Genomic DNA, 288,358 nt, shown 5'->3' with positions numbered 1-288,358 from the left:
AAAACAAGATACAACCACCTGCTGCCTACAAGAGACCCATCAAATAACTAGACACCTACAGACTCAAAGTAAAGGGGTAGAAAAAGATGTATCACACAAATAGAAAACAAAAGTTAGCAGAAGTAGCCATTCTTACATCCAATAAAACAGACTTTAAACCAACAACAGTTAAAAAAAAGACAAAGAAGGGCATTATATAATGATGATGAGGTCAATACTACAAGAAGTTTTAACTATTCTAAATAAAATAAATATGCACCCAACACAGGAGCACCCAGATTGATAAAACAAATACCACTACACCTAAGAAAAGAGATTGACAGCAATTCCGCACTAATGGGGGTCTTCAAAATCCCACTGTCGACACTAGATAGATCACTGAAGCAGAGTCAATGAAGAAGCTCTAGACTTAAACTGGACTCCAGACCAAATGAAACATAGATATTTAACAAACATTTTACCCCCAAAACCACAGAATATATATTTTTCTCATCTGCGCATAGAACACTCTCCAAGATTCACCATATGCCTTGCCACAAAGCAAGTCTCAATCAATTGTTAAAAATCAAAATTATATTGAATATATTCTTGGACCACAGTGGAATAAAATTATTAATCAATACCAAGAGAAACTCTCAAAACTACACAAGTACATGAAACTAAACAACTTGCTTCTAAAAGACTTTTTAGTAAACAATGAAAGTAACATAGAAACCAAACAACTTTTAATGAAAATAGACACAACATATCCAAACTTCTAGGATACAGCAAAGGTAGTGCCAAGAGGAAAGTTTATACTATTAAATGTCTACATCAAAAAGATATAAATATCTCAAATTAGCAGTCTAGTGTCACATTTCAAGGAACTAGAAAAGCAAGAACAAATCAAACCCAAAAGCCAGCAGAAGAAAAGAAATAATAAAAATCAGAGCAGAACTAAATGAGATTGAGACCAAAAGAACAATATCAAGGATCAATGAAATGAAAAGTTGGTTCTTTGAAAGGATAAACAAAATGAATAGACCACTAGCAAGTTTAAACGAGAAAAAAAGATTCAAATAAGGACAATCAGAAATAAGTGTTATTATAACCAATACCACAGAAAAACAAAATATTATCAGAGATTACTATAAACATGTCTATACACACAAACTAGAAAACTAGAGGAAATGGATAAATTCCTGAAAACATGCAACCTCCCAAAATTGAACCAGGAAAAAATAGAAATGCTGAACAGATGAGTAACAAGTAATGAGATTTAATCAGTAATAAAAAATTTTCCAACAAATAAAAGCCCAGTATCAGATGGATTCACAGCCAAATTTTATGAGATGTGCAAAGAAAAGCTGGTACCAATTTTACTGAAACTACTCCAAAGAATAGTTAGTTAGTATCACAGAATACTCAATTCATGGAATTCCTCCTCAATTCTATGAAATGAGTATCACCCTGATCCAAAATCAAGAAAGGACACAGCAAAAAAGAAAACTGTGGGCCAATATTTCTGATGAATATAGAAACAAAAGTCCTCAAAAAAAATGAAAATTAGCAAACTGAATGTAACAGCATATTAAAAAGATAATTCATCACTATCAAGTGGGTTTTATTCTTGGGATGCAAGGATGGGTCAACATTTGCAAATCAATAAATGTGATTCACCACATAAACAAGATCAAAAACAAACGTCATATGATCATCTCAATAGCTGCAGAAAAACATTGGGTAAAATCCCATATCCCTTAAAGATAAAAACCCTCAACAAACTATGCATCAAAGGAATGTACTTCAGAATAATAAGAGCCATATGTGACAAACCCACAGCCAACACCATACCAAATGAGGAAAAGTTGAAAGCATTCTCCTTAAGCACTGGAGCAAGACAAGGATGTCCACTCTCAACACTCATACTCCACATAGTACTGGAAGTCCTAGCCAGAGCAATCAGGCAAGAGAAAGAAATGATAGGCATTCAAACTGGAAAATAGGAAGTCAGATTATCTCTGTTCACTGATGAAATGATCATATGTCTAGAAAATCCTAAAGATTCCTCTAAAGACTCTTAGACTTAACGAACATCTTCAGTAAACTTTCAGGATACAAAATAAATGTACAAAAATCAGTAGCATTTCTACACACCAATGATGTTCAAGCTGAAAACCAAATCAATAACTCAATCTCATTTACAATAGCCATGCTGAAAAAAAAAATCATAGGAATACATTTAACTAACAAGGTGAAAGATCTCTGCAAAAAGAACTATAAAGCACTGATGAAAGATATCATAGATGACACAAACAAATGAAAAACATACCATGCGCATGGGTTGGAATAATCAATATAGTTAAAATGACTATACTGTCTAAAGAAATCTACAGATTTGATGCAATTCTTATCAAAGTACAAATGCCATTCTTCACAGAACTAGAAAAAACAATCTTAAAGTTCACATGAAATGAAAAACAGCCCAAATAGCCCAAGCAATAATAAAAAAAAAAAAACAGCAATAGGCATCACATGACCTGACTTCAAATTATGCTACAAGGCTATAGTAACTAAAAGAGCACACTACTGGTACAAAAATAGACATATAGATTAACAGAACAGAGTAGAGGACCCATAAATAAACCCACATACCTACAGTCAACTGGTCTTTGACAAAGTGAATACAAATAAACAATGGGGAAAGGATACCCTATTCAATAAATGCTGTTGGAATAGCTGGCTAGCCTTATGCAGCAGAATGAGACTGGACTCCTACCATTTCCCATATATAAAAATCAACTCAAAATGGATTAAAGATTTAAATGTAAGACCTCAAACTATAAGAATTCTAGAAGAAAACCTAGGAAATGCCACTGTGGACATCAGTTTTGGGGGAAAAAACTATAACTAAGTCCTCAAGAGCATTGCAATAAAAACAAGATTGACAAGTGAGACCTAACTAAAGAGACTTTTCACAGCAAAAGAAACTATTAACGGAGTAAACAGACAACCTATAGGGTTGGGAGAAAACATTCAAAACCTATGCATCCAACAAAGTCCTAATATCTAAGATCTATAAAGAACTTAAACAATTCTACAAGCAAAAAAAAGACAAATAACCCCATTAAAAAGTGGGCAGAAGACATGCACCAGCACTTCTCAAAAGAAGACATACCAGCGGCCAAAAAAGATGTACCCAACATCACTAATAATCAGAGAAATCCAAATCAAAACCACATTGAAATATCATCTCATGCCAGCCAGAATGGCTATCATTAAACAGTCAAAAAATAACAGATGCTGGTGAGGAAATGTCAACTAGTTCAGCCACTTTAGAAAACACTTTGGAGATTTCTCGAAGAACTTACAGAACTACTATTTGACCCAGCAGTCCCATTACTGGACATATATCCAAACGAAAATAAATCATTCTACCAAAAATACATATGCACTTGTATATTCATTGTAGCACTATTCACAATAACAAAGACATGGAATCAACCTAGGTGCCCATCAACGGTGGATACCATTTAAAAAATGTGGTACATACACACCACAAAATACTACACCACCATAAAAAAGAATGAAAGAACATCCTTTGCAGCAACATGGTTGCAGCTAGATACCATTATCCTAAGTGAATTAATGCAGGAACAGAAAACCAAATACCACTTATAAGTGGGAGCTAATCATTGGGTACACATGCACATAAAGATGGAAACAATAGACACCAGGAATTTCTTGTGGTGTGGGAAGGGCAAAGGTTAGAAAACTACCTATTGTGTACCGTGTGCACTATCTGGCTGACAGGATCAACTGTACTCCAAACCCCAAGATCACACAATATACCCATGTAACAAAACCTGCACATGTACCCCTGATCTAAAATAAAAGAGTTGAAATTGATAAAAAATAGTAAGAATAATATAAAATACATTTATTAAGAATCTACAAAAAAGAATGACAAGAGTATTTACACCAAGGAAATTGGCAAACACTACAAATCAGGACTTTTAATTTTCTAAATGTGAGTTTATCAGCACACCACCGGCTATTACTTTAATGGTGCTGAGATGCCAAGCATTGTTTGGATCATTTTACATACACTCACTCATTCAATCCTCACCCCTACTTTGTAAAATAGGTACTATTTTTATCCCCATTTCAACTATAAGAAAACTGGATCTCAAAGATGTTAAGCTACTTACACAAAGTCATGCAGCTAATAGCGACAGAGACAACAGTACAGCCCAGACAATCTGGCTCCAGAGACCTGAGAAACAATGAAAGTACAGTTTCTTGGATGCCAAGGAATGACAGTGCTTTCGGAACAGGGTAATGGTTAGTGCCAAATACTGCTGAAAGGTCAAGTAATTAAATCAAAACTCACAAGTGCCATAGCAAAAAATGAGTCATGGTGACTTTGGCAAGGCATTTCAGTGGAATTAAAAAAAATGAAAGAGAATGAAAAATTTTTAAATTGTGTTGCCTCCTCAACCACTTCCTTCAGCAACCCTGGGAATTGTCAGAGTTTCCTGATTGGAGCACATGTGTAGTCAAGAAAGGTTAAAGGAAATAGAAGCCCACAGTAACACTAGGGAAGTCACTATCGGGAAAAAAACTGAAGTGAATAGAGACAAAAACAGTCTACAAACTCTTAGTTTTCATAAACAAGGTACTTCTAATAAGGAACCAGCAAGTGTTAAAGACACAGCTAAACAATTTAAACACATGTTTGAAATGGTAATTAGCATGTATTTAGACTGGGACTATTTACTATGTTTCTGAAAACAGATTTTATCTATTATCTTTAGAAAAAATCTGCATGAATAGATAGGTAGAGATGTGTAGTTTACACATTTTTGAAAGAAAAAATATATGAATCTTTGTTTCTAATATGTGCCTGACCCCTTGCAACATGTCTTATTCCCTAATTCAATTAAAATTTCTATGTGACAATAATAGCAACCACCAATGAAAGAAGAACTTAATACCCATGTAAATGTATAAAATTAATTATGTCTTATATATATCAACAATAATAATGAAACAGACAAATAATAAGATTTTAGTCCATGATAGGAAACTTTAGATACTAATTATGTGGCATGTAGAAGTGAGTAGCTTTCAAATTTTTCATTTTCTTTGGTCTAATAATCCCACTATTGGAAGTATATCCAAGGAGGACATAATCTAAAATGTTCAAAATAAAATTTTTTCAAAAACTTTGCACAAACCCAAATATGCTTTTGGTGAAATTTCATTTGACCCACAAGATAGTGCTCATCTTTTCCCACTCTGCTCAGTGCAGCAGGAGGCTGACCTGCTTAGATTATGGCCGTGAATCCCTTCTGCTCTGGCTTCTAGTTGTGTCAAGTCAATGGGAGGCATGGGAAGATGAACAATCAATACATGGGAGACAAATAAGGTTGAGGTGTTTCTTGCTCTGAATCTCTCCCCTTTGGATCTACAAGAGTTGGCTGGTTTTCTGTGTCCCTTTACCCAAGACCTTCACTCCAGATAGGTAGCTCACTCTATACAGCTACTCACTCCAGTATTATTTCCCTTCACATGTACTATTGCTAAGTCCAGGATATTATACTGCTTCTTGCTTGTTTCCTTAAACCCTGCTCATATCATTATAAATAATGCCTCTATAAAAATCTGTATGGTGAGCGTATGAAGGAAGAGAACTTTTATCATTGCTGGTGGGATGCAAAACAGTATAGCCATTTTGGAAGACAGGTTGGCAGTTTTGCACAAAACTAAGAATACTCATACAATATGATACAGCAATAATGTTCCCGGGATTTACTCAACTAATCTAAAAGCTTATGTCTACAGAAAAACCTGCCCATTAATGTTTACAGCAGCCTTATTTATATTTACCAAAAACTGGAAGCAATCAAGATGTCCTTCAACAGATGAATGGATAAACACAGTATGTTACATTCATGCAATGGAATATTATTCAGCAAAAAAGGGAAGCGAAGAGAAGGGAAGGGAAGGGGAAAGGGAAGGGGAAGGGGAAGGGGAAGGGGAAAGGGAAGGGGAGGGGAGGGGAAGGGAAGCGAAGGGATGGGAGGGGAGGGGAGGGGAAAGGGAAAGAAAGGGAAGAAAGCAAGCTTTCAAACCACAAAAAGGAAGAATTTTAATACATATTGCTAAGTACAGAAGACATTCTGAAAAGGCTACAAACTGTATGATTCCAATTATATGATTATATAACATTCTAGAATAACACAGCTATAGAGAGAGTAAAAATATAAATGGTTGCCAGGGTTTGGTGTGGAGGAGGGTTGCACTGGTGAAACACATTTTATCTAATCCACTGTTTATGGGCACCTAGGTTGATTCCATGTCTTTGCTATTGTAAATAGTGCTGTAATAAACATATGAGCACATGTGTCTTTTTGGTAGAAAAGTTTATTTTCTTTTGTATATATACCCAGTAATGGGATTGCTGGGTTGAACGGTAGTTCTGTTTTAAGTTCTTTTAGAAATCTCCTAAGTGTTTTCCAGATAGGTAGCTCCCTCCATACAGCTGAACTAGTTTACATTCCCATCAATAGTGTATAAGTATTTCCTTTTCTCCATGGGAGACTATGCAGCCATAAAAAAAAAAAAGAATAAAATCAGGTTCTTTGCAGCAACTAAATGGAGCTGGAGTCCATTATCCTCAGAGAATTAACACAGGAACAAAAAACCAAACATCACGTGCTCTCCCTTAATAAATGAAAGCTAAACATTGGACACTCATGGACGTAATGACTGGAACAATAGACACTGGGGACTACTAGAGGAAGGGAAGGAGGTTATCAGGGGTTGAAAAACTACCTATTGCATACTATGCTCACTAGGTGAGTGACAGGATCAATTGTGCCCCCAAAACCAGAGCATCACGCAATATACCCACGTAACAAACCTGCACATGAACATTCTGAAACTAAAATAAAAGTTGAAATTATTTTTAAAAAGAAAATTTAAAAGTGAAAAATAATTTATAGATCTATGTGTATATATACATATAAAAGTTAGTAGACACACATATTTTCTTGCTCTCTCAGGTAAGTCATGAAACAACAACCTCCCAGTAACAAAGAGTACCCAGATCTTCGTTTCCAATACTATTCTCCACTAAAAGGAACCAGAGCTTCTTGGAGAAATGACCGATTCTAGAACTGGGGCAGAAAATATACAAGATGAGCTAGGGTGTCCTGTAGTGCCAGAAATAAGAGTTTCTTTAAAAAATAAAACAAAAACCTACTTTGATGGGAATGTGCCACATAGCAGCCAACTGAAAGAGCTTCCAGTGACAGAAATTGGAATAATTTGAGCAACAAAATAAAGTGGTATTGGTGATATAGTTTGGATATTTGTCCTCCCCAAATCTCATGTTGAAACTCGATCCCCAGTGGTTGAGGTGGGGATGGAAAGATGTTTGGGTCATGGCCCCAGATTCCCTCATGAATGATTTGGTGCTGTCATGGTAATTAAGTGAGTTCTCACTCTATTAGTTAATATAGGAGCTGATTGTTTAAGAGAGCTTAGGACCTCCCCCCACCCACCTCCATCCTTCCTTCCTCTCCTGCCATGTAATGACTATTCCCTTTCCTCTTCTGCCACCATTGGAAGCATTCTGAGGCCCTTATCAGAAGCTGATGCTGGTGCCATGTTTCTCGTACAGCCTGTAGAACAGTGAGGCAAGTAATCCTCCTTTCTTTATAAATTACCCAGCCTTAGATATTCCTTTATAGCAAGTTAAATGAACTAAGACAATCAGATTATGTCTTAGTCCATTTTTGCTGCTATAACAAAATACCACACACTAGGTCATTGACAAACAGTAGAAATTTGTTTCCCCGGAGGTAGGGAAGTTCAAGATCAAGGTGCTGCCAGGTTCAGTGTCTGGTAACGGCATTTGACTTCTTGCTACATCTTCTAGAGGGGATGAACACTGTGTCCTCACACTGTGAAATGTGGAAGGACAAAAAAGCCTAAACTAGTTTCCTCTAGCACTTACATAAGGAACTAATCCATTTATAAAGGAGTAGTTCTCATAAGCTAATCACTTCCCAAAATGCCCTGCCTCTTAATACCATCACGTAAATGGGTATTATGTTTCAACATGTTATTTGGGTTGGAAACCTTCAAATTGTAGCAGGTTATAACCCAAATTATAATATATATATTTATGATTCATATTTATATAAAAAGTGATTAAATGAATAAATAAGGAATAAGATACAAATATCTCCTGCAGAAGAATTAGAGACAATTTATATAGATACTCATCACTCAAGGAGGAGGAGCATGAATCCCCACTCTTTAACTGTCAACCATATATGATGGCTCTTTTCCCAATGGGTACAGTATGGAAAAGAGTGAAAATAGAGTAACTTTGCAGTGAGAAACCTGACAAACACTACCTTAGCCAGGTGATCAAGGTCAATATTAACAAAGATAAATCATGCTGATATATGTACCCTGGATAGAATGTAATGAAAATGAAACTTTACCTGTGGTCTTCCTCCCAAAAACCCATAACTTCAGTCAAATCATGAAAACAAAAGTCTGAAAAATTTCATTAGGGTAGCATTCTACAAAATACTTGACCAGTGCACTTCAAAACTGTCAAGGTCATAAAAAATAAAGAACATCTGTGAAAGTATCACAGCTAAGAGGAGCCTAAGGAGATATGACTACTCAATGTAATATGGTATCCCGGCTGGGATCCTGGAATAGAAAAGGATATAAGTAAAGAGCTAAGGAAATCTGAATAAATGATGGGCTTTAGTTGATAGCAATGTATCATTTGGTGCGTTAATTGTAACAAATGTACCATATGAATAACATATACCATGTTAACCAAAAGGGAAACTGGGTGATAAGGTATATGGAAACTGTACTATCTTCTCAATGTTTCTGTAAATCTAAAACTGTTCTAAAAAATAAAGCTTATTTTTCAAAAATCTCCTAAATTACCCACTTTGATTGTGCAATCTATTTCCTGGGGAACACTGTTAATCCAGATGTCCAACAGTGAGCAGAATAATCCAGTAAACGCTGTTTCTGTTCATTAGATATAGTGTTTTTAACCTGTTAAAAATATTTTTATAAAATGTGTAAATGATAAAATGTTTAAGTTATATTGCTGAGTAAAGAATTTAAAAAGCATAATGCATAATTACATATATGTTTGTCAAATATCTTTTTTAACTTAAGGAAAAGACTGGAAGGACAAGCATCAGCATGTAAAAAATATTTAAAGTGAGTGATGGAAAACAATATTTTTCCACTCTCTTTTCCACTTCTTTGTATTTTCCAGAATTTCTGAGTATTTAACTACCTTTGCTACGGAAAATAATAGTGAAATACATTACACATGGAAGTTTTTTGTTTTTTTTTTTTTTTTTTTTTTTGAGACGGAGTCTCGCTCTGTCGCCCAGGCTGGAGTGCAGTGGCGCAATCTCGGCTCACTGCAAGCTCCACCTCCCGGGTTCACGCCATTCTCCTGCCTCAGCCTCTCCGAGTAGCTGGGACTACAGGCACCCGCCACCACGCCCGGCTAATTTTTTTTTTTGTATTTTTAGTAGAGACGGGGTTTCACCGTGGTCTCGATCTCCTGACCTCGTGATCCGCCCGCCTCGGCCTCCCAAAGTGCTGGGATTACAAGCGTGAGCCACCGTGCCCGGCCCACATGGAAGTTTTTGGTAAGGTTTCAGACTTAATTTTATTTTATATATTTTAATTTTGCAATTCTAACATTCTGACATAGCCATAAAATTCTCAAATTTTGCTATCTAATGTATGTTATAGACTGAGTTGTGTTCCTCCAAAATTCATATACTGAAGTCCTAACCATTAGTATCTTAGAAGGTGATTATATTTGGATACAGATATTTAAATAGGTAATTACTTTTAAATGAGGTCATTAGGATGGACTAGAAATCCAATATGGCTTGTATCCTGGTAAGAAGAGAAGTTTAGGTGGGTACAGAAGGAAAATCTTATGAAGACACAGTGAGAAGAAGCCATCTATAAACTAATGAGAGGGGCATTGGAGGAAGCCAAGTCAGCTGACACTTTGATCTTCAACTTCTACCCTCCAGAAATGTAAGAAAATTAATTTCTGTTCTTTAGGCCACCAATTCGGCGGTACTTTGTTATGGTAGCCTTAAACTCAATGGATTAAGTTTGAGGTCTTATTTTTCTCTGCACCTTTTACAGTCTTATTCTCTATATTATATGATTTTATAATTAGTTTCTAGCAATAATTATTAGTTCCTAAAAAAAATCACTGTGAAAATAATTGTATATATCTTAATCTGATATTAGCTCAGTTGAAAACATTCTTACAATCGTAAGTTTAATTAAAATTTGCTGACACCAAAAATAATTTAATTTGCTCTTCAAAGGTAAATTTATATGGATATCTGTGTAAATTTGTACATATTTGTAAAACACACACACAAAAAAATAAATAAATAAATAAAACACCTGGGAAGGAATTAGTGTGTTTTAGAACCACCTGGGAAGTTTTCAAAATGACTATTGCCTGGAGGCAGCCCCAGAGATTGTGGGTTAAAGGTCTGACATGTCATCTCATCCCTGGAGTTGTTAAAGTTCCCTAAAGTAATTCTAACGTGCAGCCACAATATAAGAGCCATTGCTTTTTATTAAGAAAACATTACCCGAGTTTTCCTCTGAGTGAAGACATAATAGTTTTTAAAAATTCCTCTCTTATCCATAGAATTAATAAGCAACCTAAATGATGAAAAACAAAGAATATTTTATCATCAGTGAAACAAGAAAAGAGACATAACCCCAAAGCCCAGAATTTGAGGACAAAAAAAAAAAAATCTACTGATCTTGTACAGAAGGAAGAAACTGATCAGTAATCCGCTTTGTAGCAGTAGTTCAGAGTCCACTAAAGTGAGGTAATAAACTGTAAATAACTGAATAGAAGGCATCTATTATATACAGCTTGTCAAGAAGTCACAGGAAGGATGGCTCCACCAGACTGCCAGTGCCATTGTTCTTGTGGTTTGCCATCTCATCATTGTTATGGCAGTCTCTACTGTTGCCTTGGCCACGGCCAGTTACATCAAATGGACCTCAATGAAGTGTCCAAGTTGAACGCTATGGTTTAGGATCAAGAGGAGCAGCACTGCCAGGAGGGGTCCCTGAGCCTTCTGCAACACCTGTGGTGACATTGGGACCTTCCAGGAAGTAACTCTGAAGCTCTTGATAGAAGAAATCACAAATAAACTTATTGGCCATTGTATGCGTGATATAAAGGAGGATGTAGACCTTGAGAATTTATAGCAGTAAGACTGAGTTGCTAATTGAAGAGATACGGAAGTAAAGGGTTTTAGAGTGCTGTAGACTCTACTGTACCTTCTTTCACAGTTCTACTGGACCTTTATTTATGGACTATGCAGTAAGTGTATACAGGGAGAAGCACTGGATGCAAAGCATGCTGGCAACTCAGCCATTTTCAAGCTGAGAGCTGTTCAGCTTGTTAACATTTTGGCTATTTATGCACACAATGACTGGATTCCTTTATTAGTCAGAGTTCTCCAGAGAAACAGAACAAATAGGAACATATAGAAGTTTAGAAAGAGCTTTGTTTTGAGGATTTTTTCATGCAATTATGCAGGCTGAAAAGTTCCACAATCTGCTGTCTGCAAGCTACAGTCCCAGGAAAGCCAGCAGTGTAGTTCCAGCACAACCCAGAGGCTTGAGAACCAAGGGAGCCAATGGTCTAAGTAAGTCCTGGCCCAAGTTCAAAGGCCCAAGAACCAGGAGCACTGATGTCCAAGCATGGTAAAAGATGAATCTGTCAACTCAAACAGAGAAAATTCATCCACCCTCCACCATTCTGTTCTATGTAGGCCCTCAGTGAAATGGATGATGCCCACCTGCATGGGTGAGGGCAATCTTCTTTACTCAGTCTACTGATTTAAATGCTAATCTTTTATGGAAACACCCTCACAGACACACCCAGAAATAATATTGTATCAGCTATGTGGGCATTCCTTAGCCCAGTCAAGTTAATGCATAAAATTAATCCTCATGATTCCTAAGTCTAATCTATGACTATGTATGGGAAAATATTTCTCTCTCATTCCCATAGAATTTGCATACAAAGACATTAATAAAGTGTTCCTAAGAGATATTCCAAGCTCTCAGATTCACCAGTAGGTGATGACTTATTTGAAGGAGATTCTCTCCAACATGGGCTCATCAGTCGTGCTTTGCCATAATGACCTATTTTGCACAAATGCAATCAGCAATGAGAAATAAAGTGACATACAGTTAGATGATTGTGAACATTCTAGATACAACTACCTAGCGCATGATTTTAGAAGTCATTTTAATAAATTTGTAGATGTGCTTTATGTATAGTACCTATCCAGGCAAAGAACTACAGCGCCCATGGCTGCATTCTTATCTTGAAGTCTACAAAAAGTATAAGGACTTTGGAATTAAATTTACTGAAAAGAAGGTAGCCATATTCTTTATTCAAACCAATCAGTTTGCGTTGGCCTCTAGTTTCTTTCGGAATTGTGAGCCTTCATTCAAGCCAAATACTCCACTAAGTTTTATTTCCTTGGGTGTGCAATAGTTCATTTTAACCAATACTTCAAAATAAAGCCTGAGATTGCTGCATTAAGATGCTTATTTAATTATTGTTAAATAGCTGAGCAATCCTTGCATATCATAAGAATTCTAGAAAAAAATACTGAAAAGCCAATATTTGTTATAATTCTGTTATTTAACTGGTTATCTTGCTTTAAAAATTATGTCACTATTTTTAAAACAGATTTAATGATGTCAAGAAATATGCCTACTTCTATCAGTATGTGGCAAAACAGAAATTTGTTAAATCTGCCAAGAGCTATAAAAACGTCAGTTTAGTCTTTCCTTTGATAATTTAATCTATGCTATGTGTGAGTGTTTTAAATTTAACATGATTCCATAGCTAAATTCATCTCTTTCATCTGTGTTCTACTTTAATAAGATTAATTTTCCTAAACATTCTAGGTGTTCAGTGTGAGCATTTTAATCTTGAGGCACTGTACATAAAATGAATCATTTACTCTTGAAATGCCAGTCACTGCTATAAATAACTTAGAATGTTCATATAAAAATATGTGTTCAGGAGGGTGAAAAACATTTACCTTCTCTGTTGATTGCACAGTTTTTTGAATTAAATATTGAAAAGAATTTCTTTGGGGAGAATATATCTTAAAATTAAATTCTCCCTGCATAATTTGGAAGTTAAATATTATGTATCCTGGAATGTATATGATATTAAATATTACCAAAATCTGTATTGAACAATGTTTTCGTATAGCAAAAATAATGATTTACATGAATAGTTTCAGTTTTTACAATTTTACTGGGTCAAATTTTTCCATTTTTTATTGAAGTGTTCTTTTTTTGCTTGCTATAACCTAGTAGCTAGTAGGACTATTGCTAATTTTTTAAACAAATGTACCAAGTTTATCACACTTGGGGACATTTACTGCCATTTAGATATATTATTCTTAACCTCTCCAATTGTATTTCTTGCATTTTTGGTTTCATGGGTTTTGTTGCTGTTGTTGTTCCATGTATTTAAAGTAACAATGATTACTTGATACATGTAAGTTCTGAGTAATATGTTGAGTCTGTGAAAAAGATTAATAAGGAACTTTTAGGGCATTGATCTTGTACCCTGAGAGTCTGCTATAACAAAGTACGGATTAAACAGAAATGCTTACGGTAGGGGGCTTCTGTTGTTTTGTTTTTATTCAAGTGTATTTTTATATTATGTTTTAGGATGAAAAGGAGGCAATCTTGTGGAAGGAAGCTAGCCCTTTGGGTAGATAAGTAGGCATCAAGTTTCAAAAATTGCTGTTTGGAGTTTAGCAGTTATAATTAGCTTTAGTTTGAAAATTAGTGTGACAAGCTTTACACTTTGGTCATGTAAGTGCCTAGATACAAAGTTGGCTTAATGGATCTGCACAGTTGTAACCACAAATTTTTTCTCTGAAAAAATCTTCTGGAGAGCTTGATGTACTATTCTAAATAACTTATACTCTCAATCAACTGCTTTAAAATACTTAACTTATTTTAAGATGTTTAAAACTAATAATAGAAGTAGAAACAACTAAAGGCCATTTTAAATGGTAAATTCTAGTTACATAATTAGAATCTTATGAGGGATTTTTTGTATTTATATTGGTGTTAAACCAAGATTTGTTTTCTACCCCTCAATGTTATAAATGTTTGCTTTTGTTTTTATAAGCCATATTACAATAGGATCAATAGAATTTTGCCTAGTTAATTAAGTGAATGGAACCAATTAAACAATTAATAGCTCTTTACAACGTTAGAGTGAACGTGAAAATATGTTTTTGGTGGAGTTTTCATCTATGGTTGAAACACTTTCATAGAACCATGAAGAATTTGTAATACTCTTAATTTTTTGTTTACCAGCCTCTTAAAATACCACAATATATATCTTAAAGAACTATGGAGGAGCAAACTTCATTTTTCTACCTCACTTCACATTGCATCAAACTTATTTTGTATAGAGATATGCTGAACCATTGCTGGTACACTGTGCATAGCTGCTAGCTGTGACACTATTAAATACAAGTATTTCCAAATTCACTTCCATTAAAGTGAACGCAGCGGGGAATAAGGGTACCCACTCTAGCCCTATGACTATGCAATGGGTGTCAGGAACAAAGTCAGATGTCTAACACATTGCCCCCACACACATTGCCTCCACTCTCTGGTGAGATTTTGGATAAGCTGTTACTTCCTATAAGGGTTTAGAGATTATGGCACAGGTTAATAACAGGGTTCAAAATTGCTTCTCTTTATATTGACCATTTAAGGAATTCTAAAGGAAGATAAATCTCAACTGTATTTTTTTTTTTTTTTTACTTTAAGTTCCAGGATACAAATGTAGAACGTGTAGGTTTGTTACATAGGTATAGGTGTTCCATGGTGGTTTGCCGCACCCATCAACCTGTCATCTACATTAGGTATTTCTCCTAATCCTATCCCTCTCCTAGCCCCCCACCCCCTGACAGGCCCCAGTGTATGATATTCCCCTCCCTATATCCATGCATTCTCATTGTTCAACTCCCACTTACAAGTGAGAACATGTGGTATTTGGTTTCCTGTTCCTGTGTTAGTTTGCTGAGGATGATGGCTTCTGACTTCATCCATGTCTTTGCAAAGGACATGATCTCATTCCTTTTTATGGCTGCATAGTGTTCTATAGTGTATATGTACCACATTTTCCTTATCCAGTCTATCATTGATGGATATTTGGGCTGGTTCCATGTCTTTGCTATTGTAAATAGTGCTGCAATAAACATATGTGTGCATGTGTCTTTATAGTAGAATGATTTATATTCCTTTGATTATATACTCAATAATGGAATTGCTGGGTCAAATGGTATTTCTGGTTCTAGATCCTTGAGTAATCACCATACTGTCTTCCACAATGGTTGAACTAATTTACGTTCCCACCAACAGTGTAAAAGCATTCCTATTTCTCCACAGCCTCACCAGCATCTATCGCTTCTTGACTTTTTAGTAATCACCATTCTGACTGGCGAGACGTGGTACCTCATTGCGGTTTTGATTTGCATTTCTCTAGTGATCAGTGATGTTGAGCTTGTTTTCATGTTTGTTGGCCACATAAATGTCTTCTTTTGAGAAGAAGTGTGTGGTCATATACTTTGCCCACTTTTTGATGGGGTTGTTTGGTTTTTCCCATAAATTTGTTTAATTTCCTTGTAGATTCTGTATATTAGACCTTTATCAGATGGGTAGATTGCAAAAATTTTCTGCCATTCTGTAGGTTGCCTGCTCACTCTGAATTTCTTTTACTGTGCAGAAGCTCTTTAGTTTAGTTAGATTCCATTTGTCAATTTTGGCCTTTGTTGCAATTGCTTTTGCCATTTTCATCATGAAGTCTTTGACCATGTCTATTTCCTGAATGGTATTGCCTAGGTTTTCTTCTAGGGTTTTATGGTTTTAGGTTTTACATTTAAGTCTTTAACCCATCTTGAGGTAATTTTTGTATAAGGTGTAAGGAAGGGGTCCAGTTTCAGTTTTCTGCACATGGCTAGCCAGTTTTCCCAGCACCATTTATTAAATAGGGAATCCTTTTCTCATTGCTTGTTTTTGTCTGGTTTGTCGAAGATCGGATAGTTGTAGATGTGTGGTGTTATTTCTGAGGTCTCTGTTCTATTCCATTGGTCTATATGTCTGTTTTGGTACCAGTATCATGCTGTTTGGTTACTGTAGCCTTGTAGCATAATTTGAAGTCAGGGAGCATAATGCCTCGAGCTTTGCTCTTTTTGCTTAGGACTGTCTTGGCTATACAGACTCTTTTTTGGTTCCACGTGAAATTTAAAGTAGTTTTTTCTAATGTCAAAGTTAGTGAGACGGGAATAGCATTGAATCTATAAGTTACTTTGGGCAGTATGGCCATTTTCATGATATTGATTCTTCCTATCCATGAGGAAAGAATGTTTTTCCATTTGTTTGTGTTCTCTTTTATTTCCTTGAGCAGTGGTTTGTAGTTCTTGAAGAGGCCCTTCACATCTCCTGTTAGCCATACTCCTAGGTATTTTATTCAATTGAAGCAATTGTGAATGGGAGTTCATTCATGATTTGGCTCTCTGCTTGTCTATTGTTGGTGTATAGGAATGCTTGTGATTTTTGCACATTGATTTTGTAACCTGAGACTGCTGAAGTTGCTTATCAGCTTAAGGAGATTTGGGCTGAGACACTGGGGTTTTCTAAATACACAATTATGTCATCTGCAAACAGAGACAATTGACTTCCTCTCTTCCTATTTGAATATCCTTTATTTCTTTCTCTTGCCTGACTGTCCTGGCTAGAACTTCCAATACTACGTTGAATAGGAGTGGTGAGAGAGAGGATCTTTATCTTGTGCTGGTTTTCAAAGGGAATACTTCTGACTTTTGCCCCTGCAGTATGATGTTGGCTGTGGTTTTGTCATAAATAGCTCTTATTATTTTGAGATATGTTCCATCAATACCTAGTTTATTGAGAGTTTTTAACATGAAGGGGTGTTGAATTTTGTCAAAGGCCTTTTCTGCATCTATTGAGATGATCATGTGGTTTTTGCCGTTGGTTCTGTTTATATGATGGATTACATTTGTTGATTTGCATATGTTGAACCAGCCTTGCATCCCAGGGATGAAGCTGACTTGATTTTGGTGGATAAACTTTTTGATGTGCTGCTGGATTCGATTTGCCAGTATATTATTGAGGATTTTCACATCGATGTTCATCAAGGATATTGGCCTGAAATTTTTTGTTGTTGTTGTGTCTCTGCCAGGTTTTGGTATCAGAATGATCCTGACCTCATAAAATGAATTAGAAAGCAGTCCCTCCTTTTCAGTTGCTTGGCATAGTTTCAGAAGGAATGGAACCAACTCCTCTCTGTACCTCTGGTAGAATTCGGCTGTGAATCCATCTGGTCCTGGACTTTTTTTGGTTGGTAGGCTATTAATTACTGCCTCAATTTCAGAACTTGTTATTGGTCTATTCAGGGATTCAGCTTCTTCCTGGTTTAGTCTTGGGAGGGTGTATGTGTCCATGAATTTCTCCATTTCTTCTAGGTTTTCTAGTTTATTTGTGTAGAGGTGTTTGTAGTATTCTCCGAGTTTGTATTTCTGTGGGGACAGTGGTGATATGCCCTTTATCATTTTTTATTGTATCTATTTGATTCTTCTCTCTTTTCTTCTTTATCAGTCTAGCTAGCAGGCCATCTATTTTGTTAGTTTTTTCAAAAAACCAGTTCCTGGATTTATTGATTTTTTGAAGGGATTTTCATGTCTCTGTCTCCTTCAGTTCTGTTCTGATCTTAGTTATTTCTTGTCTTCTGCTAGCTTTTGGATTTGTTTGCTCTGGCTTCTCTAGCTCTTTTAATTGTCATGTTAGGCTATGGGTGTGAGGTCTTTCTAGCTTTCTGATGTGGGCATTTAGTGCTATACATTTCCCTTTTAACATTGCTTTAGCTGCATTCCAGAGATTCTGGTACATTGTCTCTTTGTTCTTATTGGTTTCAGAGAACTTCTTGATTTCTGCCTTAATTTCATTATTTACCCAGGAGTCATTCAGGGGCAGGTTGTTCATTTTCCATGTAATTGTGTGGTTTTGAGTGAGTTTTTAATCCTGAGTTTTAATTGCTTTCCACTGTGGTCTGAGAGACTGTTTGTTATTACTTCAGTTCATTTGCATTTGCTGAGGAGTGTTTTAGTTCCAATTATGCGGTCAATTTTAGAATAAATACCATGTGGCACTGAGAAGAATGTATATTCTGTTGATTTGGGATGCACAGTTCTGTAGATGTCTATTAGATCCACCTGATTCAGAGCTGAATTCAAGTCCTGAATATCCTTGTTAATTTTCTGTCTTGATCTGTCTAATATTGACAGTGGGGTGTTAAAGTCTCCCGCTATTATTGTGTGGGAGTCTAAATCTCTTCGTAGGTCTCTAAGAGCTTGTTTTAGGAATCCAGGTGCTCCTGTTTTTGGGTGCATATATATTTAGGATAGTTAAGTCTTCTTGTAGCATTGATCCCTTTACCATTATGTTATGCCCTTCTTTGTTTGTCTGTTTTTATCTTTGTTGAAGTCCGTTTTATCAGAGAATAGGATTGCAACCCCTGCTTTTCTTTTTTCTTTCCATTTACTTGGTAAATTTTTCTCCATCCCTTTGTTTTGAGCCTATGTGTGTCTTCATACGTGAGATGGGTCTCCATAATACAGCACACTGATGTGTCTTGACTTTTTATCCCATTTGCCAGTCTGTGTCTTTCAATTGGAGCATTTAGTCCATTTACGTTTACAGTTAATATTGTCACATGTAAATTTGATCCTGTCATCATGATACTAGCTGGTTATTTTGCACACCAGTTGGTGCAGTTTCTTTGTAGTCTCATTGGTCTTTATATTTTGGTTTGTTTTTGCAGTGGCTGGTACTGGTTTTTCCTTTCCATTCTTAGTGCTTCCTTCAGGAACTCTCACAAGACATGCCTGGTGGTGACACAATCCCTCAGCATTTTTTTGTCTGTAAAGGACAGCATTTCCTTTACATTTCAGCATTTTGGGGTGCCTTCTCCTTCCTCTGGGATCTCTGACCTCGAGGGGCACCAGCATGATGCCAGTAGAAATGCTCCTATACAGGGTGTCTGTCCTTCCCTTATGAAGCTTAGTTTGGCTGGTTATGAAATTCTGGGTTGAAAATTCTTTTCTTTAAGAATGTTGAATATTGGCCCTCACTCTCTTCTGGCTTGTAGGGTTTCTGCTGAGAGGTCCGCTGTTAGTCTGATGGGCTTCCCTTTGTAGGTAACCTGGCCTTTCTCTCTGGCTGCCCTTAATATTTTTTCTGTCATTTTGACCTTGAAGAATCTGATGATTATGTGTCTTAGGGTTGATCTTCTCATGGAGTATCTCAGTGGTGTTCTCTGTATTTCCTGAATTTTAATGTTGTCCTGTCTTGCTAGGTTGGGGAAGTTCTCCTGGATAATATCCTGAAGTGTGTTTCCAACTTGGTTCCATTCTCCCTGTCTCTTTCAGGTACTCCAATCAATCGTAGGTTGTCTCTTTACATAGTTCCATATTTTTTGGCAGTTTTGTTAATTCCTTTTTATTCCTTTTTCTCTAATCTTGTCTGCATGCCTCATTTCAGCAAGATGGCCTTCAAACTCTGATATCCTTTCTTCCACTTGACTGATTCCCAGCTATTGATACTTGTGCATGCTTCACAAAGTTCTCATGCTGTGTTTTTCAGCTCTATCAGGTAATTTATGTTCCTTTCTAAACTGGTTATTCTAGTTAGCAGCTCCTGTAACCTTTTATCAAGGTTTGCATTGGGTTAGAACATGCTCCTTTAGCTCAGCGGAGTTTGTTATTACCCACCTTCTGAAGCCTACTTCTGTTAATTCATCTATCTCATCCTCTGTCCAGCTCTGTTCCCTTGCTGAAGAGGCATTGTGATCATTTGGAGGAGAAGAAGCACTCTGGCTTTTTGGGTTTTCAGCATTTTTTCATTGATTCTTTCCATCTTCATGAGATTGCCTAGTATCAATCTTTGAGGCTGCTCACCCATGGATGAGGTTTTTCTGGGAATTTTGTTGTTGTTGTTGATGCTACTGTTTCTTTCTGTTTGTTTTTCTTGCAATGGTCAGGTCCCTCTTCTAGAAGTAGGGCTGCCGCTGTTTGCTGGGGGTTCTCTTCAGGCCTTATTCATCTGGTTCACTCCTGTGCCTGGAGATGTCACTTGAGGAAGCTGGAGAACAGCAAAGATGGGTGCCTTCTCCTTCCTCTGGTATCTCTGACCTCGGGGGGCACCAGCATGATGCCAGTAGAAATGCTCCTATACAGGGTGTCTGACAACCCCTGTTGGAGGGTCTCACCTAGTTGGGGGGCAGGAGAAGCAGGACCCATTTAATGAAGCACTTTGACTGTCCCTTGGTGGAGGGGGTGTGCTTCACTGTGGGGAAACTTACTCGTCTGGGTTGTCTGGATTCCTCAGAACTAGCAGGAGGAAAGAATAAGTTTGCTGGTCTGCAGAGACTGTGGCCGTGCTTTCCCCTAGGGGCTTAGGCCCAGGGAGATCAGAGTTCTGTCCCTGAGCCCCTGGATGGGGTTGGAGTTCCTGCAGGGAGGCCCAGCCCAGAGAGGAGGGTAAGTCAAGGTCAGGCCTGAAGAGACACTCTGGCTGCAGTGTGCCACAGCAGTGTGTTGGGCTGTGGGGGATACCTATTGGGTCCAAGCCATCCAGCCTCCTTGGCTTCAGCAGGTGAAAAGCAAGCATGGTCTGGAGCTATAGAGAGGGCTGCTGCCCTTCCCCTACCCTGGGAGCTTAGTGTGTTAGGTAGCTATCAGTCACAGTGTTGGCTGTCGCCCCTCCCCCAAGGACCTCAAATGGCTTAGACAGTAGGTAGCCACAGCTGGGATGCTGGTCACCCCTCCCCACCAGGAGCTTGGCAGGCTTAAGCAGATTCTAGCTTAGTGGTTGTTGAGAATCTGTGTGGCTCCATGGTTGGAACCCTAGGCCCTGGTGGCATGGGTACATGAGTGGGATCTTTTGATCCGTGGGTTGACAGTTCCATGGAAAAAGCACAGTTTTCCCGGCTGGGTAGCATGCTCACTCACTGCTTCCCTTGGCTAGGGGGTGGGGGCTCCCCTGCTCTGTGTGGCTCCCAGGTGGGCCACCACACCACACTGCTCTTCCTTCCTCTCCATGTGTCACACCAGCCACCTAGTCAGTTCTGATGACAGAACCTGGATACCTCCATTGCTGGTGCAGGATTCATATGCTGTTATGGTTCTTTTCAGTGGGAGCCTCCAATCACTGCTGCTTCTAGTTGGCCATCTTGGCCCCACCCTCCAAACAGTATTTTTAAACCATCCCTGTAACATTTGTCTTGTGACTTGTTGAGATGCCTGTTGTCTTTTTATGTTAAGCTAAGAAACATGAGTGCCTTACCTGGTAACTCAACTTGTAGTAAGACCAATCTATAAATATAAAATGCTTATTAGAAGTGGTATTTGGCCAGGCACAGTGGCTCACAATTGTAATCTCAACACTTTGGGAGGCTAAGGCAGGAGGATCACTTGAGGCCAGGAGTTGCCAGCCTAGGCAACAGAGTGAGATTTCGTCTCTACAAAAAATAAAAAATAGCCACAAATGGTAGCATATATCAGTAATCCCAGCTACTCAGGAGGCTGAGGTAGGAGGATTGCTTGCGCCTGGGAAGTCTAGGCTGCAGTGAGCTATGATCACACCATTGTACTCAAGCCTGGGCAACAGAGTAAGACCCTGCCTCAAAAAAATTAAAAATGGTATTCGTGTATATTCAATGTCAATCAATATGTTAGTCAATAGATCATAGTGGCCTGGAAGTATCAACAAGCAAAATTTAACATTTTTTTCTTTTTTTCTTACTTATTTGTACAGTCTTTCCTGGCCAGTGATATTTGATTAATTTTTCCCTCCTAATACCATGCTACTACCATTTTCTAGAAGTCAAAGAGATGTTACAGTGAATCAAACTGTTCATATGATCATCTGAGATCGATATGAGCACAAAACTCATCAACTAGATCTTTCTGGAATGTATATAAAACTGTGTAAGTAAAATTTTGTAAATTAGTGCAAATTGTATCTTGCATACAATCTTGTGTATTGTTTTGAATTCTCTCCTCTTGTAGAAATTTGTCTGTTAGGAAATAATCTACCTCTTTGGATTTGAACTGGAGCTAGCAAACAGTTCTGGCTGCACAGTGGAATGACAGAGGAACTGGAAATAACGTTTTTCAGTTTTCATGTTAATATCAGCACTTATTTAATATTTAACCTCCCATTTTCTAATACAATTTTTCTTTACTAATTTAATTGGCCATAAGTTTTTATGAGGCTAAATATTTGCAAGTAAGTACACTGTTGTACTAATAGAACTCCATTGTTTGAGTAATAATCCTTAGCTAAAGCAAAGTAAGAAATATAATTTAATGATTGCAAGTTGAAGCATGACCCTTTCCTATTTTCAGAGCTAGAAGCCTTTTTCTACAAAAATAACTTAGAAATTTATACATCTCAATGTGACTCTAAACCCCATGTATACAAGAGATATTGTATTAGTCCATCACATTGCTGTAAAGAAATAGAAACTGGGGAGATATACCTAATGTAAATGACAAGTTAATGGGTGCAGCACACGAACATGGCACATGTATACATATGTAACACACCTGCACGTTGTGCACATGTACCCTAGAACTTAAAGTATAATAAAAAAAAAATATATATATATATATAAAATAGACACTGGGTAATTTATTAAAAAAAAAAGAGGTTTAATTGGCTCACAGTTCTACAGGCTATACAGGAGGCATGGCAGCTTCTGTTCCTGGGGAGACCTCAGGAAATTTACGATCATGGCGGAAGGCAAAGGGGAAGCAGGCCTCAGCAGGAACTAGGGAGAGAGGGAAGGTGCTACTTACTTTTAAACAACCAGATCTCATGAGAACTCACTAACCAGCACAAGAACAGCCCCAAGGGGATGGTGCTAAACCATACATGAGAAACCGCCCTCAATTATTCAATCACCTTCAACCAGGCCCCACCTCCAACATTGTGGATTACAATTCAACATAAGATTTGGATGAGGACACAGATCTAAACCATATCAGATATGATAAATAATACCTTTTAGTTCAACTAAAGCATATTTCAGTTGGATTCTCTAAATAAAGTTGTTAATTATGGGATTGTAAAGGGTAGAAAAGATGTAAGTAATCATTTAATTACAGCTATTTCCATTTTTACTGAACTAAAATATTTATGTTAACTCCATTTTAACTTCATAAAAATATGTAAATAAATCTTCCAGGGTTAAAGGAAAATTTCCTTAAACATGCTCAATTAAAAGTTTAAAACATCCACCTTTAAAATTATAAAAAATTTCTTTTTTAGACTACATACAAGCCTTCTGTACCATTTCATGAATTCCTTACTTTGTAATATAAATAAGAATGCATGTGGTAACTTGATTTTTGGCCATAAATTGCTATTACATACTGCATTTTATACTGCATTTCAAACTGATTTAGGCTTAAGCTTTTAATATTAATCAGTCATTAAATTGATAGAGAAAGTTACCAATGTTTTATGCTGAGAGGAAAGTTTTGTTATTGGTATCCACTTGCGTTACTTTATAGAAAAGAAGGCAAGCACTAGTAATTATTATGCACAGAGCAAAAAGAATGATAAGTATGTGGTTAAGCAGCTCTACCTTTACTTCAAAATGGAGTTTCTCTGGTTTTTTCATTCGTTAGATCTCAGCATATCTTTTGACTGGACATATGTTAAGGCAATCTGTCTTGTTTTCGTTTCTTTTTTAGAAAGAAGACATTACTTATATCGAACCACCTTTTTCTTTTCTTTTTTTCTGTTACATACCACTTCTGTGATTACAGTGTTATGTCTTGGGTTTGATGTCTTTGGACAGAAAAGTATATCCATTATTTTAACATTATTTTAAATAAATTTTTCCCTGTCTTTGAAGCTCAGTCTGTAAATGTGTTGTTATGAAAGAAATTACTTGGGTTTAAATTGCTTGAAGTTTTACACACATATATGACAGAATGAATTAGATTTTTCTGAGCAGATTTTTTTACACTGGAAACTTTTCTTTCTGGATAACACTTTGAAAGACGTTAGAGATTTGAGCTATTTGGATGGAAAAAAAATAATGATATTGCTTGTAGAAAATATCCTTTTGTGTTTGAGACATCCAAAATTCAAGTCAATGATAGGCTTCTGTCCTGAAATCTTCTTTCTCTTCATTCCTATACTCAATGCACTTACTATATTACTGATGTTATAAAATATTATTTTATTTCTTTATTTCTTTATTCAGCTTCAGAAGAAAAAAATGACATGAGAAAATGTTATTGCCTTAGCTGTACCTTGAATTGGAAACTTGTGGCATGAAGTTTAAACTCAGGTTTATCAGATGTGAACCCTAGTAGTACAATGCTGTTTTGAGTATATCGTAAGTACTGTAAATACTCTCAGCACTGAAAATGTATTAATACCTCCTGAATGAATGCAACTTTTGATGCAGGAGTTCTGATACACCTCAGAAACTCTGAGAATTTACTAATAACCTGCTTTATAATGAAAATGCTTCCTGTTTTTGTTGCATATTTTCATGTCTAAAATTTAATTTTTAAATGTTTTAATATTAACTTAAGTAAAATGTGTCCTGTGGATAAAGTAAAGTTGCCAGTAAAAAAAATTAAAAACAGCCTCATTCCTGTAACTGCTTAATTAAATGTACATTTTTGCTATATGCTCCTAAATTTCTAATAAAGCTATTTATATTAAATATAAATGATGAAGCTTGGCATGGTGGCTTATGCCTGTAATCCCAATACTTTGGGAGGCTGAGGTAGGAGAATTGCTTGAAGTCCAGCCTGGGCAACATAGAGAGGCCCCATCTGTACAAAAAATGAAAAAAAAAATCAGCTAGGTACAGTGGCTTGTGAGTATATTCCCAGCTACTCCGGAGGCTGAGGCAGGAGGATTGCTCAAGCAGTCTGAGGATGCAGTGAGCTAGTATCATGCCATTGCACTCCAGCCTGGGTGACAGAGTGAGACTCTGTCTCAAATAATAATAATAATAATAATTAATCAATTAAAAATATATATATACACATACACACACATATATGAAAGATATACTTTATTTTTGTTAAGTAGGCCTTTTAGCATTAATTAAATGAAAGAATATATCTTTCATGAGATTTATATTAAATAAATAAAAACTGATTTTAACAATAAGTTTGTATCTTAACTGGGAAAAAAAATCAAGATAATTTACCATTAACAGACGAAAAATGAATGATCATTTCAATAGTTAAAAAAATATGAATTTCACAAAATTCAAAATTCAATATCCATTCATGCTTTTTTTTAATTTCAGAAGATTAGGAATGGAAAGTCTTCCTTAATCTGAAAAAGATCATCTACAGAAAACTCACAGCTAACATCAAATCATACTTAATGATTAATTATTGAATAATTTTTCTATAAGATAGAAACAAGGCAAGAATGTTCACTCTTTTGCCATTTATCATTGTATTATTTGTCCTAATCTTTTCAAGAAGGCAAGAAAAATATGTAAGTTCATAAAAATAAGAAAGGAAGAAGTAAAACTGTCTCTATTTTCAGATTATATGATTGCTTACATAATAATTATAGAAACTATAAAAAACAACTACTAGAAGTAATACATGAAGTTAGCAGGGCAAAAGAAAAAAAGCTAATTTGCAAAAGTCAGCAAAAATATACAGTATCTGCATAGAAATATCAATTTTATCTTATTATTAGATTGACTAGTCTGTGCCTGAATGGCAAAGCTGGGCTATCAGAGTGGGTACATTTAAAGATACAGTTTTAAGAAGGAAAATGAGAAAAGATAAATTACACATCTTTTTCAGTTCTATTCTAGGTGAAAGGTATACACGAATATGCTTCCTAATTATGTTCTCTTACCACTCAGTGTTGGAAGAATATTGAAGATTACCTAGTTCAGTACATACATCTCAAACTACCTGTAGTGAAGAACCAGTTTTCTTCCCCAATATGTTTGGAAGAGATGCTCTTAATAAATACAATAAAAGTACCAAGATAATGTGAAATTGTTTTAAACATTTCTAACTGCATAACCTCAATTTCTGTACTTATTCTATTACAGACTGGTAACAAGAGTTAATGAATCAGAACCAGTTATAAATAAAAGTACTGCCACTGTCAACACTCAATTTTCTTTAATTTAATTTTCCCAACTATCCTTTTAAGATATTGTTTAAAAAACTTTCTCTTTTTTGTTACCAACTTGCCTCTGCTCTTTCCACCATTTTGACTTTATGTTAAATCTACCCATCTTCATCGAATGTAATCTGAACAATGAAGAGTATTTAATTTCATTTATCCCTGTTATTCTATAAAATATATCATTGTTTTTAAAAGTCTAAAGCTGAATAAACAGAAATTATTATTAGACCACTGAAGGTGACCAAGATCCACTGTATGAGCTGGTTAATTTTTCTCTGTTCCAGTACATCGAGCCATATTATTAGGTGGCTATTATATTCAAATTCACATCATATTCACATATGATCAATTATTCACATATGAATAGTCACACATTGTTAATTAGCATTGAATTTTAAAATAAAATGAGCAAGTAAGGAAAATTAATTGATATGAAATAGATGGATCTAGACTATACTTGCTTATGCAGAAACTGAATCAGATGCTAACTCTCAAGAATATTTATGATCTTGAACAATATTTATGATAAAGTATTTTCCTCTGGAGTTTTGAAAGTACAAAACAAGAAGTGGCCTTCTCATAAGAATGATATGATGGGCCGGGCTCGGTGGCTGATGCCTGTAATCCCAGCACTTTGGGAGGCCAAGGCGGGCGGATCACGAGGTCAAGACATCGAAACCATTCTGACCAACACGGTCTACTAAACATACAAAAATTACCTGGGCGTGGTGGCACACGCCTGTAGTCCCAGCTACTCAGGAGGCTGAGACAGGAGAATCGCTTGAACATGGGAGAAGGAGGTCGCAGTCAGCTGAGATCATGCTGTTGCACTCCAGCCTGGCAACAGAGCGAGACTCCTTCTCAAAAAAAGAAAAAAAAAATGATACAATGGACTTTGGGGACTCAGGGGAAAGGGTGGGAGTGGAGCAAGGGATAAAAAAGTAGGTATTGAGTACAGTGTACACTACTCTGGTGATGAATGCACCAAAATCTCAGAAATTACCTCTAAAGAATTTATTCAGGTAACCAAACAAACACCACCTGTTCCCCAAAAACTTATTGAAATTTAATAGAAGTAGAAGAAGGAGAAGGAGAAGAAGAAGAAGAAAGAAGAAAGAAGGAAGAAGGAAGAAGAAGAAGAAGAAGGAGAAGGAGAAGAAGAAGAACTGGCCACTTTAGCTGGGCATGGTGGCACACACCTGCAATCCCAGCTACTCAGGAGGCTGAGGCAGGAGAATCGCTTGAACCCTGGAGGCAGAGGTTGCAGTGAGCCGAAATCTTGCCACTGCTCTCCAGTCTGGGTGACAGAGCAAGACTCTGTCTAAAAAAAAAGAGAAGAAAACAAAGTGGCCTTCTGATACCTATTCCCAATTCTCACTCACATGATTACAACCAAAACAGAGCAAGAATTATATCCTATAGGAGATAAGATACCCTGCATTAAAGACCTCAATAAATTGCACTCCGCAATTTTTTGGGGACTTTAAATAGCACATTTACATATATCTTAACCATACCTGAATCCCATGGTTCTTCTATTTTACTGGTCATGATGCTATATTTTGTAATCTGCATTTTGGCTCTATTTAAGCGAGGCACATTTCTAGCTGACTTCTCAATAAGAGAAGCTATAGTTGGCTTTTGGGTTTTTCTGAACCAATGTTTCCATTTCCTCTTCCTGCAAATTGCAGTTCATCTCCAGGGCTCATGAAAGTCTTAGTTTTCCTGGGTCCCATGGAGTTCAAAGTCAGAGATTTACCTCGCTAGCTGAACAAGACGTGAGAAGATTGTCTCAACCCAGATAGCGTCTGACCTGAATTTGCTCCTAATAGATGAGCAATTCATGCTTGTTTTCCCAGGCTTTGCTTCCTCCTGAGCTTTCCATTCACCTAGAAACAACTTCCTGTGCCCTAACCTATTAAACACCAGACCGGTTTGGGACTATGTGCTTAGCTAAAAATAGACATTCAATAAATATTTGTTGAATGCAGCCTATTCACAAAATTATCTTAAAAGTTTCAACTTCTCATCTACGTGGAGATTCTAACACTTGAGAAATAACTGCTGCTAGAAAATCTTAAAAATAAAATAAAATAAAATACCAAATCTATATTACATTTAAAATTTTTTATCTCTAATAATAAGTGTTATGGCATATAATAGTGGCATAGCCCTACAAGGAATAGGTAGGGAAATTAAAATAAACTAATAATCATCTGCTCTCCTTTTAAGCACTATAGTTTTATGATTATATAAAATTCACCATGTAAATTAGCATACATTATCATCTTTTTCCATTCTGGTCATGAATAAACATATTTCAGGGAATACCATGGAATGTAGGAAAGATTTTCATTTGTTGTTTTGGTCCTTCCATATATATATGTTTGTATATAACCTCGGCATTACAGTGTATTTCTCTACTTTCAAATTGTTTGATGTTAACATTATTTTCTTAGTCAGGGATTGTTTGGTTGCCAGAAACAGAATTCCCTGGACTGAGTTTAAGCAAAAGATAGAATACGAGAATGTCTCCTGGAACTCAGTGGTAGGAGATACAATTAGGTCTCACAAAGAAGTGGGATCAGTCAATAAATGACATAATTCACTTTATCTCTTTTGGAGTCACAGAACTTTCCATTTCTACTGATCCTGCATATATGCTAAATTTCTCTCCCTCTCCTTGTCTGTCTCTCTGTATTTCCCCAACCTAATTTTCTCTATTTTAGTATGCACCTGATTGCCCCCAGGCCACTTTAAATAACCTCTCTAGTTGCAAATCCAACAAAAATTCACTGAAGTCCCTGTGCTGCAATTTCTAGAAAAGAAAAATTTATTGTCCTACTTTGAGTTAGATGTCCATACCTGTTCCAGTCAGCTGTGGCCAGTGTGGTCAACTCAGATGTCCTACAAAGAAGATGTGTGTAGATCATCTACAAAGGTGTTATTATGTGGATTTAAAAAGAGGATATACTAGTAATACAGATATAAATCTACAGAAATATGTGTTCTTTCTATGATTAGTGTTACTGAAACCAGCATATTGGTCCTTCTTGACTACTTGTCCAAGTACTGATTCTTGACATTTTAGAGGCTATTGAAGAATCCTCAGAGGAAATCCCAATGGTGTACGATAGATATAAGATGATACAGGAAAGTACAGTTGTGCAGAATGCAATAAGGAACATCAGTGTGATGTTCATCTTGGTTGTCCTGACTTTCCTCTCTACACTAGTGACACAGCTATCAATGGTGAGGCACACACAGAACTTATAAACAACCCCTCCTTCTATTTGCCATCTTACTGTCTCCAAACTTTTCTTGCGTACTTATCCTTGCCTATTAAACAACTCCTGGTATTAAACAAAGGCAAATTCTGCTCTTCACAAGCCAGCAGAGAGAGATACTATTGGTTTTTTGCTTGGTATATAAAAACTAAGCTTGGCCACTGCCAAATCAGAGTCAGAGATCAGAAAATCTAACAAAATCCTGGTACACTTTCTGCTTTCTCTCTTCCTAGAGACCTTTATTGACTGCCTGGCCTTAGGAAAGAAATTTCTTTGTTTTGTTGTTCTTGTTGTCATTGTCGTTATTGTTTGCAACCTCAAGGCTTAAGTTTTTTCACAGATTATTATTGTTACCACAGTAATAATAATCACAGCCACCTCGTAGTGCTGTTGAAAACTTTTAGAGCATTCCCTAAGACATGATGAGCACCTAATAAATGTTAGTTATTATTATCCCTGCCACAGAGGAAGCTATACCAAAAAGAAAAATTCGTAAACTTAAATACATATATTAATAAAGAATAAAAATAAATGGATTAAATATTAAACTCAAAACATTAGAAAAAGAATAAAATGAACATAAGACAAAACAAATTTAAAAAATCAAAGGAAAATTAGTGAATGAGAAAACAGAGATGAAGATAGAGCTAATGAATATATGCAAGAACTGAGTTCTGGGGAAGGAGGGAGTTAATAAAATATAGAAACTCTTAGATAATCTAAGCAAGAAAAGGGAGCACATAAAGACACAAAGTTAAAATGACAAAGACATCAAAAACCACAGATATAAAGAAAATTGCAAAACCAATGGAGGATAATTTTCTAAATTTAAAAAAAATAAATCTGAAAACCTGCATGCATGACTCATTTGCTGGGAAAATATAAATTGCCAAGACTAAATCCAGAAAGATAAAAACTTAAACAGATGAATTACCATTAAAAATAGAGAAAATTGTCAAATAACAACCACTCTCCCAAATAAAGCAACATAATTAGATAATTCTACTGTGGAGTTTTACCAAATGTTTAAAAAATAAAAATCCCAATGTTCTTTAACTATTTCAGAGCATAGAAAAAGATACCTCTTATTCTTATAAAACTAGAATAATATTGATACTAAAAACCAACATAACCATATAATAAAATTATAAACTACATTCACATGACTACTGAAACAAGATTATGAATAAAATACTAGCAAGTATAGTTCAGCGGGAATTCAAGAATGATTCACTTATAAGAAAATCTTATAATTCATCATAGTATCATTTAAAAACATATTATTAATCTCAACAGATGCTGAAAAGGGACTTCTTAAATTCAACATTCATTCATTCATGTTTAAAAACAAAAATACAGATTTTTAAATAAGAACAAATACTTCCTAAACATAATTATATTGGCCAGCATCTTGCTCAATGAAAAAACATTTTAAAATATACAATTAAAATTAAGAGTAAGAAAAAAATACCACTATCACAAACAGTAAAAAAAAAATACAATAAACTAGGGAAATATATAATCAGCATAAAAACTGGGGAAAAATAGATAAAATGATTATTTTTATAGATAATATGATTGGGCACCTAGAAAATCCAAGAGATTCACCTAAGGAAACTATTCTAAATATTAAGACAATGTGACAGAGCAGTGGAGGAGAAATTAACGTACAGAAATCAGTTGCCTATGTGTACATAAGCAATCACCAGTTAAAAACAGAATAGATTAAAATACCCTGTATTCAGTAACAACAGCACAACAACAACAACAAAAGGTAAAAACACTGATCATAAAAAATACAAAATATACATGAAGGAAACTTTATAATGTGACAAAAAAGAAGAAAAGGGAACAAACAGAAATAAGAGCTAGTGTACAGCCAAATGAAGTTCTTCTATATGAAGGCCTAACATCATATAATGATATCAAGACTCCCTAAATTTACCTATAAATTTAGCAAGATCTTGTTCTCACTTATAATTGGGAACTAAACATTGGGTATTCATGGACATAAAGACGGGAACAATAGACACTGGGGATGACTAGAGCGGGCAGGGAGAGAGCTGGGCAAGGGTTGAGACACTAACTGTTGGGTACTATGCCCACTATCTGGGTGACGGGCTCATTCATATTCCAAATCTCAGCATCATGAAATATACCCATGTAACAAACTGGCATGTGTACACCTTGAATCTAAAATAAATGTTGAAATTATTTTAATAATTAATTAATTTAATTACTTAAAATATTTAACATGATCTCAATAAGAAATACCAACATGATTCTTTCAGAAAGTGGACAAGGTGATTACAATGCTCATCTAAAAAATAAACAAGTAAGAAAAACCAAATACTGAAATGTATTATAACACTTCCAAATATTAAAATAGGTTATTAAGGTGCTATAATTAAAGCAATACAGTGAAATAAGACGGAATCCAGGCATAGACAGAACAATGAAATAAAATGAATGGTCTAGAATAGATCCATCAGTATAGGGAAGTGCCTCCAAAATCAGTGCCTCTTAAAACATTCAACAGATGTTCAGACAACTGAGTGATAATCTAAAAAAAAAAATATATATATATATATAAACTTAGATTTCTAGTTCATCACCAACATAAATGCCAGACTGCTGAAAGATTTACATGAATGAAATACAGAACTGTAAAAACATGAGAAACAATGAAAAAAAATTTTTAACCTCAGCACAGGGAAGGCCTTTCCAAGTATGCCACTAAAAAGCCATAAGCTATAAAAGAAAAGGATCCCTCATTCCTGTGGGATAAAAATTAATAATTTCTACATAGGAAAAAAAGACAAACAGAAATAACAAACTACGAAAATAAGCTTAGAAAACAAATTTTTATATAGGCCTTCTAAGAGCTCTTAAAAACCAAAGGGGAAAATCCATCAGATAAGTGCTCAAAATATATTAAAAACACAGTTCATAGAAAGAGAATTACAAATGACTATGAAACATATAAAAAGATGTTTAATTTCACTCATAATAAGAAAAATTAGAGCCAGGTGCAGTGGCTCACACCTATAATCCTAGCAACTGAGGAAAATGACGCAGGAGAATGGCTTGAGGCCAGGAATTGGGGACCAGCTTCAGCCACATAGAGAGACCCTGTCTCTAAAAAAAAATTTGTTTAACTTACCAGGCATGATGGCCTGAGCCTGTAGTCCCAGCTATTTAGGAGACTGAGATGAGAAGATCCCTTAAGCCCAGGAGTTCAAGGCTGCAGTGACCCATGATCATGCCACTGCATTCCAGCCTGAGTGACAGAGGAAGATCCCAACTCTGAAAAGACAAGAAAGAAAACTTGAAATTTAAACTACATCAAAGTACATATATAGTATATATCTGGAGAGTTCACAAGAAATAATGGTTTTTGCCTCTGGGAAAGTGGAATATGTAGCTTGAGAATCGATATTCTTAAAAGACATATATTTCATGAAATATCCTTTTGTATTCTTGGTATCATATGCACATAGCACCTACTTAAAATAATATATAAAATTAATTTTTAAAGGATAAGAAAAAATGCTTAGTGGAAATAAACCAAATTTTGAAATTATATATACAGAGTTCTGCCATTTACATGATTGCTGAGAAAACAAAATGATACCATTGTTCATGAATACATACAGATATGTTAAATGTTTCAAAAATGTGTACATAAGGGATACAAACCAACTTCATGAAAAGAGGAAGCAGAAAAAGGGCTGAGCACCAAACCAAAATGGCCTTCTAATTTATCTATAATTTTTTTCCTCTAAAGCAAATGTTATCATTGTTAATTCTATGTGGTAGGTACATAGGTGCATGCTAGTCTTTACATATATATTTTTATACTTGAGATAGTTTATAATTTTTTAAAGCTACAGAGCCTGATCAGAAAATACGACCTCACTGCTATGGAAAGCGTATCAAATCACTGGCCAAGAGAAAATGACATTATTGAAGATCATTTAAAGACAACATAATCTAGTCACTCCTACCCATACTCTGAATTCTACCTGGGATCAAACTGAATCAGCAAATGTCATATTACATACTTGGAGCAGTAGCTTAGCCCTAACAGAGTCCATATTAATGTTGATATCATTATCAAAAATAATCATTGAGGAGATCGTTCACTACATCTATCACTGTATCCCCAAAATTTCAAAAGAAGGACATGTCCTTTGATTTTTTTCCTTTTAGGAAAAGCCCCGGCTTTCCCTGAGGAACTGTGGTGCATGATTCTTTTAATGTAAGAATCATCAATTATGTGTCACTCTTTCTTTTGTCTGCCTTAATATGTCTCATCAAATTTCAGGTCTGACTCAACAACAATATTGTCTTTCACGATTCAAATTCTTATTTTCTTTTAATTTGCCCCAATTTTGTATTTATAGTTTATTATTATATTTCCTTGAGTTATTACTATAAACCAACTTTATATCTACTATAAATATCTCAAAAGGTACCATATTAACAAATACAGATATACATCAAATTGTCTTAATGGATCTTCAGAAATGCCTTGTGGGGTAGACAAGATTGTTACTAACTGGCCCATTTTGTGGAGAAAATTTTCCTAGAGAAGCTCAGAGAAAATGCATGCTCTCCAGGGATTGCAGCCACAGGCACCCTAAGCAGCCAGCAGCTCTCAGTTTTTATTGATTGAGCCCTTGGTGTGTATGCAGAGTCTTCAACTTGATACAATGGGGAAAAAAATCAAAACACACTCACAAAAATCTGTTATACATTTATAAGCACAGCAAGCATTTGGTCACTTATTGATGGTAGAAAAAATATTATTTTATATCATCATTAAATGTTTGCATTGAATTGACTAATTTTTGAAATTTGTGTGTGCCTTTGAAAAAGCTGTTCTTTCTTCTTGGAATGAGCTTCTTCTCTTCCATGGGCAAATGTTTTACAGCCTTTTCTCATGCCCCTAGGCAGAACTTGCAGCTCTCTTGTGGGTCTCTGCAATACAGTGATCATCCCTCAGTCACAGCACTCATCTTTCTTGATTATATCTCTCCTGCATTAGTCCATTTCCACACTGCTATAAAGATACTACTCTAGACTGGGTAATTTATAGACAAAGGAGGTTTAATTGACTCACAGTTCTGCATGGCTGGGGAGGCCTCAGGAAACTCACAATCATGACAGAAGGGGAAGGAAAGGCAAGTACTTTCTTCACAAGGTGACAAGAAAGAGCAAGAGAGTGCACAAAAGGGGAAGAGCCCCACACTTCTCAAACAACCAGATCTCAGGAGAATTCACTCACTATCACCAAAACAGCAACAGGGAAACTGCCCCAAAATCCAATCAGCTCTCCCGAGGTCCCTCCCTTGGCATGTAGGGATTATGGAGATTACAATTCCAGATAAGATTTGGGTGGGGACAGAGCCAAACCATGTCATATCCCTTATATGGGGATGCAATAAACATAGATTAATAAGGCTAGTTCCCACTTATAATTTTTTCATGTATTATATTTATTCTTTAAAAACTTATTCTCCATGATATTTTTCCTTCCACCAGGGAGCCAGACTCAATTATTATGTTATTCTCAAAGTTACTGCTGAACTCTGCAGTCTATAATGTTCAGAGATTATGACTACTTACCAGTATTCAAAAACAAACTACCCTAGCTTTACCATTGAAGAATGAATGATAAAACATTTACTGCTAAAATTGAACTATTGTGCAAACAGGGATCTTCATTTTAGTTGGTGTTTAGATTTTATCTTTTCTCATGGATGTATTTCAGACACACAGCACTCAATAAATATTTGTTAAATTAACAAATGTTGATGTGGAAGTGGGTTAACATTTTACTATTATTATTATTATACTTTAAGTTCTGGGATACATATGCAGAACGTGCAGGTTTGTTACCTAGGTACACACGGGCCATGGTGGTTTGCCGCACCATCAACCCGTCATCTACATTAGGTATTTCTCCTAATGCTATCCCTCCCCTTGCTCCTCACAGTGTTGTATACAAAACTGTCGCTGTTCACTGGTGATATGATTGTATACCTAGAAAACCCTAAAGACTCATCCAAAAAGCTCCTAGATCTGATGATAAATGAAACTGAAACTTGAGTAAAGTTTCAGGATACAAAATCAATGTACACAAATCAGTAGCGCTGCTATACACCAACAGCGACCAAGCTGAAAATCAAATTAAGAACTCAACTCCTTCCACAGTAGCTGCAATACTTAGGAATGTATCTAACCAAGGAGGTGAAAGAGCTCTACAAGGAAAACTACAAAACACAGCTGAAAGAAATCATGGATGACACAAACAAATAGAAACACATCCCTTGCTCCTGGATTGGTAGGGTCAATGTCACGAAAATGACTATACTGCTAAAAGCAATCTACAAATTCAATACAATTCCCATCAAAATGCCACCATCATTCTTCACAGAACTAGAAAAAAAAATCCTAATTTTATATGAAACCAAAAAAGAGCCTGCATAGCCAAAGCAAGACTAAGCAAAAAACGAATCTGGAGACATGACATGACATTACCCGACTTCACACTATACTATAAGGCTATCGTTACCAAAACTGCATGGTACTGGTATAAAAATAGGCACATAGATCAATGGAACAGAATAGAGAACCCAGAAATAAACCTAAATACTTATAGGCAATTGGTCTTTAACAAAGCAAACAAAAACATAAAGTGGGGAAATGACACCCTATTCAACAAATGGTGCTGGGATAATTGGCAAGCCACGTGTAAAAGAATGAAACTGGATCCTCATCTTGTACCTTGTACAAATATCATCTCAAGGTGTATCAAAGACTTAAATCTAAGACTTGAAACCATAAAAATTTGAGAAGATAGCATCAAAAAAAAAAAAAACCCCTTCTAGGCATTGTCTTAGGCAAGGACTTCACGACCAAGAATCCAAAAGGAAATGCAACAAAAACAAAGATAAATAGATGAGACTTACTTAAACCAAACAGCTTTTGCACAGCAAAAGGAACTGTCAGCAGAATACACAGACAACCCACAGAATGGGAGAAAAATTTTGCAACCTATGACTCCAACAAAGGACTAATATCCAGAATGTACAAGGAACCCAAAAAAATTAGCAAGAAAAAAACAAATAGTCGCATCAAAAAGTGAGCTAAGGATATGAATAGACAATTCTTAAAAGAATATACACAAATGGGCAACAAACATATGAAAAAATGCTCAACCAATAATTATCAGGGAAATGTAAATCAAAACCACAATGTGATACCACCTTACTCCTGTAAGAATGGCCACAATCAAAAAATCAAAATATAATAGATGTTGGCATGGATGTGGTGAAAAAGGAACACTTTTACACTGATGGTGGGAATGTAAACTAGTACAACCATGGTGGAAAACAGTTTGAAGATTCCTTAAAGAACTAAAGTAGAACTACCATTTGATCCAGCAATCTCACTACTGGGTATCTATCCAAAGGAAAAGAAGTCATTATATGAAAAATATACTTGCACATGCATGTTTACAGCAGCACAATTCGCAATTGCAAAAATATGGAACCAACTCAAATGCCCATCAACCAATGAGTGAATAAAGAAAATGTTATATATATAAAATACCATGGAATACTACTCAGCCATAGAAAGGAACAAAATGATGACATTCACAGCAATCTGGATGGAGTTGGAGACCATTATTCTAAAGGAAGAAACTGAGGAATGGAAAACCTAACATAGCATGTTCTCACTTGCAAGTGAGAGCTAAACTATGAGGATGCAGAGGCACAAGAATGACACAGTGGGCTTTGGGGACTCTGGGGGAAGGGTGGGAGAGGGGAGAGGGATAAAGGACTACACATTGGGTGCAGTGTACACTGTTTGGGTGATGGGTGCATCAAAATCTCAGAAATCACCACAGAAGAACTTATCCATGTAGCAACACACCATCTGTTCCACAAAACCCTACTGAAATTTTTTTAAAAAATTTAATGACTGCCCCACTGGGTTTTGGACTTGCACGGGGTCTATAGGCTTGTCTTTTGGCCAATTTCTTCCTTTTGGAAAGGGAGTGTTTACCCGATGCCTATACTTTTACTTTATACTAACCACTTTTTTATTTTACAGGCTCAGAAGTGGAAGGGTCTACCCTTGTCTCAGATGAAACTTTGGAATTTGGACTATGGACTTCTGAGTTAATGCTGGAATGAGTTAAGACTTTGGGGGACTGTTGGGAAGGCATGACTGTAATTTGAAATATGAGAAGGACGGGAGATTTAGGAGGGGCCAGGGGCAGAATGATATGGTTTGGGTCTGTGTCCCCATCCAACTCTTAGGTCAAATTGTAGTCCCCAGTCTTGGAGGTGGGGCCTGGTGGAAGGTGATTGGATCATGGGGGCAGATTTCTTCTTTCTTCGTAGTCCCTTTCACCTTCTGCCATGATTTTAAGTTTCCTGAGACCTCCTTACCCATGCTTCCTGTACAGCCTGCAGAACCATGAGCTAATTAAATCTCTTTTCTTTATGAATTACCCTGTCTCAGGTATTTCTTTATAGTAGTGCAAAAACAGACTAATGCAACAACAGATACTGGTAAGATTGCAGAGAAAAAAAGAACACTTATACACTACTAGTGAGAATGTGAATTAGTTCAGCCATTGTGGAAAGCAGTTTGGCAATGTCTCCAATAATTTAGAAAAGAACTACCATTTGACCCAGCAATCCCATTATTGGCTATATACCCAAAGAAATATAAATCATTCTACCATAATGATAGGTGCACACATATGTTCACCACAGCACTATTTGCAATAGCAAAGACAAGAAATGAATCTAAATGCTCATTAACAGTATACTGGATAAAGAAAATGTGGTACATATACTACATGGAATACTACACAGCCATAAAAAAACAAGACCATGTCCTTTGCACCAACATGGATGGGGCTGGAAGCCATTATCCTAAACAACCCAACACAGGAACAGAAAATCAAATACCACATGTTCTCGTTGATAAATGGGAGCTAAACATTGAGTACACATGAACACAGAAGAAAACAGAAACCAGGGCCCACTTGAGGGTGGAGAATGGGAGGAGGGTGAAGATTGAAACACTACTTATGGTACTATGTTTGTTACCCAGGTGATGAAATAATCTGAACACCAAACCCCCATGACTCACAATTTACCTATATAACGAACCTACACTTCTACCCATACTTGTATTTTTTAAAAATACTTACGAAGCCTGGTCTGAAACAGACACTGTTTTAGGAGCTGCAGACGCAAGAGTAATATAATGATTAAGAGCAAAGACACTGAAATGAGAAGGTCTGATTCTAATCCTGACTCTGCCACTATCTAGCTGGGTAACTTGGGGCAAATTACTTAAGTTTTCTGTTCCTTGGTTTCCTCGTCTGAAAAATGAGAATATTAGCATAACCTACTTCTTAGAGTTGTATGAAGCTTAAATAAGTTAATCTGTTCAGAGTCCTACAATTCCTTAGAATTGTACCTGGCAAATAGTAGGTACTATACAGGTGCTTGCTGAATTCAGCTTTAAAAATAAAAAATTTCTGTTATCATGTAGTTTACATCATAGAGAGGATGAAATGGCAAAGAAAGACAACAGATAAACTAAGTGAATAAATACATACTTTTTCAGGTGATTATAAGTGTTCTGTAATAAAATAAAGTGAGGAAAGGAGAAAGTGACGCAGTAGGACCAAGAATTGCTATTTTAGAGCAAGTGGACCTGAAAGGCCTTTCTGATAAGATGAGGAGTGAATAAAGTGAGAGAGTAAACCATGCGGAAGTTAAGAACAATCATCCTTAAACATTTATAATAATGTATTCTTTAAATATCACTATTAGTCTTATTCTCAGATTTATTTTTTGCATAACAGAACTTGTCATTATGACAGAGGTATTAATTATAATTCCTTTATTCAAAATCTAAATATAGATAATAATTTGAAAACTCTAAAACAATCGCCCTAATATCTATTCTCAGATTTGTATAGTTTAAAATGTCAGGTGTAAATGCTGCCATATACTTCTGTTCTATAAATGCCAGAAGCATCACATTACCATAATTATACCCTGGCTGTTAGGAATCCAAACCCATGACTTTATCTCAGAAGATCCTTTACTTCTGGATTGTTGGTGGAGGTGGAGGAGAGCAGGGAATGGGACTTCTCTCCATAGGTAGATTCTTTCTGTTTCTGGATAAATATTAGAAATAGACTTGTTTTGTTATCAAACTGAACTTGAGTCCACCTATCCAGCACAGCAAAGGCAAACACTGACATCAGAATTTGCAGCAAGAGCAAAGCGAGGTGTTTATTGTAGGGTGCCAAACAAGGAGAATTGGGAAGCTAATGCTTAACACCCAAACTCCTGAGAGCTTACATCAAAGGGTTTTTAAAGGCAGGGAGGCAGAGGTTACGGGCAAAGTTATAAATCAGTATATAGAGGCTATACGTTGGCTTGGCCCCAAAAGGTGAGATATCTTAAAGCAGGGGCTTACAGATCATAGGTAGATTCAGAGATTTTTTGATTTGCAATTGGTAAAGCAAGAAAGACTTTGTCTGACATCTTGGAGTCAGCAGAAATGAATGTTAAAGTTTGACCTGTGAGCATGACTCTTTCCAGGATCCTCCAGAAGAGATTTAGGACACAGAACGCTAATTAGAGTTTAGTCCTCAGCTTTCCTTATCAAAGGTTTATGTGATAGCAGTCAGCATTTTTCATCTGGTAGGGGTCCAGGCTTCTTAAAAACAACTCAGGGACATAGGTCAATATGTTATCTTTAGTTTTTATGGGGAAATAAACATCTTGTGGCTCTAACTGATTTGGGTGGCCATTGCTTTAAATTATTATTACCTTCTTGCTTATTAAGTTGTTTATTTTTTAAGGCTAGTTAGGTACCTGAAACTTTTCTTGAAAAGACTCAAGATTTTTCTTCATTTTATGTTTAGGGGAGGCTCCTCGGACCCCTAAGAAGGGTCCTTACTCCTTCTCTCTTTTTTAAATGATAGCAGCTGGTGAACAGCCTCATCTTCAACAAAAGCTTACAGATAGAATATTTCTCATTCCCATCACATTGATTCAATTAGGATACCAGGGCTCTCTAATAGTTGGCTTAGCTACTTTGAGAAGGGTGTATTATTGCCTAATTTCCTACTAGAAAATTATTTAGCATTAAGAAGAGAACTCATCTTCTCTTTCTTTTTACTTTTCCATGACATGAATTAGTACTTAAGACTTTTGGTAGTGAGATTATGGAATAGGACAGAATTAAAAGGAAAAAAAGGAGAAATTGAGAAAAATGAATCAAATTTTTTTTCCATCAGCTAAATGTTTCTTCTCTAAACCAGAGTTTCCCAACTTCAGCACTACTGACATTTTGAACTGGGTAATTATTTGTCACAGGAACTGTACTGTGCATTGCAGGATATTTAACGACATCCTTGGCCCTTACCCACTAGGTGTCTGTAGCACTATCCCCCACCTCCCATATGACAACCAAAAATGTCTCTGAACACTGTAAAATGTCTCCCTAGAGCAAACATTACCCCTGCTTGAGAACCACACTCTAAAATCGTTTTTATTGAACTTTAAAATAAATGACAAATAATTTAAATATAAATGTATGTATGTAAGCATGTATTAGAATTATCTCACAGAATGTTAGACCAGTAGATCTTAATTAAGCAAACCAGTAGATCTCGAAGTTTTTCTTCAAATCACATCTTCCATCTCCCATGTATTCCACAACTAGACTTAAAAATATCCTTATTGAAAATAAGTAATCAAAAAGAATCTGTTACAACTAATAAAAAGCTGGACTTTCACCAAGACTCTTGTTACCCCTTGATATGGTTTGGCTGTGTTCCCATCCAAATCTCATCTTGAAGCGTAGCGCCCATAACTCCCACATGTTGTGGGAGGGACCTGGTGGGAAATAATTGCATCATGGGGGCAGTTTCCCCCATACTGTTCTTGTGGTAGTGAATAAGTCTCACTAGATCTGACGGTTTTATAAGGGTTTCCCTTTTCGCTTGGCTCTCATTTTCTCTCGTTTGCCGCCAAGCAAGATATGCTTTTCACCTTCTGTTATGATTGTCAGGTTTCCCTACCCATGTGGAACCATGAGTCCATTAAACCTCTTTTTCTTTATAAATTACCCAGTCTTGGAAATGTCTTTTTCAGTAGCATGAGGAGGAACTAATACACCCCTAATATGAAAGTAAAAGGAAATACGCATAAACTAAGCATGTAGAATATTTTCACTGATTTTAGTCACTAACATCAACTTTTTTTTTTTTTTTTTTTTTTTTTTGAGACGGAGTCTCGCTCTGTCGCCCAGGCTGGAGTGCAGTGGCGCAATCTCGGCTCACTGCAAGCTCCGCCTCCCGGGTTCACGCCATTCTCCTGCCTCAGCCTCTCCGAGTAGCTGGGACTACAGGCGCCCGCCACCACGCCCGGCTAATTTTTTTGTATTTTTAGTAGAGACGGGGTTTCACCGTGGTCTCGATCTCCTGACCTCGTGATCCGCCCACCTCGGCCTCCCAAAGTGCTGGGATTACAAGCGTGAGCCACCGCGCCCGGCCCAACTTTTATCAATACCTTAATAAGGGTTTTTAAAATTACTAAGTTGAAAGGTTTTCATATCATATACTGTGAAACCTTGATTGTGATTTGCATGAAGTGGTAGTTAATTGAGGGCTACACTGTATGTGGGCTGGGAAGAAGAGAGCCAAGGGAATGGGTAGTCAGCCATTGAATCATATATACAAAATTCTCTATCCAGGAAGAGGGGATAAAGAAAAGTTTGAAAAATATAACAATATGTCCATAAATATTTTGTATGCTCTCTGTGTCCTGTTTTCTTTCCTGTGGATCATAAAATTTCTTTTGAGGAACCCACATTGTGGGAACATAATCACATCCCTTAGACTAAGAGAAGAGTGAGGATGTGAAAAAGCATTTCAGCAACTCTGGAGAAAAGTTCAAAACTTTGTAGCTCTGTCTCCTTCCCAGAAGACTGGAAAACTTCATGCAGAAGTTTTGGAATTGGAATTGGAATTCTTTTCTTATAAAATGTGTTCTTGAGTTGACCCTACTTCACCTCCCCCACTTCTCTACCCACTCCGTGCCTAACCCTAGCTGTAATTCTGTGATTCTAGCCTGCTGTTTATTTAGGCTTAGATCTTTACAGCATTGATTTCTTGGTTGGCCTGCTTCTCCAGTCTTTAGCCCACTACTTTTTCTCCCAGCTCATAGCTTGTCTTTCAACAAGTGCTCCATTCACGCAAACAATGGGGATCCAGTGAAAAAAGAAAGCATGCTCTATCAGGGAAGGTGAACATTGAATAATTACAATACAGGGAATGAGTATTGTGAAAAGGAAATTAGGGGAGAAGATTCTGGATTAATTGTATCCCTCAGAAAGATATATTGAAGTCCTAACCCTAGGTAACTGTGAATGTAAACTTATTTGAAAATAGTGTGCTTGCAGATATAATAAAATTTAGATAAGGTCATTAGCATAGGCCCTAATCTAATAAGACTGATGATCTTGTAAGAGGAAAATGCCACATGAAGACAGAGACACACAGAGAATGCCATGTGCTGACAGATGCAGAGACTGGAGTGATGGCAGCTGCAAGTCAAGGAACATCAAGAGTTGGCAGGCACCACCAGAAACTACGAAGGAAGGATTCTACCCAAGTCTCAGGGAGCATGGTCATGCTGACACCTTGATTTTTCACTTCTAGCCTTAAGAACTGTGAGACAATAAAAAGTTTGGTTGTTTTAAGCCACCCAGTTTGTCGTACTTTCCTGTAACATCTCTAAGAAATTAATATAGGGCATTGTGGGAGCATAGAGCGGTGGAGACCACACCTAATCCAAGATTCAGGCAAAATTCCCAGAGAATTTATATTTAAGCTGAAAAGTAAAGCATGGGTAAGAGTTTTCTAGGAAAGGAGACAAAGGAGAAATACTTCAGATGGAGGACACAGGGTGTGGAAAGGCCTAAAGGCAAGAAAAGCAAGGCCTCCTTAAGTAAGTGACTAAGTTCAAGATGGCTAATGGCCCAGTATCCCTGAGAGTGGACAGAGATGAGTCTGCAGATCTGCACTGGATCCAGGTCCCAGAGAGCTCTGAATTATGTGGTAAGGAATGAAGACAAAAAGAAGGCCAAAATAGCCACTGGAAATATTTAAGCAGAGCACTATCATCAGGAAGCATGCTTGATGTAATAAAACTATGACAGCCATAGTGTGGAGAACAGACCAGACGAGGGCAAGCTTGAAGGAGAGGAGAACAGTCAGGGTGATGCAAAGGTTACTTCAGACGTGATGGTGGCCAGAGCCAAGGCGGTAGCCACAGGAATGGAAATATCAGGTTGCTGCAAAAACAATTGCAGTTTACTTTTTATAAAAAGAAAAAAAAAAGAAAGTTTCCTTTTTACATTAAAGCAATGATAAAAACTGTGATTGCTTTTGCACCAATCTAATTAATAAGTGGATAAATTTAAAGAATGAAGAGAGATTTAGAGGATTGAGTCAAATAGGAGTTGATGACACTAAATGTGGAGATGAAGACAAGGGAGGAGGGCTCACTTCCCAATGAGTCTCAAGTCTCAGCTCTCTGCTTACTAATTTGTTACACAGTAATAGATGATTATATGGGAATTTGGTTATAAATGACTTATGTATTACCTTTTAGATCACTAGAGTACAAAGAAGCACATTGGAAGCTGATACAAAGGATGGCTCATCACTTATAATTCCTGGACTCTAAACTGGATGCAGAAACTTAATGAAACTCTGGATTGTCTCCTGGGAGAGAGGATGAAGGTATCCTATGAGTGAGAATAAGTGTGCATATAGTTACTTATGTAGTCCTAAGAGTTACCCCTTATCCTCCAGTATCCATTTTCTCTTTCTTCCTCTTAGTAATTGGAGACAGTCACAGGTCTACCATTTAGCAACCTTTCCTGCTTCTCTTTCCATGTAACCAGGTTCAAGTCAATAAAATATGAGAGGCAGTGCTGTGTGCAACTTCTGCATTATCTCTTTCACTAAAAAGTGGATTTCCCCGGACTCTGTTCTTCCCTTTCCCAAGGTCAGGAGAGTGGACAAGTAGGTGCATCTGCCCAAACCATTCAAACAAGGACAAACTGTATTGGATGGCAAAGCAAAAAAGTGAAATATTGTGTCCACAGAAGAGCTTGACTGTAGATGAAACTCTTCGTTTTTCCTGTGAAGACAGTAGAGCTGGAAGATGTGGTCCAATTCTACCTGACATACAAAATAATTCAAAGGAAAGAAATTGGCCAACAAATATTTGAGAAAAGAAATATTTTTCTGTATACATTAGAGTGACACTTAATTGATTTAACAATCTAACCCCGTCATTCAGTGCTTAACACAATAAAAGTTTATTTATTGTTCACAAAAGAGTCCAATCTGTGTATTTCTGGTCAGGTAGCTTTTCTCCATGCAGTGTCAGGGACATAGATTTCTTTCCATTTTGTGGTCTTTTCTTTTGAGAAAAGAAATATTTTTCTGTATACATTAGAGTGACATTTAATTGATTTAACAATCTAACCCCATCACAATAAAAGTTTATTTATTGCTCACAAAAGAGTCCAATCTGTGTATTTCTGGCCAGGTAGCTTTTCATGCAGTCAAGGACAGATTTCTTTCCATTTTGTGGTCTGAAAATGGAAACTCAAAACTCAAAATTTAAAAGTAAAGCACTGTTCATGAAACCACTGTTAAAGTGATCAGGTTTTATGGTAATTCCAAATATATAAAGCTTTAAAACCCACGCCTGTGCCTGATGTGAGATAGGCATATATACATACTGCATGATGTGATAAATGCTTCAGTAGATTAATGTGCAAGCCACAACAGTAGGGTAGAAAACAGAACTGTTAAATAGGACAAGGTGAGATCAGGAGAATTCATAGATGAGAAAAGGGCTTCAGCTAAGGTTTGAAGGATGAACATACACTTATGAAACAGAGAAAGAATGTGTGAAGGCATGTAGGCACAATGTAATAATAGCAAGAATGTCAGTTGGCTAAACCAATCAGTAAATGGGAGACAGTACTGCAGAAGAGATAGTCAGGATGCCGTGTTCTGATCCTGGAAACATATACTGAGTCTACCAAGGTGGGTTTTCTTTATAAGTTTGGGGGCCTCCTAAAGGATATTAAGCCACATAATTGCATGAGTAATTTGCATGCAGTGGCTGGGCTGGACAGTCTGAGACTGGAGAGAGAAAGGTTGTATAGACTGTTCTTCAATTATCTAATTGAGACATCATGATGGATTGGATTAAGGCAGTGCCAGAGAAGCAAGAGAAGAAGAAGAAACATGAGATATAGTCTGCTGAATATGTAGACTATGAGATGTGATAAAGAATTGGTGGTATTAAGGAAGAGGGACTCCTAGAGAGTCCTGGGCATCTAGCCGAGATTCCTAGGGAGTGTGTACGCCAAGGAACATAATGGAGGGAGCAGATTCTCCAAGGCAGAGAGAGGTGATGACTTCAGCATGGATATGTTGAATTTGAGGTTTTCATGGGATTTTCAGTCAAAGATGTCCAGCGGGACATTTATAAAAAGAATACGGAACTCAGCAAAAGCCTGACAAGGAACTTAAGGTAAGTGACGAAGTCATGGTCACTTGATAGATTGGAAGAGAAAGCAAGCTGGCCCATGAAATTGATTCCAAAGAGATTGACAGCTTAATTTAGACTACATAACATGAATAATTTCATTTATGAATCTGTTTCAATGGGTACTCACCCCCATATCACTTAGAGTCCAGTGCCTGTGGGAAGGTACATGACCGAGCAATCCCTGCCTGGCAGCTTGCTGAGCAAATGCAGAAGAAGGCAAAGGACCAAAGGAGCTCAAAGTGCTAACACAAATGACAAATGTGATGTATCAGGGGGTCTCTATGGGGAAGGAAGTAGTCAGGACAAGGTTGGTGGCTTTGAAAAAAAAGCTAAAGGAATCAAAGGACTGAGGTGAAGTTGAAATCAGACACAGGGGAAAGGAGATAAGAAAGTCGGTCATGTAAAAAACTGTGGACAAAGAGTAAAATATTAGATATCTTTTAAAACCTTTTATTGTGAGAAAAATGCACATGAAAGTTAAGATTTTTAAAATTATAAAATGAACCACTATGTCAAAAAATAGAAAGTGTCCAGCCCCAGAAGCCCCATGTGCCCACCCTTGATCAAATCCCCTTCCCTTCTTCTTTTCTTCCTTTCTTCTTTTGATATTTCTTCTTTCACTCTGCTTTTATGAAATTATTTTTTTATTTTTCTTTAGTATTTTACCACCAATATACTTTTCATAAACAATATAATTTGGTTTTGTCTATTTTAAAACTATAGTATGTATATAAATAAAATTATTTTATATGTATTCTTTTATAACTGATATTGTTTTTTCCTTATGTTTGTAATATATAGGCACATTTTTGTAATTAACTTATTCATTTGTACTGTTGAGGACATTGGGTCATTTCCAGCTTGAGTTGTTAATAGAATACTACAACGAACATATTCATTTAAGTATTCTGGTGCATTTGTGTATGGATTTCTCGAGTACACATAACTAGTAAAGAAATTGGAAGATGGCAGAATATGTGTGTTTTAGCAGATTATGCCAAGTGATTTTACCAATTTATACTCCCACTTGCAGTGTCTAAGAATTTGTATTGCTTCACACCCTCACCAACACTTATTTTTTTTAAAGTTGTCAAACACTTTAAATTGTTAATCTGGTTGGTGCTTAATGTATCAAAATACATGCGAGTTTTCCATTTTCTTATGATTAGTGATACTGAACATTTTTTTGTATGACCATTGCCTATTTGAAGTTAGATTCTCATAAAGTGCTTACTTGAGTCCTTTGCCCATTTTTCTATTGGAGTATCTGTCTTGTCCTTGTCAATTTATAAACATTCCTTATATACTCTATGTACAATATATATTTATGAACATACAACATAGGTTGGCTATATATGTTTTATATGTATATATATATATCTTCATACATTCTGTGGCTTTTCTTTTCTCCCTCTCTTGATAGTGGTTTATTTTCTTTCTTTCTTTTTTCTTTTGTGTGTGTGTGTGTGTGACAGTCTCACTCAGTTTCCCAGACTGGAGTGCAGTGGCACGCTCATAGCTCACTGCAGCCTGGAACTCCTGGGTTCAAGCAATCTTCCCACCTCAGCTTACCGAGTAGCTGGGACTACAGGAGCACACCACCATGCCTGGCTAATTTTTTAAATTTTTTGTAGAAACGGGGTCTCACTATGTTGACCAGACTGGTCTTCAATTCGTGGCCTCAAGCAATTCTCCTACCTCAGCTTTCCAAAGTGCTGGGACTACAGGCAGGAGCCACTGTGCCCTGCCCTATAATGGCTTCTTATACTCTCAGAGGTTCTTAATATCACTTTGCTAAAATTTATCAGTCACTTCTTTTGCAGATAATTATTTTTGCATCTTGTCTAAGAAAACCTTGCCTACAACAGGGTCACAATTATACATTTTTATAATTTTTTACAAAAACAGTTTATGGTTTTGTCATTTCATTTATATAGTTAAATCTGGACCATTTAAGTATAAATGCTGTTTTGGGTTGAGTGCTTTGGAAGTAGTCCCTAAAATGAGGATTCTTATGCAGGTGATTCATTAAGGACATGTTTTCAGAGAAAGCCAGTAGAGAGTTGGAACAAAGAAAAGTGAAAAAGCCAACCAAATGTGTAAACTCAGGCAAAGTACTACAGAAAGTAGCTTCAGCCTGATCTGTCAGAAAACTTTAGACAAGTGTTTCTCAACAGGGGTGATCTTGACCCCCAGGGAACATTGGGCAATGTCTGGAGATATTGTTTGATTGTCACAATTGTGAGGGTGCTATCAGCATCTAGGGGGTAGAGGTTAGAAATGCTACTAACGATGCTACAATGTATAGCCCCTCACAAGAGGAAACTATCAAGTCCAAAATGTCAATAGTGCCAAGGTCAAGGAACCTTTCTCTAGAATCTGACTTGTGTCTCAGAGCTCTCAGGTAAGAGAGCTGAGACTTCATACTCCTATACCCATCAGTCATTCACTACTGACTGCCAGTGAAGGGTTGGTGAGTGACACATTTCGAGGCATTTCTGGCTGTCTGAAGGATATGAAATAAAGTGGACTACGTAGCTCAAGTCAGTCTTCTGGGGAGCAAGAGAGGAGTATGCTAAACCTGAAATATGCACAGAAATGGTAAAACAGCTATCAAAAGCATCTGAACAGAGAATGGACTTTATTTGCTATGGTCCACTCCATGAACTTCTCAAATGCACTCTATTTCAGTTTACCCAATTGCATTGTTCACAAAAAGACATAATTTCTAGAGAGAAAAATTAGAAGAGAAAGATTACTAGAACAAACTACAGTCCACACTGCTATGATTGGCTTTGAGGCAAAAATTAATTATACTACCTGTTTGAATGGGCCCCTCAAAGTTCATGTGTTGGAAACATAATTCCCAACAGTGTGGAGATGTGTAACTTTTAAAATATGATGAGGTCATGAGGGCTCTGCCCTCATCTCGGGAGTGGGTTAGTTATCATGGGGGTAGGTTTCTGGTAAAAGAATGAGTTCATCTCCCTTCCATTCTTTGTCTCTCTCTCTCTCTCTCTCTCCCCCTGGCACTCTGACTCACTTGTTTGCCCTTGCACTTTCCGCCATGGGATGATGCAGCATGAAGTCCCTCACCAGATATGGACTCTTCGACCTTGAACTTCTCAGCCTCCAGAACTGTAAGAAATAAATCTCTGTTCTTTATAAATTACTCAGTCTCAGGTATTTTGTTATGGCAGCACAAAATGGACTAAGACACCACCAACTCTACATTTCCTCATCATTGAGTAGACTTCTGCTGTCATCAGTTGTTCATCTGATGGGGTGACTTTGGTCTTCATCTTTGTGGGATTGATGGTTCTCATAGTCTTATCAGGTAGTGGTTGCCTAATTGCCCATTTACAATTAAATTTAAGTATAAGAGTACCAAAAGATGTCCCTGTGGATCCCACAAATTTCAAAATGCCAAGCAATTATTGTAACAGCAGTTATACCTCTCATGATGAGTGAAATAAATTGCGAGCATGAAGTGACCAAAATGACTAAATAATAACTGGATCTTTAGGCTTGGTAGGATTCTTATTGACTCTCCTTTCTGGGAACCAAATCTCTCCATCCATACAACCTAAAGCTATTGAAACAGAAAGCAAAAATTCCTCCAAAGGGGACACTGTGAATGATGGTGAGGTGATTCACACTTCCACAATTTGGTGGACTGTTTTCCTGTCTTGGCAGTTTCAAGGCTGTGGGGTGAAGGGAAGTCAGTTTTAGCAGCTTTCACTCAGTCTTTTACTATAATGACAACTTTTATTTTATGAGTCAATGAATCAAAATTAGAGTTCTTCCAGCTGCCAAACATGTCCATTCCATGTCCAATTGATCAGCTGAACTCTACATTCCTCTACTCAAAAAGGGAGTCATATTAGTGTCTTGGGTCCCTTGGTAGCAGTGTGAGCTCAGACCCTGATCTGACCCTAATCCAGCAACCCTCAGAACATCTAGTGCCCAGTTGGTGCACAGTTGCTGGAAAAGAGACCATAGATCCCTTTGGGGAAATACTAGGGGAATTGCTCTTCTACATATTTGCTGTGATATTGTAGCATCCTTCTTTCAGGGGATGCAGCCACTCATTCAATGAACTTCGTGTCTGATAACTGGATCATTTATTAAAACTCACTAGGGTGGCTGACATTTTGCTTACATTCATCCATTCTGTTATCTTTGATTATATATAGTAAATAATACCTTTTTCAAATGCCCCTAGGATGTCATGCTCTATTAGCCATTAACATGTATTTCTACAGGTTAGAGCTCCCAGGCTGCCATTCTGACTCAAGCTGTCCAACACTTAGTTCCATTTTGCCTCTGATGATTCAGTGTTATCATTTGGCCTCTTCTTCTCTGAAATCCTATCATTTTTGATACACTAAAAAACAATTCAAATTCCATAACAGAAAATCCTACTAACAGCCCTAGCCTACAAAGGGCAACTGTTTCTGAATTTCTAAATGATGCCAGGGATCTAAACGTTACCAGAAAATTTCTTAACATCTTAGTGAAGAGCGTGCCTTCTGGACCACTCTGAAGAATGTAGGCATCTGATAGATTCTCAGGTCTTATAGAAAAGATTCAGTCAAACATTTCTATTTCTATAAGCCTTTTTTTGCCCTCTCTCAATTCTTAGCCAAGGGAATTATGGCAGCTCCACTTCATCTAACGTGGGGTGTCGTTTCTTCCAAGTTTAGGAACCATCCTAGCAGTATATGAATGTCTCTAGATGCCCTTGCCAGAGCATTCCATCCTAAATTATTGGACAGTGGCCTGCATTAATAAATTGATCCCTGTTCAGCCTTACATTATGTCTCCATGCCCCAGTCCAGCACCCTCAAGATCTATTTTCAGGCATGTTCTTCAGTGTTTTCCAGTATATGTCAGTCAGGTCACAGTTCTTCTGTGGGTCATTCCTTTCTCCCTTGGCATGGCAGGCACTTTCCTAGGAGAGCCATGCTGATACTTGACTCTAGTTTACTGGTCTGGAAGTCAGGAGGATAGGTGGGAAGACAAATCTTGTGAAGAACAAATATTATCTTATGAGACAGCTACCTCAGTTGAGACTTGGTTGCTATCTAGCAAAAGATGCAGGTGGCTTCTATAGGCCCAGAGGATCTGGGGGAATCTGTTCTCCCCAACGTCTACCCTGATGCTCCTATCCCAGGTCTCAGAGTCCCATCACTTCCTTATCGGGATCCTACTTGGGTTTAGGAGACTTGGGCTTAGCAGACTTACCAAAGGTCCCAGTTCAACCTCCTGAATTCCCCTTTTCTAAAATTCAGATCCTAGACCAGAGTTTATAAGAGACTTAAAAGGCATAACACAATGAGTTTCTTGACTGGATTCCGAACAAAACAGTTACAAAAGACATTTTGAAAAAATTGGAAAAAATATAAATAAAGACTGCATTCAATGGCATTATAGGGTTTTCGGTTTTGTTTACTGTCTTTTTGTTTGTTAGGGGGTTTTGGTGCAGTGGTGGTGGTGGTGTAATTGTGAAAGAAGGAGTCTTTATTTCGGGAAATGCAGGCTGGGATAGTTGAACATAGAATCAGGTGATATTATATGGTTTCCTCGGAATACTTCAGCAAATATGGCAAAACATTAATAATTGTGATATCCAAGTGTTGCAGACATCAGTGTTCGTCATACTGTTCTCTCTACATTTCTGCATGCTTGAAAGTTTTCATGATAAAAAGTAAGTGAGAGATATTTTTAAAAGAAAGAAAGTTTAGATTTAGGTGTGATTGTTCAATATACAGGAACAATGGAAAATCTCAAAGCAAGAACCTCCAGGAGGGAATGGTCCCAGAGTGTCATAGGGAGACTAAGTGACTATTTCACAGTCTGTCTACAGGTCGTGTGGTCCTTGGAGAGTGAACCACCTGCAAAGGAATCACTCCACTAATATTCAGAGGAAATAAAGACTTTCCATACCTTATGAGGTGTAACTTTTAAAATATGATGAGTCATATTCAGAGAGTCAATTCTCTGAAATCTCGCTTCAAACGGAAATGAAGCATAATAAATATATCTGCTCCAAAATTTAGTACTTTCTCTCCCCTCCCCACAAAATTTTAATTAAAAAATGAGCCATTAACTCTACAAATTACCAAGGTGCCACACCAAGTCTTTCTGTAGTCATTTCTCATAATCAGAATACCTTAAACTCTGGGGAGAAGGCCAAAACAAAATTGCCTTATACTAAACTCAATTTTAATATTAAGATTTTGCTGTATAGAGAGAAGACAATGGCTTACATAGCTATTAATAAACAGTTTTTTGGTCAGATTAAATCAATTTGATAAATTATCTTTATTTCCACAAATTACCTTTTTCTATGACTTTGAGACTTTGGAGATTCAAATTCTACTTATGACTGCATTTTGATTACCTTATGTGGATTTCCAAAAGCTTAGGCCATGAAGTAACAGGATTCCTAAAATATTGACTACTGTTCTGTCTGATTTGCTGTGTGCTTAATAGCTTTATCTTGTAACAATATACACATCAATATGAATATTCTATTACCTCAATCACTTTTTTTTTTTTTTTTGAGACGGAGTCTTGCTCTGTCCCCCAGGCTGGAGTGCAGTGGCACGATCTCTGCTCACTGCAAGCTCTGCCTCCTGGGTTCACACCATTCTCCTGCCTCAGCCTCCCGAGCAGCTGGGACTACAGGCGCCCGCCACCACGCCCGGCTAATTTTTTGTATTTTTAGTAGAGACGGGGTTTCACCGTGTTAGCCAGGATGGTCTCGATCTCCTGACCTCGTGATCCGCCTGCCTCGGCCTCCCAAAGTGCTGGGATTACAGGCTTGAGCCACCGCGCATGGCCACCTCAATCATTTTTATCTCACGACGAATAAACTTATTTAAGCATACTTGCCAGCTCTTCACACAACGTGAGATTTATGTATTAGTTATCTCAGTGAAGTGTTGAAGCCAGTTTTATCCCCTATTTCAGTCAATGAATAAAATTCTCTTGCCCACTCTACATGTGCCAGACACTGTACAATCCACCAGCAGCCCTGTGTACACAATGCACACCAGCTTCCTGCTGTCATAAAGCTTACACTTCTGCAGAAAATAGATCATGAAAATCTCCAAATAATTAATTAAATCATTATTAGTGTTGCAAAGTGTTTTAGAAGAGAAAAAGAAACTCAGTCTCCTGAAATTGTAAACGACAGAACTGATAGTATCTTTGTGGCATTTCCAAAGTGAATAATGCTAGGAAGTCAAACATGGTTGAGCAGAAAAATAAAATTGCATGTTTTTGGTAAAGTAAAGAGGATTAAAAACAAGGAAAAAATGCTTTAAAAAATAGAGACCATAAACTCCCTTTCCTTCAGTAACCAAATTGAACTAATACACAAACAAAAGTGCACACAATATTGAAAGGCAGATATTTTCTCCAGCACATTTGGCTTGTGACATTTTGCCAAATTAACTAGTATAACTGTAGTGAAACTGTTCTACTCTTATTATAAATCGACATCAGTGTTTCACAGATCCATCAGAGATCATATTACAAATGTAACACAAATGATCAAATACCATACAAAGGGTCTACTCCCAACTACAGATATCTTAATTTTATTCCATAGTTCCATGTTCTGTGGCAGAAAGATCAAACATGGTCTTTCCATCCATTCCCAAAGATTTAGATTTTTTTTTTTGCAATAGCACACTGAGGAGATAATTATGATAAAATTTCTTCTCCAGCAAACACTCAAAATATAATTTCTCCTACTTGCTTCAGGTTCTAGAAAACTTAATTTTTATTGCTTTTAAACAGTAAATAGAAGTCTCTCAACATACAGTGAAAATTTTAACTCGTTTTTATTTTTTAAAACATAGAAACTGAGGCAAAGACAGCATTATCTTCTCCATTGTTATCAGTGACATTACACTTGGATGAACTAAAATCCTTTAGCTCCAATGAAAACAGAAATGTTTGAAGTGCCTAAAAAAGAAGTGTTTCTGCATTTAAAAATTAGAAAGAATGGGCTATTGCCAGCAGACTTTCTGGAGCTGGGTAAAATTTCAGTCTCAGACATCGGTGACCCTGAGACCAATTCTCCTTGCATTTAACATTGAAACGCTAATATAGAAACTGGATCTTTTGTTTTCTATGACAGGGCAAATAAGGCACATAGCAAGGGCAACATCTAATTCACAGCCCTTTACCAGACCCCTCATTTCAGGAAAATAACACATCTCATGCCAAAAATCCACAGCTCAACATTAAAAACCCACCACAGATGATACCTGCAGGTGAAGCAGGTAGGGGTTGGGGGAAGAGCACTAAAAGTAACAAAGAAATTCCCAGTAGCCAGGTCAAGCCAGGGAACAGAGGACAGTCCCAGAGGACAAAAGTGAGTTTGCTATAGGGAACATGGGAAGGATGTAGAACAACAATTCTGGGAAGGAATGCAGAAAATAGGGCACCAGATCTGCAGCCAAGAATCTGTTCTGTTTGTGGTTGTTATTTACATTATAGAGGATTTCACATATTGCAACGGGCTTTCACACCCATTGCTTTATTCACACCTCATGATGGAGAGACAGGTATTATTAAGTACATATTGCAGGCAGGAGAGCAGAGATTCAGAATGGTCATGTACACGAGTTGTGGCTCTTGCCTAAGAAAACATAACTAATAAGCAGAGTCCAGGTCTTCGAGACACCACAAGTCCAGGATTCCTCCCAGTACCTCCTATTTGGACTCCAAAATCATAACCAGAGGCACCAGGCCTTACTTACTGCAGGCAACTGAAACAACTTCGCTTACTTAGCATACACACTTCACCATATTTCATCAGCTTAGGATCCAGATTCTTTCTTTATTCTCCTTTGATTGCACAGTATATAGAAAGTCTGATTCAAACAGACACACATTATAAATAACTGGTTTTTATAAGCTTGCCTTGTAATTTCAGGAAAATTCCAACTAAACAAAGATGGCAGGATTTTCCAATAGCTGTGCAAAAATGAATTAAGCTGGCAGCACAAATTATAGCATTGATCATCTCCAACGTGTTAAGGTACAGAATTCAACTCAATACGTCTGTTGTTTTTATGTCACAGTTTAAATAGTATCTATGTGTGTACACACACATATGTGCATATATATGTATTATATATAGTGTGTGTGTATTCATATATATATATTGCCCACACCTATTAAAATTGTGCTTTGCCTGAAACTGTAGCACCAAAAGGATTCAATAGGTAAGACTGCTGTCTGGCCATGCTAAACAACCAGGCGGATAAGACGTTACCCTGGCAACAATACTACAAATCTCAGAATTCAAGGACCTGTAATTATGCCAAACATGAGATACACCCGACATGCCGTAGATTGTATCACAAGTACAAAGAAGTAGTGGTTAAACTGTTACCCAATGAGCACTACTCATGGATTTAGCTATTTTAAGACCAGAAAAAAAATTTGTATTCCAAAAACAAATTATTTAGTTAGAATTATTCTTTCAGTTGTTCATCATTTGTATTAATGCTCCCATGGGTCTTTGTATTGAAAAGGACATTCTCTAGTTCTTCCAAGTGTGAAAATATTGAATTCTTTCTCATAAAGACCACAGTTTGCAAACTTAGTTCACAAATTCAAAGAACTATGGAATTACCAACTGCATCTTAATTTAGAGTGTCTGATGTTATAAGGCATACAAGTTAAAGTAATAGTATTGAACACCATAAATGTCTGGATAACAAATAAGCCAATAAAAATAGTTCTCATGATAATGTGTGCAATAACAAAACTCACAGAATTTACACATATGCTTAAAACATCTATTCAAAACTTGTTTTTACAATCACTGTAAATGAATAGTAAACACATTACATTACTAAATACAAACCCACTCAATGACAATAACCAGAAAGGAAAGCAACTGGGGTGATCACTCCACTCACACTGCAGCTGTTTTGTTATTAACATTTCCCATTTTGCAACCAACACAAAAGCAATCTAGACTTCTTAAAATGCAGTATGGGTTTGGATTACTTTAAATTTATTTCTTATAACTCAAAGATACAAGTTTTTTAACTTAAAAACGTGAATTTTAATCTCCAGATTATGAAGGGTGTACATGTTCAAATATAGGAAACAGATGAGGCCAAAAGCTTCATAAATTTCATATCCTGCCTATTTACATCCGGCTACAAGACATGTGTTTCAAGCAGTCCTGAAGTGAAAGATAGACACAGTCTTCAAAGCACAACTGTATTACATAGAAACTAAAGCCAAGCCTAGAAAGATCTTTATTTAAAATATCAAATTATTATGTGAGATATGACAGCTAAACATAAACTTTGGAATGGTTCACTTAAAAGAAAACCACTTATGGGACATCTACTATGTGTTGGGTCCTGGGAAGACACAGAAATGTAAAGACAGTTCTTAACCCCAAATGAGAGCAATGAGCAGGGAAACAGCAGATGCTGAGAGGCCAGGATGCCAGGCACTCCCATATGTCATTTCACTCAACTCTGACCCCAGGTGGTTGGTCCCAGTGCCTTCAGCATTTCTCTCCCTATGAGCCTTCACTTCCGTTTTGTTGTCTTCTCCATCTGTTTCCCTTTCCCTTCTCTTTTCATTCCCCTAAAACATCCTAATTTTCCCCACACATCCTCTGAAATAGAAAAATAAGGCACTAAGTGGATGTTGATCCAAACAGATGGCCTGCATACAAAATCTAACTAAGATCAATCCACACTGAACCCCCTATGGAGCCCCCTCATGGCTTCAATATCCCTGCTGCATCACAGTCCACCAGGGGCAATAACTGAGTGCCTGCGTGGCTTCTTTATCATCCCTACTATGGAGTCACTTCTTATGATCTATATTTAAAATGAAATTGAACATGTGCAAAGATCCTTTCTTCCTAGCCCATGCCATGCTATTATACCCCAGTGGTCTAAATGTTCCTTTAGTGCCAAAATATGAACTATCTTCCCCCAAAATCTTGTATCTTAGCAGGCAAAAGATACTTTGTGAAACAATATCATGTCCTTCATATATGAAAACCATGCTTGACTGTAAAGTATGTACTTCTTGATTACTAGTAGAGACAGAGATGTAGTCCCTTCCTTTTTTTTTCTTACACCCTGTGGTTTAATTAATATATGTTACTTGTCTAACCCTGTAAGTAATTGAATTTAAAGCCCCTTCAAATTCTCCATACAGAGTCTTATTACAACCATTAATCTTGCCAACCCTCCAAATTCTTAATGCAACTTGGCTTTAATGACTCAAAAATGTATTTCTTTTCTAAGCCAATTTTTGGAAGTGACTCCAAAGTGCTCACACCTATCTTTTAGGGGAGGGGGAAAAGAATGAAAGGTTGTACTACCTGCTGTGACTCCAAGAAACCCTGACTACTGTTCTAAGTTAGTCTGCCTTTACCAAGTAGAAGCCTCTCCATTGCTAAGAAGAGAGAATGCACACACATATGCAGATGCAAATTTAATCTCATGTGACCATCCTGCTACTATTAGAATTTTCTTTCAAAAATGTCTTTAATATGCCATTTATAAATTAGTTTTTAACAAATGATTAAGTCACTTTCCTTTGGAACTTTTCTTTTTTGTTGAGACAAGGTCTCACTCTGTTGTCCAGGCTGGAGTGCAGTGGCACAGCCATGGCTCACTGCAGCCTTGACCTCATGGGTTAAGCGATCCTCCCACTTCAGCCTCCCAAGTAGCTGGGACTATGGCATGCACCACCATGCCTGGCTAGTTTTTTTTTATTTTTTAAGAAGGGGTCTTGCTATGTTGCCCAGGCTGGTCTCAAAGTCCTAGGCTCAAGAATCACTTGACCACTGGGATTACAGATGTGCTGGTAAAGTGCTGGGATTACAGATGTGAGCCACCACTTCCAGCCCTTTGAAACTGTTAATAGAAAATATTTAATAAACTTTGTGCAAGTTTATTGAATGTATTTAAAATGACCTTGAAAGCCAAAAATAAATAGATTCTCTAGTTGTATTAATCAGTCCTCTGAAGAAACAGAGCCAATAAGATACATATATATATATATATATATATATGAAGATTTATTATAAGGAATTGGCTCATGCAATTATGGAACTGAAAAGTCCAACGATCTGCTGTATGCAAGTTGGAGACCCAGGGAAACTAATGCTGAAATTCAGTCCAAGCCTGAAGGCCTGAAAACCAAGAGCCCCAAGGGTGGGAAAAGACTGATGTCCCAGCTCAAGCAATCAGGCAGAAAGGGAAAGGGGTTAATTCCTTCTTCCTCTGTCTTTTTGTTCTATTCAGGCCTTTAACAAATTAGATGATTAAGCACCCAGTGCATTGGGTAGGGCAATCTACTTTACTGAGTCCACTGATTCAAATGCCAACCTGATACCATCCAGAAACACCCTCAGAGACACACCCAGCAATAATGTTTAAACTGGGCACCCCATGGTGCAGACAACTTGACACTTAAAATTGACTGTCGCACTGTTTTTAAAACATTCTAAACATAATAATTAAAATCTCCTTGCAGTTACCCTGGATGGCATTTCAAAAATAATAGGTCAATTACTGAAGTGACATTTATATGACACCCTTTCCACCACATCCCTGGATTAATTTAAATCAGAAAACTATAGTTTTTAATCCTATCTGAGGAAAATACATATAGCTATAACCTCAGTATTTTCCATAGGTCAGTTTGGTATTGCTTAATAATTTGGGTCTATATAAATAAATTATTATGAAAATAGATGTGACTATATGGCATATCATTGATAGTTTTTATTATCATTATTTCTGGAAAGAATCTAATAATAAAGTGACAATTTGCTCTCACATATGAAAGTTTCCAAAGTTCATTTCCTACCTAACCACCTATTGCATTAAGCACTGCCTTGACTCTAAAGTTGAACAAATCAGCCCCTATTAATCAGGTAGAATTCAGGTAGATGTGTTTTTCTCTCCCTAAAACTTGCCTGGCAAAAATTTTCCTATCAATGTAACATTCTTTATAGCTATAACTAGTTAAGAATATTACCACATATCCAAGCAGGGCTGAGGGGCAGAGCTGCCATTCAGGTGGGCCTGGAGAGTGGAGTAGACAGAGCATCCAGCGAAAGAGGATTCTCAAACCTCCAAATCTAATGGAATTTGCTCTGCCAGGTTTCAGACTTGCCTAGGACCCACAACCTCATTTTTCCATCTCATTTCACCCTTTCGGAATGGAAATGTCTATCCTATGCCTGTCCCACTGTTGGATTTTGGAAGCAGATAACTTGTCTAGTTTCACAGGTTCACAGCTGCAGAGGATTTTTTTCCTGGGTGAGTCATTCTCCATATCTCATCCATAATTGATTAAGATGATATTTGGATGATATTTGGGACTTAGAGTTGATGCCAGAATGGTTTAAAACTTTGGGAGATGTTGGGATAAGGTGAATCTATTTTTCATGTGAAGAGGGCACGACTTTTAGACGGCCAGTGTGAGAGCTCTGTGAGTTAAATTACATCTCCTAAAATTCGTACGTTGAAGTCCTAACCCCAAGTACTTGAGAATGAGACCTTATTTAGAGATAGGATCTTTACAGAGATAATCAAGTTCAAATGAGGTCAGTAAAGTGGGCCCTAATCCAGTATTACTGGGGTCCTTAGGAAAAGGTGAAATTTAGACACAGAGACACAGATAGAGGAAAGACAATGTGAAGAGACATAGAAAGAGGCCACTATCTAAAAGTCAAAAAGAAAGACCTGGAAGAGATTCTTTCCCCAACAGTCCTCAGGAGGAGCCACCTCTCAATATCTTCATTCTGGACTTCCAGCCTCCAGAACTGTGAGACAATAGACTTTTGTGGTTTAAGCCACCCCTAAACCTGTAGTGCCTTGTTACAGCAGTCCTAGAAAACTAATACCATGCCATTTAATATGAACACAGAGTATTTTACAGAATTAGAAAAATATATTCTAAAACTCATTTGGAACCAAAAAAGAGTCCAAATAACCAAAGCATCCTAACAAAAATAACAAAACTGGAGCTATCATATTGCCTGACTTCAAACTACACTACAAGGCTACAGTAGCCAAAACAGCATGGCACTGGTTTAAAAAAACAAACAAACAAACAACAACAACAAAAAAACATAGACAAGTTGAACGGAATAGAAAACCTAGAATTAAACCTGCACACCTACAAATATCTGATCTTTGACAAAATCAACAAAAATAAGCAATGAGGAAATGACTCCCTATTCAATAAATGGTCCTGGGATAGTTGGCTAGCCATATGCAGAAGAAACTGGACCCTACTTCTCACCACATATAATAATTAACTCAAGATGGGATTTAAATGTAACACTTTCAACTACAAAAATCCTAGAAGAAAACCTAGGAAATACCTTCTCAATATAGGCTTTGGCAAAGAATTTATGACTAAGTTCCCAAAAACAATTGCAAAAAAAAAAAAAAATTGACAAGTAGAACCTAATTAAAGAGCTTCTGCACAGCAAAAGAACTTACCAATAAACAGAAAGCCTAAAGAATGGGAGAAAATATCTGCAAACTATGCATCGCATCTGACACAGCTTTATTTGTTTTTTTTTGTTGTTTTTTTTTTTTAACAGAGTCTCGCTCTATCAGCCAGGCTGGAGTGCAGTGACACAATCTCAGCTCACTGCAACCTCTGTCTCCTGGGCTCAAGCAATTCTCCTGCCTCAGCCTACCAAGTAGCTGGGGTTACAGGAATGTTCCACCACACCCAGCTAATTTTTGTATTTTTAGTAGGACGGGGTTTCACCATGTTGGCCAGGATGGTCTTGAACTCCTGACCTCAGGTAATCCACTCACCTTGTCCTCCCAAAGTGCTTGGATTACAGGCGTGAGCCACTGTGCCTGGCCAACACGGTTCTAATATATAGAATCTACAAGGAACTTAAATCAACAAGCAAAAAAAAAATCAAAGTTCAATGAAAAAATGGGCAAAGGATATGAACAGACACTTCTCAAAAGAAGACGTGCATGCAGCCAATAAACATATGAAAAATGCTCCACATAACTAATCATCAGAGATATCAAAGAAATGCAGATCAAAACCACAATGAGATACCATCTCACACCAGTCCAAATGGCAATTATTAAAAAGTCGAAAAATAACAGATGCTGGCAAAACTGCAGAGGAAAGAGAGCACTTATACACTGTCAGTGGGAATGCAAACTCATTCAGCTACTACGGAAAGCAGTTTGGAGATTTCTCAAAGTACTTAAAACAGAACTACCATTCAACCCAGCAATACCACTACTGGGTATATACCCCAAGGAAAATAGTTTATCCTATCAGAAAGACACCTGCACTCATGTGTTCATTGCAGTGCTATTCACAATAGCAAAGACTTGGAATCAACCTAGGTGTCCATCAATGTGGTACATATACACCATGGAATACTATACAGCCATAAAAAAGAATGAAATTGTGTCCTTTGCAGCAACATGTATGCAGCTGGAGGCCATTATCCTAAGCAAACTGACACAGTAACACAAAATCAAATATCACATGGTCTCACAAGTGGAAGCTAAACACTGAATACACATGAGTGTAAAGATGGGAACAATAGACACTGGGGACTATTAGATGGGGAGAGAGGGAGAAGGATGTAGGCTGAAGACCACCTGTTGGTTCTTCAAAGTGGTTGTTTTACTTTGTTTTACTATGCTCAATGCCTGAGTGACAGGATCATTGGGATCCCAAGCCTCAGCATCACAATATACTCACGTAACAAACCTGCTCATGAACCCTTTAATCTATAATAAAAGTTGAAATTATTTTTTAAAAAATTAACACAAAAACATATTAATGTTTTTTCCAGCTTTATTGATATATAATTGACAAATAAACATTTTTTACATTTAAAGTGCATAACATGATGTTTTGGTATACAAAGTCATTGTGAAATAATTGCCACAATTAAACTAATTAACTTATTTATCACCTCACATAGTTTGTGTGTGTATGTGTGGTGAGAATATTTAAGATCTTAGCAAATTTCAAGTGTACAGTACAGTATTGTTAACTATAGGCACCGTGTTATACATTAGATCTCTAGAACTTATTAATCTGCATAACTGAAACTTTGTATCCTTCGACCAACATCTTCCAAAAACATATTAATGTTTAAATGATAATATTTGTATGAGATTTGAACATCTATTCAATAGCTACTGGTCATATTTTGTAGGTATGATAATAACATACTGTATGATGTAAAATCATATAGTAAGATATTGCTGAAGACATTAATCCTCTTAGAAAACATATTTAATGAAGGTAGAATCATATTTCAATAGTCATGTATTTCCTACCCATATTCTGCACTTTTACTATTGATCAAAGGGGGAAATATCACAATGGAATGCTCTGAGAAGATATGCAAAATAAAAAAAATAACTCAGAAGTAATTGTAATTTTATCTAACTGACAAATATACTAACAAGTCATTTTCAGAATTTATCTGAGCTTTCAACTTCAGTGCTAAAGTCATGATTATAATGTGGAATGGATCATATTTTAAGAAAGACAAAAGCTGATCTAGTAAAATTACATAATTCTTCATCAGACAAAACCTGTAGACAAACAAATAGGACTATGCCTAAAAGCCAGACTTTTATTAACTCATTCAAATTGAATTAATGGAGACCCCAAATAATGTGCAAAGTAATAGTATCTTTAAGTCATTTTGAGATTAGATTCAACTAAAAGTTCTCAAAAAAATCAGTGCCAATTAAGTACTATCACTCTTCTTCATCATCATTTTTCTTCTAAAATTTGAAACTATTTATAAGGAAATCTCTATTTAAATAGGCATTGTACTTGTATATACTATAAATAGAACAAAGAATATCTAGTACATTAGAAAAATACCCAATCTTTTAGCTTTGATTCTTGTTTTACATCTGTTCCTAGTGCTTTTCTTTGAAATAAAAGTTACTTCTTTTATATGTTGTATGATTTAAAGGAAGATGATTAATTATCATGTTTTAATTTAGTGCTGAATAACCCCTTTTGTTCTTCCAAGGTCTTATTTTCAGCCAATATTGAGAGTTTGAATCAGCTGTTTGTGATGGACCAGAGCAAGACAGAGCCTTCTTCACCTACCTCGCACATGCTGTCCTCTTCTGAATGCCTTGCTGTCCATCTTTTTCTCTGAATAGTGACAGCCTGAACAGGAACTTTGAGAGTCAGGGATCATGTAGCCAACCGCCTAAAGGATGGCTCTTTCCAGCATGAGAGAGCTCCAGACACCTGCTCTATTCTAGATGCTAGTTGATGTCTTAGAACAGGCAAAACATTTATCTCCCTCTTCCCTCTTTTTTCACACCACTCAGTTCTCAAATGGCTCTGATATTACCAATGCACTTGACTTTCTTATTTATTTATTTATTTATTTATTTATTTATTTATTTATTTATTTTTTGAGACGGAGTCTCGCTCTGTCGCCCAGGCTGGAGTGCAGTGGTGCAATCTCGACTCACTGCAAGCTCCGCCTCCTGGGTTCACGCCATTCTCCTGCCTCAACCTCCCAAGTAGCTAGGACTACAGGCACTCGCCACCACACCCGGCTAATTTTTGTATTTTTAGTAGAGACGGGGTTTCACCATGTTAACCAGGATGGTCTCAAATCTCCTGATCTCATGATCGGCCTGCCTCGGCCTCTCAAAGTGCTGGGATTACAGGCATGAGCCACCGTGCCCAGCCTATACCTTGACTTTCAACCATCTTTTTGAAGGCAGGCAAAATCGGATGACTAGTAGTTTGTTGGGAATGTTTTAAAAGTTAATGAATGCAGCATCACTTGTTTGATATATGCTGAGTGATTATTCCCATTGGGTATGATGATCTTCTCCTTGCTCCTCTGTATGGAGCCTGCCTTTACCAACATTCCATCATGTGTAGAGGCACAGAGAATAATGGTGCCCATCCTGGAGGGCATGGAGAACCTACCCCAGATTTATGCAAAGAAAGACATGGCCCTGAGATGTAGTTATTGAGGTGAGCTTCAGCTACTGCATTCTTCAGGTTGGGAGAGACTCACAGAAAATGCAGGTGCCCCACTGAGTCCCTATGTAATGGAAGCAAAGGTCACTTCGCCACTGACAGGCTGTGTGACTTAGTTTAGTTAACTTCTCTTGAAGCTGCAGTCCCCACAGATTACAAATGGTTTTGATGCCATTTTAATGTTTTGTTTTCCATATTCTGTTTTGTTTTGTTTTACTTGTAGTCTCCCTGGAGCATGTTCTTCCAAGAGCCCACTGGTGACCCAATTAGAGCAAAGCCTCTAGATAGGCTTTACTGAAGTACATCAATGCTAAACATTTGCAAGCAACCTGATTCAAGGCATTCATGGTGTGACACATGGGGTTTAAGATCTTTTGTTTCTCCACCTGGTAGAGAAAAAATAACTCCCACAAAGATCAGGTTAGATAGCTGGTCTTGGCTCCATTAGTTTGGGGGAATGGGGACTGCTGTTCTAGCGCTTCCTGGTTCATGAGGTGAGAACTTTTCCTATCTGTTCCCAGTAACTTCTGAAAGCTGGATGTGTCTTTTCTAAAAATGGACTCTCTCTCTGCCAAAGCACACTCACGATATTTGGACATACAGTCTCCCTTCTATGACCTATTTAATGCCATTTATTCTATGTACCTCAGGGCAGAGCCAGTTATTTATGAAGTGCAGCATGATGGAAAGTTGCCCTGAAGTGACAGGGGTATTTAAGAAGTCCTTCCCTATAGGACATACTTTTAGTTACAGTGGAATTAATTCGCAAGGTAAAATTTTTCTACTTAACTCCTGTAAGTCTCAATTTCTTATCTATAATTATAATAATTACTTACATTTATTGAGTGCTTACTGTGTACCAGGCACTATTCAAAGCCTTTTATGTGTAGCAATCTGTTTAATTTTTAGATAGCTGTATGAAGTGGGATCTATTACTATATAAAAATTAGAAATATGGCACATAACCAGCTTGCAGGGGTTTTTGATCACATATTTATGATCACATATTTGATCACATATTTATGATCACATAATGTAGGGCTTATGAAATAAGTGATCACATAATGTAGGGCTTATGAAAACCGTGGGCATAGCATACAGTTCATAGTTCCCACTTTCCTTCCCACTTAATGACAGGCTTGATGCAGCTCAGGTTTGAAGAATAAATTTGGATTAATGAGAGACTGAAGTAAAATATGGATAGTGAAATTGCCCTGTGAAAAGAAAATTTTGGTAATATAAATATTTGGCTAGAAATCAAATTTGAATTTTCTAAACAGAGCTTCCACTGACCTCTAATGAACTGGCATATTCTGAGGAAAGACGAAAGAAGTCATCCTACACTTGCACTGGTTTCTCCTGCCTGACACCTAGACTGCATAGTATGTCGATCACTACTTCTGATTCTCTTTCATTTTTCTATTCATTCATTCATTCAATCAATCAATCAACAAATACTTATTACATAGCTTCTATGTGCCAGTCCTTGGCATAAGCACTAAGTATTGATGGTGAACATTACATACTCCCTGCTCTCCTGTAGCTTAAAGCCAAACAGGGAAGACAGACACTAATCGACCTGTACATGAATAAATAATTACAGAGATTTTGCAACATGGTTTGAAGAGCATTTGAAAAATGCTTCCTGAAGAAATGAGACTTAAACTGGGAGGTAGAAGAGAACCAGAAAGGTGTGGCAACATTAACAATATGAGAGATGGTTATAGGAGTTTGCCAGATGAAGTTACTAATGACCTTAGTGCAAGTTTTTTTGGTGTGTCTAAGGTGGAAACCAGACTGGGAGTGTCCTAAAGAGACAATGAGTGAGAGGTGAAGAAATGGAGACAGTAATGAAATAAAAAAACCTTTTTAAGACATTTAATGGTGAAAAAGAGGTGAACGGAATATATGCTGAAGAGGGAGGGTCAGAGGACAAAAATATAAATATAGTAGTTTAGCTTTCTGTTATCTCAGCTGCCCACATCCATCTCTACTTCCAGTGAAAATAGCATAGAAAAAAAGGTACTTGTCCCAAAGTGAGTGAGTGTGCTTGAAAAAGAACCAATATATATAAAATATAATATAACGACTCACAATGAAACTTTACCTGTGTTTCAATTAAAAATGTATTTTAAATAATATTTTTCCAGATACACTGAACTAATACTGTATAATTAGACTAAACATATATTGATTCAAACTTATTATCTCAAAATTCTGTTATATGAACAAATCTGTGTGCTAATGGGGCACACTAACATTCAACTAAAGTGAATTGTATAGACCCATAGCATTTCACTGGATGATTAAATTAAATGTTTAGAGAGAAAATTAAATCTTTCAAGTTACTAGCAGATTATTCTTGCCCTGGAAATCAGCTGATGCCGTTGCTGCTGTGAATAAAACAGTCATTTGTAACACTGTAAAAAACTAAAAGAATAACTTGGGGATGACATTTAAAGATTTCTATTCCCCCTTGAAGCCATTTCTATCAATATAGTTTGTAGACATCTATTTTTACTGTCATCAAAAAGTCTCCCACATTCACATTTATTCTATAAGGAAGCACGTTACTATTACTACTACTTTGTTTATAGAAAAAGATTACTCTGCACTGTAACTAAATTGACTATTTTAAAACTTAAAAAATTAATAGGATTCTGTTAAGTACCTAACACTACATCCATAGTCATCTTCATCTGAAAGCCATGAAGAGCCTGATTCCAGGTGTTAAATGATTGAGCCACAGAAATTGATCCAAGTATTCTGCTACTGTTTCCTTTGACATCCTCCCCTCTGGCTATTGTCTACGAAGAAAGTAATTAGAAAACAGCATGTCTAATAAACTAACAGGCAAGTCACTGTTGATCAGATATGGAAACCACATTCTAAGAAAACGGAAGGAAGCCGAGCCACACACCTGATTGTGTTATGTGAGACCCAATGACAAAAAAAAAAAAAAAAACAGATTACAAGCTATTCAAGTTTGGGTGCTGATTTTCTTTTTCAAAACCTGAGCAGACGAAAAATGTCAGGGTTGTTTGGAAGCACTGAATTTCAAGATCCTGAATAAGCTTCTTCATCAGACAGACAGCTAGAAAATCCTATGTGCAAAATAGCTCCCACCAGCTTCTTTTATGTCCGAAGTGAGACTCAGTTTTTGGCTAGAAAATACACTCCTGTCAGCGGTAAGGAAGAGGAATGGTGTCTCTCCCCCTTTTCAGAAACACCATTCCCTGGATGAATGGACAACAGGAGCGCAATCTCACAGACGCAGGACTGACCCGAGTACAGTCACCGTCTCTCTCCCAACCCTGAGGGACAATCCCTTTGTGGCACCCGGGGAAGAGAGTATCCAGACAGCTGGTCGGAGTCTGGCAGCGCGGGCAGCAGTGCGGCGGCCAAGGCTCCGGGCGCGAAGGTGTGTAAGGTAGGCTGGGTGAAGTGCCCAGGAGCGGAGGGGAGAGCGCTGCACCCTCGCTAAGTCTCGCCGCGCTGGGCGCGTATCTGGGGTCCCCAGAAGCCAGCAGAGAGAGACTTGGGGCCGGGGCTGAGCAGGAAGTGGGCAGAACCCCTTCTCCCGCTGCCGTTAACCTGCAGCTGCCGTTACCTGCAGCAGCCGAAGCGCAGCCGCTGGCTCTTGCTGGATCCGCGCGTCGGCTACCGACTGGACAGCAGCTACTGCCTCCATTGCCTGCACCTGCGGCTCAGCGGATCCCTCTTTGCACAGGGCACCCCACCCCGGGAATCCCAAGGCCAGGAGCCATCCGTGGCCATGGCAGGGGCTTCTCGGCACCCGACTGGGACGCCCCGGCAGCTCCTTGTGGCGCTTGCCTGCCTGCTCTTGAGTCGCCCCGCGCTGCAGGGACGGGCATCCTCGCTTGGGACCGAGGCCGACCCGGAGCTTTACCTGCCCGGCAGGGGTGCGCTTGACGGCACTCGCCCCCACGGCCCCAGCGTGCTGATTGCCAACCCTGGACTCCGGGTGCCCCTGGGTCGTTCCCTTTGGCTCGACCCGCTCCGGGATCTGGTGATTGGAGTGCAGCCGGGGGACCGGTGCGAAGTCACGGTACTGGACGCCCTGCCGCGGCTCAAGGGCGCGCTCTCCCCGCGCCGCTTCCCCTGCACCTTCGGGCCCCGCCAAGTCCAGTACACTCACTTCGGCTCCCACAGCCCCGGACGCGCCCGGGTGCTGCTGCAGCTGCGCTACGACGCCCCGACTCACACGCTGGTGCTGCCCTTCACGCTGGCGGTGGACTTGGTCTTCTCCCAGCTGGAGCTGGTGACGCGCAACAGGCCTTTGGTAGTGGAGAAGCTGCGGGGCTGGAGCCGCGCCATCGACAGGAGAGTGCTGGACTTCGCCTCCTTGAAGTCTGGAGCTACGGCCACCCGCAGGTGCCGGCTCACCCCACTTCCTCACGAGGACGGCCCCCTGCCCAAGTACGGGCGCTTGGAGGACGCAGTGGGGGCCCCTTTCCCCAGGGGCAAGGGCGTAGACTGTGAGGCTTTCCTCCGGGCTGGGGTGCGCTATCAGCACACCGCCACATCCTCGCCCAACCGGGACTACGTGCCCATGATGGTGGAGCTGCTGGGGCCTGAGGGCCAAGACGCTGGGTCCGCGGGTGTGCTGGTCCGCGAGCACTTCCAGCTGCTGGTGAGGATCCGCGAGGGAGCCGAGAACACACCGCCCAGGCCCAGCTTCATGGCCACGATGATAATGGAGGTGGATCCATTGGTGCTGACAGCCCTGACGCCTGACGCACTGGCCGCGGAGGACGTCGAGTCAGACCCTGGTGACCTGGTGTTCAACATTCTCAACGCCCCCACTCCACCACCAGGGCACCAGGGGCAACAGGGCTACGTGGTCAGCACCGACGACCCTCTAGGGCTTCCAGTCTCCTTCTTTACCCAGCAGGAGCTGCGGGAGCTGAAGATTGCCTATCAGCCCCCTACAGAGAATTCCCACGGGGAGCGCCTCTTTCAGCTGGAGCTGGAGGTGGTGGACGGAGACGGAGCCGCCTCAGACCCCTTTGCCTTCACGGTGACAGTGAAATCCATGAATACTCTGGTCCCAGTGGCTAGCCATAACAGGGGACTTGTGCTTTTTGAAGGTCAGTCAAGGCCCTTGTCCAGCACCCACAGCGTTCCTATCAGTGATAAAGATAACCTGGAAGAGGTGAAAATGGCTGCAGTCCGGGGCTTGAGACATGGGCAGCTGGTGGTGTTTGGGGCACCTGCTGGGTGCAAGTATTTCACACCAGCGGACCTGGCAGCAGGGCGAGTGGTGTATCAGCATGATGGCAGCAACACCTACAGTGACAACATCATCTTCCGGATGGAGGACAGGCACCACCAAGTGGAATTCCTCTTTCCCCTCACCATCCTACCTGTGGATGATGAACCACCAATGGTCAATACTAACACAGGACTCTCACTGACTGAAGGGCAGGTGGTCCAGATCTCTCCCTTTGTACTGAGTGCTACTGATATTGACTCTGAGGACTCAACCATCCACTTTGTGCTGGAGAACCAGCCCCTAAAAGGAAATGAGGAAGAGCCTCAGTGGGAGTTGGCCCCTGGTTCCTCCCACCCAGGCCACTACCTGGGGGACCTGTTGCTGCGGCAGGCTGAACTATCTCTCTCCACTGAAGATGAAGACTGGCACTACATGGAAAAGGAAGGGCTTTATGAGAAAGTGGTGACTGAGTGGCTACAGAGAGACATAATGGAAGGGAGACTCTTCTACCGCCATCTTGGACCACACTGCCCTCAATCTGTAATGGTCCAGCTGGCTTTCCATGTGCAGGATGACCATGACCCACCCAATCTCTCCAAGCAGCACATTTTCACCATCAAGGTCCAACCAGTGGATATACTGAGTCCACAGCTGTATCCAGGAACTGCACTAGAAATGACTGTACAAGAATACCAACTCACTCACTTCCAGAAGAATTTCCTCCGATACATTGATCAGGACTCTGATGACCAGAACCTATGGTACACCCTACTGACACTCCCGACTGACACAGATGGCAACCACCAAGTCCGGGCTGGAGAAATTGTGCTCACTGATTCACCAGACACACTCATCATGCACTTCACCCAAGCCCAGGTAAATCAGCATAAAGTTGCCTACCAGCCTCCACAGAAGTTGGGTATCGCACCACGGGTTGTGCAGTTTACTTACCAGGTGGAAGATGCTGCAGGCAATAGTGTGCCAGGCACATTCACATTATTCCTGCAACCTGTGGACAACCAGCCCCCAGAAGTCACCAACAGAAGCTTTACTGTCTTAGAGGGAGGCAGCTTTAACCTCAGCAGTAATGAGCTGCATGTTACAGACCCAGACACAGACACTGACCAAATTGTCTTCATATTAGTCCGGGGTCCCCAACATGGACACTTGCAGTACTTTAAAAAATGTATGGTCCCAGGGGAATCTTTCATGCAAGCTGATATTATTAATGGGAGTGTCTCTTACCAGCATGGCAGAGACCAGACTGCCAGTGACACTTTCCATTTGGAAGTAAGTGATGGGGTGCACCATATACCCATCACTGTCCCAATTTCTGTGCATCCCAATGTGGCTAACAGAAGTCCTAGGATCTCTCTCAGAAGCAGTTCATTATTGGATGTTTCTATAGATGTACTAGAGAATAAAGCCACTGAAATTACCATGGGTGTCATCCATGGCAAAAGGAAGGATGTAGGTGACTTGATGCTGTCTTTCATTGTAAAAGACAGCCCCAAACTGGGCACTATTCTGGTAAATGGTTTGCCCACAGAACGATTCACCCAAGAGGATCTCATCAATGGGAGAGTAGCCTATGTCCACACTGGAGGTGAAGTTGGTTTTCAAAAGCAGCATGATGCCTTCAGCCTCATCCTCTCCAACGATTCTTACCAATGGGTAGTGGGGAATAGCATAATAGAGAGAGTACATGTACAAGTAACTGTGCTGCCTGTGGACAATGTGGGACCCAAGGTCTTGGTGGGGGAGTGCTTCATTGTCTATGAAGGTGAGAAGAACTCCTTGACCTTACAACATCTCCATGTTGAAGATGTGGACACACCTCAAGATGAACTCCTCTGCACAGTGACTAGTCAGCCAGCCTCTGGCTACCTGGAAAAGATTGCACCAGCTCCTGGTTCAAAAATGTCCCAGTCTGGTAGCCCCATCAGTGCTTTCTCCCTCAGAGATGTCAAAGTGAGGCATATCAATTATGTACAGAGTATTCACAAGGGAGTGGAGCCACAAGAGGATCAATTCACCTTTTATTGCTCTGATGGCATCAACTTCTCCCCAAATGTCTTCTTCCCCATAATCATCCTGCCCACCAATGATGAGCAGCCTAAACTTTTTGCCAATGAGTTTGAGGTACTAGAGGGGATGAGCCTGGTCATAGACACTCAGCTGCTTAACGGAGCAGATGCTGACCTGCCACCGAATGAGCTCCACTTTCAACTCACAGCCCTCCCTCGGCATGGACGAATCATGCAACAGCTGGCTACAGGCAGCCAGCCCACCCACAGCTTCACCCTCAAGGAGATCCAGGAGGCCTCCACCATTGTGTATCAGCATGATGACTCAGAGACCAAAGAGGACAGTTTTGAGGTCTGGCTGAGTGACGGCAAGCACACAACCCACAAGAAGGTAACCATTGTAGTGACCCTAGTGGATGATGAAACTCCTCAGCTGACTGTCAACAATGGGCTGAAGGTAGAGAAAGGACACTCTGAGATCATCACAAATAGGATCCTCAAGGCCACAGATCTTGACTCAGATGATAAGAGCCTCAGTTTTGTCCTCCATTCTGGGCCTCAACAAGGGCTTCTACAGAGGCTGAGAAAACCCAGAGGAGAAGTGAAGAACAATCTTACTCTGGGAATGAACTTTACCCAGGATGAGATTAACAGAGGCCTCATCTGCTATATCCACACAGGCCAAGAAGGGATTGTTGACATTATCAAGTTTGATGTTACTGATGGAGTTAACACTTTGACAGACCACTACTTCAATGTCACCATTGGCTACTTAGACAGGGTCTTCCCTGAGGTAATCAGCAAAAGGATCACCTTGACAGAAGGTGCCAGAGTGACCCTTACCAACAATCTGCTTAGCAACAGTGACATCAACAGCTCTCATGAACATCACTTTAGCATTACACGGGCTCCAAGCCTGGGTCACTTAGAAAGTTCTGACCATGCTGGGGAACCCATTGCCTCTTTCACTCAGCTTCAATTGGCTAGCAACAAAATATCCTATGTCCATACTTCAAATGATGAGAAAAAGATGGACAGCTTTGAGTTTCAAGTGATCAACGAACTCTACCCTGTGTTCAGAACCTTCAGGATCTTCATCACTGATGTGGATAATAAGAAACCTATCTTGACCATCCATAGACTAACACTACAGAAAGAGGATAGCCAACTGATCACTCTCCTTGAGTTGACAGTGGAAGACAAGGATACCCCAGATGATCTTATTCTCTTTACCATCACCCAGGTCCCCATGCATGGCAAGATTTTGTACAATGGTAGCCGTCCTGTGACCACTTTCACCAAGCAAGACCTGAACAAGAACCTGATTAGCTACAAGCATGACGGCAGTGAGACCAGTGAAGATAGTTTCTCCTTGACTGTGACAGATGGCACTCACACTGATTTCTATGTCCTACCAGACACTGCCCTGGCGACACACAAACCTCAAGTAATGAGGGTCCAGATAAGATCATTAGACAATAGGCTTCCCCAGATTACTATCAACAGGGGTGCCCCAGCCTTGAAGCGCCTTCACACTGGACATATGGGCTTCCTGATTACCAGCAAGTCTCTGAAGGCAGAAGATCAGGACAGTCCCCACAGGCTTCTGAAGTATAAAGTGACCAGAGGACCAGAGCATGGCTTCATTATCAAAACTGGCCTTGGAAACCAGAGCACTCGAGTGTTTACCCAAGGTTAGTATGCATTCTTCCCTGACTATTCTGTCCCTCTCCTTCATTGGATCAGATCTCTCAGCTTTGTGTAAAATTGTCCTGATCTCAACCATTTGCAGTAAGATTCTTGTTCTAATAAAATACAGTGAAGCGTGAAACTATTCTAAAAATAAAAAAGGCAACAAGTCCTTTTTCATCAATTTCATCAGAATGCCCATTTAACAGAAACTCACAGATATTTCATAAAGTTGTAGTTATACCTTAAAACTACTAAACGCAGGAGGACAGCTTCTGCTTCTGAAATATTATAAGATAACACTATATTAATTCTGATAATATCAGATTGATTTTGAATTTTAAGAATGACATATAGAAATCATTTGCATAGTTATTAGTAAGTCCAGATTTCTGAAGATGTTTGGTATCTAGATTTTGGATATAAATTCCTACACTGTTCATTTTTATTATACTATTCAAATGTAATTTCTACGTCTAATAAAAGCACAGAACTATGTTTGCCTGAGATTATTTTTTCTTTTATATTTGGTGTCACTACTAATAATGAGCTAGAGGCAGGTCCCTCTACTTTCCCAGGTGATGTGATACCCGCTGGCTTTTAAATGCTCTTTATGTAGTCATAACTTATTTAGATAGCTCTGTGCATGAAATTTCCCACACATGATACATGTAAACCTAGATGCAAACTCAGAGGAAAACTTACAGATGTTTAAAAAATAGTTTGGTTACATTTTCAGAATTGCTTCTAAAGCAAATGAAATCATGTGTGGTTCTCCATGGTATGTGTATACCTATGTAACAAACCTGCACGTTATGCACACATATCCCAGAACTTAAAGTATAACAACAACAACAAAAAAGAAATAATGCAATCACAACAGTGATAACATTTTCAAATATTAAACTTATATAAACTTTAATAAAATCATATGTGGTTCTATAAGAATTATTCTATAAACAAACACCCCTGAAAGCAAACTGTTTTTAAAATACTAATAATTACCAATATAAAAACATAATTATAGACCTTCATAACAAATTATTACCCAAGAGAATAGCCAATAGAAAAAAAAATCATGATTTTATTCTCATTTTCTTTTTTCTTAGGGTGCAGTAATTATTCTTGTTTAAATTCATTTTAACAAGTAGTTCATGAGTATCCACAGTTATGTCAAGCTCTATACTTGTGCAAAAGATTCAAAACCAGATAGACCTGGCTCTCCATAGAGGGCCAGGATGTTGTAAAGCAGACGTAACTAGAATGCCCTCCTTGCTGGGCTTCAGCACCCAGAGAACATGCACGTAGTAGCACTGTGACAAAGTCAGGGTTTCTTAACTTTTATTTCAGGTTTGGAGGTACATGTGAAGGTTTGTTACATACTTAAACTCATGTCATGCTGGTCTGTTGTACAGATTATTTCATCACCTCAGTATTTAAGCCCGGTACCCAGTAGTTATCTTTTCTGCTCTGCTCCTTCCTCCTACCCTCCACCCTCAAGAAAACACCACTGTTCCTTTCATTGTATTTGTGAATTCTTATCACTTAGCTCCCATTTATAAGTGAGAATATGCAGTATTTGGTTTCCTGTTCCTGAATTAGTTTGTGAAGGATAATAGCCTCCAGCTCTATCCATGTTCCTGAAAAAACAACAACAACAACAAGAACAACAAAAGACATGATCTAGTCTTTAATGGCTGCATAGTATTCCATAGCGTATATGTAATATATTTTCTTTATTCAAGATGTCATTGATGGACATTTAGGTTGATTCAATGTCTTTGCTATCATGAGTAGTGCTGCAATGAACATTTGCATGCATGTGTCTTTATGATAGAATGATTTATATTTTGGGGGTGTATACCCAGTAATGGGACTGCTGGGTTGAATGACAGTTCTGTTTTTAGCTCTCTGAGGAATCATCACACTGCTTTCCACAATGGCTGAACTAATTTACACTCCTACCAACAATGTATAGTGTTCCTTTTTCTCTACAATCTCACCCAGCATCTGTTATTTTTTGGCTTTTTAATAATCACCAGTCTGACTGGGGTGAGATGGTACCTCATTGTGACAAAATTTCAAACTAAAGTTTTATTTTTGACATTGTAGCTTTAAGAAGAAGGTTCATGTTCACTCAATCATTATTTTCAAATCTATTAATTGGAGTACTTCTATGCCTAATTAAAACTTTGAAGTTGTTAACATACTCATTTTCATTTGTGACTTTGTGTGATGGTTGCTTTTTTTTTTTTAGCTGACATTGATGAGATGAAGATATCCTATGTCTTGAATGAGGGCAGCAACGCATCAAAGGACATCTTCTATTTCTCTGTTGAAGACAATGGTAAGTCATAATAAACCCTTCAAAAGGATTCATGGTTAACTAAAATCAACGTAAAATTGGAAAAAAATTAAATAATTTCTGGGCAAGTATAGGCATCATGTAAGCAAGTAATCACAATCAACAATGTCATAATACAAACAAATTAATTCTTTTTGTTTCACTAATGGTCCTGTGCCAAACAATTCTTGATAAATAACTTTTTAGGAAGAAAAAGCAATGAGGAGTTTGTGAAATGTGAAGTATTTTATCTGATCTGGATCATGTGTGACATCATATAGGCAAGTGAATCTTACCTTGAAGAGATTCTGTGAATCTAGCTAGTGGTTTCTATCATTCTGAAACAGATTAGAAAATACATCTTCAGGTTTTGTTGGGATTTTTATTTGCAGAACTGAATCTTATGGCTCCCTGACCTTAGACTTGAAATCTTTCTGGATGGGGTAAATATATATATATATATACTTCTCCCAGCATAGAGGAAAGCTTACTTAAAAACTGCGTTTATGCTGCAGCTTGGTCTGTCTACTATTAACTTCAAAGTAGAATAATGGGCAGCATCTCGTTAACAGAAGCCACTTTCTTTACACACCTAGGGAGTCAATGATTATGTGGTCAGAAGAAAAATCATTTTGCAGTATGACAGGATAATAGCAGAAATTATCTCTGTGTGCTGCTTGCCACTCAGTAACCTCTTTCAGTACAAATCATTACTCATTCCCAGTAAGTAACCTGCATTTTCTGCCTAAATCATGTGTAATCAGTCAGGAACTGAATTTATTGTAAAGTAGTCCTATATGAGAGGCCATATGGTATACTGACTGGGTTTGAATCCCAATTTGTCCCGTGTGACCTTGAGTAAGTGACCTTGTCCTCTTCATTCATTCCCCCATGTATAAAGTGGTGGTCTTCATACCTATGTCAAAGAGTTGCTAAGAGGATTCACTAAGATCATGAATGTAAAGCACTTCATAAAAAGTAGGTGCTTTCACCTGATTCTTGTTCTTTTTAAAAAAATTAATTTAAAGATAGGTGCCCATTAACTAGGTACTTTCTCCCCTTCTGATGAGACTAACTACAGTTGAAACTACTGATCCCTCCTATCCATTTTCTCCCTTAAAGTTTAAAATCAAATCTTCCTTCCCTTTCCCAAGTTCTCAAGAACCACAAGTTACTAAAAAAGATGAATTTATGCCTTTAGGCAGGTTCATAAATAAATGTAAGACAAATATTTTATATTGAATATTTTCCTTTCTGTTTTTGAAAAGAATGTCACTCTAAAAAGATGTACCTCTGACTCTGACACTATGTTTTGTGGACAACGTTACAAACAAATGACACTGTAAGGTGAATTTTATGTAGCTATCATGTTTTAACTTTTTTCTGTGAGCTAGCCAGTCCCTAAAGACATTATGACTTTTGATCCTCACTACAAAATAAAAAGTAAATGTTATGATGCCCATTTTAAAATGAAGACACCATGGTTGAATAACTTGCCTGAAGTTATACAAGTAATAGGCAAGTAAACTGGAATCAAATCCAGGTCTTGCCAGTTCCAAAGCTAGGGCTCTTAACTGGTAATGCTACATTCACCCTGCTTTGGGAAGCTGAAGCCATGGACAAAAGTCAGAGAACAGGGCCAAGACTACACTTCTTAACCTGACAAAGAAGCACCTTGAGAATTAAAATGATAAGAATGATCAAACAGAGTCCAAAATATTTGAGGATACATTTGTTCATAGCTGTATCTTAAAGTACATATACATAAACTAATTAAATATTTGCACATTCATTTATCCAGTGGATTTTTTACCCTTAGATCCAGGGACAAACTGGAATTTTTAAAAATTATTTCTTTAAAGATTTTTTATAGAAACAGGGTCCCTCTATGTTGCCCAGGCTGGAATACAGTGGCTATTCACAGGTGCAATCATAGTGCACTGCAGCCTCGAACTCTAGGCCTCAAGTTAGTCCTCCCACATCCACCTCTGGTACTACAGGCATGTGCTGCCATGCCCAATGAGTGAATTTTTCAGCTGCCTTCTATGTACCATGCATGGAGCTAAGATCCATGTCTGCTGATGATGGGCATTCCTGGAACAGCTGATAAAGGACTCACTTTAAACATTCTTTTATCTGTTATTTTGAAATATTATGAATCCATTGCTTTACAGTAGCTGACTTAATCTTTTTTCTTTCAAAATGCCCTCACTTTAAAAAGATTTCCTAAATGGAATGTTGAAAATTTCCATTTGATCTACTAATAATTTTTTTTCCTAATAGCACATAGCACTAAAAGAAGGTATTATACCCTTCTAGAAAAAGATCTTTCACCATCGGGCTGAAGTAGATATTGTTGTTGTTGTTTCCCATACCAATATTCAAACTGTTAAAAGAAGACCCTGTCCTGCCTCCAGAACTGGACATTAGGTGTATGCTGCAGCTTAGTTCAGGGGCCTTAAGAATGGAAATACTGGCAAAAATAACTCTAGTGCTCCAACTTTACTAAAGTCTCAAGAGTGATACCATGAAGGCTTCTAATTAATAGGCTCTGGACCCAGGCTGTCTGTGTCCAAATCCCACCTCAACTCTTGTAGTCTTGCATCTTTGAGAAACTGCCTGTGCTTTAGTTTGCTCATCTATGAGCTGGAGATAATGATGGCATGTGCCCCTTAGATTTATTATGAGGATTTTATTAGTTTCCTATTGCTGCTGTAACAAATTACCACGAACTTAGTGGCTTGAACCAACGCAAATCTGTCATCTTACAGTTCTGGAGTTCAGAAATCCAAAATGGTCCTTACTGGAATAAAATCACGGTTTTGACAAGGCTGCATTTTCTTTTCTTTTTTAAAAAATTTTTCCTAAGTTTTTAGGGGTACAGGTGGTGTTTGGTTACATGAGTAAGTTCTTTGGTGGTGATTTGTGAGATTTTCATGTATCCATCAACCAAGCAGTATACACTATTTTTTGCCTCCCTCCTACTCTTCCCCCCAAGTCCCCAAAGTCCATTGCGTCATTCTTATGCCTTTGCGTCCTCCTATCTTAGCTCTCACATATCAGTGAGAACATACGATGTCTGGTTTTCCATTCCTGAGTTAATTCATTTAGAATAATAGTCTCCAATCCCATCCAGGTCACTGCAAATGCTGTTAATTCATTGTTTTTATGGCTGCACAGTATTCCATCGTATATATATACCACAGTTTCTTTATCCACTCGTTTATTGATGGGCATTTGGGTTGGTTCCACGATTTTGAAATTGTGAATTGTGCTGCTATAAACATGCGTGTGCAAGTATCTTTTTCAAATAATGACTTCTTTTCCTCTGGGTAGATACCTAGTAGTAGGATTGCTGGATCAAATGGTAGTTCTCCTTCTAGCTCTTTAAGGAGTCTCCACACTGTTTTCTGTAGTGGCTGTACTAGTTTACATTCCCACCGGCAGTGTAGAAGTGTTCCCTGATTAACAAACACATCCACGCCAAAATCTACTGTTTTTTTATTTTTTATTTTTTTTTTTTTGATTATTGCCATTCTTGCAGGAGTGAGGTGGTATTTCATTGTGGTCTTGATTTACATTTCCCTGATTATTAGTGATGTTGGGCATTTTTTCATGTTTGTTGGTCATTTGTATATCTTCTTTTGAGAATTGTCTATTCATGTCCTTAGCACACTTTTTGATGGGATTGTTTGTTTTTTTCTTACTGATTTGTTTGAGTTCATTGTAAATTCTGGATATTAGTCCTTTGTCAGATATATACATTGTGAAGATTTTCTCCCACTCTGTGGGTTGTCTGTTTTCTCTGCTGACCGTTCCTTTTGCCATGCAAAAGCTCTTTCTTTTATTTAGGTCCTGGCTATTTATCTTTACTTTTATTGCATTTCCTTTTGGGATCTTGGTCATGAAATCCTAGGCTAAGCCAATGTCTAGAAGGGTTTTTCCAATGTTATAGAATTTTTATAGTTTCAGGTCTTAGGATTAAGTCCTTAATCCATCTTGAGTTGGTTTTTGTATAAGGTGAGAGATGAGGAGCCAGTTTCACTTGCCTATATGTGGCTAGCGAATTACCCCAGCACCATTTGTTGAAAAGGGTGTCCTTTCCCCACTGTATGTTTTTTGTTTGCTTTGTCGAAGATCAGTTGACTGGAAGTAGTTGGCTTTATTTATGGGTTTTCTGTTCTGTTCCATTGGTCTATGTGCTTATTTTTGTACCAGTATCATGCTGTATTAGTGACTATGGCCTTATAGTACAGTTTGAAATCAGATAGTGTGATGCCTCCAGGTTTGTTCTTTTTGCTTAGTCTTGCTTTGGCTATATGGGCTCCTTTTTGGTTCTATATGAGTTTTAGAATTGTTTTTCCTAATTCTGTGAATAATTATGGTGGTATTTTGATGGGAATTGCATTGAATTTGTAGATTGCTTTTGGCAATATGGTCATGTTCACAATATTGATTCTACCCATCCATGAGCATGGGATGTGTTTCCATTTGTTTGTATTGTCTATGATTTCTTTCAGTAGTGTTTTGTACTTTTCCTTGTAGAGGTCTTTTGACCCCTTGGTTAGGTATATTCCTAAGTATTTTATTTAATTAATTTATTTTTTGCAGCTATTTTAAAAGGGGTTGAGTTCTTGATTTGATTCTCCACTTGGTAGCTGCTGGTGTATAGAAGAGCTACTGATTTGTGTACTTTAATCTTGTATCCATAAACTCTATTGAATTCTTTTATCAGTTCTAGGAGCTTTCTGGAGGAGTCCTTAGGGTTTTCAAGGTAAATGATCATATCGTCAGCAAACAGTGACAGTTTGACTTCATCTTTACCGATTTGGATGCCCTTTATTTCTTTCTCTTGTCTGAGTTGCTCTGGCTAGGACTTCCAGTACTGTGTTGAAGAGGAGTGGTGAGAGTGGGCATCCTTGTCTTGTTCCAGTTCTCGAAGGGAATGATTTAAACTTTTGCCCATTCAGTATTACATTGGCTGTGGGTTTGTCATAGACGGCTTTTATTACATTAAGTTATGTCCCTTGAGTGCCAATTTTGCTGAGAGTTTTAATAATAAAGCGATGCTGGACTTTGTCAAATGCTCTTTCTGCATCTATTGAAATGATCATGTGATTTTTGGCTTTAATTCTGTTTATGTGGTGTATCACATTTATTGACTTGTGGATGTTAAACCATCCCTGCATCCCTGATATGAAACCCACTTGATCATGGTAGATTATCTTTTGATATATTGTTGGATTCAGTTAGCTAGTATTTGATTAAGGATTTTAGCATCTATGTCCATCAAGGACATTGGTCTGTAGTTTTCATTTTTGGTTATATCCTTTCCTGGTTTTGGTATTAGGGTGATGCTGGCTTCATAGAATGAATTAGGGAGGGTTCCGTTTTTCTCTATCTTGTGGAAGAGTGTCAAAATAATTGGTACCAATTCTTCTTTGAATGTCTGGTAGAATTCTGTTGTGAATCCATCTGGTCCTGGATTTTTTGTTGTTGGTGGTGGTGGTGGTGGTAATTTTTTAATTACCATTTCGATCTCACTGCTTGTTATTGGTCTGTTCGGGGCATCTAATTCTTCCTGATTTAAGCTAGGAGGGTTGTATTTTTCCAGGAATTTATCCATCTTTTCTAGGTTTTCTAGTTATGTGAGTAAAGGTGTTCGTAGCAGCCTTGAATGCTCTTTTGTATTTCAGTAGTGTCAGTTGTAATATCTCCTGTTTTGTTTCTTAGTGAGGTTATTTGGATTTTTTCTCTACTTTTCTTGGTTAGTCTTGCCAGTGGTCTATCAATTTTATTTATCTTTTCAAAGAACCAGCTTTTTTGTTTTATTTAACTTTTGTATTTTTTATTTGTTTGTTTCAATTTCATTTAGTTCTGCTCTGATCTTGGTTATTTCCTTTCTTTTGCCGGGTTTGGTTTTGGTTTGTTCTTGTTTCTCTAGTTCCATAAGGTGTGACCTTAGATTGTCTGTTTGTGCTTTCAGTCTTTTTGATGTAGGTGTTTAGGGCTATGAACTTTTCTCTTAGCACCGCCTTTGCTGTATCCCAGAGGTTTTGATAGGTTGTGTCATTATTGTCATTCGGTTCGAAGAATTTTTTAATTTCCATCTTGATTTTGTTTTTGACCCAATGCTCATTCACGAGCAGGTTATTTAATTTCCATGTATTTGCATGGTTTTGAAGGTTCCTTTGGGAGTTGATTTCCAGTTTTATTCCACTATGGTCTGAAAGAGTGCTTGATATAATTTTAATTTCCTTAAATTTATTCAGGCTCATTTTATGGCCTATCATATGATCTATCTTAAAGAAAGTTTCATGTGCTGTTGAATAGAATGTGTATTCTGTTATTGTTGGATAAAATGTTCTGTGTATATCTGTTAAGTCCATTTGTTCCGAGGTATAGTTTAAATCCACTGTTTCTTTGTTGACTTTCTGTCTTCGTGACCTGTCTATTGCCGTCAGTGGAGTATTGAAGTCCTTCACTATTATTGTGTTTCTGTCTACCACATTCCTTAGGTCTATTAGTAATTGCTTTATAAATTTGGGAGCTCCAGTGTTAGGTGCATATATGTTTAAGATTGTGATATTTTCCTGTTGGATAAGGCCTTTTACCATTATATAATATCTTTCTTTGTCTCTTCTAATGGCTGTTGCTTTAAAATTTGTTCTGTCTGATGTAAGAATTAGCTACCCCTGCTCGCTTTTGGTGTCCATTTGCATAAAATGTCTTTTTCCACCCCTTTACTCTAAGTTATGTGAGTCCTTATGTGCTAGCTGAGTCTCCTGAATGCAGCAGATAGTTGGTCTGTGAGTTCTTATCCATTCTGTGGCTCTGTATCATATATATAATTTAAGTTCTGGGGTACATGTGCAGAACATGCAGATTTGTTACATAGGTATACACATGCCATGGTTTGGTGCACCCATCAACCCATCATCTACATTAGGTATTTCTCCTAATGCCATCCCTCCCCCAGGCCCCCACCCCCCAACAGGCCCTGGTGTGTGATGTGTCCCCCACAGCTGTGTCCATGTGTTCTCATTGTTCAACTCCCACTTATTAATGAGAACATGCTGTGTTTGGTTTTCTGTTCTTGTGTTAGTTTGGACATGGATGAAGCTGGTTCTGTATCTTTTAAGTGGAGCATTTAGATCATTGACATTCAATGTAATTATTGAAATGTGAGGTACTATTGCAGTCATAGTGCACTTTGTTGCCTATGTACTTTGATTTTTTTGTTTTTTGCTTTTTAACCTGTATTTTTGTTTTATAGGTCCTGTGTGATTTATGCTTTAAAGAGGTTCTGTTTTGATGTGTTTCCAGGATTTGTTTAAGATTTAGAGGTCCTTTTAGCAGTTCCTATAGTGGTGGCTTGGTAATGATGAATTCCCACAGCACTTGTTCATCTGGAAAAGACTGTATCTTTCCTTCATATATGATGCTTACTTTTGCTGGATACAAAATCCTTGGTTGATAATTATTTTGTTTGAGGAGGCTGAAGATAGGCCCCCAATCCCTTCTAGCTTGTAGGATTTCTGCTGAGAAATCTGCTGTTAATCTGATAGGTTTTTCTTTATAGGTTACCTGGTGCTTCTGTCTCACAGCACTTAAGATTCTTTCCTTCATCTTTGGATAACCTGATGACAATGTGCCTAGGTGAAGATCTTTTTGCAGTGATTTTCCCAGGTGTTCTTTGTGCTTCTGGTATTTGGATGTCTAGGTCTCTAGCGAGGCTGGGGAAGTTTTTCTTGATTATTCCCCCAAAAATGTTTTTTAAATTTTTAGATTTCTCTTCTTCCTAGGGAACACCGATTATTCTTCGGTTTGTTCATTTAACGTAATCCCAGACTTCTTGGAGGCTTCGTTCATATTTTCTTATTCTTTTTTCTTTGTCTTTGTTAGCTTGGGTTAAAATTTGAAGATATTGTCTTTGAGCTCTGAGTTTCTTTCTTCTACTTGTTCAATACTGTTGCTGAGACTTCCCAGAGCATTTTGCATTTCTAAAAGTGTATACAAAGATTCATGAATTTTTGATGGTTTTTTCTTTAAGCTATCTATTTCCCTGAATATTTCTCCCTTCACTTCTTGTATCATTTTTTGGATTTCCTTGCATTGGGCTTTGCCTTCCTCTGGTCCCTCCCTGATTAGTTTAATAACTAACCTCCTGAATTCGTTTTCAGGTAAATCAGGGATTTCTTCTTGGTTTGGACCCATTGCTGATGAACTAGTGTGATTTTTGGGGGATGTTGAAGAGCTTTGTTTTGTCATATTACCAGGGTTGGTTTTCTGGTTCCTTCTCATTTGGGTAGCCTCTGTCAAAGGCAAGGTCTAAGGATGAAGGCTGCTGTTCAGATTCTTTTGTCCCACAGGGTGTTCCCTTGATGTAGTACTCTCTGCCTTTTACTATGGATGTGGCTTCTGTGAGCCAAACTGCAGTGATTATGTTCTCTCTTCTGGGCCTAGCCACCCAGCAAGTCTACCAGGCTCTGGGCTGGTACTGGGGGTTTTCTGCACAGAGTCCTGTGATGTGAACCATCTATGGGTCCCTCAGCCATGGATAGCAGTTCCTGTTGCAGTGGAAGTGGTTGGGGGTGCAATGGACTCCATGAGGGTCCTTAGCTTTGATGGTTTAATGCTCTGTTTTTGTGCAGTTGACCTCCTGCTAGGAGGTCACACTTTCCAGACAGCATCAGGTGTGGTAGTATGGGGAGGAACTGGCAGTGGGCAGGGTCCTAGAACTCCCAAGATGATATGCCCTTTGTCTTCCACTACCAGGGTAGGTAGGGAAGGACCATCATGTGAGGGAGGGGCTAAGTGTGTCAAAGCTCAGACTTTCCTTGGGTGAGTCTTGCCGCAGTTGCTGTGAGGGATGGGAGTGAGGTTCCCAGGTCACTGGAGTTGTGTACCTAGGAAGATTATGGCTGCCTCTGCTGAGTCACACAGGTTGTCAGGGAAGTGGGGGAAAGCCGGCAGTCACAGGCCTCAGCCAGCTCCCACGCAAACTGAAGGGCAGTTCTCACTTTCACCGTGCCTCCCACAACAGCCCCCAGACCATTTCCAGGCAGAGAACCACACAGGCTTGAAAACCTGCCCCAGGCTATCCGCCTCCCAGCTGGGAAAGAAAGGGGCTTGGTTCCTTCCCTGCCTGTGGAGTTCTGCAGACTGGATTTGCTCCCTCTCTGAGTTCTGGCCAGGAGGCTTCCCACCCTGTTCAAACTGTTACAAAGTTCAGCTAGAGATTTCCTTGTCCCTAAGTAGTTTTCCCCCTGCTCCTCTCCCATCGGATCCCTGTGATGCCAGGCAGGAATGGCCTGCTGGGGGAACCAGCGAGCTCCTAGGGCCTTTCTGCTGCTTCCTCTACCCCTGAATTTTGCTCAGCTCTCCAAATTGACTCAGCTGCAGGTAAAGTTGGAAACTTCTGCAAGCAGATCTTCAGCTTCTCCAATGGGGGTGTTTGTTTAGGAGAGGAGGGTCTCCCTTTACCACTTCCATAGTTGGGGCACTCACAGTTTGGGGGGGACTCTCCCAGGTCCTGCAGGAACAGTCTGCTTCCTTCAGAAGGTCTGTGAGTCCTCTGGGGATTGCTGGTTTGTTCTTGCAGTCGATCTGGAGCTAAACTTCACAATGCGAGCCCCTGCTTGCTCTGTCCAGAGCTGCAATCTAATCCTGCATCCCATCTGCCATGATCTCCCGCCTCTCTCCAGCCCAGTTTTTAAAACCTCAAGACTGCATGTTCTTGTGCGACTTTAGGGTAGAATCCATTTCCTGGCCTTTTCCAGCTTCTAGAGACTGCCCATTCCTCCATCTTCAAAGCCAGAAGTGGGTGAATCTTTCTCCTGCTGCATCACTCTGACACTCCCCTGCCTCCCTCTTTCACTTGTAAGGACCCTTGTGATACATTGGGCCTAGCCAGATAATCCAGCATAATCTCCCGGTCTCAAAAGCCTTCATTTAACCACATCTGAAAAGTCCCTTTTGCCATGCAATATATTCATAGATTCCAGGAATGAAGATGTGGATGTCTTTTGGGAAACGCTGAACCATTGTTCTCTACCACAAGTATTAAAGGAATCAACACACATAAGGCACTTAGAAGAGTGCCTGACACATAGTAAACACTCAATAAACACTATCTTTACAATTATCAGCTAATGTTAATGGTAAAGGGTAGTGACTACAAGTCCAGGTTCTTTGCATTTTGAACTAAAAATTGGACAAAACCCCCAGCAAAGCAAAGAAGGAATGAAGCAACAAAAGAACAAAAGCAGGGATTTATTAAAAATAAAAGTACACTCCACAGTGTGGGAGCAGACCCAAGCAGTGGCTCAAGGGCCCGGATACAGAATCTTCTTGGGTCCCAATACCCGCTGGAAGTTTCTCATTGGCCACTTCATGCTCACCTCATGTAACGGAAGTGGTAGCCTGCAATCAGTCTGATCGGTTGCAGACAGCAGCCATTCAGTGGGGGGAGTGAAGTTACAAAGTTACAAACCAGGACTCAACCGCACTCATTATGATTTGTTGCAGACAGCCAATCTCCCGTCTGCTGGGCAGAAAAGGTCAAAGGGAGTAGCCTCTGGTCCTTTTGTTACTTAGGCCTGGAAAATTAGGATTTTCCTTTCAATTTAGTTCTAGGAAGTTGGCGTGAAACAGCCTCAGGTCCCCTGCCTCCAGACCCTATTCTCTTGCCTCACTAGGATACCAAATTTTGTATTTTTCTTCTTCTAGCTGAAAAGAAGTTTATTAACGTATTCCTCTTTATATGAGGTCAACTTTTAGACTATTTTGGTGAATTAGTTAATTGGGATACTGCCTTAAACCCTTGGTTTCTCACCTCTTTTTCTCTGCCAACTTATAAACTGATTTTATATTTATTAGACGTCCAACAAGTAGACAAAAGAAGGAGAGGAAGTAAGTCAATCCACTGTTTTAGTCTTTGATGCTACTTACTGAGCTGATGCACAGTGAATATTTTACCTATCCACATCTTGTTGTCTCTATCAATTTTGCCTTTTTCTTTTTGTTCTGCTATAGTTAAATGAACTAACATATACCAAAAATGTACTATGATGCCTAGCATATATCAATTTCCCAATAAATACGAGTTTTCTTCTCTTCTCTTCTTTGCTCTCACATAGTTATGGACATAACCATACTGGTGTATAGAGTTTAACTGGCAATTTAAATGGAAATTTTTAACAATGTGGTGGATTTATGTATTTCATCAATTTCTGCAGTTTTTGAGTAATCCAGACTAAGGCTATTTCACCATAAGAGATCAGTCTACTTTTTAACATTAATGATAAATTTCATTATATTCAAGGTTACTATGAAAGCCACTGGCAGAATAGGGGATACAGTTCAGATTTCTAAAGCTCTGAACTGTGCCAATTAAGCATACTGTCAAGTTTATTAATCTTCCTTCCCTAGGTCATTATACTCATAGAATCATAGATTTGTATTGAAATTTTTCACATCTCTACTATATCTAACACTAAATGGGTCTCTTCCACTTACCATATAATAATATTACTCTAAACTTGTATAGCACTTAATATATCAATAAAGTGTTTTATAGGAGTTATTTCATTTGCTCCTTACCACAAATTTTAAGATGACAAAATGGCCTTAAGGAATAAAAATCATCTATACAAAGAACAATTTAGAGGAACCAAGTCAATTCCTTCTAATAAGCCATACTGAATAGCTAGCTATATGCAAGAAAGACTATTTTCATTTTGTGATGTAGTATAGATATTTAACTATCCTATTAAGACTAGAAACAGATTGTTCAATTTTCTCTCAAATGATTTGGTGTTTAAAGCTCATGTGATTAATATTATGCATTTTGATATTTAAATTTGACCTGATGGAATTTGACTTGCCTCATGGTCCATATGAATTCCAATTTTCTGTTTAGGTGGCTGTCCTTTTCAAGCAAATTATGAAAATAAATTAATAAGAGATTTAAAAATATTTATCAGGACAGTGACAGTGATAGAACCAACCAAGAGTTCAATTAATCTCTCCATGCAGTTAAAGTAATATCACACTTACTTAGAACATTAAACTCTTTAGAATACATATGATAATTCAAAAGCAAGTTAGAAATGTCTCTGGGTAGTCAAATTATGAGATCCATGGCCCAAAATTTTCACACCTGATTCAAAAATGCTTGAAGTCTGTTTGCTCTTATTTTTCAAACAACTCTAATTATATTTTAAATAAAAACAGTGGTAAGAAAAGTATAAGTGTGAAAGGCAAAGACAGTTACAAAATACAGACGAGGTAAAAATTAGCAGAGAAAGAATTCAAGAAGCAATGTAAATGTAGTGATGAGACAAAATGCCCAACATATTTCTATAGCTCCTTATAATAAAGAGGAATGCATAAGTGTGGTAAGTCTATAAAACAAGTCTATGGGCCTTAGAAGATGATAATAATAAACCCATATTTGTTTATATTGGAAAAGGTTCAGAATGTACTGTTAAATGAAGAAAAACAAGTGGAAAACAGTGTGTAAAGATGTAAAGGAGATTACATTGTGATATATATAGATAGATATGCATATATATTCCATATATATATATATGCATTATTCCCTATTCCATATATATATATATATATATATATATAGGGGAAGGTCTAAAATATATACAGCAAGATGTTAAGATTGGTTTATAATGGCAATGATGGATTATAAATTGTTTTTATTAATATTTCCCTTTTCTTTACATTTTCTTGTGTAAATGCTTTACAATGACCATTTTATTATTTTTAGAAGAAGGCAATTTCCATTTAAGAAAAAAAGAATGCTTGAATACATCACAACCAACTTGGTTCAATAATATTGATTAATATGACTAACCACATTATTCTGGCTTATACATACATCAAAAATGTCCCCATTATAATAATGTAATGGGTTCAAAAATCCAAACAAAAGAGAATCAGGGTGATTTTTCTCAGGCAGGAAGGAAACAGCAATTGGATTTGTTGCTAACTTGTTTCCTCATGAGTCCTTCTTGTTTGGTTCTTTTATTCCTGTATACATGGTGAACAAAAATGAATTGTTTGCCCTGGACAAGCTATAAGCAAGATAGTTCCAGAGGCAATGAGAGGCAATGGAGGAGACAAGGCTCACCAACAGCATTCCCAGGTTCTGTAAAGCCAATCTGTGGAAGAATTAGCTCAGAGCTGTGAAATATAGGAAATTGCTGCAGAGGGCTGGATGTGCAGATCCTGTGCTGAGTAAAGTGACATCATCCACTCTCCCATATGAGATATGCCAGATAATCTTCCCTTTGTGTGATTTAATTTTATTCTGTTTTCTTTTATGCTGAAACCACTGATTATATAAAGATGAAAAAAATATTTTCTATTTACTTTTGATCATCTTATAAGTTATCCAGCAGTCCAGCCAGGCCTGGAGTTCAACTGTTGCTGTAGGCGATTTTTTACTACAAATTGCTCTTTTCTAAAAGGCAACACTTTTTCACACCATCCAAGATTGAGTCAGTCTTAGAAGAGAATTCAATGAATGAGAGAATGGTAAGGAACAGTATTTTGAAAATTAATGGGCACACTCACAAGCTTGTTTTTAGCATTGTTAATTGTACCTCCAAGTGAAAGTGTGAAGTCTAAAATCCTGCACATAAATACCTGAATTTAGTGGTATTTTTTAAATAGTCCAAGAAATTTTAAATGACCTATAATTTCTGGTGGAGACCAGAAGACTGCTATCAACATATTTAGAAAGTAAAATAAATGCATATACATGGTTAAAGAATAACAACAATTAAACTGTGCATTGACATCTAATTCCTTTTCCAAAAGAGAAATTATTGCTTATGTTTCCTTACAAAAAGAAAATTATTCACAGAGCAGAATATGTATATGTGCATCCTTTTTATACACGTAAGAGATTTTTTTATGCTTGCATCTAAACCTTACTTGCATCTACTTAAAATATGTTCTTAATATATTCCTTGAAATATAGTTCATCATATATATAATAAACTAGCACAAATGGATTTACCTAAGCTGCCTTATTCTTTTTAAACAGTATATATTTCATTTTATGACTATATTGAAGTTTAATTAAGTGGTTATCTAATAGAAGGCATTTTCCTCTTTCATTTTCAATGTTGTTTTGAACTTTTAATCTTGGCTGACTGTGGTACATACTTGCATACTTTTTCTTAGTACCAGAAATATTGATTTAACCTGGATATTTGAATTTCTAAAACATTCTAGCATTTTCCTAAATTCCATAGTTGCTTCAAACATAGGCTTTTTCTTCTTTTTTATACATATATATATTTTTTTTATTATACTTTAAGTTCTAGGGTACATGTGCACAACGTGCAGGTTTGTTACATATGTATACATGTGCCATGTTGATGTGCTGCACCCATTAACTCATCATTTACATTAGGTATATCTCCTAATGCTGTCCCTCCCCCATACCCCCACCCCACAACAGGCCCCGGTGTGTGATGTTCCCCTTCCTGTGTCCAAGAGTTCTCATTGTTCAATTCCCACCTATGAGTGAGAACATGCGGTGTTTGGTTTTTTGTCCTTGCGATAGTTTGCTGAGAATGATGGTTTCCAGTTTTATCCATGTCTCTACAAAGGACATGAACTCATCATTTTTTATGGCTGCATAGTATTCCATGGTGTATATGTGCCACATTTTCTTAATCCAGTCTATTATTGTTGGACATTTGTGTTGGTTCCAAGTCTTTGCTATTGTGAATAGTGCCGCAATAAACATATGTGTGCATGTGTCTTTATAGTAGCATGATTTATATTCCTTTGGGTATATACCCAGTAATGGGATGGCTGGGTCAAATGGTATTTCTAGTTCTAGATCCCTGAGGAATTGCCACACTGACTTCCACAATGGTTGAACTAGTTTACAGTCCCACCAACAGTGTAAAAGTGTTCCTATTTCTCCACATCCTGTCCAGCACCTGTTGTTTCCTGACTTTTTAATGATCGCCATTCTAACTGGCATGAGATCATATCTCATTGTGGTTTTGATCTGCATTTCTCTGATGGCCAGTGATGATGAGCATTTTTTTCATGTGTCTGTTGGCTGCATAAATATCTTCTTTTGAGAAGTGTCTGTTCATGTCCTTTGCCCACTTTTTGATGGGGTTGTTTGTTTTTTTCTTGTAAATTTGTTTGAGTTCTTTCTAGATTCTGGATATTAGCCGTTTGTCAGATGAGTAGATTGCAAAAATTTTTTCTCCCATTCTGTAGGTTGCCTGTTCACTCTGATGGTAGTTTCTTTTGCTGTGCAGAAGCTCTTTAGTTTAGTTAGATCCCATTTGTCAATTTTGGCTTTTGTTGCCATTGCTTTTGGTGTTTTAGGCATGAAGTCCCTGCCCATGCCTATGCCCTGAATGGTATTGCCTAGGTTTTCTTCTAGGGTTTTTATGGCTTTAGGTCCAACATTTAAGTCTTTAATCCATCTTGAATTAATTTTTGTATAAGGTGTAAGGAAGGGATCCAGTTTCAGCTTTCTACATAATGGCTAGCCAGTTTTCCCGGCACCACTTGTTAAATAGGGTATCCTTTCGCCATTTCTTGTTTTTGTCAGGTTTGTCAAAGATCAGATAGTTGTAGATGTGTGGTATTATTTCTGAGGGCTCTGTTCTGTTCCATTGGTCTATATCTCTGTTTTGGTACCAGTAGCATGCTATTTTGGTTACTGTAGCCTTGTAGTATAGTTTGAAGTCAGGTAGTGTGATGCCTGTAGCTTTGTTCTTTTGGCTTAGGATTGAATAGGCAATGGGGGCTCTTTTTTGGTTCCATATGAACTTTAGTTTTTTCCAATTATCTGAAGAAAGTCATTGGTAGCTTGATGGGGATGGCATTGAATCTATAAATTATCTTGGGCAGTATGGCCATTTTCACGATATTGATTCTTCCTATCCATGAGCATGGAATGTTCTTCCATTTGTTTGTATCCTCTTTTATTTCATTGAGCAGTGGTTTGTAGTTCTCCTTGAAGAGGTCCTTCACGTCCCTTGTAAGTTGGATTTCTAGGTATTTTATTCTCTTTGAAGCAATTGTGAATGGGAGTTCACTCATGATTTGGCTCTCTGTTTGTTTGTTATTGGTGTATAAGAATGCTTGTGATTTTTACACATTGATTTTGTATCCTGAGACTTTGCTGAAGTTGCTTATCAGCTTAAGGAGATTTTGGGCTGAGACGATGGGGTTTTCTAGATATACAATCATGTCATCTGCAAACAGGGACAATTTGACTTCCTCTTTTCCTAATTGAATACCCTTTATTTGCTTCTCCTGCCTGATTGCCCTGGCCAGAACTTCCAGCACTATGTTGAATAGGAGTGGTGAGAGAGGGCATCCCTGTCTTGTGCCAGTTTTCAAAGGGAATGCTTCCAGTTTTTGTCCATTCAGTATGATATTGGCTGTGGGTTTGTCATAGATAGCTCTTATTATTTTGAGATATGTCCCATCAATACCTAATTTATTGAGAGTTTTTAGCATGAAGCGTTGTTGAATTTTATCAAAGGCCTTTTCTGCATCTATTGAGATAATCATGTGGTTTTTGTCTTTGATTCTGTTTATATGCTGGATTACGTTTATTGATTTGCATATGTCAAACCTGCCTTGCATCCCAGGGATGAAGCCCACTTGATCATGGTGGATAAGCTTTTTGATGTGCTGCTGGATTCAGTTTGCCAGTATTTTATTGAGGATTTTTGCATCAATGTTCATCAGGGATATTGGCCTAAAATTCTCTTTTTTCATTGTGTCTCTGCCAGGCTTTGGTATCAGGATGATGCTGGCCTCATAAAATGAGTTAGGGAGGATTCCCTCTTTTTCTATTGATTTCAGTAGTTTCAGAAGGAATGGTATCAGCTCCTCCTTGTACCTCTGGTAGAATTCGGCTGTGAATCCATCTGGTCCTGGACTTTTTTTGGTTGGTAAGCTATTAATTATTGCCTCAATTTCAGAGCCTGTTATTGGTCTATTCAGAGATTCAACTTCTTCCTGGTTTAGTCTTGGGAGGGTGTATGTGTTGAGGAATTTATCCATTTCTTCTAGATTTTCTAGTTTATTTGTGTAGAGGTGTTTATAGTATTCTCTGATGGTAGTTTGTATTTCTGTGGGTCAGTGGTGATATCCTCTTTATCATTTTTGATTGTGTCTGTTTGATTCTTCTTTCTTTTCTTCTTTATTAGTCTTGCTAGTGGTCTATCAATTTTGTTGGTCTTTTCGAAAAACCAGCTCCTGGATTCATTGATTTTTTGAAGGGTTTTTTATGTTTCTGTCTCCTTCAATTCTGCTCTGATCTTAGTTATTTCTTACCTTCGGCTAGCTTTTGAATGTGTTTGCTCTTGCTTCTCTAGTTCTCTTAATCGTGATGTTAGGGTGTCAATTTTAGATCTTTCCTGCTTTCTCTTGTGGGCATTTAGTGCTATAAATTTCCCTCTACACACGCTTTAAATGTGTCCCAGAGATTCTGGTATATTGTGTCTTTGTTCTCGTTGGTTTCAAAGAACATCTTTATTTCTGCCTTCATTTCGTTATGTACCCAGTAGTCATTCAGGAGCAGGTTGTTCAGTTTCCACGTAGTTGAGTGGTTTTGAGTGAGTTTCTTAATCCTGAGTCCTAGTTTGATTGCACTGTGGTCTGAGAGACAGTTTGTTATAATTTCTGTTCTTTTACATTTGCTGAGGAGAGCTTTACTTCCAACTATGTGGTCAATTTTGGAATAGGTGCAGTGTGGTGCTGAGAAGAATGTATATTCTGTTGATTTGGGGTGGAGAATTCTGTAGATGTCTATTAGGTCCACTTGGTGCAGAGCTGAATTCAATTCCTGGATATCCTTGTTAACTTTCTGTCTCATTAATCTGTCTAATGTTGACAGTAGGGTGTTAAAGTCTCCCATTATTATTGTGTGGGAGTCTAAGTCTCTTTGTAGGTCTCTAAGGACTTGCTTTATGAATCTGGGTGCTCCTGTATTGGGTGCATATATATTTAGGATAGTTAGCTCTTCTTGTTGAATTGATCCCTTGACCATTATGTAATGGCCTTCTTTGTCTCTTTTGATCTTTGTTGGTTTAAAGTCTGTTTTATCAGAGACTAGGATTGCAACCCCTGCTGTTTTTTGTTTTCCATTTGCTTGGTAGATCTTCCTCCATCCCTTTATTTTGAGCCTATGTGTGTCTCTGCATGTGAGGTGGGTTTCCTGAAAACAGCACACTGATGGGTCTTGACTATTTATCCAATTTGCCAGTCTGTGTCTTTTAATTGTAGCATTTAGCCCATTGACATTTAAATTTAATGTTGTTTTGTGTGAATTTGATCCTATCATTATGATGTCAGCTGGTTATTTTGCTCGTTAGTTGATGCAGTTGCTTTCTAGCATCGATGGTCTTTACAATTTGGCATGCTTTTGCAGTGGCTGGTACCAGTTTTTCCTCTTCATGTTTAGTGCTTCCTTCAGGAGCTCTTGTAGGGCAGGCCTGGTGGTGACAAAATCTCTCAGCATTTGCTTGTCTGTAAATATTTTATTTCTCCTTCACTTATGAAGCTTAGTTTGGCTGGATATGAAATTCTGGGTTGAAAATTCTTTTCTTGTCCTTGCGATAGTTTACTGAGAATGATGCTTTCCAATTTCATCCATGTCCCTACAAAGGACACGAACTCATCATTTTTTATGGCTGCATAGTATTCCATGGTGTATATGTGCCAAACACCGCATGTTCTCACTCACAGGTGGGAATTGAACAATGAGAACTCATGGACACAGGAAGGGGAACATCACACTCCGAGGACTGTTGTGGGGTTGGGGGAGGGGGGAGGGACAGCATTAGGAGATATACCTAATGCTAAATGACGAGTTAATGGGTGCAGGAAATCAACATGGCACATGGATACATATGTAACAAACCTGCACATTGTGCACAGGTACCCTAAAACCTAAAGTATAATAAAAAAAAAAAACCTAAAAAAAAAAAAAAAAAAATTCTTTTCTTTAAGAATGTTGAATATTGACCCCCACTCTCTTCTGGCTTGTACAGTTTCTGCAGAAGACAGGCGATTTCTGCATTTCCAACTGAGGTACTGGGTTCATCTCACTGGGGCTTGTTGGACAGTGGGTGCAGCGCACCGAGCATAAGCCGAAGCAGGGCGAGGCATCGCCTCACCCAGGAAGTGCAAGGGGTCAGGGAATTCCTTTTCCTAGCAAAGCTGTGACAGAGGCCACCTGGAAAATTGGGTCACTCCCACCCTAATACTGCACTTTTCCAATGGTCTTAGCAAATGGCGCACCAGGAGATTATATCCCGCGCCTGGCTCGGAGGGTCCCACGCCTATGGAGCCTCGCTCATTGCTAGCACAGCAGTCTGAGATAGAACTGCAAGACGGCAGCAAGGCTGCGGGAGGGGCACCTGCCATTGCTGAGGCTTGAGTAGGTAAACAAGCGGCCAGGAAGCTCAAACTGGGTGGAGCCCACCGCAGCTCAAGGAAGCCTACCTGCCTCTGTAGACTCTACCTCTGGGGGCAGGGCATAGCTGAACAAAAGGCAGCAAAAACCTCTGCAGACTTAAATGTCCCTGTCTGACAGCTTTGAAAAGAGTAGTGGTTCTCCTAGCATGGAGTTTGAGATCTGAGAACGGACAGACTGCCTCCTCAAGTGGGTCCCTGACCCGCGAATAGCCTATCTGGGAGGCACCCCCAAGTAGGGGCAGACTAACACCTCACACGGCCGGGTACCCCACTGAGACAAAACCTCCAGAGGAACAATCAGACAGCAACATTTGCTGTTCACCAATATTTGCTGCTCTGCAGCCTCTGCTGGTGATACCCAGGCAAACAGGGTCCGGAGTGGACCTCCAGCAAACTCCAGCAGACCTGCAGCTGACGGTCCTGACTGTTAGAAGGAAAACTAACAAACAGGAAGTACATCCACACCAAAACCCCATCTGTACATTACCATCATCAAAGACCAAAGGTAGATAAAACCACAAAGATGGGGAAAAAACAGAACAGAAAAACTGAAAATTCTAAACATCAGAGAGCCTCTCCTCCTCCAAAGGAATGCAGCTCCTCACCAGCAACGGAACAAAGCTGGACGGAGAATGACTTTGACGAGTTGAGAGAAGAAGGCTTCAGACGATCGAACTTCTCTGAGCTAAAGGAGGAAGTTCGAACCCATCACAAAGAAGTTAAAAACCTTGAAAAAAGATTAGACGAATGGCTAACTAGAATAACCAATGCAGAGAAGTCCTTAAAGGACCTGATGGAGCTGAAAACCATGGCACAAGAACTACGTGACAAATGCACAAGCTTCATTAGCCGATTTGATTAACTGGAAGAAAGGGTATCAGTGATTAAAGATCAAATGAATGAAATGAAGCAAGAAGAGAAGTTTAGAGAAAAAATAATAAAAAGAAATGAATAAAGCCTCCAAGAAATATGGGACTATGTGAAAAGACCAAATCTATGTCTGATTGGTGTACCTGAAAGTGACGGGGAGAATGGAACCAAGTTGGAAAACACTCTGCAGGATATTATCCAGGAGAACTTCCTCAACCTAGCCAGGCAGGCCAACATTCAAATTCAGGAGATACAGAGAACACCACAAAGATACTCCTCGAGAAGAGCAACTCCAAGACGCATAATTGTCAGATTCACCAAAGTTGAAATGAAGGAAAAAATGTTAAGGGCAGCCAGAGAGAAAGGTCGGGTTACCCACAAATGGAAGCCCATCAGACTAACAGCTGAAACATAGGCTTTTTCATACAAAGATGCCAAGACAGACATGTGGTTGAGGTCCAAAGTATGACAGCAGTTTATTCCAAGATTAGCTTTTAATCCTTAGAAGTAAAAAAGTATGAGCAAAGATACAACCAAACAAAGTCTCTTGCTGGTAGATGTTCCAAGAAACTCCTTGAATAGTAAACTGAGTTGTTGGCATTCTTGCTTCTGTGGCTTTAGAGGGGTTGAACTATGGCGGACTGTCTACCTTTGGGGTTTCGAGGTCGTTTATGCTGAACTTGTAAGGATTAAGTCTGCAATTTAGAATCAAGTTGGAATCAAGTCTATAGTTACAGTGAACTGCCTGAAGATATACTGCTGCCCTGAGTACACATTTCTAGCTTGCTAGCCAGTGGAATGCCAAACATCACTCTGCAGTGACAATGGGAGAGAGAGGGGAACCTTGCCAACTCTATGTCACATGACAGAGCTGGGTGTGGTCTCAGCATTTTATAAGATATTGTACATCCATCCCCAGTGCTTGACTATAAAATCTCATTCAGAATGTAGGAATAAATGGCTTTAAATCTTACTAATGTTAGATCCTGCTCACGCGTCTGTTTCGTGTGATGTAGACTTGCCCATACTTTTACAAAGTAGCTGCATTTCTCATGTATCAATTTTAATTTTTAACAATTAGAACTCTTCACACCTAGTTTCCACATAGTAAACTAAATGGGGTTTTGAGGTGAAAGTTTTTTAGATATTGAGTCAAAAGTGGGATGATTTCCAGATGATTATCTCAGTTCTCTATTTTATTCTGAAACATCCCTGTGGTTTTCACCATACTCTTAAAAAATAAAAATAATATATGCATAAATGAGAATTTTAGTACAGAAGAGTCTAAAAAACAAAAGTTTTCTTTCCTGCCTCCATCTGTAGTCCTATTACAGAGAGAAAAAAATTGCTTTTATATAAGCAAATACGTATATGTGTGTGTAACTAGTACACATAGCTGTAGCTGTAATTACATCTCCCATAAATTTTTAAAGAGCTGGAAGTATGAGAGATGGATAAATTTATATTTTATTTATCTATGGCCTAAATATTCATCCTTTTGTAAGAGGATGCTGTTTAGAAATATATCTTAGGCTGTGTATATGAGTTAAAGAGGAGAGGGAGATAATCTGGTTAATTCAATTGATATAGTCAATCAAATCATATACTCCTAATCATAATCTATGTTGGAATTGAAATGCCTGCCTGACATATAATAGGTGATCAAATCATATTGGTTGAATAAAAGAAGAAACAATCAAAATAATGGAAAAATTATTAAATTTCAAGTTCATTTTGTGATTTGTAGAGGCTGAATATTTAATTGTGATTTTTGAAGTGATATTGATTACCATTGTGGATGATTTGGAGGTAGACTTTTTGAAAATAAAAAATGAATACATTGTGGAGTTTATGAACCAGAACAAATAGCTTTAAAGAAAAATAGCTTTGGTCTCTTTATCTTTTAGTATTTGCATGAAAACATTTGCGTTCATGTTTCCATAAAAATGAAACACAGGCTTATTTTTTTATTATAATTTATTTTTTTAATCATGCGATTCCATGTATAAAAATAGAAAGTTGGTGTGATCATGCAAAAACCTAAGAAAGCTCTGATATAAGAAAATAATCACACTTCAGAAAACCTGGCTAATAAAAAACTATTTTGGAAAGAAAAAGAAATATTACGAATGATTTTTTGAAACATTCTCAACTAGTAAATCAATACCTACTATACTCAGGGATTGTGTCTTTTAGATTACATTATTGTGTATTTCTTGCCTTTCATTTTCCAGTTGCTAAATATCCTGATTACCACATATATCAATTTTAAAAACATCGTTTTGCTTGAAAAGAGAGTTTATTGCTTGAAAAGTCAAAGCTGTTTTTGTCTTGCTTTATGTAAACAGGTTATTAAATAATCAATTCACAGATAAATTTAAAATATAACTTCAAACTTGGGATGAAGTCTTAAATTCCATGTACACACACATGTGCCTAATAAGTAGATAATTATAAATAAATACATATGTGTATATTAATATATGAGGCATGTATATACAACAACTCTTCAAAAGTTAGAATGGCTAGTTAGCATGTATCTTTCCTATTGGTAGTACAGTAAAATACTTCATTTTTCAGGATATTTTTAATTCTTCATTCTCAAATTCAAGTTCAGCATTTACTGAACACATATGTTGTCCCAGGTATTGTGCTAGACATACCTAATTTCTCAGTGAATCTCCTCAGGAGATAGATATTATCCTCTATTTCTTAGATGAAGAAACTAAATTTTGATGAGATTGAGTGAATGGTTACATTCTAGGCAGTCACAGGGAAGGACAGGAAAATCACAAAATTCTAATCCCTTTGAAATTAGGTCAATATCAAAATTATCTTTAAATGTGTTGATCTACTGTTAGTTTAAAAATTACATAGTTCTTGTAACAATAAACAGAGTGGACTACTTGAGAGGGGAGGAAGGGAGCAGGGCGTGGGCTGAAAAACTTCCTATAGGGTACTATGCTCACTGTCTGGCTGCAATATACCCATGTAACAAACCTGCACATGTACCCCCTATGTCTAAAATAAAAGTTGAAATTAAAATATATATATATTACATGTTTCTGTAGAATGCAAAAGATATTTAATTTAAAGCAAAAACTATAGGCAAACATCTGGAAGCTGATGTTTCTATACAATACATGCATAAAAGACAAGTCCTTAGGTGACTTGTGGTTTTTTTTTTCTGAACTAAAAAAGCAGTTGAATACATGTATTAGTGTTACATAAAACTTCATATAAAATTGAATGAAGAGTTAGGGACCGGGCATAGTGGCTCAGGCCTATAATCCCAAAGTAGGCTGAAGCGGGAGCATCACTTGAGGCCAAGAGTTTGAGACCAGCCTGGGCAACATAGGATGACCCTGTCTCTACCAAAAAAAAAACCAATTGTTTTAAAAAATAGCCAGGCGTGGCGGTTCACGCCTGTAGGCCAAGCTACTACTCAGGGGCCTAAGGCTGCAGTCAGCCATGACAAGCCACTGCACTCCAGCCTGAGTGACAGAGCTAGACCCTCTCTCTAAAGAAATTAATTATGAATTCATTAATTATGAATTAAAAGCACAGCTAAGAATAGAGTTATGATCTGTGTGAGAGAATTCATAATGCACCCTAGTTCCTAATGCGGTTATTTTTTCTGGTTCATGGGCCTCTCAGTCTTAGACTCATTTTTATTTTAGAGAAAATAAAGCCACTCCTCTGAGTTTTTGCCTCTCACTAAGCAAGTAACACAAACAACTGAATGAAACCACTGCCACTTTTAGAAACCAAAAATCACTGTTTCAATACGTAAATGACTTAACTATACACTTTTCATTGTCTGGAGTCACAGAAGACAGACATTCTTCAGTGTCTGCTGAACTGAAGACAGTATTTTTAATAGAAAAACTACCTACAGATTGCATTCTAATTGAGCTTCAACTAAGCTGAGCTTCTGAGCAATTTGCTTGCAATTCCCTATCAAGGCACAGATATACTGGGTTGTCTCCATGTATGAGAATGATTCAAGATTTTCTAATGTAATTTACAAAAACATAGGAGTGACTATGCTTATGTCCACTTGCACACTTTTCTTTAGCCTGTGTTTATGAGAAATTGGCAGAAAAACAAAATATATGTATGAAGCATGGAATGGATATCAAACCCTGGCCTCATTAGAAGAGCATATAGTAAAACATGAAAGGCACACCTGGTATCTAACCTTGTCAGATTTTCAGAGGCCCATGCCCCCGCAATAGCACCAAACTGGAAAGTCAGTGGCAATATAATTTCAGCCCTTTCATGAATTGAAGCCAAACAAGCCAACATTAAGGGTGAGGGATGCGCCAATCAAGTGATCAAGGATCACAGAGTTTTATTCGTTAGGTGTGTTATTAGATATAGACATGCAATCAGAAGTTTCTGCTTTTGCTTTTATTTTTTGGCAGTTGTTTGAGAAAGTGAATACCAGAATGCATTGTTATGCAGTGTTGCAAAAGCAGACGAAGGTTTAGGGCCTCCAGATCTTTGTTAGTGATGCCATTGAGGTTCCAGTTCTTTGCTTTTACTTTTTTCTTCTTTCTACCTCTGCTTCCACCTTCTCTTCGTTTGCTTTTTATTTCTCTGGCCCAGCTTGTAGAATGAGCTCTGGATACTCATCATGTTCATCGGTTCTTGAGTCACTTTCCAGCTCTGTAGTAATACTCCACTTGTGACTTTATTTACGTGACTTACTGCCTTATCTTTCATTCTGCTAAATAGTGTTTAAAAAATATAAAACGCTTTCATCTATTTACTAAAAAGTGTTTGCATAACAATTTTATTTTTAAAGTAATTTCTGTAAGTTATAATAAGCAACTTTTATTATATCTGACTATAGTCATATCCCATAAATGCACTGAAGAAGGTGTGGAATTTGTTATTTTTATAAGTACAAATTCTCTGAAACAGAATGACTTGTTATGATGTTTACTCAAAAAAAGCTAAGAACATCAGAAAACTCTGCTAAGAAAATCCTACTAAAGAGAGGAAAATTGAATTCCCTTTGAGACTAGCTAGGTAAAATGTTTCATTCACACAATGAGTTTCAAGGAGCTAGACATCCTCTTTAATTATCGGGGAAGGCACTAAGCCCTACTCGGGGCAGACATTTTGTAGTGCTGGCAGGATTATAGCTGGAAGCATTCTTGCTTAGGAGAGCCAGTTGAGTTACTCAACTGAAAAAGTTATGATGGATTGAAAATGGCATGTGGTCTCTACTTCCTCTGATTAAAACAAAGCGGAATGTGTGCCAGTTGGCAAGGAACTGGGAGAAAAAAAATGAGTTTCCTGAGACAATGACTTTCTAGTCTTGTTAAATGACTGATATAATGTTGGAGTTAAATGGTTATTTGAGGCAAGACTTGTAATAGATTTCCCAGTTCCTTTTTTTTTAAAGTAGTTTGATTTAATATGCAATGTTAATTTAATAAACACTGCCCAGCATTAGATTCTCAGTTGGCAAAATTATTTATGCAGATAAAGAGAGAAAAGACAAATCAATTTTTTCCTTAAGTAGTTTATTGTCAGTAGAATAAATCTATAGATCTTAATCTAAGAGATCTGTATATAGAATATAGTGGTGAAATTGAATTTAAATTTTCTGTTAATTTTTAGTAACTTCCACATAAAATACAGTATTCCTCCAATAAAATATATGTTGGTAAAAAAAATACTACTAGCATTACTTGTGACTTTGCAACTATTAGAAATATCAAAGTACAGATACTTTAATATCAAATTACGGGTATTGCAGAGATGTCAAAATATTCTTCACAGCCATTATTACTTTAAATTTTGGTAATAATTTTATTAGAAATTTTTTAACAGTTTTCTTGAGATATAATTCATATACCATACAATTTGCCCATTTAAAGTCTATAATTCAATGGTTTTTAGTATATTATACATTTTTTTACATTGTGGTAAAATATATATAACATAAATTTTGTAATTTTAACCATTCTTAGGTATACAATTCAGTGGCATCGATTATATTTACAGTGTTGTGCAACTATCATTACTGTTTTCAAAACCTTCCATCACTCCAAACAGAAACCCTTTATCTGTTAAACAGTAATACTCCCCCTTTCTCCAGCCTCTGGTAACCTCTAATCCACTTTATGTCTCTATGAATTTACCTTTCTAGATATTTCATATAAGTGGAATCATACAATATTTTTCCATTGGTGTCTCGCTTATTTCACTTAGCATATTGTCTTAAAGGTTTATCCATGTTTTAACATGTATCATCACTTCATTTTATGCTGAATAATATTCTGTTGTATGTACACACCATATTTTGTCTATCCACTCATCTACTGATGGACATTTGGGTTGTTTCCACCTGTTGGCTATTGTGAAAAATGCTGCAGTGAACACTGGCATACAAGTATCTTTGAGTCCCTGATTTCAGTTCCCTTGGATATATACCTAAGTGTAGAATTTCTGTATCTCATTCAGTAATTGTATGTTTAGCTTTTTAAGAAACTGCCAAACTGTTTTCCATAGCAGTTGCAGAATTTTTTTAATATTCTAATAATTGTGTTGTAATGTAATTGGTTTTTGCATATCCTATGCATTTTCTTTTATGCGTGTAGAAACACTGTTCTGTGAAGGGGATCATAGGCTTTCCCAGACTGCCAGCACGCTCCATGGCACAAAAATGTTCAAGAACCTCTGCACCTATCTTCTGTTTTATCTAAGACAAAATAATTTAAGTTTGTAAAACCCTGGCATGTATTTAAAGCCTGAAACTAAGAAGAGCAATCATTATAAAAATACTGATTTTGCATAATCTTAGAAGGTTAGTACAGATAAGCTAGACTGATTACTAAAATGAAAAATGTTTTCAGAACAAAATGTGCTGGATTGATAATGTAAGAAATATCTTTAACAATAAACATGTTGAGAAAACATAATGTGCATTTCAGTGGGTAATTATGATAAATCAGGCCTTTGATATCCTAGAACACAAGGGCTAGTTAGATGAGTACACTTTGAAATCCAGATAGTTCTTGAAACATGGTTGATTTAATCAATCAACTTCTATTGGAGTTCTGAAAAGGGAGAGGGGAAAAAATTTGCATCTCTTGCATAGAACTGTATTCAATTTAAACATCTCAAAATTCATTATGGTTAGCATTACTGTGTCTTTTACATAGAATTTCACTTAAATCTTGTGTTTTATAATGAGAAAATACTTTAACCACTTGCCCAACTTAAGTGTTTAGGATTCAGAATAGGATTTTCCTCAATATGTAAAGAAACACCTAGCTAGAACTTGGGCTGAATTTCAGAAATGGCCTAATAGTATTCTGACTTTACTGTAGCATTATTTTATAATTAACAAATACTTATTAAGTACCTCCTATATGCTAGGCAACTGGGATATGACACAGAAAAAGACATAATCCTTGCTCTCAAGAACTTACAGTCTAATGGGGGATAAGTTCACAATGCAGGGTAAATGCTATGGTAAGAGTAAGCTTCAGTTACTATGAGAATAAGTGGGTAAGGCACCTTATTCGTCTTTGATGACTCAAGGAAAGCGTCCCAAAAAAATGACCTATAATCTGAGACCTGAATGAGTAGGCGTTAGCCAAGTGAAGGAGAAAGAAAAGATCAATGGAGATGTATAAAGGGAGAAACAGTAAGAGCAAAGGAGATTTGGGGCACTGCTTGAATTCACTGTGACTTTGTAAACCTGAATGCAGAGGCTGCAGCCAGAGTTGAAGTAGTGAGCATGCTCCAGACCATGAAGGATATTCTAAATCAAGGGTGACAATCTTTTGGCTTTTCTGGGCTACTTCACAAGAAGAAGAATTGTCTTGGGCCACACATAAAATACACTAATGATAATGATAGCTTATGAGCTTAAAAGAAATTCTCATAATGTTTTAAGAAAGTTTACAAATTTGTGTTGGGCCACATTCAAAGCCATCCCGGGCCGCATGCAGCCCAGGGGCCACAGGTTGGACGAGCTTGTTCTAACTGATGTCGACAGACTTCATCCTGAGGACACTGAGGAAACAGGAAAGGTTTAGACAAGGTGGTAGGTGACATGCTCACTCTCTCAGTCCATTCAGGCTGCTGTAACAAAACACCATAAATTAGATGGCTTTTAAACAGCAGGAATGTATTTCTCACTATTCTGGAGATTGGGAAGTCCAAGATCATGGTGCCAACAGATTGGGTTATCTGGTGAGGGCCTGTTTCATGGTTCACACATTCCAAATTCTTACTGTGTCCTCATGCTGTGGAAGGGGTGAAGAGTCTCCTTCTGGCCTCTTTTATAAGGGGACGAATCCCATTTGTGAGGGCAGAGCCTTCATGACCAAGTCACCTCCCAAAGGCCATGTCTCCTAATACCATCACGTTTGGGGTTAGAATATTAACATCTGAATTTGAGGGGCACACAAATGTTCAGACCACAGTACTCACAATGTGCTTTGCACACATAACTTTGTTTGCACTATGAAGACTAGATTGTGTAGGTAGAGACAAAACTAGAAAAGAGGAGATGGCAGTAAAATAAGGTGAGACTGATGTTAGTAGAAACTTAGGTCATGGCAGTAAGGGTGGAGAGAAGTGGATTGATTTTTTTATTAAATAAATGTGGTGTAGGAGTTGGAAGTGACAGTTACTGAACTCGAGGAGGTAAAGAGAGGAAGTCAGGAGGGGCACCCAGATTTCTGGCAAGGGCACTGGGTGACATGGTGGCACAGAATAATGAGTTTAGCTTGGGAAGTGTTGGGTATGAAGTTCTCATTCCATATCTAGTGCTTACTATGCCTATGGCTTTGGACAAATCCTATAACCTTTTTTAACCTAAAATTAGCATCTCTAAAAACTAGCTAATCTAAAATAGAGATGCTAATTCCTGCCTGGCTCATATGGTGTGATGAAGCACTAATAAAATTATGTAAGTAGAAGTCTTTTATAAACTGTTAACCACTGTACAACTGAAAAGTGCTATAATTCAGATCACTGTTCCAGTAACTGATTAAAACCTTCTGCAATATCATCATTACTATCATGAATTATCATTTGGGTAAGTAAGTAAGTACAGGCCTAGGAATCAGGAAACTCAAGGGTCAGTCCCAGCTCTGCTGCTTGCTGGCTCTGGGATCTAAGGTCCTGACTTGCAAAATGAAGAGGTTGAACAGCTCATCTCCAAAGACCCTTCCAGTCCTAAAATTCTAAGAATGCTATCGACTGTTCTATTGAATATTCAGCATGATCCCAGTAGGTCTAGGTGGATTATTCTTATGGAAGGCATTTTAAGAAAACTTTTCAGTCACCATTAACCTACTTTATGGAGAAAAGAAAGCTTAGGCTTTCTGAGAAACTATTATACAGACAAGTACATATGTGATTAATAGGTTACTTGATAAATACGAGTGTGTTATAGAAACAGTTTAATTGAGTATGACTAGGAAATGGTAAAATGTTATTTATTTGCTGCAATGAACAGTCAGGAATGATATGAAATAATTCTGGCATTTCTTATTGAATTTTATTTTGTGAATGTGAATGCATAAACAATGCTTGGGATTTTTTTCTCATGCCATTGATGCAAAGAGCATAAAGTATATAAAACCCTAAACAATTTCCTTCACTATTTTATGTTCTATGTTGTTGAATATAAACAGTCAGACACTCCTGGGGCTTTGCCTTCCCCTTAGTTTTTACTTTTTTGTGTTTTTTTTAAAATAAAATCAATTTATGTACATGAAAACACATACTATATCATATTTTAACAGTTTTATTGAGGAAAACTCAACTTATACAATTTACCCATTTAAAGTATGCAATTGAATGGTTTTTAGTATATTCACAGGCTTATGCAACCATCACCACAATCTAATTGTAGAACAGTTTATTCCCTCCAAAAATAAAGTTCATACAGTCACTTCCATTTCCCCCACCCCTCTCCCTACTCTAGGCCTTAGCAACCACTAATCTACTTTCTCTCTGTATAGATTTGTCTATTTTGTCCTTTCACATAAATAGAATCTTGCCATAAGTAGTCTTTTGTCTGGTTTCTGTCACTTAGCCTAATGTTTTCAAGGTTTATGTTATAGCATATATCAGTACTTCATGCCTTTTTATGGCTAAATAATATTCTATTGTATGTATATATAGTACTGCTTTTTATTTACCCATTTATCAATTGATAGACATTTGGATGTTTCCATTTTGGGGCTATTGTGAATAGTGCTATTTGAACATTCATATAAACAAGTTTCTGTGTGCATATAAATTTTGCATGGAGGAATTTCTCTTGAGTATGCACCTAGGAATGAAAGATAGTTTTTAGAACTCAGGACTTCATATCTGCTGTCATCACTGCTTGAGGAACTCTTTATTTCAGTAGAAAGAGGAGTAATGAGTGGCAACTGATAGAAAAGCAATTGGATTTCTTTTGAAAACATGTTTAGGCTTGGGTGTTTATCTAATTGTGCATGAATTACTTGTATTCAAATTTATAATTACTGTGGGGTAAGAAATTTTTACTGCAATACATTAGACAGATCCAATAACCTATGCCTGAGATCTGTTTTCTTAAGAGACTTCACAACTTCAATAACACTTGTTGTAGGTAATATTGGTCATTTAATACAGAGGTTATGCCTATGAGCTAGGGAGTGTGGGAAAACTTGATAAATTTATTACACATCCTCTGAGGAGTTTTACTTTTATATTAATACAAGCACTGATAAAACTGAATACAAAATTCACAGTGAATTTTTAAGCTATTGCTGTGACTTCAAAGCTCATAGCCTCTAGCTATGCCCTGGGCCCCTGGTCCTTGTCCCTTGTAGGGACAGGTTCACTCCAATTTGCCCTTAGGGCATTGACTGTAAGGTTTGAGAAGCACTGATGAAATGAATTTCTTTTTTTCACATGGTTTTTGATACGAATTCAAAATAATTTAAATGGTATTTCCTCAATGGAGCCATATGGACCTAGAAGTTAAGAGATGCTGCATTAAAAGATGCTGCCTTTTGTTTCACAAGTTTAATTGTAAATTGACCAAAACCATCAATTAGAAATCATCTCCAATGTTAACTTTATTTTTTTTTATTATTATTATACTTTAGGTTTTAGGGTACATGTGCACAATGTGCAGGTTTGTTACATATGTATCCATGTGCCATGTTGATTTCCTGCACCCATTAGCTCGTCATTTAGCATTAGGTATATCTCCTAATGCTGTCCCCGCCCCCCCCACCCCCCACCCCACAACAGTACCCGGAATGTGATGTTCCCCTTCCTGTGTCCATGAGTTCCCATTGTTCAATTCCCACCTATGAGTGAGAACATGCGGTGTTTGGTTTTTTGTCCTTGCGGTAGTTTACTGAGAATGATGTTTTCCAGTTTCATCCATGTCCCTACAAAGGACACGAACCAAACAACTCCATCAAAAAGTGGGCAAAGGACATGAACAGACGCTTCTCAAAAGAAGACATTTATGCAGCCAGAAAACACATGAAGAAATGCTCATCATCACTGGCCATCAGAGAAATGCAAATCAAAACCACAGTGAGATACCATCTCACACCAGTTAGAATGGCCATCATTAAAAAATCAGGAAACAACAGGTGCTGGAGAGGATGTGGAGGAATAGGAACACTTTTACACTGTTGGTGGGACTGTAAACTAGTTCAACCATTGTGGAAGTCAGTGTGGCGATTCCTCAGGGATCTAGAACTAGAAATACCATTTGACCCAGCCATCCCATTACTGGGTATATACCCAAAGGAGTATAAATCATGCTGCTGTAAAGACACATGCACACGTATGTTTATTGCGGCACTATTCACAATAGCAAAGACTTGGAACCAACCCAAATGTCCAACAACAATAGACTGGATTAAGAAAATGTGGCACATATACTCCAATGTTAACTTTAGAGTACTGAGAAGAGATTCATGAGAGGGTACTCTCTAGGTGTAAAACATTCTAATTTTATTAACCACTAAATACAGTTTTGTTCACCTGCAATGTTTTTCTTCTCTCATTTTGTCTTGTGTAGCCAAGTTGAGCTTGGTAATGCTATTTCCCTGTTTCACCTGGGCTACTTTCTGATAAAATGGCTTCAGGCTGGCAGACACATTTTCTGTGATTAATTAGGCATAAAAGGGTGATATTTTCCTACATAATTTCACCTTTCATGCTTTAAATTGATTTTCACCTTTACAGCTTCAATTTTTCTCTCCGCTGAATTTACTTGTTGGGGAAAAAAGTCCTAAGGAGGAGTACACTGGTGCACAGTATAATGAAGGTATCTGGAAGGGATTTCTGACAGATTTCTACACAATCACAGATCCTTTCTGCTGCCTTGCACCCTTCCCTGAGCCCCACGCCTCTGTCCTCACTTACCTGCCTGGGCCTCCTGGTGTGGAAATGGAGGATGGAGGGAACAGCTGCACTTCAACTGTTCCTGCCAGCCATGTGCTCCTCCATGCTTACTCTGATTCCTTCATTTGCTCACTGTCTTCAACTCTAACTTGTTTCCTTACTAGGCCCAACATGCTCTTACTTTACAGTTCACCACAAAGTAGTATGACATAATAGAATGAACACAAGTTTGCAAATACGGTTTTAGAGTCATTGCATGACAAGTTCAGGAAAGATGAGTCTTCCCTTTCCTTGGGCAAGAATTCCAAATGTCAAAAAAAATGGGGCCCCTCCAGATAAGTAGATGTCATTGCCTTATTCAGAGTTGCTTAGGAAGAACTTGCACAATACAGCAAAATATATAAAACACATTTAGTGGAAAACAAGTGCAGCTAGAAGATGGGAAGGAATTGGATTCATCCTAGTTTAATGCTTCTTTTTATTCTTACCAACAATCATTTTCCCCAGAGAATTTGGTGAATCTTTTTTACTGAGTCTTGTTTCCTAAGTGCACTTTACATGAAAATTCTTTCCTAGCAGATACACCTCACTCATTTCAATAACTTCTTTTATTACACTCCAAGTTATTAATGTTAATTTTTAGACAGAAAGATTCCTTAGTTTGGGCCTAGCATGCTGGTTCACGCCTATAATTCCAGCACATTGGGAGGCCAAGGCGGGCAGATCACTTGAGGCCAGGAGTTCCAAGACCAGCCTGGCCAACATGGTGAAACCCTGTCCCTACTAAAAATACAAAAATTAGCAGGCCATGGTGGCACAAACCTGTAATCCCAGCCACTCGGTAGGCTGAGACAGGAGAATCACTTGAACCCAGCAGGCTCAGGTTGCAGTGGGCCCAAGTTGCACCACTGCATTCCAGCCTAGGTGACAGAGCGAGACTCCGTCTCAAAAAAAAAAAAAAAAAATTTAAATTAAAAAAATAGAAAGATCCTTTGGTTTGTTGTACTGGATTTAGACCAGTAGTCCTCCTAAAGGTATTAGTTCAACTACCTAATATTGTTTTGCTTGTTCAAGAATTCTCACTTTATGAACCTCCTACTGAAAAGAGCTTAATTTCAAATTTTTTTTCTCATGTTTTAGTCTGGTAATCAAAAGAAGAGTCCCCTAATTCCAGAATTACTGAATAGGCACACATGGTCCTTGTGGAAATATTTGTTGTATAATTACATTACCTGGGAAGTTTTTTGAAAATACAAATCTGGGCCCAGCCATCTAAACACTCTGATTTAATTTGTCTGGAGTAAATACTGGGCATCAGTATGAGTAACTTCCCCAGCAATTCTAATGTGCAGCCAAGTTGGAAACAATGGTTGGCAAAATGTTAAGCTAAGCCCCATGTACACTTCCTGTATAACCTCTTGTCCTTGAGTGTATGTGGGACCTGTGACTTGCTTCTAATTAATAGAATATGTCAAAGGTGATGGATGCCACTTCTATGTTTAGGTTTACACATGTGCATACCTGTGTGTATGTGTGTGTGTGCATCTCTGTCTTGCTGGCACACACTAGAAGAGAGTCTACATTGACCTTAAAGAAGGAAACAGCCATGATGTGAACTACCTATTAAAAGATCCACATGACACAGAACTGCAGGAAGCCTCTAAAAGCTAAGGGCAGCCTCCAGTCAAAACCAGTAAGAAGCTGTTGAATGACCACAAGTAAATGAATTCTGCCAAAAATTCTTCCCTATTTGAGGCTCCAGATGAGAATGCAGTCCAGCTAATACCTTGACTTCAGTCTTTTGAGACCCCCAGCAGGGGCTCTAGCTAAGCTGGGCTTGGACTTGTAACTCATTGAAGCTGTGAGATAATGTGTTTTTTCAGCTGCTGAAGTCATGGCAATTTTTACATGGCAATACAAAATAGGAAACACTGTATAATAATTATATCAGAGCCATTTGTATTTGTGTTGCTCCTTTATGCCTTTTAAAGTTTGCCCAAAACATAAAAAAAAAGAGTCAAGCCCTATTATTTGCTGCATTCTAGTATCAAAAACTTGTACAGCTTTTTTCTCCAAGTTCTGCATGTCGCCATTAAGAGAAGGCAGAAAAGGCCCAGGTGTGGTGGCTCATGCCCATAATCCTAGCACTTAGGGAGGCCGAGGCAGGTGGATCACTTGACCTCAGGAGTTCAAGACTAGCCTGGCCAACATGGCAAAACCCCATCTCTATAAAAAATACAAAAATTAGCTGGGCATGGAGGCATGCAACTGTAATCCCAGCTACTCAGAGGCTGAGGCAGGAGAATGGTTTAAGCCCAGGAGATGGAGGTGGCAGTGAGCTGAGATCGCACTGCACTCCAGCCTGGGCAACAGAGCCAGACTCTGTCTGAAGAAAACAGAAAGAGGAAAGGCAGGAAAGCATGCAGTCTTCACCTCAATTTACCCGACTCACAAGACCCAAAGGGACTGAATGGGATTTTTTTTCTATATTCCATTTCATTTGCCACTTTCATTTCTATTGCTCATTAAAGTTTTTAAAACTCTTTATGTATTATTCTTTTTTTAAGAAAGGAAAAAGACCATTTGAATGAATAGTTGAGTTATTTTTAAATTTATATCTTTATGGCACACCAGGAAAACCAAATGAACAGGGAGGAAACTGGCAGCATGTAACATTAAGCGCAAAATGGTAAGATGTTATACACAGCTAGGGACTTGGCAGAAATACAACATACAGAAAAATCTTTTGAGCTATTAGTTCTTCAGATATTACAAAAAATGCACCTCCAAGAATGAGTCCATTGAAAAGAAAATAATAGTAATGCTGAATTAAAGTACACTATTCCATTCAGCACATAACTGATTATTTTATATGAAAGTGACCTATGTCATCTTTACTTCCTTCTCTCCTTTCATCTGTTAAGAAGTATAAATGACTTAAGGGTGGGCTTTATTATTTTCTCACAGGTTAAAGCATTTCCCGATGTCCACATTGGATTTGCACAATTTCAACTAATATGGGAGTGTGTTGGCCAAGTCTTTTTGAGGGTCACATTAACTCATTAATAAAAGAAACCAACTTATAGCATTTCAGTTGACCAGTTTACTAATCAGCACCCACTGAAATTAGAGCACAGTTACCATCTGTTGAGGAAGGAGCAGATAGTGCAAATGAATTCTAAGGCCCTCCAGACTCCAGCATTTTGTTCTGTGTGTGCATTTCCATGTCCCCATCAAGGGCACTGGAGTGCTCGCCAGTGAAACTCTGAACCATCTTATCCGAAACCTTTGAATATTTAAGAATTGGGATTTCGGTCTTTTGTAATGTCTTTCCACCCATCCTCTGAGTTCCTATTGAATTCATAGGAAATCAAAAGTCTCTATCTTGCTTGATTCTTGTACAGCAAGCCAAACACTGAAAAGATTTAGCAAATGGTAATTAGAGAAATCATCTAATAGACCAACATTAACTATTTGTTTATAGATTCTGTGAAAATTATGGTGAAATGAGCAACCATTTAAAAAAGAAGGGAGATATGTGTTTTTAAAACCACTCAGGAATCCCATTGTTTCTTAAGTCCTGGTTAACACTCTGGAAACATATTACTTGTCTGACTAAAACCAAATCAAATTACTATCCCCTATTTAAATAGTAAGTAAAAGAGAAACATTGAATATTATTAAAAGGAATACCTAGACCACTACAGTGATCAAATAAATGAGCACTGAGTTTGTTCACTTGCCAGGAAGATAATCCCATCATTGAAAAAATTCAGAGTAGTTCACTGAAGATGAGAAGTCAGGGACTGATATATCCCGAAGAAAGAAAAGTCCACTGTGATTATGCTAATTAAGGACTGAAGCCTGTACACAGGAGAGGGTGGGATGAATCCACGGTACTGATATAAATGATTAAAACAAATCCCATGCTGGCTGTGGTGGCTCATACCTGTAATCCTAGCACTTTGAGAGGCCAAGTGAGGAGGATGGCTTAAGGCCAGCAGTTCAAGATCAGCCTGGGCAATATGGAAAGAAGTCGTTTCTACAGAAACTTTTTAAAATTGGCTGGGCATGTTGGCATGTGTCTACAGTCCCAGTTACTTAGGAAGCTGAGGTGGGAGGACAGCTTGGACCCAGGAGTTCAAGGCTGCAGTGAGCTATGTGTGTGCCACTGCACTCCAGCCTGAGTGACAGAGCAAGGTCTCTATAATAAATAAGTAAATAAGTACCAGTTCCATGTTCACCATTCACAGAAGACTCGTCAACTGGGCCTGGTAAGGGTTTAGACACCACAGTCATTGATCATCTTTGGCTGATAGTTCATTGTCATTTATAAGATATGGCTGGTTAGAACCAACTGTGGGGAAGGTCAAGTATAGCATCCGGCTTTTAATGTCTCCTGAACAAGAGCTTTGTGAGTGAAAACTGCTTTTACAGTGCCTTCTATTGGTTTTCATCTATTCAGGCAAAACAACATGCCTACAATAAGATAGGCAAATTATCAGACTTTTAGGTCTACACTACTACCTTGGTTTGGAGAGAGAATTTCACACACCATTAGTGTCCTTTCAGTATTGTTTCAGACTTCTTTTGTTATCGAATCATCAGATGTATGAACTGGTGGAATGCTGACTGTGCGATAGCATTTATGATTTTGTTAACGATTGACATGACAAAAGCAATGAATGGGAACAAAGATAGAAACAGCATAACTAATATTTATAGAATGCTCCCCAGCTAAATTCCTGTTTTGCCAAACCCAAACTGTGAGAGTAGATGTCATGGACTGGTTTGTTCAATTTGAACAACCAATTGATTTGTTCTTAAATTTTATGCAAAGGTTCCTCAACTGGTCCTGAAACATTCATTCAGCGGAAACAGAAGGTGTTAACTAGTGTGTAAACAGACCTTAATTTTTCATAAATAATCTGCAATTCTGTTATCTAGTACCATTGTAGCAAGTACATGGAGCCTCATTTGCCAAGCCTGTAAGGCAAATATAGTTTCATTTGCAATGACAGACAAGGTGAGAAAAAATTTATATACAGCTTTCTAAGGTAAGTAGTCCAAGCCAAGGAAGAAAGTCCCATTGAAAGACATGAATATCTTCAACTCTTCCAGGAAGGTCTACCTATCATCAAAGTACAGTCAACAGGTATTACTAATGCCTGAAGAAGAATGGGAAATTTAAACCTTGTGAAGGATCTTATTATTAACACTCCCAGGTTAACATTTTTCTTTCCCTGGTTTGTTATGAGTATATTTAATTTTCACAAAGGAAAAACAAACAAGAGTCTGTGCAGTCTGTAATGGGATCAGGAGGAATGCAGAGGTTTCCAGAAAGCTGAAGCACTGATCCAAATATTGTCTGATGCACAAGGTGAGAAGAACATAAGGTGTGCAGCATGTATGACAAACGAGAATTTAGTGATGATGAAGAGTTGATGGTGTTTTCAGGATTTCCATACTGGTAAGGCAGAATCTATGACTGCAATAGAATCCATTTAAAACTTTACAATGAAATTTAACAGATATAGAATCTTATTCATATAAACATTTTTGGTAAATGATATTCTCTGTTCTACTATCCTTATTAAAATTAAATTGGCTGTATTTTATACAACTAAGATTTTTAAGCCATGGAATTTCAGTTAAAGAAAAAAAGCTGGCCAGGTTTGGTAGTTTATACCTGTGATCCCAATGCTTTTGGAAGCCAAGACAGGAGGATCACATGAGGCCAGGAGCTTGAGACCAGCCCAGGCAACATAGCAAGGCCCTATCTCTATTTTTTTTTAATGCTTTAATTAGCTGGGTGTGGTGGTGCACACATGTAGTCTCAGATCCTTAGGAGGTTGAGGTGGGAGACAGCTTGAGCCCAGGAGTTTGAGGCTGCATTGAGCTATGATCACACCATTGCACTCCAGCCTGCGCAAGAGAACAGGACTCTGTATTAGTCCACTCTCACACTGCTATGAAGAACTGCCCAAGACTGGGTAATTTATAAAAGATAGAGGTTTAATTGACTCACAGTTCCACAGGGCTGGGGAGGCCTCAGAAAACAAATCACTGCAGAAAGGGAAGCAAACACGTCCTTCTTCACTTAGTGGCAGGAAGGAGAAGTGAGTGTCAAGCAAAGGGGAAAGTCCCTTATAAAGCCATCAGATCTCATGAGAACTCACTCACTATCATGAGAACAGCATGGCAGGAACTGCCCCCATGATTCAATTTTCTCTACCTGGTCCTGCCCTTGACACGTGGGGATTATTACAATTCAAGGTGTAGGTACACAGGGCCAAACCATTTCACTCCATCCCTGGCCCCTCCCAAATCTCGTGTCCTCACATTTCAAAACAAAATCATGCCTTTCCAACAGTTCCCTAAAGTTTTAACTCATTCCAGAATTAACCCAAAAGTCCAAGTCCAAAGTCTCATCTGAGACAAGGCAAATCCCTTCTGCCTAAGAGCCTGTAAAATCAAAAGCAAGTTAGCTACTTCCTAGATACAATAGGAGTACAAGCATTAGGTAAATATACCTGTTCCAAATGAGAGAAACTGGTCAAAACAAAGGGGCTACAGGCCCCATGCAATTCCAAAATCCAGTAGACCAGTCAAATCTTAAAGCTCCGAAATGATCTCCTTTGACTCTATGTCTCACATCCAGGTCATGCTGATGCAAGAGGTGGGCTCCCATGGCCTTGGACAGCTCTACCCTGTGGCTTTGCAGGATACAGCCCCCTTTCCAGCTGCTTTCATGGGTTGGCATTGAGTGTCTACAGCTTTTCCAGGCACACGGTGTAAGCTGTTGGTGGATCTACCATTCTGGGGACTGGAGGATGGTGGCCTTCTTCTCACCGCTTCACCAGGCAGTGCCCCAGTGGGGACTCTGTGTGGGGGCTCCAACCCCACATTTCCCTTCTGCACTGCCCTAAAAGGGGTTCTCCATAGGGCTCCACATCTGCAGCAAACTTCTGCCTGGACATCCAAGCACTTCCATACATCCTCTGAAATCTAGGCAGAGGTTCACAAACATCAATTCTTGACTTCAGTGCACCCACAAGCCCAACACTATATGTAAGCCACCAAGGCTTACGGCTTGCACCCTCTGAAGCAATGGCCTGAGCTGTACGTTGGCCCCTTTTAGCCATGGCTGGAGCTGAAGCAGCTGGGACACAGGGCACCAAGTCCCAAGACCCCACAAAGCAGCAAGGCCCTGGGCCCATCCCACAAAACAATTTTTGCCCCCTAGGCCTCTGGACCTGTGATGGGAGGGGCTGCCACAAAGTTCTCTGATATGACCTGGAGACATTTTTCCTAATTGTCTTGGTGATTAACATTTGGCTCCTCATTACTTACGCAAATTTATGCAGCAGGCTTGAATTTCTCCCCAGAAAGTAGATTTTTCTTTTCTATCACATTGTGAGACTGCAAATTTTCCAAACTTTTCTGGTCTGCTTCCTCTTGAATGTTTTGTCGCATAGAAATTTCTTCTGCCAGACATCTTAAATCATATCTCTGAAGTTCAAAGTTCCACAGATCTCTAGGGCAGAGGCAAAGTGCCACCAGTCTCTTTGCTAAAGCATAGCAAGAATCACCTTTATTTCAATTCCCAACAAGTTCCTCATCTCCATCTGAGACCACCTCAACCTGGACTTAATTGTCCATATCACTATCAACATTTTAGTCAAAGCCATTCAACAAGTCTCTAGGAAGTTCCAAACTTTCCCACACCTTCCTGTCTTCTTCTGAGCCCTCCAAGTCTCCAGGAAGTTCTAAACTTTTCCACATTTTCCTATCTTCTTCTGAGCCCTACAAACTTCCAATCTCTGCCAGTTGTCCAGTTCCAAAGTCGCTTCCACATATTTGGGTATCTTTATAGAAACACCCCACTCTCTGCAGTATCAAATTTACCGTATTAGTCTGTTCTCATGCTTCTATGAAGAACTGCCTGAGACTGGGTAATTTATAAAGGATAGAGGTTTAATTGATTCACAGCTCTGCAGGGCTGGGGAGGCCTCAAGAAATTCACAATTATGGTGGAAGAGGAAGCAAACATGTCCTTCTTCACTTGGTGGCAGGAAGGAGAAGTGAGTGCTGAGAGAAGGAGGAAGCCCCTTGTAAAACCATCAGATCTTGTGAGAACTCATTCATTATCACAAGACCAGCACAGCTGAAACTGCCCCCATGATTCAATTATCTCCCCCTTGTCCTGCCCTTGACATGTGGGGATTATTACATTTCAAGATGAGATTGGGTGGGGACACAGAACCAAATCATATCAGACTCTGTCTCTAAAAAAAAGAAAACCAACTAATCCTTAGTATATGAAAATACAGCATGTCCTAATACCTTAAGTAATGTTTGCTAATGCATCAATTTTGCAACTCAAGTTCTCCTCTGAAGGATCTTTGAATGAATATTCAGTGTATTTTATGTAAAACATTCTTAAGCTTTCATGTTGTATGTCTTATTATTTCTCATATTTTCCAACAATTTTAAATGCTGGGCAACTTTTATAAACAGAGGATTTCTTTTTTTGTTGTTATTATTATGTATTCTCCAGTGAAAGATCTGAGTTTAAATCTTCATAAAAGCGCTTTAGGCAAATTAGGTAACATTAAAATACTTCATCTCTCTCACTGGGGAAGCAGCAAATCTCCCCCTACAAAGGGTTCTTGTTGCAAAGGCTACATACAAAATGCACCTTACTAAATTAAAACAAGCAAACAAAACATGAAGACAGAGTCCAAACATATAAATAATAATTAAAAGTAATTAAGATATGAGATTTTGTAAGATGCCTGTATCCAGCCAAGTTTCACAGATGAAGAAAAAAAAGGCAAGGGGTGAATATCATAGTAGCTATACTAGTTGGAATTCTCCAGAGAATCAGAAAAAGAACCAATATATTGATAGATAAGTAGATAGATTGATAGATAGACAGATAAAACATAGATATTTACTGGCTGACACAGTTGTGGGGGCTAGCAGATACAAAATCTGTAGGAAAGGCTGGAAATTCAGTTAAGAGTTGATGTTACAGTCTTGAGTCTGAAATCTGCAGGACAAGCCAGCAGGCAGGAAAGTAAGGCAGGTTTTCTATGTTTCAGTCATGAGGTAGGATTGCTTACTGGGGAAACCTTAGTCTTTGCTCGTAAGGCTCTTAACTGATTGAATGAGGCCCACCAACATTATGGAGGGTAATCTGCTTTACTTAAAGCCAACTAATTATAAATTTTAATCGCATACACAAATACTGTCACAGCAACATCTAGACTGAGCACCATAGCCTAGTTGCATTGACACATGAAATTAACTATCCAAGTGACTATCCATCACAAAGTTGTCATCATTCTTAAAGCAAGTAGAGGTACCCTGAATGAAAATTCAGAGTAAATCAGTGCCTCTTTTTCTCAGGTTTAAGTAGAGTTTGCAAGAGCTACGAAACAGTTCCACAGACCATGAATGTCTTCGCCCCGCACTAGCAAAACCCCTAGGTTTTCAATGATTATCTTACCGTCCTCACGGAGCACACAGTTGCTCTTCTGTTGAGGTGGGCCACAGACCTGCTGGACTCATGTACAAGCTGCAAGAGAAAAGCAGATTCATGTGTCTTCACTTAAGAAATAGTTATCTTTTCACTAGTGATGCTTATCCCCAGTTTGCTTTATCACCCATTATTAATACATAGAAAGAAGGCCAGAATCAGAAATTATGATAATAATAATTTTGGAAAGGTTAGATTTGAGGGGAAATGGTGCATTTTAATTCTCAATCTATAACTTCTGCCTGGGCTTCCCTTGGGAAACCAAAAGGCCACCTACCTTAATATAACTATGGAACCTCTATGGCTGGGCAGAGGACCTTGGCTTGCCGGGGCAGTCATATTTTTGTTGTATAGCTTGTACTATAAAGTTTATACGTTCTTTGTGAGAAAATGTTTATTTTCCTTATAAACTCCAAGAAATGCTTTTTTAAAAATTGTATGCTTTGTAGATTGAACTTGCCTTTTGTTATTTTTCAAGAAGGTAAAATTATAGAAGCTATTATTGTAATTATTACTACACTCAAAGTTATAGATCTAAAGACTGGAAACAACCTCAGAGATCATGCCCATTTTTGTGTCTGTGTTCAATTAAAGATGTGGAAGTGAAGCATTACCTTGAGATTTTATCACAAATTTCCAGGGATCTACAAGGTTTGACTCCAGAGACATGGCAAAGGAAACAAATACATTGAGAAATCTCTTTGTGGATGCTGATTATTAGATATTCTTTCTTTATATTTTAGATTTTTTAAAGACAGTGTATACAAAATTAAATGACCTTATGGAAAATGGAAAGAGCTCACGTATGCATAAAGACAAAGAAGTAGAAATAGGAAGATGATGCAGATACACGGAGAAGGGCAAGATAAAAGAAACAGAAAGAGGCCCTGGGAAAAGAAACACGTGTGCAAATGCACACACACACACACACACACATGCAGAGCAGGAGGGAAATAAGATTAACAGAAAGTTACAGAGACCAAGAGCCTGGATTTTTCTCTTGTCAATTTCTGTCTGTGTTTGGATGCTCCTGATCATCATATAACAGTATCCTATGTTAAATTATGCAGCAGCATAATTCATAAAACAGTATACACAATCCAAAGTCCCTAAAACTATTTTCACTTTAATAAAATATATTTTAAATAATTTATAATTGATATGCTGTACTTGTACATATTTATAGGGTACAATTTGATAAGTCCATAATGTATGTGTTAAATACTGATCGAATCAAGGTAATTACCATATCCATCACCTCATGCATTTCTCATTTCTTCGTGGTGAGAACATTCAAAAGCCTCTCTTCTAGTTATTTTGTAGTATGCAATACCTTACCATTTACCATAGTCACCCTACTGTGCAACAGAACACCAGAACTTATTTCTCCTACCTTATTGTAACTTTCTGCCTGTTGACCAGCCTCTCCTCATCCTCCCCTCCCAACTGCCCTCCCCAGTCTCTGATAACCACTGTTCTGCTCTCTGTTTCTATGACGCCAACTTTAAAAAAAAAAATCCCACAAGTGAGACTGTGCAGTATTTGCATTTCTCTGTCTGGCTTATTTCACTTAACATGATGTCTCCCAGGTTCATTCATGTTGTTGTAAATGACAAGATTTTTCCTCTTTTCTATGGTTGTGTTTATATTTATATACTTTATATATTATATAATATAAACATTGTGTTTCTATACCACATTTTCTTTATCCATTCACCTGTTGTTGGACACTTACACTGATCCAATACCTTGACTATTGTAAATAGTTTTGCAATAAACACTGGAGTGCAGATACCTCTTCAGCATATTGATTTTATTTCCTTTGGATATATACCCAGCAGTGGGATTACTGGATCCTTTGGTAGTTCTATTTTTAATTTTCTGAGGAACTTCCAAAATACTGTTTCCCATCATTGCTGTACTACTTTATATTCCTCCCAGGAGTAAGTGTTCCCTTTTCTCTGTATCCTCACCAACACTTGTTGACTTTTGTCTTTTTGATAATAGCCATCCTAACTGGAGTGAGGTGGTATCCCATTGTGATTTTGATTTGCATTTCCCTGATAATTAGTGATATTAAATACTTTTTCATATACCTGTTGGCCATTTGTATATCTTCTTTTGAGAAATGTTTATTAAGGTCTTTTGCCCATTGTTTTCTGGATTATTTTGTTTGTGTTTTTTTGCTGTTAGGTTCCTTATATATTCTATATATTAACTCCTTGTCAGGTGTGTACTTGCAAACACTTCCTATCATTGTGTAGATTGTTTCCTTTGCTGTGCAAAAAGCATGTGAGTTTGATGTCATTCCATTTGTCTATTTTTGCTTTCATTGCCTGTGCTTTTAAGGTCTTACTTAAAAAATCCTTTCCCAGCCCAATGTTATGAAGTGTATCCTCTATGTTTTCTCCCAGTAGTTGCATAGTTTTGAGTTTTACACTTAATTCTTTAATCCATTCTGAGTTGATTTTTGTACATGATGAGAAATAGAGGTCTAGCCTCATTCTTCTGCATTTGGCTATCCAATTTTCCCAGCACCATTTATGGAAGAGACTCTTTCCCTCGATGTGTGTTCTTGTTACCTTTGCTAAAAATAAGTTGGCTGCAGGTGCACGAATTTATTTCTTGGATCTCTATTCTGTTTAATTGGTCTGTGTGTCTGTTTTTATGCCAGTACTATGCTGTTTTTGTTACTATAGCTTTGTAGTGTATTTTGAGGTCAGGTAGTGCGGTGCCTCCAAATTTGTTATTTAAGCTCAGGATTATTTGGCTACTCACTACATAAATTCTGTTATTGTTATCTCTTCTGTGAAGAATGTCATTGGTATTTTGACAGGGATTGTATTAAATCTGTAGATTGCTTTGGGTAGTATGGCCATTTTAACAATACTAATACTTAGAATCCAGAAACACAGGATATCTTTCCATTTATTTGTGTCTTCTTCAATTTCTTCAACAATGTTTTATAGTTTTCAGTGTAGAGGTCTTTCACCTTTTGGGGTAAGCATCTTTCTAGGTATTATGAATGGTTTTTGAACTGAATTTCTGTTTGACATGACAGCAGGCAGTATCCAAGTTTAGTCTGCCACTGAACATGATTCATCTATGATTATTCTGCCATCTTTAAAATTTTTCCTCTCTATACAGCATCATTCAAAATGATGCCTAACAGACCCAGTTCTATTTTCCTTAAGAGTATATAAGATTTATGAATTTGACACTTTATTGCTTTAGTGGAACCCTTTGGGATCATTTATAGCTTATGCTATATAAAGGGCATTTTTATTTCTAGAAAAAGGAATATTTTACCCAAGAATGTGTAAGTTAAGTGGAAGTTTTTATTTATCTAACAATTATTGATTTGTGGTCTGGCAGGAAGGAATTTCTGGCAAATGGAATGCTTGCCCTGAAAAGAAAAGCTCAGCTTATATTCTTAGCCCGATAAGTGTTGGCCAAAAACTTGGCTAATGACATCTGTTACATCTCTGGTTTGGCTATTTTTGCAATGTGTGGACTAACAATGGATATTATGATTACAGAGCTGTGCTGTGGTTTACTTAACTTCTAACCTTTCCTCCCTAATTATTGTTTTATTAAACCTCAAAAAGAAGTCTCAACCAGAGGTCATCTATCCCCCATTCACTTAAGGATTTGTTAGATAGATCCAAGGTTCAGCCAAACTCACAATTGTTAGTGAATACACTTGGTTCTAAAACCTGGGCTGTGGTCAGTAGAACTTTATTTTTATGCCTCTACAAGGCTTCTTTTTTATCTCCTTTTTTTCATGTAGACCTTCAGGTGGCTTCCCTTTTCCTCACATCTATGAATCAAATTGCTGTTGGAGTCATCTTATTTCTCCTTTGAGTACACTGTGTACATAAGCTGTGTAGGGATATGACATTTATCTTTGTATTCGTAGAAAAATAAGTGTTTCTGGCTTTTACACCTCCTATTTCACTGACATTAGCACAGGCAGAGTTGGGCTGTCTCCTATGTGTATAAGGAAGAAAAGGGGCTTGCTTTGATTGGGACCAGGTGTTTCTAAGATGTACAGTGCATTATGGCTTTCAGGAAATATTTGTTTTTATTTATTACACTATCTAATTTTAATGCCAATCAAGTACAACTCTATATGACCAATGTAACATGATTAATTTATAGAACATGAGAATGCTAGATTTTGAATAAAAAGTTAAATAATATATACTATGGACATGTAAGTCATTTTTATCATTTTTTTAAAGATTGCTCTAGAATAAGACCCTCATACTTAAAGATTGGTTCACAGCCTGGCTGTACATACAGTATTTTGTAGAAGCTCTAAGCTAAGAATCTAAAAGCCTGACTATAGGTACTGGCTCTGTTGCTAACTAGAAAAAAAAATGGCTTTATACTATATTACCAGAATTTTTTTTTTTTGAGATGAAGTTTTACTCTTGTTGCCCAGGCTGGAGTGCAATGGCACGATCTCAGCTCACCACAACCTCCACCTCCTGGGTTCAAGTGATTCTCCTGCCTCAGCCTCCCGAGTAGCTGGGATTACAGGCATGTGCCAGCATGCCCAGCTAATTTTGTATTTTTAGTAGAGATGGGGTTTCTCCATGTTGGTCAGGCTAGTTACCAGAAATTTTTAACCCATTATCTACATAGTTACGTAACAAGATAATAAAAGTAATACATTTACAAACTATACATGGGTTGAATTATTAGCAGTGCTCATTCCATTCTTCTTTGAGTCTACATTTAGGTCATTTTTTCTCCAGAAAGCATGGTCATTCAACAGGTATTGATTAAGCCCCTGTTAATTGCCAGGAACTGTGCTTGTGTGCTAGGGACTCCAAAGTGAAAAGATACTTGGAGTAATTTGGATCAATCAGCTCCAAATCTGGAAAGAGACTGACATGTAGACAATTAACTGCAGTACCCTGAGAGGTGCAAAAAGGAAGTATGTGCAAGGGTAGCAGAGATAAACCATTACCCACGGAAGCTTCATTGAGAAGCAACATTCAAACAGGGCCTTCGAGGGTGAATAAGAGTTTTCAGAGCTGTGAAACAGCATAAGAACTTGGTATCGCTGGCCTGTGTGCTCCAAAGTCAGTAAGAGAGGTAGGAGATGATGGAGAGGCAGAAAGGATCCAGACTGTAGAGAGCTTTGCCTATTTTTACATTTTTTTTTTACTAGCACTGTGACCTCAAGAAAGGCACAGTTACTAAACTGCAGGTACTCCATTTGTCAAATGTCAAGTATGACTATTCCCACTCTTGAAAGTTGTTATAAGGATTGGATTTGCACATGAGATAATGGATATGAAAAGACTTGGTGATAATATGCAGTCAATGTTAAGATTACACCTCTAGATTTGTCAGTGCACTTCTGTTCCCAGACAGTTTGTATGCCTTCTGGGGAATTCACCCTCCCCACACAGCTTAGACCTCCAGGGAGCTTAAAGCTCACTTAATATATCAAGTGACAACAACTTTTCTGAGTGATATTATTGTTTGTCCAAAATGGGACATAATAAGTTAATCTGTTTTCTGGATTGCTGTAATGGTGCCACATGCTAAGGGTGGCAGAAAGAATCACAGAATGTTAAACCTGAAAACGAACTCAGAAAGGTTCTAATTTCAATCCCTCATCTGAGAGATGGGGAAACGATGCCCTGCGAAGTAAGCGATTCACCCAGGACCACACCTTAGTTAGTGGTATTGCCAAGACTCCAGCCCAGATCTCCTCACTCAGTCCAGTTCTGTTTCCACAACATGCTGACACCGTTCGTATGTCAAGTTGAACTATTTGAAATTGCTGACCATTCACCCATTTTTGACCTGAAGAAAATAACAATCTCCTCTGGATCAATCTAATAGAAGGACTCACCCTGCTGATTCCCTCCCAAATACTATCTCCTTCTATGATTTCTGCTGGTGAAGAACTGTTCTCTTCTTACTGAAAACTCTGCAAACTTAGGTTTAGGAAAATTCTGTTTTCTAAAACTTCCACATCTATCTTCATATTTGATCCCTATAACAACACAGAAGGATCCTTATATAGCACAAAAAGGAAAAATCACCAGAAGAAAAAATTTAAGATACCACCAAATTAATATTTTGGAAGCAAATGTAAATTATTTCACACAGCAATCATAAGATCGACTATGAAATAAATGATACTAAGGGCAGATGATGCACTTGGGTGTGGCACTCACCTGGGCAGTCATGAGCTCTCTGTGATGCTGATGGCCACATTTCCTTTTGCTGCCTCAGAGCCCTATTTAGTCTACTAGGCAGAGTCGCAATACTCTGTATCTGTGTCTTCTCAATAATGATAGATCAAGACTATGTTCTGGACAGTATGTTTAATTGCTAGATTGGTAAGGACACAGCAAACTCTGGTGTCCCTGGCCCTAGAGAATAGGGATCAAACATAGTCTTTACCGCCAATGGGGAAGGACAAGAAAATAGAGTGAGATTCAAAAGAAGAAGAGGACCCTCTAGTTCAGTACATGAAAGTTCACAGTCACTTGCTCTGGACTCAAGATTGTATCGGAAAATGAGCATGATTCTTTTTATCTCTAAATAAGTTGCTATATTAACTATATCATATTACATTATATTATATTATATTATATTATATTATATTATATTATATTGTTTTCTCTGGAATAAAGAGTTTGGTTCAACCTCCTCCTTAAATCTTGTATGCTCCTGAGAAGGTACAATGTTTTCTGCCTTCCAGTTAAGCCATGTGGAGCCTCAACTCCCAAAAAGAGATGGCCCATGTGGGCATGGAGTGTATTTCCACTTTGCTACTAATTGAAAGCTTCTGCTAATACAACCGTTTTTAAAAACTCTCTAATGTCTTGCTTTGAGATTTCTTTGGGTAATTTTATTTTGTGTCAAAAGCAGAATGTGGTGTCCCTATTGAGGCATGCAAAAGAATCTAAGAAAAGCGTGTGGTCGTTATTATTTCACACTGTTTCCACTGTTCTTATATTGAAGAACACTATTTTAAGAAGGAGAAAAAGGGCACAAAAATTTGTATTGTTATACATGACATGACATGTTGGGTTTTCATTCTCCAAAATGGAGAGCCAAATATATCATCAAGACAGTTTGGGGACATCTCCAAAAAGAATATACCAAACACCTCTCAGTGAACAGAATTAGAGCTAGCAGCCTTGACACCTGCCACCTTCTGCTCTCCCCACCCACCAACCACGTGAGCACAAACACCTCTCCCTCCACCACCTGCCCCACATGTCCAAAGATTGCAGAGGTGGATTTAAGAGCACTGTCTGTGAGTGGCATCTCTGCAGCTTAGGAGAATACAACTAGGAAAAGGACCACATAAATCTCATCTCTTTGCTGTTCTTTTGGTTTTTACCCTCTTTTCTGAAAAACCTATGGGTTATTTTGTATGGTTGCACAAAATAGCCTATTGTTCCTCAAGAAGAGAATGGATATGAGCTTGCAATGTTGGAGTCTCCAAAAAGAGGGCCACCTGTCCCTCCAAGCTCCAAGATGTGGGTGGTGGCACCCTGAAGCAGTAAGAGGGCACAATCAGGGAGACCCGGGGAACAGTTGAATAAATAGAAGTAAATTAAGCAAAAGCCTGAGAAATGGAACTGGACAATCAAGTGGAATAATACCCTTATTCGGGAAGGGAATATGGCAAATTTCAACCAACAAGACACATTTTTGAAATTGCTACCAACAGCTCCAGGAACATGGGAGATAGCCAGAGGAAGAAAATGGAGACCTAGCTGACAAGCAGTTTGGCTTTTTCTGTTACCTAATCTGCCAATTCTTCTATTCCAAGTTACTTTCTTTTCCTTAAATTTATAGCTCTATTGGAAAAAAAGACCATTATATTTATCATCTGTAGACATGTAACTGGAGCTGTGCATGTGAAGTCACAAGTCAGAGTAACACATTTCTCACTGTGAAGCATTTTCCAAATGACAATGATACTGACACTATGTGACAATTGCTAAGTAAAGGTATTGTTTCCAAATGCATGATGAATGGGTGCTTATGGAATTCAAATACACTTTAAAACTATATTACGGTGTGAGCTGTAGAAGCTAAATGCTTATGACAATGAAGCTATTTGAAAATGTTATGAAGTATTAGAAAACATAAGTATACATAATATTAATTTTTCTTTAAATTATTAAGCACTTAAGATAGAAATATCCTAGTCAACTAAAATTTTTTCCAAGTTCAAGTCATAAACATTTAACACATTTGACAATGGCTGCCACTTTATCATTTGGTAAATGACTTTATCTATTTGAGAGTCAGCATTTATTAAATGCATCTTCAAAATTTCTTTAGTGGTATATAATCTTTTTTATTTTGTTTTTATTTTTGTGGGTTTTTTTAATTATTGCATTTTTAAAAGAGGAGATTATATTAGAAATTAGAATTAGTAATTAAGTTATATCAAAATTAAATCTTCCTAAATATAGTATTTAGGTAAAATACTTGATGTGTTTTTCTCATATTTTTTAACCTAATGGGAAATAATTGTGAAAACATAAATGCCATTATGCTCTTCACATTTTGATAAGTTAAAAATTCTGCAGTTGGATGTTTTTCTCTATTATTACTTTAATAGTCACCTTCTAAGCCATTCCTATTCCTCAAATTTCTATTTTTCTTCACTTTACTGTGCACTCAAATCATTTTCTTGTCCTGGCTGGTCCTATCAGAGCCTTTCTACTGACTTCTATCTCCTTCAGCTTGACCATCTCTCCATGTCTTTTTTTTTTTTTTCGGACAGGCTGCACAGTGCCCAGCCCAATATTTGCCTCATAATGGGCATTTGGTGCATGTTGGTCCCTCTTTACTCTCATTTCCCAGTATCAGGTTATATGTTTTCCTTTCCTTTTTTTTTTCTTTAGAACATTAGGACATCAATTTTATTCAATGTAGTTTAAAAAAAAAATGTTTCTACTGTTTTATGATGTGAAGAAAGGAATTTAATAATAAAAGCTTAAGTTATAAAGATGATATTTGTCCTGCACTCCCCTACCTCTGAGATCTCTCACACACAATGCTTCTTTGCACCTCTTTACTCCCACTTTATAGATGAGGGAGCAGATGAGAAGTTGCCTAAGGCCAGAGAGATACTGTGTGAGTGAACAGTGTCAGGTCTTGCCAACTGAACCTGACAACCTGATGCTTCCACTTCAAAATACTGTCTGAAAAAAGTGTGATGGTAAATCAAACCCCACTAAATAGCTCTTCTTCATGACTTGTAAACTCTAATTTTCTCATATGGAAAATAGTTTTATATTATGATTTTCCTTGGATTAATTTAGGCAATGCTAAGACTACCTTCGGAATTCAATAGAGAATGTTTGATTATCTATGCCAAATTCAAATCTAAAATGTTTTATCATTCTTCTAAAACACAGTCATGTGAGATATATGAAGATTTGTATCAGATTCAGTAAAATTATTTCATTTCACCTACACCAGTAGTTCTCAATCAGTGGTGATTTTCCCCCCAGGGGACATTTGACAATGTCTGAAGATAGTTTTGATTGTCACAATTGAGGATGAGGAGGAGCAGGGAGGGAATGCTGTTGGTATCTAGAAGGTAAAGGCCAGAGAGGTTGCTGAGCATTCTGCAATGCACAAGGCTACCGTCACAAAGGAATTATCCAGCCCATAATGTCAGTAGTACTGAGATGGAAAAGCATGCACTAGAGTATAACTAGATACGTAGCTACAACAGCTTAATATAACAAATAACAAAGTGTCATGCTTTGATGTGAAAATTATACTTATGCTTCAAGCTATTCTTTTTTAATTCTAGGTGATCATTTTATACCAGACCTCCACATTGTGATAAAACTAATTGAAGTATTTCTTATTCTCTATTCTGTAACTGACTTCTTTTTCTTCACTGGTTTCCAAATGCAACTGTCCCCAAAGTTTAGTTTTTGGTTCTCTTTTTCTACAGTGTCTCCCTCATTGAAGTACATAGTGTCAGCTACACAAAGTCCCTGACTTACATAAATTGGATTTTCATACACTCCAGAATCTGCACTCTTATTTATTACACATTAAACCACCTCTCATACACAGAATACAATTGTTAATGCATCATCTGGCTGACTGCCTGCTGCTAGGTCTGAGGGAGGAAGTTGAGTTCTCCAAACTGAAGCCTGTGGGGCCATAGCTAAGGTCTAGGCAATGATCTCTCTGGCCTCCATTTGGAAGGACCACAGTGACATCCCCCCATCCCACACTCCCTCACAATTCCCTGACTTCAGAATCCCACACCCCCTCACAATTCCCTGACTTCAGAAGTCAGGGAGCCTGTAACTGACCCTCACACAAGGAGCCTCCAAGGAGCCTCCATCTTAGCAGGGTTTCCCTGGCCTGGCCCAGCTTCTCCCTTTCTAATATTTCATTTCCTTCCCCTCACACTCTTTTTCCAGCAAGTGATTATGCACAGCCAGAAGGAGACTCAGTCAGAGCCACACATGAGGAGGCAGGATGTGTCATGAAGACGAAGCCCTTTCCTCCACCTTGCTTCTGGCTTGGAGCTTCAAAGTCCAGGGGTGGCCAGCTGTCCATCAAGACCCCAGTAGCAGGTCTGAGGGAGGGTGGAAAAGGGTGATGGCTGAATCAGCTAACTCAGAGCCCCCGGGGTATCTTATGTCAGATACGCTGCTGGGATCCCACTAGCTATAAATCTTCTTATCCAACTCCACAATTGCCTAGATCCTTTGAGAGTAATGCCTAACAAAATACAAAGATTGTACAATATATATTTAGCTCTCTATTGTTAAACTTTCAGAAACCCGACTTTAAACCTCTCTCTCAGAAACTTCCTGCATAATAATTACTCCTGAATTTACATGTCTTGCCTTTGGCTGTCCCCAAACCTTTGTCCCATATATCCAAATATCTGATGAGCTTTTTGAACTTGGCCTTCTTATCATCACATCAAAGCCAAATTAAAACCAAACTCACAAGCTTATCTTCCTTCCTGGCTTCTCTAAATCGGCTATTGCTATATCTATACTGCTATACTACTATACCTACACAACTCCTCCAGCTGCCCTGTTTGGGCTCTGTGAGTCATTTTTTACAGTCCTCATAACTCTCAGAGCTAGTCATCTCCTACAGCCTGATGGTTCTTCCTTCATTTTTCTTTAACCCATCTTTTCCCTTTCCACTGTAACTCTTTAATGCTTAAGCTCTTATTATTTCATGAAGCCTGTCAACATCCTCTCTGAAGAGCCCATACCTGATATGTCTTTTTATCTACAACTCTTAGGACTGTGCCTGATGTATGGTTTGACTTCAAAGTAATTATATATTGTGTAAATGAGCAAATAATCAGTTCTCTGCATGTAATTGATTTATGCATTCCAAAACACCAATTTGTACTTATTTTCTCCTACATGTCCATTAAAATGTGTGCATTGCATTGATATTAATATAGCCTTAATGTATCCAGTGTCTTGAGTGCCTACTGCATGCCAGGCATTATGCTAATCATTTTCACCTTCACTATTCAATGTCTTATTCCTTTACAAACCCAATAAGACAAAAACAAGTTCATTGTTGTGGGATTTTGTTGTTTTCATTGTTCTATCCTCAACACTTAGAAGAGGGAACAGCATATACCAGGTGATCAATAAATATTTACGCAATAATTGAATGGATGGCTTAGTTAATTGTAATATTTCATAAATCATCCTTCAGAAACCTAGAATATAACTTAGATCTACAAGAGAATTTTCCTAGTTGCAAACCTACCGTTGCTATTTAAGTCCTATTAAATATCAATGCTACTTAAATAAAGAAATTTATTATGGCATAGTAATAAGCTTTAGTAGTATCTCTAGGAGGCCAGAGAGATAGAATGACAGGACATGCAGCTAGAAAGAATGCCAACAGCACTCTGTGGATGACCATTGCCACTAGGTACAGTTGTCCCTGGACACTAGCTCTCTGCTACCAATGCCCATGAAAACCAAGTGCCTCCACTGCAACCCTCACCAAAATATGGACTCTATGCAGTTGACCTGCATTCTCCTCACATTGTACACTTTTAAATCAAAGTCTCAAGCTACATTGTCAAAGCCTAAGTGACAAGCTTATGCCCTAGCTGTAAGAAAGGCTGCAAAATGATATTTCCTAATTCCTTCCTGTGGGTCAAGCTTGTCCAACCCCTGGCCTGTGGGCTACATGCAGCCCAGGATGGCTTTGAATGTGGTTCAACACAAATTCGTAAACTTTCTTAAAACATTACGAGTTTTTTGTGATTTTTTTTTTTTTAGCTCATCAACTATCGTTAGTGTAGTGTATTTTATGTGTGACCTAAGATAATTCTTCTTCTTCCAATGTGGCCCAGGGAAGCCAAAAGATTGGACATTCCTGCTGTAGGTGACGGGACTCATCAAATCCCAAATCCTACAAATATGGACAGGGAGTTCAAAAGCTGCAGAATAGTTACAAAACAAAATCATGTTAACTAAATGGCCCTAATGAATATTACTTGCCTGAAAAAGCCAGTCCACCTTCTTAAGTACTGATTGATAGGTACTGATTGCTAGGAATAAAAAGGGCACCAGAAGGGAATGGAGACCAAGTAGCCTTTGGTCATGACAGAATATTGATTAGTTTTAAAATATGGACATATTTATTTTTGTGTTTATTTTCCCTCTGCCTGAAATATTCTTTCCCCCAATCTCTAATCAAATATCACCCCTTTAGAAAAGCCTTTTCTAACCACTCTATATAAAATATTACCTTCTGATTCTCCCAGTTATGCTTTATCCAACTATCCTGATTTTTGCATAGCACTTTCACCATCAACTATATTATATATTATTTGCTTATTGGCCCACTGGAAAGTAAGCTACACAGGAACAAGGATTTTTTTGATTTCACTGTTCTATCCTCAACACTTAGAAGAGTCAATAGCATGTAACAGGTATTCAATAAATATTGGTGGAATAACTGAATGGATGGCTTAATTAATTAATTGTAACTTTTCATCAATCATCCTTCAGAAACCTAGACTATAACTTAGATCTACAAGAGAATTCTGGAGTGCATTAACACATTTTTTATTATAATTATCAAGCCAAAGAAACTGAAAGGGTGCCTGAAATGTCTTTAGGTTATCAGAATTACTCTTTTTGTGGTAAATGCATGTAAGTATTTTGACAATCAGAAATCTTCCTGAATCCATTCTGAAGTGGTCTTGTCATGCCTTAGAAACAGTACATTTTACTAAAGAATACCATTACAAATTTTTAAGAATGTACCATGCCCTTGTAAGTTTCCTTCACTTTGCTTCCCCTAAGTCTACCTTCTTCTCCCTCCATATTAAAATGGCCCCTCCTTCTCTGCAAAGAGAATTCTACCCATCTCTCCTAGCCCAGTCATCCCAGGAAGTCTTCCTTTCTACTGATTTTGCTCCATTCATTTCTATCCACAGTCATATTGCCCTTGTGTTGTAATTTAACAGTTTCATATACACATCTTATTTTCTAGTTGGATTAGAGAATCCTGAAGGTCAATGCCCACACTAGGGAAATAAAAATGTATAGATATTATCTCTGCTATTTAGAATTAGCTGGGCGTGGTAATGTTTGCCTGTAATCTCAGTTACTCAGGAGGCTGAGGCAGGAGACTCACTTGAACCTGGGAGGTGGAGGTTGCAGTGAGCTGAGACGGCGCTACTGCACTCTAGCCTGGGTGACAGAGCAAGACTCTGTCTAAATAAATAAATAAATAAATACAGTATTATAATAACACAACTTTTCTGGATGTTTATTTCTGTAGTAAATTGGCAATTGCAATGGTAGCTCCTTCAAAATTTAAGCATGAGGAACTAAGCCAGCCCCGGAATCAAATAATATTGTCTTTGGCACAAATTCGCATTTAATTGGAATAAAATAACATTTTTAGCAGGTAACAAGAAGTTGGTATTTGGGATCAATTGGTAGGATATGACCAATACACCAGGGAGCCATTTATCTCTGACTTGTGTTGCTTTATAGAGAAGGAGAAAGAGAAAATACTTTAATGAAAACTCTCTTCTGCTCTATCATTACCATTAATTATTTTGACTTCTGATAGACAGTCTTTTTGCTGTCCAATACATGTACTTACTGCATTTTAGCCACTGGTATCTTTAGGCCAAAACCCCATTGAGTTGTTCCTTAGCTATTTACTGCTCTATTTCTAAGGTTAATTTTATTAAGGAATATTAATAAATAGAGCTTTAAAACATCTGTAGATGGACTTCACCTTCTTGAATTCATCTAGAACTAGAAACAATTCCTATCAGCCTCTTTCTCCTAACATACTTGGTTTAAAGTAGGTTCCCTTTAAATGTTTTGAAACACAGAATACTTCTTATTTATCCCAGACCATGTTTATTTTTCTCATTTCTCTAGAAAGTGAATTGATATGGTGACTAACGGCAAGCATGTGGTCACAGAAAGCATTGATTAGCCGGTGATGTCAGGTTACAGTGACTAAGGAGCTCATGCTTGAAGAGGATGATGCTTTCATATTTTCTTATCTTGCTCAAGGCATACTAAAATTTCAACAAAATAGTAACAATAGTGTTGTTTGGTATGGGGACAGGCAAAACATAGGCAGATTGCAAAGGAATATGAAATGTGACAGGAAAGTGCTTTAAAAAGAAATGTTCTTCACATCCCTTGTAAGTTGGATTCCTAGGTATTTTATTCTCTTTGAAGCAATTGTGAATGGGAGTTCACTCATGATTTGGCTCTCTGTTTGTCTGTTATTGGTGTACAAGAATGCTTGTGATTTTTGTACATTGATTTTGTATCCTGAGACTTTGCTGAAGTTGCTTATCAGCTTAAGGAGATTTTGGGCTGAGACAATGGGGTTTTCTAGATATACAATCATGTCATCTGCAAACAGGGACAATTTGACTTCCTCTTTTCCTAATTGAATACCCTTTCTTTCCTTCTCCTGCCTGATTGCCCTGGCCAGAACTTCTAGCACTATGTTGAATAGGAGTGGTGAGAGAAGGCATTCCTGTCTTGTGCCAGTTTTCAAAGGGAATGCTTCCAGTTTTTGCCCATTCAGTATGATATTGGCTGTGGGTTTGTCATAGATAGCTCTTATTACTTTGAGACTACAAACCACTGCTCAATGAAATAAAAGAGGATACAAACAAATGGAAGAACATTCCACACTCATGGGTTGGAAGAATCAATATCGTGAAAATGGCCATACTGCCCAAGGTAATTTATAGATTCAATGCCATCCCCATCAAGCTACCAATGACTTTCTTCACAGAATTGGAAAAAACTACTTTAAAGTTCATATGGAACCAAAAAAGAGCTCGCATCGCCAAGTCAGTCCTAAGCCAAAAGAAGAAAGCTGGAGGCATCATGCTACCTGACTTCAAACTATACTACAAGGCTACAGTAACCAAAACAGCATGGTACTGGTACCACAACAGAGACATAGATCAATGGAACAGAACAGAGCCCTCAGAAATAATGCCACATATCTACAACTATCTGATCTTTGACAAATCTGACAAAAACAAGCAATGGGGAAAGGATTCCCTATTTAATAAATGGTGCTGGGAAAACTGGCTAGCCATATGTAGAAAGCTGAAACTGGATCCCTTCCTTACACCTTATACAAAAATTAATTCAAGATGGATTAAAGACTTACATGTTAGACTTAAAACCATAAAAACCCTAGAAGAAAACCTAGGCAATACCATTCAGGACATAGGCGTGGGCAAGGACTTCATGTCTAAAACACCAAAAGCAATGGCAAAAGCCAAAATTGACAAATGGGATCTAATTAAACTAAACAGCTTCTGCATAGCAAAAGAAACTACCATCAGAGTGAACAGGCAACCTATAGAATGGGAGAAAATTTTTGCAACCTACTCATCTGACAAAGGGCTAATATCCAGAATCTACAATGAACTCAAACAAATTTACAAGAAAAAAACAAACAACCCCATCAAAAAGTGGGCAAAGGACATGAACAGACACTTCTCAAAAGAAGACATTTATGCAGCCAAAAGGCACATGCAAAAATGCTCATCATCACTGGCCATCAGAGAAATGCAAATCAAAACCACAATGAGATACCATCTCACACCAGTTAGAATGGCCATCATTAAAAAGTCAGGAAACAACAGGTGCTGGAGAGGATGTGGAGAAACAGGAACACTTTTACACTGTTGGTGGGACTGTAAACTAGTTCAACCACTGTCAAAATCAGTGTGGCGATTCCTCAGGGGTCTAGAACTAGAAATACCATTTGACCCAGCCATCCCATTACTGGGTATATACCCAAAGGACTACAAATCATGCTGCTATAAAGACACATGCACACGAATGTTTATTGCGGCACTATTCACAATAGCAAAGACTTGGAACCAACCCAAATGTCCAACAACGATAGACTGGATTAAGAAAATGTGGCACATATACACCATGGAATACTATGCAGCCATAAAAAATGATGAGTTCATATCCTTTGTAGGGACATGGATGAAACTGGAAAACATCATTCTCAGTAAACCATCACAAGGACAAAAAACCAAACACCGCATGTTCTCACTCATAGGTGGGAATTGAACAATGAGAACTCATGGACACAGGAAGGGGAATATCACACTCCAGGGACTGTTGTGGGGTGGGGGGAGGGGGGAGGGACAGCGTTAGGAGATATATCTAATGCTAAATGACGAGTTAATGGGTGCAGCAAACCAACATGGCACATGGATACATATGTAACAAACCTGCACATTGTGCACATGTACTCTAAAACCTAAAGTATAATAATAAAATAAAATTTAAAAAAAAGAAAAGTGTTATAATAAAAGGAGTTCAAAGTTCTAACACAGGCTGTTCCTATGAAAGTAGCCACTTTTTAAAAGATGTATTAACCAGTCAGTAGTGAAAGCAAAGTCAAAAGCAGCAATATAGCCTAGCGTAAATTAATCCTATGCTGTTTTAAAACCATGATGATAAGAACCCACATTTATTGAGCACCTAATTTGTGCTGGTCATTTGGTAGCATTGTTTTCTTTGATTCTCACAACAATCCTATTGAGTACATAATGCTATTATCACATTTACAGATGAAGAAACTGAAGATCCGTAATTCGCTCATGATCAAATGGCTCATAAGTGGCAGGCCCAGAACCTGGGTCCATGTGACTCAGGAGTCTATGCTCTTCATCACAAGACTACAAATTAGCTGTTTGGAATCTGGAAATGTATCTGTCTCTAATTGTTAAACCCTTCTCACTGTGCATGCTTTTATTCAGAGGGTCTGATCTGCAATAGATTTTTCCTACTTTGCTCTTGAAGTGTTTGTGCTGCATTGATCCCTAACCCACAGGAATGGCAGCTCAGAGTGAAAGACAGAGCACTGGACTAGCAGACTGCAAAACTGGCCTCACCACTCACCTGTGGGGATCTGGTCAAATTGCCTCATCCTCCTGAAACTGTCCAGTTATAAATTGAGATTAATATTTGCCATACTCTGTAATGGGTTTGTAGAATAAAACATGTGACGGTATATAAAAGAACCTTGAAAAAGACACAAAAAAAGTAAATATAAACTATTGTCATGATATGGGATTTCAAAATCTAAAGGACTACACACATGAATAATTAAAGTGTTTTCAAACTGTAAACAATATGGTTTTTAAAAAATAGCAGTAGGATTTTGGGCACTTTTGTCTTGTATTTTTCTGTATTTATCAGAATAACCACAATAGTATCAGTAATGTTATTTTTTAAAGAGAGAGAAAACTATGGAGAGTAAACATGAAAATCAACATATGCATTTATCTTGCAGTTACACATCAGTGAGTTCCTTTAAGCCCAAGTAGGATTAAATCTCAGTGCTTGTTTTCTACTGATTCTTCTTTGCAACTATAGATCAGAACCTGCAGTGCGAAGGAGGGCTAAGGCCAGCTTCCCTCTTTCCATGCTCATGGTTCCCTTCACTTACTACCAAGGCATTGCTCTTCCAAGGTTGCTCTAGAAAGAGAGGAAATAAGGTAGGCAGAGCACAGTCTGGTATAGAAAGTATCATTGCCATCTGCTGTTGGAGGTCCCTGGGTGGCAGCTCTTTAAAGGGGACCCCTTCTTTACTTGGTGTTTTCATGGGTTCCTTGAAGATTCCTATCTTTGGAGCCTCCTTGTCTCTTACTGCCTGTGCAACTCATGGGAATCTGGTGGTCGGCTCCCAGCTTCCTTTCTGTGGAAATCCTGTTGCCTCCTTAACTGGCCCTACTGGACAGATGACCCACCTCTAGTCCATATACCTGCTTTCTTTGTCCTGCTCTTCACAGCTACTCGATTGCTTCCCAATGCAGCACTCTCCACTCACTCCTTTACCCTGCCAATCTTTTTTGGAAATGAGTAAGTCACATGGACTCCAACTATAGAAGGAGATGTCAAGCTCTCCAGGAGGTTCACTGAAGCCCTGTAGGCTGGAGGTCAAGGCTGTAGCCCCATCTCATACCCATACTCTTTTTGGTGATAATAGGGATTTCCACCTCAGCATTAGCTTTTTCTAAAGTACTCTCTTCACAAATTCTTCTTTCTTGTCCACACACTGCCCCATTTTGATATGCTTGATCTCATTAAGGGGTCCAGTAACTGTGGAACTGGTTAGTAAAGCTGTATTTGGTAAAGTTCATACACAGTCACTTTGGTATCTGATACCTATCATATTGGCCCATCAGTTGAAACTCAGTCATAGAAATTTCTACTTCAACATCTTTTCACAGGTGATTATTTGCAGCAACCACTCCCCAGATGAGAGAGACCTTCTCTTGCTACCAATACACAAATCTTACACAGCCACAGTAAGGGGCTGGGTTGATCTTTCAGAAAGAGGCCAGTGACTTGGTGTGGACAAGAGGAAATAAGATAGAGCCCTTATATGCCTTGTCTATTGTCCTTTTCATGGGTAGTTTTTAAACATTAGAGTGTATAAGTTCAATACATCATACTATGTCCTGAAAGTGATAAAATAAGTAAATATGATGTTGGTATTGCCTTCAAGGAACTTCCAGACTAATATGAGATCAAATCGATGCTCAAATAATACAAAGGAGTAAGTTAAGGGCAAAGAAAAAATGGAGGAGGCAGAGAGAGTGGAAGTGAACAAGACGGGCAGGGAGGAAAGGACAGAGGTGTTGAGTATGACCTGAATTTAAAACTACCAAGCTCTGGTTCTTTGGAACCCTGATGCACAAGACCCTTTGGGAATAGGAGGCACCTGGCTCCCTCCATATTAAGCAGGAGGAATAGGGCTTAAGATGACACTCATGACATCCTCTAGAAAAGCAAAGAACATTTCCTCTCTCTACCAAAAAAATAAAATAAAATAAAACAAGAGTATGTTTTGAAACCCCTGGTTTCAGAAGTAAAATGCATACCTTGATCATTGACTTTTGCCGTCAAATACTCCAGCTGACTTTTCCTTTGCCCCTATCAATTGCAGGAGGAAATAAACTAACAAATCAGCCTTTCCATCTAAACTGGGCTTGGATTTGTTTGGAGAAAGAGTACTACATTGTGGATGAAGATTCCACATTCTTAGACGTGACCCTTACACGCAGAGGATACCTTGGAGAAACATCATTTATCAGTAAGTAACTTTGGATTGGTTGTTGGTAAAAGGTCATGGAAACATGAAATCTAGGACTAAAAATAATTATAAGAAAGTATACTGAAAGAGAATAAACAACTGGTTTGGAGAAATCTCTAAAAGTGTCTGTGAAAATGTGCCGTGGTTTTTGCTCCATGTGAGTTATGGGGCTTAGATACGTATCAGTTTTTATCATCCTTCCCCTGTTTTCCTCTTCATAGCAAGTTACATCTTTCTCTCTTTTATAACTCACCAGTCTCCAGGAAAATTAAGACACTTCATAGCCATCCCACAATCTTCAAGTCACTCAATTTCCTTCAAAGTTGTTTTAAGCATATATTTTTAGCCTTAGTTCTAGCTATTTCTTTTGAAAAATTATTTATCAGTACATGATCCATTACTGTGTTTAGTTCTATATATTTCTTTTGATTATGTATAATTGTTTTAATCTTGCTAGTAGGTTATAAATTCCTTGAGGACATGTATAGTGTCGAATTTCTTTATGTTCTACAAGGACCTAGTACAGAAATATGTTTTCTTGGAGTAAACACATACATAATGCCTGCATAATATATCTGATTATCATAATTAACAATTAACAATAGTTGTTCTAATAAGGCATTGCATTTTCATAACATCTTTAGCTGCCAGAACTTTCAGAAATCATTTTGTCTTTATTTATATAATCTATTAAGAAGATAGATAGTTATATTGTCTTCATTTTACAAATAAGCATTGAGTTTCCTTGACATGCAGGACCCCACTCAGAGCCGAGGCAGTATATCAAAACTGTTGGAGAGAAGCCAGGGAAGAAATGAGCTGGAGAGAAAACAAGCAATCAAGAAAAGGCAAGCTTTCCCTAGTCTCCGCTCCAGGCCCAGAGCTCCTAAAATAGGACTGTTCTCCTAGAAGAAGGGGTCAGCCAAAGAGCACCCTGATTTCTGGGTGGCCCTCAGCCTCGGCCTACATTCCAGGTTACTACATCAACACATGGTGGAACTCGCTGCCAGGAATGTCAGCTGAAATATGCCTCCCTCCTCTCATCAGGCCCTACTTCCACGATTCTTTATCTCAAGGCTTTCTTGTGAGTTTGGGTTAAAATGTCAAGAAGCATTTTTGTATCCTGACCCAAGAAAAAAAAGTTCATCTGCTTAGAACCATTTGAATGTTTGCCCTAACTGAACCCTTTGGAAATCCTTCTGGCCACCCTGTCCAAACCAGCACCCCTGCCATACTCTATCTCCATGCAGTTCTGAATGGTTCCTCATAGCACTTACCATAATTGGCATGGATCATATGTCTATTTGTCTTCCCAAGTAGATTTCAGCTTTACAAGGTCAGGAACTACATCCTGGGTTATGTCCAACCTCAAGAACAGCATGGGGTATATGGTAGTCACCAATATTTGTTGTTAAGTAAACTACAGCCAGCCCTTCTGTTCCATAAATACTCTTTAAAATCACAATACTACTCAACATCACAGACAGGAACCTCTAAAGCATCTCACTCAGACACTCCAGAAAGTCCTCCTGATGCCCCAACTCCACCCCAGGCTAATAGTCGAACCACAGGATCCAGAAGAAAAAAGAAACAAAATGGTGGAGTTCGACTTCCTGCTCTGTCACTTACTCTTTTTTGTTACTTTCAAAAGAGTTCAGTTTCCTTATGTGTAAGTAAATTATCCATCTCATGATGTGTTTGAGGGGAATTCATAATAATGATTATAAATCAATCTAGCACAGTTCTTGGCATACCGCCGATGCTGAATAAGTGATAAATACCATTCTGCGGCACTCATCAAACACAATTAAAATCACCTGTTTATCTGTTTGCCTCTCCCAAAATTGAAAACCTCTTGAGGGTAGTGGTGGCTGTGCCTAATTCTGTGTGACATCCTCAGCACCTCACGCAGAGACAATGTTCATCAAACATTAAGTAAATCACCATGTACCTGCTTCATTCCTATAGCAGCGCCACTTAGCTCTACCTAAGCTTTGGCTGAGGACACGATTCACTCTTCTTTATGTTCTCCACTTCCAACATGTGGCCAAAGGAGGCTCTTCCTAAATACTGGACATTCACTCTCAGTCACCAAACTGATATTAATGCAGCCTTTCTTCAGCAGATTTGCAAGGGCAACACTAGCTATCCTACCTTTGAAATTATTTTCAGGCTCTATAGCTTTGGGTATCTTTTACAAGTTTCAGATTATTTGAGAATGAGGCCAAGGAATCACATGGGGGGGGGCTATTAATCCTATTTTATATCAAGTTTTCACCATAGCTGGTGTCAGGTTACCATATTTGATTTCATACATCCACACAACTGCAGAATGTAACTAACCCTTATAATGGGACCTAAAGTGGTGAGGCATGGGTATTGTTTTCTTGGTATGTTAAAAATCAAGACCAAACAATATTAGAATGCTGCTTGAACATTTTGGGTTGAGAGGAAGGTCTATTTAGTCTTGATGGGGTAGCACCTTTCACCAGTGTATCTCACATTGGGTATTTTAACACTATTTTGTTGTTGTTGTTGTTGTTGTTTAGTATCTTCAGTAAGTTACTAATTACTATTTCCTAACAGTGCTCAAATCTCTTGCCTCTCTCCATTTTCACCAACATTGCACTAATTGCCTGAAAAATTACTAAGAGTTCTCTTACAATCAAAAAATCACTAAACATATGAGGAAACAAGCCACAGTGAGTAAGAATCGGGAAGAGAAAACAACCTTCAGGGTCATTCTTCCAAAGGCTGCAGAAATTGAAATTATCAGATACAAAATGTTCACTCAATAATTTGTATTGAATACCTACTACATGCCATGCACTGTCCTAATTCCCAGGAATTCATCAGTGAACACAATGGTCAAAGATCTCTACCTCCACAGAGCTCATATTCTAGTATCTTTCTCTTGAGACTATGAACTTTCCGGGGGCTGGGACAATTTCTTATTCATCTCTGAATCCCCAGCATCTGGCAGAGTTTGGCACATCGAGGATCTCAATAAACATGTGCTAGAATAAATAAGTTAAATAAGACTGTTCTCTGTTCTGTTCTTTCTGTCAATCCCCCTTCCATGTTTTCTTCTCAATTCTATTCAATTCTGCTTACTTACACTCTCTTAGCCAAGAAAGATCATTTACAAGTGTCTTTTGGGAGCATTAAAAGAAACAATTTCTATGTTATCCACTTTTATTAACAATAGAAACCACTTTGAAAGGAGACTATGCCTTCAGTCCCTTGGCTTTATATTTATAGTTTTCTGATTTTTATTCAGGCATTGGTACCAAAGATGAAACTGCAAAAAAAGACAAAGATTTCGAATGGAAGACCAATAAACAGATCCAATTCAATCCTGGACAGACTACAGCCACATGGAGGGTGAGAATTATACCTGACAATGAATATGAGACTTCAGAGACTTTCCAGATCATTCTGTTGGAACCTCTCATGGCTGTACTGGAGTTTCCAGAAATGGCAACGGTTGAAATTGTAGACCCTGGAGATGGTATGTGACACTGACTGATTTTCTTTATTAACCAGTACAGGTTCTTGGCTCTCCGTTTCCAACATTCATACTTCCCTCAGGCTCTGTGAGCCACTAGATGCGTTCATATCCATTTAGGATTTAAAGTGAAGTAAATTACTTTATAGACAATAATTTTTCATTTGCTCTCAGGATTTTTGAAAGAGAATACAGGAGGATTAAAATAGAGAGGATCTGGATCAGCATTTCTGTAATATATATACAAGTCCTTACTGCAGGCTTCTGCACGCCATAGGTACGAAGCAGCTCTGCTCCCAGATGGCTAATCCTCAGGGCTCATTTCAGAGCCACCATCTTTTCACAGCCAGATCAAATGGGGACTTAGATATCCATTGTCCTAGATGTGGCTCCTGGATACCAGCCAACTCATTTGTTTTAACATGTGTTCCCTGAAGTTCTGTTATCATTGTACATAATATCCTTGAATTCACTGGTTCGTTTTATGCATTCATTCTTTCAGCAAATATCTCCCCAGATAAATTAAAAGGAAAAAAATCTAAGCAGTAATCATGCTGCTTGCTGCCCCTTTTTTGGAAGTAGAAGAATATTCTCTAAATGGTGGTGGGGGGGAATAATATTCATCTTTGAATTTTAATTAAGCACATCGATTACACACAGTAGTTAAAAGAGGTCATGTAGCACCTGGAAGTGCATAGCTTACAACCAGGGAGCAGGCCTTAAGTTCCACAAGACTCGATGAAGAATCCCCTGCATTAACATGCTCTGAACTACATAAGAGAACATTAGTGTAATAGACATCTACAGGGGATGGAAAGGTTTCCATGGTCAAACAAGTCTAGGAACTATTTCAAACTTCATCCCTCTTTTGAGGCATCATAATTCATGTTAGCATATTAAAGATTCTGAGAAACTCTCCTATAAAGAAACTCATTTAATTTTGTTTAATTTTTCCAAACTAGACTGTGGATTTTCTTTTCATCATCTCCAAGGAATATCTTTTAAAATCTCTAAGTTTCAGTTTTCTTAAAACATAATTTGAGAAGTAGTGTTCATATGCTCTGCACTTTGGCAGATACAAAAGAAGTAGAAAACACTGCCCCCACCACCTAATGAACAAAGTATCAGACCAGATTTGTTGAGAACAACACTTTGATACATGAATCAGTTATGAAGTAAATGTAAGACACGTGGGAGAAACACTAAGAGTTCAAGGAGAAGAACATAGATCATCATGGTCCCAAGTAATTAAGGCTCATGGAAGAGGCAGGGTTTGAGCTGAATCTTGAAAAATAAATGGGATTTTGATTAGAAGAGCAGATAGAAACAGGCTTTCCAGATTGGAAAAAATAGAGGGCATGACTGAATAACTTAGTTCTATGGTATCAATTTTTTCACATGACATCGATAACTTTAATTTACTTTTAGCTTCCTCCATAATGCCAACATTTTGAATTGAAAGATGTCAAGATAGTAGACTACCATACAGGTAAAATGGAGGAAAGAAAATTATCACTGGTCTTTTCTCCCTATGACTCAGGGTCAGTGTCTTCCTGGAGGTTGATGCTTGTATCTGTTGAAGCTAATGTAGGCAGGAAAGTAAAGAAGAAAAAAATTAATATATAATAGCTAGATAATTTAACATTGAATTCTGAATTATCATTTAGTAATAGTTCCAAAATGAAAAAAAAAAAAAAAAGATGATTGCCAGCCGAGTGCAGCGGCTCATTCCTGTAATCCCAGCACTTTGGGAGGCCGAGGCAGGCAGATCACTTGAGTCGAGGAGTTCGTGACCAGCCTGGCCAACGTGGCGAAACCCTGTCTCAACTAAAAACACAAAATTTAGCCAGGCCTGGTAGCACATGCCTGTAATCCCAGCTACTCAGGAGGCTGAGGCACGAGAATTGCTTGAACCTGGGAGACAAAGTTTTCAGTGAGCTGAGATCACGAAATTGCACTCCTCCAGCCTGGGTGACAGAGCAAGACCCTGTCTCAAAAAAAAAAAAAAAAAAAAAAAAAGATGATTGCCTACAATCTTTTCCATTTTTGCTTGCATCACTAAGAGGAAGAATCTAGGTATATATATAACATAAAGAAAAGAACTGAGGAAATTAAATGTGGTTTCATAGATAGTTACTGCAGTTCTCCACTTCACGCTATGAGTTGGAACAATCTGCTCTAAAACTTTATTTGTAAACAAACAACTATATTTTAATTGCACAATGCATGCTTAATAAAAAGCCTTAGAAAACATCTAAAATCTCTCCCCACCAAAATAGTACACATAATCCCATCAACAAGACATGACCAATATTCATATTGATATTTCATTGAATGTTTTGATTATGTCTAGGTGTATGCACACACACACACATACACACACACACAAACGTGTGTGCACATATACACAACTCAGTAAATTTCAGCAGTAATATGATCTTTAAAATTGAGGGAAGGACCTGTAGCTTATTTTTCTCAGCATATTAAATGACCAGCACAGTGTCTGCTCAATAAATGTTAAATAAGCAGTTTGTTGAATGAAGCATGAAAACAGTTTTCTTCATTAATGAATTAGATTACTTGATTAAAATATTAAAAAATAAACAGTAAAAGTAAAGCAAGGACAGAAATATGTGATCTCCATTTAGAAGACTTAAAATTTGATCTCAGAAGGAAAAAAAGACATGAAATTGCTGCAAGATTTTTGTTTTCCTTTTTAATGCTGGCTATCTTTTTTAACCTTTCAAAAGAGGTCTCCTAAACCCAATTCCACTGCCTCTCCAGCTCTACTCAATAATAAATAATGTTTCCCATTCTCACTATATTTAATACAGTTAATCATGTTGGAAAATATAAAGGTCAAAGACTTTGCACATTTCTGCTCAGGTGTGTTCAAATATCACCGATCAAATCTAAATCTTGGTGAAAAGTCTTCTGCCGTCTTTTCTAGAATCAACAGTTTATATTCCAGAGGCGGAATACAAAATAGAAGAGGACATTGGGGAACTTTTGATTCCAGTAAGACGATCTGGAGACGCAAGCCAGGAACTAATCGTCATTTGCTCCACACGTCAAGGTATGAGGCTCTGTGGGGTCCTGTTCGCAGGAATAAGATGATGAGAACAGGACTGTGGTAATGCTGGGAGTAGCACAGGGGGTGAGCAAAGCAGAGTTAAGATGCTGGACGCCTGGGACCCTCATCATGCACGCCCTGCTGCAAACCCCCTTTGCTGACTCTGTGCAGGTGCCCTACTCCTCTGAGCTGGTCTCCTCAACCAGGGATAATACTTTATTCAAAATTGGGATTAAAATATCTATTTTAACTACCCCACGAAGGGGCTAGTCAAATGAGACATTTGTGAAAGTCAAATGAGACATCTTGTGCCAAAAGAGTTTATATATGCTGGTCAAAAATTTATAAATTAAAGATTCTTATTTTTAATAGTCAGCATTGCCTCTGGGCAATATTGTAAAATAGTCTGTATATACTACTCAGTTTCTCTTCTCCTCCTCTCTCCCCATCTCACAACCACAGATGCCCCCCAACCATGAGTTCAGGCATCTTTGCACCCAAAACAAGGTTCCATTCTTTTTGACCACTTCTATACAGCCAGATTTAGCTGTCTCATGTCTCATCCCCTCAGGATCATATTCTCTAACATCTTATTAGTAACTATGTAGAAAACGAAAATTATGGAAATAAATGAAGACCACCCAAATGACAATAAGAAAAGGCTATTTAGAGCTCGCTGTAGTATGTCAGCCACCATCACTTGCATGTGGCAGAGACTCGCTGGCAGGCAGAAGCATGAGAAAGCTTTATAGTGGAAAAAGGAAAGGTATCAGGTATGCCCTGATTGGAAGCTGTCGACCTGGGAATCTAGAGACTGGCTCGGTAGAAGCAGGCATCCTATATGATTGGTTATGAGGGCATATTTGGCTCTCTCTGGTTGGTCTTAAATTAGAAGTGGGAGCAGAAATTAGGGAAGCTGGCAGTTATTTAGTAAGTCTTGACCATTTGATTGCTGATTGCTACAGAGGCGGTGGCTTGGCTTCCTGGACTAATTGCTGCAGCTTGTGGGTCAGAGTTCTCTTTTTATGTAAGGTATGGCCATTGTCCATCTGTATATTCAGTCTCTCAAAATCAGTGCTCCTACTTGTTGATATGTCAGCAAGGGAGAATTTATTCCTCCAGCTTTTCTTCCTCTCCCAAACAATGTTTTGGTTTTTTTTTTTTTTAAATAATACCCCCACCACATTGTTTTAAACACTGATGGTGCACTTATCATTTAGCAGGGGCAGGCAATACCTTGGCAGATGGAAACTTTAATGGTAGAGCCTTGAGATCTCCAGCAAAACACAGCATAAAACTAGTTGCCTCTTTCACTTACCTGTAGCCATGTTTAGTATTTGTGAATTATTAGTAACATACAAAGCATGAGTCTGCTTTCCATTGCACTGTGTATGTAGCTCATGTTCATTTTATTTATGAGAATAAGTAATTGTTAAACATTTACCTTAACATGACTTCCAGAGATGTTTAAATAACTGAACTGAACTTTCATCCTATACATGGGGAGTAGGTGAGGACAAATACCACAATGGCACACGATATGAGTATAAGAAGATTTACAACATTCACACTTGTAATTCTGTTACTGGCCAGGTTCATTCTGCTTGTGCACAGCAAGTCAATCACTGTGGTGACAGGTTTTGCAAAAGAGAAAAAATTTCCTTCACAAGGCTGCCATACAAAGATACAAGAGAATGAATCAAAATTCATCTCTTTGTAAAGAGGGTTTGGGAGTACTTATGAAATAGAAAACAGGGTCTTCTAAAGCATGGGGAAAGGTGATTGGCAAGTAGGGAAGTTGAGGTAATAGGGGTTTCTGTGCAAAACTAATCAAGCTACATGGTAATTCATAGGACACGTATGCACAAAATGGCAGTGTTAGCATAATCTGAGGTTGGAGCTTTTGGCCCTCTGACATCAAAAGATCACTCTTTGGGCACTCAAGCAGGCCCAGTTAGAGGGTCAGTGGTCTCAACAGCTTGAACTGGACAAGAGCTGCCCCCTAGTTCCTGAAAAACAACTTTAAGCAACGTTACTATAGTGCCCCACAGTCAGAGATGTTATCTATAAGGAAGCTAGTGGGAGTTTAGTTATGTATTGTTTGGCTAAGTGATTTGCTAGTGGGAGTTTTTTGTTGTTGGTTTCTTGGTAGGTTGGGGGAGGATTTTGAGACAGGGTCTCACTCTATCACCTAGGCTGGAGTGCAGTGACTCTATCACAGCTCACTGCAGGATCAAACTCCTGGGCTCAAGCCATCTTTCCACCTCAGCTTCTGGAGTAGCTGGGACTACAGGCACCAACCACTATGCATGGCTAATTTTTCAAATTTTTTGTAGAGATGAAGTTCTCACTATGTTGCCCAGGCTGGTCTCGAACTCCTGGCCTCAAGTGATTCTCCTGATTTGGCTTCCCAAGGTGCTGGGACTACGGGTGTGTGCCACCATACTTGGCTGCTAATGGGAGTTTTACGATAAGCCGTAAGTAAGCTGTTAAAAGCAAGCAAGGCAGGTTAAGTTTGGCAAACTTAATCAGCTTAGCCCTCAGTTTCAGTTCAACCAAGAGATATGCAAGAGTCAAGATGCTACCTTGCATACAGTGGCTTAGTGTTCCAGGAAGGGCCCTGACCCTGTTGTATCCTATTTTTTTTCTTTTCTTTTTTTTAACCACAAATATGAAAATACCTTCTTATGTGGGGATCTCGGGGTCAAGGCTCAGGTGTCAAGCAGTCTGAGTTGTGCACCAGCTATGCAGGGAGTTTTCCAGGCATGCCAGCTTTCACATCTGGAAATCATGTGGGAAGTTGGATTACATAAGGGAATCTTACGAGAAGCTAAAGTTAGGTGTAGCCCTCCCACTTGGGGAAGCGGCACTCCTCCATCCTAGCTGACTCCGTGCCGGACACTCTGAGCCTTGCTATTCATTTGGATGGTCCTTCTGCAGCATAGCTCTTTCCAAGGGATGAACAGACAGACCCTCGGTGAATTTTTCCACCTTAGCAATTACATATGATCTATTCAACTGGGCTGTTTACCATATCATCTCTTTCATTCACATCTAAGAGACTTTAGCACCATTGTCTGCTGGACACTTTGGTTGTAGACAGAGAATGTGTCACTAATACCAGAAGAAGCCCAGCTTGAAGCCCAGAGCAAAGCATGAGTACACTTTCTACAATAGCTGATCTGTCCAGCCTCAACCACACCCCCAAGCTCCCACATACTTGCCCATTATTGCAAGACCCAAACTAAAGCCCCAATGCACCAATAGAAGAAAGAATTAGGCACATCCTTTCAGTGATCAGCTAGCTAAGGAGAAATGCCTCAAGGAGTACCTCACCTAGCTTGTTTTTTCTCCTCTTCACTTTTTCCTTCCCAAACATAAAACTAGCTTAAACCCAAGAGTTGCTAACATTATATGGAGCTGGCTATATCTGGTGCTTTCAAGAGGAAATCTTAGTTAAAGAACAGGCAATAAGCCTATCTCTGGATATATAGCCAAACACAACAAACATGAAGATCTTGAAGATGCATTACAAAGGTTTGTCCTTGTAGTTGGTTTTAAATATCTTAAAATAAATTATCTGTTTACTGCCAAATCCTCTGTCTTCCAGGGCAGAGGAGAATTTATTCTTGTTCCTCTTCTCAACCTTGGCACCATTAATGTTTTGAATAACTGTTTATTGTGGGGGCTGTCCTGTGCTTTGTAAAATGTTAAGCAGCATCCCCGGTCTCTATATACTAGATGCAAGTATCTAGCATCTAGACGCGTCTGCCATCTCCATCTGTGACCCCCAAAAATGTCACCAGACATTGCCAAGTGTCCCCTAGCAAGTAAAATCAGCCCAACTGAAAACTCTTGCTCTATAATGAAATGTTTTAAGCGCAAGGATTCTTTAAGTAAAGACTTGCAAATTAGACATTTCTTGGTCTTATTTCATTCTTAAGAAAAATATCATCCATCTTTTTCTTCCCATTAGTCACTGTCTTGTTAAAAAACTGCCTTATTGGAAGGATCAGCCAATAAATAGCAAACCACAGAACCTAAAACCAAATGAGTAGGTACAGCATTGAATCATCCTGTGGTTTTTGGTCAGGCCCAAGTCAAATATGTTGCGGTTTTTAATGATCTACTCTATCCAGTTAAAAAGAACTGTGTAGTAAACCACAAGCCATGGACCCTGCCCCACTTCTCTGATTGGATTTTTTCTCTGGGTCATCCCCTAAGATGGAGGTAGAAAACAGATAATTCTTTTTTTTTTTTTTTTTTTTGAGACAGAGTCTCGCTCTGTCACCCAGGCTGGAGTGCAGTGGCGCCATCTCAGCTCACTGCAAGCTCTGCCTCCCGGGTTCACGCCATTCTCTGGCCTCGCCTCCCATGTAGCTGGGACTACAGGCGCCCGCCACCACGCCTGGCTAATTTTTTTTTTTGTATTTTTTTAGTAGAGATGGGGTTTCATAGTGTTAGCCAGGATGATCTCAATCTCCTGACCTCGTGATCCGTCTGCCTCGGCCTCCCGAAGTGCTGGGATTACAGGTGTGAGCCACTGTGCCCAGCCAAAAGTGGATATTTCTTAAAGGGTTCCAAGTATGTCCAGGTGAAACACTTTCTTCTTTCTTTCCTTTTAAAAAAGATTCTCTGTGTTGATTTATTTAGTTGCAGATGTGTTCATAGGTTATAGAAGTTATACTTTGCATCTCAGACAGTTTGGGGGGATTATCGTTTTCTGTTCCTGAAGTACAAATCATATGGTTTAAAAGTCCCCTTACTGAAGGTTTTCTGGGGGTGAACTCTCACCATTTTCTGTTTATCAGAACATGTCTTTATTTCAACTCCAGTCTTGAAATTGTAGGTTGGCAGTAGTTCTCTCCTAGCATTTTAAAGTTATTATTCCAACATATTCTGGCTTCCATTGTTAAGAAGTTTGTTTTTCATTTAAAAGTCGTCTTTGTAGAGATGTTTTCTCTATGCATCTAAAATCTTACATGTATTTGATCTGAATCTGTGAAAGATCTGAGGGCTTCACTTGAAAATGTTTTCCTCCAAGAAAGGTTTGCTTTGCTTATTCCAGGATTCAGAGGGTACTACTGATCCAGACACACTCCTGCCGCCCTGTATCCTCAGGTATAACCATAGCTTCCGAGTCAGCTCTGTGAGGTGCCCTTGCCCAAGGCCTGTCTCCACCTGCAATGGTGATAGTGCATCTGCTCTTGGGGGGATACCACCTTCTGAATGGGAATCCCTTCTATGGGTTATGGGATTTCAGGTTAGGGGAGGGTTTTTATGGTTTGTTTAAGGTATTTTTAATTTCAATTTTGTTTTGTGGGTTTTTGGGTTTTTTGTTTTGTTTTGTTTTGTTTTTTTGACACTTGATGATATTCCCTACACTTGACGATATTCCCTATGAGAACAGAAAAGCCAGAATCATTATTTTTTCTAGTTGTTTTTTACTGTACGGGCATCCCAGAGTACCTGACTGGCCAGTCTGCTGGACACAAAAGTCCCAAAGTCCCCTCTAGATGGATGCTCCCATGCTGCTCCAGCCAAGCCTTTGCTACCCTCTTCCTCTCTCCTCTGGTTCTCCCACCTCCCTTCAAACATCAGCCCTCCTGGGGCATGAAAAGACTTGTGCCTGGGGTCCAAAAGCCTCCTGCTCCAATGAGGTGTTAGCTGCTGCACTTTAAAGAGGGTGATTGCTTGTCTTGCTGTCCTATTAAAATGTACATATTAAAAGAAAATCGTGTGTTTAAAAGAATTTATAATCAACTAAACAAATAACTAAAGACAATGTGAGAAAGTAAAAAGTGCCCCAGGCTGACTATCAGGAGATGGGTCTTTGACTCCTTGGATATCATGAGGCAGTCTCTGCCTCAATTTTCTCATTGATAAAATGCCCTGCCCACCTCATCAAGTAACCAAACAACATAATATAATGATTTAATTACCCTTTAGTGTAGTTCCTTAATAGGACTTTCTCTCTGATTTTAACATTTATGATTTTTGTAAAGCAAGTATAATATGTAGCCACAGAGACTGAGCCATAAATACTCTTTTGTAAATAAATAATTAATTTTTAAAGTAACTTCACAAATTCTCAGGCTGCCAGAGAGGTGAGGGAGGCCTGGACAGGGGCAATCGATGCCATCATCATCATGGATAGAGTGGTATGCTGGATCCAGCTAGTAACTGCTCCTGAAAGCTGATTCTGTGCACCTCTTCCCTACTCTATGCTCAGTGACTTCGCATTGATAGTTGAAGTTGGCTATGGTGGGAATATTAATACAACAAAAATCAGCAAAGTTTGCAAATCAGCTTTCGCGTGCCTTGTTTGGAGAGCACATCACCATGCTAAGGGAGGGAACTCCTAGGTTAACATGAAATGAATCTTTGGTTCTAACCCTTAATTTTGGAGAACTAAACCCATACCCATTAAAACTGTCATTCATCATGCCTCATAATCTACCTCTGCAAACAATGAATCTTTAATATTTCTCACAAAGATGCTATGCTCTACCACTGGTCAAGCCACCCAAACATGGCTTGAGACCCAATAAGTGTCTTTGATACCAGCCTGGAAATCATACATTTATACTCTTTGAAGCCTCTTCACTGTAAAATATGGGATATGTACAGACAATCGCCAGGGACCTTATCTTTTATCTCAGAATATATTTGATGTTTTCAGAACAGAATTTTTCCAAGTCCTGAGGATCTTAACTTGCTGCAGATAAAATATTGTTTTTTACTTAAATGAATGTCAATATTCACATTCTTAACTATTGAATACAACTGCTCAACGAGTTGCCCAAAGTAAATTTTCTAGAATCCTAAAAGGAATGTTCCATTTAGATCAACTGAATTTTTTTTATTAAATACAATTTACTTAGACAACTTTTTTCACCAACTCTTGTTTAAAAATCTTGCTAAAACATATTGTCTTGATTTCTGCTTTAGAAGAGTTCAATCGCCAAATGATTTTCAAGAAGTATTATATTTCAGTCTTTTATTTAACCCAGAAATCAACCTACTTGAATGTCATATCTATGTCAAACAGTGGATTGGTCAAATATTTAAAAAAATAAAATAAACAGAAAAAGATAAAATCTCAATTGCTTTTGTTTCATGAACTACAAATAAATCATTATTTGAATATTCATTAGGTGATATATATTGAGAAAGAGGTTTAATACAGATAGTTATATTTAGTGAAGATAGTGTTAGTTACTATGCGAGCCTAGTGTGTACAGTATCTGCTTTTGGCATTCATCTTGAGGAGTTAAATGCAGTTTTTGACAAGGTTCTTTGTCATATCGCCTGTCATACCAACATAATGCACACTTGATGGCTAGGCAAAATTGAGAACTGTGTTCTCCAAGATATAGTTCTGTTTAAACATCTGGCTCTTTAAAAAGACATTCCAAAAGTTGTTTGCTATTTAATCAGATTGTTGTAAGAGCTTAAGACCTTTTTTCCTTTGTCTGTGTGCCGGGAACACAGAAAGTCTCCCTGACAATGTTTCATTTCATCTTGAGAGCCTTTCTATATTGCTAGCCACTTACCTCTTTCCCCATTTAACTGGAGAGTGCCTGTCTTAGGCATTCAGTGATAGCACTATGTCTCACATCCCAAGAGCCAGACTATCCTGGTTGACTTGAGTGTGGAGACCTCTTTCATGCATAGGTTTCCCCAGAGAAGGAATCTCATGAGATAATAAGGTTTCAAAGCATAGACCACCACTGAAACTCAGCTAGCTTCCCCACCAAGTGATAGTCCTCCTTGTGCCTGTCCATTTTGATCAGTTTCTACCCTCTGCCCTAGCAAACACATTTTATTCTCATCAGCTCTCCAGCTCTAACAATTTTTATGACTCTAGAATAACAAAACAGTCAATTTGTTACTTCCGAATAATTCTAAAATTTTTGTTCTTTCAAAAAAACCATTCTAAAACACTTTGTGAGTCAGTGCCCTTCCAAGCAAAGCATCTGAAGTCAGTTGGAGACCACTATCATTTTTTAGCAACTTAGATCTATACAGCCAACATGCAGTGATGGACACCAACTTGTACGGATGTTTAGATGACAGTGGGCACTGGTATCATCTTGCATATGTGCATGTACCATAGCTATAAGCAAGAAAGACTCTTACAAGACTGGAGCATCCAGTCCAGAATCTCACTGTCATCTCCTCACTGCTTCTTATTGAAGTGAGGTATGATGGGAAATATTTATATTTTTCAAAAACTTCTTATCTGGTATAATAGGTTATTATTTCGTAGTCTTTGTTCTGCCTAAATCTGGTCTGCCTAAATCATTTAAATTACAACGAATACTGTTCAGTCTTTTAGCCCTAAATCTAAGTGTTGCTGTTTTAAAACCGCAAAAATGCATCAAAACCTAGGAATCCTACTCCTAAGTATTTATTCTAGAAAAAAAATTATTGGGTTGGTGCAAAAGTAATTGTGGTTATTGCTATTAAAAGTAATGGGAAAACCGCAATTCCTTTTGCACTATCCTATACATACCCACTCAAAGACTAGTACTTGAATATTCATAGAAGCATTACTCACAATTGCCAAGAACTAGAAATAACCCAAATTATCAACCAGTAAATAGATAAACAAACTGTGGTATAGCCACACAATGGGAAACAATAGTCAGCAATAAAAGGGAAAACATGTCATGGTACATGGATGAATCTCAAAAGCATTGTGCGAAATGAAAGAATCAAAACATATGCTTCATTTGTATGAAATTTCTCATAAAGGCAAATAAATCTATAATGATGCAAAGCAGATTTGTGATTTCCAAGGCCTGGGAGACAGGGAAGGAGATGGATTGCAAGAGACACAAGTCAACTTTTGTGGATGAATAAAAACATCTTATGATTGTGGTGGTGGTCACATGATTATATGCATTTGTCAAAACTCTTCAAACTGTGCATTTACATTGGTGAATCTTAACGTAAGTAAATTATTAAAATAACATTTAAAACACACTGAATCTAAACTGAAATCCTCTAATCAATCCTGCACTCCTTGTAAAATAAGATATAATTTTCTGGCTATATTACGGTGTCATACAAAGAACTCTAGTTGGGGTGTGTGATGATCAGATTACATAGATGCTGCTCACAGCTATGCCACTATGGGTAGAGCAGCAGCAGGAAAAAAATCTATACTATTTTCATGCTGTGGATTCTCTAGTCCTAATTTCACTACACCTCAGTTTTCTCATCTGTAATAAGAAATAATTGAGGTAAGCCAGCCCTAGCATCCTGTGATCTTGTTTATTTAGCCCCTAATATAAACAAACCTTATTCAATATACTCTATTTAAAAATCACTAAATCTAGATCATGTCAAAATACCAGAGTCTATTCCAAAAGCCTTCTTCTTACAGTATTAATATTTGTGAGCATAAGAGGTAAGTGTGTTCTATCATTCAGATAGCTATTATCTAAAAATACGTTAAAGAAAACAGACAGGCTTTTTGTTTGGAATTCCATTACTTCTCAACTTCCCTGTTTCTTCTCATATTTCTGTAGGTTCTGCCACAGGCACAATTTCTTCCACAGTGTTATTCTCTGATTACATCTCACGTCCAGAAGACCACACCAGCATCCTCCACTTTGACAAGAACGAGACACAGAAGACCTGCCGGGTCCTGATCGTTGATGACTCCCTTTATGAAGAGGAGGAATCCTTCAGTGTTTCACTTAGACTGCCAGTGGGAGGACAGCTGGGAGCCAGATTCCCCACCACTAAGGTGACTATTCTGGCTGATCATTATGATGGTAAGTCCATTTGTTGCTTCCTAACCTTTGGCAATAGCTGCCTTCTCACACTTTCCTCCAACAGTTGAAAGGCAAATGTAGCTTAAATCATCTTTTAAAAGAATATTTTATGTTCTTTTATCTCCAAAAACTGTGAGTAGCTCTTCAAATACATAGACATCACCAACACCAATGACAAAACAGCCATGCGAGAAGATTAAATATTTGGGTATGATTTTACTTGACACAAGAAAAAGCACAGCCCAAGGAGGTGACTTAAGACTTAGAAGGAAGCCAGGGAGAGGACCCAAGTCAAGTATCTAATTACCCAAACAGGACTACCCCCAAGAGGACCTTCATCTTAGCAGCACAAGGATCATCCCTCACAGCTAGTGTGTGAGTTGTCAAGCAGCACAAGGATAAGATGGAGCCCAGTGTGTCAGCATCTGGACCTCTTTTTATGGTTACCTAGCAGGGCGTTTGCCTCCAGTCCGTGGGGGTCCCAGCTGAAATTTAGCCAGAGAAGAGAGGGGCGCCTCATTCCTAAACACCAATTCCCCTCCCAGACATGACACAAAGTATCAAGCCCAGTATGATTTTCCTAGGTCTCACCTGCCCTTCTATAAGGAGCACTTTTAACAGAAAATGGTAATAAAGACAGGGCCAGGATCAGACTGTTTTATTACTATTCCCAAATTAGTGTGAGTGCTTCATCTCTCAACCATGCTTCTGTCAGGATTTGAGTGGCTGTGAGTTGCTAAGCTCAGACCTAAGATGGGTTAGACTGGGCTGTTATTATAGACCCAAACTTAATGTGATTGCTTTATGGATGCACCACAAAGCTTCCATTAAACTGAGAGCTGTGCCAAGAGATAAACACAGATTTGTAAAGTCTGAACAGTTTATACTCTCTAGGTAGGTATGGTAAATTTATCGTGTACTATCATGTTCTGTTTAAAATTATGTCTTCATAACAACCATAGAACAAGAGAAAATACGAGTGAGATTAAAGGCGGTCTTCTGTTTGTTTGTTGTTTAATCTCCTAAATGGCTTTACTTGGGAATATTTCACCCTGTGGACCAGATCTCTGAAATTTTCAGTAGACTAGTTTTGCTCCATTAAAAATAAAAAAGAATTTTCTAGGACTAATTTCAGTTCCAAAACACATCATTAGAAGTATCAGGAGCTAAGAATAAGGACAGGCCCTGAGATCCATGCTTTCTTCATCGTGTACTTTTCTTTTCAAAAATTTCTTCATTGGAATTAAAATAAAACTTGTTTTTCTTAAAATAATTTGAATAAATTTTCAATATATTCCTTTATGGAAATGTATACTTGTATATATTTTCTGTTAAACCAAAGAGATAGGACGAAGCGTCCAACAGGAAAATTAGCCTTGATTTTCCAGTTTCATTTGAAAGAAGTTGTTTTGGAAAGAGAAACACTACTCACATTATCTTATAAAAAGTATCTGCTGTTTTCCCAACAGTAGAGAAGTAGAATGTGAGTAAATTTGTCTGGTTGAGACATCTGAAAAATCCCTACGTGGTCAAGTCTAGTTGATTAATATGGAGAGCAAATTGAGAAATGAGGACACTCTGAAAGACAAAAAAGGATGACATGGCATGGTGTGGTTTTTGAAGCCTGCTTGAAATATTAGAATTTTTTTTTAATTACAGGCCTATGATTAGGATATTGCTGAAGCAACTATCTCTTACCAAGAGGTTAGGAAAGATTTACCCACACCGAGTGCTACAGACCAAGAAGGTGTTAACCAGGCAGAGTGAGAAGGGAGAAAGGGAAAGTTATGGAAGTGGAGACTTTTTTACATTTTCTACATAGTCCACTTCACAGTAGATCCTTCTTTGTATAATCAATGCTTACTTTTCCATGATAATGAAGAATTAACATGAAAAGTTGAAATTTGTAAACACATAGCTTCAAATTCCTTTTCCCTTCACTATCACACCTTTTCTTATAGCCAGAAAGATTGGCGTCAGAACAGTCTTCGTTATTCTTCTCTACTGGAGCTAGTAATAGGTCAAGGTACACAATGAAAGAAATGGGAGAGAAAAGGAAGAGCATCAAAAGTGGAACAACAGAGTCAGAAAAGCTTGTGCTGGGGGCCTGGAAACTTGGATTCTTAGCCTGAGCCACACTCTCTGGGTAACCTTGGCTAGGTCAAGCTATCTGGGGCTCTGTTTCCCAATCATGAAATAAGGGGATTGATTGGGTTGTCTCTAGGAACCCTTTCCCTCCATAATTCTATCATTTTTAAGTCATTCTAAGAAGAAGGCATTAGTTAATAAACAGTACCCATACACAGAAATGATGCATCCTGTAGGCTGAGTTTTTCCATTAAAATTTTGTCATGAACTTAGAAAAATATATGTCAAAGTTTTGCTCTAAACAAGCCAGGTAAAAAAGAGAGTTAATTAGTGAAGCAAGAACTTGAATGGTCTTGTGTTTTAAGCTATCCATTTTGTCTTTTATTTTTCCAAGGCCTACCCCTGTTTGACTCATGATATTCTTTCCAACATAAGTGCCAGAAGATATATAACTGAAGTGATATGTCTATACCCTGGACATGCTCTTAACATTTTTCAAGCACATACTGAGTTACATTTTGATAAGCAAGTGCATTATATAATTTTACCCAGATAATTAGAAGGAAATTTCTTTTAAAACTATCCTGAAATTTTTAAGCAAACATGAAGAATTAAGTTGTCTGACCTTCAATTATTCTATCTCTTCTTCCTCAATAAGAAGTATGTTTTCTGCAAGCTCTTTACCTAACAATTAGAATAGGCTCAAACACCAGAGCTTACCTGAAAACTACAAAAGCTAGAGACAGGCATAAAACACCCAACAGATATTAGATATAAACAAGCAATTTAATGGGATTCAGGTGCCATTATATGACTTTGTTGTTATGTTCAGAACTGAGGTGACTCTGGGGACCACCTTACAAAAGAATGAGAGAGCTCCTTAACCAAAATATTAGTGTTTGTATGTATAATAACAAGAGAATGGCTGTCAAAAAAACAGACATTCAAGTCCTTTGGTCATTAATGTAGGCTGAATAATGGACCCCAAAGATATCCACATTCTAACCACCAAAATTCTGAATGTGTTACTTTACATGGCAAAAGGGACTTTTCAGGTCTGATTAAGTTAAGGCTGTTGAGATGGGGCGATTATCCTGAGTTACCTAAGTGGGCCCAGAGTAATCAGCGGGGTCCTTATAAGAGAGAGGCAAGAGGATCACAGAGAAAAAGGGGAACTGATGACTGAAACCAGAGGTTGGAGTGATGCACTTTGAAGCTGGAGGAAAGGGCCACAGGCCGAGGAATGCAGGCAGCCTCTAGAAGCTAGAAAAGGCAAGGAGATGGATTTCCTCTTGAAGCCTCCAGTTAGAACACAGCCCTGGCAACACCCTTTATTTTAGTTAGACTTCTGACTTGCAGAACTGTAATAGAATAAATTAATGTTGTTTTAAGCCACTAAATTTGTGGTAATTTATTACAGCAACAAAAGGAAATTAATACCATCAGTATTGTTTCTGGAGGAAACGTCTATATAAGAAACCAATTTATAATTAGAAAATTTAGTGACTGTGTGGAAATGAAATGAAAAGATGATCTGTTCTTGTCTTTAAGCAAATACAGCCTTCTCGGCTACACTCATAATCCTACAAGAGTATTGAACATTTGAGTGTAAGTCAAGGATTCTCAACCTAACTCTTAATCATTGAGTTCCCCCTTCTGACTGCATGCCCTTTTCCTAAATCTTCAATTCCTCTTCTAGTAACACTGTGAACCAACTACAGAGCAAGGTAAAAAGTGATTAAGGCAAGAAAGGCTCAGATGAAGGACGAAGGGAATCAAGAAAAGGCAGAGATTTCTTCTCACTGGAGGAGCTCAAGAAAAAAAATACCATTTGTGCTGTGTCTGGATGGGTAGGTGGAACTTGAGGATAGAGAAAGGAAGGACAATGGCATTTCAGGTGGAGGAAACAGCTTGAGCAAAGTCATAAATGAGGAGATATCAAGAATGTGATTCAAGACTGTGCAGGAATGCCACAGGCCAATTCTTTTATTCAATGGGATTGCGAATTAGCCTCATGCTTTACTTTTATGAAGAACTACTCGTTTATTAATGTATTAGTTCCAAAAGCATTTGTTGAGCCCCTACCATGTGTCAGGAACTCTGCTAAGCATAGAGGATACAGCAGTGAAGAATACAACCATTATATAATCAAGGGGGGAACACTATTCTGGAGTTTTCCTAGAGACTAAATAAAGGATATTAATAATAACTTTCAACCATTGCAACTCAGGTTCAAACTTAAGAAAATTTTTCTGGTAAAGTTCTAGCTATCAAAATATACTGCAGAGAGATATTTTTGGGGATACTTTTAAAAAGAGAATATGCAATATAGTATTACCTAAGTTGTTTGTATGTAAGTCTTGCTAAGGACAAGAAATAGATAAAAAAAATCCTTCTAGATTCATAGAAGCATGAAATCTTAGAAATAAAACAGGACCTAGAGATCATGTGGTTCAGCCTCCTCATTGTTGAGGCTAAATGTACTAAGTGGTTTTTCCAGTTTGCCCAGTCAGTTAAAGCCCAGATTTCTGCCTCTGAGTCTGTAACTCTTTTGTATTCTACTACGATCCTTCAGTGATATGGTTCTAGGATGCATTTACCCCTAAGAAATAGCCAAATCTTCCATAGATAAGTATTTTCTTCCTTTTAAGGTTACTAACTGCAGTGATACTGAGGTCCGTCTAGTGTTTCTGATAACGAAAATCTACCTTCATGTTCAAAACCCACAGGAAATCACCAGTCACCAAAGTTTAACCCCATTGTCAGTTTAAAAGGGTTGCAGCTTTCTTCAAGTGTTTGCAAAAAAAAAAAAAGTTACTATATTCCATAATATAGTAATCTCACAGGTACCATTTAGCAAGCAAACCCCTTGAAGAACATGTTTTCATGTGCACATAGCCAAAAAGTAGATAGTTTGGAGCAGATGCCAGCCCTTTGATGCTGGCTCTCTCCACATAGGTGAACAACAGGATTTTGTAATGCACCTTGATCCTGTTTAAATACTGTGGGCTTTCCTTCTGGGATGTGAGGAGCGCCTCTGCGTGGCCGCCCCATCTGGGAAGTGAGGAGCGCCTCTGCCCGGCCGCCCCATCTGGGAAGTGAGGATCACCTCTGCCCGGCCGCCCCGTCTGGGAAGTGAGGAGCACCTCTGCGCGGCCGCCCTGTCTGGGAAGTGAGGAGCGCCTCTGCCCGGCCGCCCCGTCTGGGAAGTGAGGAGCGCCTCTGCCCGGCCGCCCTGTCTGGGAAGTGAGGATCTGGGATGTGAGGAGCGCCTCTGCCCGGCCGCCCCGTCTGGGAAGTGAGGAGCGCCTCTGCCCGGCCACCCATCGTCTGGGATGTGAGGAGCGCCTCTGCCCGGCTGCCCCGTCCGGGAAGTGAGGAGCCCCTCTGCCCGGCCGCCACCCCGTCAAGGAAGTGAGGAGCATCTCTGCCCGGCCACCCCGTCTGGGAAGTGAGGAGCACCTCTGCCTGGCCACCCCGTCTGGGATGTGGGGAGCTCCTCTGCCTGGCCGCCCCGTCTGGGAGGTCTGCCACAGAGGCCAGAAGCAATGTGGGGGCTGGACGTGGTGGCTCACGCCTGTAGTCCCAGTACTCTGGGAGGCCGAGGCGGGTTGATCACTTGAGGCTAGGAGTTCAAGACCAGCCTGGCCAACATGGCGAAACATATGAAAAATACAACTGACCAACCAACCAACCAAGGGACAACAAAACAGGTCTACCCTGGAGTCATACTCTAATTTTTTCTATTTTCCTCCCTTTCTGATCCTTTATCCCACTTTCTTTTTCTTCCTCTTCCTTCTCCTTCTTCTTTGTCAAATAGAGGATTGAGTTATCATTGATCCATACAAACTCCCTCATTTATTTTCTTTAATTCCCACCCCCCATTTCTATTCCCCGTCTTCCCATGTGCAACCTTCCTAATATGTTTGATATGCATCTTTTTGTTTGTATGTACTTTTAGAAAATGTTTATTGTTTTGTGTGCAAAAAAAAAAAAATTAAAAAAAAATACTGTGGGCTCTGTAGCATTGTCTCATTTTATGTGGAGACCTGCTGACTGTGTGTGTACAACTGAACAAAGAATCCAATTGTTCATCAGTAAAAATTTTGAAGAAAGAGATGCAAACAGTGTGCTACTTAATAAGTCAACAAAAAACTGAAATAAAAGGGGCTGGCACATTTTGCCAGTCATCTCATAGGCTGAGCAAATGTCTGTGTAGAAATGAAAAATGGCCACAAGGGAAAAAAGAACCATGAGCCAATGTAAGTAACCTACCCAAGAAAACATTTGAGTATGCTTGACTTTTCAGAAAAATAGAAATGGCATTAAATTACCACTTTGTTTATGAAGTAGGAAGTAAAGATTGTAAGATAATAAAAGGAGACTTTTTGCTCACTTACAAAGTAGTAAACTGTTTGCCTCTCAGTATTTGGAGTTAAGTGGTAGGAAATTGAAATGATAGTGTCTTTATTGGCTACACATGAAAGTCAGAGGGAGGAAGAGAATAAAGAATGTAAACGGCTTTCTTTATAATCACCGCTTTCTTAATCCAGTGCATATCCTGGCAAACCACTTTGGCTACATTTTTCTCTCTCTTTGACTCTGTTGTTTATATTTCAAATAATAAAGTTACATCTGCGAATCATAGTGACCACTGAAACAACAGAATAACACTAATTAAACTACAAAAATGAAACCTAAACACTTGAATTTTATTAGTGCCACAGCATTGTATGAATAACAAAGCCATCAGGTGAACAATAAAGTTAGTAAGATGAGCTAAATTGTACTTAACTGTAAGAGTAGTTATTTATACAGGAATATGTAAAAACAAGTAGAAGTCTTAATATCTATTTCTTAAAGAAATATTATAGCCTTGAGCCCTGCCATATTCTTACTTAATTTTTACTTAAAACTTGGTAGTTTTAAATCCTCTAATGTTCAGAAGAGAACTTGAGAAAATTTCCAATATTAAATATAAAAAGGAAGGAAAAATACAAAGAAAGGAAGAAAATTACACAAAATCCAGTATACGATCCAATTGTTAATTTACAGTGTTGTCTGAAATGGTCTTAGTAGACTCTTAACAGGTAGATAATTCGTTCAAGAGACATTCACAGTGACCTGTCACTTGCTTAGTACAGGACTACAAAGTCTATCCCTGCCTTCTATCCTACCCAATTTGATCTTTAATTAGATTATCCTTGAATGAATTAAGCCTTTTTAATGGAGAAAAAAAATTACGCACAGAAATAATGATGGAAGAGTCATAGTTCAGTGTAAACAATCTGAATTGCTACATACTTATTTGAGCAAGTCATTATTTATAATTACTGGATTGTGGGAACTTGCATTCAGATTCTGAAACATTTATTGAGGATCAAGCACATTGCTAAGCTTAAAATGTAATGCTAGAATCTACATACATGGTCATCTGTGTGATTTGTTCATGAAGTCACACTAAAATATTATTTAATTTAAAAAGGAGGCAAGCTCCCAAGTTTTGGCTTCTAGTTACCTTTCAGGAGCTTGCTAGGTGATTTTGGTTGTGCTCTTGAGTTCTTAGCACCCCTGAGATCTGAGATCTGCCCTTATTTTTATCACTTAAGATATTAATAACTACTGAAAAAAATATAACTTTTAAGTATTTTGTTAGTATCCTGAATATGTTCACCTAAAAGGAAGAAGCTGAGGCAAAATTAATATAGAGTTTATCTGAGCCAGGGTTGAGGACTGCAGCCTGGGACAATATCCAGGTTGCCTTGGAGGGTGCTCTGGAGAGTGAAGAAGAGGTTTAAGTTTTTAGAGAAAAAGGAACAAATCAGGAGATGGAGTGTCTTAGTCCATTTGCATTGCTATAAAAGAGTCCTGAGGCTAGGTAATTTATAAAGAAAAAAGGTTTATTTGGGCCATGGTTCTGTGGGCTGTACAGGAAACATGGTGCCAGTATCTGCTTCTGGTGAGGGCCTCAAGAAGGTCCACTCGTGGCAGAAGGGGAAGGGGAGCTGGCATGTGCAGATCACATGGCAAGAGAGAAGCAACAGAGAGGGGAGGAAGTGCTAGGCTCTTTAAACAATCAGATCATGTGGGTACTCATACAGCAAGAACTCACTCATTACTTGAAGGATGGCAACAAGATGTTCATGAGAGATCCAACCCCCTGACCCAAACACTTTCTGCCTGGCCTCACCTCCAACACTGGGGATCACATTTCAACAAGAGATTTGGAAGGAACAATATCCAAACTGTATCAGAAGGCAATTACAAAAAGTTGTGTGTCAGGAATTCGCATTGGTTTACAGAAATAACATTGGTTAGTGGTTGGCTATACACTGTTGAATTATAGGGGGTATGACATTTCATGGCTGCTTGGCATGAGTTAGTCTAGAGTCCCCATAGCAAGTCACTTCAAGAAGTATATTATTTATCTCAAGGGGGAGTGGGATGTGACAGGTGTTATATTTTAAATGCCTCTCTGGGCTGGATAATTTAAAGGGACTTGCATTTCTCAGATAAAAAGGTTTTTTTTCTTTCTATAGATAATATACAAATTATTTCCAAATCAACATATTTACATTAAGTTGTTCCTTTATCTGGCACTCTTCATCTCAGAACTATGTCATTCTACTGAGGATACAGAATGTATTAAATTGATCAACTATGTCTAAAGAGAAGACCGCATGGGGTGGAGCCAAGATGGCCAAATAGGAACAGCTCCGGTCTACAGCTCCCAGCCCCAGCGACACAGAAGATGGGTGATTTCTGCATTTCTGTTTGAGGTACCGGTTTCATCTCACTAGGGAGTGCCAAACAGTGGGTGCAGGACAGTTGGTGAAGCGCACTGTGCAGGAACCGAAGCAGGGCGAGGCATTGCCTCACTCGGGAAGCGCAAGGGGTCAGGGAGTTCCCTTTCCTAGTCAAAGAAAGGGGTGACAGACGGCACCTGGAAAATCAGGTCAGTCCCACCCTAATACTGTGCTTTTCCAACGGGCCTGGAAAACGGCACACTAGGAGATTGTGTCCCGCACCTGGCTCGGAGGGTCCTGTGCCCACGGAGTCTTGCTGATTGCTAGCACGGCAGTCTGAGATCAAACTGCAAGGCGGCAGCGAGGCTGAGGGAGGGGCACCCGCCATTGCCCAGGCTTGCTTAGGTAAACAAAGCAGCCAGGAAGCTCGAACTGGGTGGAGCCCACCACAGCTCAAGGAGGCCTGCCTGCCTCTGTAGGCTCCACCTCTGGGGGCAGGACACAGACAAACAAAAATTCAGCAGGAACCTCCGCAGACTTAAATGTCCCTGTCTGACTGACAGCTTTGAAGAGAGTAGTGGTTCTCCCAGCATGCAGCTGGAGATCTGAGAACGGACAGACTGCCTCCTAAAGTGGGTCCCTGACCCCCGAGCAGCCTAACTGGGAGGCACCCCCCAGTAGGGACAGACTGACACCTCACTCGGCTGGGTACTCCTCTGAGACAAAACTTCCAGAGGAACCATCAGACAGCTGAATTTGTGGTCTCAGGAAAATCCGCTGTTCTGCAGCCACCGCTGCTGACACCCAGCCAAACAGGGTCTGGAGTGGACCTCTAGTAAACTCCAACAGACCCGCAGCTGAGGGTCCTGTCTGGTAGAAGGAAAACTAACAAAGAGAAAGGACATCCACACCAAAAACCCATCTGTACATCACCATCATCAAAGATCAAAAGTAGATAAAACCACAAAGATGGGGAAAAAACAGAGCAGAAAAACTGGAAACTCTAAAAAGCAGAGCACCTCTCCTCTTCCAAAGGAACGCAAATCCTCACCAGCAATGGAACAAAGCTGGACGGAGGATGACTTTGATGAGTTGAGAGAAGAAGGCTTCAGATGATCAAACTACTCCGAGCTATGGGAGGAAATTCAAAACAACAGCAAAGTAGTTAAAAACTTTGAAAAAAAATTAGACGAATGGATAACTAGAATAACCAATGGAGAGAAGGGATTAAAGGAGCTGATGGAGCTGAAAGCCAAGTATTGAGAACTACGTGAAGATTGCAGAAGCCTCGGTAGCAGATGCGATCAACTCAAAGAAAGGGTATCGCTGATGGAAGATGAAATGAACGAAATGAAGCGAGAAGGGAAGTTTAGAGAAAAAAGAATAAAAAGAAATGAACAAAGCCTCCAAGAAATTTGGGACTATGTGAAAAGACCAAACCTACGTCTGATTGGTGTACCTGAAAATGACGGGGAGAATGGAACCAAGTTGGAAAACACTCTGCAAGATATTATCCAGAAGAACTTCCCCAATCTAGCAAGGCAGGCCAACATTCAGATTCAGGAAATACAGAGAACGCCACAAAGATACTCCTCGAGAAGAGCAATTCCAAGACACATAATTGTCAGATTCACCAAAGTTGAAATGAAGGAAAAAATGTTAAGGGCAGCCAGAGAGAAAGGTCGGGTTACCCACAAAGGGAAGCCCATCAGACTAACAGCTGATCTCTCGGCAGAAACTCTACAAGCCAGAAGAGACGCCAATATTCAACATTCTTAAAGAAAAGAATTTTCAACCCAGAATTTCCTATCCCGCCAAACTAAGCTTCATAAGTGAAGGAGAAATAAAATACTTTACAGACAAGTAAACGCTGAGTGATTTTGTCACCACCAGGCCTGCCCTAAAAGAGCTCCTGAAGGAAGCACTAAACATGGAAAGGAACAACCGGTACCAGCCACTGCAAAAACATGCCAAATTGTAAAGACCATCTAGGCTAGGAGGAAACTGCATCAACTAACGAGCAAAATAACCAACTAACATCATAATGACAGGATCAGATTCACACATAACAAAATTAACTTTAAATGTAAATGGGCTAAATGCTACAATTAAAAGACACAGACTGGCAAACTGGATAAGGAGTCAGGACCCATCAGTGTGCTGTATTCGGGAAACTCATCTCACGTGCAGAGACACACATAGACTCAAAATAAAGGGATGGAGGAAGATCTATCAAGCAAATGGAAAACAAAAAAAGGCAGGGGTTGCAATCCTAGTCTCTGATAAAATAGACTTTAAACCAACAAAGATCAAAAGAGACAAAGAAGGCCATTACATAATGGTAAAGGGATCAATTCAACAAGAAGAGCTAACTATCCTAAATATATATGCACCCAACACAGGAGCACCCAGATTCATAAAGCAAGTCCTGAGTGACCTACAAAGGGACTTAAACTCCCACACAATAATAATGGGAGATTTTAACACCCCACTGTCAACATTAGACAGATCAACGAGACAGAAAGTTAACAAGCATACCCAGGAATTGAACTCAGCTCTACATAAAGTGGACCTAATAGACATCTACAGAACTCTCCACCCAAAATCAACAGAATATACATTTTTTTCAGCACCACACCACACCTATTCCAAAATTGACCACATAGTTGGAAGTAAAGCTCTCCTCAGCAAATGTAAAAGAACAGAAATTATAACAAACTGTCTCTCAGACCACAGTGCAATCAAACTAGAACTCAGGATTAAGAAACTCACTCACAGCCACTCAACTACATGGAAACTGAACAACCTGCTCCTGAATGACTATTGAGTACATAATGAAATGAAGGCAGAAATAAAGATGTTCTTTGAAACCAATGAGAACAAAGACACAACATACCAGAATCTCTGGGACACATTCAAAGCAGTGTGTAGAGGGAAATTTATAGCACTAAATGCCCACAAGAGAAAGCAGGAAAGATCTAAAATTGACACTCTAATCACAATTAAAAGAACTAGAAAAGCAAGAGCAAACACATTCAAAAGCTGGCAGAAGGCTAGAAATAACTAAAATCAGAGAAGAACTGAAGGAAATAGAGACACAAAAAAACCCTTCAAAAAATTAATGAATCCTGGAGCTGGTTTTTTGAAAAGATCAACAAAATTGATAGACCGCTAGCGAGACTAATAAAGAAGAAAAGAGAGAAGAATCAAATAGATGCAATAAAAAATGAAAAAGGGGATATCACCACCGATCCCACGGAAATACAATCTACCATCAGAGAATACTACAAACACCTCTATGCAAATAAACTAGAAAATCTAGAAGAAATGGATAAATTCCTCGACAAATACACCCTCCCAAGACTAAACCAGGAAGAAGTTGAATCTCTGAATAGACCAATAACAGGTTCTGAAATTGTGGCAATAATCAATAGCTTACCAACCAAAAAGAGTCCAGGACCTGATGGATTCACAGCCGAATTTTACCAGAGGTACAAGGAGGAACTGGTACCATTCCTTCTGAAACTATTCCAATCGATAGAAAAAGAGGGAATCCTCCCTAACACATTTTATAAAGCCAGCATCGTCCTGATACCAAAGCCTGGCAGAGACATAACCAAAAAAGAGAATTTCAGACCAATATCCTTGATGAACATTGATGCAAAAATCCTCAATAAAATACTGGCAAACCGAATCCAGCAGCACATCAAAGGCTTATACACCATGATCAAGTGGGCTTCATCCCTGGGATGCAAGGCTGGTTCAACATACACAAATCAATAAATGTAATCCAGCATATAAACAGAACCAAAGACAAAAACCACATGATTATCTCAATAGATGCAGAAAAGGCCTTTGACAAAATGCAACAACCCTTCATGCTAAAAACCCTCAATAAATTAGGTATTGATGGGACGTATCTCAAAATAATAAGAGCTATCTATGACAAACCCACAGCCAATATCATACTGTATGGGCAAAAACTGGAAGCATTCCCTTTGAAAACTGGCACAAGACAGGGATGCCCTCTCTCACCACTCCTATTCAACATAGTGCTGGGAGTTCTGGCCAGAGCAATCAGGCAGGAGAAGGAAATAAAGGGTATTCAATTAGGAAAAGAGGAAGTCAAATTGTCCCTGTTTGCAGATGACATGATTGTATATCTAGAAAACCCCATCGTCTCAGCCCAAAATCTCCTTAAGCTGATTAGCAACTTCAGCAAAGTCTCAGGATACAAAATCAATGTACAAAAATCACAAGCATTCTTGTACACCAATCACAGACAAACAGAGAGCCAAATCATGAGTGAACTCCCATTCACAATTGCTTCAAAGAGAATAAAATACCTAGGAATCCAACTTACAAGAGATGTGCAGGACCTCTTCAAGGAGAACTGCAAACCACTGCTCAATGAAATAAAAGAGGATACAAACAAATGGAAGAACATTCCATGCTCATGGGTTGGAAAAATCAATATTGTGAAAATGGCCATACTGCCCAAGGTAATTTATAGATTCAATGCCATCCCCATCAAGCTACCAATGACTTTCTTCACAGAATAGGAAAAAAACTACTTTAAAGTTCATATGGAACCAAAAAAGAGCCCGCATCGCCAAGTCAATCCTAAACCAAAAGAACAAAGCTGGAGGCATCATGCTACTTGACTTCAAACTATACTACAAGGCTACAGTAACCAAAACAGCATGGTACTGGTACCACAACAGAGACATAGATCAATGGAACAGAACAGAGCCCTCAGAAATGATGCTGCATATCTACAACTATCTGATCTTTGACAAACCTGACAAAAACAAGAAATGGGGAAAGGATTCCCTATTTAATAAATGGTGCTGGGAAAACTGGCTAGCCATATGTAGAAAGCTGAAACTGGATCCCTTCCTTACACCTTATACAAAAATTAATTCAAGATGGATTAAAGACTTAAATGTTAGACTTAAAACCATTAAAATCCTACAAGAAAACCTACGCAATACCATTCAGGACATAGGCGTGGGCAAGGACTTCATGTCTAAAACACCAAAAACAATGGCAACAAAAGCCAAAATTGACAAATGGGATCTAATTAAACTAAAGAGCTTCTGCACAGCAAAAGAAACTACCATCAGAGTGAACAGGCAACCTACAGAATGGGAGAAAATTTTTGCAACCTACTGATCTGACAAAGGGCTAATATCCAGAATCTACAATGAACTCAAACAAATTTACAAGAAAAAACAAACAACCCCATCAAAAATTGGGCAGAGGACATGAACAGACACTTCTCAAAAGAAGACATTTATGCAGCCAAAAAACACATGAAAAAATGCTCATCATCACTGGCCATCAGAGAAATGCAAATCAAAACCACAGTGAGATACAATCTCACGCCAGTTAGAATGGCCATCATTAAAAAGTCAGGAAACAACAGGTGCTGGAGAGGATGTGGAGAAATAGGAACACTTTTACACTGTTGGTGGGACTGTAAACTAGTTCAGCCATTGTGGAAGTCAGTGTGGTGATTCCTCAGGGATCTAGAACTAGAAATACCATTTGACCCAGCCATCCCATTACTGGGTATATACCCAAAGGACTATAAATCATGCTGCTATAAAGACACATGCACACGTATGTTTATTGCGGCACTATTCACAATAGCAAAGAGTTGGAACCAACCCAAATGTCCAACAATGATAGACTGGATTAAGAAAATGTGGCACATATACACCATGGAATACTATGCAGCCATAAAAAATGATGAGTTCATGTCCTTTGTGGGGACATGGATGAAACTGGAAAACATCATTCTCAGTAAACTATCACAAGGACAAAAAACCAAACACCGCATGTTCTCACTCATAGGTGGGAATTGAACAATGAGAACTCATGGACACAGGAAGGGGAACATCACACTCCTGGTACTGTTGTGGGGTGGGGGGAGGGGGAAGGGACAGCATTAGGAGATATACCTAATGCTAAATGACGAGTTAATGGGTGCAGCAAAACAACATGGCACATGTATACATATGTAACAAACCTGCACATTGTGCACATGTACCCTAAAACCTAAAGTATAATAATAAAAAAAAAAAAAGAGCAGACCGCATTTGGCATTTCACATGTCAGGTCATCACAATCAGAGACAACTGGGAGAAACGAAATGAGACAAACAATAACAGCTGATTGCCACTGGTTTTTATCCCAGAAATCTGAGAAAATGTATCAAAATCATTTTAAGGTTACATATTCATAAGATGATGTACATTTCACAATCTCTTTACAAAGCCAAGTGATGCAACACTCTTTTTAGATTTCTAAAACCACCTAGATGTCTTCCAGCCATGTAGAAGCAGTTCCTTGGCTCATCACTGCAGTCCATGGCCTGTCAGAGTCAGAGGTCTAGAAGCTCAATTTTGTCTGTGGGCACAGAGACAGGATGCAGACCCACAAGAGACATGATATATGTGCCAAAATGACTAATTCTAAATTACAGTGAAAACTAAAGTCAAAGAAAACTGAAAATCAGAGTCCTCTGGTTAATAGATTCTCTTCTTAAAGGAGGCTCTACTGGGCAACCACTTCATAAGCAGGAAACTGATGATAATGGGATCTGAGAAATCCCATCAAGCCAATACAGCCATCTCCATCCTGGGCAAATAACTGCTAAGGGTCCTGAAGACTCAGCATCCAAGGTCAGAATACCTTTTGTCTTAAGATGGCTAGAAACAGGCAACCCATTTTTCCTTCTTTTGGCTGCTTGCTCTTTTCTAGGTTTCATGCAGAGCTAACTTCAGCTAATGCCATTTTCCTTTAAATACAGGACAAAACAGTTGGCCATGCTGCAGATGTAACCATGCTAACCTAGCCTGACTCTACTGAAGTTACACTTGGTCACATTCCTTTAAGCCCAAGCTTGACTCTACTGAGTGACCTAAAACAGCTCAATCTCCAGAGTTAATGACACTTAACTCTGACAGAATCTCCTGTCAGAGTTAATGATATTCCAGAGCAGGTATTCGTTTGTAAAATTCTGAGGTGTGACTTCCTCCCATCTTCAAGTCCCCCATGGGGCACTCATTTGGCAGCTGTAGTGTATGACGTTTATGGGAGATACTTCTGCTTTAGTCCCTACCCTAGAGATACTCACATTTTGCCACTTGTGACTCTAATGATCCCTTTGAATGGTATCATTTTATTTTGGCCTTGAGGAAACAACCACAAGGATTATTAGTGCACTTCCCACGTAATTATATCTTTTTTAGAATAATGACATGAAATGATAATTCTGTTAATTCGAGTTTCTAAGCATTAGCCACCTGTCAAATTCCTGTGTGTGATGTGTCTCCAGCAGTAGTTTAGTCGTCATTTCAGTCAGAAATAAAACATGTGTCCTTCAAAATTGACTATTTGAGAAAATATTTAAGCAACAGTAGTCAAAATAGTAAGATACTGGCACAAAAACTGTGTTTATCTAAGCAGGTCTTCCTGAGTAGATTTTCTATCTCCTTTCATTTGGGCACTATAGTTAATTTACTTTATGCAGCTGAAAGTTTCATAAGACGTGTTTTGGGTTTTTGCCGTTGACGTCCACTGTTGGCTTACATGTATCTTTCTGGATATGCTCGCTGCGTTTGACATTGTGACCACTCATTCTTCTCAAGATTCTTTACTCTCCTGATTTTCCTGTTTCAAACTCCTCTCTCCCTCTTGCCAACTATTTTTTGCTTGTTTGTTTTTGTTTGTTTGCTTATTTTTCCATCTGTTTGTTTTTGATCTCTTTTGGGGGCTCCTGTCACTCGGTCTTTCTCCCCAAAGAGGTCAACCCCTAAAGGGTTGATGCTCCCTGCTATGATCCTCTTTTTATTCATCCATAGTAGACGGTCATACCATCTAATATAGGAGTAACCCCAATCTGTATGCTTAAGACTTCCAAATCTTTCCAGCCCTAGCTTGATTTTTTGTTTCTTATTTTTTGAGACAAAGTCTCACTCTTTTCCTCAGACTGCTGTGCAATGGTACAATCATGGCTCACTGCAGCCTCAATCTCCTGGGCTCAAGTGATCCTCCCACCTCAGCCTCCCACAAAGCTGGGACTACAGGCATGTGCACCACACCCAGCTAATTATTTACTTTTTGTAGAGATGGGATCTCGCTATGTTTTCCAGGCTGGTCTCGAACTCCTGGTCTCAAGTGATCCCCTCTCCTTGGCCTCCCAAAGTGCTGGAATTACAGGCATGAGCCACTGTGAGGCTTGATTTTGAACTCTAGATTCATGCATGAAAGGGTTTTTCCAAAATATCTACTTAAATGCACCACAGGCCACTCAATTTCAACATACCTATAACCAAACTCATCATCTTTCTTTATCTTACCCTCAGTCAACACTGTTCCACCTGCTTTATTCCCAACTGAATTAGCGCCTCCCACTCCCACCCACAAACACTAGAAACTTGCAGGGCGTCCTAGAAGCGCTACATTAGTCACTGGGTGCTGTTCAGGGCACTTCTTACATTCACCTCTTCCACTCCATCACTAATACTACTGCCTACTAGTAGTATCATCAATCATCATTATGTCTCAGATGAATAATTGCAATGCCTTTCTAATGGGTTGTTGTACTAATTCCTCCTAAATTCATGGCCCACACTGACACTGGACAGATGTACAGAAAACAAAAACCAAACACCTTTTCACTGCCTAAAATTGGTTTCCACATTCTATAAAATCTAAAATGTCAAGTCCCATCTACCTAAAATGATTATGTTTCTCTCTAAATTCATTCCAAACATTCCTCTGTTCTCACCTTACACACTACCAATAAACAAGTTCTTGCATCTTTTCCTAAACGGTAGGCTTTTTTCGTGCTTGTGTGTCTTTGTTCCTACTAGTCACTCTACCTGGAACATTTTTCCAACCTCTCTCATTGGTCAATTCTCATTCATTTTTAAAGACATAGCACCTTATTTTCTCCAGGACTCCTTCTGAGCCTCAAAGGCAGTTCCTTCTTTTTTTTTTTTTTTTTTTTTTTTTCTCTGAGATGGAGTCTCACTCTGTTGCCCAGGCTGGAGTGCAGCGGTGCGATCTCGGCTCACTGCAAGCTCTGCCTCCCAGGTTAACGCCATTCTTCTGCCTCAGCCTCCTGAGTAGCTGGGACTACAGGAACCCGCCACCACACCCGGCTAATTTTTTTGTATTTTTAGTAGAGACGGGGTTTCACCGTGTTAGCCAGGATGGTCTCGATCTCCTGACCTCGTGATCCGCCCACCTTGGCCTCCCAAAGTGCTAGGATTACAAGCATGAGCCACGGCGCCCAGCTCTCTTCTTTTGCTGTAGCACCTAGGATTTAGCCGAATGAAATCCTAGGTGCTATAGCAAAAGAAGGAACTGGTGTGGAGGCCCTGTCATACCAAAAATATCTCAAAAACAAGACTGTATATCTCTTTACATTCCCAGTAACTAGCACCATGCTTACAGCACATAGGGGATGCTCAATAGATGTTTGCTGAACTGAACTAAAAAATATTTTTTAAAAAAACATTGAATTGGCTTTGCCAAATCTGATATTAAAGAACCAATACTGACCAATGGGCATTATCTTTCTTTTCTCAGAATTCAAAACCTGTTTAAATAAGCAGTTCTAGAATTGTTCTAAAGATAAAGCCTAACAGTCTGTTTCTAGAATCTGTTTTCTATCCTGAGGCAACTGGAAAATTATTTTCCTATCTTCCATTTTTTGGCATCCATTCTAGGTTCTGTACGGTTTCTCAGTTTACCAACAGTGTTCCTGTTACCTTATCTGCAAAACTTGGCATTAAATGTCTGAATATGAACACTGAACTCATTTTAAATGATAATCTTATCTCTTCGAGAGCTTAATTTCTGACCTTGTCATATTTATTTTTCCTATTTTCATTTAAAGGACATTCTCTCTTAAAGGAGATTAAAACACATCTATAGCTGTGGAATCCATTTAATGTAAATATGATGTGGCCAAAGCATCATACTCTCCTAATTGCCCATCCTTTAGAATCACTGCTAGCATCTCAGTTTCTCAGACAGAGCCAAGGTAAAGAGTACTTGGAAACTCTTCTGTGCTACATGGAGGAGCTGTTTTCTCTATTCTGACAGATCTCCTGATGCTCAGTACCTAGAGCATCTAGAAAGAATTACATGACATTTTTTACAAGTGACACTATCCTCCTCTCATGTCTTATATCTTAGTGTCAGAACTCAGAGGCTTGAGTTCTGACATTTTTTTCTCTCAACAACAGTATAACAGATCCAAATGTTTTTTACCTTTCTCACTTCTTGCCCTTCCCCAATGCCACACAATATAATTCCTCTGCTAAAAATGCAGGTAACTTTGTCTAAACTTTTTTTCAACAAACTTTGTAATAAGTTCAAAATACATCAGAAGAGAGTTAAAAATGTCCATTTGACAAATTCTTGAGACTTTGTCAATATGCTAGCCACTGCGTCACTAAAAATACAAGGGCATATAGAATATGGTCCCTGACCTTGAGAACAGTTCATAAGGCTCTGATAAAAACACAGGACAGCATGTTAGAATGGTAACTTTAACATTTTTGCATTTTAAAGAGGTGCTAAATCAAGAGAGGGGGCTCGAAGGAGACAATTTGGGCAGTATGATGTGTACCACCTGCAATGTGGAGAACATAATGAAGTGGGATCTGGCTCTGCCTGGAAAATCTGAATGTGGGAGATAAACCGGTTGGCTGCTTTGGTGGATGAACAAAAGAGGGGGACTGCCTTGGGGTTAAGCAGTATTCCTGGAGTTTATCAAGGCAGAGGATGCAGGAAGGTTGCCATGGACCACATGTGAGCCATGCATACAACAGTGAGCCAGAATGAACTTGTCTTAGGTCTTGTCCAAAGGTGCCATCTAGAGGGCTGAACAGAGGTATTTCCAAATGCTAAATAGGTTGAGGAATGATTAAGTGATCAGCCAGAATATAGCTGTTTGATTCTCATCAGGAGAACTGCAGATAAGAGATACCCAATTGTGGGAGTGAGAGATCTCCAAAGAACCTGCAAAAGTGCCCATGATAAACAGAATCAGCTTTTCTTCCATCTTCCAAAACCAAAGAGTACTGACATCCACGAAAGTGTTCAAGAAAGAACTTTCTTGCTACTCCTCCCTCTCCTCCTTCTTTCCTGTCCTGACCGTGGAGGCATCAGAAGCACCCATTAGCAGTAATGAAGAGAAAGTTCTCGGTAAGAGAAGAAAGAATGGGATATGCACATTATCCTGACCTGATCATTATGCCACCACAAATATATCAAAACACCACTATGTACCCCATAAATACGTACAATTACTACATGTTCATTAAAAAGAAAAGAAAGAATGACCCCACCACCCTTTTCTGAGTGCAGGCCACCTGCCTGCTGTATGCCTGAGGTGAGCAAATTGCAAGTGTGTTCCATTACTACAGTTGTAGAACTATTTGAAATGTTAGGGAAGCACAGAGTGAAGAATGATTATTTATTGAGGAAATAAATATGGCTTCCCAGAGAAGGCAACTCTTTATCAAAGTCTTAAAAAAAAATGAGTAGGCATTTGCCAGATTGGCACATTCCAGCTCAGAGAACATCACCAACAAAGATGGAGGCTCACAAATGCATGCTGTGTTCAGTGTATTGGGAGCTGTTTGGCATAACCGGGACACAAGCCACAGAGTGGGGTATGGCACCAGATGATTCCAGAAAAAGTCAACTCAAATCAGATTGGGAGAGGTCTTGCAGTTTTACTACTACTACCACTCCCTCAGCAGTTAAAAGATCTACTAAAATACATCTTGAAGCAAATAATATTTACTAAATCTGATTCCTAGCCTCCAAAAATTGAATTTAAATTCAGATATGCTCCTGGTGCATTGCAATATATTTGCAAAGGTGTCATCTCCATAACTAATTTTCCGTTCGACAGCCTCAAGGGGTTGTTCCTCCATGGTGAATCTTCTTCCTAATATTTACATTTTTTGCCTCCAGATGTCACAGCCAACAAAGTATTCATCTCAAAACCTTTTTCATGACAGTACATATAGTAGGTACTGTTACAGCTAAGCCTTGTATATGCTTTAAATAATCACCTAAGTTCATAGCTACTTTTTAGAACAGAGCGAACGGGGTATGGATACGTGTATTTGCTTGGCCAAAGCAACATTCGCATTGTCAGCCTCTTCGTCCTTTTAGAAGATGTACAATTCCCTTCTACCCACTGCTGAAGCCTGGTGTCTGTGCTGGTTGTTCTCCTTCAGCCTTCTTTTTCTATGGAGTCACTTCTTGGCCTCTTGGGGAAGTGCTTCTGGCATCTCAGCTAACAGGATCTCTCCTCCCCCTCATTCACTGCCCCAGGATTTCCATCTGTCCCTGTAATCAGCAAATGCCCTACGAAAAGGCACAGCCATAGTGATCAAACTCAGAATTCTGGCTCAACTGTCCCTCCATAGGAAGAGCAATTTTCTCCCTGCCAAAAAAAGCCTCTCTAACTTCTCCACCATCTTTTCCCAAACAATAGCGGACTTGCCTGAGTTACAGCTGATTGGCCAATTTTCCCTGATAGGAAAATCTCTTCTATGTAATGGAAAGTCCTTAAAACAAAAAAATGAATAGCATCTCAACTGACTTCATCTCATGGCATTTCCTGGAGTCAAAGTCATGGTATGTGACTCTGATGTGGCTTTTTGTGTGTTTTTGTTTTTGTTCTCCGTGAGCTATATAAAAAAACAAGACCTATGGGATCTGTCATCTCTGACAATTATGACAAATGCCCAGGCTCACACAGGGCCAAAGGAGACAGTATACCAGGCAGGCAGAAGCATTCTTAGTTTATCTTTTTTTGCCTCTCTAGAACCTGTCCTGCACTTTGGGGATGCTGAATATCACGTCAATGAAAGTGCTGGCTATGTGGAGGTTTGTGTTTGGAGAAGAGGCACTGATCTTTCCCAACCATCATCCATCACCGTGCGCTCCAGAAAGTCAGAGCAGGAGTCAGCAGAAGGTGAGAGGGCCACTTAAAGAATATATCATTATCATGATACATGTTTATGGTGGGGTCTAGTCTGTTAAGTGTAAGCATGCTTAGTCTTTGTTGATGGACTCCGAATGAAAGTTTCTCTGGCTTCAGCACGTAGATGGTTTTTATACGTAATGACTTCTGCTGGTTACAAAATAAATACATTATTCAAACAGCAGCCTTTAGGATTCATTTATTACCCACTTGCTTGTCATGGGCTCAAATTAATTTTTCCAAAGTTCAGAATATTTATAGATACCTAAAGCTGTTCATAAACAATATTTCAGATGAAATTACCCCCATAATGGCCAAGCAAGTCCCAACTCGTGGAAGAATCTCGTCACATATTAGACCTTTGAAGTGTAGGAAGTTTTCACTTCAGACTCAGGCATTTGCCTTAGCTTCAAACAGCATGTCTTCATGCCCTGCTCACCTTTGTATTTCCTGACATGGATGACGAAGGCCTAGCTGACAGCATGGCACAATTCTAGATACCATTTCCTCTAGAGTACCTGTCAGGTGCTTTATCAGAAAAAGAACAGGACCCGATAGGAAAAGAAAAGGACATTTCCATGTACATTGATGCCCACATTTTCTCATTTGCAGTTGTGACCTTTTGGTATGGTGTTAGGTTGTTAATTTTATATCTTTCTAACTTTTTGATGTGAGCATTTAGCACTATAAACTTTCCTCTTAATACTGCTTTAGCTGTGTCCCAGAAGTTCTGGTATGTTGTATCTTTGTTCTCATTAGTTTCAAAAAATTTCTTGATTTCTGCCTTAATTACATTGTTTACCCAGAAGTCATTCAGGAGCAGGCTGTTTAATTCCATGTAATTGTATGGTTTTGAGTGATCTTCATGGTATTGGTTTCTATTTTTATTGTCATATAATCTGAGAGTGTGGTTGGTATACTTCTAAATTTTTTGAATTTGCTAATAATTTTTATGGCCAATGGTGTAGTTGATTTTAGAGTATGTGTATGTGCGGAAGAGAAGAATGTATATTCTGTTGGTTTTGGGTGGAGAGTTCTATAAATGTCTATTAGGTCCATTTGGTTAAGTGTCAAATTTGGGTCCCAAATATCTTCGTTACTTTTCTCCCTTGATGGTCTGTCTAATACTGTCAATAGGGTGTTGAAGTCTCCCACTATTATTGTATGGTTATCTAAGTCTCTTCATATGTCTTTAAGGACTTGTTTTATGAATGAGGATACTCCTCTGTTGGGCACATAAACATTCAGGATAGTTAAGTCTTCTTGTTGAATTAAACCCTTTACGATTATATAATGCCTGTCTTTGTCTTTTTTACATTGTTGGCTTAAAGTCTGTTTTGTCTGAAATTAGAATAGCAACCCCTGCTTTTTTTGTTTTCCATTTGTTTGGTAGATTTTTCTCCATCCCTTTACTTTGAACCTATGACTGTCATTGCATGTGAGATGGGTCTTTTGAAGAGAGCATATGGTTGGATCTTTCTTCTTTATCTAACTTGCAACTCTGTGGCCTTTTAATTGGGTCATTTAGCCTGTTTACATTCAAGGTTAATATTTGATATGTGAGGATTTAATGCTGTCATCTTGTTGTTACCTGGTTTATTATGCAGACTCAATTGTGTAGTTGCTTCATAGTGTCAATGGTCTACGTACTTAAGTGTGTTTTTGTGGTGGCCATAATGGTCTTTCATTTCCATATTTAGTGCTCCTTTAAAAACCTCTTGTAAGGTAGGTCTGGTGGTAATGAATGCCCTTAACATTTGCTTGTCTGATAAAGATCTTATTTCTCCTTTTTTGATGAAGCTTAGTTTGGCTGGATATAAAATTCTTGGTTGAGCTTCTTTTTTTTTAATAATGCTTAATAGAGGCCCCTAATCTCTTCTGGCCTGTAGAGTTTCTGCTCAAAGATAATGCTGTTAGCCTGATGAGGTTCTCTTTGCTGCCTTTCTCTTCTCTTCAGCTGTCTTTAATATTTTTTTCTTTCATGTCAACCTTGGAGAGTCTGATGACTATGTGTCTTAGGGATAGTTGTCTTATACAGTATCTTGAAGGGTTCTCTGCATTTCCTGAATTTGAATTTTGGCCTCTCTAGAGAAGTTGGGGAAATATGAATGGACAGTATCTTCAAATATATTTTCCAAGTTGTTTGGTTTCTCTCCCTGTCTTTCAGGGATGCCAATGAGTTGTAAATTTTTTTTTACATAATCTCATATTTCTAAGAAGTTAAGAAGTTTTGCACATTCTTTTTTATTCTTTTCTCTTTATTTTTGATTGTGTTCATTCAGAGAACCTTTTTGCTATGAGATTCTTCCCTCAGCTTGGCCAATTCTGTTGTTAATACTTGCAATTGGCCCAGCACAGTGGCTCTCATCTGTAATCCTAGCACTTTTGGAGGCCTAGGCAGGTGGATTGCTTGAGTCCAATGTTGGCAACATGGCAAAACCCTATCTCTTCAAAAAATACAAAAAAATTAGCCAGGCATGGTGGTGTGCACCTGTAGTCCAAGCTACTTGTAAGACTGAGGTGGGAAGAGCACCTGAGCCCAGGACATTGAGGCTGCGGTGAGCCAAACATTCCAGCCTGGGTGACAGAGTTCAACCCCGTCTCAAAAAAAAAAAAAAAAGAAAATAATTTAAAAATAATAAATATTTTCAATCGTATTATGAAATTCTTGTAGTGTTTTCAGCTCTATCAGATCTGTTGGTTCTTTCTTCATTTCATCTTTCAGTTATTACATCATTTTATTGTTATCCCTAGATTCCTTGGATTGGTTTTGACTTTCACCTGAATCTCGATGATCTTTATTCCTATCCATATTCTGAATTCTATGTCTGTTATTTCAGTCATTTCAGCCTGGTTAAGAACCATTGCTGGGGAACTAGTGCAGTCATTTGGAGGAAGGAAGACACTATGGCTTTTTGAATTGCCAGAGTTCTTATGCTGGTTCTTTCTCATCTGTGTGGGCTGATATTCCTTTAACTGTGATGTAATTTTAGTATAGTCAATTGACTTTGCTTCTGGATGTTTTCAGAGGGCCAAGGCTTTGTTCAGGGTCTTCATATGTAGCTGAATTCTTGTCCTTGGTTTCACAGGGTGTTATAGGCAAAGTATTTTTGGTTTCGAAGTTTGGGCTGTGATCTAGTAGATGGCATATAAGTGTAATGGCTGGTAGGCAGGCTCTTACTCAGCCACATGGCTCCTCTGTGCATTTGCAGCCGTGTTCCCTCTCAGCACTCTAACAGTGTGGGCTCCTCTCTTACCTGAGTGCTGGCTGCAGATCTTGGCTTTGCACTCCTAAGCTATACACCACAGCCTTGAGGCAACCTCAGGCTTTACACTCCCTCTCTAGCTTGGGGGCAACGAGGACAGGGACCTTAGCAGTGGTAATGGCAAAGGGCTTCCGACTTGTCTCTTGAAACTCCACCCCAGAGAAACCCAGAGCCACTAGCAATCAGAGTGGCTGCATTGTGAGCCCAAGCTTGGGGGACTGGGGAGGGCCTGCCTGGTGATGGGCAGGGGGTGCAGGAGGCTCACAGGGAGGACAGACTGGCCTCTTCTCCTTAGGGCAGCTAACAGCTGGAGGTGTGAGTAAAGCACTCAGAGTCTTTGTTCCTTTTCTTCTCTGGGGGCAGCAAGGGCAGTACCACTACAGTGGCAGTAACAGAGGAACTTTCAGATGCCTCTGGGAGCTCCACCCCAGAGAAATGCAGAGCCACTGCCAATGGAAATGTTCAGCCAGGAGGTGGTGTAGCTGTCCTGTGGGCTTGAGCCAGGAGCCCTGTTTGGTGAAGAGCAGCGAGTCAGGGGCTCACAGGGAAGAGAGACTTGGCTCCTCTCCATATGGCAACTGGCATGGTAGAGGTGGGAGTAAAGCCTTCAGACTCTTTGTTCCTTCCCCAGTCTGAGGGCAGCACTGGCAGAACCACTGCAGTGGCAGTGGCAGAGGGCCTGTCAGTTGCCTCTGGGAGCTCCAGCCCAGGAAGACACAGAGCCACTACCAGTGGGAATGCTCAGCCAGGGGCAGGGCAACTGCTCTGCAGTCCTGAGCTGGGGGCCTTGCCTGGTGAACAGTAGAGGCTCCCAGGAAACAGAAACTGAGCTCCTCTCTGTATGGTGTTTGTGGCATGCTGGAGGTGTCAGTGACTTGACCAGCCCTTTGTTCCTTCCCCAGCCTGAGGGCAGTAAGGGCAGTACCACTGCAGCTGCAATGGCAGAAAGGTTTTGCATTGTCTCTGGGATTTCCTCCCCAGAGAAATGCAAAGCCACCAATGACTAAAGGGTTCAGGTGGGGACAAGGTGGCTGTGCTGGGTTCCCAGATTGAGAGGCCCTGCCCAGTGAGGAGTAACAGCGGCAGGGACTCACATGGAGAACAGTCTGGGCAGTTTTCTCTAAGGCTGCTGCACTAGGCTGGAGGCCTGAGTTAGTCCTGAATCTCTTTGCTCCCTCCCAAGCCTGAGCTCAGCAGGAGCGGGGGTTGTGGAGCAGCAAAAATGGTGGCACTGCTACTTCTGGGAGCTCTATCCCAAGGAAGTACAGAGCTGCTACCAGCCAAGAGCCTAGGTGGGGCTGGGGTGGCTGGCGTCCCAGGTCGGGAGGCCCTGCCCAGTAAGAGGTAGCAGACGCAGGACTCATGGGGAAAACAGTCTATTTCTCCATAAGGCAGCTGTGCTGTGCTGGGGGTTACATTAGTTCTCAATCTTTTTGCTCTCTCCAGAGCCTGAAGACTGCAGGGGCCAGAGCTGCAGACCAGCAAAACTGACAGGCCTGCCTGCTACCACTGGGATCTCCATTCCAGGGAAGTGCAGGGCTGCTACCAGACTGCAAGCTCAGGTGGCCACGCTGGGGTCCCAGGCCAGTGGGTTTTGTTTAGCGAGTTCAGTGGAGGCAAGTTGTGCAGTCCATCTGCTCTTCAGCTCTGTGAATTCAGCCCCTATCCTGGGGGCATGTGAGGCAGCAGAAGCTCCAGATGCTGGTACCAGGGTTTCCAGGGGTCCAAAGCCCCTGGGACTCCGTGCATACCTGAGCCTTAGCTCTGCCCAGTGTCCACACAGTTCTCTGTATCTGTCTGGAGGCGCCAGTGGTAGGGGTGGTCATGGAGGATTTCCAGAGCCCAGGGTTGCAGAGGTTCATGGAAGAACTGTGGGTCCCAGGAGGGTCACACTCACCATTTACCCACGGTGGGGATCCTCCCCTGGCTTCGCCCCAGTCCTAGGTGGGCAGCTGTCCTGTCTCACTCTTCTATGTTCTCTGTGGGTCATGTTGCTTCCTTGATGAATCTCAACCTGTCCACCTAGAAAATCCAGCTGAAGGGCTTGTGTGTTTATTCACCACTCTCTGTCCACTCCATGAGAGCACCACACACTAGCTGCTTCTAGTTAGCCATCTTGGCACTCCCCTCCCCTTTTTTTCATTCTTTTTTAAGTTTTCAGACAGGGTCATTTCTCACTCTGTATGTATCCATGAAACGAAGAGTGAATAAACCCATTTGGTTAGGTGGACTTCTTTGCTTGTGGTTTGAAAGAGAAATTATATTCCTTTAAATAAACCTCCTTGCATGAAAGTAATGACACCTCTGCTAGCTGTCTGTTAGGGATGAACTAATAGAAGTAATGTTCATGCTTGGGGTGGTGATTCATGGGTTTAACAAGTAGAGCTGTAGAAGTAAGGTTTATACTTGATAGTCTACTGAACCTAGTAAATACTTGACATCTGCTCAGGTTAGTTAACTATATTAATCTTATGTATATATGTATAGGGTATAACGTGTTACATTAATAATTATTATAACTTCTGTGTTCTTAATGCCTACTATTTGCCAGATACTGTGTTAGCATCCTTGCTCTACTATCTATAATCTTCACAATAAACCTTATAAGGTAGCTATCATTATCCCCATTTTGCAGTTGAAGAAAAGAAACTGAGACTCAAAGAAGTTAAAGAATTAGTACAAGTAAGCAATAAACCAAGATTTGAGTCAAAGTCCATGAGATACAAAACCTTATCCATTACTCTCCTGCCTTAGTAATTTTCACTATAACCTTGTTTTTGTTTTTGTTTTTGAGACAGGCTCTCACTCTGTCACCCAAGCTGGAGTACAGTGGCATGATCTCAGCTTACTGAAACCTCTGCTTCCCAGGTTCAATTGATTCTTGAGCCTCAGCCTCCCAAGTAGCTGTGACTACAGGCACTCACCACCACAACCTGCTAATTTTTGTACTTTTAGTAGAAATGGATTTCACCATGTTGGCCAGGCTGGTCTCGAACTCTTGGCCTCAAGTGATCTGCTCACGTCGGCCTCCCAAAGTGCTGGGATTACAGGCATGATCCACCGGGCCCGGCTTTGTTTTGTTTTCTTAATGTCACTATTTAGTGCCTTTTAGAAAATTTTTTGGAGTAATCTCAAACTTACAGAAGAGTAACAAGTAGAGTGAGACACTTTTTTTTTTTTGGTCAACTATTGAGAGTAAGTTTGGAACCATGTCTCCAAAAACTTACAATGTAATTCCTTCAAACACATTCTTTTGTATAACCACAAAACAAGCATAAACTGAGAAATTAACTTGATACACTTCCATAATCCACTCAGACCTCATTCAAATTTCACCAGTTGTCCTCAAATCATTCTTCACAGCAAAAGAATCCAGTTCTAACTCACGCATTATATTTAGCTGTCATGTCTGCTTTTGTTTTCTTCAATCTATAACAGTCCTCTCAACACCTTGATGCTTTTGAAGATTACAACCCAGTTATTATACTATATAGAATGTCTTCAAAATTTGGGTTTTTCTGATGGTTTTTCATAATTAGATTCAGGTAATGCATCTTTAGCAGGAATATCACAAAGATGATACTATCCTCTCATTGTATTCTGTCAAATGGCACACAGTTTCCATTTATCCCATTACTGGTGGTGTTAACTTTGATCACTTGGGTAAGGTAGTATCTGCCATGGTTCCTCATTATATTCCCTTTTTTCCTTTGCAGTTAATATTTCATGGAGGAGTACCTTGAGACAATATAAATATTCTGTTCCTCGATTTATTTTTATATTTATATCACTCAGGGGTTTCTATTTAATACCATTGATTATCATATGTTATGATCATTACATGTGATGACTTTCCGAATAAGTCACAAAGAAGCTGTATGGTGAGGTGGACCAGCTTGAAAAAATTATTAATAACAACCCAGAGAATGGCAGAACTTCATGGCTTCATAAAATTGAGCAGAATGTTGTGAGATTAAAACAGATGTCTAGCAAAAGTGAATGAGTGAAATCTTTTTTTTTTTTTTTTGAGATGGAGGCTCGCTCTGTCACCCAGGCTGGAGTGCAGTGGCGCAATCTCAGCTCACTGCAAGCTCCGCCTCCCGGGTTCACGCCATTCTCCTGCCTCAGCCTCTCCGAGTAGCTGGGACTACAAGCGCCCGCCACCACGCCCGGCTAATTTTTTGTATTTTTAGTAGAGACGGGGTTTCACCGTGGTCTCGATCTCCTGACCTCGTGATCCACCCGCCTCGACCTCCCAAAGTGCTGGGATTACAAGCGTGAGCCACCGCGCCCGGCCTAATGAGTGAAACCTAATCAAAATAAAATGTATTATATTTATCTTCAAGGTTAAAAAATTAAAAAGGCAAATCCTTTCATTTCAAATTGAAGCTACCTTCAGAGATCCTTCAATAAATTGGCAGAATCTTGGTGGAAATAGTTGGAAGGTGATGTGCCTGGTCTAGACGTGTAAAGCCCTGGTGAGGATGGCACATGGGCATGGCACAAGGGACTACAAGGCATTTGGTAGAATATGGAAGTTCCCCCTTCTGGGGATCAAACCCAAAATATATGATCCTGAGAGTGCTAGGTACAAAGGAGAATGCTGCAGGGTTGATGAGAGCTCTCATTTTTCTCTGAAGGAAAACTTATGACAAATCCTACTGTCTCACTAGTTCCTTTTTCTTTTTCACTAGCTGGAACAGATTATGTTGGTATCAGCCGAAATCTGGACTTTGCTCCAGGCGTGCGCATGCAGACATTCCAAGTGACCATCCTTGATGACCTGGGACAGCCCACCTTGGAAGGCCCAGAGAAGTTTGAATTACTTCTTCAGATGCCTATGGGTGCAGTGCTTGGAGAACCAAATAAAACTACCGTTTTCATCGAGGACACCGTCACTGACTGTAAGCAGAGTGCTTGTAGTTCCTTTGATTGAAAGACTTTAAGAGGGAAAAACATAGCCAAGATATGCCTCCTAACAACAGAATGAAACTCTACTGTTTATAGATCTTAGCAATTCTGGGATATCAGTGATATTGTACTGTCATTGGTGTTATATTCTGGTGATACGTGGAAATGTAATTTATGTGACTGCATGGAGATAGAAATATATATATACATAGAAAACACTGAGCCCACAAAGAATTAGACTGTGTTCATGTTCTTTTTCTATTTTGTTTTACTTTGTTTCTGAGGCAAGTAAGAAATCCACTGTGATCAATTAAATCAAAAGTTAAGATCAAAGGATTAACCTCTCTTTACTGATTGCTGCTGCATATGAAACACTTTTCAACTCTCTCTCTCCATATATAAAGTTCTTTTAGCGAAATCTTCAATTTTTCTTCACAAGTCTTTATCAGAACTACTTGGTAGGGAAATTTTTCAACTCTTTATTCCTTTGCACTCCTTTGTGAAAAAAAAAAGGATACTAAACAGTAAAGTGATGAACATGCAAGTAGTGAAAAGGAGAAGAAAGAAGAGTTGAAGATGTGCATAGTTCACAAACTGCCCAGTTAGTTCTTAACTAATGTTGAATTGACAATATATATAGCTGTGGCTAATACTACATAAATCAAAGTTTCCAAATTACTTTGAAACCACATCTTTGTGCCCCATCATTACTTTTTAGGTATTTCTTTTGCAAATTTTTTTTAAAATTTGTGTTTCAGACATTAACTTATTCTCAAGCCAACATAGTGTATAATAGAAACCATTCCCAGATGCAGTTTCCAAATATTGAATGGGGATAAAACGGCTCTTCACTGTGATATAGTCTGCATATATAGGCCAAGAAGCCCTTGTCTACTGTTAGCCCAGGTTTTGCTTCTTTCTAGACTTTCATTTTCCCAACCAGAGGAAATATTTTTCTAAACTACCTTATAACTCTTGACCTCACTTCTCCCTCTGTAAAATAAGAAATTTGGACTCAATTTCTGTTAAGATCTCTTCCAGTTCTGTCTGATTCCTGTCTGAATGCATATCTACCAACAGAAAATCACCCTCCCTCACCTTGCAATTTTCCCAACCACCAGGGGAAAATCTCTTAAACTAAAATTCAACAGATAGTTATTGGGCTTCTTCTTCAGGTCAAAGAGATATGACCCTTTCACACACGTTAGAAAAAAAGTAATAGAAAAACTACACATGGACCAAGATAACTCTCAGATATACCTAAGAGATCCCACAGATGCCCTGGTTCGGGCCCCAAATGAAGCAACAACTGAATTCCCTGCTGAGTACCTGTGTGCCCAGGGGAAATACACATTGTCAGCATTAGGAGGAATCTGTTTTGAACTCGAAATTAATTCCAGTCTTTCAGTGTTTTTCAGAAAATCACTCTTTTTTTCTCTCATTGTATTTTTTTGTTACTTAGGTACATTCAGATGAATGCAGTGTTTAGGCATTCATATGTTTGGGGGAAGGATATCACAAACAGTGCTTTTTATAAAGTCTGTTTCATTCCCAGTTTCTACCCATTAAGATGTGCCAGAGAAGCAAAATTATATTTTTCAGGATAAAACCTGGTGTATTCTAGTTAAGACTTAGAGCATATTCTACAGTTCAGTAATGAAAGTAATCCAGTGTCCCGAAAGAGTGAAAAAATGCCTGATTTCCTACCAGGAATGGAATTGCACACTATGGAAAATTGGGCTTATTTGTCATCCCTTATATACTCTTCCCTATGCTAACATTTTTATAGAAAAAAATATTAAGTATTTTTTTCTCACTTAATACTTTAGTTTTCTCAGAGCTGGAAAGTGTAATGGAGATACACTAGATGTTGCTGTTCTTGCGTAAACTTTAAATGGAAAGGTGTTGTATATTTTATTTCAGTGCCCAGGGCCCAATTTAAGAGCTCCACTGATGGGGTGAATGAAAAAGGCAGCTAAGGGCCATCATTTACTGGAGCAGAGACACCAGCCATAGGTCCTTGGTGAACTGCCGTACCCACCAGGGCTCAGCCCAGGAGACAGTGAACTATGGGGAGCAAACCAACACTGATGACTCCACAGGTGGCTTTCTGTCAGCTAAGCATTCAAAAATTTGTTTGTCACTAAGGCAGCAGAATGTTGCTGCTCCTAAACTTATCTATAATAATAAATAATTATAAGCAGCCTAAATGCCCAATACTCAGGAAATGGTTAACTGAATTATAGGATATCTACTTGATAGAACAGTATGAATTCTAGAGTATCCATGACCATGTGGCTATTGCAATCCTTAAACATATGGAAAAGACTAAAAGAAAATGCCTGGAAATGGTAATAACTTTCTATTAGGGTAATGAAATTATCAGTCATTTATTTTGTAAACATACTCTAAAGTTATATCAGTAAATATCTGTGCTCATTAGCAAGTTGTTGCTATTTATGAAATTGAGGAAATTAAACAGATTATAATGACCTCATTCTGTTATTGTTACCACAATTTGTGATGAAGTTCATAGGGTCCCTGCAGGAATATTTAGCACTGACTTGTCCTAATCCCTGGAACCTATGGATTTTACCTTACATAGAAAAAGCATCTTTGCACATGTAATTAAGGATCTTGAGATAGGAAGATTATCCTGAATGGCCCCTAAATGTAATCTCAAGAGTCCTCATAAGACGATGTGAGATGGAGGTTACATACAGAAGAGGAGGATGCTATGTGACTATGAAAGGCAGAGATTGGAGTAATGGGGCTACAAGCCATGGAAGGCCAGCAGCCATTGGAAGCTGGCAGGCAAGTAGATTCTCCTGCTGGAGGCAGCACAGCCCTGCCAACAACTAGGCTTTGTCCCAGTAATACTGATTTTGGACTTCTAAACTCCAGAACTAGGAGAAAGTAAATTTCTGTTTTTTTAAGCCATCAAGTTTATAGTAATTTGTTACAGCAGCCACAGGAAGCTAGTACCACAGGCAGGGAGAGATCAGGAGAGTTTGCTGGTATTGGCAACGAAGGAAAATGAAGAACACTAGAAAGCATGCTCAGAGAATACAGACAGAGACCGACACTGAGTGTCTGCTGTGAGGGGATCTTTGTGTAGAGATTCAAGGCCCTGTCCTGAAGACATAACGCAGTCCATCTGACAGAGGTAATGTCTGGAAGCAGCATCAGCAAATACACAATGTCTTGAAAGCAATGGGAATTCCAGCCTGAGGCTTTAGTAGACCTATGTTTAGAAAGAAGCTGTAGGCAGTCCAGCATTAGCCTAATCTACCAATAATGTAAGTATTAAGAAATCTAATGAAATAAAAACTATTCCTCGGCTGGGCATGGTGGCTCAACACTGCTGGTGTAATCTCAGCACATTGGGAGGCCAATGCGAGAAGACTGTGTGAGCCCAGGAGTTTGAGACAAGCCAGGACAACATGGTGAGACCCTGTCCCTACAGAAAACAAAAAATTAGCCAGGTGTGATGGCCCAAGCCTGTAGTCCCAGCTACTTGGGAGGCTGAGGTGCGAGGATTACTTGAACCCAGAAGTTTGAGGCTGCAGTGAGCCACTGCACTCCAGCCTGAGCAGCAGAGCAAGACCCTGTCTCAAACATAACAAAACAAAAAAACAACAACAAAACAAAGATAGAACTACGATTCTATTCCTCTACTCACAACATTTCTTACATGAAATGTGTGGGTTCTTCCCACACCAAGAACCAATACTCCCACCCTTAGGATACCAACTGGGCACCCTACCATTCCTACCTGGAGTTAGCATCAGACCCCACAGGTGAAGGGCTCAGTCCCTTAAGACTGCTCCCACTTCAGACACCATACTTCTGAACAACTTGGCTACAAATTGGAGGTGCCCATAACCACCTCTCAGGTTTGATAATTTGCAATAACAGCACAGAACTCAGGGAAACACTTTTACTATTACTGGTTTATTATAAAGGACATTATAATAGATAGAAATGTACAGCCAGATGGGCCAGGCTCAATGTCTTACACCTGTAATCCCAGAAATTTGGGAGGCCCAGGTGGGTAGACCACTTGAAGTCAGGAGTTTGAGACCAGCCTGGCCAACACGGTGAAACCCCATCTCTAGTAAAAATACAAAAATTAGCTGGTGTGATGGCATGTGCCTATAATCCCAGCTATGTGGGACACTGAGGCAGGAGAATCATTTGAACCCAGGAGGCAGAGGTTGCAGTGAGCCAACATTGCGCCATTGTACTCCAGTCTGTGTGACAGAGCAAGAGTCCATCTCAAAAAAAGAAAAAGAAGAAAAGAAATGAACAGCCAGATGAAGAGGTACATAGGGCAAGGTCCCAAAGGGTCCTGAGCACAGGAGCTTCTGTCCCCTGGAGTTTGGGATACACCACCCTCCTACCATGTGGATGCATTCACTGACTTGGAACCTCTCCAAACCCTGTCATTTAGGGTTTTTATGGAGACTCCATTTTATAGGCATGATTTATTAAATCATTGGTCATTGGTGATTGACTTAATCTCCAGCTCTTCTTGCCTCCCTCGAGGTTGGGAAGTGGGACTGAAACTTCCAACCCTGTAATCACATGGTTGGTTCCTCTGGCTAGCAGCCCATTCTTCAAGAGTCACCTCATTAGCATAAACTCATATATGGTTAACAGGGGCCTATTAGGAATAGCAAAAGACTCTCCACTTTCCCCTGTCACTCAGAAATTCCAAGGGTTTTACTAGCTCTATGACAGGAATCAGGAACAAAGACCTTAAATGATATTTCTTATTATATCAAAATATCACATTAGTAATTTCAAGACTATAGAAAAAGACTCCAAATTTGGAGCATGACTAGAGACTATATATATATATATATATATATACACACACACACATACACATACATATATATATACACACATATACACATACATATTTATATATACACACACGAACGTGTGTGTGTCTCTATAGATAGATATCCCCCTCTATATATTCCTTTATAAATCAAAATAAAATAATGATCAGATAAAGAACAAATAAAATGTGTTAATAAGAATCCTTATACCGTGAAAGAGTATTTTCAGAGCAGGGTCCATACATCCAGCTGTATCTCCAGTTTTCCTTTTGTCTTCACTTATTCACCAATCTCACTTCTTGACGTGAAGTTCATGCTGTCAGTTGATGGACCAGGGCCTCAGACTCCTCCATTCTTGGTATTATGGCATGTCTTGACACTACAGTAGATCAAATGAATTTTAATTCAGAGCAAGCACAAATATGTTGGACTTTTTACAAAGCTATGTTCTTTGATTCTACAATGGAGCATCACAAGAAAAAAATATGATAGGAAGTTATGAATCATCACAAGAGCTTACCTTCTGTACCATAGCCCCATTAATTTCATACATTTTAAATATTTTAAATGTAATAAAATATAATAAAAATCATATATATATACTTCCCTGGATTAAGCACCATGTCCATTTTGTCACATGGGATTTGTCTCATTCTAAAGCTCCAGTTCTTTCTGGGTCACTCTGGTCTTCAATATTGTATTGTGCCATAATAAAAACCAAATGTAATGATGTCCCCCAAGTACTGTAAGATCCATAAGTGCCTTCTTATGGATAATAATTTTTATTGCTCTTACAATATCAGAATCAATATATATCTCATGTATATTTTAATATATTACATAACATATAATATGCATATTAAGAGGTATCTTGAATTGTAAAGGTATCTGTTTTGAACAGAAGTGCTTAACTTAAATAGACATAATGCTACAGAAATACATTAACTGAGGAAGAACTTTGAAATTAAGCAACTCTTATACTTATTCAAAGAATGTTAAAGCAAAGGTATAGGCACATCCCCCACAGAATGCACTCCTAGTGTCACTGAGTGAGGTCGACAGCAACCTTTTCTAAGATAGAACACCCCATTGGTGAGAGAGCATGCTTAAAGGGCCCAGGTCAGAGCTGAGTGAGGTGGGACTCCCAGTGAGGAGGAAGCCTGTGCTAGGACCAGATCAGTGCAAACTCTGTGTAATGATTTTTAGCCCTAATGAATGTTTTTCACTGGGTCCAGACCCTGCCTCAGCTCTCCCCAGCTCTCTGGCCATGGTAGACACTAAGTATACTTGAGCTTCCACTTCTTTCTTTTCTTAGGCCATTCTGAGTAAGTAAAAATGTATTGTATTTTTTAACATAATAGTTAACAAGTATGAAATAATTTCACTAAATATGTGTTGTATGCATGTGTGTGTGTTTATGATTTTTTTATGTCCACAATTACATCTTCCAAGGACTAAAAGAAATCCCAGCAGAGAGTCTCCTAAGCACAACCATTGAAGGAAGAGTTCCACACGTTTTCATCTTGTTGAAGCAACAAGAAATTAGGCCACATTTGAACAAGGAATTTTTTGAGAGAAGTACATTGATATCTCAAAAATCAGTAATTGATTATTATTAATCAATTTATTCCAAGACTTTTTCCCTTATAATATAGAAGTCAATAATTTACAGAGATAATTGTGTCAATGACTCAGTTTTTCACCTGCAAAATGAGAATATCTCCTTCATAGGATTATCGAGAATTAGTATGATGATATATGTACACTAGTGTTCACTAGGCATTCAGCAAACTGTAATTACTATTCCTTGTTTTATTCTTATTATCCTGGAGTGGCCAGTCCCTTATGTTTTCATTAGCATCTGTTCTCCCAGGTCTCTGCCAGCCTCATCTGTCTGACACAGTGGGAGTTGAGCCTTTCTCAGCCAAGATTCAATACATGGGGCCTGATGACTCTGTTTACTTCAATTTAATCAAAATCATTGTGATGATACCACACATGAATGATAGGTGTTACCACAAGACAAAAGGCACAAGCATGCATTCTCTGCAAGGGTAAGGGGGACCTCAGGGCCATGCCTCAGGCCACTGGAAGAACTAAAGACACAAGTAGGACCCAGTCACCCCATCCCCAAGCTCTGCCCTATGCAGGCTGTCTCCCTGGGTTCCAGGAATGCTGCCTGTCATGTCCACATGGCTTCTTGCCAATTTTGAGCTCCCTCTCAGCCCTGATGGCAGGCCATGGTAGACGCTAAGTATACCTGAGCTTCCTTCTCTTGGGCAGACACTAAGTATATTTGAGATTCCTCCCATGTGGGCAAATGCAGTGCTCCAATCTTCTGGTGACAGCAAGCTCCACACCAAAGATGGCTTCACCACAAAGCAGGCCAAGCACCTGGAAATGCCCAGGCAGAGCCCCCCCGCCCAAAACAGTGCAGTGCCTCCCTAAGACCTGCTGGCACCCTTTGCTTTCACTAGAACCTCAACCTGGAGGCCTGCCCCTGTGAATTCAGCAGATATTATGACATGCCCAAACTGCTGACTGAGTGTGCTCCAGTGGCTCCTTCGGCACTGATGGCCAGGTATGCTTCTGACAGGAGGACTGATGGGGATGGATGGTGGGGGACAGCTGGAGCAGAGCAGCAATCCATACTCATTAACTGGGGACAGAATAATCCATTAAAGGCTTAGAGCAATCCTAAATGTGAGTGTAAATGTGAATTAACTCCAGATAAATCAACTAATTGAAGAGGCAGCTCCACATCTGAAATTTCAAGTGGAGCTTTAGATACCATCATATTCACTTTCAACAGTTTCCTTACTTGGAATTTACAAGATGCCTTCATATCCTTTTCCCATTTAATCATCCTTAGTCCAATGTGAGGTGCTTATTAATATCCCATAATAGAAACAAAAATACTCCTGAGTTGTTCAGGTATCAAGGGGTGGAGCTAAGATTTGAGCCCACGTCACCTGACTCCTAATTTTACATTTCTTCCATATCTTGCCATAAAAGCATGAATTGAAGTACCTGTGATTTGTTGATGTGCTTATACTCATAGCTGATAAGTATAGAGTTATACAAAGAATCATGGAACCTGAGGAAACTGAGGCTTGAGTTGATTCAACTGAAATGTACAAGCAAAAGTACTTTAAAATGATGAGCTCCTAGCTGAGTGTTGTGAATCACACTTGTAATCCCAGCACCTTGGGAGGCCAAGGGAGAAGGATGGCTTGAAGCCAGGAGTTCAGTAACAGCCAGGGCTACAAAGCAAGACCCTATCTCTACAAAAAAATTTAAAAATTAGCTGAGTGTGGTGGTGCACACCTGTAGTCCTGGCTATTTGGGAGGCTAAAGCAAGAGTATCTCTTGAGCCTGGGAGTTCAAGACTGCAGTGAGCTATGATTGTGCCATTGTACTCCAGCCAGCCTGGATGAGACCCTGTCTCAAAAAAAAAAAAAAGAGATGAGCTCCTGTTCCATTTCAGCAAATTATTTTTCCCAGCATCACATTGGCTGTGATACGGCTGAGACTATGACTCTATTCTCCTGACTGCTAGCTAGCCCAGTGCTTACTCCACCTAATGGAGGGTGATTTGAAAGATTTTTCCTAAAGCCTTTTTGGACTTCTTATCCTCTTCTTTTAAATGTAAAGCAAAGTATCAGATTTCTTGGCACCTTTTTCAAAGTGATTTAATGTTGGTAGTTGATATGGATTGGCTGTGTTCCCACTCAAATCTCACCTTGAATTGTAGTAATCCCCATGTGTCAAGGGCGATTACTTTGGACTGTGGACTTTTGAGTTAATGCTGAAGTGAGTTAAGACTTTGGGGGATTGTTGGTAAGGCATGATTGGTTTTGAAATGTGAGGACATGAGATTTGGGAGGGGCCACGGGTGGAATGATACGGTTTGGCTCTGTCCCCACCCACATCTCACCATGAATTGTAATAATCCTCATGTGTCAAGGATGGGGCCAGGTGGAGATAATTAAATCATGGGGGCAGTTTCCCCCAACTATTCTCATGGTAGTGAATAAGTCTTACAAGATCTGGTGGTTTTATAAATGGGAGTTCCCTTGCACAAGTTCTCTTGCCTGTTGCCAGGTAAGACACGGATTTACTCCTCATTTGCCTTCTGCCATGATTGTCAGGCCTTCCCAGACATGTGGAACCGTGAGTCCATTAAACCCCTTCCTTCATAAATTACCCAGTCTCAGGTATGTCTTCATTAGTAGCATGAGAATGGACTAATACAGTAGTAAAGCTTTCTGGTGGGCTCAACAAGTGTAAAAGTCAAATGGATAGCCTCACCCAATCCAGACATATCACTGCTGACATTTACCTATGAGCATTAACATGAGCCCAAAGTTTCCCTATATCCTCCTTTGGGACAAATAAGAAGCAGGTTAGACAGCTGTAGAAGAGAAAAAAGACATACAGCCAAATGTATAAAGCTTTGAAAATTGCTGTCTTAGTCCATTTGTGTTGCTATAAAGGAACACCTGAGGCTAGGTAATTTATAAAGAAAAGTTTATCTGGCTCACAATTCTGCAGGCTGTACAGGAAGCATGGCACCAGCATCTGTTTCTGGTGAGGCCTCAGGAAGCTTTCAATCATGGCAGAAGGTGAAGGGGGGCTGGTGTGTCACATGGCAAGAAAGGAAAAAGGGGGATGGAGGTGCCACACTCTTTTAAACAACCAGCTCTCCTGTGAACAAACAGAACAAGAACTCATTCATTCTGTAAGAAATGCACCAAGTCATTCTTGAGGTATCCACCTCATAACCCAGACACCTCCAACCAAGCCCTGCCTTCAGCATTGGGGACCAAATTTAAACATGAGATTTGGAGGGAACAAATATCCAAACTATATCATTCTATCCCTTCCCTCCCAAATCGAATGATCTTCTCACACTGCAAAAAAGAATCATCCCTTCCCAATAGTCCCCCAAAATTTTAACTCATTCCAAGCATGAGCTGAAAAGTCCAATCTGAGACTGAGCATGGTGGCTCACACCTGTAATTCCAGCACTTTGAGAAGCCAAGGTGGGCAGATCACTCGAGGTCACGAGTTCGAGACCAGCCTGGGCAACATCGTGAAATCTGTCTCTACTAAAAATATAAAAATTAGTGAGGCACGGTGGCACACACCTGTAATTCCAGCTACTTGAGAGGCCGAGGCAAGAGAATCACTTGAACCTGAGAGGCAGAGGCTTCAATGAGCTGAGATCGTGCCACTGCACTCCAGCCTGGGTGACCAAGTGAGACCCTTAACTCAAAAAAAAAAAAAAAAAAGTCCAAAAGGTCCAATCTGAGATTCAAGGAAAGTTCCTTCCATCTATAAGCCTGTAAGATCAAAAACAAGTTATGAGAATTAAAAACAAAAATCATGTAATCATCTGAACAAATGCAGAAAAAGCATTTGACAAAACCCAGCATCCCTTTATGATCAAGACCCTCAGCAAAATCGGCATGAAAGGGACATACCTCAAGGTAATAAAAGCCATCTATTATAAACCCACAGCCGACATTATACTGAAAGGGGAAAAGTTGAAATCATTCCCCCTGAGAACTGGAACAAGACAAAGATGCCTACTTTCACCATTTCTATTCAACATAGTACTGTAAGTCTAGCCAGAGGAATCAGACAAGAGAAATAAATAAAGGGCATCCAAATCGGTAAAGACAAAGTCAAACTGCCACTGTTCACCAATGATATGATCATATACTTAAAAAACCCTAAAGACTCATGCAAAAACCTCCTAGATCTGATCAATGAATTCAGTAAAGTTTCAGGATAGAAAATCAATATACACAAATCAGTACCACTGCTGTACACCAACAATGACCAAGCTGAGAATCAAATCAAGAACTCAACCCCCTTTACAACAGCCACAAAAAAAATAAAATAAAATACTTAGGAATATACCTACCAAGGAGATGAAAGATCTCTACAAGGAAAACTACAAAACACTGCTAAAAGAAATGGTAGATGATAAAAACAAATGGAAACATATCCCATGCTCATGGATTTGAAAAATCAATATTGTGAAAATAACCATACTGCCAAAAGCAATTTACAAATTCAATACAATTCCCATAGAAATACCATCATCATTCTTCACAGAACTAGAAAAAACAATCCTAAAATTCATATGGAACCAAAAAAGAGCCCACATAGCCAAAGCAAGACTAAGCAAAAAGAACAGATCTGGAGGTATCACATTACCTGATTTCAAACTATAGTATAAGGCTATAGTTACCAAAACAGCATGGTAGTGGTATAAAAATAGGCTCGTAGACCAGTGGAACGGAATAGAGAACCCAGAAATAAAGCCAAATACTTACAGTCAACTGATCTTCAACAAAGCAGACAAAAACATAAAGTGGGGAAAAGATACCCTATTCAACAAATGGTGCTGGGATAATTGGCAAGCCACAAGTAGGAGAATGAAACTGGATCCTTATCTCTCACTTTATGCAAAAATTAACTCAAGATTGATCAGGAACTTAAATCTGGCCAGGTGTGGTGTCTCACGCCTGTAATCCCAGCACTTTGGGAGGCCAAGGCGGGCAGATCACGAGGTCAGGAGATTGAGACCATCCTGGCTCTCACAGTGAAACCCTATCTCTACTAAAAAATCCAAAAAATTAGCTGGGCATGGTGGCAGGTGCCTGTAGTCCCAGTTACTACGGAGGCTGAGGCAGGAGAATGGCATGAATCTGGGAGGTGGAGCTTGCAGCGAGCCGAGATCGCGCCACTGCACTCCAGCCTGGGTGACAGAGCGAGACTCCATCTCAAGAAAAAAAAAAATAAATAACTTAAATCTAAGACCTGAAATCATAAAAATTCTAGAAAATACATTGAAAAACTCTTCTAGACATTGGCTTAAGCCAAGAACCCAAAAGCAAATGCAACAAATAGAAAGATAAATAGGCAGGACCTAATTAAACTAAAAAGCTTCTGCACAGCAAAAGAAATAGCAGAGTAAACAGACAGCCCCAAGGGAAAAAAAAAAAAATACTCCTATCAAAAAGTGGGCTAAGGATATGAATAGACAATTCTCAAAAGAAGATATGCAAATGGCCAACATGGGAAAAAATGTTCAACATCACTAATGATCAGGCAAATGCAAATCAAAACCACAATGCGATACCACCTTACTCCCACAAGAATGGCCATAATTAAAAAATCAAAAAATAACAGATGTTGGTGTGGATGTGGTGAAAAGTGGAACTACTGTTTGATCCAGCAATCCCAGTCTTGGGTATCTACTTAGAGGAAAAGAAATCATTATATGAAAAAGACACTTGCACATGCATGTTTATAGCAGCACAATTCACAATTGCAAAAATATGGAACTAGCCTAAATGCCCATCAACCAACGAGTGGATAAAGAAAATGTGGTATATAGATACCATGGAATACCACTCAGCCATAAAAAGGAATGAAATTATGGCATTCACAGCAATCTGGACAGAGACCATAATTCTAAGTGAAGTAACTTAGGAATGGAAAAACAAACATCATATGTTCGTATGTTGTAAATGAGAGCTAAGCTATGAGGATGCAAAGGCATACATAAGAGTGACATAATGGACTCTGGGGACTTGGAGGAAGGGTTGGGGGGGTGGTGAAGGATAAAAGAATACACATTGGGTACAGTGTACACTGCTTGAGTGACAGTTGCACAAAAATCTCAGAAATCAACACTAAAGAACTTTTTCATCCAACCAACCAGCACCTGTTCCTCCAAAACTATTGAAATTAAAAAAAAACAAAAACAGGCTGAGCATGGTGGCTCACACCTGTAATCCCAGCACTGTGGGAGGCCAAGGTGGGTGGATCACGAGATCGGGAGTTCGAGACCAGCCTGATCACCATGATGAAACCCTGTCTCTACAAAAAACAAAAAACAAACAAACAAAAACAAGTAGTATCTGTTGATATTGTAAAGAGCAAATCAAACTACTGTTATAGCACATCTGGTTTTCTAATGAGAAAATGCTTATAAAGTATGCCTAGAGGGGAAAATCCTGCTCACTTAAATAGGATAAATTATATCTTCCAGAGGCCCTAGTAAGAGTGAGTGAAGAACAATGAGTCGGGGACCCAAAGAAGATACTAAGTTATAATTACCATGTCCATATTAACAACATACAAGAAAACTTATAATTTAGATGACTAATAAGGCCTTTCATTCTCTCCTACCACTTTCAGGTTTCTCTTACTGTTTCTGGGGTGATAGTGTTGAAAATAATGATTCTTAGGCACTTTTACAGAATAGCAATATTTAGTAACCATGATTTGGTATAAAAGGATATCAGGTTAATTTATATACAATTTTGCAAGAAAAGTGTGGTAACTTACTGATCTTTTTCTGAAGCATACACCAGCCACAAGAAATGCTAACAATTCTGTATAGTATAGCAGTTCGCCTCTCAGTTGTGTCTTACGCACTGCCATGTTTATACATGGGATCCTAACCTTTTAGACTGAAATACATTTAAAAAGTTATAATCTTCAGGTCTCAGAAACAACATATTTAGTTCACATATTTTCTTTCCATTAAGAAAAGGCTTAGCATTTGAGTAAGAACATGACACATTCTGCTTTCTTAATATCATATTGTCTTTAGCATATAACCACCTTTAGATTAAAAACCTGGAGGAAAATGGTTATTTGCCAAAAAGTAATTTTCTTCCCTCAACATTTAGGTAAAAACACAAGGGACAAAGTGAAATGCAGCCTGGAAGAATACTTATAGAAAGACAGAATTGTATAGAAAGGTATAGAAAGACAGGTATAGAAAGACAGAATTGCCTGACATAAAAATTATTTTAGAATATAAAACATAATTTTAGAAAATGATAAATATGATGGGGTATAATCATTATTCATAATTCTGGAAAAGAAATAAAAATACATTCACTATATTTAACCAAAAGCATAAACATTCTTTTAAAAAGTAGTACTTGTTATTCATTATGTGCCTTTTTAAACTAATTCAATTATCTTTACTGTATATGATTTTCTCTATATAGATTTCTATTCTGTATGTTATGTTCTATTTTTTACTTACAAGCAAATCATTTTTTAAACTTACATGTGTTACCTCTCTTGAAGTGTTATCAATAAATAATAAATAACATTGAGAATATTACCTTGAAAAATCAAAAAAATAAAGAAAACAAGTTATATTCTTCCAAGATACGATGATGAAATAAAGACTGATAAACATTTCCATTTCAAAATGGAGCAATAGGCCAAAAATAAGGGGCAACAGGCCCCACACAAATCTGTAACCCAGTAGGGCAGACATTAAATCTTAAAGCTCCAAAATAATCTCCCTTGACTCCATGTCCCACATCCAGGCCACACTGGTGCGAGGGGTGTGCTCCCAAGGTCTTGGGCAGCCAGACCCCTATGACTCTGCTGGGTGCAGCTCACATGGCTGCCCTCATGGGTTGGAGTCGAATGCCTGCGGCTTTTCAAGGCTGAAGGTATAAGCTGGCTCTTCCATTCTGGGATCTGGAAGGCAGTGGCCTGTTCCTACAGCTCTACTAGGCAGTGCCTCGGTGAGGACTCTCCATGGGGGGCTTCAATCCCATATTTCACCTCAGCACTGCCCTATCGAGTCTTTCTACAGGGCCTCCACTCCTGCAGCAGGCTTTTTCCTGGGCACCCAGTCTTTCCACTATATCCTCTGCAATCTAGAGGAAAGTTGCCAAGGCTCCACCACTCTCGCCTTCTGCCCGCCTGCAGAACTAACACCATGTGGAAGCCTACAAGGCTTATGATGGCTTGTGCCCTCCACAGCAGTTGCCCAAGCAGTATCTGGGGCCCTCTGAGCTGAGGCTGGAGCCAAAGCAGCTAGGATTCGGGGAAGAGTGTCCTGACTCTGTACAGGGTAATGGGGGCCCCAGGCTTGGTTCCCAAAATCATTCTTTCCTGCTAGACCTCTGGGCTTGTGAAGGGAGAGGCTGCCTTGAAGAATTACCTTCAATAATTTATAATATAACCAGGAATCAAATTTCTTATTACCTTTCTTCATGGGTTTTCTGGCCTCTAAAATGGAAAAAAAGATTTAATTCTGTTCCTAGAGATATGTATCCAGCAAGATCCGTAACAAGTCAGATATCAAGCAGAGTTAACCATACAGTAGAAAAATGTGCCCATACGTGCTGTCATTGGGTGCCAACATCAACCTCTAATGTGAAATTTAAGTAATAGAAAGAGGAAAAGTATTTTTTTAATGTAGCAAAACGTGAAAAAGTTTTATTGACTGGCAGAGGTAAAATTAAAGTAATAGATTTACCAGAAGGTAGGAATACTAGTTGAGGGTGTTGTTTCCCCCACCCTCCTACAAAATGCTGCTTCCACGGTTTCTCCAGAATTTGCAGTTACTTTCTGACTCCACATATTCACTACTGCCTGATTTCAGAGGAGGGTCCAAATCTCTTTATTTTCCAAATTGATCACTTTGAACCCTAACATTTTTAGGCCCCAGACCTTAACAACAAGCCTCAGTCCTCTTTACTAGCTCAATCATTTCTGCCTGCCATCTTTCCTTCTCAGAAAAAGCTCACTTTATGGGCTGATACCTGGAACCCTAGTGGTCATCAGAAAATAGGGTTTAATACTTGGCAGTCACATGCATGCTTGATATTTCCCAATCTCAATGCCTAGGATGACATATCCCCTCTGTCTTGTAACCAGAAAAATGTCATTTGTCCTCAGACTAAAGAGATCATGGAGAACTGTTTCAGCAATAGATATGGAGCAAGGAAGCATTAATCTTTCCTATGCCTTCATGGAACAGCAACTGAGGTTATAAATAATACTCTCGTTTTCAGTCTTTCGATGGCTTTCTATCACAAACTATTTTGTGGACTTAGGGAAAAATCAAAACATATTTCTTGTCTACAGGACTGCAAAAGCTCATTTACATGATGTGGCCCTAACTAAGTCTCCATTATTATTTCCCACCTCTCTCTCCCTCCCCAACTACACTCCAGCCATGGTGTCTTACTGCTGTTCTTCAAACATAACAAGCACTTTCCCATCACAGGGCTTTTGCACTTGCTGTTCCCCCACTCCTCCTAAAGATCTTCACACAGATGTTTGATGGTTAACTCTCTTACATTATTCAGTTTTTCATCCAAATGTCATTTCCCTGGAAACAACTTTGCTGACCACCCTAAGGCAACAACCCAACATCAGTATCTGCATACTCTGTGTTGTTTGACTTCACAGCAGTAATGACTTTCTGGATTTTTATATGTGTTTGTTTATGCATATGTGTTAGCATATAAACTCCATGAAGGCTGAGGTTTTGTCAGTTCTCTTTATTGTTGTGTCTGTGGTACCTAGAATGGTACCTGATACAGAAAGGTTCTGTATAAATGTATGTTAAATGAAGGATTTGATCAAGGAGTATCATCAAATTTCCTGTTGCCTGAGGTCAGCCAGTAGCTGACTTCTCTGTTGCCCCTTGCTTTCAAGCAGCTGGTTGAGTAACTGTATTATACGCATTGGGTGGCCACCTGCCATTCTGAGAACTAATTTTCTAGTTCTAAAGAAACTATAAAATTGATCTGAAAAAACTACTAGAGCCAACAGTAATTCAGGAATTCATCCCACCATCTGAGCACTAATTTCTTGACTTTCCTCTGAAGATAGGTGCTAGACCTTTGGCAAACAATGGCAGCAAATGACAGGAAGAATCGAGTTAAGACCTATCTTGCCTCAGCATTGCTATATTCCTATGGTCACAAGTGTTTCATAGTCTAATCACATCCTCTTAAGTGGCATATGCTTAGGATTGTTATTTTTCTTTAGCATACACATAAACAGGGGCCAAAATTGAACTCAACTGCTGTGTATTGGCTACATAAAATATTGCAGTAAGAATCTGGACTTTGGGGTTTGAATGGACAAATCTATACTACAATTTTCCTCTGATATTTTACAAATAAACTTTTCCATCAAGGAGTCTACACACACTGGTTCTACATTTTCTTTACCATCAGATCCTGTTTTGAACACTACCATGCCACTGAAGAAAACTGTTCTCTCCAAGGTCAATCTTCATTGACCTTTATCAGTCATTAAATCCAATGCCTCCTTCCAAATTTCCCACAACAGCTTTCAAAACCTGTGACATTCTGGGTCTCCTCCCATAACTGACTCCCACTTTACAGGCAGTACAATGTAGAAGAAAATGCATGGACAATAAAGTCATACCATTCTGGATCAAGCAAATCTGTTCTAGTTTTGAATTCTCACTCAACCACCTATTGGCTACATAACTTTAAACTAGTGGGTTCCCAAACCTCTAAGCTTTACTTTCCTAACCTATATAATGGAAGTAATCATATCCACCAAATGTTGTGGTTATGAAAACTAAATAATATTGTCTTTGGCACACGGTAGACATTAAATGAATGTAAGTTTTCATTTTTCTTTTATATCCTCTATCACTTCCTTGACTATTTTGTCTTCTTTCAACAAAGTCTCTCTTGTTATTTTCATTTATTACATTAACTATCAGTTTTTGAAGAGCTCATGTAAATATTCAGCTCCACACTTCTCATTAAAAATTTCTTAATTACTTACAAAATTTTTAAGTCACTGATATGTGACTTACCTAATGTAATTACCCTAATGTAATGCCCCACGGGGTGGGACAGGAAGGTGGGTGTATGGGTGGAGGCAGGATGGTACCCACGTGGAGGTGTCGGCCATGTCGAAGATGGTCCCTGGTGGCAGGGTGGAGGGGATGAGCATGTTGTTGATGGTGATAGTGATGCGGAGGCAGGAGGGCAGGGGCCCCACCTGGAACAGGCTGCTGATGTCGGTGTCAAAGGGGAGGTAGACCCCTCATGCTCTAGCGCGTCGACCCCATTCACCCACATGATGGCATAGGAGTGGGCACTGCCAGTTCTCAGCACCACTCTTGTGTGCAGGTCCTGGGTCCATTGCTCCGGGAGGGTCACCTCCCGTTCGTACCACATCTGGCCTAGAAAATGCCTCAGCCGCCAGTCCTGGCCAACGTCGTTGAAGCTGGAGGGAACCGGTATGTCCAGGGTGGGGCCCGACTCTCGCAGCAGACGCCGATACCACTGCTCCTAGAAGCCACGGCACCATTTGTCGAAGAAGTCGGCGCGGAAGCTCCAGAGGCCGTCCAGCTTCTTCCACTCCCGCGACGGCCTCTCTCTCGGGTACAGCATTCCGCCCTGCAGCGCCAGCGCGCAGCCCCACAACAGCGGCCCAAGCGCCTACCAGGCGTCCGCCGCCCCCCGGACCATGCTTTCCGCTCCTCTGCTAGGCCGCCGTCTGAGGGGCTAAGAGCAGCGTGGGAGGAGCCCTGCGGACTGGTCGCGCGCGACGTGACGCGCCGGTAGCGCAGAGGGAAAGTATTTTTTAAAAACAAAGAGATTTGAACTGAGGAACAATTACAAATACCTAAAGGGATGATTTGTCCCCCTGTGTTTAAAAGTCTTGATGCTAGACAATCAAGGATGTTTCCAACATGTACCTAGAAGACTCTGACCTAGCACCACTGTTCAGGTGTTAAACCGGGCCCAGTCCTACGTGACTGCCTGCGCCTCTCTGTATTCTAGTCTTTCACTCCCACCTGCAGCTAGTAGCTGGCAGCGTTTGACCTGCAGTGAGCAGCTCACCGTTGTTCCTAACACTGCCATCCTGCGGATGGGGTCTGCAGCCGCCAATCAGAGCGTCAAGGTGAGCCTGGGGAGACCTCTACAGGTGCCTGTGGTCACTGTAACTACCTAAACTATTCATTCTCTTATCAAGCACCCAGTCCCAGTACTGTCCAGGTACAATAAGGAGCCCAGTGATAATTTTTTTTAAAAGATTAGTTCCTGTTATGAAGAAACTAAACTCAGCGTACTCTTGAAGGAGCTCCCTTTAACTTATGACTATTAAGGGTGAGAAGAAAGCACTGTGGCATCTGCAGCACTTAGATTGGTAGGAGTATTCTGCAAGATCTGTGCCATTAATTTTATCAAGTTGGCTACCAGGGAGAGTTGGCTGGGGAGGAGGGGGAGCGCAAAAAACAGGGGGCTGGGGGAAAGCCAGTACCCAGAGAAAAGACCTTCCTACAACTGGAAAGCATACTAAGAAAGCAAACCTATCCATCTACGGGGATTAAAGGGAATACAAAATGAAAAAAAAAAAAAAAAAAGTTACTCCTTGCAAAGCTAGGATGACTAGATAGCCCCTTGCCACCTCCTAGAAAGGAGTCTGAAAGTCAGTTAATCACCAGCCTGTTTGTGAGGAAGAGCCAGTAAGAACTCCGCCTTTGCACAGCAAATCTGTATCATCTGTATTTTTTCCCTCCACTCAGGATCCCTACACCCAGCCAGCATGGGCATCAAGGAAAGCAGGCTGCTGGTAAACTTCAGGGCAGAGATCCACTTCTGAAGGCAGCTAGTAATGTCTCACCCAGCTAAGCCTTGCTACTAGGCAACAGCACTGCCTCACTCAAGAAATTATCAATCTGCATCAGGCCAGATGCAGTGGCTCACACCTGTAATCTCAACATTTGGGAGGCGGAGGCAGGCAGATCATTTGAGGCCAGGAGTTCGAGACCAGCCTGGCCAACATGGTGAAACCCTGTCTCTACTAAAAATACAGTAATTAGCCAGGTGTGGTGGTGCATGCCTGTAGTCCCAGCTATCCGGAAGGCTGAGCCAGGAGAATTGCTTGAACCTGGGTGGCGGAGGTTGCAGTGAGCCTAGATCGCACCACTGCACTCCAACCCGGGTGACAGAGCAAGACTCTTTCTAAAAAGTCACTAGTCTGCATGAGGCACAGAAGCTTTGACAAAAATTTAAAGAGCCATGGAGAAATACTGATGGTCTACAGAAGCAGTGCTTAGTCCTTGCTAGAATTCTCCAGAGTTTTGAAACATGGGAATAAGTAGAACTGCCAGTGTGTCTGATGAGTAACTGTGGTGTTTATTGCAACTGAGCTCTAGAAAGAGGCTACTGTTGTCTATGATCTACCCTTTCCCCAACCACCCAGGCATCTCTTTGTCCACTCCAGTGATGTCTGCAGACCACCCTAAGGTCACCTCAAGAGGGGTGACACCTTCCATTGGCCAGCATAATAGCCCTGGAGTTTCATCTCAGATTTCACAGTGAATTCGGCTTTCAGGGCAGGCTTTAGTTTGGGATGAAAAAGTGTTTCCATTAAGTATTGTATTTGAATCCTGGGTTCTTCAGTGATTGAGGAAGACTAATAAAGAAAAGTTTACCAATAATCACATGAACTAAATTACGACTTCAAAAGTTTAATGAAATAATCTCTACTTATCTCTATTTCTTTTCCCAATTTATTCATAATCTATATACATAAAAACTCCTTTGGGTTGTCTACAATATCAAAAACAAGAATTTCTATAGTAAGCAAACTATATGCATATTCTTTGTATTAATAAAATATTTTTGTCAATGTAGTGTTTACATTGTTTATATTACAAAGTTTCCAACATTAACTAAATTCTGATAAAACTTCCTTCTTGTACTGGAGATACATGATATGCAACATTAAATATTGGTGTCCTAGAGATAAGAGCCACACACCTTGTATGCTGTAGAATTAGAGGAAAGCACCTAGATCCTCAATCTTCTCATAGCCTCATTACCCCCCAAAAAATCTTGTCATTAGAGCTAGGGAATCTCTCAGGACACAAGGGAATCTCAGTGATAACAAAGAATGAAGACCCATGTTGCCAGTCTTGAGTATCTCAGGTGAGGTGCCAGTCCACTTCTGAAACAATGCTTTGCCTCTTATGCCTATGGAGAAACTATTCCACTTCTTTATTTTTTTCATTAAAAATCATATCATTTCAGTCTTTTTCTTCTTTCTTCAATTTTGGTTCTTGTAGCATAGTCTTTTCTGGTAAATACTGTAAAGTTAATGCTGCAAAAGCCTATTTAATCATTCTAATAAAAACCTTAACAGATCCAAAACGATTCTGGGATGTACACAGGAAGTTAATTCTGCAGCACTGCTCCACACCAAGAATATATTTTGCCCATTATCTGTCATCTGAGGGATGCCATCACCTTTGATCTAGACATCAGATTCCAACAGGCAAAGATATATTTTGGTAACAGCTATGTACATATACAAAATATGTATATAGTTTAGTAACAGCTACTGTTAATACAGCATTCCATTCATTTGGATTTATGAGTTCATCAATCCACCTTGTGTCATTCATCTACTGTTTAAACTACCCTCCTTAGTACCTATTTTTTTTAGCAATGTTCTACTCCAAAACAACTGGTTTGAAATATAGTAGCACATCCTTTCAAAAAGATTTGTTTTTTAGATTCAAGATTTCAGAATTTTTCTGAAAAACCACAGAGGTGTTTTATAATGCTTTTTAAAATCAAGATTAAGAAAGGTACTAAGCCAAAGATCATTTATATAATCATTTATATAATTAAATCCAGACTAGTTCAAACAATCGGCATATATTAAATACTCAAAGGGCAGACTGAGCAATCCTTATCTGAAATGCTTGGAACGAGAAGTGTTTTTAGCATTTTCCAGACTTTAGAATACTTGCATTATACTTATCAGTTCTGCATCCCTAATCCAAAAATCAGAAATGCCCCAATGAGCATTCAAATTTTGGAGCATTTCTGATTTTAGATTTTTTGATTAGGGATGCTCAACCTGTACTCTATGCTTAAGATTTGCTTCTTTCAACTTTATGAAAAACTTAAAATGTAGGCCAGGTGTGGGGTAGGCTCACACCTGTGATCCCAGCCCTTTTGAGAGGTCGAGGCAAGAGGATCGCCTGAAGTCGGCGTTTGAGACCTGACTGGGCAACATAGCAAGGCCCTATCTCTACAAAAACTAAAAAAACTTAGCTGGGCATGGTGGTGCACATCTGTAGTCCTAGCTACTTGGGAAACTGAGGTGGGAGATCACCTGAGCCCTGAAGTTTGAGGTTGCAGTGAGCTGTGATCACATCACTGCACTCTAGCCTGGGTGACAGAGCAAGACCCTGTCTCTTAAAAAGTAGTAATAATTGCACTTTATAATAGCCTCCAGCACTTTGTCAGATGTACAATTAAGCAATCTTTCATGCTTTGTTAAAAAAAAAAAGACATTTATTCAGTATCATGACAAGAATATTAAAACATTTAGCAATCAACAGCATGGGTACAAAACAAAAAAATCTACATTGAAACTCTGTGTTGGAATGCTTTACTTTCCACAGAACAGAAACTAACCTATTATACAATTAGTCACAAATACAGTCATCAAGTTCTGTGATCGTGGTGGCTTTGGTGGCAGCCATGGTGGTGGTGGTGGATATGGTGGCAGTGGGGATTGCTATAATAGATTTGGTAATGATGGAAGCAATTTTGGAGGTGATAGAAGCTACAATGATTTTGGCAATGACAACAATCAGTCTTCAAATTTTGGACCCATGAAGGGAGGAAACTCTGGAGGCAGAAGCTCTGGCCCCTATGGTGGTAGAGGCCAATACTTTGCCAAACCACGATACCAAGGTGGCTATGGCAGTTCCAGTAGCAGTAGTAGCTGTGGCACTGACAGAAGATTTTAATTACTGCCAGGAAACAAAAGCTTAGCAGGAAAGGAAAGCCAGAGAAGTGACAGGGAACCGACAGGTTAAAACAGATTTGTGAACTCAGCCAAACACAGTGGTGGCAGGGCCTAGCTGGTTCATGCTTTTTTTCAAGTGAGTTTCCCTTCACACAGTTTCCATTTGAGTCCCTAAGCTCTCAGGGCTAGCACTATACTTGATTCATTTTGCATTTCCACTGTGTATCTCCCTCCCAGTTTCTCTTCCTCTTGAAAACATCACTTTTGTGACCTCCGTAAGTTTTCTTCAGCCTTACATTTTTTCAATTTCTTCCAAACTGGGGTCTTAACTCTTACAAATTCTTCTTCCTTTCATGAGAAAAGTAACCATTCCTCATGCATGTATTAGACCTTTAACTGTTAAGAATCTAACATAGTATTTAAAAAGTTAATTTTGAGGGAGCACTAAATAAATTCAGATTACTTTACAATTTGCCATAAATACTGCGTTTTGCTTGACATTAACAGCAGCAATTCCACATTTCAAGAAATTAAGCAGTATTAGTAATACTGCAGGTACCAGAATTTTTTTTTTAAATCTTCAATTACATGAGGGCAGATGAAAACAACTACTAATAGAAATTTAAGGGAAATGTGTCCTAAAGGAAAAAGTGAATAAAAATTGAGAAAAAAATTAAAGAAATGGAAAGAAAAGACCACTTTATGGATTATAAAAGTTATATTTATTCACGATGCTACATTTATTGCATTCCCTTAGAAAAATGGAGAACTGTTTATGTACCCAATCTGCACATATAAAATTTTATACAAATTATGTGTAGCACATAAAGGCCTCTGGTACAGCTAAAATCCTGACACTATAATTTGGGTATTCCCACTTTAGGGTCTCCAGTTTATCAAGTCTATCCATAGAAAACAGAAACTGGAATTATAGTCAGTCTTGCTAACACTTAGAAATTACTTTAAAATACAATAAAATTTTCATTTACCCTAAAACTCAAAATGGGAGGGGATATATTTTGTTACCAATTTCAATGTAACAGTATGACAAATTCACATCTCATTTTGGCTGGGCTTTCAAAATTAAAAAAAATCACCTTAGTTCTGACATTATCTAAGTTGTGGCTGCTTCAGAAGGTCATATGACAAAATATTTACCAAATAATTAAAAATAATAATAATAATATTCCTTTTACAAAATGGTACAGTAATACCTTAAGGAACCAGAAAATACTAAATGTCTTTGGCTATACAACTAAAAGGCCATTCTTTCAAAAGAATAGGGCAAATTCATTTCAGAATCAACTAAAAAAAACAGAAAGCATAACAGAAATATGCATAGAATTAAGTATACTTTGTCTTGCCTTCTTTTCCCATTCTACCCACATAAGCAAGGAGAATGCAATTTATATCATCTTTCCAGATGAGACTCAATAGCACTACAAAGAAAATACCCAAATTTCTGCAAAGGCAAAGTGAATTAAAATAATTACACAACTAGGTGAAGACTGAAAGGGACAAATGTTATTTGCAATTTTCTTTTTAACTTGTTTTTAAGCCTTTGAAGTGTAGAAATCATAGCTAATAAACAAAAAGTCACAATCTTCACAAATGGAACTACAATAGAAAAATAAATCAAATGAAACACTCAGTAATAAATGAAGCCTATTTTATTACTTCAAGTGTTAATGATAAAAAAATTTCAGCACAGCTGTTGCATTTAAAAAAGTGAAACTACATACTATGTTTCTAGCTCAGTAAACAGATGAACCTGATGTCTTTAAATGACATAACAATTGAGCATTGTACAGTACATCTTATGAAGACCCGTAAATTAAAGAACTACTGGTTTAAAGTTAGTGATTATGAAACAAAAACATATTCATAATTTCAGCTTCTTTTTTCTTCCTCGACCATCAGGTGCTCCATCCATTTTACGTTTCTGTGTCTACAAACAGACAGAAGGATTACTTTTCACAAGACTAATATAAACATGAAATATAGTTGCAGACACATTATAACACTTTAGTAATAACAACTACTACAAAGTAATAGGTATGAGATTTTTCCCCCAGGCAATATAAATCTTTCAAAGCAAACTATAAAGCCTCCAAATAATCTTACCTACTTATTTTACTTACAGAATAAAAAATGTTAATGTTAATAATGACATCATAAAACTAATGCACAACAGTAGTAAATCAATATCAAATAAATGCAAGCTTCCCAAAAGAGTAGTCAGAAACACTTGAGTTTTTAAAAGGCAGTTACATAAGTACCAAATACTATCCAGAGATACTCATTTATTCATGACTTTATAAATTAATCATTTTTTATTAAATTAACTATTATTAAGTAACATTTTTTCCCTTAAACTGCTTGCCTTCACGTTGCTAAAACATCACTGAAATAATCAAAGCTTAGAGACGAACAGTAAAAGTCATAATACCACTGCTTTTCCAATGTTTCTTAAATTATTCTAAAAGTATAACTCGTATTCCCAATGAGATGTGTACACACTTGGCATTTACGAGACATACTTTCCTGATTTTCATGAAGCCCCATATTAAGGACTACCATATCATCAAGACGTATTTTTCCCACAACCCAGTCAAGCTAAATTTGTACTTTTTGAGTATTTCAAGGAAGTCCTAGCTATAGCAATCAGATGAGAGAAAGAAATAACGGACATCTAAATTGGAAACAAAGAAGTCAAATTGCCCTATTTGTAAATGACATAATCTTACATTTGGAAAAACCTAAAGACTCCATCAAAAAACTATTAGAACTCATAAACAAATTCAGTGACACTGCAGGATACAAAATCAACATACGACAAACAGTAGCATTTCTATGCCAACAGTGAAGAATGTGAAAAATAAAAAGTAATCCCATTTACAGTAATTACACGTGAAATAAAATACCCAGGAATTAATCAAAGAAGCGAAAGATCTCTGCAATAAACTATAAAACACTGATGTAAGAAATTGAAGACAAAAAAAAATAGATATTCCATGTTCATGGATTAGAAAACTCAATATTGTTAAAATGTCCATACTACCCAAAGCAATCCAGATTCAATGCAATCCTTATCAAAATACGCATGACATTCTTCACTGAAATAGAAAAAAAAAATACTAAAATTTATATGTACCCACAGAACACCCAGAAATAGCCAAAGTCACCCTAAGCAAAAAGAATAAAACTGGAAGAATCACATTACCTAACTTATAGTACAAAGCTATGGTAACCAAAACAGCATGGTGCTGGTATAGAAACAGATACATAGATAAGTGCAACAGTGGAAAAGAACAGAGAACCCAGAGATAAGTCCATATATCTACAGGGAACTCATTTTTGACAAAAGTACCAAGAACATACACTGGAGAAAGGACAGTCTCTTCAATAAATGGTAATGGGAAAATTGGATATCCATACACAGAAGAATGAAACTTGACCCCTATCCCTAACCATATACAAAAATCAAATCAAAATGTATTAAAGACTTAACTCTAAGTCCTCAAACTGTGAAACTACAAGAAAATACTGGGAAAACTCTCCAGAACACTGGACTGTGCAAAGATTTCTTGAACAATACCCCACAGGCAACCAAAGCAAAAATGGACAAATGGGATCACATTAAGTTAAAAAGCTTCTACACAGCAAAGGAAACAACAAAGTGAAGAGACATCCCACATAATGGGAGAAAATATCTGCAAACTACCCATTTGTCAAAGGATTAATAACCAGAATATGTAAGAGCTCAAACAACTCTACTGAAAAAAATCCTAACAGTCCGATTTAAAAATGGGCTAAAGATCTGAACAGATGTTTCTCAAAGGAAGACACACAAATGGCAAACAAGCATATTAAAAGCTGTTCAATATCACTGATCATCAGAGAAATGCAAATCAAAACTACAATGAGATAACATCTCATCCCAGCTAAAATGGCTTTTATCCAAAAGTAAGGCAGTAACAAATGCTGACAAGAATGTGGAGACAAGGAAACCTTCATACACTTTTGGTGGGAACACAAATTAGTACAATCACTGTGGAAACAGTTTGAAGGTTCCTCAAAAAACTACAGATAAGAGTTACCCTACTCCTAGGTTTACACCCAAAAGAAAGTCAGTTTATCAAAGAGCTATGTGCACTCCCATGTTTACTGCAGCACTATTCACAGTAGCCATGATTTGGAGCAACCTAAGTGTCCATCAACAGATAAATGGATAAAGAAAACATGGTATGTACACACAATAGAATACTATTCAACCATAAGCAATGAGACCCTGTAATTTGCAACAACATGGAACTGGAGTTTATTAAGTGAAATAAGCCAGGCACAGAAAGACAAACTTGGCATGTTCTCACTTATTTGTGGGAGCTAAAAACTGCAATTAAACTCATGGAGACAGAGAGAAGGATGGATACCAGAGGCTGAGAAAGGTAGTGGGGGTGGGGGAAAGTGGGGCTGGCTAATGGATACAAATAAATACAAAGACTGACTAAGATCTAGTATTTGATAGCACAACACAGTGATTACCGCAATAAATAATTTAATTATACATTTTAAAATAACTAAGAGTTAAATTGTTTGTAACAGGGATAAATGCTGGAGGTGATAAATACCCCATTTACCCTGATGTCCTTATTACTTATTGCATGCCTGTATCAAAATATCTCACGTAACCTATAAATACATATACTTACTCATAAAAACTAAAAATAAAAAACGTATACCACTACCTAAATTTGAAAGTGGAAGAATCTCAAATTATGAGCTTGGGTTCTCCCTTAAGGGGAAAAAAAAAAAGTAAAGGCAATGGGGGGGCGTGGACAACAGGGACTAACACATCAATGACAGCCAAGCAGTGTTAAATACTTAGGGGAAATTTACATAAGCCACATATTTACATATTCATGAATACTTACTGAAGGCTTTGGTCCTCGTTTCTTTTTCTCAGCCTTCTCCTTTTCTTCTAGTTCCATGTTTTCTCTTTCAATCAAAGTAATTAAGGTATTACATCTCCTCTGGAGCTCCTAAATTATAAACAAACATGGTACATGCACTTTCCATCTACAAGTTTCATGATTTCAATTTTAAAACAAGGTATGTTTTAATAGGATAATATATAAAACCACTAATACATCCCTAATTAAAAAAAAACTGATTTTCATACACAATTCATGCTATGAAGATTAAAAGCAAGATATTTGTAAATAATGTTTTTACTCCAATCTTTAAAGCCAAACTACTGTGTATTCTTCAAAAATTCTTCCTTCACTTAGGAGCTAAAGCAGTAAAAATGAACATATGCAATACTGCTACTTAGTGTGTATGTCTGAGAACTACTGTGCTACTTATATCCAAAACTTAAAAAGATTAATAGTGCACATATGTGAGGGTCAAAAACAACAAGAACTTTAACAGGTGTGTATAATCTTTCCCTTCAAAGTATCACTAGAATTATGGTAGTCAATCAATCACATGACACCTTTCCCAATTTTGGAAAAACAGCCATGGAAGTCTACGATGAGTTCTACCTCAACTCTCTCTGGCAAACTGGACATACAGCCTCCAGAAAAGATTTAAAGTATAACGTAGAAGTAGCAGATAACCCTGAAAGAAAGAGAAGTCCATTTGCATGGCTGCTGGTTAGCAGCTCCCTTTCTTATAGAGCAAAATTATTTTTTTCTTATAGTAAGTGATACTACTACACACACAACTACAGTAAAATAATTTTAAAATACTATTCTATAGAATACACCACACAAGGCTTAGAAATAGTATATAGACAGAAGAATACATTATCATTTTTTGTGCATCTTAACATGGAACATGTTAAGAAGTAACAGTTTTAAATTACGGTACTGTACTAGTTAAATTAGCATGGCACTGTCTTGTTACAATCACTATAAAATTATTCTTTATTAACTCTATAAATTGTTCCCACTTAAGAAGAAATAAGCTTTCAGCAACTGGATCTTTTCTCTAATTATATATTTATACAGTGTTTTATCTTCAAAGTAGCTTCATGTATTTAAGTTTACTACATTTCCCAAACTTGGGTATCACAAAACAGTGATGTCTAGTGAAAAGAAATTTTCAGTGGTCAAACATGAAAATACTGCTAACTATCCACCGTCCTACAAAGTGACATTTTACTTTAAATATACAGAGAAATCTTACTATAAACAAACACAAAGATGTTTAAACTTTGCTTATCCCGGAATATCCCAAACTTAAGACTACAGAACTTATTAGCATTATCCTCATCTGGCAGAAAACAAGCTGAAGCTCAAAGTTCAATGGTGGTGAAATAAGGAAGAAAAGGAGCAATTCAACAAAGCTAAACTTTTCTGAATTCAAATTTTAGGTTATTAGAAATGGGGCTATTTGGTCAGAAATGGTTAGTCAAATATTGGGAATAAAAACAAAACCTAGCACTAAATCAGTACAAAAATAGTGTTTCACTACAATAAGCCATCTTAAAATAATCCAGACTCAGCATTCTGATGTGCAGATGCCTGAATGCAAGGGCCATTTTTCTTTATAGAAATATGTTCATTTGAAAAACCAAAAAGTCGCCAGGCACAGTGGCTCACGCCAGTAATCCCAGCACTTTGGGAGACCGAGGCGGGCAGATCACAAGGTCAGGAGATCGAAACCATCCTAACACGGTGAAACCCCGTCTCTACTAAAAATACAAAAAATTAGCCAGGCACGGTAGTGGGCGCCTGTAGTCCCAGCTACTATGGAGGCTGAGGCAGGAGAATGGCATGAATCCGGGAGGCAGAGCTTGCAGTGAGCCAAGATCACGCCGCTGCACTCCAGCCTGGGCAACAGAGCCAGACTCCATCTCAAAAAAAAAGGAAAAACCAAAAAGTCGTAACACTCAGAAGTTGAAACTGATACTTCCTCCCACTTAGAACTTGAAAAGCTAGTCTTATCATATAGTGATGTTTAAAGGCCTAAGATACTAAGGGATAGGACCAATAAACTTGTAAGTTATCCCTGGTATTAGGTTTTGTGATACTAACAATATTGTAACAAAAGTCTACTTCGTACATTTTTTTAAGGTCACCTTAAAGAATACCAAAGATGACACTTACTCTGAACTCTGCTACATTACACAAAAAAGCCCTGAGCACTCACCATTGCAGTTCTGGACTTAAGAAACCAGTCAAATCTGAACTGAGGAGAGTTGCGAATACACTGTCGCAATTCATCATAAACATTTTCTTTGTCAAATCCAAGTTTGTGAAGCATACAAATCAGAAAACGATCTTCTTCTTCAGTATAGTTTTTTCCTTTGTTAGTACCATATGATATTCTCAGCTGATGAAAAGGTGCTTTGTACCGTCCAATCTATGAAAGTCAGATTTTATATTATATAAAATACAAATCCTATATAATCTGTATTTCAAACTCAGCTTTAGTATAATTAGCTAAAATGTTGCATTTCAAATCAGAATTTTCTATCTAGAGCACCTCAATTGCTTTATATAATCTTTGTCCTGAAACACCTTTATAGTCTTTATTATTATAAAGAGAAATACAGACTAAGACTTTCTGATTCTACTTAGTAAAAAGCTAATCTTAGTGTCTTTGACTCAGATCTATCAGTCTAGTGTATAGGTAAATTCTGCTGACAATACCATGTTTGAATGCTACTCTGAAGAAATTTTAAATTGTAAACCCTTACTTCTTTTCCTTTTATAAAAAGTCACTCTCTCATACTTACAGCTAGGAGTTATTTTATTAACTACCTAACTTATTAACAAGCAAATTACCTTTGTGTCAAGTGCTTTCTTAATGCTTATTCTTCTTTGAATTCTCGCCTCTCCCCTTTCAATCTGAGCCATAATCTTCTCTATGTCCTGGAGCTCGTTGCACCTTTCCCAGAACACAGCTGTAAAAGTTGGACAAAGTAAACAAATCATTTATATTTTTATTTCTTTAATGTAAAAAAAAGGGATCAACTGGATTATTTATCTTCTAATTCTTAAATTTCTGCTATTCTAAGCAGACTCACCACAGCATACCCTCACATACTAACCTAATAATACAACTGACTTGAGGAAACACAACACATAATACTTGAAATTATGGAGAGAAATTAAGATTAAAATGCAAGGGCAATTATCCAGTGACTTATTCTGATTTTCTTTGCTGTGGCTACAGTTAGCTAGGGTTAAAAAATTTTTAAAAAGGAAACCATTATGCCATTTCTGGGAACGGGACATTTTCTAATTTGTAAAAACTAATGAAGAAGGTACTAACTACACTGTGACAAAATTAGCTAATCACAACGTAATTCAGAATAAGAAGACAAGAACCTTCCAACAGCTCTTACTAAACTCCAACAGCCTGGTTAAAAAGAATTACCTGAATATTCAATGACTTCTTCTGGAGTTTTGCCTTCTACTTCTCTTGCTATATTTTCAATATCATCACGACCCCACTTCTCATTAGCTTTGATAAACTGGTTAAAATCTCTCTTGTTCCAATTGGTAAATCCCTTCACAGAACAGAAACAAAATATTTAATCACAGCACATTAAACTCAGAAAACATGCTATTAGCAAACCTTCTAAATATTACAAAAACAAATTTTCAATTGCTGCTAGTTTATTTATTAAGTTCTTTTAGAGTGGTAACTTTTCATGTACGTAAATGTACACTTTTGACAACACATTATATATTGCTCAAATACCCAAGCAATTAAATATGAGTGGGTGAGAGCAAGGAACACTGTATGAAAAGGTGACAGTTTCACTGAGCTTTGAAGGATTACTAGCAGTTGGCCAGAAAGAGTGAATAACATAAAGGGCAAAAATATGAGCAAGTAGAAAAATGGAAGGAAAATAAAGCTTTAAAGGTAAGTCAAAGGCCAGATTCTGAAAGACCTTGATGAATAGCAAAGGATGATTAAAAAATGCCACCGGGCGCGGTGGCTCACGCTTGTAATCCCAGCACTTTGGGAGGCCGAGGCGGGCGGATCACGAGGTCAGGAGATCGAGACCACGGTGAAACCCCGTCTCTACTAAAAATACAAAAAATTAGCCGGGCGTGGTGGCGGGCGCCTGTAGTCCCAGCTACTCGGAGAGGCTGAGGCAGGAGAATGGCGTGAACCCGGGAGGTGGAGCTTGCAGTGAGCCGAGATTGCGCCACTGCACTCCAGCCTGGGCGACAGAGCGAGACTCCGTCTCAAAAAAAAAAAAAAAATGCCAAGCCAAGATTTATAGTTGAAAATGGTGACTGGGTAGCAATGTGGAAAATTCATAGGAAAGACGGGAATATTCAAAGTAAGGTGATAAAAAGGATACCCACTCTACCAAGCCAGAGTAATAAAATCTGTAGTCTTCTCAACTACCTCAACTAGTGACAATCAGAGGGAGCATTTATCCACGTGCCCATGCTTTATTGTCTCCAATTATTCCATCTTTAAAAGCAGAAACTTGTATTTATTTTTATGCCCCAACATAACCTAATATAGTCCTTTACAACAAACTGTTACTAAAGTTTGTACTGATTAAAGGCTATACCTGTGTTAGAAGCTTCTCTTTTTCCTCTAACTCTTCATCATTAAGGGATTCAGCTTCATCAATCTTAAGCTGTTCTTCTTTTTGTGCCTGTGCTGCATTAGGCAACTCAGGATTTCGAGGTACCTAAAAGATATTTTTCTATGCCATCAAATCAGTAAATTTTAAAGAGCATGTGATGAACCAACTAACTGACATTTCACAAGTTTCGATTCAACCAGGAAGGAAAATATACTGATACATTGCATTTATTACGTTAAAAACAAACTAGATTGGTCATGAAGTCTTATTTTTTCTTGTTAAAAAAAACAAACCCAAGTTTATGTATTTCATATATATAACTAGACTAGGCTAAAGCAGTATTCTTTCACACTAGGTCCAAATTAGATAAATATTTATAACTAATGTTTATACCTTCCATAATTTCCGGATGGGAATGAACAGAAAGGCAGATAATTTCAATTACCTTGTACCCAATAGTTTTTCTGTAAAACAGAATTTCTTTTTCCAGTAATTCAAATAAACGTGGAGGAAAGAACTGGAAATCCTGAACGTTGGGTTGTTTTGGAGGTCGAGGAGCCTAAAGAAAAACAAAAATAAGTGTTATCCATAAAAAAAGAAATTTTGTTTTAAATGTACCCTTAGTCCTCACTTCATAAACCACGACAGCCAATTCTGCAAGCAACTGAATGCATCTTTCAATAAAACTGAATTTATATCTCAATTTTAAATGCACAGATTCAAAATTAATTTTTAAAAAATGTTAACTAAAAACAGAAGGGAGTACACTCTAAAGAAATGCAAAATGGGCCGGGCACGGTGGCTCACGCTTGTAATCCCAGCACTTTGGGAGGCCGAGGCAGGGGGATCACGAGGTCAGGAGATCAAGACCACGGTGAAACCCCGTTTCTACTAAAAATACAAAAAATTAGCCGGGCGTGGTGGCGGGCGCCTGTAGTCCCAGCTACTCGGAGAGGCTGAGGCAGGAGAATGGTGTGAACCCGGGAGGCGGAGCTTGCAGTGAGCCGAGATTGCGCCACTGCACTCCATCCTGGGCGACAGAGCAAGACTCTGTCTCAAAAAAAAAAAAAAAGAAATGCAAAATGTAGGCCAGAGGCAGTGGCTCACGCCTGTAATCCCAACACTTTGGGAGGCCAAGGCGGGCGGATCACGAGGTCAAGAGATCAAGACACCATCCTGGCCAACATGGTGAAACCCCATCGCTACTAAAATTACAGGGGTGGTGGCGGGTGCCTGTAGTCCCAGCTACTCGGGAGGCTGAGGCAGGAGGTTGCAGTGAGCTGAGATCGCACCACTGAACTCCTGGTAACAGAGCGAGACTCTTGTCTCAAAAAAAAAAAAAAAAGAAAGAAACACAAAATGTAATTATCAATCTTTTTGCAAGAATATAAGAAAAAAATTACATTTTCAAAATTTTTAGATATTTTTATGCTGTGTCAGTCAACTCACCTTGGGTGCTTTAGGTTCACTAACACGAAGAGCTTCCCTGAAATATGCATCAACGGCATAGTTGGCTTTTCTTTCTCGTTTAGGTGGTTCAATCCACTCTGTGAATGCAATCTAGCACGTGGGAAACAACTCAAATCACCGACTTTTATTACACACAGTAACAAATCATCATCAAGAAGGATGTTTGTAAATAGAAAGATATTCACAAAATCCTAGGCTATAAGCTCTATGAGGGTGGAGACTATGATACTTTGCTCAATATTATGTATATAATTAACACAAGACAGTATCTAGTCAACAGTGTAAGCATTCAGTATTTCTTGCTTAAAGGAACAACTGTTAAATGAGGGAGAAACGCTACAGAATGTCTGGTATAAATCTAAACTAGGAGAAAAGTGTAGACACATAATTAGCCTACAAAAAATTCTGAAGATATAGACCTAAATGTGTTAACAAGAAAAACACTGGGTACAATTATTTTTTTCTTCTAATCTATGGGTATTTTTCAATTTATCTCTATATTACCAAGTATTACTTATGAAGTTAAGAAATTTTTCCCTTTATTACCAGCCAATTCTGCTGTTTAAAATAAAACGAATCAGATTACCATCCCAAATTACTATTCATCCCATACAAGAATACATTTCACTGTAAACATATACCACAAACTTCATTACAAAAACTTTAAAAATATTTCAGAGCTTACCAACTGAAAAACTGGCATTAAATTTTACATAATGATGAAAATATTCAGATGTGAATAAGCAAAAATGACTACTGTTTTAAGCAAAATTACAAGACATTACAGTAACACTTAAAATTCCAAGTTTCCAGTAAAATAAAGCTTTCATGTAACCCAAACCTATTTCTAAATTACCTTTTGTTTTTCTCTATAGTCTTCTCCTTCGAAGTTATAAACACTTGACTCTGTATCCATTGTAAAGTTTCTAAGTGAGCTTTCGCCCATCTTGGAGAGCTTTTCATTCATCTCTGCAGTCTAGAGAACAAAACAATCAACTTCTTAGATTCACAACAAAGAAAGCATGAAAACTGCGTCAAAATAAATTAACTTCACTACACAAAAGCTTCTTTTTAAGGAAATAAAATTATTTATCATCAATGTAACAAATATTTCCTGTTTCTGGTCTAAAACATTCTATATTAAAAGCATTATTTAATCTACATCTCACCTTCTTTGCACCTCTTTCCAAAATACCATCGATATCTTCATCAGTGATCTCACTTTCCTTTGAAGCAAACACATGTGTTGCTCCATGTCTAATCATTTGAAGCATTTCATCTTTCCCAATTTTGTTCAGATTCTGATCCACAAGCCTCCCTGAAAAAAGATTGTGTTGTATAATGTTAACTGAACAGACTTTATTTTACTGGAAACTTGAAACTTTAAATGTAAGGTTTAATGCTTTACAATTTTTTCTCAAATGTCAATCATTTCTGTTTACTGTTTATTCACATCTGATAATTTTCATTTTTGCACTAAATTTAATGCCAAATTTTCAGTTGGTAAGATACAAAACATTCCTAAAGCTTATGTATTATATAATGAACCCTACTGTATGCTGTGTCAACAAAATATAATCTTTTGTGAAAGCTGCATATGAGAAATTTTCAAAAACCTACAAGTTTCAACAGATGGAAGCATTATATACAGAAGTTTCTGACGAGCAGAAAGGTGTTATTACTAATACTCCCCAAATCAGCTTTTTCTCCTTAGAAAAGTAAAGTAAAAAATTCTTCACATAGGCCAAACTTTACACAGAACTGAAATATATAACATCAGTTTCTTTTTAAAGAAAACTTCCAGAAGAACTGAAACTCCTAAAAACTTATTTTATTCGTTTATTTTTTTGAGACGGAGTCTTGCTCTGTTGCTTAGGCTGGAGTGCAATGACAGGACCATAGTCACTGCAGCCTTCAACTCCCTGCTCAAGCCATTCTCCTGTCTCAGCTTCCCAAGCAGCTAGGACTAAAGGCATGCACTACCACACCTGGTGAGAAAATGTATCTGATCATCGAAGAAACTCACCATTAATAAATTAACAAAGATTTTCAGTTGGCAGGAATTTGGACAACCTTGTAATTTGTGTTTTCAAAAATACAGGTATAAAAAAACAAACAAAAACCCAGAAAGACTTGTTTTCACCCTCCTCAAGGGTCACTCACATACACCTAAATAAAGCTTTGATTTTTGTATGTCAACCAACTTGTAAGTAAGTGGAAAAAGATCCAAGTTTTCAACAACTTCTTTAAATACTTGTATCATGGTTTGGGACCCATAATAGAATATACAACCAAACACCCATGACTTTGAAAGTGAGGAGATATCCACAAAGCATGTTCTTTGGATTGGATGCTACCACTGCTACCAAAATGTTCTTATGCTTATACAAACTACTTCCAAGTTGGGAAGGAAGGGAACCTTCAGATGTAAAGTGCTTGTGTACTCTCGTTTATAATTATGTCCCTCAAATAAAAAACAGTAACACAAAGGTATGCACTTAAGGCTTGCTGTTTGACTAACATGTCTACAAATGGCACAAGAAAGCTATTAGCCTGAAGGTTTGCTCCAAAAATTGCGACAGTAAATATGAAGTAAAAAACCTCAAGATTTCTAAATTAATTATGAATCAATCAATTAAGGTTTTTTTAATCTTTAAAAAAAGTGTTTCGGACGGGTGCGGTGGCTCACACCTGTAATCCAGCACTTTGGGAGGCTGAGGTGGGTGGATCACCTGAGGTCAGGAGACCAGCCTGGCCAACAAAGTGAAACCTTGTCTCTACTAAAAATACAAAAAAAGTAGCCAGGTGTGGTAGCGGGCATCTGTAAACTCAGCTACTCAGGAGGCTGAGGCAGGAGAATTGCTTGAACCCAGGAAGCGGAGGTTGCAGTGAGCCGAGATCATGCCATTGCACTCTAGCCTGAGTAACAAGAGCAAAACTCCATCTCAAAAAAAAAAAAAAAAAGTGTTTCATGGATGAAAATAACTGAGAACAAGAAACACACGGCAGGTGTATTTCAAAACACACGGATGTGTGAAGAAAAATAAAACATTAGCCATTATATCACCCACGAGATAACCTCACAGGTTGGCAGCCTCAAGAAGTCCCCAGCGACTTTCCTAATTAAACACTTAAGAGTTAACAAAGTTCTTGATCCCCCTTGAGTCACTTCCCAGCTGTATGTACAATGAACAAGTAATTTAACCTCTCAAAAGCCTTTACCTCTGATGCTAACATCTCAAGTTGGCATGAAGACTAAAGGAGAAAATGAAATGTTAAGTATACAGCACACTGCCTGGCACAAAGTAAACACTTTATTAACGGAAACGATTTGTAAAAATAAGCAATAATTTATTGTCTTCAGGTATGCAGACATATGGCTAACACTATGAATAGTATTAGGGATACCAAAGACATGTAAAATAGTCTCTTACATGGAAACCAGACACTGACAAAATCAAGATACCTACATAATCAGTAAACAATGTAACAGTATGCCTTTCAGCTTTATAGACAGATAGTAAATATACGCTCACAATGCAGTTATAAAGGAATGTACACTTGAAGTTATTAAGTTTCCCACCCCTTTTCTTGAATTTTATATTTCCCATCATCAGCTTTATAGTAGGCTTCATGAAAACATAAATTATGTCATCCTTAAAAGCTGATCTGGAATGAGAACTTAAGTTTCCTTCAATTGATCCAAAATAAAATCCCACTCTCACCCCCTACTTCTACTTATACCCTTGTTTACTTCATCTCTCTCTCCCAACTAAACTGTAAATTCTTTGAAAGTAAGAATACTTATATGTTCCATTTACCACTGAATTCTCAGCACCAAGAACAGTGCCTAGCATCTGGTGGGTACTCAATAAGTTGCAGACAAGAAAAAAGAATAAAATCGGGCTCTTTGATTTTTATTTCTTCAGTTTTCCCCACAGTAATCAAGAGTAGTTAGTACATATAAATTATTAACCACCACACTGAATGTCAGATATTTTATATACATTATCCCCTTTAATTCTTTAAAACCCTTAAGTGTAGTTATTTTTATCCCCACTTAACAGATGACGAAACGGGTTCACGTAACGAGAGAGAACTGCTAACTGGCAGAGTCATTATTCAAACCTCAACTGTCCTGAGCCCAAGTCCATCTTTTTAATGACAAAACTAAAGTTTACTGTATTTGCAATACAAGTCATCTCTACTGGCTGCAAGCTTGACTCAATGGATGCTTAGTAACAAGAATCTTCTAAGATGATTTTCAAACAAAAACAGGTTGTGTCAATCCAACTTGGTAAAGTTTTAAAGTTCCATGGCTTACCTTGTTGAATGACTATTGAATCCAGTCTAAGTTTCATCTCAGCACGCTCTACTATTCTTTCTTCTACGGTGTTATCAGTTATAAAGCGGAACACTCTGACTGTCTTGGTCTGCCCAATTCTATGTGCTCGATCCTAAATAAATTACCATGTTATTTTGAATTTAATTTAAAAGTCACATAAATAACACCGAAATGGGTACGCTAAGAAAAAAAATTAAAATATTCTGAAGTACAAAACTTCTTAAAATTTGTAATAACACTGAATCTGTAAGGAATCAGATGAATTCTGCTAGGTTACACTGAGATAAAACACATAATGTCTCCAAACAATATACAAAATTATAATTTTTACGTCTGATGGGAAAAGATTTTAAGTCTCTTTTCCTAGGTGTAAATTCAAAATGTTTTTCTATCTAAATCAAACCCAAATTGTCACTGCTATCAGGCAAAGTGACATGAAACAACTTAGCCAACAACATAAAAATTCTAATCTTTAAATATTACCCAATTAACTACATACAAGTAGTCAAACTAATTTGAATATGAATTTGTTTCACTTTTGCTAACTACATTCCTAAAAAACTCCCTTATTTCTAATAATTGGTCAATTTTCCCCAGTCACCCTTAGTAAGAGTACAAGATGAAAGTGACTAATGGGCTGGGTGCAGTAGCTCACTCCTGTAATCCCCGTACTTTCAGAGGCCAAGGTGGGTGGATCACCTGAAGGTGAGGAGTTTGAGACCAGCCTGACCAACATGGTGAAACCCCATCTCTACTAAAAATACAAAATTAGCTAGGCGTGGTGGCACACACCTGTAATCCCAGCTACTCAGGAGGCTGAGGCAGGAGAATCACTTCAACCTGGGAGGCAAAGGTCACAGTGAGCCAAGACTGCACCACTGCACTCCAGCCTGAGCAGTAAGAGCGAAACTCCATCTCAAAAAAAAAAAAAAAAGTGACTAATGACAGAGATTAAAATTGGATCTATGGTCACCAATATCACAGGTCAGGAAAATCTGCAGTATCAATTCTCTGAATCTAAAAATAATCTTCCTGATCTGACCAGGTACTCTCACGCAGGTGTTCTTTTAAATAACTAAGGTGGAAGACAGGCTAGTTGCTCATCAAACCCAATTCTCTTTGGTCCTGTGATACAACTATACTATAATTTACCAATTCCCTTGCAGTCAGTTATGCTACATGATTTGAGTTCTGTCCAATTGTTTGATCAAGGGGGTGGAGAGACAAGCAGGCTCTTTCAAGGTCTGACCCACAAAAAATTTCCTGGGAAATCCCCAACTCTATCCTTTCCCCCTTCTGCCAATTGGATGCAGCATAGCAGAGGACTCCAGGGTCCTAAGATATGGCAGGTCCCTGAGATGGAAATACCCTTATTTAGATGGAAGATCACCTCAATATACTCTCACTGAACCATTAGATTGGAGAAAAATAAAATTCTACTGGGTTAAGTCACTGATACTTGTAGAATTAGCTTGCCCTAACTAACGCATCTACTAAGCACAGAATATATTTATTTGTTATCTCTTACCATAGCCTGAAGATCTACTTGGGGATTCCAATCAGAATCATATAAAATTACTACATCAGCGGTCGCAAGATTGATGCCAAGACCACCAGCACGCGTGCTTAACATGAAAACAAACTTTGTGCTGTTTGGTTCATTGTATGCATTGATGGAGTCCTATGGATAAAACAAAATGATTGTCAAAAAGTTTATCTGATTCTTTTTTATCTCCCTCCCCATATTTTACTCACTTGTCTCTCATCATGGGGCGTCTGACCATCCAACCTGCAGTACTCATAATTTCTCCACATGCAATAGTCTTCCAAAATGTCCAATACCCTTGTCATTTGACTGAAAATTAGTACTCGTGAACCTGTTGGGGAATATAAGAATCTATTATCAGTGGCTTCAAAAGTCGAAAAATTTAAGGGTAACCAAAACTAAGACTAACCAATTATCCTTAATTCGAAAGCTACCTACTTGGTTACAAGGGGGAAAAAAATCTACACATTATTATCCAAGTCAGTCATTTCCCACTTTTTTCTCACCATGGCACAAATAAAAAAGGGTAACATTTGTACAGAAAAGCATATTTGCCTCTGGTCTCGAAGGCTTTGCCATCCCAAAGGGTAGGATAATCATTATCTTGTTGCCCCATATATGTTTAAAAATAACCTTCCACTACTTCACAACAACTCTTCAATGCATATGACTCCCCAAACCTCCAACACACACCTAATACTCCTGGTCTCAGCCTGGTTCTGAAGACCCATTCCAGATCAAAGGACCATAATACGTGCCTCATATATCTACAGTGACTATCCTTCACTTACCACTTACCTGACATGATTCAAATTATCTGACTGCCTTCCACTTCTTTAGGCAGCTACATAATACCTTCAGTAGAATACATCAAGACAAAGGATCATTTTGAAAAGTAATGATTATGAAATGATCCTGTCCTAGAAGAGGAGGCTGATAATCTGCTGTTGTCACACGTTCCTGCACCTCAAATGCATAAGAATTTTTTTTTTTTTTTTTTGAGACGAGTCTTGCTCTGACACCCAGGCTAGAGTGCAGCGGCGCCATCTCAGTTCACTGCAACCTCTGCCTCCGAGGTTCAAGTGATTCTTCTGCCTCAGCCTTCCAAATAACTGGGACTACAGGTGCATGCCACCACGCCTGGCTAATTTTTTTTGTATTTTTGGTAGAGACAGGGTTTCACCATGTTGGCCAGGCTGGTCTCAAACTCTTGACCTTAGGTGATCTGCCCACCTCAGCCTTCCAAAAAGTGCTGGGACATGAGATATTTAATAATCTCCATTTTCCCTGCAGAGTTTAATATACCTTTCATTAATATCTGAGTATTCCCACCAAGTTCCTGCCACTCCTCCCCACCAATCTAATTCCTTTAATTACTTTGCTTTCAAGGAAAGCATTTTTTAAAAACCTATCTCTACAAAAAGATATAAAAAGAAAAAAGTAAACCCATTCACTGACAACTCTTACAATATGCTTTTGATAGTATCATAGAGGAGATTCATCTACTGGTCCAACTGTCATTCTTATTAAAATATAGAGAGAAACACAAACTTGAATCTGTACACTTAATACTATTGCAGTGATATTTCGTATCTTTAAGAGATATATAATAATTTATGAAAGGCTATAGTGTCTGGCGTTTGCTTCGAATAATCTGGGAGGAGGAAAGGTATAGCAGACTAAAAACGTTTTTATTAGTTAAAATTGGAAGCTGGCTTCTAAGTTCTTTCTACCTTCGTGTAATTTAAATATACCCAAACACACATCACAGACATACCCATTTTCATATAAAAAGTCAGCATACTACAAATAAAAATGTTTCAGGTCCATGTACATGGTACCTTATTAAATTAAAACTCCACATAAATAATTAAAAAACAATATCATGAACACACCACCAATTAAAAAACAATATCATGAACACACCACCACTGTCTAACAATGGATCTGGTAACCATGTGTGTGAGGGAGGTGCATTCTTCACATTTTATGACAGAAAGCTATAATTTCTAGGAAAGTATATATAAAGTATGAACTCTTCCCAAAATCAAGGGAGTACGGTTGCTCTAACTATTGCTTACCTTCTAAGAGACTTAAGGCCTAAAATCAGGAGTGGGGTCAGAGCTCAGATAATGAATAGGTTTTTTTAATGTTCTACACTTCAACTTTGGAAAGCATCAGAGCAGTCATTTCAAAGTACGGTGCTCCTTTGTTTTAACATGAGCATTTTAAAACAGTTTTGATAATCTGACACGGGTAACAGATACCTTGTTCTTTTAACTTAGGGAGCAGCTTGTCTAAAACCACCATTTTGCCACTGTTGGTTACTAGATGCATATCTGTTGTATAAGGTGGACCAGGTTCTGCTCCATCAAAGAGATATGGATGATTACAACATTTTCTCAACTGCATTAGGATGTTCAATAACCTCATTTTGTCCATCTTGCCTGCTGAGTTGAGTATATCTATATCCTTCATTAATATCCGAGTATACCTATTCAAAGAAGAAAAATATTTTTAGAGCTCAAATGTTCCTTGATCAATCCCTGCCACTTTACATACTTAATCCCCTTCCCCACATGAACCCCCAAATATCTACAAGAAACTACTCATCAACTCCTAGGTATGGTTAGGAATTTAACATCTGTAACCTCTTTCTTTTTGCTTCCATTTTTCTTTACTGTCCATAGCATTATAATGTTCATACTTATGCCTTGGGCCTTGAGGATATTATTTTAAAAGTACAAAAAGAGTTCCCTTGGGTAGAATTAAAGCAGTAAGACATAATATTTTTAAGTAATAAAGCAAAACTTTAAAAAATGTAAGTTTTCAACATAATTTTAGTTTGTAGTTTTTTGCAACAGGAAGTGCCACTATTCGATTACTACATACCCCATAGCTAGTGTAGCATTTAGGTAAGAACCCTAACATCTGAGAAGACAGGAAGAATAATGAAATAGTAAGGCATGATGATGAGAATAATATGAATACAACGTTACTTAAACATATGTATAAATACACAGGGGGAGGGAGGTATGTCTGTGAGGCAAGTCTGTGAAGCTACAGCCATAAGCTAAGGCCAGATTATAAAAAGCCTTGAACGTATACTAAGAATTTAGACATTGTTATGAAAGAATGAGTAATTTGTCTAAGCATCAAAGTTTTAGAGCCTTGGATCCTTTGAACAAAATAAGTAGCCTAGGCAATCTATGCTTAAACAAGGCAGACCTTTCCATCTCAATTCTGATATAAAGTTCGCTCAAATGTTTTACTAAAAAAGATTTGTCTTCCCTTAGCATTGACTCATCTTAGTTCTGTTTTAGAGCCATCCAAGGTAAGCCTAATATCTGCTACCCTTTCAAAAGTTTTGAGGACATTTAGGACCAACCACCTTCTACAGATAACCTCTTACCCAGATAACATGCCCAGCTCTCTATATGATATTAAGTCCTTTAACCAAACAACTCTGGTCTCTTGCAAATACTTATCAAAATTTAAGTATGCAGTTAAATATACATGAAATATGATGAGACCAGTAAAGGGTAGCTATATTTATTTCCTCTCCTTTGAACACTACACTTACATTAAGGCTAACAGTATCTTTTTCTGCAGCTACTTTACACTGACCCAGTATTTATGAACTACTAAGTGAACCATGTATCTCCCACACTGTGCTATCACAGTTTCCTTTTTAAAAATTCCAAGTAGATGGTTTCATATGAACCCCGTTTAATTAAATCCCAATTTTAATTTTGGATTCATTGAGCCTTCCATCCCGATTCTGTCATCTAATAGGTCCAAAACTTTCTATAACGAACTTAATGAGCAAGCCCTATACTACATGACAAGAAAACTCTTTTCAGGTTGAGTTCAATCCAGCAAACTGAAATTCCATGAAGACACAAATTAGGAAAACAAAATACAAATGAAATTTAGGGAAGAATCAATAGTGCTATCAAGTACATCTGAGAACACATACCATTCCCTTTGCATTTTGCTGAGGCCCACATAGATTTTTACTTCCTTCTTTGGAGGCAAACTCTTTTCAACATCAGCCTTAATTCGACGAAGGAGGAATGGACGCAAAACCTTAAAAAGGACAAAAATAAATAGGTAATACCAATATTACACATAAGGTCATATTTCAGCATCTTCGAATTGTATATAAAATATATGAAAAAGAAATTTCTCTGCGTATCAAGTGATTTCTTAGGATTTCTCCCTGCGAATACAGTCATATCTCAGTATCTGTGGGAGACTAGTTCCTGTCCCCTTCCCTGTGAATACTAAAATCCACAAATGCTCAAGTCCATTATATAAAATGTACTATTTGCATATAACCTACAAACATCCTCCCATATACTTTAAATCATCTCTAGATTACTTATAATAATAGTTGATGGAATGTAAATGCTATGTTAATAGTTGTTACACTACACTGTTTAGGGAATAATGACAAGGAAAAGGTCGGTATATTTAACACAGATGGAACCATCCATTTTATTTTTATTTTTGGGGGCAAATATTTCCAATCCATAGTTGATTGAATCTATGGATGTGGAACCTATGGATATGAAGAGCTAACTGTATATAATTTATTACTACTGGGTTCCTGAAGGGTAGTAATACAAGACCATTACTTATTCGATAAAGGCGTACCTCAGAGATACTGTAGGCTCAGTTCCAGACTACCTCAATAAAGCAAGTCACATTTCCCAGTGCATCTAAGAGTTACATTTACACTATTAAGTGTGTAATAGCATTATGTCTAAAAAAAAACAACGTATATACCTTAATTTAAAAATACATTATTGCTTTAAAAATGTGATACATTATTTAAAGCAATACATTATTGCTTTAAAAACAGAGTAAACACATGCCATTGGGAAAATGGTGTTTATCGATAGACTTCCTTGACACAGCGTTGCCACAAACCATCTGTTTTGCAAAATAAATTTTTCTTAAAAATGCAGTATCTGTGAAGCACTGCAAAGCGTAATGAGATGTGCCTGTATATGTGAGTATATACTTGTTATACTACCATAAAATACTAAAAACAATAGTAAATTTTTAAAATGATATTTTCAACGATTTGCTGCCTTTCGGGTCTAAAACTAGTTACTTGCATGCAGACTAACATTGCTTAAGAATGGGCAAGGGTCGGGAGGCCAAGGTGGGTGGATCACGAGGTCAGGAGATCGAGGCCATCCTGGCTAACACGGTGAAACCCTGTCTCTATTAAAAATACATAAAATTAGCCAGGTAAGGTGCCAGGTGCCTGTAGTCCCAGCTACTCGGGAGGCCGAGACAGGAGAATGGCGTGAACCTGGGAGGCGAAGCTTGCAGTGAGCCGAGATCGCGCCACTGCACTCCATCCCGGGCGACAGAGCGAGACTCCATCTCAAAAAAAAAAAGAATGGACAAGGGTCTCATTTAGATCTCTTTATGGTTAGTCTTTAAACTTACTGTCCTAACTTACAGAAAGAATATAAAAGTACACACTTCAATAAATCATGAGGGTATACAGTTCTAGAAATTTTATTCAAGTACTGTAAAAGTACCCATGTTATTACCTATATAGAATACTCTAGAAATCATTTTTGTGACCCTTCCAATCACTATCCCCTCTTTTCCTTCCCAAGGGTAAGCAATATTCTTATTTTGAGACACCATAAATTAATTTTGCATATCATTTTTAACTTTATATACATGGACTCACTCAATACGCACCCATTTATATCTGGTTTCTTTTATTAAACAATGAGACATTTCCATGTTATATGTAGTAGTAGTTCACTCATTTTCATAAAACAGTAAGTTTTAAAATTAACTACATAACTAAAGATACTCTTTTTTGTACCTCTGTTCTATTTACACTGTTTTTTAAAAATAGTGACTATATCACAAAACAAATTAGACATTAGTGGGAAAAATATCAGCAACACCTCTCTAATATCACCACGTAGAAAAGCTAGTTCAGCCCTAGTCAACAGGCGGCAGCAACTGCCAGATGTGTAAGTGAAGACCTTTAGCCCCACTGGTTCTCTTCTAGCATTGTCCAGCTAAATAAATGTAACTGGATAAACCTAGGTGTAACCCACAAAGAAACCATTCAGTCAACCCATGAATTCTGGGGTTGTTAACAAAATATAAACTATTAAGTGTTTTGGAGGTGGGGGAAATAAGGGAGTCTTATTAACCCCTGAAGGGGGGTTAAGGTGTTTTGGGGGGTGGAGGGAATAAGGGGTTCTTTTGCAGCATTAGATAACTAATACATCAAATAAGAGTTATCTCATTCCTAAGCATATCCATACTGACTTCTAAACCCTCCCTTCATTATGAGACCACAGATGCTACTGTACAAAGTAAAGAGCAGGAGAAAGTAGAGAGGTAGCTACAAGACCTCCCTGACTTCATAAGCATTTTCAAAATACCCTGTGAACAAAACAGAGTTTCCAAATCTGGTTGATACTGCTGTATGGGTTGTTCATTTGCTTTACCTAGATGTACCTACATATTTACTAAAGGAAAGCCAAGAGCAGAGGAATAAGGGGAAAAAATGCATGGAAAAAAAAATCGTGTTCTTCTGCCTCCTTTTCTAACCCCAAGATTACATATACACTCCACAATCCTTGGTCTAAGTAAATACGAAGAGAGTGCTTAGATGCATGAATGCCATCTGAACTGAAATAAAGGTAGCTAGGAAATTACTATCTTCAAATATTTAACAAAACTCTCAATATTTAAGAATTTTAAAGTACTTTACAATGAAATATTTGAACAATCATGAACTTAAATTTTTTTCCCTGTTCAAATGTCCCCTCTAACTAGGCATTGTGCCAGGTATACAAAGACAAATAAATACGTGCTTCCTGCCTTTGTGCTTACAATCCAGTATGGAAAACACTTGTGAATCATCTCAATATCCTCTGCAAAGTCCTATAATATTAGGATGCTCAGATTGTTAAAGATGGAATACACAGAAGGGCACCTAGGCCAGCCTCAGCCTGGCTGGTTCAGTGGAGGTGATGTCGCTGAGTCTTGGAGTAGGTATTAGTAAAGAGACCAGGAAAAAGGATTCTAGATGTAACAAAAACGATAAGCAAAAATAGATTAGAATTACCACAATGTTTACAGAAAACTGACAGTGGGGTCAGCAATCTATGAAATTAAAGCTCAATATATGAAGTAAAACAGATGCCAAAGAATGTTAAAAAGGTTAGGTCATGGAGGGGCACAATTTTGTTCCCCGGGGACATCTGCAATGTCTAGAGAAATTTTTGGTTGTCACGACTGGAGGAATGTTACTACTGCCATCTAGTGAGTAGAAGTATCAGGGATGCTATTAAACATTCTACAATACACAGGACAATCACATTCTCCCCTCTCTCCTTACCCCTCTCAAAGATATACCCAGACCAAAATGTCAGAAGAGGCTGAGAATTCCTGAGTTAGGTCATTAAGGGCTTTATATAACATAACATTCTTACAAGCTCCTGCTTTAACCTGCTGAGCAGGGTATTTTAATCTGGGGTCTGTTAGAGAAGTTTCTCTACCTACCAACTTTTACTTGTGAACCGTCACAGGAAGCTGTATGTAGAAACAAAGCTATACAGCAAAGCAAAAACATACCAACTCTGCTCATAATGCAATATTAGCAGTTGCTTATACACGACGTCACTAGATTCAAGAAAAAACAGATGGATCTTTAGCCCTTTCAAAAGAGAACCTGTTAGATTCTTCCATGGAATGTAAATTGAACTAAGCTTTAAAAACTTGTCTATTAAGGCTGGGCGTGGTGGCTCATGCCTATAATCCCAACACTTTCGGAGGCCAAGGCAGGCAGGTTGATAACTTGAGTTCAGAAGTTCGAGATCAGCCTGGGCAACATGGTGAAACACTGTCTCTACAAAAAATACAAAAATTAGCTGGGCATAGTGGCCAGTGCCTGTAGCCCCAGCTACTCTAGACACTGAATGGGGAGAGACTGTTTGAGCCTGGGAGGCAGAGGTTTCAGTGAGCCAGGATCATGCCACTGCACTCCAGCCTGGACGACAGAGTGAGACTGTCTCAAAACCAACAACAAAAACTTGTCTATATTAATTATTATGCAATTCTTCTTTCCCCCACTGTATTTTGTATAACTGTGAGAGAATACTTTCTCCCTTAAGTCAGGATTCCATTCTAGGTTCTAACACTGAAACAACCACACATCACCCCCTACATTGATTGTAAGATGTAAGAGTTAAGTGTCAGAATTCAAGCAGATCTGATTCTTAAGCCATTGTGCTTTTTATTAACAGGAAAATAATCTACTAATTTAAACCTTTATCCTTTTTCCCATCATAAATATGCTTTAACACTACTCCAAAATACTTACCATATGAAGCCTCTCAACTAGTTTTTGATCCCCAAGGCAGTTGTTTGTATCAAACCAGGAATCAAAGTCCTAGATAAACAAACAAAAAATATACTCAGATCAGAGATAATATTAACAAATACCCTATAATACCAGATATAAAAATGATTTCTAGAATTAGTAATTTGAATTGTAACCCACCAAAAAAAAAAAAAATCACTTAGTCCAATCCTGGTTTTCATGTGTCATTGTTACTAATTTTAAAACAGGTAGTTCAGAAATCACACTACCTTCTAAACATTCTTCTCAAAAACATCAAAATAACAAGTTTCACAGTAAAAAGTTGGAAAGCAAGTTCTATAGAATTAGAAAAATTAATATTCTTGAAAAATATCTTTCAAGTTTCATAAAAGCTTGAAAATTAAAACATTTTATAGTTTGTTCTCTGAGACCATTCACACTACTCAAATACAAGTTCACAAACAATGTCAATTTTAATCAAACTTACTAAATGAAATTGAAATTACCAGCATTTCATCAATATTTGGTTAGGATTTCAACAAGGGCAGTTTCCCTAACCTCATCTCTTGAACATATGTATTATATATGTGCTTTGTTTTTGAGTAAACATAATCTTAGAATTCACTGCTTTAAAGTAAATGAAAGTGTCAATGTAGTGAGAAAAAGGAATTATCTCACAAACATCAAAATACACAAAATCGAAGCTAAAATTGCTTTTGGAGTCTGATTAAATATCTTTTTACAATACAAAATCTCTGTTCTTTCCAAATAATCTTCAACAGAAAAAAACAAAATTAATTAATACCTTTTTATAACTTAATTGTACAAAAATATACTAACGTGGAGCTCTTCAAATCCCTCCAATACACACGAGACGCCAGCTATGCAAACAAAGCTTCAAAAATAAACGCTGGTCCAGGAAAAAAAAACTGCAATTTCTAATAGCACAAACTCTTGACATAGTTATTATATTACTATTAACAGTTCAAATAGCTAATTAACCATTACTATCATTTCTATGACTATAAATAATCCATAAAGATTAGGTTCTATTTGTTTGTTAGACTATAAGAAAAGCCAGACAGATTTCACTAAATTTGACAGTCATCCTTGGGACTTACAACATAAGCAATGTGAGGTATACAAATCACTTCAGGAATACCTTGAGCAGCACCTTAAAAACATAACCAGTCAACCTAGAGCCACTGAAACAAAGGCCAACATGACGTACCAAATAGGAGTGACAATTTATGCCATTTCAGATAGAGAAAACAATGATTTAAAGTAGACTGAGGCCTGGCGTGGTGGCTCATGCCTGTAATCCCAGCACTTTGGGAGGCTGAGGCAGGCAGATCGCTTGAGGCTAGGAGCTTGAGACCAGCCTGGACAACATGGCAAAACCTCATCTCTACAATAAATACAGAAACTAGCCAGGCGTGGTGGCACACACCTGTGATCTCAGCTATTCGGAAGGCTGAGGCACAAGAATCACCTGAATTCCAGAGGTGGAGGTTGCAGTGAGCCAAGATCACACCAATGCTCTTTAGCACAGGTGACAGAGTGAGACTATGTCTCAAAAAAAAAAAAAAATAGTAATAATGAAGTAACATTGAAACCAAAAGCACAAAAGTAAATTCCCATTATACAGAGACAACCTAGGAGATAACACCAGGCTAACTATGTAAATAAAAGCATAAAAAATTAATAATAATCTCAAGCCATGCTAAAAGGCAGGCCACTTTTATTACAAAAATATATAGCATTAAGCAAAATATTATTATTAACCAGAAAGCACCAGGAAATACTTACATCTGCTGAATTAAACACATCTGGCAACAGAAAGTTAAGAAGTGACCACAGCTCATGCAAGTTGTTCTGCAGAGGTGTTCCAGTTAATAATAGTCTATTTGTAGTCTTGAATTCCCTCACTATTTCTGACAACTGAAAGAAAAGAACCAAATACACCATTAGAATATTCTGCATATTGCATTATTTACAACAGCAAAGACCTGGAACCAACCCAAATGTCCATCAATGATAGACTGGATAAAGAAAATATGGCATGTATACATCAGGGAATAATATGCAGCCATAAAAGAGAATGAGTTTATATCCTCTGCAAGGACATGGATGAAGCTGGAAGCCATCATTCTCAGTAAACTAACACAGGAACAGAAAACCAAACACTGCATGTTCTCACTCAGAAGTGGGAGTTGAACAATGAGAACACATGGACACAGGGAGGGGAACATCACATGCCAGGACCTGTTGGGGGGTGGGGAGAAAGCAGAGGGACAGCATTAGGACAAATACCTAATGCATGCGGGGCTTAAAACCTAGATGATGGGTTGCTAGATGCAGCAAACCACCATGGCACATGCATACCTATGTTAACAAACCTGCACCTTCTGCACATGTATCTCGTAACTTAAAGTTAAAAGAAAAAAAAAATCTGTACTTTAATCAAATTCTTACATGAAGGCTTTTCACATCTAAGTATCAAATTACCTTAGATTTTTCATTTTTGATCCTGTGAGCTTCATCTATTACTAAGTATCTCCAATTAAATTTTTTGAACACAGACTTCTCTTTAATAAGCATTTCATAAGATGTTACACATACATCCCATTCTCCTGGTAATAAAACGTCTCTGACAAAAGCAGCCTGTGTAACAAGAGAAAAAAATTACATCACGCAGAAATAAACTACGCATTACATTTACTGATGACAAGTAATCTAGTATATAAAAGGAGGTGGGAATACTAAAAAGGAGTAGAGTAGCTAGCTATATTATGCAAACGTTTAGAACCAGCTTTCCTGACACTAAAGTAACGTCATTAATCATTTAAATGTCAGAACCATGAAGTTTTAAAAAACTGACAAAGTTGGCCGGGCGCAGTGGCTCACGCTTCTAATCCCAGCACTTTGGGAGGCCGAGGCGGGCGGATCACGGGGTCAAGAGATCGAGACCACGGTGAAACCCCGTCTCTATTAAAAATACAAAAAAATTAGCCGGGCGTGGTGGCGGGCGCCTGTAGTCCCAGCTACTCGGAGAGGCTGAGGCAGGAGAATAGCGTGAACCCGGGAGGCAGAGCTTGCAGTGAGCCGAGATTGCGCCACTGCACTCCAGCCTGGGCGACAGAGCAAGACTCCGTCTCAAAAAAAAAAAAAAACTGACAAAGTTAACCAGTGCAAAATTCAATAGACACTTAAAATGTCTTTCTGCAATTCCACTAGATCGAGAAATTTTGTCTAAACCTCAAAGGTTTAGACAAAAAAGAGGGAGGTTTTAACATAAAGAAAGGAAGAGGGTGGAAAGATAGTTAGCAGTAGTAGGCATTTGTATTTCTTTGAGGTTTATAAATGTATTAACACATTCCTAATAGTATTATTTTAAAGGTAAGGAAACTGAAGCAAAGAGTGGTTAAGTAATTACCACTCTTTGGGCTCCCAAACAAACAAAAATTGATAACTTAAAATATCCAACATAACTAGAAAGGGAGAGAAAAAAATACAGACTTATCACTCACAGGTAAATGAAGAGGAAATAAAAAACAAGTACACAGCTATTCAGTAGTCTGAATAAATTTCCAAATCTGAGCTTTATATACTAATGTCATTATTTCCATCTCTTCTTCCCACAAGGATGTTGTCAACTGATCGAAATTTTAACTTATTTTGTTAGATATCATAATAAATCACCAAATTACTATATATGACTCAACCCGTCTTTAAAAACTGTAATTCTGTGACTATTATCACTACACACATTCACCTAAAAATGTGGCTCCTTAAATTTCCAACCAACTCACATTTCAAAATATCTTTTAAAATTGAGAAAATAACTTCTAATGAGAGCACAACCACTGATTTTATACAACCACTCCCAAAAGCGACAGAAACAAACTATAGTCACAGCTTTCTACCGTTTCTAATGTCTTCTTCCCAGTATGATTTTTTTTTTTTTTTTTTGAGATGGTCTTGCTTTGTTGCCCAGGCTGGAGTGCAGTGGTTCCATCTCGGCTCACTGCAACCTCCACCTCCCAGATTCCAGCGATTCTCCTGCCTCAGCCTACCAAGTTGCTGGGACTACAGGCCACGCGTGCTACCACACCCAGCTAATTTTTTGAGTTTTTAGTAGAAATGGGGTTTCACTGTGTTAGCCAGGATGGTCTCGATCTCCTGACCTCATGATCCACCCGCCTTGGCCTCCCAAAGTGCTGTTTTTTATCCACCAAGACAATGCTACATTTGTAAATACTAATATTTGCGAAGATCCCGTCCCTTTTATCCTTCTTCCAGCTATACCCATACCCAAGCCTGAATTCAAATTATTGTAGCATCAAAAATGTAATGAAATACTAGAAACTTACTCTTTGTTCTTTATCTCCTATCAAACAAACAGATCTAAGTGTTGGTACCCATCTCTTGAATTCACTCATCCAGTTGTGTAATGTAGACTTAGGAACCAAAACCATATGAGGACCAGGAATGTTTCTATAATGTTTCATGTACCCAAGAAGAGAAATTGTTTGAAGAGTCTTTCCTAGGCCCTGAAAGATTTCAAAGTAACCATGAAGCAGTGAAAAACAAAAATCTTATTTCACAATTATACCTCCCAACATATAGAAACGTTCAAAAGAAATGCTACATATTTATAACAGTTAATAAATGGCAAAAACTTAACATATATCAAAGTTTGTGTTATGTCATATAATTTTCACAAGTCTCTAAAGGAGGTATTATTATCACCCGCATAAGGCCCCGTTTAAGTGACATTCCCAAAGCCATCTAGCAGAGCTAGCATTGAAACACATTTCTTTTGACTTCACACTTTCTCCAACCAATTAAACGTTTTAGCACTATAGCAATAAGCAAACTTTTTTAAACATTCATTACATAACTAGTAGTTAACAAAAGATAAATGTTTTCTAAGAATTGTACAAGCTACCACCTGGAAAAAATATTTATCGGTTATAAACAACTAATGACCTCACTTTTGTTTTACAAAACTGGAAGCAAATACATCATTGTACTATAAAAGTCATCCAAAAACATGTTTCTCAAATGTATTGTTTTTAAATTTATTATATTTTCATAGATGGAAATTCCTCACAATTAAAATACAGATCACATTTATGCAACTAAGGCAAGCTGCTTATACTAGTTTCTGAGACCATCCATTTGCTAACAGCTGTAGACTGTAAGAAACTTTTATCAATGTATAAGGTATTTTAAATACAAAACATACCCTTCAAAAAAACTACCAACACATACCATTTCATCTGCAAGGATACCATTGATGCCATTCTCATACAAAGAAATGAGCCAGTTTAATCCTCGGACCTGATAATCTCTCAGTTTACCCCATTTTACATCTAAGAACAAAAGAAACGCACAATACGCATTTTAAGACAAGAAATACAAGGCAATCTCTTCATCTGGGACTACACATATCTACTGACTTTATTTTCATTACTAAGGGATTCTTGAAGAATAAGAACTCTGCAAGTTCCGAAATACTAGAGGTAGCTGCGGTGGTCTGAAGTGGAAAAGCTGGACATGGAAGATAACCAAGTGCGGGAAATATGACTGCGGGCAACAGAGTACCCACTCCAACAACTCAGTTCTTACATTACCCATATACTGGTCTGAGAGACTCTTTGGCCTCTTGTCTTTTTAATGACAAACCAAGTGTTCCTAACCAAGTATTTTCAGCTTTCATAAAGACCAGATACAGGTTATCTGGGGATTTTATTTTCTTTCTAGTAAAAAAAAAGAAAAAGGAAATTCCTAAGTTACTTGTCCAATATATCTTATACATTCCAATGCACTCTTTCAGGATATACTACTTATTTTGCTCCCCAGAATAATTACCAAATACACATAACAGTCACCTGATTTTTCTTTTTTAATACGTACACAGTGTAGCCCCCAGCTCCTTTTGAAAAACACTTGATAAAAGCTAACCAATAAACAAATACATTTCACAAAAAATTAAAACAAATTAATATAAAAACATCAGAAGATAAGTAAGCAAATGTGTTCATGAAGTATCTTTTTTTTAAATAAATTAGTTTTCTTATGTGGGACAAATATAAAGCAAAACGATCCCTAGTTTTATATATGCTTCAGGACAATAACAAACACAATGACATTTTATATAACTTTGAAATACAGCACTACTATCCTATAATATGCTCTCATCTCCATCAAAATCTGAAGTTTATTTCACAACCAATAAATACCTAAGATTACTAAAAATTTGCTTCACAAATAGTAGCCAATACAAATCCAAAACATTAACCAAAGGAGGTCTCAAAGGGCATTTTTTTTTAAAAAATCAAGTGTTTAACATACATGACGGAGAGTCTTCAAATCGAGTGCAAACATTGGTTGCTTTGGAGCTTTCTGTTAATAGCTCTTCATCCTCCTCTTGCTCTGTTCTACGGTGTCGGTAACTGTTAAGATGAAAATAAAATAACCTGATTTGAGTTTTGGCTTTAATTATCAGCTACTGTTTAAACATCATAGTCAAGTGGCTGACCAAGATTCCACAAAATTAAATTTTTAACAGGCATCAACCAGTGGACAGTAGAAAATATGAGTAAATTTAAATCTGCAATATTTTAAATAATTATTTAAAATATACATTAGTTATTAAAATACAGCAGTACTATACATTAACCAGAACCCAATAAACTCAAATATGACAGTCAAATTTCAAGAACTATGTAGTCAGAAAATCTCATTATTTGAATTTTAAAGTGTACCTTTTTAAAAATCTTTTTGCCAAGGAAAAAAAAGTTCCAGAAACCACGTTTAGAATTGTAACTCCGAGCAAAAGCTGCAGCATAAGGACTCAGAAACTTAAGCAGTGACCACAGATTCATCAAAAAAAATTTTAAATACACATCTAAATTCTACATCCTAAGAGAATCAGATATACCCCCTTAAAAACTGATTTTCTCAAGCTTTAATACTGCCAATTAATCTCTAAATGGCTCGGTTCAGTAAAACTATTAATACTTACTCCCCAATTCTGACACTTTCAACAAATATTTTCATCTTCTTTAGAAAAAGGCACGTTATGCCTCTATTGAGACCACTGAATCTAATTCGTAACTTCATTTCTACCAAAACCACATGCTTGGTAAAAGGATAAGTGGCCTTCCAAGATAGAAGCATTCCTCAGAAATTCAAGGGCCTTCTTGTTTGTTATATATGCTTCTAATCATAATAAGTACATCCTAGTCTGTTATTCCTCGTACTTCTCTGCATTCTGAGCCTATGAAATTGAGCACAAAGATCTACTTCCATCCCCAATTTATTCTCCATAAACTGGGAGATAATTTTAAATTATTTTTATAAAATATCCTTTATAGTCCTCTCAAAATGTTTGATTATTACAGTTGTAAAACTTAAAAGCTGAGATGTCATTTATTGTTAAAAATTAAATATAATCGTGAATGACTAAAAAAAAAAACAACGTATTCCTGGCCAGGCACGGTGGCTCACGCCTGTAATCCCAACACTTTTAGGAGGCTGAGGTGGGTGGATCACTTGAGGTCAGAAGTTCGAGACTAGCCTGGCCAACATGGTGAAACCCCATCTCTACTAAAAATACAAAAATGAGCTGGGCATGGTGGCGTGAGCCTGTAATCCCAGCTGAGGTACAAGAATCACTTGAACTCCAGAGGCAGAACTTGCAGTGAACCGAGATCACACCACTGCACTCCAGCCTGGGCCACAGAGCAAGACTCTGTCTCAATAAAAACAAACAAACAAAGAAGATTTTAAAAAATGTATTCCTGATACTCAAAGACAATACTATCACCCTCATTACTTTAGGTAAATTAGCTTCCCATTTAAGATGGTTTGAGGAGTAAAGAAATCTGTTAACTACGACTCTTTTCCCTAATAACACTATTTAATACATCAAGCCTAACAATTTATTATTACAATTTCCAATAGAATCTTTTTTATCTTATAAAAAAGATAAATTAGGATAATAAAATAGAAAAGAATAACAGAAGTGTTTCTTTTCGAGACACCATACTGACTATCCCGTAACAATATTCAGTACAGTAATTTCCAGTTTCATGCCATGACACTAATGCAAACTTCTGAAGTCTGAAATATTTTAAATACAGCTGAAGGGCAAAATTGTCTCTTTCAAAGTTTCGTAAGTATTAAAATAGAGCTTTGGTCACAATGGATGAGAAATAAGATATATTGAATGAGTGGAATACCCCAAATAAAAGGTATTATGCTTACAACGATAACCCCTTCAAGATGAAGATCATACTTCCCTCTTTCAACAAACTGTGTAGTGAATTTAATCTTGTTGATACTTCTTCTTTTAAACAATCTTTTGTATTTTAATTACTAATCACAGTTTTCACTTTGGGAATTACACAAAGCCATTTCAGGGAGCCAAGACTGCCCTAAATCTACTATTATTAATTAAACATCTTATTTATCCAACCAGAATGAAAATTCTAGAGAATTTCCAAATTCAACATGTAAGAATTATTTTCAACCACCACCAAAGGACGGCATACATTTTGACACTTCAATTTATATAAAAACGACTAAGTATGCAACAAAAATTTTAAACAAGCTGCTGTGATGTAAGTCATCACAATATCCCACACACCACACTTCAGATAAAATACCGTCAACATCTGTATGTGATGGAGAAGCCTAGAGCACACTCAAGTCAGATTCAAATTCAAGTCTGGATCATTCTAAAATGTGATGTTAAACAAGCCACTTAACCTCTGCATTTGTTTCCTCTCTGAGGAATGACGTAACATCTAAATTCCATACTCAACATGATTGTTACAATTCATAAACTATATAATGCTACACAAAATAAGGCGTTACAGAGTTTTTTTTTTTTTTTTTTTTGTAGAGATGGGATCTCCCTACGTTGCCCAGGCTGCTCTGATACTCCCGGACTCAAGCAATCCTCCCACCTTGGCATCCCAAAATGCTGGGATTACAGGCAAGAGCCACTGTGCTCCAACCATTATGCGTATTTTTAGATACTTAAACATTTATGGCAAAATCATGCCAAGCCAAACAGGGCCAAATAAATAATGGCACTAAAATAATTTTTTAAGTTATTTATCATAGTGATTTTATGCTTCTACTGAAGACTATCAAAAATAAGTTTGGTTGAACAATGAGGTTTAAACTATTACTCACTCGCCAACAGATAGTAAGTTCTGCTTCTCATCTTTTTTTATTCGTGGGCGCCCTGGTTTCATCTTCAGAGGTGAAGTTGGAGTCTTCTGAGCAGCAGGTTGAATGAAATGTGCAAACAGTTCTGTCTGCTTTAATAAATACTCGAATCTATTTGCCCGATCAGTTTGCTGAAAAAAAAAAATTTAAGATACATTTTATTAGAGTATCAATTAAAACTTCAGAAATGAAAGTTTCAGCAGGCCTCCATACAATGAACTCGGCAAAAAAAAAAAAAAAAAAAAAAAACTACAGATAAATGCAACAACATGGATGAGTTTCAAAAGCACTATGCAAAGTGAAAGAAGCCAAACACAAGACTACATGCTGTATGACTCCACTTAAATGAAATGCTAACTAGTGACAGAAAGCAGTTCAGAAGTGGCAAGGAGGTGGGAGCAAGAACTGATTACAAAGGAGCAGGAGTAAACTTTCTGGGGATGATGGAACTACTCTGCATCATGATTGTGACGGTATTTAAATAAATATTTGCTAAAACTCATTGAATTACAAACTTAAATATTTTATGTCAATTATACTTCAATATAGTTGATCGGAACAATTTTTAAAATATTAAGCACAGTGCAATACAACTGAATTTATTCAGAAGCTGGAAAAAAATCCATTGGTCATTCAATAGTTAGGCTGTGACAAATTTTAAAACGGTATTGGGATTGATACTATTCCTTCCTTTCGTATCTGCCATCTGCCCCTTTGAATGTTCCCTATTATAATACCGAGAGAATGGAAGAAATTTACTTGGGCAAAAAAAAACTTAAGAGCCTTGGAGACAAATTTTCATAAAAATAATGAAATTGGGAGCCATTAGGCAGCCTTTATACAGAAACAATAATAGTTTGATGAAACAAAGGAGAAGCAAGACAAGAAAAGCCCAATAAACAGGGAAACCAAATACTCAACATCTCTGTCTGTAAATGTTTAAAATGTCAGTTTGGGAATGAATTACAAAAAGACATTTTACCAAGCAAACACAAGAAGTATCCAAATGCCATAATGTTGTAACAACTATGTATTTTTAAAAGGAACACAATCATTTTTTAAGGTCACACCAATGTAAAAACTAAGCCCAATTTGCTATTAGGAAGGCACATGGTTAGTGTTTCATTGAGTCACAAATGACAGTCATAGCAGCAAATGAATCTGCACAGTAACAAGACTGTGAACATGCTAGAACCTCAGTAATATCCTATAGATGACAAGCCTCCGTTATTTATGTTTTCCAAGATTACAGACTGTTTTTAAAGTACTGAACAAGATACATACGTGAATGCACATTTTACATAATTACATTTCTTAATTTATAGATAATGAAACAAAAGCCAAGAGCACACATCTACAAGATGTTTGGACTGAAAAAATAATTATTGTAATTATGTTTGGAATCAAGATAAACTGCTTGAGAGAATGAAAAGGTTAAAACTTTAAGGTCTTGAGGAAGAAAAACTAACAGAACCTAAAAAGCAAAAACAAGAGAGTATGATTAGGAACCTGAAAGAAATCAATTATAAAATCAAATGGAAATTAAAGTGAATAGCTTTGGACTAGCTTCATATGTTTGAAAAGAGAAAGAAAATAAAGACAGGCCTGAAACTCTTTGTGGAGGAAGACTGAAAATAAGGGCATGGTAGAAATGGAGAAGGATTGATCAGAGTGGGCACATTTTAGAATGGCTAAATGAGACTGATAGGCAATAAATACTTAAGGTCCAAGAAAATAAAAACCATAAACTTATACTGGCACTAATCAGCACTAGTATTTAGTTTTCTGAAGTAGTACTCAGCATTCTGTGTTCAAGAACGAGGAGTGGATAGTGAACTTATCTATGGTTAGGAACTAGCAGATGACAAGGGAGCTTGGTCAGAAGAAAACTGTACAGGTGAAGATCATGATGTCAAAAAAGGAAATAATGCTGGGAGACTGAAAAACCTGGAAGAAACAAAAGAGTTCCAATAAAGGCCACTAAGAAAATGAAAAGCATTGTAAAGAGCCACTGAAAAACCTCCATTTCACAGTCAAATTTGTGTCATAAATAATACTTTGCAAAAATGTTAAGAAACATGGAAGGGGCCAGATCATAAGAAAAGAGGCAAATACAGAAGCACAAAATAATCCATGCAATAATAGAAAAATACTGAACTAAGGTGATATGGAAAAGAAAATAAACTCGTAAGTAAACTTACTGTTAAAAAGTATGCAGTACTGTCATGAACATCTTGAATACACCTGAAGAGGAACTTTCATTCATTGAGGTAACATTAAGGTATGTTAAGTAAAAATTATGAATTCAGTTTTGGATATTCTCAAATAAGAGGTATGAATAGGATTTTAAAGTAAATGAAAATACTGATTACAGGCTTCTGGGCTAGAGGTTAAGTATTTGAAAATATTCAGTTTAAAGATACCAGGTAAAAACCAGTAAGAATCAAACTGTCTAGGAAGAAATGTTCAAATTTTAATAAGGAAGGACAAAGGAATAAAAAAGCACAGAGGATATTATCAAGGGAAAAAATGTCTTTCAAGGCAAGTCAAGATTTTTGAGGAAGGTCAACAATGTTAAGCACAAATCAAGAAACTAAAACTAAGCCTCAGAATTGGCAATTAGATTCACCGGCAGAGTGTGTCAGAATCTAAGCTATAAAGGGTTAAAGCAGTATTAAAATATGTAGACTGTATTCAAAGTAGTATTCACTTTAAAAAAACAGAGTGGGAAATCTATTTTTTCTCTAAGTTTGATAGCAAAAAAGGTGACAGTTACATATATACATATGTAAAATATGTAACAAATCAAACCTAAAGATAAATCATTTATAATTTACATAGTGTTATATGTATTGTGCACAATATACATGGACATAAAATACATACCATAATTTTAAGATTTTGAAGCTATTTAAGAGATTCAAAAATATTTACTGATTTGGAAGAGAAAGTCAAAGGACAAGAAAAAAGTATTTTAAAAAATATGTAAGATCTGCTATGTGCCAGATACTGTTCTGGGTACTGAAGACAGTAAGAAAGATTAAGACACTGTTCTTACCCTACAGGAGCACACTGTGTAGTGGTATTCTTAATACATTGTTATTTTAACTTTTTGAGATTTCAATACAATTAAATGAGTTTAATCCATATAAAGCATTCATAACAGGGCCAGAAACGGAGTAAACATTCACTGTTAGCCACTATTACTATTATTAAAACTGAATTTAAATTTAAAGCTCTGTGTAGGTACTGTTTCAGTCAAGTCACAGTTTTGAGAAGTTTCTTAGAAGATATGGAACGTGAACTGGGACTTGAATGACTCCAATATAATGTCATGTTCTTTTTGTAAAGATCCCATCTATAATAATAAAAATGCTGTGAACAAGGAGCATATTTGTTTTTTTGGTAACTAGCAGAGTACAATGCTAGCCAGGTGCAGAATAAACACACTGAGTAACTATTCTGGTCTTCACCTCACTTCCAAGGTTAAATTTTTAAAGGTGTTGTTAACTAGATAATGACATCGTATTATGTTAATTCATATAATACTTCCATCTGGTTTACACAGACACAAAAGATATGGAAGTTATAGTATTCCATATTACACATATTTCAAATGGATAGCTGTGCCATAATTATAAAAATTAAACAGACATTGCTATGGTTTGACCGTGTCCCCCTCCAAATCTCCCATGTTGTAATTTAATCCCCAATGCAACAGTGTTGGGAGGTAGGGCCTAATAAGAAGTGATTAGTTAAAGATTACTGTCATTATCTCAGGAGGTTATCACCAGTGGGCTTGTTATAAAAGAAAGTTCAGTCCTGTCTTGCTCTCTTCTCTTGGTCTTCCTCCATACAATGACACTGCAAGAAGGCCCTCGGCAAATGCTGGCCTTGATCTTGGACTTTCCAGCCTCCAGAACTCTTAAGAAATAAATTTCGTTTCTTTATAAATTACCCAGTCTGTGGTATTGTTCTAACACAAAATGGACTAAGATAGATGTTTAGTACATTTAATCACCTAATAAAAAGTTTTCCTTATAGACTCTATTCATAAGCCTAGAACATACCATTTTTTCTTCATAGGTAGGATCCGGTTCTTGGATTTCTTTTTGCTTTCCAGGTGACGCATCATCAAATACTTCCTGGTAGAAAGAAAAAATTAAATAGAATTGGTCTTCAAAAATAGTAAACATACCATTATAGACCAATTTCTGACCAAAACACATCTTAAATAATATATTCTCACCCCAAACTTCCTAGAAACTTAAACTGTTGTCGTCTAAGCTAACAGAAAAACTGATGAAATGATATTAGATACTATGGGGATAACAACCTATTTAACCCATATATATAAACTGTATGGTTGCTGCCAAGATTAGAACACAAGATTATCTTCATCATCCTAAAAGAAAACTACATTTAATACAAGCCAATCTGTTTCTCTTTTTCTGTAATAACCATGAAACCAAATTAAACAGTATAAAATGTGGGAAAAAGTTCCCTTTTTGTCATAAAACTACAGTATCTACTGTGCTACTACACAAATGTCTACAAAGAAATCAGGATTAGTCACCCTGATTTCCATCTTCTGGAATATTACAAAAACTTTATCTCGCAGCCTAAATTGAATACTCTAACTACAGTCTGATTCCTAAACTAGTAATAAATGTTATTCTTGCAAATGTATTTATCCTGACATTCATATGTCACAAGCAACAAAAATCAACAACTTCTACCCTGCAAAGTTCTATTCATCCATTAAAAATAATTGGCAGAAGTAATCTTCATTAATAATGCACAAATACATGCTAGGCAATACATGCTATAGTAAAACTATCTGTGACCAAAAAGTTGTGGGGAGACCTGGTATGGTACTGGAATAAAAGGTAAAATGACCTTAAGTCAAGTCTAACTTCATTGTTAAGACCCTTGGCGGTTGTGTGACCCTATGTTCATCATAAATCTCTGGTCTCCATATGTTAAGTGACAAAGCCACCTACCAGTCCTGTTTACAAAATTCCAAAATGCCATGAAATGCAACCTATAAAAATAAAATGTGCTTCAGGCATTTTGACATCATATTATTGGCATATAGGTGGCTATTTAATCAATCTAGTCAACAGAGATGAGGATGAACACAGAAGAGTTCCACATTGCCAAAAGGATAGCTAAAAAAGAAGTGCTCCACTGATCTATTAGTATCAAGCAAAAAGAAAGAAAGTAACTGAATACATAGGAAGGCTATTTCTGGGAAAATCAGCTTTGACACACACACACACACACAAAAATCATGAATGCTGGGTTTATTCTGTGATTTTAGAAAAACACCTTAGATCATACTTCCAAACAAGAAAAAGTCATTTATAAAATATTCCTTTTCCAAGTGCAAAACAGATTAAGTTGTGACATATATACTAGGCATGTGTGCTCAAACTTAGTTTATATCATGAATTGCAGTAATTCTGAATTTTGTTAAACAGGAAACTGACGGTACATTTTAAAAGATAAAAAAAAAAATCACACTATAATGTCAACCAAAAAAAAATGAGTCAGTGATAAGATGGATAAAAAAATAAAATTCCTAATATTTCTATACTAGGAAGGTAAAAATAACTGTTATTCAATAAATTGAACCGCCAAATAGGTTTTTTTGGTAAGAACGTGGCAGAGCAAGATGGGTGGGAAATGGCTCACTTTTAAAGGCAGATCCGAGTTTTATCACAGGTTCTACCTAGCAGAACTCAATTCCCCTATCTGGCAAATGAAAATATCACTAATTTAATACGGTAGTGATAATATCTATACTCACGTTTGAACTTAAAATCAATTTTCATTTAAAATAGCAACGTCAAGTCAAAAATGTTGACTTGCTTTAGGCTTAAAATTACTCTGCGTTCGGATATTAATAAAACCTCTGGTGAAACATTCATTTTTCCAAAGTTTGGATGGTAGATCCCTTTGAGAAGCTGAGGAAAACCATAAACAGATTTTTGTAGAGAACTGCACATTTACACACAATTGCTTTGTGTCAAACCCCTTAAGCCTTGGAACAGGAATCCAAGTTAAAGAGCCCTGGTAACCCAAAAGAATCATTTCCTTAAGGAAAAAAAGGCAACACTGAATATATATATTTTAATTTGAAAGTAATCTTATCTTAATCACTCAAAACTACAGGAACTATCAGGAGTTCCTATGTCACTAAACCTACCCTCACCACTAAAAATTATTTAAAAGATTACTAACATTATTGTTACTTAACCCCAGCTACCTAAATATAACTACTGTGCCAAAAGCCTCAATGGTAAATTACGCTACCATTTCCTTACTATATAATGATTCTGCATCAAGACTCATCTTCGGAGCAGTATTACTTTCATTCTGTCTAAGGATAGGAAAATCCCAGAAATCTTTGGGCTCCGACTTACAAAATATCTCAAAACAGGTCGAAGGCCAAGAATAAAAATTGGAAGGAGCAATTACTTTGTTCCCAGATGCAAAGCCTGGAAGCATATCCAATTTACCCGCCTGGCAGCTTCCCGCATCTTTCCAGCCCCCTCAGTACTGTCAGCATCCCTGGCCAACCCAAACCCAGAAGTCTCGGCAGCGAATGGTACTAATTTTTTTTTTTTCTTAAGGCCAGAGGCCAAAAAGAGAAAAGTGCCGGACTGAGAGCCAATCAACTGCGCCTGGTTCTCTAATTCATTCCTACACTTATTCATCCCCCCTAAATTAGATGGGGGATCCGAGACAGCTGCTGCTGCCTTGGTTGCTTCCCTTCCAGTGGAATAGTGCCTGGGAGGGGCCTTCTCTCCCTTCACAGAAGCAGCTGCGCCCCGCTTATCCCCACTGCGCACTCGGCCATCCAGCTCTCGCCATTGTTTCTGCCCAGAACAGATACCGCCCCTGCAAGGACCGGGAAGAAGAAAAGGAGGCCCAAGTCCTCGGACGCGCTGCTTTTAAATGCCTCCTTCACCCCGCCCGTGCATCCCGCTCCTAAGGGGTCATCTCCTCGCCCTTCCCCGAAGTTTGGTGGAAACTAAAAACCACATTCAGAGGTACGAGAGGGAATTATGGGAGTCTAGTGGGAAAAAAACGATGGGTACCCCTGGGCCACGGTAACGAAGAACATCTGTTCATTGAGAGCGTTCAAAGATTTGTCAAGATTCACGAAAGAGACAAATAATTTAAATGTGAGGAGCCGGAAATCCATTTTGCTTGGCTCGAACAGGTTAAGAACAAGGGAGCAAGAGTGAGAGCATCATTTCGTATCCACAGGGTGTGAAGCTGAGTCTGGTGCAGAGAGAGAAGCCCGGCTCTGCGTCCGATCGCCACGATCCGGCGAGTGAGCCAGCTCCTCCTCCCCGCTGCACCCGCTCCCCATGCCGCAAGTCGCCCTCACCTCCATCTCCGCGTCTGCGGCACCAGCGCTGGCCGCAGACGCAACCGCCTGCGCCGCGACGCCCTCGGGGCCGCCTTTGTTGCTGCTGTTGCTCCCGCCGCTGGCGGTCGAGGCTGCGGGCTTGGAAGGCGCGCTCTCGGGAGGCGGGGGTGGCGGAGGCTCGGCCGCGGACGACATGATGTTCCGTCTGCGTCACCCGCTGCTGCTAGAGGCCGAGTCCGGCGGGGATGGACGGGGAGGCCTAGGCCTGGATGCTACGTCGCAATAAACTGGTGGAGGAGCGAGACTCCCACTGGAGCGCTCCCCCGCGCCCCGCCTCCGCGACGGGCCTGAGCCGGGCCCAGGAGCTGCACACTCCCAAACGTTCTGCTCTTCCGCCGGGCTCTAGGTTCCACCGGCGCTTACCTCACGGCGGGAATCACGTCGACGCGGGTGGGCGGGGCCAGACGGGTCACTGAGGTCAAGGAAGGAGGGCTGATTTAGAGAAGGGCGGAGGGTTGGGGGAAGGGAAAAGGAAAACGAAAGAGAGACTGAGGCTGGGAAAACGCTTCGCCGCCTCCTCCTCTTCCTCTGGCAGATATCGTCTATCTCGCCAGCATCCAGGACGACGACCTACGCCACCGACTTTCAACACTCGCGAGATTCCTTATTGGCTCACTGACTGGGTCCTGAGCGCGCATGCGCATACTGCCCTCCTCACCTTTCGCCCCTCCTCTTCCAGACCTCCAGCAGGCTCTGGAGACAAGAGTGGGCGGGACCTCCAGGGAGCGCTCGGAGGCGTAGGTTTGTGCGTCTGCTGCCTGGCAGGACGCGAGCTCAGTGTTTTAGGGTTTCGTAACTGCTCACGGTTCTCGCTGTGTCTTCTGAGCCTGACAGAGGTCGGCGGTACTACAGGAAAACTTGCCTGGGTTTTGCGCCGCCCATTCAAACTTGGAAGTCTTGTGTCTGGCCCCAAAACTTCTGCCGTATCCGCTTAGAGGCGTGATGCCACAGCCTTGACGACGTTATGGTTACCCCAAGTGACGTCTCACTGTTTTTTGTTGTTAAAAAAAAAAAAAAAAATTTTGTGTGTGATTTTTTCCTTTTCTTTTTTTTTTTTTTTTTTTTTGCCTTCTCATGTTAGCTGCGTCAGTTATTTCTAAATACCCTCCTTAGGCACAGAGTTAAATGATATTTCTTCTGAATTTATATGCCAAAGGTAAGCAAATAACGTGCACACTACCATGGAAGTGAGAAACACGAATAATCAATATATGGGGAAGATAGGTGGTGCGGTGTAATCTTTTCCTGAAGCATGAAACATGAAAATTAGAACGTACATTCTCCTTAAGTGTTAACGAATACTCAGCACTGATTTTGTATACTGCCTTAGGCAGCCTTCAGTGCAGCTTAAGGGGCTTGTGCATTCATCTCCTACAAAATTTAAATACATTGTAGTCTGTTTGATAACAAATCTGCATACTACAGTAGATTACCTGCCCAGCACAGGGTCTTATTTATCTTTTTTTATTCCTCATATTCAGTATTCTCTAAATGTTTATTGAATAAAGGAGACACATTTTTCGAGAGTTGAGGTTTGAGCTAACTGGTTATGTTGAATTCCAAACAGAAGGGATCCCCTTTGAATATATAGCCTGCAAATTTTTTAACTAATGGAATGATAATTCTTAAATGGACATCTGGAAAAATGTCCCCACTCCACTAGAAATGCTAGTTCTTAGACTGTAAGGAAATGTCTAAGGATATATGCAAAGATAAATACCTACAATGATGTTCATCATAGTCTTCATATATAACTGCAAAAAGCTAACAACAGTAGGCCGAATCCAGTATTAAAAATTATGTCTTTAAAACTGTCATACACCCAGAAAATGAACTATTAACCTTTAACAACCGTTAATGTAGAATAATGGTTGTTTTGTGTTGTTTTGTTTTCAAAAGACAGAGTTTCTCTCTGTCGCCCAGGCTGGAGTGCAGTGGCGTGATCTCGGCTCACTGCAATCCCCAACTCCCAGATTCAAAGGATTCTCATGACTTAGCCTCTAGAGTAGCTGGAATTACAGGCGTGCACCACCACGCCTGGCTAATTTTTGTATTTTCAGTAGAGACAGGTTTTGCTGTGTTGGCCAGGCTAGTCTCAAACTCCTGGTCTCAAGTGATGTGCTCGCCTAGGCCTCCTAAAGTGCTGGCGTTAACAGGCGTGAGCCACCGCACCTAGCCGAAGAATGTTAATTTATAAAGTGTTAACTGAAAAATTTTGTTTAACAGTTCAAAAATGTAGATAAAAATTGGAAGCATATTTACAAAAGTATTGAAAGTGATTGTTGCTGGTTTTTTGTTTTTTTTGTTTGTTTGTTTGTTTTTGACAGTGGCTTGCCCTGTCTCCTAGGCTGCAGTGCAGTGTCACAATCATGACTCACTGCAGCCTCAGCCTCCTGGGGTCCAGCAATTCTCCCACCTCAGCCTCCCAAGTAGCTGGGACTGCAGGTGCATGCCACCACGCCCAGCTAATTTGTGTAGTTTTTGGGTGTAGACAGGGATCGCCATGTTGCCCATACTGGTCCTGAACAACAATTAGGGCTCAAGCCATCTACCTGCCTCAGTCTCTCAAAGTGATGGGATTACAGGTGAGAGCCACTGTGCCAGACTGCCGATTTTGCCTATTATTGTATTAAGAAAACTTTAAAAAAAAATTCAGCTTTACTGAGGTATAATTGACAAAAGTTGTATATATTTAAGGCATACAATGTGATGTTTTGATACATAAACACGTTGTGAAATGATTACCACGATCAAGCTAATAAGCATATCCATTACCTCTTATATTTACTGCCTGCCAGCATGGTGAGAACATTTAAGATTTACTCTCAACAAATTTCAACTATGCAAACAGTATTATTAACAATAGTTACCATGCTGTACATTACATGTCCAGACATTATTCATCTTGTATAACCAAAACTTTGTATCCTTTGACCAACATCTCCCCATTTTTAGAAAGCTTATTTTTAATTTTAAAAAATGTTCTTTCACTGAAAGAAAAATATGTGGAAGGGTAAGAAAGTGGTGTCTATGGTGGAACCTGACACATACTTAATAAATACTGGATGAATAATATTTTTGTATTAAATAGACTAAAACATTAATTTAGCATTCGAAATGTTTCTTCACTTTTTATAGTCTTAGGTAGAAATCTTGGGTCTTGGTCTGGAAACCCTAAAGTTATACGTCGGTATATAAATGGAAGGATCTTAAGTCTGATAACTATTTAAGGAAAGCAATAAATAGCAAGGTAAACAATGCACATAAATAAATAAAAATTGCCTCCAAAATCGTGATTGCCTTTTAACATGTGCATTTATATGTTAGTTTCTCATATGATCATATGAAAGCTGTATTAGAATCATTTGGGGAGCAATTATAGAGAAAAGATAGAAACTAGCAAGAGGACACAGAATGCTCGAACTCAGTTATCTAGCATAAGTGACAGAGAAAAAGATTTTTGGCAGTTTAGAACCAGAAAGGAAAAGCAGAGAAGAGCTACGGAAAAGACAGGAAGCCTAGAAACAGCTACAGGGACATTAGCTGTGTTCCTCAGGCAGATAGCAATACTAATATGGTGGCCAAATCACAAAATCCTGCTAAAAGGCTAAAACTAGTAGCTAGCTGTTGAATTGATCACATAATACAGAATTCATGTGTTGGTAAAAGAGTGGGCTGGGGAGCAGGCAAGCCTAGATTCCAGTGCAGGCTCTGGAACTTAGTAGCTGTGTGAATGCAGACAAGTTATCTAACCTCCTTGAAATCAATTTTCTCATCTTTTTATTATTATCCTAGCTTTATTTTGAGATAATATTCTTATTATGATGTCATAAAAATTAAATGAGACAGTGTAAGGTACATGATACAGTGCCTGACATATAGTGAGTTCTGGGTTCAAGTGTTAGTCTTATCCTTGAGAATCATAAGCCTAAGGTTCAGAGTCTAGTTGAAAGAAGAGGAACCAAAGAAGGAGGAGGGTAAGGGGTTTGGTAGCAAGAAAACACCATAAAGGATTAGAGCTTTAGTCATACTCCCAGCAACAGAATGCTACAGTGTAAAATAATGTTAGTGTTCTATCTCCAATATGTATATACACAGTTTACACCTAAAATTTCCTCGGTTAGATTTAATGTGCTAGAACAGCATGTACAGTACAGAAATACAATGGAACAAAGAGATGTTGCCAGAGGACAAAAATGTGCCAAAGAGCCAGGGCTCTCTCAGCATTGTGTCCTTGTAACAGAAAGGAGTTAAAGTTTTCTCAAGGACAAAGAAGAAATGCAGCACCTCTCTTCATTGCAACTCATTTTGTCAAAGCTTAAGAAAATAAAGTCTGATTACTGCAAGACAATAAAACTGTATTGAGTTTGTATCTAAGAATGGGTATTTCCAACACCAGATACCAATGATGACACGTTGTATGTATCTTTTTTAGAGTTCTCCCACATAGGTCATTTGTCCATGTACAGAGATTTCAGTTAAAGAGAAACATCAACTGTACTGTTAATGAATAGGTAAGGATATATTCCCTTCCTTCCCTCATATTTAGTCACCATCTAAATAGTGGGAGACTTTGTATCTGCTTGGTATATATGCATATGTTTATGTAGTCGAAGTTTTTCAGGTCTTCTCTGCATTTCTTCCTGCTCATGAAAAAATAATTTCTTTTTTGTTGGACTGGTTCTAGGTAAAGTATTTCTAGGAACTCAAATATTATGACCCAAAGTTAAATTTTAACCACTATCTTTGAAACATTTTTGAAATAATAAACTACAAAGCTTCAATTAAGAAATTAGAGATTTTTTATTTAGTTTTTATCTCATTTATTAAAAGGAACTTCAGACAAAGGAAATTAGGCAGTCTTTTGCTCAAAATATTGAAAGTAAAAAGATGGAAAATACATATCATTAAAACATTAGCAAAAAGAAAACAGGAGTGGCTATATCATTATCAGATAAAGTAGACTTCAGAGCAAAGAAAATTATGAGACAAAGAGGGACATTATATAATGATGAGTGTCAACCCAGGAGACATAGCAATTTTAAATGTATATGTACCAAACAACAGAGCTGCAAAATATGTGAAGCAAAAGGTGACAGAACTGAAATTAGAAATAACAAATCGACAATTATATGTGGAGACTACAGCATCTCTCAACAACTGATACTACGACTAGGCAGAAAACCAGCAAGGGTATAGAAGAACTTAACAACAGCCAATAGGATCTAATTGACATTTATAGAACACTGCACAAATTTTTTTCTTCTACAAAAGTAGGACTATACACATTCTTTTCAAGAACCCACAGAAAATATAGCAAGATAGACCATAAACCTTAACAAATTTAAAAGATTTGAAATCATACAGAGTATGTTTTTTAACCACAATGGAGTCAAACCAGAAATCAGTAACAAAATGTTACCAGGGATATATTCATACTAAATGACATGCTTCTAAATAATCCATGGGTCAAAGGTCTCAAGAGAAATAAAAAAGTACATTGAACAGCATAAAAATACAATATATTAAAATTTGTGGAACACAGCTAAAACAGTGCTTAGAGGGAAATTATACACTAAATGCTTACATTCAGAAAAGAGAATAGTCTCAAATGTAAGCTTTCACCTCAAAAACCTAAAAAAAGCAGAGCAAGGATAAATCCAAAGTAAACAAAAGGAAATAACAAAGGTAACAGCAGGAGTCAATAAAATTAAATACGGAAAATAAAAAGCAAAAACTGGTTCTTTGAAAAGATATGTAAAATTGGCAAACCCCTAGGAAGTCTGACAAGAAAGCAAGAAAGGAAAAAAAGAGAGGGAAAGAAGGAAGGAAGGAAGAAACAAAGCTCAAATCACTAATATCAGGAATAAAACAGGACCTATCATTGTAGACCTTGAAAACATCAAAAGAGTAGTAAGGAGTACGACACACATAAATTTGACAACTTAAACCACTTCCTTGAAAAATACAAGCCACTTAAACAGTATAAAAAGATCAAATGAATAGCACTGTAACTATTTAGGAAATTAAATTTATAAATTAAAAACTCTCAAAGAAGAAATCTTCAGGCACAGATGGTTTCAATGAAAAATTCTACCAAATATTTAAAGATGAATTAATACCAATTCCATGCTATCTCCTACAGATAATAGAAGAGGATGGTAACACTTTGTAATTCATTTTACGAAGGTGCTATATCTCTAATACGAAATCAGACAGACACTACAAAAGAAAGAAAATGACAGACCAGTATCACCGATGAATACAGACAAATCCTTAACAAAATATTATCAGATACAATTAAACAATGTGTAAAAAGAATTATGCACCCTGATCAAATGTGATTTATTCCAGATATTCAACACTGATTCAATATTTGAGTATTAGTCAGTGTTGTCTGCCATATTAACAGGCTAGAGAAGAAAACTCACGTGATTATATTGATTGATGAGGGAAAAACATTTGACAAAATTCGAACACCCACTTATGACAAAACTCTCAGAAAAAAAAAAGAGCAAATAGAGTGGAACTTCCTCCTCTTAATAAGGAGCATCAGCAAAATACCTACAGCAAACATTATACTTAGTGAGATTGAATCCTCTCCCTCTAAGATCTGAAACAGGGAAGGTTTTCTGCTTATACCATTCATATTCAACACAGTGCTGAAAAGGAAAAATAGAGATCACTGAAATTATCTTCAAACTGACATAAAATAAAACTTTTGTTGAAAATCAGAATAATAAACCAATTTGGCCAAATACAAATTTATATTTTTCATAATCTTTAACCATAAAGTGGAAGTAATGCTAGTTTATTTGATCAATATATCAGTATAAGTTTAGGAAAAACATTCCCAACTAAAATTAGTATAGGATTTTATTATACTTAATATTGATAAATTAGATAAGACATAGATGATTTTATTAAAACAAAAATATTAAATTAGTCTTGTTTGCCAAAGATTCACCTAAACTTTGTGAACATGGCTTCTCTACTTGTTAGTTTCAGTAAGAATACTTTTCTTTTAGATTTTAGCATGTTTAAATTATTAGAAGTATATTATTTTCTGGGAATTTTTGGAATACTCAATCCATGTAAGTATCTTTATTAGTCAATCAGAACAGGCCCCTTTAAGAGTTTGTAATTGAAATTATTGACTACATCCTGAGGTGGAAAACATTACACACTCACACAAGTAAATTTCTTTTGAATTATAGACACATATACAGACAGAGATAGATAGCACTTAGAGTTTTAATTCTAAAATTTCAGCCATTGGTCAATATCAAAATAACTTTCCAGTTCAGATACTAAAGAGCTGTTCTTCCTGATAGGAAATTCTTAATTGATTTAAGCCCTAAATAGATAAATTGACAAACCAAAAGACTAACAAATCCAACACTTTGTTGTCTCTCACTCAGCAGAGAATAGATCTTTATTAGCCACAAATTCTTCTACAGAAATCAAATGGTCAGATCATAAAAATCAAATTGCCAGTTATTGCTGCCACTAATGGGAACTAACTTTATCAGCTGCAAAAGAACCCATAAAATTCGTAGAGAAGAAAACTAAAAATAGAAATCATCAGCAAATTTATATTGCTGCTTTGGATTTACTTCTGGAAGCCAAGACATGCTGGGCTTAAACTATCCATGAGATGCACTTCTCTGGTGACAGTTTACCTGGTGATATGGTTTGGCCGTATCCCTACCCAAATCTGCTCTTGAACTGTAATCCCCATAATCCCCTCATGTCTAGGGAGAGACCTGGTGGGAGGTGACTGGAACATGGGGGCAGTTCCCCCATGCTGTTCTTGTGATAGCAAGTGAGTTCTCACAAGACCTGATGGTTTTTATAAGGGGCTCTTCCCGCTTCGCTCCTCTCTCTCTCACCTGCTGCCATGTAAGATGTGCCTTTTCCCGTTCCACCATGATTGTAAATTTCATGAGGCTTCTCCAGCCATTCAGAACTGTGAGTCAATTAAACCTTTCCTTTGTAAATTACCCAGTCTCTGATATTTCTTTATAGCACTGTGAGAACAGACTAATACACCTGGTCTTGTTAAGTGAATCCAGTGGACATGTTTGTGGAAAACTCCCAAAACTGTTAAAAGAAATTTTTCAAAAAATAAAAAGCATGATTCTCATACATATAAAAAAAAGAACACTTGTTAAAGATTTTATTTAACTCACTAATACGGAAGTTAGTGAGGTGTTAACAAGCAGTTTAAAGATTAAAAAAGGAAAAACAAATTTATATTGGGTAAAGAAAAGTTGAAATTAATGAAGTGGAGGTAAAATTATCTTCTTCCACACTAGGGGAAGGAAGTCAGTTTACCTTCTAATGCATAGGACAACACTTCCATATGTACAGACAAGAATTATTTTGTACTTGTATAAGTTATTTACAATTTACAGAGTTGTAAAATAGCTCCCATAGAGTCAGAAAACCCAAAAGTTTGTCTTCTGGAGTCAAGACAATTCATGATTTTCTATTTAAGCACATGTTTTCCCCTATGTGCTATTGTTTTAGTTTTATTGTAAATAATTCTCATTTGGACTTGTAAGTAACCTACTAGTTAATTTGTCTTTATTTTACACTAAGTAAAAGAACTGATATTCAACCCATATGCAAGCTGGTAACCACTGCAGCATATATTTTTGTCATTCTACATCTCTCCAGAATAGCTTTCTTTGCTTTCTCTTGGTTTCTCTGCTTCTAAGTAAGTGCATTGTGTTTAGTCTGTTCCAACTCCAACTGGCTGCGCATTATAGTACCTCATAGATAACAACCAGTATTTCAATTACAAATCTCAAGGTCCAGAGACAGATTAGTTCAGTTTAGGTCAGGTGCCAATCCCAGATTCATTAGGTGTGAATAGGGATGAGGCCACTAGATATAAACATGGCTACCTACGCCACCTCTTGAGCAGCAACCGAGAATGGAGGCTCTCTTAGAAAGAAGAATAAATTAGTGCAAAGCATTGACTGGCGTCTCTAGCATATGTTTATGGTCTATTTATGTTGCAGAAAAGTAAACTATCTTTGATAGAAAAATCTATTAATGTTCCCATTCAAGCATTATGATGCTTTTAATTTTTCATTCATGGTTCAATTTTTATCAAAGTTGCCCATTCTAAGCCCAGTTGCACTTGAAATTGAGTTATTCAGTTAAAATGTATTTGAAGTATGTTTTTGTGAGAGCTGGAGATTAATTTTGGCCTTTTGAAAATTTGATTCTTAACACTTGTAGGTATGTAATTATTATTCTATAATAACTCATCATGAAAGATATGGACTTAGTATCTTATAAATTCAAAGAAACTTTTTTTAGTTTCTGATTCATCTGTAAGTACCCGTTCTTCACAAGTGTTGAACTTAATCTTCTCTGAATGGTAAGTGCTCCAGAACGCATGTAAGGAGGAAGCCCTGTAACTGTTACTGGTCAGAAGACCCACTGAGTTGTGTTCTTAAAAAGAGTGCACTTTTGGTTTTGCCCTATCAATATAGGCCACTTCAGGGTCTTAATTAGTGGAAAGAAGTGGAGATTTTGTAAGTCTCGCTTTCAGACCCAAAAGAGAAGAATGTTAAGTCAATGGAATTTTCCACTTATTATTTCGTAAGAGAATCAGGAATTATAGAACAGAGACCCTTGACAGTAAGAACTGTGTAAGACTGTAACCTTTGCAGTTTGCTCTTGCTTGTCACTTTTGTCACAGTTTGTGCTGAACATTTCAAACGTAAATTCCTTATCACTGAATTTTCTTTTATTACAGTTCTTTCAGTAATATGAATTGGTGAATCATGATATTTGGAAGTAGACTGAATTTTAATTCTAGATTTATAATTGAACTCACAATGAAATAGTTACTTATGGAGCTGCAATTACCTTTATAAAACGAGTATATCTTATGCACTTTGATTCTAAACCAGAACCTATGGTAGAGATTGCAATAATATAATTTAGCTGTTTTGTGTTTTATTTACATATTGTGTTTGTGTCCCCACAGAAACAGACACCAAGACAGGGTCAAGCATGTGAGATATTTACTGGAGGGACTAACTGTTAAGAATAAAGGGGCCGGGCATGGTGGCTCACGCCTGAAATCCCAGCACTTTGGGAGGCCAAGGCGGGTGGATCACAAGGTCAGGAGATCGAGACCATCCTGGCTAACACGGTGAAACCCCGTCTCTACTAAAAATACAAAAAATTAGCCAGGTATGGTGGCGGGTGACTGTAGTCCCAGCTACTCGGGAGGCTGAGGCAGGAGAATGGCATGAACCTGGGAGGCAGAGCTTGTAGTGAGCTGAGATCACACCACTGCACTCCAGCCTGGGTGACAGAGCGAGACTCCATCTCAAAAAAAAAAAAAAAGAATAAAAATAAAGGGAGGAAGCACGAGTAAGGAGGGAGCGACTTGAGACAGAGAGGCAGAACTAACATTTGTAAAGACAAGGAAAGGATGGAGGATTGTGAAAGAAGAATTTCAGTTTGTAGCAGAGCTCTGAGAAAGTTTTGGCCAGGCTGATGGGGCATCTTTAAGCCAAAGTTGCTCATTAGATGAGTAGTATGTTCCATGAGAATATTCCTACACTAGTACCACTGCCTGCTGGGAGTAGCCTGAGAAAAGTTGGCCCTAAGCGCAAATAGGGAGTAAGTGGGGAGTAGGGATGAGAGGATGGAGGGATGGGGAGGTGGATCCAGAGGGTCTACAGCTGGGACTGCCATAGTAGATCTGAGTGTCATAGTTTCATGGTCACTACAAGAATATATAGACATATTATAGAAAGACAAGTATATTTTCAACAAATTCATCATCTTTTAAATTTAACAAATTTCAGCTAATTTTACACACACACACACACACACACACACACTCTATACCATCTTCAGGGTGAAAAATAAAACATATATTTATCATCGCACCCTGATTTTGGACTCACAGAGATCCCAGGTACTCAGAAACAATTTAGATGAAAGAAGATTTGTATTTTGATGATGACAGTGATGATAATGATAACTGAAGTTTATTAGTTGCACGTAGTGTTTCAAGTTTTTTATGTTTTGACTCATTGGCCCTCACATTAGCCCTTGTGAAAGGGGTAATACTTGTCCCCATTTTGCAGAGAAATAGACACAGAAGATAGAGTGGCTTACATAGTATTATACAGTCAATGTGTGATATGGCAGATTAATTAGACTAAATTGCATAAAAGTAAAAGATGAAACCTGTAGCTCAAGGATGGTAGCTTATTGAGATCGTGGAAATAAATGAAGGTCACCCAAACAAGAACAAACGGATGCTATTTATTCAGAACTTGTTATATTGAGGGACTTAGCCATCGTCACTTGCTCTTGGCAAAGCAGGACAGTGGTAGAGTGGGAACTGGAAAAGCTTTATAGTATTGTGCTCTCAGTAGGGCTCATTCACATAGAGGAACTGGAGGCATGCTAAATACAAATAAGGCATCTAGGGTGACTGGTTTGGGAAGTATATTTGGCTTTCTGTGGTTGATCCTGAGTTGAAAGTTGTCCTGATACAAAAAATAGGGAAGTAAGCAGTCATTGACCAAGTTGTGACCATACTGAGCTGCTGCTGCAGAGGTTGTGGTATAGCTCCTGCTGTGGTTTGAATGTCTGTGTCTCCTCCGAATTCATATATTGAAATTCTAACTCTCAAGGTAATGGTTTTAGGAGGTAGGGCCTTTTGGGAGGTGATTAGGTCATAACACCTCCACAGAATGGGATTAGTTTTATAATAAAATAGGCCCAAGGGAGCTCGTTTGTCTTTTCTACTACATGAAGACACAGTAAGAAGGCTCCATTTGTGAACCAGGAAGCAGGCCCTCACCAGGCACTAAATCTGCCAGCACCTGGATCTTGGTTTTCCCAGTCTTCAACACTATGATAAATAAATTTCTAGTTTTCTTTTTTTCAATCTACACAGTTGATGGTATTTTGTTATAGCAGCCCAAAGGGACTAAGATAGTTTTTCCAACTAGTTGCTACAGACGTTGTGTGTCACAATTCTGTTGTCGTATAGAGTCAGTTTGTATGTTCAGTCCCTCAAGGGGAAAATCACCCAACTTATCTTAATAATTCTGCTGATAATAGTTTGCTTCTATTTAATAGTAATATCAATAAAATGCTATTTAGGTTATCTTAAATACCAATAAAATTTAACATATTAATGTTTAATTTTTAATAAAAACATTTAATAAAAAATATTAAACAAATATATAAAGTATATATACACATATGTATATGTGTGTTTGCTGTACCATTTGCACATATGTATATATGTACTATATATACAACGTATATACACACATATGTATACATACTATATATGTGTGTGTGTGTGTATGTATATGTAGTGTATGTAAATACAACAGTGAAGAAGTCTAGTTCTACGAAAACTCAAAAGGTTAGTGCCTTTGCTAGTTCCTATATTAAATTTTCCCTGAGAAAGTGTTTTACAAAGTGTGATTATGACCAACTGAAAGCTGTCCTTCAACAACCATTCTCCAACACTCTCTCAGTTAACCAGGCATCTGGCCATCCTGAATAAAGTCTTCATTTCTCATCCTCCCATGCTGCCAGGGGTGGCCATGTATATTAGGCTGTTCTCACACTGCTATAAAGAAATATCTGAGACTGGGTAATTTATAAAGGAAACCGGTTTAATTGACTCACAGTTCCACATGGCTGGGGAGGCCACAGGAAACTTATTATTTTTTTTTTATTATTATACTTTAGGTTTTAGGGTACATGTGCACAATGTGCAGGTTTGTTACATATGTATCCATGTGCCATGTTGGTTTGCTGCACCCATTAACTCGTCATTTAGCATTAGGTATATCTCCTAATGCTGTCCCTCCCCCCTCCCCCCACCCCACAACAGTCCCCAGAGTGTGATGTTCCCCATCCTGAGTCCATGAGTTCTCATTGTTCAATTCCCACCTATGAGTGAGAACATGCGGTGTTTGGTTTTTTGTCCTTGCGATAGTTTACTGAGAATGATGATTTCCAGTTTCATCCATGTCCCTACAAAGGACATGAACTCATCATTTTTTATGGCTGCATAGTATTCCATGGTGTATATGTGCCACATTTTCTTAATCCAGTCTATCATTGTTGGACATTTGGGTTGGTTCCAACTCTTTGCTATTGTGAATAGTGCCGCAATAAGCATACGTGTGCATGTGTCTTTATAGCAGCATGATTTATACTCCTTTAGGTATATACCCAGTAATGGGATTGCTGGGTCAAATGGTATTTCTAGTTCTAGATCCCTGAGGAATCGCCACACTGACTTCCACAATGGTTGAACTAGTTTACAGTCCCACCAACAGTGTAAAAGTGTTCCTATTTCTCCACATCCTCTCCAGCACCTGTTGTTTCCTGACTTTTTAATGATGGCCATTCTAACTGGTGTGAGATGGTATCTCACTGTGGTTTTGATTGCATTTCTCTGATGGCCAGTGATGATGAGCATTTTTTCATGTGTTTTTTGGCTGCATAAATGTCTTCTTTTGAGAAGTGTCTTAATCATGGTGGAAGGCGAAGAGGAAGGAAGGACCTTCTTCACATGGTGGCAGGAGAGAGAAGTTTTAGTAATGAAGAGGGAAGAGCCCCTTATAAAACCATCAGATCTTGTGAGAATTCACTCACTATCATGAGAACAGCATGGGAAAGCTACTCCCATGATCCAATCACCTCCTACCGGCTTCTTCCCTTGACACATGTGGATTATGGGGATTACAATTCAATATGAGATTTGGGTGGGGACACAGAGCCAAACCATATCACCATGTGAGTGAAGGATGAATGCAATTCTTCATGCTGCACTCAGATAAGAAAGAATTTCTATCTGTGTAAGCCACTGTTATTTTGAGCCCCTACTGCATATCACTAAACTACATTCAATAATACCAAGTTTAATTTTTCTCCTTTGAATAATGCTAGCCTTTGAGACTGTGATTTTCAAAACTAACTGAGAAAAAGCTATTTAGAAACAGAGACTCAAAAATGTTTTTATACATACAGCAGGTGCCCTTTAGTGGAAAACAAAAGGACATCATTGACACATAAAATTCATACTTCTCAAGCATCCAACAATTTTCTTTTTAAAACTAATGCTTTATAGATAAATGTGTCTATGTCACCTGTCCAGACACAATGGAAAATGTTTGTTTAAAATATATTTAATGTATCATAATTAAAAGGTTCATCAATTCCAAAAGTGACCCACTGTTTTTATATATACTGAAATCAAATTGTATTGATACTATATGAAAATATTAAATAACTTTCTATTTCATACATAATTTTAAGTAAAGATTACTTTACTGGGCTGAGATAAGTAGGAGAAGCTAAGCACATGGCTGGAAATCACCAATTTTTTAAGTCTTGGAGGAAAAAAAGTGGTATAATGGCTTATATTAGCTTGTGAGCTTGCCCTGTGTCTATGGCTTCTGTGGACTTAGAGATGGGGAAAATTGAGTAGGGGGTAGGTGGAATTTTGAGACTGTCCCTTCCTCTTCTTCAGTAAACAATGGAAAGGTGTTAAATGATCAGGTATTAAAGAGAGGAAACACCATTTTTCAGTTCATTAACAAGGTATTATTACAGATTGGAGCTCTGCTATCAGAAACCTGAAAAAGGAATGAGGCTCTGGAGCAAGCTTGTGCCTCGCTACTATGGATTGGGGCTCCAAGCATGCTGTAGGGTTCCTTGGCCAGCTTCATGCCACATAATTAGAAAGAACATGAAGTAGAAGCTGTTGTTTCCAGGTTTTGGTGAGAGAAAAATTCAAGCACCAGAATGAGAAGGGTAAAAATACAGGCTCAGAAGAGAAGGTGCTGAAAACCAAGCACATTCACAAGGGCTTATCAACTCTGTTCCAATGCAGAGTGAACAGGGGACCCAGGAACCTGATCGCACCCTGGGAAATGTGAAGCTTTTTGTGAAATGACTATTAAAATGGCCTGAAGAGGTTGGGTGTGGTGGCTCAAGCCTGTAATCCCAGGACTTTGAGAGGCCGAGGAGAGTGGATCCCTTGAGTCCAGAAGTCTAGACTAGCCTGCACAACATAGGGAGATCCCCATCTCTACAACAACAACAACAAAAATTAAAAATTAACTGGGCATGGTGGCATGCACCTTTAGTCCCAGCTTTTTGGGAGGCTGAGGCTGGAGGATTGCTTGAGCCCAGGAGTTCAAGGTTGCAGTGAACTATGATCCCTAGTGCACTCCAGCCTGGGTGATGGAGCAAGACACTGTCTCAAGAAAGAAAGAGAGAGAGAAAGAGAAGGGAAGAGGAGAAGGAGAGAAGAAAAGGAAAATTAATTGTAAGGGTATTGGGGCCTAACTAAATGTAGTGTAAATATTAAATTCCAACTGAAATATCCCATAATGAGTATGTACGGTTAATGTATCTTATGTTAGTCCTTATGGAAACTAAGCAGTGTTCCAAAAATAGACCCACCAAATTTGTCCTACTTAATTTTTTTGAAAAGTCTTTGATAGCTCTTAATATCAATTAATACTTGATCTCTGCCTGCCTGCCTGCCTGCCTGCCTGCTTGCCTCTCACTACCCAGCAGTGAGATTGCAGGATCAATATGGTAGCTCAATTTTTAGTTTTTTAGGAATTTCCAACTCTTCTCTATTGTAGTTGTACTAATTTGCATTCCTATCAACAGTGTATAAGGAAGGGTTCTCTTTTCTCCACATCCTCATCAACATTTGTTATTGTCTGTCTTATGGATATAAGTTATTTTAGCTGGGGTAAGATGACATCTCATTGTAGTTTTGATTTGCATTTCTTTGATGATCAGTGATATTGAGCACCTTTTCATATGGCTGTTGGCCATTTGTATGTCTTCTTTTGAGAAATGTCTATTCAAATCTCTTACCCACTTTTTGACATAATTATTAGATTTTTTTCCTATAGAGTTGTTTGAGCCCCATATATATTCTGGTTATTAATCCCTTTTTTAGATGAGTAGTATTTCCTCATTTTCCCATTCTATGCATTGTCTTTTCACTTTGTTGATTGTTTCCTTTGCTATGAAGAAGATTTTTAACTCGATGTGATCCCATTTGTCCATTTTTGATTTGGTTGTCTGTGCTTGTGGGTATTGCTTAATAATTTTTTGCCCAGACCAATGTTCTGAAGATTTTACCCAATGTTTTCTTGTAGTAGTTAAATGGTTTGAGGTCTTAGAGTTAAGTCTTTAATCCATTTTGATTTGATTTTTGTATATGGTGAGAGGTAGGGGGTCTAGTTTTGTTCTTCTGCATATGGATATTCAGTTTTCCCAGCACTCTTTATTGAAGAGACCATCTTTTCCCCAGTGTAGGTTCTTGGCATCTTTGTCAAAAATGAGTTCACTGTAGGTCTGTGGATCTGCTTCTGGATTCTCTATGCTGTTCCATTGGTCTATGTGTCAGTTTTTATGCCAGTACCATGCTGTTTTGGTTGCTATACCTCTGTAATATAATTTGAAGTAAGAGAATGTGATTCCTCTAGTTTTGTTCTTTTTGCTGGGACAGCTTGGGCTATTTTGGGTCTTTTGTGGTTCCATATAAATTTTAGAATTTTTTTTTTAGCTCTGTGAAGAGTGTCATTGGTATTTAGATAGGGATTGCATTGAATCTGTAGATTACTTTGGGTAGTATGGACATTTAACAATATTTATTCTTCTAATCCATGAACGTGGAATATTTGTACAGTTTTTGGTATCCTCTTCAATTTCTTTCATCAGTGTTTTATAGTTTTCATTATAGGGATTTTTCACTTCTTTGGTTAAGTTAATTCCTAGGTATTTCTGTGTGGCTATTGTAAGTGGTGTTACTTTTTCACATTGTTTACTGTTGGCATATGGAACAGTACTATAATTGCTACTAATTTTTATATGTTGATTTTGTATTCTGCAACTTTACTGAATTTATCGTTTCTGTTTCTTGTGGAGTCTTTAGCTTTTTCCAAATGTAATATTGTATCATCTGCAAACAAGGATAATTTGACTTCTTTCTTTCCCATTTGGTTGCCCTTTATGTCTTTCTCTTGTCTGATTTACATCATTCTCTTGTCTTGTTCTCTTATACTATGTTGAATAAAAGTGATGACAGTGGGCATCCTTGTCACGTTCCAGATTTTGGAGGAAAGATTTTCTTTCCTCTAAGCCTTCTAGCTGTGGGTCTGTTGTATATGGCTTTTATTATGTTGAAGTATGTTCCTTCTATCCCCAGTTTTTTTAGGGTTTTAATCATAAAGGGATGTTCAATTTCATCAGATGCTTTTTCAGCCCAATTGAAATGATCTTATGGCTTTTATCCCTCATTCTGTTGATATGATGTTTCACATTGATTGATTTGTGTATGTTGTACCAGTGTTCCAGGGATAAATCCCACTTGATCATGATGAGTGATTTTTCTATGTATTGTTGAATTAGTTTTGATAGTATTTTGTTTGAGGATTTTTGCATCAATATTCATCAGATATATTGGTCTGTAGTTTTCTTTTTTTGATGTGCCTTTGTCTGGTTTTGGTATTGGGTAATACTAGCCTAGCAGAATGAGTTTGGAGGTATTCCCTCCTCTTCTATTTTTCAGCATAGTTTGAGTAGGATTGATATTTGTTCTTCTTTAAATGTTGGGTCGAAGTCAGCAGTGAAGCCATGAGGTCCTGGGCTTGATTTTTTTTTACTAGGAGACTTTTTATTACAGCCTCGATCTTGTTACTTGTTATTGGTCTGTTCAGATTTTGGACTTTTTCCTACTTTGATCTTGGTAGATTGTATGTATCTAGGAATTTGTCATTTCTTCTAGATTTTCCAACTTATTAACAGATAGTTGTTCATAGTAGCCACTAATGATATTTTGAATTCCTGTGGTATTAGTTGTAATGTCTCCTTTTGCATTTCTGATTTTATTTATTTGGATCCTCTCTCTTTTTTTCTTAGTTGGCTAAAGGTTTGTCAGTTGTGGTTTAACTTTTCAAAAAAACAAGTTTTTTTCATAGATCTTTTGTATTGATTTTTATTTCAATTTCATTTATTTCTGCTCTGATTTTTATTATTTATTTTCTTCTGATTTTGGGTTTGATTTGCTATTGCTTTTCTAGGTCTTAAAGATGCATTGTTGGATTGTTTATTTGAAGTTTTCCCTCTTTTTTGATGTAGGCTCTTATAGCTATAAAATTGGCTCTTAGTACTGCTTTTGCTGTTTTCCATCAGGTTGGGTACATTGTGTTTTCATTATCATTTGTTTCAAGAAATGTTTCAATTTTTTCTTAATTTCTTCATTGACCTACTGGTTTATTTAGGAACATATTGTTTAATTTCCATGTATTTGCATAGTTTCCAAAATTTCTCTTGTTATTAATTTCTAGTTTTATTCCATTGTGGTAAGAGAAGATGCCTGATATAATTTCAATTTTTTTGAATGCTTTAGTGTGACCTAACATGTCGTGTATCATTGAGACTAATCCATGTGCTGAATAAAAGAATGTGTATTCTACAGCTCTTGGATGAAATGTTCTGTAAATTTACAGCCATTTGGTCTACAGTGCAGATTAAGTCTGATGTTTCTTTGTTGATTTTTTGTCTGGAATATCTGTCCAATGCTGAAAGTAGGATGTTGAAGTCTCCAGCTATTTTTGTATTGGGGCCTATCTCTCTCTTTAGCTCTAATAATATTTCCTTTATATATCTGGGTTCTCCAGTGTTGGGTGCATATATATAAAATTGTTATATCTTCTTGCTGAATTGACCCCTTTATCATTATATTGTGACTTTCTTTGTCTCTTCTTATAGTTTTTGTCTTGAAACCTATTTTGTCTAATATAAATATAGAGACTCCTGCTCTTTTTTGTTTCCATTTACATGGAATATCTTTTTATCATCTCTTTATGTTCAGTATATGTGTGTCTTTATAGGCAAAGCATGTTTCTTGTAGGCAGCAGATCAACGGGTCTTTTTTTTTTATTCATTCAGCCAGTCTGTGTCTTTTCACTGGAGAGTTTAGTCCATTTACATTTAATGTTGTTATTGATAATTAAGGACTTATTCCTGCCATTTTCTTATTTGTTTTCTGGTCTTCTCTTCCTTCTTTCTTTTCTTCCTGTTTTCTTCTAGTGAAGGTAATTTTCTCTGGTGATATGATCTAGTTCATTGCTTTTTATTTTTTGTGTACCCATTGTATGTTTTTTAGTTTGGGGTTACCACGAGTCTTGCAAATGTTATCTTACAACCCATGATTTTAACCTGATAACAACTTAACAACTTAACGCTATTTGCATAAACAAACAGGCAAAAAGAAAACTAACAAAAACTCTATGCCTTAACTTTGTCCCCCTGCTTTTTAACTTTTTCTTGTTTCTATTTATATCTTATGGTATTGACTATGTCTTGACAAGTTGTTTCAGTTATTATTTTTGATCAGTTAATTGTTTAGTCTTTCTACTTAGGTTAAGTGTAGTTTACACACTACAGTTACAGTGTTATAACAGTCTGTGTTTTTCTGTGTACTTACCATTTTTTTTTTTTTTTAAGACGGAGTCTTGCTCTGTCACCCAAGCTGGAGTGCACTAGCGTGATGCCGGCTTACTGCAACCTTCGTCTCCTGGGCTCCAGCAATTCTCCTGCCTCAGCCTCCTGAGTAGCTGGGACTATAGGCATGCACCACCACACCCAGCTAATTTTTGTATTTTTAGTACAGACGGGGTTTCACCATGTTGGCCAGGATGGTCTTGACCTCCTGACCTTGTGACCCGCCCACATCGGCCTCCCAAAGTGCTAGGATTATAAGTGTGAGGCACCATGCCCAGACTAAAACCAATGACTCTTATGTTTGCCTTTTAGAGGCTATATTCTAGATCCTGTAGGTGTGCTTTACTGTTTCTTATTCTTTTTTCCTTTGTCTCTTCTGACCTGTATTTTCAAATACCCTGCCTTCAAGCTCACTTATTCTTTCTTCTCCTTGACCAGTTTTGCTGTTAAAGGACTCTGATGCATTTATCTGCATGCCAATTGCATTTTTCACCTCCAAAATTTTGGCTTGACTCTTATTTATTTCAATCTCTTTGTTAAATTTATCTGATAAAATTCTGAATTCCCTCTCTGCATTTTCTTGAATTTCTTTGAGTTTCCTCAACACAGCTATTTTGAATTCTCTGTCTGAAAGGTCACATAGCTCTGTTTCTCCAGAATTGGTTCCTGGTGATTTATTTAGTTCATTTGGTGAGGTTATGTTTTCCTGGATGGCACTGATGTTAGTAGATGTTCTTTGGTGTGTTGGCATTAAAGATTTAGGTATATATTGTAGTCTTCACTGTCTGGGCTTATTTGTAGCCATCTTTCTTGGGAAGTCTTTCAAGATATTGAAAAAACTTGTTTGTTGTGATCTAAGCTGTATCTGCTCTTTGGGTCATCCCAAGCCCAGTAACTCTGTGGTTCTTGCAGACTCATGATGGTACCACCTTGATGGTTTGGACAAGATCCAGCAGAATTTTCTGGATTACCAGGCAATGACTCTTTTTCTCTTCTGCTACTTTCTCGCAAACATACAGAGTCAATCTCTCTCTGTTCTGAGCCACATGAAGCTGGGGGTAGAGTGACACAAGCACCCCTGTGACCAACCACTATGACTGTGTTGGGTCAGACCTGAAGGCAGCATAGCACTGGATCTTGCCCAAGGCCTGCTGTAACCACTTCCTGGCCATGGCCTATGTTTGCTCAAGGCCCTGGGGCTTTACAATCAGCAGGTGGCAAAGCCAACCAGGCCTATGTTCTTTTCTTCAGGGCAGCAAGGTCTCCCAGGCGCTGGGTGAGTCCAGAACTGCTGTCCAGGAGTCAGGGACTAGATTTAAAAACCTCAGAAATCTACCAGATGTTCTATCGTATTACAACTGAACAGGCACTCAAACCACAAGATGAAGTCCTTCCCACTCTTTCTTCCCCTTTCCAAAGACAGAGGAGCCTCACCTCATAGCCACTGCTACCCTAGCCATGAGGAGTACTGCCAGACTACCACTGATATTCCCGTAAGGCCCAAGGGCTCTTAAGTCAGCTTGTTGTGAATGCTGCCTGGCCTGAGATGCACCCTTCAGGGCAGCGAGCTCCCCTCTAGCCCACAGCAGGTTCAGAAATGTTGTCTAAGAGTTATGTCCTAGAACTGGGGACCCCAAGAGTCTGCTTGATGCTCTACCCACCTGTGGCCAATCTGGTACCTAAAGTGCAAGACAAAGTCCCCTACATTTCCCTCTGCTTTTTGAAGCAGAAGTTCTGTCCCATAGCCACCAAGGCTGGCGATGTTCTGAATCTCACCTGAAACAGGGATGTCTCAGAGGGTCACCCGAGGCCCTCAATGTAGTATCTGTTTATTGCTACTGATTATTCAGGGCCCAAGGTCTCTTCAGTTGGTGGGTGAAGAATGCCACCAGGACTGGATCCTTTTCTTCAAGGCAGCAGATTCCCTTGTGGCCCAGGGTGTGTCTAGAAATGTTGTCTGAGAGCTAGGGCCTGGAACAGGGGCCTCAAGACTTTGCCTGGTGCCCTCTCCTGCTGTGGTTGATTGAGTTGGTATCCAAGATGGAAGACAAAGTGCTCCCCACTTTTCCCACTCCTCTCCTCAAGTGAAAGGAAGGGGTCTCTTTTGAAGTCATGAGCTGTGCAGCCTGGACTTAGGGGATGGGTGATGCCAGCACTCCCTTGGCTGCTGTAGCTGGTGTCTCAGTATGTCGTGTGCTCCCCTCAGAGTCCACTGTTTCTGGGCCTAGTTCAGCACTGGGACTTGCTCAGGGTTGCAGTCCTTATGGCCTAGACTGCCTTTCAAATTTACTTGGAGACACAGAGTGCTGTAGCCCGTGGCGGTGTGGTTTGCAGGAACTCAAGTTCAGACCACCGGGATGGGATCAGTGATTTCCCTCTGGCAATGGCCTGGTTTAAATGCTCACTCCCTGTCAGCTGAGTTTGGTCTGGTTTTCCTTTCTGTTCTAACAGGATAGCACTGAGTTCAATGCCTCACAATTGCTGTGTTCTCCCTCTTCCAGCACCCAGAGTTGCTGCTGCTGGTGGATGGTGGAAGGGCTGTGTTGGCAACTCAGGACTGTTTTTTCTGCCTCTTTGGTGCCTCTTTCAGTGATAGGAAATTAAAACCAGGTTCTATGAGTGCTCACCTGATTTTTGGTTCTTTTTTTTTTTTTTCTTAGAAGTACATACAACAAAAAGATGTATATCAAACATATCAGGAAGGTTGCACATGGGAAGACGGGGAATAGAAATGGGGGGTGGGAATTAAAGAAAATAAATGAGAGAGGGACTTTGTATGGATCAATGATAATAACTCAATCCTCTGTTTGACAAAGAAGAAGGAGAAGGAAGAGGAAGAAAAAGAAAGTGGGATAAAGGATCAGAAAGGGAGGAAAATAGAAAAAATTAGAGTATGACTCCAGGGTAGACCTGTTTTGTTGTCGCTTGGTTGGTTGGTTGGTTTGTCTGTTATATTTTTCATGTGTTTCACCATGTTGGCCAGGCTGGTCTCGAACTCCTAGCCTCAAGTGATCAACCCGCCTTGACCTCCCAGAGTACTGGGACTACAGGCGTAAGCCACCACGTCCAGCCCCCATATTGCTTCTGGCCTCTGTGGTAGACCTCCCAGACGGGGCAGCCAGGCAGAGGCGCTCCCCACACCCCAGATGGGACAGCCAGGCAGAGGCGCTCCTCACCTCCCAGACGGGGCGGCCGGCAGAGGCGCTCCTCACATCCCAGAAGGGGCGGCCGGGCAGAGGCGCTCCTCACTTCCCAGATGGGGCCGCCGGGCAGAGGCGCACCTCACATCCCAGACAGGGCGGCCGGGCAGAGGCGCTCCTCACATCCCAGACGATGGGTGGCCGGGCAGAGGTGCTCCTCACTTCCCAGGCGAGGCAGCCGGGCAGAGGCGCTCCTCACTTCCCAGATGGGGCGGCCGGGCAGAGGCGCTCCTCACTTCCCAGACGATGGGCGGCCGGGCAGAGACGTTCCTCACTTCCCAGATGGGGTGGCGGCTGGGCAGAGGCGCTCCTCACCTCTCAGACGGGGCCGCCGGGCAGAGGAGCTCCTCACAACGCAGACGATGGGTGGCCAGGCAGAGACGCTCCCCACCTCCCAAATGGGGCGGCGGCCGGGCAGAGGCTGCAATCCCAGCACCCTGGGAGGCCAAGACAGGCGGCTGGGAGGCGGAGGCTGCAGCGAGCCAAGACCACTCCACCGCACTCCAGCCCGGCCAACACCAAGCGCCGAGTGAGCGAGACTCCGTCTGCAGTTCCAGCACCTCGGGAGGCCGAGGCAGGCAGGCCACTCGAGGTCAGGAGCTGGAGACCAGCCTGGCCGACATGGCGAAACCGCGCCTCCAGCCAAAGGAGAAAAACCAGGGCGCGGTGGCGCGCGCCGGCAATCCCAGGCAGCCCGCAGGCCAGAGCAGGAGAATCACGGGTGCCGGATGCCGGAAGTCTGCAGCGAGCAGAGTGTAGTCCAGCCTGGGCCACAGAGGGAAGAAAAGAGAAAGGAAGGAAGGAGGGAGGGAGGGAGGGAGGGAAGGAAGGAAGGAAGGAAGGAAGGAAGGAAGAAAGAAAGAAAGAAAGATAGATTTTTGGTTCTTAAGAAGTTTTTTCTGTGTAGATGGTTGTTAGCTTGGAGTCCTTGTTGGGGGAGTGATCTGTGGAGCTTTCTATTCTGCCATCTTGCTCTGCCTCGGTATCAAACACAACAGAGTTCAAAGCAGGATCCTCCAAAAAACATTCTAGAGATTCTATATTCTTTGTTCTATTCACTCTTCAAACTTGGTAATGGATGAAGCAGCAGCAGAATCTGTTTTGACACACTAACTTTATTTATTTTACCCAAAAACTATGCAATTATTATAATAAACAATACATTGTGGTTTCAACATGTTGAAATGTGTCAGAGAAATCATTTATTGAACACAAATTTGAAACTATTGTCAATATCTATGGGAAAATTGAGATGATGCCATCAGGCCACTAAGAACTGAATTGTACGTAGTATAAAATCCTTTTGTGGAAATTATTGATAATAAAGATGTAGAGTCTAGAACTCAAGATACAGGCATAAATTGAAAATATCCACTTTAAATTTACTTTCTTAGGACTAATTTGGCATATTTTAAATCAAAATACAGGTATAATGAACATGATGCAGGACTAAGTTCAATGTAAGCATTCTTTGAAAGCATCAAAGAAACTAAGAAATTCTATAAAGATAAATAAAGTGATAATACTTACAAAAGCATATGTTATTGTGCTTGCTTTGGCAGCACATATACTAAAATAGGAATGACAGAGATGTTGTTTAATGTGTATACAGTTGCAAGATGAAAAAGTTCTGGAGATCTGTTTTACAACAATGTGAATATATTTAATATTGAACTACACATTTTAAAATGGTTAAGATGGTTAATTTTATGTGTTTCTTACCACTTTAAAAAAACATATGTTACAAATTCTAAATAAAGTCCCTTGATACTGATACACCAAAGACAATCTAGAAGACTAAGAAGTCTCAGTTTGGCTGCAGATGTCAAAATCAAGTCCTCTTTGATCCAGCATCAAATAACATGCTCTTTTCTTTGTTTCTACATTAGCTAAAACTGTATTATCTTTAAAAAGAAGATTGTGATGGTGATTTCCTAGATGTGTACATACATTGAAACTCATCAATTTATAAGCTTTAAATACAGGCAGTTTCATATTCATGAATTATATCTCAATAAAGATGTTTTATTTTTTCAAAATAAGAAAAAACTATACTGAGGTATCATGACTTCTATGTCAGTGCTTCTTAAACTTCAGTGTACACATGAGTCATCTGGGGGGATCATATTATAATAAGAAGTAGGTTCTGATTCCATATATGTGATAGTTATGGTTTGTTGATGTATTAGTATCTGGAAGCCTTATTTTCCAAAGTCTAGTATGTATTCTATTTAATTATTACAATATATTTATGGAGATAATTTACTGAACACATTCCAAAATACTTTGAAATTCTCAAAGATATTTTTTCTTTTCTAGTATCATTTTGCCAGTGAAAAGGTAGCCTCTCAAAATTAAAAATTTTTTAGAACCACCTAAAGTCTACAATATCACAAGAAAGACTGGCAAATCTGGTGATTATTTCTGAAGAAAACAAGATATTAGAATAAGCACTGAAATGATCCTAAAGAACTTAGTTTTATAATTTTAACAGTTTTATTTTTAAAATTGATTCCTTCATAGTGACTTTGAGTTCTTGCTCATTAGAATTCATTTTTATTAGTTTATGATAACTTTGAGTCCTCAATGATTTTGATAATTTTAAACTTTCTATAATTTCATGTTTACATCTGATATATGTAATTTATTCAGATGCTATATTGACTTTACATATGACATTTTTTATCATTGGCATTGTTGAGAACTAAATAACATATTGACTTAAAGTTTATTGTTACCCAGAGGTGCCAATGGGTGGTAGCAGCTCTAAGTGTAGGGTGTGAGGAAAAAGGTAACGAATGAATTGGATTTTATTTTGAAGGCTGTGGGAGCGTCTGAAGGATATTAGGCAAGTGAGTTATGAGATCAGATTTGTGATGGAGAAAGATTCATTTGGCAATCATGAGGGTGAACAGAGATGGTGGATTCAGAAGGCACAGGAGACACTGGGTGTGGAACTAATCAGAGATGATGTCAGCCAGGAGTTACCAGCAGTGATCTATGTGAGAAAAGAGGTAGGAGCAAACTAAGGCAGTGGCAGAAGAAAAGAGAGAAGAGAATGAGAATGTTCATTATCTGAGCAGAAAGAAAAGACTGAGGGTCATAAAAATTTATTAATAAGAAAACACGCACTGATAAGTATGAATGTGTCATTAATATATTTCTATTCTTGAATATATTTCCATCTTCACCACCTCCCTGCCCATCAGTCTTACTTCCCTCTGGGATCAGGTGCCAGGCTTGCTGTGTGCTGCCTAGCCTCCTTTTCAACTTTTCTCCATCTTTTCTCTGGTCCAGCGTTTTTCATCTACAAGAAAAGAGGCAGATCAGAAACGAATTGCACATTCCTTAAAAGCTGTTGTGAAGATGAAGTAACACTATTCAACTAAAATGTCACACGAAATTATCAAATCTGTTAAATCTATCCCATCCAATGTGGAGTACAGTTGTAAACTTTATTAATAGTAACAAATATTAAAGTATATTCTGCCAATTGTTCATTTAGTGAATTGGCCTGATTCCACAAGTTCTAGGGTAGAAACTTCATGGTGGCTGGCTGGCTGTAGGAGGAGGAGGAAAAGATCATTGGAGTTCAAGGAACACGGAGAGGCTGGTGTGCTGTATGCATTGCCCTGAAGGATATTAAAGTTACCCAGAAAATTGGAAGAGATACAGAAGAAGTGAAGGCATTGAGGCATGGGGGATGAGAGAGAGTGACCTCTGAATGAGAGGGAGTGAACAGGTCACTAGAATATAGCGACGAGGATGGTGGTGTCTTAAGCTCCTATAGTTACAGTTTTGGGATGAGGATTGAGAACTTGTTTGAAGTAGTGTTGGAAGAGGAAGAAGGGGACTCATGTCCTGCTCCTAGGGTCTAGGGCATGACAGGAAAATACTTTCACTTGAAAGAGATGGGAAGTGGTATCCTCAGGAGAGCTCACATTTGGTGAAGTCAGTTTGGGAATAAAATCGAGATAAAGCTCTTTCTTTAGAGAACCAGAGGAAAGGCTTCAGGGTTAGGAAGAGGTGGGACACTGGCAAGTGATGGGATGACCATTTTGAGGGTGAAGAATTAGAGATGATAGATGACAGGACTTAGGTGAATTGGAGTTGTGGGGGATGCCACTGTAGTTGGAATGCTCTTGGTAATGGTGGTGGCGATGGGCAAAGTCGAGTCCTCTTTTTGTGAGCCTCTGATCATCTCAGCTCAGGAGACTTCCATTTTTGCAATTGAAAAAGGAGGGCAGCCAGGTACAGTGGCTCATGCTTGTAATCCCAACACTTTGGGAGGCTGGGGTGGGCGGATCACCTGAGGCCAGGAGTTCGAGACTAGCCTAGCCAACATGGCAAAACTCTGTCTCTGCTACAAATACAAAAATTAGCTGGGCATGGTGGTTCGTGCCTGTAGTCCCAGCTACTTGGAAGGCTGGGGCAGGAGAATTACTTGAACCTGAAAAAGGCCTGGTGCGGTGGCTCACGCCTGTAGTCCCAGTACTTTGGGAGGCCGAGGTGGGTGGATCACCTGAGGTCAGGAGTTCATGACCAGCCTGACCAACATGGTGAAACCCCATCTCTTAGCTGAAAATACAAAATTAGCCAGGCATGGTGGCGCAGGCCTGTAATCCCAGCTACTCGGGAGGCTGAGGCAGGAGGATGGCTTGAACTTGGGAGGTGGAGGTTGCAGTGAGCCAAGATCGTGCCATTGCACTCCAGCCTGGCTGACAGAGTGAGATGGAGTTCATATTTTAAATGTGCTATTTCTGCCTAAAATATCTTTAAAAAAAAAAAAAGGAAAAGGAGGCCAAATGTCTACAGCAGCATTTATTCATACTACCTTGAAAGTGGAAACAATCCAAATGTCCATCAACTGATGAATGGATAATTAAAATGTAGCACAGCTGTAAAATGGAATATTATTCAGCAATAAAAAGGAAAGCAGTGCTGATACATGCTACAGTATACGTGAACCTTGTGTACAGTATGCTAAAGGAAAGAAGCTAGTCGTAAACGGCCATGCCACATATTGTATGGGTTCTATTTTTGTTAAATGTCTGGAAAAGGGAAATCTATAGAACCAGAAAATAGGTTCGTGATAGCCTAGGGCTGAGGCAGGATTGGGGTAACTGGTAGTGATTGCCAATGGGTATGGAATTTCTTTTCGGGCTGATGAAAATGCTGTAAATTAATTGTGGTGATGGTTGTACAAGGCTGCAAATACACTAAAAATCAGCTGTATAGTTTAAATGGGCGAGTTGTGTGGTATGTGAATTATTAATATATTTCAGTGGAAAAGGAGGACAATAACTCAGGTTGTAATCAAACAAAATATTATGGAGGTGAGAATGTTTTGGAGACCAAAAAGCACAAAATATATATGAAATTGGTAAGGCAAGTGTGGGGACACCTTCTGAAGATTTTTAAAAAATGACTAATACTTTAGGGCTGGTTATAACTGACTTATTGAAGGCAAGGGGGCAGACCATATGGCTTCAAGGAACTTTTACAATTGTAATTCCATGAGAGAATATTCATATAATTTATTCTACTTTTTGTCAGAGTTCCCTTGAAAATTCAGTTCATGCACAAGAGGGTGCTGTCCACCAAATAACAACTTGTTCATCACTGCTGGCAATGTGCATATATAATCTTAGGAGAAAAAACCAAAGTAAGGTCAAGGAGAACCTAAATTTAAAAGTCCCTTAATACATATGAGCTAGTATATATGAGTTTGCTTATGAGTGTACAGCATACCTCTGGAAGGACATATAACATGGGCATAGGAGGGGGACTTTTTTCTGTAAAATATTTTATGCTTTTCATGTTTTGAAACTTACGATTGTATTATTTATTAAAAGCATTGTATAGAAAGAAATAATACCTTATAAAAATTATTCTGTGATGTTAGATTAACGTGAAATTGAGAAAAAGGGATGTGGAGAACATATGCAACATATAGAGATATTTTTCAAATCAATTTTTTAAGATCATTGCCAATCCATACTAATGGCTTATTTTGTTTACCTATTCTTCTAATGAATGCAAGGATTTTCCCATGTATTATATGTGTATTCTTTCCTTCCTTTCTTCCTTCCTGACCGCCTGACTTCTTGCCTGCCTTCCTCCCTTCCTTTTTTTTCTCTTCCTCTCATTTTTCCCAGGTATAAGAAAGATAATTGAATTGTTCAACTACTTTTCAACTTTCTACTATAAAACTCTTCAATAGAAAATTTGAAAGAATAGTACAATAAACATTTACCACCTTAATGGAATAATTATTAATATTTTGATTTTAACTTATATCTTATTTTTTTAAGAGACAGAGTCTCACTTTGTTGCCCAGGCTGGTCTCAAACTTCTGAGCTCAAGCAGTCCTTCCATCTCAGCCTCCCAAGTAGATGGGACTGCAGGCACATGCCAATTATTTTGCTCTGTTTATCTCTGTACATATATGTATATGTGTGTGCATTTTTTAAATATTATTTTCAGATGTTTTAACCCTAAATAATTCAGCAGCCATCTATATAATGAAGGACATTCAACTACATTGTCATATTATTACACCAGAAAAATCATGAGTAATTCTTTAATACCATTTATTATCTAGTTTATATTTTAAATGTGCTATTTGTGCCTAAAATGTCTTAAATCACTTTCTTCCCCCATGAAGTATTGTGGTTGCTATGCTTTTGTCTCTTTTGTTCTGGAGCATTCCCTCACTTAAAAAAAAAAAGACTTCATCTTTTTGTAGAGACCGGGCAAGTTGTCTTTTTTTTTTTTTTTTTTTTTTTGCTTGTGATATACTTTTATTTTTATTTTTTTATTTTTTTATTTTTTTTTGTTATTATACTTTAGGTTTTAGGGTACATGTGCACAATGTGCAGGTTTGTTACATATGTATCCATGTGCCATGTTGATTTCCTGCACCCATTAACTCGTCATTTAGCATTAGGTATATCTCCTAATGCTATCCCTCCCCCCTGTCTTACATGGAATGTTCTATATTTTGTCTGATTGTTTCCTGGTGGTGTCAATTAAATTGTCCCTCTGTCTTCTGGATGTTAGATTCAGGTCAAACATTTTTGGCAATAGTTTATTTTTAATCTTTTCATTATGAAATAAAACACACACAGAGTTCACAAAACAAAATATGCAGCACGATGAATTACTACAAAGTGAACACACCTAGGCGACCACCACCCAAGTGAATAAATAGAACATTGCCAGCACTCCAAAAACCACACGCACCCCTCCCAACTTTTTACCTGTCCTTCCCATCCAGTGTAATTACTATCCTCGATTTTAGGAAATTAACTCCTTACTTCCTTTATAGTTTTGCCACCTAAGCATGCATTAAACACCATGGTTTAGTTTTTGCACTGTTTTTCAACTTTATGTGGGTAAAATAATATGTTAAATGTTCTTTTGTATCTAGCTTCTTTAAGTCAATCTTGTATTTGAGAAATTCATCTATATGCTTATGAGTGACTGTAGTTTATTCATTTAAATATCTGAATTATTGAAATAAAACATAATTCACTTATCCTTTCTACTGTTGATGGGCATTTGGGTTATTTTGCTCATTCTGTTTTGATAAATAATACTACTATGAACATTCCTATGTCTGTCTCTTGGTACACATGTGCATGCATTTCAGTTGGGTATAACTCGGTACTATGATTTTTAGGTCATAAGGTATTCATATGTCTAACTTTTGTAAATAATGACAGTCTTTCAAAGTGGTTGTATTAATTTGACCCCTACTAGCACTGCATGAGATTAACTTACACATTCTTGGCAATGCTTGGTATTGGCAGTCTTTTTAATCATTTGAGTGGATGTGCAGTAATATAACGTGGGTTTTGTTTGCATTCTCTTGTCTCCTGCCCCTTTTTGAGTTACTGCATTTTTCTTACTGATCTATAGGAGTTCTAAATATAATCAGTTTATGAATCCTTTGTTAATTTTCCCACTGCGTGTTTTGCTTTTGGTTATTGTAACAGTATCTATTGATGAGTAGATGTTCTTAACTTTGATATAATCCAATTTGTCAATCTTTTATTTTTTGGTTAATTCCTTTTTTGTCCTCTTTAAGAAGCCTTCTTTTTTTTTTGAATCATGATAAAATTATCCTGTATAAGCTTTGTTATTGTTTTGCCTTTCACAGTTATATCTGCAGTTCACTAGGAATTGATACTTGTTATAATGTGAGTCACAGGTCAATTTTCTTCTTTTATTTATATGGATATCTATGTGGTCCACACTGCTTTTCCACTGCTCTGCAGCTACTATGTCATAAATCAGTGTCTGTATATATGTGGTTCTGTTTCTGTGTTCTCTTTTGAGTTCCATTGGCATACTTTTTCTTCCTGGTACCAATATTACTTGCTACATCTTTATAATAAGTTGTAAATCTTGTTATTTCTTCTTCCACATTGTTATTTTTCAAGAATATTTTGGCTATTCTTGGTCTTTTGCACTTCTATAGACACTTAAGAATCAGCTCCTCAGGTTCATTTAAAACAAAAACAAAAACAAAAACCTGGGGTTTTGAATGAGATTTCATTGAACTTAAAGATCAATTTTGGGGAAAACTGGTATCTTCACAGCATTGAATTACCCCACCCATGCACATCATATACTCTTTTTTATTCCTCTATTTTGACTTTATTCTTGATATTTTATAGCAGAGGTTTTGCACATACTATTTTAAATGTATTTCTGATCAATTTTTTTGATGCTATCAAAATTTCATATTCAAATTGTTATATACAAAAATTGATTTTTGTATGTTAACCTTATTTCTAACAACCTTTTACCTGTAGATTTGTTTCAGCTTTCTACATACACAATCATATTATCTGTGGATAACAGCTGTTTTATTTTCTCAAATTCTTATAATTTTACCTGCATATGTCCTTCAGTACAATACTGAATAGAAGTGGTGATAATGGACATATTTGTCTTGTTCCAGGTCTCAAAGAGAAAGGTGTCAATATTTCAGCATTAAGCGTCAGGTTTGCTGATAAGTGTTTAAATATTCTTTTTTCATAAATTTCCCTTTTATTTCATGTTGCTAAGAGTTGTTCTTTAAATCATGAATAGATGTTGAAGTTTAACAATTTTCTGCATCAATTGAGATGATCATGTGATTAATTCCCCTTTATTTTATTGATAAGAACCTTGCATTCTTGATTTATCAGGATTTATTTTTTATTTCTTAAATGTTTGGTAAAACTATTTGTTTCTTAAATGTTTGATAGAACCCATCGAGATGTTATCTAAGCTCAGAGTTTTCTTTGGAAAAAGGTTTTTAATTCTAAAATTCATTTTAGCTGATATAGAACTATTCAAATTTCTCTTCAGTTTCAGTAAGTTGTCTTTTCTAGTGATTTGTTCATTTTATATAGTTTTCAAATATATTGGCCTAAGGTTGTCCATAATCTTTCTTGTTATCATTTTAATGTCTGCAGTATCTGTAGTGATATCCTGCTGTTTTAATCCTGTTAGTTATATGCAAAAACAGGATTATACCCAGGTTATATAGTCTTAATTTTTACACCAATGGTCTTAAAGAACCATTCATGACATCAAATATTCTTTTATTGCAAGAGTTAACATTTTCCTCAAGTAGTAAAACCTATTTTTCAAATAAATCTTATACTTTTCTTCCAATGTACAAACAAAAATGTGAAGGTAATGTAATTAAAACAAGGATGAAGTGGGACCGGATCTCTTAAATACTTGACCTACCTTTCCTTTTTGAGGTCTCCCCTGTTGGAAGGACATGCTTTTAAAAATTATTATTCTATATTATAAATTGCTATATACATGTGTATGTACAACTTAATTGCCTCTCCATTGTTGGATAAGCCCCTAATTCGTTGGAGACAATTTTTTGTGATGAATTCTTTAATGCTAATTGCTTGAAATGTAATTGCTAGGTTAAAGGCTAACTACAGTTTCAAGACTTTAAAATTATATGTATAAACTGCTCTTCGAAAAAGTTGAGGCTGGGCGTGGTGGCTCACGCCTGTAATCCCAGTACTTTGGGAGGCTGAGGTGGGTGGATCACCTGAGGTCAGGAGTTTGAGACCAGCCTGGCCAACATGGTGAAACCCCATCCCTACTAAAAATACAAAATTAGCCAGGTGTGGTGGGGCATGCCTGTAATCTCAGCTACTTGGGAGGCTAAGGCAGGAGAATGGCTTGAACTTGGGAGGTGGAGGTTGCAGTGAGCCAAGATCACAACACTGCACTCCAGTCTGGGCAACAAGAGTGAAGCTCCGTCTCAAAAAAAAAAAAAAAATTAAAAAGTTGTACCAATTTATGCTCCTAGTGGTATAGATGATAGTGTCCTATCACTCACAGCTGTATCAATATTGGGTATTATCATTGAGTATTTCAAAATATTTGAAGGAATATTATGCAGTCTTTAAAAATAATTCAGATGCTTAACACCTAGGAAAACATTTATGATAATAGTTAATGCAAAAAGTAGAGTCCAGCTGCACATTTAGGCAAAGGTAGGGAAGTAACACGGTTTGTGGGCATTTTTCTTCTTACTCTGCCAAATTGTCTTTAATTACAGTTTTATAATGTGAAAGTAGAAAAAAAAATTCAGAAAGCAACAAGCTTGGCCCCTGTGTCAGCTCAAGAGAATTAAGCCACGCTAGTAATTTTTAAACAACAGATAATTTAATGCAGATTAAAATCACACCACTCACTGGTAGGTGTGAAGGCTCTTTAGGAAGGATTCTCAGAACAACGCTACGGAACTGCCAGACATGGGAACAATCAGGAATCTGGGTTCAGGAAACCACTGCCCCAATGGTTGAAACCATAACACCTTCAGAGTACAGTAATCTACCATGGCAAGTATTGGCTCCAAGCATACACCACTGCAGGAATTGCTTAGCAGGAATCCATTGCTTCACATCCTAAATGCAAACTGCGAGATTTAATATTGATGCCTCACAGACTTCTGTCTCTCCACTGAACTCAGTTTCTGAGTTTAAGCAAGTATCACTGGTGCAAAGTTAATTACAAGCAGTGCCCTAGCTGCAAGGAAGTCTGGGAAATGTAGTTTTTATCTTTACAGCTTCTTAAGTACAGGAGGGTACTCCAGAGAGGTTGGATCAGCTGTTAAGCAAGCCAATCTTCTACAGATGCTTTATTTCCATGAGGATGATCAATAAAAGATTAATTGACTTATTGGTCTGACATGATGACAGATATGAAGATTGTTAAGGATTTTCTCTGCTGTACCTGATGTGTCCTCCACCCTTCTCTGCCTTCCCATGTGTGCTGGGAGACTGACTTCTATGTATTACATATTCTGGGTTCCCAGCCTTTCTGGCTGCTGGTTGGATTTAGCCAATGGCAAGCTGTGAGAGAGGTACCCTGGTTTCTTCACTGCTGGTCAGCATTTGATAGTGTGTGTCCCTTTACCTAAGATTAAAGTGTCTGTTGGCAGACTCTCCACCAGCTACAGCTCTTGCTGGGTGTAACAGCTTCCTTCACTTGCCTCCTTAGTTCTAGAAGTGGTAATGGCTTCTCACTGCTGCTAGTCACTTACTGTTGCTCAGGATTTTATTTTTTAACAAATGGGGTCATTTTGCTCTGTCACCGAGGCTAGAGTGCAGTGGTGTGATCATAGCTCACTGCAGCTTTGAACTCCTGGACTCACACAATCCTTCTGCCTCAGCCTCCTGAGTAGCTGGGACTATAGGCATGCACCACCACATGCAGATTACTCAAGGTTTTTAACCATTCCTTGTTGGTTCCCTTAACCTTACCTATACAATAGTCCCTTCATTCAACTGTCCTCAATTACTCCTTTGAGTGTGCCATCTTTTCCTGCTGGGAAAAGTTAACATAGCCAGGCAGATGAGATATAAACATAGCCACAAGCTCAGAATGTGTCAGTTTTTTGGAGATAGGGTCGTTAAAGAAGTAATTAAGGTAAAATTATTCATTTTACCTAATCTAGTATGACTGATGTCTTTATAATGAGAGAGCAGAACCAGGGGTGCCAACACAGAAAAAAAGACCATCTGAGGACACAGTGAGAAGATGGCTTCTACAAGTGAAGAGACCTCAGAAGAAATCAAACCAACGCAGCCTTGATGCTTGACTTCTAGCCACCTGACCTGTGATAAATTTGTAGTATTGAGGACTACGTATGTATTATATTGAACAGCAACTGTTCAATAGTTTTATAAGAACACACAGTGAAACTCACAGACCTAGGTTTAGAACTGCCTCCTGACTTCTTGTGGCCTACTCTTTCCATGCTTTGGGTTATTGTTCTGACATTTTCAAGTCCTTAATAACCAACACACTTGAGTTTCCAAGGTCTTCCATCCTTGGCCTCATTTCTCAACTCTTAATTTTGCCTTTATGACTGCTAGCATCTTAGATGGCTCCCAGTGATCCTTACTTCCTGGTATTCATACCCTTGCAAGTCTCCTCCCACAGTGAATCAAGGAGTGAACTGTACAACCCATTACTGCACAGCAGAGATGACAGTGTGTGACCTCTAAGGCTAGGTCATTTGATCTCTGGGATCACTAGCTTTGGGGGAAGCCAGCCCCCATGCCACAAAGATACTCAAGCAGCTTTGTGAAGCAGCCACATGAAGAGGAATAAAGGCTCCCAGCAACAGGCAGCACCAACTTGCCAGCCATGTGAGTAAACCACCTGAGGCAGATCCTTCAGCCCTAGGTAACTCCAGTCCCAGGTGATTTGACTGTAATTTCAGTAGAGACTCTGGACCAGAACTGTTCAGCCAAGACACTCCTGAATTTCTGACCACGGAAACTATGAGAATAGATGACTTTTTAAAGTCACTACATTCTGATTACCCAGCATAATACAATATTTCATAAGCCTCCACCCAATACGTAGTTCTCCATATTCTGCTTTTGTCTTTTTCTTTACCTCTTCTCATGAAACAAACCAACAGCAAGCTAACCTTCTTGCAAATCCTCCAATGTCCAGCTCAATCTCCATCTTTATGAAGGTTTTCTTAACTACAGAACTTTGTTTTTTCTTTGGTAGCTCATAGTTGGTACCTCAGAAATAATCACTTACTGTCTTGTATTATTTTTTCACACATATTTGTAAAGATAAAGATGAGGTAGATTTCTTTCATGTTTCCCATAGCACCTTGAATAATTCAACATGTGTAGCTTAGTGAAATGACTAAATTATTAATAAGCCACCATCAAGTAGAATCGAAATCTGGGACAACAGTATTTTCTTAGTCTGACTTTCAAAATTACTGTTTTGTCTAAGGACTGGAATAAGCAACTTTCAAACACATTGTTTTAACAAGGCTGATTAAAAAACAGCTTTAGAGGTACACGGGGTAATATGTTTTAGAAATTTAAAGCAGGAAAAACTAAATAAATGTGTAGGGTCATAGCATGTGCCAAGGGTGAAGAGGTGAAGACTACATCCCAGTGTTACAAATGAAATTCTGTCCTTAATAGTATCCTGTACCCTTTGTGACAAGAATCCAATAATCTGTGTTCTTCTTAGAATACTATTTTCCATCATTGGAGATGTTGATTTAATGGTTCCTAGAAGATAAAAAGCTATGGCCAGAAGTGGAAACATGGTTCACTGTTGGTAAATGGCTTCAGAAGAAACTTTTGGAGCAGACTGCTAATACATTGCAAATTAAACTTCAAAATCATTGCTTGGTATGAGAGGCACTCAGATTAATGACTCAGTATGTTTATCAGTCATGGTTCTCCAGAAAAACAGAACCAATAAGATACATATATCTGTAAGATATCTATATATTCTGATATACCAACACTTATGTTTTGTATGTGTTTTGAAGATATATACATATACACACACACACGGGGGAGACAGAGAGAGAGAGAGAGAAAGAAAGAGAAAGAGAATTAGTTTTAAGAAAGGCTCCAGGATTTAAGAACTGGCAAGTCTGAAGTTGATAGGGTAGGCCAGCAAACTGGATCAGGTAAGAGGTGACGATGCTCTTCAGTTCAAAATCTACAAGAAGGCAGGCCAGCAGGATGGAAACTTAGGCAGGATTAATTTGTTACGATCTCGAGGCTGAATTACTTCTTTTGGAAACCTTGGCTTTTGCTCTTAAGGCCTTTAGCTGATTGAATGAGGTTCAACAACATTATGGATGAGAATCTGCTTTACTTAAAATCAACTGATTGTAAATGTTAATCACAATTACAAAATATATTCACAGCAACATCTAGGCTAGTGTTTGACCAAACACATGGGTGCCATGGCCTCACCAAGTTGACACATAATATTAACCATCACAATACCATATCTGATAAAGTGGGCTTATTTGGATATTATTTTAATTTTTAAATTTCCTATATCACTGTATGTCCCCCGCACAGAGTACTCCAAATGTTCCAAGCACCTCATGGAACACAAAATCAGAGGAGACACATTAAGTGTTAATCACCAATAACCATAAGTAATAGTAATAAAATCTTTTCTAATGAAGTATAGAAACATCTTAGAAACTTAATTTTCTGTAGGTGTTCCTTTATCAAAAATAGTAATTTTGTATAATTTTAAATCAGGAAATCTATGGGGACATGTTACCCAATCACAACAGTTAATAAAATGCCTCCCATTACAGACCCAGCTTTTTAAATATTCAATAACATTCACAGAATTGGCAAGTTAGTCTCCAAAAAATTCTAACAGAAACTGCAACTCAAAAAGTGTGTCTATATCAGAGATGGTGGTAACTTCCTCAAATAAGTTATATGCAAATACCCAGGAGTCTCATAGTTTACAAGGTGACAGACAGACATGAGAAAATAATCTCGAAGAAGATAGCCTCATCCTACCCAAACTTCCCAAATATGATTCAGTGAGAGTCAGAGTTGCAAGTGGGCTGGGTGGGCTGAGTGGACCAAAGTGCTGACTTACAGCAATTGTTGGGATTTTATAAAGTACTGGAGATGTTTGAAACTTTCATAGAAATGAAAAATCCCAGCCAGTTAATAAACAGAATCATTTCCCAAGTCATATTTTACATATAAAACCTAGTTTCTGAAGATAAAGGTTGCATGCAGGCCCTTATTTATTTGGTCTTTTACTCAATAAAATGCTGGCAGTACTGGCTGGCTGGAGGAGTAACAGGGCACGTGCATGTGGCAAGAGAGTTTTTCCAGGGAGCTTCTTCTATTTAGTTAGAGAGGATCATGACTTGTGTTTCAACATGATCTAGTGAGATCTTTGTTGCAGAAAATGAGTGACATATAGAGGTGGGACTGGGAAGCACAGTTAATGGCAGAATTGGGTTTTTGATGCAGATAAAGACTCTAAGGAAGGGTTGGAAATATACATTTATATGTCCTTATCAGTTTACAATCTTAGTATCCAACTTGTCTATTTAAGGTCTTGAAACCAAATTGTTTGAAAAGTTTTATTTGGTAGCAGAAGATCTACAATGGGATCTTTACAAAAGATGATGAGCAAGAGGGGAGAAATAAATTTATACATATGATTTTGTTGTCAAAATTTGGGATGATCATCAGTAATCAAGAACTTACATAAAACCACATCTTTTTAAGTAAAGGAAGTAGAAGCTATGTTAATACCTTGACCAATCAGTTTGCTGAAACTCTGTTAACAGAGATTATACTGAACCGGAATAAAATTAAGTCTATAGAAGACAAACGAAATTATTTTCGACTGTAGTAATGCATAAACTATTTAGACAGATTAAAAACAACTTTCTCAAGCTGACAATTGATTTCTATCATATCAAGTCCATGATGTCTACAATATTCATTTATACCATGGCATCTCATAGTTCAGTTTTTAAAATTATATATATATAAATGTGCATGTAACATCAGATGTTACTGACAGTAGTTGTTACCATAGAATGCATGTATCTTTCTCACTGTGTGTATCCACTTTATTTGTTTATATGTCCAATCCCTGTCACGGACCTGATTGCTTAACTGACAGTGGAGGAGAAGACTTACCAGAATGACCCCAAGATAGAAATAGGAAGGATCAGCCCACCTCAGCATTATTAAGAGGGCCAGAGGCTCTGTAGTGAAAGTAGTAATATCAACACTTTCAATGGGCCAAAAAAGAGGCACTAGGAGTGTTTGTGAACACCCAAGAATTATGATCAGTATCTACAGCATAGTGTGTAGGCGTAAAGTAGTTAATATTTTAACAAAATATAAAAATACTGTTTTCTCTAAATGGGGAAGCAGACAACTTCCCATAAGTAGAAAAAGAAAAACACTGGTGTTCAATTTCTGGTTTAAATGCATTTATGAAGGAAGACTATAATCCCCATTAATTAAATATAAAAGAGTCCAGCAGAAATTATGACCTTAATGTACAAGTAGTATTTCTATATCAAATTAAATTTAGTCTATGATTAAATACAATGCTATATATACACACACATACAGACACACTCATAGTACCTTTATGGAATTCTCTAAAATGCTCACAGTAACTTATATAGTATTGATAATGATAAAGATGTATAAACTGAAGTATAGATTTAAAAAATCTTTTACATCTTACTAAATGATATCTTCCATGGTTTAAACAGCTTTTTCAAGTTTGATTTTAATTTTTGAAAGCAAAACTGTGCTTTGGTATTCAAACCTTCATAAAATCTTACAATTTTTCAGAATAAGGAATTAAGGTAAAGAACTCTAATGTGGAAGAAAGATTTCCAGTCTCCAACATCATAACTGTCACATGATTAACCAGTGGTTTTTAGCCCATTCCTGGCCAAAGTCTAGTTTCTTGGAGGTGAGTTAAAAGGGTTTGATTCAAATTTAGTTTTTATATGTGCATATTTTAAAACTTAATAAAAATGCACATTCTGATGTGCTACATACCCTACTTTACCACACTGGAGACTGCTTATGTATTAACTTCCACTACCACGATAATTTATCTTTGTATAGACCTTGAATAACTTTAGCTATCTCTAATTAAAGAATTTCCTGAGATTTATGTTTAAAACCTATTATTTTTGCTTACATTT

At 38.2% G+C, this 288,358-nt stretch overlaps 2 protein-coding genes and 1 pseudogene across 2 annotated transcripts; 1 reads left to right on the top strand and 2 right to left on the bottom strand.

Annotated features, from left to right (window-relative positions):
• The first annotated feature begins 68,204 nt into the window (after window positions 1–68,204).
• Window positions 68,205–184,426, top strand: FREM3 (FRAS1 related extracellular matrix 3). The gene is made up of 8 exons (XM_032147758.1): window positions 68,205–73,386; window positions 75,639–75,728; window positions 137,536–137,682; window positions 140,963–141,193; window positions 144,141–144,266; window positions 153,803–154,051; window positions 175,757–175,906; window positions 183,876–184,426. Exons 1-8 carry the CDS (start codon window positions 68,205–68,207, stop codon window positions 184,115–184,117), a joined length of 6,417 nt encoding a protein of 2,138 aa, XP_032003649.1. The 3' UTR covers window positions 184,118–184,426.
• Window positions 113,877–202,648, bottom strand: LOC131383171 (beta-glucuronidase-like; annotated as a pseudogene).
• Window positions 202,649–208,210: 5,562 nt separating this feature from the next.
• Window positions 208,211–249,167, bottom strand: SMARCA5 (SWI/SNF related, matrix associated, actin dependent regulator of chromatin, subfamily a, member 5). Its single transcript, XM_032147747.2, has 24 exons — window positions 248,519–249,167; window positions 245,187–245,261; window positions 241,081–241,247; window positions 238,228–238,328; window positions 237,145–237,245; window positions 236,241–236,420; window positions 234,376–234,531; window positions 233,677–233,808; window positions 231,868–231,936; window positions 227,467–227,576; window positions 225,755–225,981; window positions 223,697–223,818; window positions 223,470–223,622; window positions 221,921–222,053; window positions 218,766–218,914; window positions 218,453–218,572; window positions 217,576–217,686; window positions 216,572–216,685; window positions 216,109–216,231; window positions 214,950–215,082; window positions 214,355–214,473; window positions 213,717–213,929; window positions 211,493–211,600; window positions 208,211–208,506 (listed from the first exon to the last, which is right to left on the bottom strand). The coding sequence occupies exons 1-24, from the start codon at window positions 248,693–248,695 to the stop codon at window positions 208,441–208,443; spliced, it is 3,159 nt and encodes a 1,052-aa protein (XP_032003638.1). The 5' UTR covers window positions 248,696–249,167; the 3' UTR covers window positions 208,211–208,440.
• Window positions 249,168–288,358: the final 39,191 nt, after the last annotated feature.

Source organism: Hylobates moloch, unplaced genomic scaffold (assembly GCF_009828535.3).
Source record: "Hylobates moloch isolate HMO894 unplaced genomic scaffold, HMol_V3 SCAFFOLD_3, whole genome shotgun sequence".
NCBI lineage: Eukaryota > Metazoa > Chordata > Mammalia > Primates > Hylobatidae > Hylobates > Hylobates moloch.
The sequence above is the reverse complement of the archived record's forward strand: the minus strand, read 5'-3'. Positions and strand labels throughout refer to the sequence as shown.

What these genes read in the sequence shown, in the direction of transcription:
- FREM3 (XM_032147758.1), top strand. Translation starts at nt 68,205, where the DNA reads ATGGCAGGGGCTTCTCGGCACCCGACTGGGACGCCCCGGCAGCTCCTT. An exon ending in CACTCGAGTGTTTACCCAAG is followed by an intron (nt 73,387 to 75,638) that starts GTTAGTATGCAT and finishes TTTTTTTTTTAG; the next exon opens with CTGACATTGATGAGATGAAG. An exon ending in CATTTGCTCCACACGTCAAG is followed by an intron (nt 144,267 to 153,802) that starts GTATGAGGCTCT and finishes ATATTTCTGTAG; the next exon opens with GTTCTGCCACAGGCACAATT.
- SMARCA5 (XM_032147747.2), bottom strand. Translation starts at nt 248,695, where the DNA reads ATGTCGTCCGCGGCCGAGCCTCCGCCACCCCCGCCTCCCGAGAGCGCG. An exon ending in AACTTACTATCTGTTGGCGA is followed by an intron (nt 238,329 to 241,080) that starts GTGAGTAATAGT and finishes TCATCTTAACAG; the next exon opens with TTACCGACACCGTAGAACAG. An exon ending in ATGTGTTTAATTCAGCAGAT is followed by an intron (nt 231,937 to 233,676) that starts GTAAGTATTTCC and finishes TTGTTTATCTAG; the next exon opens with GACTTTGATTCCTGGTTTGA.